This window comes from Tachyglossus aculeatus, chromosome 19, assembly GCF_015852505.1.
Source record: "Tachyglossus aculeatus isolate mTacAcu1 chromosome 19, mTacAcu1.pri, whole genome shotgun sequence".
Classification (NCBI taxonomy): domain Eukaryota; kingdom Metazoa; phylum Chordata; class Mammalia; order Monotremata; family Tachyglossidae; genus Tachyglossus; species Tachyglossus aculeatus.
Window position 1 is genome coordinate 34648259 of NC_052084.1, and position 288358 is coordinate 34936616.

At 40.6% G+C, this 288358-nt stretch overlaps 1 protein-coding gene across 9 annotated transcripts; it reads right to left on the bottom strand.

The window, feature by feature from the left end:
• Positions 1-27871: 27871 nt before the first annotated feature.
• On the bottom strand, positions 27872-212511 carry EPHA7 (EPH receptor A7). Of its 9 annotated transcripts, none has more exons than XM_038760947.1 (17): positions 212117-212511; positions 207927-207991; positions 203263-203932; positions 151596-151751; positions 150177-150512; positions 64868-64992; positions 62162-62330; positions 56834-56942; positions 56266-56321; positions 52277-52390; positions 51003-51188; positions 49924-49985; positions 46598-46807; positions 45713-45862; positions 39738-39931; positions 34288-34443; positions 27872-31388 (listed from the first exon to the last, which is right to left on the bottom strand). In XM_038760947.1, the coding sequence occupies exons 1-17, from the start codon at positions 212322-212324 to the stop codon at positions 31274-31276; spliced, it is 3081 nt and encodes a 1026-aa protein (XP_038616875.1). In that variant the 5' UTR covers positions 212325-212511; the 3' UTR covers positions 27872-31273. The 9 variants fall into 9 exon arrangements, with proteins under 9 accessions (XP_038616875.1, XP_038616874.1, XP_038616873.1 ...); XM_038760946.1 differs by having other exon boundaries at positions 52277-52402; XM_038760945.1 differs by having other exon boundaries at positions 45713-45865; positions 52277-52402.
• Between the last annotated feature and the right edge of the window lie 75847 nt (positions 212512-288358).

Here is a 288358-nt window from a genome sequence, read left to right on the forward strand (position 1 = left end):
AAGTGTCAGCTGTGTGACTTTGGGCAAGTCACTTAACTTCTCTGGGCCTCAGTTCCCTCATCTGTAAAATTGAGATTAAGATGGTGAGCCCCCTGGGGGACAACCTCATCATCTTGTAACCTCCCCAGTGCTTAGATCAGTGCTTTGCACATAATAAGTGCGTAATAAATGCTATTATTATTATTATTATTATTATTATTATGAGTGCAAAATGCTGGCTTAAATAACAAAACCATCAGTTTACTTAAGGTCCCTGTCCCACATGAGATTTATAATCTAAGAGGGAGGGAGAACAGATAGTTCCTCCCCATTTTATGGATGAGGAAACTGAAGCCCAGAAAAGTTATGTGACTAGCCCGAGGTCACACAGCAGGCCAGTGGCAGAGCCGGGATTTGAACTGTTGTTTTTTGTAGCCATTTCCATTCTCTTTCTATTAGGACATCTTCTGCCTACTACGGGTTGCATGCCATTGGTCTTTGTGTTTTGAGAGGTATAAGATCAAATAAAACAATTAAGAAGATTCTCTCCTTGGAGATTTATTTTGTTTTTTACCTACTGTCAAGCATTAGAGTCAGTTAAAATCTTTCTTGAACTTAAAACCAAAGTAAAACAGCATGTTAAGTGCTTTATGATGTTTTTCTTATTGAAGATTTATTTGGTTATATTACATCTGGCTCTTGTGGGCATACAGCTAACAGTCCAACACAGCAGGCCCTATGTGAAGCTGTCTGCATCATTACAGATGCAATGGGTAGGGGGTTTTATTTTATACCTACTTCACAATTTGCTGCAGTGGTGTACGGAGAAAGCAAACAGCCCTATCAAAATGTGGAAAGGCTAAAATTATTAATTGAGGATTTTTTTATTTTGGAAATTAACCTGAAAAAATGAACATTCAAAGTAATGCTGTATTGGTAAAAATGAATTAATTTTTCGATGAATCATCTGCTCATTCATGGAACCCAGAACTCTCTGTGTTGACCTGACAGATCAAGCAGAGCTATTACTTAGAAGGTCTCGCACAACACTGACTATTCAGTTTTTTCTCTCCCTACTAATTGATTGATTACAGTTTTCCTTGTTCTTGAGCAACACAATATTATCTCAGCTCACTGCTCTAGCTCCTATACAAAGGCTGGGTTAGAATCTAATTTGTATGAATTGCTTTTTCTCTTTCTTTTCCTCTTCTCCCCTCCTTCTCATCCCTCCCCTGATTTTTCCAGCTCTCTTTCCTCTCTCCTCTCCCCTCCCTCCACTTCCCTTTCCTTTTTCCTCTCTTCTCCCACTCCTCCCCTCTCATCTCTTCTCTTTCCATCCATTCCCTCCCCTTGCTGCCCCTCTTCCCTCTCCCATCCCTGCTCCCTCCATTCCCTTCTTCTTTTTCCTCCCCTATGCTCCTTTCTCTTTCCTCTCCTCTTTCTTTATTGCCCCTATCTCCTCCCCACTCTCCTCCCCTCTCCTTCTTTCCCCTCCCTTTTCTCTATTCTCCATCCTTATCCCCTCCTGCATAGTCTGGAGGATAGAGCACAGGCCCAGGAGTCAGAAGAACTGGGGTTCTAATCCCGTCTCTGCCGCTTGTCTGCTATGTGACCTTGGACAAGTCACTTTACTTCTCTGTGCTTCAGTTACCTCATCTATAAAATGGGGATTAAGACTGTGAACCCCATGTGGGATAGGGACCATGCCCAACCTGATTTGCTTGTATCCAACCCAGGGCTTACTATAGTGCCTGGCAGATAGTAAGTACTTATCAAATACCATTATTATTATCATTAGTCTACTTTCTCTCCCCATTATCTTTTTTGGCTACTAGGCTCCACCCTTTTCTCTCTCTCGCACGCTCTCTCTCTCTCCCCCTCCTTCTTTGACTTTCCCCCTCTTCCTCCTTTCTACTTCTCTCTTCCCTAACTTTCTTTCCCTGCTCTCACTCCACAATCTCCAGACAAGCCTTAGCTCACTAGACACAAGCCATAGCTGGCTGTGCTTCTGGGACCTCTTACGCCACTTTCTTCATTTTATTAGAAAGTGAGAAAAACTTGCATTTTCTCTGCCTTGCATCAGTCTTTTGTAAACTTAGTCTTCCCCAAGACTATATGAGAGACCTCACACTACTCCTTTCTGATCTTACAGCATGGAACGAAGTGAAGTGATGCAGCATGGCTCAGTGGAAAGAGCACGGGCTTTGGAGTCAGAGGTCAGGGGTTCAAATCCTGCCTCCGCCAGTTGTCAGCTGTGTGACTTTGGGAAAGTCACTTAACTTCTCTGGGCCTCAGTTACCTCATCTGTAAAACGAGGATGAAGACTGTGAGCCCCACCCCTTGGGACAACCTGATCACCTTGTAACCTCCCCAGCGCTTAGAACAGTGCTTTGCACATAGTAAGCACTTAATAAATGTCATTAAAAAAAAGTGGGGCCCTATTAGAAAACCAGGGTATAGAAAGCCCTACTTTTCCCCTAAATGTCTATTTAGAGTTTGTGGGACTTCATTCCCTCTGAATTATATAGGTCAGGGGATATTGGCCATAACCCCTTCTAGACTGTGAGCCCGTTGTTGGGTAGGGCCATCTCTATATGTTCCCAAGCGCTTAGTACAGTGCTCTGCACACAGTAAGCACTCAATAAATATGATTGAATGAATGGATGAATAGATAGAACTCCGTGAGCCAACTATTCAGTTCTGTTGGACTTTCTCAAAATTGGTGTTTTTCCTATTCTTCACAATTTATGAATACATAATTAAAAATAAAGCACACACACCATTATCTCAAGAGTTTCCTGGTCACTGAGACAAAGCCACCTTTACTTTTCTTAATCTGTCTTCAGTCAATTGCTCTAAACTTCCCTCAATCAGTGCCAGATTCTCCTTTCCCCAAACCTTTGAAAGTTGATTTAATTCCTGCAGACTACAAGGACTAGGAATTCAGTAAATTTCTGCTTTTTCTTGCTGGCTAATGCATCATCTCTGAAGAAGTTCGCAAATCTTTCAAAAGTGTTTAATTTTCCTCTGAGGAAGACGTTGGGCCCTAGGAGAATTACACTCAGCATGTGCTCTTTATAGCTGAGTTTATGTCACTGCTTTGCTCACTGATGGATCTAGCTAACATGTAACCTGGAAACCCAGAGAAGCAGCATGGCCTAGTGGAAAAGGTCTCAGTACTGTGAGTCAGGAGACCATTTGCCTGTTTTGTGATCTCGGACAAATCATTTAATTTCTCTGTGCCTCAGTTTCCTCATCTGTGATTGGGAATTCAATACCTCTTCTCCCCACCCCCCCGCTTAGTCTATAAACCCAATGTAGGCCAGGGACTGTGTCTGACCTGATTAACTTGTATCTACCTTAAAGCTTAATACAGTGCCCGTCACATTGCATATCAAAATTAGTATTAGCCTAAATAATGAGAAAGGCTAGCATAATTGGAGAAATAGACAAAAACACGTCAACTGATTATTTTTCAATTTCTTGAACACTTTGGTCAGAATGAAGAGAAAGGCTCTTTCTTGTCTTGCAGTGTTTAAGGATTTTGGTCACTTTATAAGAATTAAAAACTATGCAGCTTCTGAGGCAAACTCTGAGTATTCAGATCACAGTGAGGAGAAACACTTAGAAACTGGAAATATTCATTGGTATTAACTTGATTACAGGATTACTGCTCAGGAACGTCTATGGTGGTGTGTTTGTCAGGTACAATAAGCTCTTTATACTCCTTCAAAAAGGTCTTTATTTCTACCTGGTGTAGGTTTCAACAAAAGTGACTTCATCACTTGCCCTCCCTTTCTGTCACATAAACCTGAAATGTGAACATCCAAACTTCAAGTTATATGAACCTCTTAAGCCCTGAAATGCCATGAAATGTCTCCATTTTAGATCACAATGCATTTCCATCCAGTTTTATGGAGAACTGTTTACAGTCCTTGAACATAATTACCAATAATGGTTCGCAGCGATGTTCTTACTAATTATATTACTCTGTTGGCTACCAAAAAAAATTGAGAGTGTTAAAGGACAGCACAGGTGCTTGTTAGGGGACCAATCAAACAGGCTTAATTATGACCTCCAGATAGAGACAGGCCATTGGATTACCACAGATAAGGCAAAGTCTCAGTTCCCCTCTGATGATAAATCACAGAGAACAGCAGCAAAGACTGAAGCCCATTGCTGATAATCCTTCTGAGGTTTGTGAGGCACTAGGGTTTACTGTTTTGCATCCATTAAGATTACAGTAGAACCCCTAAAATGGCCTCTGCTTATCTCCAGCTTGAGCTAATTTATGCTTTTCAGTTGTCACCTCACAGTGAAGGCCATTATCAGGAATGAGGAGCTTTGGAATCTGATCGTCTGAAGTGCTCAGTCTCCTGAGGTTACGACACAAAAACACGTTTTCTTCGCTGATTTGTTTTTGTTTATTTGGTTCAGCAAATGTGGACGATATGATTACCGCTTTGGACTATTATTTAGCTCCAAAACAAAATAAGCATTTAATTTGTAGAGCTTTCTCTTTTCAGGAGAGTGCTTGGGTAAATTATCCTGATTCAAATGGCCAGATGGTTTCCTATCTGTTCTTCACTGATTAAAGAGATCTGTAAATATTTTTACTCTCACAGAGGACTGGTCTTGCGGAGAGAATGGGTTTAAACCTGATCTTGGTGAGTTGCTCCAAGATGCACTCTTCTTAATTTAGATTCCTAGATGTGGAGTGTTTTTTGTGTTAAACATTTTGCTCTGAAATATGATACCTGCCTTGGAATTTCATTAAAATGAACTTTTTTTATTTTCTGCTGTTGTCCATGTTTTATGAAATCTATCTTTGAGAATTTGATGAGGTTGTTTGCCTAGCAGTTTTAAATGTCTTACTTTTTAGTACTAGACAATATTTCTTGAGAAGTTAGTAACTAACAAACCCCTAAAATTTTCATGGGCCTATTAGCGTAATATAATGACAGGTTGCGCTGCGAGGTAGATAATAGGTAAATGGAATTCCATATGGAATTCTTTACTTTTTTCTCTCCAAGTTCTGTAAGGTTTGACGGTCAGAAAGGATGAGGTCATTTAGCTGACATGATTGATCACCAATTAGTCAAGTCTTCCTATGGCGGCTATTGATGCCAGCTATTGAGATAGCAGTCATTGGAGTGATAAGAAAAGCTGAAAAATTAATTCGACCTTGAGTTTTCATTACACCTAATGTCACCTAATAGAACATCTGATATTTTTAATCCTAGATAAAGGCTTTCTCTCTAAACTGTTGCCATCAGTAGAATGACAGAAAAGAAAAATATCTGACTTTTATAACTCTGCCAAGCTTCCCCCAAGAAACCCTTCAACCCAAAAATCCTTCTGTTGAAACTTCTCATGACCTCCACAGTCTTGCATAGAAAGACAAGGAAGAATCAGTATCTAGATTTTAAAAGTAAAGTGAGACACATGAACAGATTATACTCATACTTGGACATGGTCTTTCTGAAAGGACTTAACGTATGTAGTATTCATTTATGGATTCTAAAAAACTCTCCAGATTTATAAGGTACTCTTCCAAGGCATAAATATGATTAATTACCTTTGTATGTGACCTTGCTAATGGGGGTAGACCATAATAACAATGATAACTGTGTCAATCTGGGTAGGTAAAACAACATTGGTTATGGTGGTAGTAGTGATAGTAGTAATGGTATTTACTTGGGGCCTATTGAATGTGATTTTGACTTTGTAGTCTATTGATGGAGGGCACATTCTTTTATTGAACATCACTATTTTGCTTGTTTCAATTATCTATTTTGGGAGCAGCAGTGCTCATCAGTCTCATTGTCACTGATTTAAAAATGAACTTCTGAAATGGGTAGTTATATCTCTGAGAATATTCTCAAGGTTGCCAAGTCAAGCCCTGCTCACAGTAAATATCTAGGTTGTTCTTCTAATATCACCAAAATGATTTCACCTCACCCTCAACCCCACAGCTCTCATGTACATATCTTTAAATTATGCACTATGCATTATTTATTTATATTAACATCTGTCTCTCCCTCTAAACTGTAAGCTTGTTATGGGTAGGAAACATGTTGGTTAACTCTGTTGTATTGTATGTTCTCAAGTGTTTAGTACAGTGCTCTGCACATAGTAAGCGCTCATTAAATATGATTGATTGATTGATACTCATCTGAATTTGATAATCCAGATTTTGGAATTGGAAGGCATTTGAAGATCAAACTGACTGGTTTTTTTTTTCCAGGAAATGATTCATCATTATTCCTTTGTACAGTGTCTACATGAAGATTACGATATTTATGAAACGCTTACCATGTGCCAAGCACTGTGTTAAGCCATGGGGTAGATATGAGATGATCAGATCAGACATGGTCTGGTACTCCAACCACAATAAACAAAAGAAATTTGATCACTTACAAATTGGTGTGAATAAGAACAGGTCACATTTCTGGAATGAAAGTCAGAAAGACAAGAATGTCAGTTGTTGCCCTTTAGCTGTCATATAACACAATTAGAAGCCTGTATTAGGAGTTCCGAAATCAACAACATATGTGCAATTATACCTTGTGCTACAATGATGCTCTTTTTGAAGACTTCAAACTCACTGCAAGCTTATTCTCCCACATGGTCTTAGTACAGTACTTGGCACACTGCAAGTCCTCAACAAATATGATTGAACTGAAAGAATGGTCTATTAGATGTCATTTCTCCACCCTTGACAGCTTAGGAGTAATAGGGCAGGATCTTCTTTTGCAATTCCAAGACGTAAAGACGTAGCACCTTGACACCTCTGAGTAGAATTCAACCTCCAGAAGGACCCTGATTTTAAGAATCTTGGAACTGAACCAGAATCCTGCTTCTCTTTTTGCTCTTTTTGCATTAGCGAAGGGACATCCAAACAGCAGGGAAGGATGTTTTAAAACCAAGAGCTAGAGAAAAGACCAGTTGGCTTTGGGGAAATGCAGAATTCAGACACAATTACTGATAGAAAAGATTAATTGATTCATATTCTCTTTTTTGGAGGCCGATCAAATCAAGAATAAGATGAATGAGCAACCACATTCAAACTTTATTACCTTTGGATCTCAGGGGGAAAAAACAGAGGACCTGCACCTTTAGAATCAATGTCGAGGTGCAATTCTCTAAGTAATAATAATAATAATGATGGCATTTGTTAAGCGCATACTATGTGCAAAGCACTGTTCTAAGTGCTGTAGTCATCCTTGACTGAGAAGAATCTAAGACTTAGATTCATCTAATAGCGGTGGTCTTACACAATACAGTCAAATTGATTTAAAAAACTCCTAGAACCTGTTTTACTTTATTTACTATTTTCTCATTTGATAGGAGTGTGATAGGATAATCACACTTATTTCTTCTGCTCCAGGGCAGAGTAATTGCAAAGGTTAAAGCAGGTCTCTGGCTCGGATGGGCCTGGGGGGGCGGGGAGGAAGCTGCTGGAGGAGAAATTTTATTCTCTGCATTCAGTTCCTTTTTTTGTCCTTTAAGAATGTGTCATGTTTTGGGGAATTGAGCTTGATTTTCCTTGCTGCAGCATGCGGCCCCATGAAGTGATTGCATAATAATAGTGATGATGGGGTGGTATTTATTTAATGTTTAATATGTGAGGCAAGCACTGTGCCAAGCATAGGAGTAAATACAAGGGAATCAGATCAGATTCAGTGCCTGCTCCTCATGGGACTCATGCACTTAAGAGGAAGGGAGACAACTATTTTACCCCACTTTAAAGATGCAGTAACTCTGTCAAGGAAAGGTTAAATGACTTATCCAAGACCACACAGCAAGTCAGTAGTAGATTTGGAATTAGAACTTGGTCTTTGGGCTCCTGGGTCTAAGCATTATCCATTTTCTTTACCTATAGGCCACATGAAAAGAGCATAGCAGATGAGCCAGGAGCATTCTGTATGAAGTCAGTTCTGCTCTGAGCACCTGAAAATTTCATTCATTCATTCGTATTTATTAGGTGCTTACTATATGCAGAGCACTGTACTAAACACTTGGGAAAGTACAACAGTTGACATTCCCTACCCTCAATGAGTCTAGAAGATGAGCCTTAGTTTCCCCAGCTACAAAGTGGTCAATGGTGGAAAGAGCATGAGCTTTGGAGTTAGAGGTCATGGGTTCAAATCCTGGCTCCACCAATTGTCAGCTGTGTGGTTTTGGGCAAGTCACTTAACTTCTCTGTGCCTCAGTTCCCTCATCTGTAAAATGGAGGTTGACTGGGAGCCCCACATGGGACAACCTGATAACCTTGTATCTACTCCAGCACTTAGAGCAGTGCTTTGCACATAGTAAGCGCTTAACAAATACCATTATTATTATTATTATTATCCATTTAGGTTTGAGGACATGCTGAGGATCAAATCCTTCAAGTAGAAAGTTAGAGTTGTTTTTAATGGTCTTTGTTAAGTGCTTACTATATGTCAAGCACTGTTCTGAGAGCTGGGGTAGATATAAGTTAATCAGGTCAGACACAGTTCTTGTCCCGCTTGGAGTTCACAGCCTAAATAGGAGGGAAAATGGGTACTGAATCCCCATTTGGCAGATGAGGAAACTGAGGCACAGCTAAGTTGTTACTTGCCCAAGGTCTTACAGGGGAGCTGGGATTAGAACTCCCAGGCCCATGCTTTGTCCACTATTCCTCCCTGCCTCCCTCTAGGCAGAGCAAACTTAAACCACAGTCATCACATAACTTCTGAATGAACAGAAACAACAACTTTCCTACAGTAATCAGGAAAAACCTTCCTTCCCTACAGAGAGCTGATCTTGTTCCTCTTTGTTAGTGACCAGCTCTCAATTCCCTTCCTACAAATCATTCCCATATAAGGGAGGGACTAAATATTACCTTCACAACCCAAGAAATTAGTATTATAATATATGTACAGTTTCTTATTTTTGTCCTTTATGTTCAACGCTGATTCTTCAAGAAGTGTGATGCATTCTAAGAAAGTCAACATGGCTGAAAGATGAACATGAAAATGCCCACTTTCTTCCACTTTCTTCCACTGGGGAAGCAGCATGGCTCAGTGGAAAGAGCGTGGGTTTTGGAGTCAGAGGTCACGGGTTCAAATCCCAGCTCCGCCACTTGTCAGCTGTGTGACTTTGGGCAAGTCACTTAACTTCTCTGGGCCTCAGTTCCCTCATCTGTAAAATGGGGATTAAGACTGTGAGCCCCCAGTGGGACAACCTCATCACCTTGTAACCTCCCCAGCACTTAGAACAGTGCTTTGCACATTGTAAGCGCTTAATAAATGCTATTATTATTATTATTCCACCCCATTTCTCTGTGTAGCTTAAAGCTTCACATATATGTGGTTGTTACCAAACATTTGGTATCTTAGAGGAAAGGTGTTCTAATCATTTAAAACAGAAGTTCATTATTAAATTCAGAGGCCTATATTTTGTTTCTGATATCAGGCATAGATTAGTATGCATGGAAATTATGTCTAAACTGAATTTTTGATACGATTTAAAGAATTTCAGCATGATTCAAAAATATATGTAGTTATATACAGCTTGACAATACTTTACATACATTCCTTAGGGAATTCCTGCCCGTTCACTGTTCTTTACTACAGCAGTTAAAATTTCATCAGAGCCATTCTACCTTTTGATTGTGAAAAAATCGTGAGTATTACATTTTGAATGTGTATGACTATTTGTGTAAATGATGGCTCACAGAAAGGTTTAAGCTGTTCTTATTCAACCTAATAATCATTGTGTTTTCCAAAGTTATATCTCGTTCTTGGAATTCACAGATGATCAAGTGTCTGATGGAGCATGAGGCCCACCTTCAGCATGGATTAGAAATCCTGCTTTCACCAGGCACTGGAATTTGGCTTTTCAAAGAACTCTAGCATCAGTTCTGCTGTCTGTGCACTCAATTTTAATGTCAATTGCTAAATGTTTCTTCAGAGTGCTACACACCTGATGGGTTGTGAGTGTGTGTGTGTGTGTTGGTGGAGGCAGTGAGATGCCACTGAATACATGTATCAGCAGGAATACTAACTAGGTACTTAGATTTTTGTTGGAAGAGAGCAAACAATTATTACCTCAGAGATGAGATGGCTGAAACATGTCCACATTCTCAAAATCTAACACCCTCTGGAGATAAACTTCTCTTACTTCCAGGAAAGGAAGCTTTTTCTCTATTCCCCTGCTAAGCATTATTAACTGAAGAGTGAAGCTTTTGCAGTGTGATCAAACAAAGCAGTCTGCTATGCTAAACAGGTGAAACAAAAAACAGACTTTGTTGAATGTGGTTTATCCACATTCCTTGATTTGTATTCCACATTTTGTATATTAGGGGCACTTGTTAAATGCTAAATGATGCAGCTATTTAGCCTATTTAAGTACTGCCTTGGAGTCATATCTTTTTTCTTCTATTATTCGACTGAAAAATACGGCAAAAATTTGTATCGTAGTATTTTGGGCCTGAATAAGCTAGACTGGCTGCCTAAATTGATCAGATTCAATTGGTAATTGCCTAATGTCTGTTTCACTTTGGGGTTTGAAGACTCAGGTCCACATAAGAGTAAAAAACTTTATTGCATTAAGCTATAATAGATGCAATTATAGCTCAAGATTTGAGGTCGAAATTTTCAGATGGTTCAACTTCTATTTTTGTGAGATCCGACCAAAAGACAGGAGCACAAACACTTTCTGAAGGAAAGTGTCAATTATAAAAACTGGTCTTTCAAAGGAGCAAAGGCTACAAAAGCAAGCAAAATCCTGGATGCCACAAACCATTTTATGGAACATCTTGTTCTATTAGGTTAGGATGGACCTGGATGTTTTGCATTTATTTAAATCATTTCCATTGATTCAGAGACTGTGGTTCTACAATCAGTCAGATAGGAGCTATTTTTCCTGGTCTGAAGAAGAAACAAATCTGAGAAAAAAACCAAACACACTCAAAAATAATATCTTAGCTATGATTCATTTCATAGAAATGGTAACTTCTGGTGGCACAATTGTTTCCAATGTGTAAATAAATGCCTGAGTCCTGAAAGCTTTGTCCTTTTGAAGAATTTCAAACCTAATAGGACTGGAGAAGGTACTCTTGTTTTTCCTGACCTTTGTAAATTGATTGCATTGACCATTATCACAAAGCAAGCTACCTCATCATTGGAAACTTACTGGGGTAATGGCTTGGGCTAGTCATAGTAGAAGGTAAGTTCCTCCAAAGCAGGAATGATGTTTACTAACTCTACTGTACCCTCCCAAATGCTTAACACAGTTGCTTGTACACAGTAAGCACTCAAAAAATACCATTTGAGTATTCCATGGTGTATTCCTTTAGCACACACTGAATGTAATCACCATATTAAGTCCTCAAGAGAATACAATTCATTCATTCAATCGTATTTATTGAGCGCTTACTGTGTGCAGAGCACTGTACTAAGTGCTTGGGAAGTACAAGTTGGCAACATATAGAGACGGTCCCTACCCAACAGTGGGTTCACAGTCTAGAAGGGGCAGACAGAGAACAAAACATATTAACAGAATAAAATAAATAGAATATGTACAAGTAAAATAAATAGAGTAATAAATTGGTTCAAACATATATACATATATACAGGTGCTGTGGGGAAGGGAAGGAGGTAAGGCAAGGGGGAGATGGGGGAGAGGAAGGAGGGGGTCAATACATAGACGTGTGTCCTAATAACAAGAAGCCTACACTCTACTGGAAGACAAAAAAAAATTATTACAACTGTGTTGGTCTAGATCTCCTTAGATATTAAGTTTAAAGACAGCTGTTAATACTGGCTCTGTAGACTACTGGTTTGTTCATGACCTTGTTCAGTGAATGATTCAGTGATGAGTGATGACTAAGATCTTTTTTTGACTTGAAGAATCCTCCTCTGGACAGAGTTTTCAATAGGAAGTTCTATTTAGCTGCAATGCCTCTCCAGGCCACCCTGCTTCATTGTGCCTTAATAAAAATTATAACTATGGTATTTGTTGAGTGCTTATCATATGCCAAGCACTGTTCTAAACTCTGGAGTAGTTACAAGGTAATCAGGTTGTCCCACGTGGGACTCACAGTCTTAATCCTTATTATGCAGATGAAGTAACTGAGGCACAGAGAAGTTAAATGGCTTATCTAAGATCACACAGCAGACAAGCCAGGATTAGAACCCACGTCCTTGGACTCCCAAGACCGTGCTCTTTCCACTAAGCCACACTACTTCTCTAGCCTCACAATAAATATCTGTTTGGACCCTCCACCCTTGTCCCATCTCTAAATCCATTCCCAACGATGGACCAGTGTGTCTTCCCTTCTTCCCTTCCTGCTCTCATTATTCCCGAAGGATGCTTTAGCCCACTGGGTCTTGACATCATTGAAATGACTGTCATTGATTGTTGAAATAAATGATTGCCTACAGTTCAAAAGTCACAGAATCCAATCATGCTCACCAAGTCAGGCCAGCTTCCCTCTCTTCAAATGCAGCCCAGGACTTCAGCAGGGTGGAGAGGGAAGGGTGGGGAGAGTTCCAGACTCTTGGCCATTCAAACTTGCTTCTCTCTCCTGCTGGTTTCCACAGCGATAGCACTGATTGCTTCATTGCCAACAACTGCTCAAGGCTCCGGGACTGGAGAAGGTACTCTTAATGACTGCTTCATTGCCAACACCTGCTCAAGGCTCCAGGAGTGTACAAGAAGCTCCATGACCTCAATAAATGGTTTTTATTAAGCACATACTGAATACAAAGCACTCTACTAAGTGCTTGGGAGAGTACAAATGAAATAGGACACAAGGCATTAATAATCTAATGAGGGAGGTAGACAGACATAAACTACGTACTGATATTGAGAGCGGGCAGAGGAACAGAATGTAACAGGCAGTAGGACAAATATGACACGACAAAGCAGCTGAATTTTTTTGAAAAGTCTATAATGATCTCCCGCTAATTTGCATTTAGATCACCTCTCTATCCTGTGGAATCACCAAAGTAGTGCTACCTGGAAAATAACCCAGAGCTTAGAACAGTGCTTTGCACATAGTAAGCTCTTAATAAATGCCATTAAAAAACTGTGGCCTAGTGGTAAAAGCGTGGGCCTGCCTGGGAGTCAGGAGCCCTTTGTCCTAATCCTGCCTGCCCCACTTGATATGTGACCTTGGCCAAGTCATTTAGCCTTTATGTGTTTTCATTTTCTCTTCTGTAAAACTGGAGATTAAAAAAAAGTTCTCACTCCCCCTTAGACTGTGAACCCCATGTGAGGCAGAAACTGTGTCCAATCAGCTTAGTACAGGGTTTGGTATTAAAAGTGCTTAAATGCCAGATTATTATTATTATCATATCATCCTATGTAATCTGAAAAAATTATGGATTTCCTCATTTAACTTCAGAACTGAGTAACACTGGGACAATAATAATAGTTGTGGCATTTAAATAGTCACTATGCGCTACGCACTCTACTAAGCACTATGGTTGATGCAATAGAATTAGATGTTAGTCATTGCCACCTCCCTTATTATAGGATTCAAATTCACAACCTCAGTAATTGCTTTTAAATTCAGTTTCCTTTCACAGTGAGCTCAACATCATCCACTCTCTAGTTTCCAGAGTTGTCAGATGGTGGACTCAAGTCCTCAAGAAGAAATAGGTCATGGGAAAATTGTAAATAAGGGTCTGGATCCTACTCTAAAATACATTCCATTCTCTAATTGTAGTGGCTGGACCAATCCAGCGAATCTGGTATTACCTATACAAAATATGATGACTCTTTAAAGTAAATGAACGATAGTTATTTTAGTGGCACTAATTATATAAAACAGAAGCCAGTGCCCAACTAGATGGCAGCTATGTGGCTGTCTAGAATTGATAGCTTATTCAAATCAGAACTGAACTCACAGTATTATTTCGGTGGATCCACACATGTATCCACACCCACTACAATAGTATTGTCTTAACTATTACCCAATTTCAGACATTTTGTAGATGCTGTTAAAGTGTTTGTGTTGCCAAAAAAAACAGGAACCTAAAAGAACTCCCCAAACCATAAATTTCATTCTACTTTCAGTGACAAACCAGCCATATGAAATCTCTAAAACAATATAGCTCCAGGATGGATGGATTCTAGCCAGGATTTAATAAAAAAAATTATACATATGGTTAGCAACCCCCCAACTCAATTATTTGCAAATTCCTGAGAGAAAAGCAATTCACTCTAGACTCTGAGACGAGCCAATGTAACACTAATACTAAAGAAAAATAAACCAGCTAAGGAATGTCTACCCATACCAACCAATATCTTCCGGATTGAATCCAAGATATTGGGTTGACGTTCTGGCTAGAAGATTAGAAGATTAATCTAATGGTGTGAATCAAAGGGTAGAACCTCATTGAAGAACATAGAATTATTAATAATTTTATTACTGCATGCCTCACATCTCAATTACCAGCCTGGACAAAGAGCAGCAGATGTTTCATTAGAGGTTAAGAAGAGAATATGAGAGATTAAATGCCATCTATGTTGAATTTTAGCAAAAACAGTTCTGGGAGAAATGATCAAATGTCAAGGCAGTTTTCCCATGGGGCTTGAACATGGTTTGATTCCCCACACAGTGATAATTTCCTCCTTACAGATACACTCACACATCCTGAAAGGAAAAAAAAACACCATAATGCAAGGTTGAGCCCATGTATCTGTATTTACATATAACGTGTAAAGATATGGTTATTCTGGATGATTGAGTTTCTGCTTCAGAACTGAGCCAGACACATGCAGAAAGCAGAACTGAGACTTGCTAGAGAAAGCAGGATTGTCAAATATAACAGAAGACTGGGAGTCAGTGGACCAGGGTTCTGATCCCGACTGCCACTTGCCTGCTGTGTGACCTTGGGCAAGTCACTTAACTTTTCTGTCCTTCAGTCAGTTTCCCAATCTGTTAAAAAAAAAAAGATCCTACTCACATGTCTCCTTAGATTGTGACCTTATGTCAGACAAGGACCTGCTTGATCTGTTTATATTGCATCGACCCAGTATCTAGTACTCTGCTTGGCAAATATTAAATGCTTAACAAATCCTGCAATTATTATTGTCTTATTATTGTTATTATTGATGTTTTACCTGCACACTCTATTTGTTGACCCCACAAAAATTTAATTCAGTAAGACGTGAAGGCCTGTAAACTGTCCTTCATACACTGGGATGTTTGGAAAAGTTTGGTAGCAACATGAAGTCTCAGTTATTTCTCTAGCACTCTAATGATAATAGATGTGGGTTTTAAGTGGTTACTATGAACTAAGGGTTGGGGTATATACAAGATGATAAAGTCCAGATACAGTCCCTATGGTACATAGACTGTGTCCTACCTGATTACTTCGTATTTACCCCAGAGCTTAGAATAGTGCTTGGCACAAATTATATGCTTAAAAAATACGATAAGACAAAACCAAGGCCGGGGGAGAAGCCTGTGAGAAACGGAGGAGTGGCCAGAGAGATAAAAGGAGGACAGGAAAGGACACTGTCAGCAAAGCCAAGGTGGGATAATGTTTCTAGGAGAAGGGGGTGGTCCACAATGTTGACAGAGACAATTATATTTGGCAAGAAGGAGATCATTGGTGACCTTTTAAAGGGCAGTTTCTGTGGAGGCAAGGGGCGGAAACCAGGTAAGGTGATAATATTTGTGGTGTATTTTGAAATATTCCATTGACAAATTCCATTTTTGTTATGGACTGACAAAATGCTGTTACAGAAAGGGATGTTCATTCAATAGAATACATTTCTCAAAAGAGAGACTACGTTTTAAGGATGAAATTTAAGAACAGCCTCTCAACAAGGCTCGATTGTGCTCCTGAATGATAACCAAGATTTTTATTCACTGGCCTTCCTATAAGGAGCTCAAAGCCTCTGGATAGCATTACCTCAACCCCTTGCAAATCCCCATGTGATTGGGAAGTGCCAAGATGCAGAGGTTAAGTGAGATTACATTTCTGGTCACATAGAAGTGAAGGGAGAAATAGAAAACATAAAGCAATGCACAATCAGTCTCTGGACTCAGATTTTGAGATCATTCTCACACAATTCCACTCTCCCCTTTGAAGGTAATAATGGCAGTTGAGGCCAGCATTTTGTAAGAGTCCTGGGGCATCTGGTAACTTCAGTTTGCTAAATTCATGCTGGTACATAACCTTGGTCTTCTTTAGGCTCAGTGTCAATTCATCCACTTAGGCTGTGAACCCATTATGGGATAGGGAATGTGTCTGACTTAATTATCTCTTGTCTACCCCAGCACTTATTATCTACCTAAATCATTCTATTCTCCTGTCCAAGACCAACCCACACCTCACTGTAGTGGAGAGATGAAAGAACCAGAAGCAGGGGGTGCCTGCTGGATCTATGCAATCACTGGTGTAGGTTTATGAGCAAAGAAGGAGTGGGAGATTTAACATGCTGGATGCAACCAGAAGAAAGTCTGAAAATAACTGTTTAACAGGGGAAGCAAATATTGCAGAGGCTACTGAGGTGGCTACCTTGGCAATTGCCTTCTGGACTATGGTGCTACAGCATAGGGTTGGCGATCTGCATGGTCACTTTAGCTATAAATGGGTTCTAGGTGTAAAATTCCGACATACACTTTGTAAGATACGGCACCCCTGCTCAGTTACTTGCCTGTTGCTCTTGTACCAGCAAGAACATAATGGACAGGAGCAAGAAAATGGAAATGTGCTGTTCGAACAGCTAGCAGTGCAATCATTTCTTTGCATATGATCTTCATCCCATTGTCATCATCATCATCATCAAGTCTGAAATTGAAAAAAAATAAAATCCAGGTTGTGCATTAGGTAAAATGCCTAATAGAGAGAAGGATGCTTTGATCTTGAAGCATTTATAACAAATCAGAAAATGTGAGAAGAAAGTTGTGGCACTTAATGAATTTATTTCCATTCTCTTTACTTTTTTATGGTATTTGTTCAACAATCATATGCTCCAGGCACTGTACTAAGCACTGGGGTAGATACAAGATTATCACATTGATAATCTTTCATATTTGCCTTTTCTCTTGAATGTTTAATCATTCATTCTGATTATTTGTGATTATTTTTCTGTCGTTCCCCCCGTCCATTAAATTCCAAAGTCCTTGTGGGCAGGAAATGTGTCCCTTCTTTATTTTATTCTTCCCAAGTGCCAGATAGTGTGCACTGCAATAAATGGGAGCCCAATGAATACTAATTCTACCACAACTAGGGAAAGATTCAATTGTGTTGAAGGTAGACAGAACAATATTGCAATGATTATGTATGGCTCTGCTACACCTTGCGTGGTGGGCCTCAGAAATTGTGTAGGACAGGGACTGTGTCTGACCTGATTCTGTTGTATCTGTCCCAGCATTTAGTGCAGTATTTGGCACAAAACAGACACTTAACCAATACCACAATGATCATTCATTGAACCTTCTGTTAAATGTGAATAGGAATAGTTATCCACACGGCAGAATGCAATTCATACCATTTCCATGAAGTTCTTTGAGAATTCCAGTGTTTGGAGAGCTCTGGAGAAGGACAGAGCTTCCTTAATATTTGCCTGAAAGATTTCATTAGTATGAAAATCTCCCTAAGTGGACACAACCAAAAGTGCATTTCCCAAGAAATAAAAATCATGAGTTGTACAGAGTGAAAGAGAGGCTCTCCACACTCACTCGTTCACTGCCACCCTGAAATAAGAATATTTGGAAGATTTCAAATTCTCAGTATTTCACCATTCTGTAGTATGACCCAGAGGGAAAGAAAATGTTCCTTCACAAATCTACAACAAAGCTGAAGAACCTACTAATATATTGAAATTAAAGAAAAACAATTTTATGGCAATAATAAACATAACCATGGTGTTCCAGAGGGTCGGTCTCAACCTCCCATTTCTTGGCTGGGAAGGATTTACATAATTAAGATGAATATCTTTCCTTAGAAGTTTTCCCCCATCTAGATTCCTCTAAATACCTATGAAAAATGGCAAGACTCTGGCGACTGTTTCAGTTTAGTTAGTTTTGTGAAAAATTAGCTTGCAAACAATGGCCATTTATAAAATTTTCTTCACATGGTAAGAAGAATTTTCTGGGCTTCTCTGGCAACAGCCCCTTGACCAACTCAGCACATACTGGTGACTTTTCATGACGTTCCTTCTTCAGTTTAACTGTGTCCTGACTCTTGCTCGCTGAAGATTTTTTCTCCCCTCAAGCATTCCAATTTTAATTGGAATCTCTGCTTAGAATTACGTCCTGTTCTGTGCCACTGTGCATATCCACAGTATAGACTTGGAATACTGCATGCCTAATGGATCTGGAGATGGTACAGAAAAGGGCTACCAATATGATGAAGGGAAAAAAGCTTCTTCATGAAGTCTGATGGAAAAAATTGGTGCTCTTGAGTCTCGAATGATGAATATGAGGGAAGATGCGATTTAAGTTTAAGAAATCTTGTTGGGTAGGACCAGGGCAAGAATGCAATTGATGTTCAGAACATCTCACACCAAAGGACCAAGGGCAATCAACTGACTGTTCCTTCAGGTATTCTGTTGCCTCTGTCAATCAATCAATCAATCATATTTATTGAGAGCTCACTGTGTGCAGAGCACTGTACTAAACGCTTGGGAAGTACAAGTTGGCCACAGAAAACTGGGGTGAATGTTTGATCCATTAATGGCCTTGCTAATATTCTTATTTGGTTGGCATTTAAAGTGCAACAATCCCTACATAAGTACAGAGGATGGAACAACAGCAAAAAATACTGGCATTGGGGTTTTTTTTGGCTGGATATTATTAACAAATTGTGAATAATATCATGGTACTTTCAGAGAGAGTCATAATGCAAAAGACAAAGGGGAAAGAAAGTTATAGGCACCCCTAAGCAACACTAGTTCCTAATTTTATTACTTAAAGGAAAATGGACTCCACCTTATTAGCAAAAAGAATGTCCTAATCGCACGAGCTATTTCTTTATCTTGAGACACGGGTCAGAAAGATCCTCTCTCACCCCACATTTTTTCTCAAGATTAATTTACTTTTTAAAATTACAAAGTCCCTTGGGATTTGACAAATGGTTTTGAATTTGGTGATGGTGTGTCAGAAAGTACTGGTTGTCATGGGGATTTTTGTCAAATTGTTCTTTGAATTTTTCTGAGGAGTTGTAAGCAATTTGCAAATGCTTCTAGATGGTGTCATGAAAATTACCTGAAGTGAAAATTGAAATTAAAGACAATTAAGTTAGAGAATAATAAATTATGTACTTATTTGAGTCCATGTGTGTGTGTTTGTATGTGATTGTTATGAATATGTTATCCATCTTTTAAAATAAAAAGACAAATGGTATCACTCTCTCCCACTATCATAATGGAACTTGTTTTACCCTGGAAAGAAGAATGCAGAGGGCTCCGGATAACAGCTAGGATTAAATTCCAGAAGCCATCAGTGATCAGACCAAAGACTTAAGGGAAAAATGAATGTAGTGAACCTGGGTCTTCACCCTTACCCGAGACCCCCATTTTTTAAGAGGTTCAACAATGCTAGGGTGGTGATAGCATGGGTAGCAGGGTGGCTCAGTGGAAAGAGTATGGGCTTTGGAGTCAGAGGTCATGGGTTCAAATCCCAGCTCCGCCAATTGTCAACTGTGTGACTTTGGGCAAGTCACTTAACTTCTCTGTGCCTCGGTTACCTCATCTGTAAAATGGGGATTAAGACTGTGACCCCCCTGTGGGACAACCTGATCACCTTGTAACCACCCTGGCACTTAGAACAGTGCTTTGCACATAGTAAGCACTTAATAAAGCCTCCTCTCCGATCTCCCATCCTCCTGTCTCTCCCCACTTCAATCCATACTTCACGCCGCTGCCCGGATTGTCTTTGTCCAGAAACGCTCTGGGCATGTTACTCCCCTCCTCAAAAATCTCCAGTGGCTGCCAATCAACCTACACATCAGGCAAAAACTCCTCACCCTCTGCTTCAAGGCTGTCCATCACCTCGCCCCCTCCTACCTCACCTCCCTTCTCTCCTTCTATAGCCCAGCCCGCACCCTCCGCTCCTCTGCCACTAATCTCCTCACCGTGTCTCATTCTTGCCTGTCCCGCTGTCGACCCCCGGCCCACATCATCCCCATGGCCTGGAATGCCCCCAATCCCTCTGCACATCCACCAAGCTAGTTCTCTTCCTCCCTTCAAGGCCCTACTGAGAGCTCACCTGCTCCAGTAGGCCTTCCCAGACTGAGCCCCCTCCTTCCTCTTCCCCTCCTCCCCCTCCCCATCCCCCCTGCCTTACCTCCTTCCCCTCCCCACAGCACCTGTATATATGTATATATGTTTGTACGTATTTATTACTCCATTTATTTATTTATTTTATTTGTACATGTTTGTTCTATTTATTTTATTTTATTAATATGTTTTGTTTTGTTCTCTGTCTCCCCCTTCTAGACTGTGAGCCCATTGTTGGGTAGGGACCGTCTCTATATATTGCCAACTTGTACTTCCCAAGCGCTTAGTTCAGTGCTCAGCACACAGTAAGCGCTCAATAAATACGATTGAATGAATGAATGAATAAATGCCATCATTATTATTATTACGGGTAACTTGAAATGCCAGGTCTGGGGTCAATACGTGACCCTGAAAACCATATTTACTGAAAACTGTGATGGTAGTGACGATCTCGGGGTCTCTTGTGGAGAGCAAAGGGCAAATCTGAGACTTCAGAACCGACAACTTTTTTTAATGGTTTTACTAGGCACCAAGTTCTGTACTAAGCACAGGGGTAGATACAAGATAATCAGCTTGGGCACAGTCCCTATCCCATTTGAAGCTCACTCTCTAATTATAGCACTCATACTCGCTCTCACTCTGACCATGTGGTGTTCTCACTGAGTTATAGATGGCAAAATGTGAGCTGGGGAATGTCTAAGTGAAGCACACTGCACAGTGCCTAGGAAAGTTGTTGATGTGTAAGGGAAATTTATGGCCAAAATGTCAGCTTTATAATGCCAGTACTGGATGCTGTTTGCACCATAACTCAGTAAAGAGTTGTTTTGGAAGCCACTGCAGTCTTTGCCATCCACATTAGCCAACCATTTCTCAGGATTCCTGATGGGCCAAAGCATGTTAAGGAATGCTTCAACCAGAAACAGTCACCATGGCTACTGTACTCTCGCAAGCGCTTAGTTCAGGGCCTTGCACACAGTAAGTGCTCAATAAATACAATTGAATGGATGAATGAATGGCACAGACTCTGTAGGTATTCCCCAATTGTAGAGGCATAAGCTCCTTTTGAGCAAGGTATTGCACAAAGATTAATATATGTAAAAGGGCTCAGTATTTGAGGACGTGGATAGGAATCAATCAAAGGTATTCATTGACCACTTACTAAGTGTACAGCCTAATACTAAGCACTTGGGAGAGTATGTTACAACAGAGGTGGCAGAAATGTTCCCTGCCCACAGAGCTTATGGTCTAGGAACTTCCAGTTTATGGGATAGGAAGAAAATTAATGGCAGTTTCTGTATTGATTAAAGTGTTTGGAAATGGAGGGATAAGTCTAAGGAGGCTTCTGGGAGAAGGTGAATAATTAGTAAATACTTACAGAAGTATAAGGTAATGATTTAGTAGTAGGAGAGGGTGGAAACATTCCAGACAAGGGGAAGGCATGTGTGATGGGCCATTTATGACATATCTCGCAGTATCGCAGTCAAAAAATGCGATCCAATTTTTCCTCTACTGGGGGTGAAATGATAAAGGCTCTTTTGTAGACAGAAAAGGAAATAGCCTTTTAACAGGGAGAAGCTAAACAGCGTTCCATGACTGAGAAGGGGCGAATATTTACATTCAAGTTGTAAATCTCTCAAATTCCCCAGATCCTAACAGAAATATTGACCCAACCGCAATTTGAACTCAGGATGTACTGCTATAATCCTACATCTGACATTTCCAGATGAGCAAACCATCAATAATAACATTACTTCGCACCTTCCACAGCAGGTTAAACCAAACAAGTCCAATTAAAGGTACATGCAAACAAAATGAAAAGTAGAGGAATTAGAAGAAATTATTATGCCCCCCAGCATTCCAGAATATGCAAGCATCTTTCGTTGGAGTACGGGTTAGGGCTGTTAAACTCTAACAGCTTAGCCTCGTGCTAAGGCAAAACCCTCCATAACCTGCGGGCCATAGTCCTGAAGACAGGAGAGCTGAGAAACACCAGGTGGGCTGTAAGAACAGATAAATGGTGTGTAGCTTAGCGAGCGGAGGACATGAGTTAGAGTTTATAGGATTAAGCGACCCTGTAGGTTGTGTGCAGCAAGATCAGGGGAAGCTTTAGAAGTTGAAAGGAAAAACCTTGAACTTGACTGTGCTTGACTGCGAACCAGTGAGGCGAGTAGAACTTCGAGGGGGAACGCAGAAATTCTTTGGATGTGTCACTTCTGGGCTGCGGTTCTACCAAAAGCCCTCGTGAGGTCAAAATGTCCCAGAAGTGTTTGTTTTCATTAAGAAAAATGAAGAAGTGCTAAAAAAAAACCATATCTGATCAACTCGACTGAAGTGGCTGCAACATTCTGAATTTTCCTAAACCCAGGCTGGAGTTTGTCGAGAGAGAGTAAAATGAGTCAGATCGAAAAGGGAATGTTAATACACAACTTGTTCTGGCAGACAAGAAAAAAAGAAAAAATTATGAGAAAAAAATCTACCCGTAAGACCGGGGTGTATAATATAAACTAAAAAGTTATTTGCAGAGGACTGTAGAATGGGATTGTTTAAGACTAGGGTACGACGGGAAATGTTAGTATGAAATTTGCCATTTGGGCAATGTAAGACCTTGATGATCTGTCCACAGAAGGGAATCAAACCTTTGCAAGATGCATTAACAACAAGGAGAGATCAGACCCAGAAATGTCTGCTTCGCGTTGCAAAGAGGGAATGTTAAACTTAAAAGACATGAGGGATTTTTTTTTTTTAATTTTCATTAATGGCATTTGTTAAATACTTACTATGTGCCAAGCACTATAATAAGTGCTGGGGTAGATACAAGCTAATCAGATTGGACAGAGTCCTTGTCCCACAAGGGGCTCAAAGTCTTATTCTTCATTTTACAGATGAGGTAACTGAGACACAGAGAGGTTAAATGGCACGCCTAAGGTCACACAGCAGACAAGTGGTGGAGTTAGGATTAGAACCCAGGTCCTTCCGACTCCCAGGGCTGTGCTCTATCCACTGGGCCACACTGCTTCCCTATAGGTAGAGCCAGGATGACTGGGAAAGATCTATTCTGGGCCAGTCAAGACACAACATTTCGAACAGAAAGTAGAAGAGTACATAACTGTAACCCCCAGGCAAGTCTTCCCCGAGTTGTCAGGCAATTAACTGCTGGGACAGGAAATGATTATCATAGAAAATCCAAGATTGGGGAGTGACCACCTCTGGTCATTTGAGATGCTCAGTCCCTTGTTTTAATAATGATAATAATAATAATAATAATAATAATACTGGTATTCGTTAAGTGCTTACTCCGAGCCAGGCACTGTACTGGGATTGATACAAGCTAATTGGGTTGGACACAGTCCCTGTTCCACAGGGGGCTCACAGTCTTAATCCCCATTTGACAGATGAGGTAACTGAAGCACAGAAAAGGGCAGTGACTTGCCCAGGTTCACACAGAAGACAAGTAGCAGAGCCAGGATTAGAATCCACATCCTTCTTACTGCCAGGCCCATGCTCTATCCACTAGACCATCCTACTTCTCCTCTTTGTACCATGAGAGAAAGCAAGGAGTAGTGGGAAAATAAGGGACTCTTGCCTTCCCTGATCTTGAGTCATCCACAGCAGAGCTGCGGTCTCGGGAAGCATGTGAGTTGGAACATGATGGATCAGGAGTCTTCCTTGGGGGCAGGGGGAAGGGGATACAGAACTGGCCAGGCATGATATGGGATGGGGCAGGGATCAGATCTATGCCTTCTCTCCTCCACCATGTTCCCAATCCCCTTCCACCCTCCCTGCATCTGCCTAGCTCTGGTCCATCCCCTGACTTAATGGTATTTTAACGGAGGTATTTGTTAAGTGCTTACTATGTGCCAGGCATTGTACTATCTTTCTAGACCTCTGGGCCAGAGGCTCCTCACTCCTGCCTTCCTTGATAATGATAGTGGGGAGAGACTGGAAACCAATCCTTGCACCCAAGTGTGGGAAATGGAGGATGGAAGGGACTGCTCAAGCCTGGGGTGTGTCAGGAACAATGGGATGAGGTGGAGGGCAGGTCTGAGAATTGTGGGCTGAAGGAATACGTGAAGACCAGGTGACCTGAGTTGGGTTAATGATGACTCCTGGGGGAATGGTGGCACCCTTAGCTCTTATGTATTTTAGTCCCATCCTGGATACTTGCTTCCCCCGGAACATTCATTTATCCAGATATTTCACCCTGAGGCATTGCTGTTTCCTTGTTCTTCCTCCTGCTCCCCCTGCTTGCAATTAATTTTAACTCTCTTGATATATTTAGGAGATCTGAGTTATGATTCCAGCTCTTCCATCTTGGATGACTCCATTTTTCTGGGCCTCAGTTTCCTTATAAAATGGGACTCTACTATCCTTTTCCCCTAGAACGTGGGCCCCAGATGAGACAAGGAAACTGTAGCTCATCTATTTGACATCATGCCAGCATCTAGATAATCTCTAAATTGGATTTCTGCCATGGCTCTTAAATTGGGGATAATTTTGAGGACTTTAAAACATTTTGACATATCAAATGCTACCTGACTCTCTAGTGACATAATCTAGATAGACACTAAATGCTTATGAGGATTAATTGCACCCAACACATTCTGGGTCTAGAGGCAGAATCGTCTAGTGGGAAAAAATAACGGATCTGAGAATCAGGAGAACCTATCTTAGTTCCAGCTCTGCCCCAGCCTGCTGTATGACCCTGTGATTCAAACCTTTCTGGCCCTCTATTTCCTTACTTCTAAACTGGAGATGAAATATGTGAAAAGCTGCATGGCTTAGTGGAAAGTTCATGGGACGAGGGGTCAGGGGACCTGGGATCTAATCCCAGCTCTGCCACTTATTTGCTGTATGACCTCCAAGTAGTCATTTACCTTACTGGTGCCTCGTTTCCTCATCTGTAAAATGGGGATTAAATACCTGCTTTTCTTTCCCCTTAGACTGACAGCCACGTATGTCATAGTGACTGTGTCCTGAATTAGAATCTTCCCACATATTTTCAAGAGAAGCAGCACATCCTAGTAGCTAGAGCACAGGCCTGTGAGTCAGGAAGACCTGGATTCTAACCCCAGCTTGCCACTAGCCTGCTGTGTGACCTTGGGCAAGTCACTAAGAGTCGCAGTTATCTCATCTGTAAACTGGGGATTAAGACTGTGAGCCCCAGGTGGACTGCGTCCAATACAATTAGCTTATATCCAGCGCTTTGCACATAGTAAGAGCTTAATAAATGCCATCATATATATCTAATAAGCTAAACATAATAAGCTCATAGAGAAGCAGCGTTGCTCAGTGGAAAGAGCCCGGGCTTGGGAGTCAGGGGTCGTGGGTTCTAATCCCAGCTCTGCCACTAGTCAGCTGTGCGACTTTGGGCAAGTCGCTTAACTTCTCTGGGCCTCAGTTCCCTCATCTGTAAAATGGGGATGAAGACTGTGAGCCCCACGTGGGACAACCTTGATTACCTTGTGTCCCCCAGTGCTTAGAACAGTGCTTGGCACATAGTAAGCGCTTAACAAATACCAACATTATTATTATTATCTACCCCAAAGCCTAGAACAGTGCCTAGAAAAATACCATAAAAAAGAGTTCAGGCCTTCCAGAGTGGCAGGGCTCTATTTACATTCAGAGTTAACGTTGCCCTCACTAGCAGCGTGGCTCCATGGAAAGAGCCCGGGCTTTGGAGTCAGCGGTCATGGGTTCAAACCCCGGCTCTTCTAATTGTCAGTTGTGTGACTTTGGGCAAGTCACTTCACTCCTCTGGGCCTCAGTTCCCTCATCTGTAAAATGGGGATTAAGACTGTGAGCCCCCTGTGGGACAACCTGATCACCTTGTCACCTCCTCGGCGCTTAGAACAGTGCTTTGCACATAGTAAGCGCTTAATAAATGCCATTATTATTATTATTATAATTCTAAACCTTAGGATGGTTAACCAAAATAACTAGGCACCATGTTTGCTGCTTCAATATTATTTACTGTTCAAACCATTCTCTGGCACAATTGGCATTAATGAGGCCCAATGAGATTCAAATGAGGTGAAGTCTTATCTTGTTTTCAAAAGTTTTCTAAGAATTGCTCACAACTTTGATATTCATCATAGGGCTTGGTGCTTTGTGAGTTTGTTGTGTTTTGCTATTTCCAGAAACTCCCTCATAACAATCAGCTCATTTTAGCATTTTCCTTTGATATCTCACATCAACTAAAAGATGGGTCTGAACTTTTTATGTTAGTCTTTTCCGATCCCAACCCCATCCTCAGGTCTTTTTTCTTATTCCAATTCCTCTTTTCTGTCTAGCTCAAGGGCTTCCTTCACCCTTCCTGATCTACTCCCCACAAACAACAGCCTCCCTGCCTTCAGTGGCAAGAAATGGAAATTTAAAACGTTTCCGTGTCAAATGTGTTTCTATCTTCTAATAGAACTGCATTCAGCAGAGTTCAGGGGGACAGCAGCTTTCCTCAGCAGGGAGTGTTGTTTGGATTAATAGTAGGTGGGCGGTAGGGATTCTTTGATAAAGATGATCATTCAGACTCGATTAATGAAACAAGAGAAAATAAGACCCGAGCAGGTCCTTCAGCCTCTCGAGGATCTTTCCCAGGAGATGCTGGAAGTCCTTGTTTGAGTCGCCCCCCTCTCCAGAGCCTTGCCAAGAAAATAAGGGGTTAGAACATCCATTAACATCCCCAGGCTAAGAGCACCACGGGACCAGTTACACAATATACTATCGACTTTTTTTATTTGACTATGAAGATTAACTGGAAAGCACTGCTTCCTGTTTCTCACATCCCTTGTTAGTCAAAGCAACTTGTGAAAAGAATTCCGCTGGCAGTCAGTCAGTCACTGGTATTTATTGAGCACCTACTGGGAGCAGAGTACTTAACGTTCATAATTAGCAGCAGGTTGGTGTACTCCTACCGAGGCTCTCGATAATCTTGCTCCCGACTCTCAAGTTGGCACCTAAAACAGCACAGACGAAGCCAAAAATGGTACAGCAGCGGTTTCTGGTGTGCATTCAAAATACTGATGCTCTGTCTGGTTAACCTCTTTCTCCTCAAAGCATCTACTGTGGCCCCTTAAGGAGGGAGGACAGGTATTGAATTCACATTTTGCAGAAGAGAGAACTGAGGCACAGAGAAGTTAAGCAACTTGCCCAAGTTCAAAGAGCAGGCAAGTGGCAGAGCCGCTCTAATCCAGGACCTAGGCACCCAAGCCGTGCTCTTTCCACTAAGACACGCCGCTTTGAGTCATTCCTCAAAGGGAGGTTCAATCCATGGCATTTCTTGAGCGCTTAGTATATTCAGAGCACTGTACTAGGTGCTTGGGAGAGTACAACAGAATTAGCAGAAATGTTCCCTGCCCTTAACGCACTTACAGCCTAAAAGGAGGTATGGTTGGATAGCTAAGGTGTGCATTCTATATCTTGATTGTGGAAGGGAACAAACCTTAATGGGCCCGAGCTTCTTTCTATGTGGCAGCCAAGCAACGTGAGGCGGAGAATCTCGGGACAGTACCTGGCCGATGTAAAACTAGGTTAAGACCCACGAGTAATCGCAGCACAGCATGGTTTTACAAACAGGCACCTCTACCCATCTTGTGGAAGAGAGCCTGGGGTGATGACAACGGACAACAATGACTGGACACAGGGTCTTTCTTGACATTGTCTATTCAACTTGTTTATTATTTTCTTAAGTTGGTAAAAAGAGACTTTATGATCGGTGTTGAAGAAAGAGTTATTTGTGCTTGATACATTAAAGATACTGTCCAAAGCCAGTTTGTACTTGTGAAAGGATGGCCCCTGTAGGATTTCCTAGGCAAAGAGGGACAAGTCCAGCAAATTAAAAGCACATCTCTTCCCCCAAGTCCCCCGTGACTTCTCAACATCTAGAGGAAAATCATACACATAAGTAATTTATTGGTGCATGCATTTCACTTCAGCATACCGTGAGTAGCCTACTTCCTGGCTTACTCATCAGAGAACAGAAGGGCGATAAACCAGCATTATCTAAATCCAAACGAGGTGACTCACACCCAGTTTTCAATTGTCTTAAAACATTGATAGGAAGAGCAATTAAAATATCGACTTAAATAGTTCTAGCTAATGTAGAGTACAAGATGAGTATACAACATGATTCAACTAAGAGTGCTGACAAGCATTAAGCACCAGTTCATGTAAGCAAAGGCTCAGTCCCATTTTCAGAAAAGGTTTAGATCCAGATGGAACGAAACATGTCACTGTGTAGTTCAGTACTGAATGCAAAACACAAGCCAAGTGTGAAGACAGTGTGTTCTAAAAAGGGGGTGTAGAATAAAGCAAGGATGCTGTTTCTCCTGCCGGTTCATTCTTGTGAAATCCTGCTTTTCACTTGAGCTTGAGCTTTCTTCCCTCCCCTGAGTGCTAGTTTCTCAATAAAAGGTTTCAAGGTGCAATTTGTACATTCTTGTCATTACACTATCTCATCTCTTTCGGGAAGAGAGAGAGCATTACAATCAGCAATTACAACGTCGCTTCTTTTCCTCAATCGATACGCAATGCACGTACATGTAAATCCAAAAATCATAGCGATGATCAGGCGAACCAAACCTGCCCACGAGATGGAGGTGGAAGGAAATGCCATGCCTTTTGTGCTGTGTGTCTTCCCCAACCCTTCTCTCCTTTCCCTGTAAAGAGCTGTAGAAATTTTAAGGCAGATGAGGTATATTGCTGAAGGAAAAAAGTTCTGGAAAAAAAAAACTTTAATTCTGCCCTTCTACTCAAGGAAGATTTCTCAACTATAAATCTAGTGCTAGAAAAAAGCAGGAAAGACACCATTTAAATGTACCATATTATGTTTTCTAGTTCTAGAATGGCTTTTTTTGTACATTTAATTTTTAATAGAAAAAATAAGCACCTTAAGCTATGAACAAGAAAATAACCTCATTATTAGTGAGTTGGAAATCCAAACTGAATTAAGAACACTCATTCGGTCTCTTTCACTCACTCTCTCAAAGGCCAACGCTACTGATTAGAATTGTAAAGTGCTGTACTTGGTATAAACACTTGTATACACTGCCGACACTGAAAAATAACCCTCAAGCACATTGTATTATAGTTCCAAAAATATATTTACAGTCTATTACAAAGATTACAAATGGAGTGTCTATGTAATGGTTTTATGCTAATTAAAGGCTTTTTACAGATTTTCTTAAGGGACAAAAGAAAGCATTTTACTGAAATTATACTGATTTTTCTAATCAATCAAATGAAAATAAATAAAACGTCAAATAACACTGTACAGTGATCTAAAGGAAAAAAAAATATGTGGGGGGGCGGGGGGGGAGAAGGGAGGGGAAGTCAATCCATTTGAGTTTTTCTGTAGCCATCTTTGGTCCTAAATGTGGGAAAACACATTATGTAGCACTGAAAATACCTGTTCTTTTGTGATGCTCTGGAAGTAAAATAGAAAAATATAGTGCATATTCAATGTATTCAGAGCTCACTACACAGAAATGTGTGTACAAAACAAGACAGTATAAATAAAATTTACAAATTGTACAAAGGAACATTTACAGTTTTTTGTGGACGCCCACATTGTCAAATAAGACCAATTTATGCCCGACCCCTGGGATCTCTCCCTATTAAAATCAATAAAAACAGCCCAATTCTCTTTGGAAGTAGAACAATTTCCTTCTGGGGGTAGTTCATGATTTTCCTCATTTCTGAAAGCATGACTCATTTTGTATACATTCCTGCAATATCTATAAAGACACACTGAGTTATTGCTTATGGTAGTCTCACAAAAAATATACAAAAAATAAATAAAACGCTAACGCCATGCTGTTCCCCCTTGTCCTTCCCGGGTAGAAGGACTTCTTTCAGCAAATAAATTTCCTCCTCACTCAGCAGTCCCCGAATGATAAACTTCGTCAGTGTTTTGAGACTGCAAAATCTGTTTCAGAGGAAACAAATTAAAAAAAGTGAAAATTGTCGACTGCCCCATACATGAATCTTTAGATTTCTGATAGAAAACTTAAAATCTTGGCCCTCAACATTGGATACCATCATACATAACTGGGTATAAAATACAGACCCACTGTGTCTCTTAAATTTATTATTATTAAACTACTGAAAAATTTTGATGTGCTCAGATTCAACATATGAGGTAACCCTGGATCACGCTTCCTCCTTTGAAGGAAAACCCTCCAGCCAGGTTCTCAAACCTTGTATTTTAGGGTTATGGATCTATAATTTGAGAATTTCATACTCAATTCCATCCACTAAAACGATCCTGCAAATCACTTGTTAAAAGTGCCTCAAACATTTGGGGGATATTTATTGCTTTCTCTTTTACAGATAAGTGGTATCGTATGAACTTTACAAAAACAGTTTTTTTGTGGCTTTTTTTTTTAATACCAGAGCTCTTGGCAACTTGCATTTTCTTGACTCCCTGCCAATTAGCATACCGTAACAAAACAGCACTTAAACAGAACTTAAAATGGCACAGAAAGGATACCGATGTTCTGACAAATACATTTTTCACTCATGCTTTCTCATGATTCTAGGACTTCAGATTCCTTCAAAGGTACCCAGTGCAATAATGTGTCACAGAATTAACACTAAAAAGGTCCAAAGATATAAACAACTCACTAAAAGGAAGTCTTTATGAAGAATAAACACAAATGATTTTAAAAAAAGGTCCAAAATCGCAGACTTAAGGAAAATAGTTTGTTGAATTTAACAATAAGATCATGATTTTATTTGACAAATATATTCTTTCTTAAATTCTCTATGTACATTCTAAAAAGTCCAAAAGGTAAAAAGGAGGTTAGAGAGCTGAAGGTGTGTTTATGCTTTTCAGGTAGTACTTTGTTTAGTGTCACTGCTGTTCTGTTGCCACCACTGGTGGAGTGTATAATTAATTCCCTTTTTTTTTTTTTTGTAAATTCTGGTGGCACTTGGGAGTTCAAGTCTGTAGGTGCTTCTTGTACATTGTTTGTTTACTGCAGGAAGAACCCGGGAAATTAAGCGTCTTCTAGCAGAACTGCATGAAATCCGAAGGTCAGTACTGTTCTCTCAGTTTGTCCTTCCCGTCCCAGGGGAGGGACGTCGATCACACCTGGATCCCAGTGCCGTGTAAATGAAGCATTTGTGCTCTCATGGTTTGAATGCTACTCATGATTTTCTTTTGATGGCCCACCAATGTGATCCCTAAACTCATCACATCTCTGCAAAACAGAAACACATTGCCCATTGTCACTTATCCATCAGTGGGTATTTATTGGGTGCTCAGACTCTGCATGCAGTAAATGGTTAATAATTTCATTAATGAATTATTCTCCATCCCCCCACCTTCCCTCCTTCCCTTCCCCACAGCACCTGTATATATTTTTGTACGTATTTATTACTCTATTTATTTATTTATTTACTTTTCTTGTACTTATCTATTCTATTTATTTTATTTTGTTAATATGTTTTGTTTTGTTCTCCGTCTCCCCCTTCTAGACTGTGAGCCCACTGTTGGGTAGGGACCGTCTCTATATGTTGCCAACTTGTACTTCCCAAGCGCTTAGTACAGTGCTCTGCACACAGTAAGCGCTCAATAAATATGATTGATTGATTGATTAATAAATACAAGTGAATGACTGTAAGCTTTCTGTGAGCAGCGATTATATACCCACCATCCCTGCTGTACTTTCCCAAGTGCTTTGTATGCACTCTGCACACAGTACATGCTCAACAAATACCACTGACTGAGTGCTTACTGTATGCAGAGCACTGTTTTACACCTTGGGAGAGTTCAATTCAATAGAGTTGGATCCCTTTCATTGTGGAGCTTACAATGTAGTTGGGAAGACAGACATTTAAATACAGATAGGGGAAACGGCAAAGTAGAAAGATAATGGGCTGGGGTAAGTATCAAAAGTGCTTAAGAGGTACAGATTCAAGTGCATATGTTGGGTAGGGACTGCCTCTATATGTTGCCAACTTGTACTTCCCAAGCGCTTAGTACAGTGCTCTGCAAACAGTAAGCGCCAATAAATACGATTGATTGATTGATTGATGAGGAAGGGAGGGTGAAAAGGGTCACCTGACACGATGCTCCTTCACCAGCCCTTTTGTGAAATCATCTGCATTTTTCAACGGTCAGTCGGTTTCCCAAAGTTCCTACAACAATTTCATAGGAATGGTTCTCCTTGGGCAGGGATTCCATTACTAGTTCTCTAGTGGGAGGAAAAGGTTTCTCAAATATGTGAGAAGCAGCATGGCTCAGTGAAAAGAGCACAGACTTGGGAGTCAGAGGTCATGGGTTCTAACTCTGACTCTGCCACTTAGCAGCTGTGTGACTTAGGGCAAGTCACTTAACGTCTCTGTGCCTCAGTTACCTCATCCGTAAAATGGGAATTAAGACTGTGAGCCCCATGTGGGACAACCGGATTACCTTGTATTTACGCCAGCGCTTGGAGCAGTGTTTGGCACACAGAGCTTGACAAGTACCATTATTATTAAATATATGGGATGAATTTTAAAATTCACCTATCCTTTGATTTGAACTCATTGATGCACACAGGGGTATGTATGAAATCTATCATTGCTCTCTGATCAAAAGCTTCAGAGGGAACAAGTGACAGGATGTAAGAGAAAACAGTGCCAGGTGTTGCAAAGAAATTAAGCGTGACAAAGTGATGGCTTTTTGGGTGCACAACGTGGCCAAGCCTGTGGGTCCAACACTGGCCTTTTTGGGCACACGTGCACACAAACAGGGGAACTTCACAGTCACAGTCAGTGGTGTTTTCTTCAAATATGACGGACAAGTGTGTGTGTGTGTGTAACAATAATAATAATAATAACAATAATAATATTGGTATTTGTAAAGTGCTTACTATGTGATAAGTGGTGGGGAAGATACAGGGTAATCAGATCAGACACAGTCCCTGTACCACATGGGGCTCACAGCCTTAATCCCCATTTTACAGATGAGGTAACTGGAGCACAGAGAAGTTAAGTGACTTGCCCAAGGCCACACAGCAGGCATGTGGCAGAGCCAGGATTAGAACTCACATCCTCTTGACTTCCAGTCCCGTGTTCTTTCCAGTATGCCAAGCTGCTTCTCTGAGTGTGTATGAATGACATTAGAAACATAGGCTTTTAAGGAGCCTACAGGCTTTAAAACTTGATTTTTTTGAATCCATGTGGATAACTAAATTCAGAATAGATTTTCACAGCACGGACTGTAAAATAAAATTAATTGTGACACAGCCTTAGCGTGAATCCAAGTTCAGTTCTGACGGGGCATAGGTTTGGCTCAGTTTAATGTTTATAGTGGACGGACTAAAGACACTGGACTAGCACATTTTGTTTCCCAAGAAAGGATGCATTTTAAAACATTTCTTGTTTGTACTGTAGTTTAGTTGTGTTAGAGGCCGGCCATTACTATTGTTGTCCAAGAGCAAAACCCGACAAAATATTTAGAAGTACATATGTCTCCCCCTTTTAGACTGTGAGCCCACTCTTGGGTAGGGACTGTCTCTATATGTTGCCAATTTGTACATCCCAAGCGCTTAGTACAGTGCTCTGCACATAGTAAGTGCTCAATAAATACAATTGATGATGATGATGATATAGGACCAAGTATACCATCCACCATGCCCATCCTCACTTACCATCAGCACATTAGGTTTAATTTAGCATCTAGATGGCACATGTCACTGTACAAGCACTCGACCAAAACGGCTGCAAGGCCCACCATGCAGGGGAAAATCGATCGAGACAAACCTAGCTTGGTTAATTCAGAAGCTGCTATAAAGGGGGAACCCCTGGACACTGTGGAAATAGAATGGGATTTCATGCCTAACAGTAGGGGATGATTATCATCATTTTATTGGCCCAGTATCAACTTCTTCAAGAATAGCTGTGCCATCTTACCTGAACGAGAACGCTGGCGGCAAAAAAAGGCTAACCGGGGCGTGGAGGGGGAAGGGGAAGCAATTTTCCTGCCAAGTTCTTGTGTTTCCCTGCTCCTCCTCCAGCGTACACATCTGGTGAAATCATGTAATAGCTAGCTGTACCGCTTTAACACTACCCCAGGATCTCTCAACAGCAGTCAAAGACCCAGTTCTAACTTACTCAATGGTCATCCTGGCCACTGATTCCAGCGAGTTGTAGCCAGCAGCTGTGAAGTTGTCTTTATACCGTTCCATTTTGATGGCTTGTAGCCATTCTCCAACAGAGCAGAAAGTGGTGAAATCAGGAGTGTTTTGATCCAGGAGAGGACTGATTGGTCTAGGCAAAAATCATACAGGTAGATTAGCAATTTTTTTCCTTTCCATATGGAAATAATCATCAAAGGACAGCTTCTCTTTACTGAACATTTGGCACAGCATCAAATATGCGGAAGACTAAATCAATGTAGACAGATAGGAGTTGCTCTTGTCTAGATTCCGACCCTCCCGAAACTCCTTCAGCTCAAAGGGATGAAGGCAGCATAGCTGATTACTCATAACAGGAATCTCTAAATTCATTCTGCGCTTGCAGGTGCACACTCAAAGAGAAACATGCATTATTATGAATGGGCTTTTCAGAATGAGCAAAATTCCAAGACATTCCTCTGAAGAAGATGACGATGAGATACCTACCAATTAATCAATCGGTGGTATTTATTGAGCACTCAGTGTGTGAAGAGTACTGTATGAAGCGCTTGGGAGAATACAATATAATCGAGTTGGAAGACGCAATCTTTGCCCACAAGGAGCTTACAGACTAGAGGGGGAAACAGACAATAAAGTATTGACGGATATGTACATAAACACCCTGGGAGTAGGAAGAAAATCAAAATGTATAAGCAGTACAGATTCAAGTTCACAGTTGACACAGGGAGAGGGCAAATAGGGAAAGTGAAGGCTTAGTTGGGGAATGCCTCTTGGAGGGAATATGATTTTAGAAGGGTTTTGAGAGGGAGGAGTGGTGTGTTGGATATGAATGATGAGGGAGTTTCAGGAAAAGGGATCAGAGGCAAGAAAGGCAAGATTGAGGTAAAGTGAATATGCTGGCTTTAGAGAAGTGCAGTGTGAGAGTTGGGGTGTTATAGGACATCATCTTGGTTAGGAAGAATGAGGAGAGCTGATTGTGGTCAGGGAATGTGTCTATTATAATCTTCCAAGGGCTTTAGTACAGTGCTCTGCACATTCATTTATTCATTCAATCGTATTTAATGAGCACCTACTATGTGCAGAGCACTGTACTAAGCGTTTGGGAAGTACAAGTTTGCAACATATAGAGACGGTCCCTACCCAACAGCGGGCTCACAGTCTAGAAGCACATGATGAGTGCTCAACAAATACGTCTGATTGATCGATTTAAAGGCAATGGTAAGGAACTTCTGTTTAATGTGAAAACGGCTGGGCAATCATTGGGGGTTTCTGAATAGAGGGAAGAGAGGGAAGACACGGACTGGGAGGATTTTTAAGAGAAATGATCCAGGATGAAGTAGGGGCTGGAAAGGAGAGAGGCAGGAGGTCCATGAGGAAGCTGATGCAGTAGTCCCAGTGGGGTATAAGTGCGTGGATCAATGTAGTCACGGTTTGGATGGAGAAGAAGGGAGGATTCTAGAGATGCTGTGCGGATAGAACCAGCTCATACAAGGCAAACTCAACAACTGCAAAAGATCTCTCTTCATCAGGAGGCCTTCCCAGACTGAGCCCCTTCTTTCCTCTCCCCCTCGTCCCCCTCTCCATCCCCCCGTCTTACCTCCTTCCCTTCCCCACAGCACCTGTATATATGTATATATGGTTGTACATATTTATTACTCTATTTATTTATTTATTTATTTATTTATTTTACTTGTACATTTCTATCCTACTTATTTTATTTTGTTGGTATGTTTGGTTCTGTTCTCTGTCTCCCCCTTTTAGACTGTGAGCCCACTGTTGGGTAGGGACTGTCTCTATGTGATGCCAATTTGTACTTCCCAAGCGCTTAGTACAGTGCTCTGCACATAGTAAGCGCTCAATAAATACGACTGATTGATTGATTGATTGATTGATCAGGGAGAAGAAGATGTTTGCAGTCACAGACTTCTGCCATGTAGACTCCATATAGTCTCATTACCCAAAGGGCAATTTTAACAACCAATCTTGTTTACGACTGTGAGACTTGGGTACGATTGTGGTTAGGTAAGAGATCTCACTCAACAAGATCCTGGAACACAGACCATCAGCAGCAGCATCATCCGAGTAATTGCGGGGTAGGAATGTGAAGGGAGTGGATGACGGGAAGCCACCCAAACCAGTGCTCTGTGATAAGCATGAGAAGCAGCGTGGCTCTGTGGAAAAAGCACGGGCTTTGGAGTCAGAGGTCCAAACCCTGGCTCTGCCAATTGTCAGCTGTGTGACTTCGGGCAAGTCACTTCACTTCTCTGGGCCTCAGTAATCTCATCTGTAAAATGGGGATTAAGACTGTGAGCCCCCCGTGGACAACCTGATCACCTTGTAACCCCCCCAGCGCTTAGAACAGTGCTTTGCACATAGTAAGCACTTAATAAATGCCATTATTATTATTATTATAAGCTGAGTAGGATATGTAGAAGCAGAGTAGATGCAAAAAAGTACTTCTACAACAATGAAGCAAGACTGTTCCACCTAAACTGTGGTGGAACAGTGGAAAGTTGAGAGAAGCAGCATGGCCTAGTGGAGGGAGTACGGGCCCCAGAGTCGAAACCTTGGGTTCTAATCCTGCCTCAGTCAACTGCCTGCTGAATGACCCTGAGCAAGTCACTTTGTTGTTCTGTGTCTCTGTTTCGTCACCTGTAAAATTTATGGATAAAGACAACTGTCCTCTCTCTCCCTTATACCATGAGCTTCTTCTGGGACAAAGTCTGTTTTTGTATCGGATCACCTTGAAACTATTCCAGTGCTTAAGACAGTGCTTGGAACATAGTAAGCACTTATCAAGTGCTCTGCACACAGTAAGCGCTCAATTCATTCATTCATTGAGCACTTACTGTGTGCACAGCACTGTCCTAAGCACTTGGGAAGTACAAGTTGGCAACATATAGAGACGGTCCCTAACCAACAATGGGCTCACAGTCACACTCAATAAATACGATTGAATGAATGAACAAACAGCATTATTATTATTAACATAAAGAAGATTCAGAATGCGGTGGGCTTTTTTGTAGCCAAGAAATTGAGACCCAAAGAGGAAGAAACAAAAAACAGCTCTAGGCACCGTGGGTGACAAATTTAACAGTGCAAGGCAGCTGAACCCTTTCACCCTGATGAAAACCTCTCCATCTTTACTGTCGCCTACGGTCCCTAAAAACAGCCACTTTTATAACTGACTCTAAAATCATGAAGGGGGAAGCATACTGCTGTTCATTAGCGACAGCATTCAGAACTGTATTTGTCTTATTTCAATTTTAAGCCCACTGGGCTGAGGGCCAGGGTCTCCCTTCAGTTGGTTATAATGGACCACGTACTGTTTGTACCCAGGAAATATTTGCTCAGTCTCTCCTCCGGAAGGAGGTGGCAGTAAATTTGGCACATCTGTTGGTACGCTAACTTGCTCTGACCTCAAGGGGATCCTTTAGGAAATGAATGCTTCTCTGCACTAATGATACCTTTGTGAGCTGAACAAGTTAATATACCTTCCAACACGCTATCCACAGCTAGGGAGGGGCAGCATGTTCACAGTGGCAGGGCATGGTTGGATACGTTCGCTTGAGCTGAATTTTCCAGGTGTGTGTTGGGGCGGGGGCTGCTGGGTTGTGGGGGGGGAATTCAGGTTCCCCACCAGTCCACTGAGGCTCATGGTGGTTGTTACAGTACTGAGTCTCCGTGCCACCCTGGCAGGAGAGTCCCAGAAATAATTCAGGAGGTTTCAACGTCAGAACCAGCCGTGCAAATGAGTGGATGCTGCCGGGAATGTACAGCAGCCTCTGAACTGCCTGAACAAGAGTGTCCTGAACTGCTTCAGAACAGGGACGACAATCTAATATAACAATAGTTACGTGCTTACTATGGGCCAACCTTTGGACTAAGGATTAGAGTTAATACTAGATCATCGGGTCAGATACAGATCTAGTCCCACTTGGGGCTCTCAGTCTAATGGGGAGGGAGAGAACAAGCCATTTTTACAGAACAGAAAACTGAGACACAGAAGGTAAATGACTTGCCCGAGGTCATACACAGCAGGCGGAGTTGGGATTAGAACTCCCCCTCCCCATCCCCTCCACTTTATCTACTTCGTCATCATCATCATCATCATCATCAATCGTATTTATTGAGCGCTTACTGTGCACAGAGCACTGTACTAAGTGCTTGGGAAGTACAAGTTGGCAACATATAGAGACAGTCCCTACCAAACAGTGGGCTCACAGTCTAAAAGGGGGACTTCCCCTCCCCACAGCACCTGTATATATGTACATATATTTGTATGTATTTATTACTCTATTTATTTATTTTATTTGTACATATTTATTCTATTTATTTTATTTTGTTAATATGTTTTGTTTTGTTCTCTGTCTCCACCTTCTAGACTGTGAGCCCACTGTTGGGTAGGGGCCGTCTCTATATGTTGCCAACTTGTACTTCCCAAGCGCTTAGTACAGTGCTCTGCACACAGTAGGGGCTCAATAAATACGATTGAATGAAATGAATGAATGAACTCAGATCTAGACTCCCAATCATGTACTCTTCCCACTAGCCTGTGCTGCTTCTCTACATTGCTGATGTCACCATTTCCAGAGGGACAATTCTCCCCTCAAACTTCTGGGCACCTGAAACCACAGGGAGAATGTGGATGCATGACTGAACAAGACTCATCTTCCCTCCATACTTGGGGAATGGGCAGAGGCAGGGAGTTGCCAAGTTTCCAATCAGTGATATTTACTGAGCACTTACTATGTGCAGAGCACTGTACTAAGCACTTGGAAGAATATGATGCAACAGAATTAATGGACCCGTTCCCTGCCCATTACAAGTTTAAAGTCTAGAGGATAGTTATGGTATTTGTTAAGCACTTCTACGTGCCAATCATTGTACTAAATTCTGAGGTAGATTAAAATAGTCAGGTTGGGCACAGTTCATGTCCTATACGGGGCTCAGCGTCTAAAAAGGAGGAGTAGGATTTAAACCCTATTTTACAGATGAGGAAACTGAGGCACAGAGAAATGAACTGCCTTGCCCAAGGTCACACAGCAGCCAAGTGGTGGAGCTGGGATTAGAACCGAGGCCCTCTGACTCCTCGGCTTGTGCTCCTTCCCTCCAATGGATTTGCTCTAGGAGAAGGGAAGGAAGTTGACAGGCCCAGAATACAGAACTAAAGCAATGCTTACAAGTTCATAGTAAAGCAACCTCAATCACATAACTCATCCAAGTCGGCGTTTTAACAGAAAATCTACCTTCTGAAGGGAAAAGATGGAGTAAATTATATTATGCATTGTTCCAGTGTGACCAAGCACTTGTATCACAGCATAAGGGGACCAGAAATAAATGAACATTCCCATTTGCCCTCATTTCCTTTACACTATACTGTCACATTTTTGTCCTTGATCGTAGTTTTTGTGCACGTTTTCTTACCGGCTACAGGTTCCCAGGGGTGTTTTCAGGCTATTTGGATTCCGAATCATTTTGTCCAGAATTCCAACTATCTGTTCAAACTTTGGCCTTTCGCCACGATCCTTTTGCCAACAATCCAGCATCAATTGGTGAAGGCCAGCTGGGCAGTCCATGGGTGCTGGCAAACGATAACCTTCTTCGATTGCTTTTATAACCTAAGAATGCAAAGGACATTTGTCAGAGCCGGAATGCACTTTAATATCCAATAAAATTAAATGGCCAACGCCGTATGGGATGCATCCTGAGGAGAATACCGTCTTCTTCTTTCCAAAATATCCACGAACGTTCAACTATATTCCTAGGGTGTGCAGGTCCTGATTATGCTTCCTAGTTAACTCAGCAGCAGGGAACAGCAATTCAACTCATTAAGTGGGCAAGAGATTAAATTATTTTTGAATGCCCTACTAAAAGTTTTCAAAGTTCAGGCTCAAATGGTCCTCAACGGAAGTCTGTTGCCATGTTTGTCAGTAATATTTAACCACCTTTAGGTTACCACTTGAGGATAAAAATCCAAAGGGACAATAATTATGATTATAATAGTATATTATGGAATTTGTTAATCACTATCAGCCAAGCACTGTGAGAAGTGCTAAGATATATACAGTATAATCAGATCAGGGAGCGTTTCTGTCCCATGTGAGGGAAGGGAGAACCAGGTATTTAATCCCTAATCAGTAAGTGGAATTTAATGACCACTTCCTTGTGTAGAGAGCGTGTGAGATTACAACAGAGTTGGCAGACATGGTTCCTGCCCTCAAGGAGTTTGCAACTTAGTAGAGAAGAAACTGAAGCAGGGATAAGTTATTTACCCAACATCACACAGCGGGTAGATGGCAGAGCTGGGATCAGAACCCATATCTTTTGTCAATCAGGCCCATGCTCTTTCAGGATGCTCTGCACACAGTAAGCACTCAATAAATACGATTGAATGATGTGACTTTCTGGGCCTTTGAAAAACTGTTTTTCAGCTGTTGCCCATAATACTTTCTTAAGAGTTTATGAAAGATGCCAGTGATGGCCAAAGCATTTTTTCATGGAACCACCACTAAATAATTGTTTGATCTTTAATATTATGCATTACCATGTAAAGGGGAAGAGCTACTAATTTTACAATCTTCTAATTCTATCATACTCTCTCAGGTGCTTAGAATAATGATTGAGATATTTGTTCAGTGTAAACTATGTGCCAAGCATGGTACTGAATGCTGGTGGAGATAAAATGAAAGTGGGTTGGACACAGTGCCTGTCCCATATGAGGTTCACTGTCTAAGGAGGAGGAATAACAGGTATTTAATCCCTGTTTTACAGATGAGAAAACTGAGACCCGGAGATGTTAAGTGACTTAACCAAGTATATGCATATGGTAGGTGTTCAATAAATGCACCTGTTTGAACAATTGACTAGTGAGCAATAAGTAGGACAAGAAAATGATATGGGATGGCAGGGGAACACTGGTTTGTAAGCGAGACTCCTAACTTGTTGAATTCTTCAGTCTTGGTCATCTGATGTACATGAAAAATGAGTGTGTGTTCTTTTTAACCTTACCAGAAATTGTTACAAACCTAGAGGGAATAATCAGAAAAAACCATCAACAAAACAACGTAGACATATGAGGTGAAAACCAGTAAAACCATGTATTCTATTGTTCACGGGGTTTCAGATAGACTGATACAGAAATAGTATTAAGGTATGCTTTGGAAGGAAGTCTCTCTTGAAGAACTGCTTCTGAATCTTTAGGAAGACACAGGTAGGAAGATATTCTAGAAATAAATCCAATATGGGGAAAAAGTGGTAGGTCTGCTACTTGAGCAATCCTAAAATTTTCACCCCCTCCACAGAAATCTGCCAGGTAAGTTCTGATGATCAAAAGCAGGAGATTTCAAATCTGAGAAGTATACAAATGAACTAAAAAAGTAGAAATGCATGCATATTTTCTTCAGTAGTTTTTCTCAAAAGAAAAAAGGGAGTGGAAAAGCTTAGTGCGAGGGCTATTATACTTTCTGTAAAAAAAATCTAAGTCTCCAGGTTGATTTCAATTTGAGTAGCTCTGGGAGATGTAAAACAGCATTTATAAAGGTAAAACAAACACCTAATAAAAACAACTCTTTTATTTGGAGGGGATGGTTGGCAGGGAATCGTTAAGCCTTAAAGAAGTAGGGTAGGGCTGCCTAAATGGTGAAATAAAAATAACTACCCTGAGACACATTCAGAGAGGAAAACCGGCAACACTGGGGCTTAGTTCTCTCCAGACCATATGTGATCACTGCCCGATACTGAAATGGATCTTAGTAAAGCTGTCTGGAAGAGTAGGTTTGACATATCTCCTCGAGAGCCCAACTTAGAACCAAGTAGAAACTAGACACTGAGTTTCAGTGGAATGCTCAATTGTTTTTGACCAAAAACAAAGGAAGCATTTACCTTTAACACAGAACAAGCTAGCAATGGGCCAACCTTGCACACTGATTCAGGGAGGCACTCAAACAACTGCGACATAGTTCAAGTTCCTTGGAACTGGCCCGACCCCTGAGATGTCATAAATAATCAGGCCTACGTCTGCACTGTCCACGGGACAGAGTTGTTATCAAAGACAGTCTTGGTTTCACCCATTTTTCCTGAACTGCTTGGCAACTGCACAATTCTCCACTTTGCTTCAGTTGTCTATCCTTGGCCTTTGAGTATTAAAGTAAGTGAGCAAAGGAATTAGAAAACCATTAATGGGTAGCTTGATAGCTGGCTCTGTTCTCTGGAGAGTTCCCAAGGGAAGAGGATGAGACTACGGCAATGACATTATCTTTAAAAAAAAACACCGAAGAGGAGAAACTCTGAAGGAATCTGGGACAGAGGAAGGAAAACTGAATTCTAATCTCAGTTCTGTCACTGACCTACTGTCTGAGACCTTGGGAAAGTCACTTAACCTCTCTAGCCTCCGTTTTCTCATCAGTAAAATAGGAGATTGTTAATCAGTGGTATCTATTGAGCGCTTACTGTATGTAGAGCACTGCGCTATGCGCTTGGGAGAGTACAATACCACAGAGGAAGAGCTTAATCTAGAGAAGGTCCTTGATCAGACTGAATCTGATCTAATGTTCTTGTATCTATTCTAGTGCTTAGTCCAGTGTGTAGCTGCATGATAAGCATTTATGACATACTGTTTATAAGAATGTCAAAGGAACTTTCTATATTAATAAAAGCCGTATCTCAAGAGAGGCCTTCATTCTGTTACGGCACACACTGCTGGGAGAAAATGCCAACTTTCAAAATTAATTAAAATTTACTTCGATGTTTAAGTGTAAGATCCCAACTTTCAAATTAGAGATAAATGTCTAGCAAGCTAAAAATGGAAACAGAGTTGTGAACTAGCTCGTAGGCTGAAAATAGTATTTAGTCAAGAAGTGGCTATTTTTTTAAATGCAAAGAAAGATTACCGATGGGCTGCTGAACAATTCCATGATCGAACCCTTATTTTACATTAACTTAGAATGGCCCAGTGGAAAGAGAATGAGACTTAGAATCAGAAGACTCAGGTTCTAATTCTAGCTCTGCCACTGGCCTCCTGTGTGACCTTGGGTAACTCTCTCAACTGTTCTGGATCTCAGTTTCCACAACAAAATGGGGCTCAGATACCTCATCTCCCTTAGATTGCGAAATCTGGGTCTATCCTGCATGTAATACAGTGCTTTGAATATAGTACGTAATTAACAAATGCCATAATTATCAGAAGAACTGTCTACTGTCATGAAAGTTGCACCTATGTAGTTTTTCTCTGTTCAAAGGTATTTACTCATTTCAGTAGAGAAATGTCACAGTGGGTCAAATTGATGTTGCAAATTCATGGCACCTCTTTTCCTTCCTCCCGGCCACACCCTAATATGGTAAATTCGGACAAAACTAAAGGTCCATGACAAGAAGCTTAAGTGATACTATCTGTGGCATCTTTATACCGTGACTTATGGTTTCCTTCCCTTAATCAATTTTCAACTGGTTGTAGTCAATCCAGCGAGAAAGGGAATAAGTACGATTTCTCAGCAGAAGGATGCTTTAATTTTTTCAGCAAATATACTGCAATTTTCTACCAGATCCACAGATTAAGCATTTTGTCAGAATTCTTCATTATCAACAGAAAGGCAGATCAGTTGTTTTCTGTAATTATACGCAGGATGTTCAAACACCTTTAAAAGGAGCAGAATATAGATCTTCACAATTTAAAGCTTTTCATTATTTCCATTTTAAAGGTAAGTAAACTTGGCTTTTAGTCCTTTTATACCCTGTCAGACTCCTCAGGTTTGAATTTAGTGCAGAAGGAACGTGTCAAAAGAAATGAAAGTCTACTGAGTGTCTAGGGAATGTAAATATCTCTCTTCTTCGGCCTCTAAGGATTGTTTGCCCACATTTTGACAGTCCATGAAATCTCTGACACCAAGACCTGTCAAACAGGACAACTCTTCTAAACTGATTCACCACTGAAACTTCTATTTTTTTAAACATCATTCAATCCAAAAACACCAAAATAAACTGGCCTGATGGAAATTTAACTTTTCTCAGCCTGGGCTTTTTCTGTTTTATCTCATCAGGAAAACACTTGTCCGTATAATTTCTCACTGATGACAGTGCAAAGTATCAGATCAAAATAATAACAATATCAGCCTAGATTCCTTACAGTTATTTTAAATCCACCCGAATTTCTACTTTAGTTTCAATTCCTAGCACAGAGCAAAGGCATCTTTTCTCATTAATTAGAATTATTTAATACAGTTGTGAGAGTAGGACAGCCTCTTTTGGGGGGACATTCTACCTATTCTGTCCAGTACTAGGTAAAAATAAGCAAAACCTTGAAAAGAGATGCAGACATTGGGATGTTATACTCTTCCAAGTGCTCAGTACAGTGCTCTGCACATAGTAAGTGCTCAATAAATACCATTGATTGGTTGACGAAAGGGAAGGAGGGAATTGGGAGAGTGAGAGTGTGGAGATTTCTAGCCTGGGAGATTTCTAGCCGTACTCGAAGTGGAGTACGGATTAGAATGAGCCAATCCTGCTCTGTGAATTTGCTGCTCCTGATGACCATATAACACTGCAACCACTTGAGACCAGGCAATCCTGGGACTTCATAAAAAATATTATGGTCAGAGTTCAAATTTCATTTGGAATGAACTACAGGAAAATGGTTCACTACGCAACAGAATTCATGAAACTCTCAATCTGTTTCAGTCCAACATTCGGTGCTAAAACAAATATCTGTGATGGTGATAAATAAAACTCTAGGGTTCCCAAATTAAAAAATATCCATACACAAAATGAACAGTGTTCAAAAAAATGAAAGACTTCCATTTTAAATGTTCGACAGACGGATCACAAGGCTTATCAAATTCTCTAATGTAACTTTGTCAAGGTAGTTGTGACTTGGGAAATACTGGAATCCAATAACAGCCCTGTTTCAACAAAGTGTCAGAAACAGAAAAGGGATGGGCGCGTGGAGTCTGGGATGTCTATAATGGGATAAGTAGCTCACGAGCCTTGGGATACCTTTATTTCTCACTCTCCCTGCACAGGAGATTGAGTCCAATGTACTTCCCGGCAACTGCGGTCCTTCAGGTCTTGTTTCCAAACACACCAAATTAAAGTTACTAGGCTTCAGTTCCTGCAAGACTACCAACCAGATACTGGTACTTTCTAAGTACGCACAAAGTGCACAACAATGTACTAGCTCTACTTGGGAGCAAGAAGCCAATCTCAAACACTGTCTAAAGTCTTACTCAGAATAGCCTCTTTTTGTGGACTTCTATAAGTCAAGAAAAATAATTCACCATTCAATCATACATCTTAAATGAATTTACCCAGGCATTTCTGTCTAACCATGCAAAGTAGAAAAGAATATGTGCATTTCATCTGTGGACAGAAAGATCCCTCTATCATCTCAATGTTTTCACTTAACCTACATCTTGATTTGACATATCCCAATAAGGTCGTTCTCCGTATGACATCACTTCCCACATAACTATTCCGTAACTCCACACATCGCTAGCTGATGTAAATTTCCGATACTGGATGGCTTCGGGTGCTGTCCACCGGACTGGAATTTTTCCACCCTGCTTAAAAAGAAAATCAATTTTTTCATCAAGTAAACACTGAAACAATGCACTACACAAGCAACGTGTACACCCTTCCTCTAAAATAGCTAGTTAAAACCAAGTGCCTTTATTTAAAACCTATTCCGAATTGGACTTCTATTATTTTTGAAAATCCCAGTAACTGGTAAAAGAAAAAACAAGTGCAATTTTCAACTTTTTGTTTGCCTTAAAAGTGAGAGATTTTCTGAGAAGTTAAAACTAGAAAGACGAGAGAGCTGTATTTCTGTGTGGGTGTGCAAATGGGAGTTTCTGGGTAAGATTAATACGCTTTTCTTCCTGCTTTTTATCCTGTTTCTGCAGGCAGCAAGTTTCTATGAAAGAAGGGTAAATAAGTAGTCAGTTCTATCTCATAACACATGTTGTCAGTACACGTCTCGGACATTACATTGTTGGGGAATTAGGGAACAAATTACCACAACATTAATCTGTCCTAATGGACATGATTTCAGAAGAAACAATTATACACAGTCAATTGTGAGTACCATAATACAAGCCTCCCTTAACCTGTGGTTTTCCAAAAATGTAACCCCCACATTATTGGGGAACTGACTGTATTAAAATTCATTACATTGATTTATCTCTCTCGTTGCTCACTGTCCATGGTAGAGTCTTAGGCCCTTGGCCTAATAGAAAAAAAAACAAAAACAAACGTTCAGTAATAGAAAGGAAACTCATCATATAACTGTTTCTTACGGTCGTTGTATAGACAGCTTCTGGGTCATCTTCAATCACTCTGGACAGGCCAAAATCGGACACTTTGCAAACAAGGTTGCTGTTGACCAGGATATTACGAGCTGCTAGATCCCTGTGAACGTAGCCCATATCGGCCAAATATCTCATTCCAGCGGCGATTCCTCTCAGCATGCCCACGAGCTGAATGACGGTAAATTGTCCGTCGTGTTTCTGCAAGGACCACAAGATTGAGGATTCATGAATACATTTCTCTACCTTCAATTTATTAATTTATTTTAGTAGCTATCACTCCCGCACCAATTTGCCAGCTCCCTGAGAGCAGGGATCGTGGCTAGACCCCAACTTCTGCCCAACAAAATCCAAGTGAAAGGTAAAGGAAGAGAGCACTGGCATTTCAGGCAGTCAACTCAACAGATGAATTAAAATCTGCTGAGACTGTGAGCCCATTGTTGGGTAGGGACCATCTGTATATGTTGCCAACTTGTAGTTCCCATGCGCTTAGTACAGTGCTCTGCACATGGTAAGCGCTCAATAAATACGATTGAATGAATGAATGAACATAAACCTCTCTCATCCTGGCACCCTGCTAGAGGTAAGCTTGTGTGTGTGGGGCCTTAACTCTCATCTGCCAAGCAATGTGGTTTGGTGGACAAACCAAGGTCCTCGGAGTTAGAAGGACCTGGGTTCTAATCCTGGCCCCCTGCCTCATTTCTGCTGTATGAACCTGGCTAAGTCACTTACCTTCTCTGTGCCTCAGTTAGCTCATCTGTAAATTGGGGATTAAGACTGTGAGTCCCATGTGGGACAAGGACTGTGTTCAACCTGATCAATTTGTATCTACCTTGGAGCTTAGAACAGTGCTTGGCACATAGTAAGAGCGTAACAACTTCTCTTAAGTATTATTATTACTCACTCTACTGTACAATTCCAAGTGCCTGGTACAGTGCTCTGCTCACAGCAGGTGTGTAACACATACTATTAACTGTGAGGGAAGTATTAAACACAGGGAATTTCTGTATATACGTGGAAACTCTATTCTCAGTGGAGATCTGGTATTACACACTTTTGAAGAGCCAGAGGGAATTTTAATCCCCTAGATTGTAAACTCGCTGAGGGCAGGGATTTTGTCTACCAACTCCTTTGTATTGTACTCTTCCAAGTGCTTAGGACAGTGCTCTGCACACATTAAGCACTCAATTAATACCACTGATAGACTAGTGAACATGTAGTCTGCTTTCCAAATGCTTCTTCTCTAAGACAAAGCCCAGGTATACTGGCATTGCTAGGGTTAGGCACAGAAGCAAGCATTCAAAAATATATTTGGCTATGTTGTGGTTTTATTCTTGATAACATATCTGAAGGCAAGGTAACCTTTGTGCAAACATGAAATATGTGTTACATTTCATTAAGACCAAGGTTTCCAAACCAAAAGGTGAGGGAATTAATAGCTCTCAACAGCCAGATGCCATCATCCTCTTATGAGAAACTCTATTTGTTACAAACGAACCGCTGAAGGCCTATCACTCTGCTTGAGCTATTCCAGTCTTGGTGCCTGATGCCCCCCATGGTGATTTTTTAACCTATGTGGCTCAGAGGTTGCCCTCTCCCTCAAAGTGGCAGAGCAGACATTTAGAAAAGAGCTTCCAGTCCTGAATCCCTAGATGCTGAGGCTGAAAAATAACAAGGAGAAAGGCAGGTTTGGCTGATGCTATTCATTCTGAGGCAATCTCCCCTGCATTACTATTTGCTTAATATTCTTGTTAGCTGGTCTGATCGGGGATAAAGGCTTTAGAGTAGGGTTTCTCTCCTAGGTTCAAATCTATGAAGTGAGGCTTTTGAATCCCCCTACCACCTAGGTTTAAACATTCCAATGCTATATGTGATCATGGACTATAAAATCAGCTGTCTGCTGATTTGTCATCTTTAATGCTATCCAAGGATGTTTTTGCCATACGGTACCACTCTGTATGGCATTTACTCAGGGGGACAAAAAGTGTATGTTAAGAATTTACAATTCATTGTTCATACTAAACACTTCATTCACTATTTTGAAAAATCTCAGAACCCATTATTCACTAAGTGCAAAGCACTGTGCTAAATTCAGAAATCATTCTATATTCCTGACTTTACTCCCTAAATAAGAATATCATGAAAGATGCTGCCGAGCAATAGCAGCTTATGATACGTTTGTTGGTCAACATTATTGCTTTTCCATCACTGTCAGAAGTCCAATGACTTCATTTAGAGAGTCCTTTACAATGACTTCCACCATGCTGAAAACATAAAACGCTAGTCTGAAGCAGATGTTCATAATATAGAGCTTCAGCTACTTCTTGTCTTTAACTTAGATCGGGGGCAATAATCAAAACCACTATTACTTCTCCACATCGTAACACTTAAAATGCTTCAAAATTGCTCCTCCTCCAAAACAATATCTCCCGTTTTAATCTGATGGCACTGAACGATTTGTTGATCTGTCAGTGTTTCCGATGTTCCCGTTTTCCACTGTGACATTACTTTATTCATTCATTCATTCAATCGTATTTATTGAGTGCTTATTGAGCACTGTACTACGCGCTTGGGAAGTACAATTTGGCAACATATAGTGACAGTCCCTACCCAACAATGGGCTCACAGTCTAAAAGGGGGAGACAGGCAGCAAAACAGAATAAGTAGACTGGTGTACTGAGAAGCGGTGTGACCTAGTGAATAAACATGGGCTAGGGAGTAAGAGGAGCTGGACAAGCAGCATGGTGTAGTTGATACACCATAAGCCTATGAGTCAGAAGATCATGGGCTTAAATCCCGGCTCCACTGCTTGTTGGCTGTGTGACACCGGGCATATCACTTCACTGCCTCAGTTACCTCATCTGTAAAATGGGGATTGAGACTGGGAGACCCACGTGGGTCAGAGACTGTGTCCAGCCAGATTTGCTTCTATCTACCCCAGAGCTCAGTCCAGGGCCTGGCACACAGAAAGTGCTTAACAGATAGCACAATTATTACTATTATTATCATTACTAGTTCCGGCTTTGTCACTGACCGTGACCATGGGGAGGTCACTTCACTTCTGTCTTTCAGTTCCTCATAGCAAAATGTGGATTCAATATCTGTTCTCCCTCCTACTTAGACTCTGAGCCCCATGTGGGACCTGATTACCTTATATCTACCTCAGTACTCAGTAAAGTGCTTACCACATAGTAAGTGCATGACAAATACCACAATTACTATTATTGTTATTATTATTATCATCATTATTATTATTATGTCAAACCGGTAGCAGGCCATAGCAACTTGGAGAGTTGAGAAGTCTTCCCGGTACTCACTCGAAGAAATGCATCTAGGGCTCCATTTTCCATGTATTCTATTACGATCATGACTGGCTTCCCTGAACAAAAACCAAAAAATTGTTTGAGAAACCATAGCTTATGCAAACAGAGCCTTTTTCGGATGAAATACATATTGCATCTTTGAAGGGCTGAATGGCTGAGATTATGAGTGGTTCTAATGCCTCCAGCACTGTTACTGAGCTCTAATAAGTCTTTAAATGTCTGTGCAGAGCGCAGTCATGATTCACAAAATTAAACCGTACAAATCAAAATGTCAGTGTGTTCTCCTGACTCCTGCTGTGCGAACAGGACTCTGACAAAGTGACACTGGATAATATGAAAAGATATAAAGAAATCTTATCTTTCTGTGTAGACTTTGTAGCTAAATGAGAGTTTTTTAAAAAATGCATAGATCAAATGTCTTCATCTCAATCAGGCATGTCTCTTAATTTTTTCCCCTCACACTGTTGCCTAAATGAGGTACTATTTTAGTTAGTTACACATCAGGAGATTATCAGCTTAAGAAAGAATAAACCTATGCATCAGTGAGCTGACTTATTGAGTATGAATAGAGTGCAGACAGTTTACAATATCTCGATCACATCTCTCTCACTTTTGACCCCTTCCATGTTCATGCTCTGCCTCCAGCCTGGAATTCCTTTGCACTTCATAACCGAAACATCACCACTATCCCCATCTTCAAAACCATACAAAAATCACCTCTCTCTTAGGAAGCCTTTCTTGGCTAATTTTTCCTCTTTTTACCCTCTTTTACCTCGCTTCTGTATCAGTTACGCACTTACATCCTCACCCTCTAAGAACCCCCACTTTCATCCTCATAGCACTCATGTACTTACACTCTGTTGCTTCCTCCTACCTGTGCTTTATTTAAATGCCTTTCTCATCTATTTGATCACAAGTTCCTGGAGAGCAGGGATCATGTCAACCTATTTTAGCCTTGTTTTCTCCAAGCGCTCAGTACAGTGTTCTGCACACCACAAGCACTCAAAGCAACACTGATTCATTGATTTCTACCATGAAGTTCAAAAGCCACACAACAGTTCTAAAGGCCTCACCCCTGGTAACAACTCCTTCTAAGTGAACAACATTTGGGTGGTCAAACTGTCCCATGATGCTTGCTTCACATAGGAAGTCCCGCCTTTGTTTTTCTGTGTAGCCAACTTTCAGCGTTTTTATGGCTACTGCCACGTCTCTCTTGCCCGGGAGTTTCAGACGACCACTGCAAACTTCTCCAAATTCTCCTGGATAAAAGAGGCAGGCAGGTATATTTTCATTGGCATGAATTCCGCGTACTGTTCAGTGTTTCAAAGAAAATTTGGTACAGTGACCTATTTTATATGAAAAGGCACATTTTACTTAAAATAAGCTGTTTCTACTCAACAGTTCGGTAAAACTGAGAGGTTATACTGAAAACTTCATTCCAGCTGCCTGATCAACTGTTATATATAGATAAATATATGTAAAACTATATATATATACATATGATTAAAACAGTTCAGACACAATGAGGTTGTTTGTGAAATGAAAGATATGGATTACAGATAAAACCATTAGACAAAGAACACTTTAGTCACAGAGTCCACACAATTAACTATTTAATTACCTTCATGACACTCTCATCTCAAACACTGGATAAAGAAAACCTTTTTATCCTGAATCCAGTTATCCTATCCTTGTGGACTTAAAGTTGGCTGCATAACTTGTAATGTGTTTTCAACACATAATCACATATTCTCCATTACCACTGTTTTCTCTACACTACAATCTTTGTTTTTTTCCAGTTACAAAGCCGGCTTGTTGGTCATATGAACAGGTGTGCCAGATTTCTTGATTCTCATAGCATCTAATTCTTCTTGAAATTTAGTCACTTGAGAGAAGAAGAAAAAAAGCATTTCTGGCAAATTAAAGTATTGGCTCTCTTGCCACAAAAATCTGTGTGGCTTGAGCTTGAAGAATCTGACACTTCCCATGAATGCAAAGATGTGGAACAAAATTTCAAACGTGAACACTGCAAAGCATGAAAAGGAAAAGTGTATTCTACATGACTACCATCCAGTTGTTTTAAGTAAAATGATATGAACATATTGCCTCTATTTTCTTGGTGAAACAGTGAGTCCTGAGCTTTCTCAACCAACAGGTGTAAAAGAAAAATGAAAAATTAAAAATAAAAAAGGATTTCATAGGAAAGTGCAGCTTCATTGCATCTATCAGCTCCGGTAAATGCAAAAGTTCTAGGCTGGAGATATAATTATTCGCCTGTCATTATGATGTATGACTTTCGATCTTGGCTAAATGGAACAGCTGAAGAAAGAAGCCACAGCAGCCTTACCTGCGCCAATCACACGCTCAATTTTAATACAAGAGGCGTCTAGCTCCTTGGCGAATTGATGGACAGCTCTATTTGGGTCCTCATAGGTTTCAGGGTCAATGTAGGTTTTGGTGCCTGGAAATTTAACTGTAATGATGTAAGAAAGCATGACTGTGATGAAGCAAAGCACTTATTGTGCAGTCAGCCCAGGAATTTCATTATGCAGAGTGCTCCTTGGAACTTTGACCTGGATCCCACATCACCAGACACGAAGCAGTTTTACAAGACCGGAGCACGGAGTGTACGCCCGTTTCTAGTGGCACGATTTGGCCCCCATTCAGAGCCTATTCTGGGATATTTCCTTTCTGGATCAAAAACACGGACATCGACCATACCGGTTACCAGATTAGGTGATTGGTTGGGTCTCCTGGCTCTGAGCAGGCCCTGAGGAGCGTTTTGGGTCTTTTAGTTATCCTTCTGGTTTGTTTGAAAGAAGACCTGTATAGACGTTCACCCGACAATTAACTCAGCGGCACTGAGTGTTGGTTGAGGAGCAAAGAGGGCCATCCCAAAGATTCGGCTTAGGCCTCATCTTGCGGGCCCCCTCAGGCTATATAGCACAGATCGAAGTGGTAGAATGGGCAAGAATCTGGAGTATTTGGACTCAAGCCTGGGCCATGAGGGAGAAAGTCCGGGAAAGAACTCTGGAATGCAAGTCTGGGAACTTTATAGCCACAGATGCGACACTTTTGAAGGAATATGAGGATATGGACTATGGTCCCCTACTCGCCAACCCACAAACCCAAAGGACTTTAGGAACTAAAAAGAATTAAAATGGCACCCAGGAACATCTAGGTAATAAGTGTGCCCCATTAAACCCAACACAGTGCCAATCATGCATCTCAAAAATAACCCATCCACTTAACGACAGAGATATGAAATAACAGTGTTGTTCTGGCCAGCTAATAAAATGTATACATTGGACCCCGGCTTAAACAAAATCTCTATCATTTAACAAAGTTGTCAAACAGTCTTTTATTGAAATTTTCAAATGTCTCAAGTAAGAATTACACACTGTTATAATTATTACACCCAGGGAGCAACAGTTGTATTTATGTTTCTAAAGCAGATAACCATAGAGTTTTTTTCAAGAAGGTAAACATTAAGAATCAACAGAAATGAAGCAGAAAAAGTACAAGGGAAAGTGTGAAAGAGCCCCACCCAAAACCTAGGATTTTCCTTGTATATTTAGTTTATCCAAATTTGATTAGTGTATTTAAAAACGGCTGTCCTACTGCAGCTTATAGAACGGAGAGATGCTCATTTGTCACTAAACCTGAACAAAAAAACAAGAAGCAAAGAGAGGGAGGGAGGAAGGAAAGGGGGGGGGGGTGAGAGGGAGGAGAAGAAAGAAAGAAAGGAAAGAGAGAGAGAAGTAGAGAGAGAGAGAGAGACAGAGATAAAAGAGAGAGAGGAAGAGGGAGAGAAAGAGGAAAAAAAGAGAGGGAAGAAAACAATAGGTTAACCTCCTATATTGTTTTTTCAGGCAGGCAGATGGAGAATGAGCCATTCTCTCGTGGTTGTGATAAGGGGTCTGGATCGGAGGTAGCCATGTATACTTCAAATGGGTCTCATGATTCTTTATTCAAGCTGTCATGAAACATTTTGACAGACCAAAAGCTATTTTGGCGTACCAACGTGAAACAGGGGCTGGCTGGGATTCAAAGGCATCATGATAGAAATTGGGTAGGAGGAAACAAAATGTAAATTGATCTGCTTCACTAAACTCCTCCGTAGCATTTTTTTTTTTTTTACCCTCTAAACACAGCATTTGGGGCCACGGTGACCTGAGAGAATTTGGGATAAAGATGGGACATTCTATGAAATACCAGGTTCTAAAAGTTAGTGAAAATGGGAGCTTTTCAAGTTTCTGGGAGAATTCGTTCGTGTGTCTTAGCACCGAGGAAAAATGGCCTGGATTCTTCAGGAATAGAGGGATACCGGATTGTCACCACAGTGTTATAGTTCACCCCACTCTGAATATGTTTAACAAATCATATTAAAGGTCAAACTTTTCTATCAAAAAGATCTCAGAGCACATCCTGACTAAAAGCTCAATTTACCATACTCCATGACAGTATCAGTAATATAGTTTAGGTTAAACTGCTTTTATGACTTTTTTTCTGATTTTAGATTATGAGTACCTGGATTTTTTTTTACAACACGTTATAAACAGTTACGTTATCTATTTCCGAACTCTTTGGCCAGTAAGTACCAGTAATTTCTTTTAAAAAACAATTTGCAGTTCCCAAGAAAGCTAAATTCTGAAAAAAACCTCTGATGTTTTGGCTTGAATACGAAGATTAAAGCACATTCATTCTGCCTACCTGGGTCCCGCTGCAAACATCTTTCAAATCATTATGGAACTTAGAGAGAGGTCTTTGGCTACTGAATTCTCTGGTTTGTTTTCTGTGCCTCTTTGTATGAGTTACATAGTGACCCGGGGTAAAAGATTCATAGCTACTCTTTGTAAGGGTATTTACAAACCAAAAAGTAGGAGAGGAGAGGAACATTTCTGGGAGATTTACCTATCTGCAGTAGCGTCAGAATAGATGTAGTGAGTGAAACCTGATAGTGACTGGATAACAGAATGAACTGCTGTTGTTGCTGCTATGAAAGTGACAAAAGAGGAATGGATACTAGCCTTCTGTCAGAAAATGGTATGTCAAAACTGAAATGGATGGCACAATAGCTTGCAGGCCTATATTATGCCTGTATAAATTGATATTAATGGATAGTCTTCCTAATTTATAACTTCATTTGCCCAGGATTCCCATGTTTCTGATAAAGTCTTCTACCATCTACCTAGCAACATGAGTGGCAGATATGGCCTGAGACCTAAATGGAATGGACACAAGCCTCCTACAGGCCCTAAAAGTGCTTCTTTACAGCACACAGAGGAAGCTAACAATAGGAGGGTGTGCCAGATTTGGAGAGAGTTGATGTGTTTCCATGCCCCCCTCCGTTTTGAAGGGATGAAAGGTTAGGTAGGTATATGATACGGCAGGTTATCACACATCCTGGAACTCTCCCACCGGAAGAATTTACCCACTTTGCCTAACAGTAGGTGCTTTAAATGCAAGTTCTTAAAATTGGTTGTATTCCACATAGTATATAAACTACTTTGGGAGGCATCAGGAGACATGGATTCCAGGCCTGTTTTGCCAACTGCCTTCAGTGGAACCTTGGACAAGTGACTTAACTGCTCTGGGCCTCAATTTCCTCATCTGTCAAATGGAGATTAAATACCTGTTCTCCCTCCTTTTAAAACTGTGAGCCTTGTGCGAGGCTTTGTCCAATCTATTCTGTCAGTACTTGACATAATAGTAAGCACTTAATAAATACATTATAGTCATTATTTAAAGACCACATATGTATAAGTAAAAGAACAAAAATGGAGGATAGGTCTCAACTTGGAAGTTCCTTAGTGGCAGGGATTGGGTGCACCTTTCTGTTGCACTCTCCCGAGTGCTTATTATAGTGTGCAGCCCACAGTAGGCACTCAATAAATCCTATTGTCCGACAACTACTTTGGCGATGTAGCATTCCTAGCAAGTAGCTTGCCTGATGTAGTGGCTGGGCTACTGGTCTGTTTAACCTTCAAATGTAGCAGCCCCCAAGGGAACCTTCTGGAGTATATGGCTGATTATTTAGCAAGCAGGCAAGGAAAATGATATGCAAAACCTGAAATTTGCATCCTACATGTGTATAGACCATCTCTGATATGAAAAAAATGGTATATTTAGTATTTAGGTTTCAAATATGGAAGATTCTTTTTCCATTTCCAACTCTAGCATCCACTCAAGTGGTGTTCAAGTTTCTCATTTTCAGCGTTTTTTCTAAAATGACTTTAAGTGGCTTTAGAAACACAGTTTTGTGACTATCCCCTCCTCCTCAAACCCTTATAATAACTGGTTTACGATATCTAGGGAAAGAAGCTAAACACTTACAATGAAAGTAAAGTTCTTCGTCTCCTTCTTGGTCTGCTTTGCTATAGCCACAATGCCTGCAAGAGAGAAAGTCGTAATCCAAGTTACTGTTTAACATTCTATATTTGAATTTCCAGTAGCAAAAGTCTTATCTATGCAACAGCTGGTTCCTTAGAGCTTTGAATAGAATACAGAACATTTCCAGCCAGCAATCTTTATCTTATCTAATAATGGGGAATAAGAATCCCGGAGAATAAACCGAAAACATATTTCTCTCTCAAATCTCTCTGTGATGACCTGAAAAGAAGGAAATAATCAGGCAGCTTTGAATGGTTTCTTTCATAACATACCCACCAAACAACTCCTGCCATCTACCACTTGTAAAGCAGGAAAAAAAAACAACCAATCTCCGGTATCTCAGAAACATACACTAGTTTATCATCCTGTATTGCATAATCCAGCTAGGCATATCAAGACTGGAAAGTTTTGATTTTCATGTAACAGTTGGGTTTGTTTTTTCTTACTACTGTTTGAACAGTGATGGGTTCCTAATATATGAGCAGAACATGTGCGCAATTGTGTACTGTACCTTCTGCCAATGATGAAGCCAAAAACCATGAAGACCAGTATGATTGTTCCGGCCACAGCAACCACAGCTATGATAATGACAGGGTTCTGTTCACTGGAGACTGCAGTGGCTGCAGACAGAGAAGACCCACAGAATAACTCAGCAAGCGATGAAGGGACTAGAAAGGTTAAATCAACTCTAAAGGAGAACAAGGTGATAATCTGTTTACTTCCTCAATTGGGAACTTCTTACATGTATTTACTCTGGAATAAGGCTAGTCTAAAGAAAAGCACCTTTTATTCATTGTTGAGAAAGGTTCGTTTCTGATAACACAACCACATTAGATAGAGTAAGAGGTGGACTGGTGAACTCAGTTTCTGGATACTTAGTTAAGTGTAATCTATGGAGAAACGGAACTCTAACTCTATGTCATTGTGTGACCTGGGCCAAAATAGTACTCCCACTTCTTTAGCACTACCTCACAGGGACAGTTTGAAGACAAATCTAACAATGCTTTTCCCAATCATAGTTAACACTTTATTTTCATTTGGTCAGTTCCACTGACAATCTGGTTAGGAAAGAAACCAGCCACATTTCTTAAGCCAAGATGTCTTTAAAATTCCGAGAGCTGTCATTGCACAGATTAGCTATGTCTGAAACCACCAGCCTTCTGGGCCCGGAGGGGTAATTGAAGCAGCAGGTAAAGTGGAAACTACTTTGTACTGTGTGTAGAGGCAAGGGACAAAATCCCTAGAGAAAGCAGCATATTACACACACATCCACCCAAGCTTTGCCAAGGGAGCAACTAAAAACCCTCCCTTCCTGTCCATTGTCTACTGTCAGTCGTTCTTGGTTTGGGAATACACTCTGGAACTGATGAAAGAGCGAGAATAACTCCAGTTTCTGAGCCGAAGGTGTTACTCACTATTCTTGCTTAGCACCTGCTGTTTCAGTCCCTGGAGAACACCTAAATGATGGCCCTTGTTTATGTGATCTAAGCAGAAACAACCAATCAGAGAGTGCTTCCAGGGGTATTTTCCACCTCTCTGCATATACTATGGGTGGCGAGAGAGTGGGGAGGTTGTGTGGATGGAAAGATTTATGCACATGCGGGTTGGAGCTATTTTTCCACACATCGCGTGGCTTCCCGAGGGTCTAATTCACAGCTCAACTTGGGCTCCCAAATCCCATTAGCCTCAGAAACAGTCTCTAGTGAGACTCTGACCTGAGGTAAATGGTAAACTGGAATTTACATCTCTTTGAGCTTTCCTGTGTATCTATAATGGGACTGACGTGCTTGGAAAACCTTCCCTTGCGTTTCTAATTTTTTGAATGGAACAAGCATGTACTTGCTCCCTCTTAGGCTGGGAGCTTCTTGTGAGCACAGACTGGGTCAATCTGATCATAAGATTTATACCTGTGCCAATGACAGAGCCTGGCACGTAGGAAGCACTTAAAATATTATTATTGTGATTAATAATAATTATTGTGAAGATAATAATAATAAAATCTTCCCTTATATGCAGCCTCTATAGAAAAATCATAGTCATAAATTTGTGTTTTCTTGAATTTGAGGAAGTTTGTGGTTTAAGGGATCCCGAATCATGTATAAACATATTAACCACTGTAATGAAATACCATATACTTATAAAATAGCTTTCCTTTCAAAGCACTTCAACAATGTTTCCTCATTTATTCTGAGACCTGGAGTTAAGTATTGCCACTTGAGGCATCTCTCATCTTTGTCCAGACTAGAAGATCAGAAATAGACACCTAAATGCCAAATTTGTTTTCTGGATAGAAGAGCCAAAAGATGTTTAATGCCTTTTACACAAAAAAGGCAGCTTTTAGAGCATGGTTCTGTCTCTGGGCTGGGTCAGAGGTCACATGACCGACAAGCTAGGACAAACTCCCTGCAAAAACCATGATTTCCATCAGAGTTCTCCTAGTCAATGCTCACAGACCTGAGACCTGCTTAGTTGGTGAAACCTTAATGCACTGCGGGTATGTAAAATAGAAAGCAAATTCCTGCTCTAGGGCGTTCGGTTCAATCCGGAGATAATCATACAGCCAAGCATTAGAAGTGTGCTTTTGTTTCCTCTCTACCCAGCAAAATTCTCATTTACTGGCACTCCTTGTAATGGCCAGGTTTCAACCAACATTCAAAACACCACAATCTTATATGGTATAATTTCAAAATTGAGGCTGTGTTTTAATGGTTTTGGTGGAAAGACCATTGGATTAACTAGTTGGCAGACGTAGGGTCTAATCCCAGTTCCGTTACTGGTCTGCGTAGTGATCTATGGCAAGTCACTTAACCTCTCTGGGTCTCAGTTTCCTCATCTTTGAAAAGGGGATAAAATATCTGATTTCTCTACCTTTTACACTGAGAGCCTCATATGAGGCAGGTACAGAGTCTGACCTGACTATCTTGTATTTACCTTAGTGCTTAGCAAAGTGCTTGACACATTGTTATTACCAGTAGTATTATTACATTTGTAAAGTGCTTACTGTGGGTCAAGAACTCTTCTACACAATGGGGTAGAAACAAGTTAGTTAGATCAGACACAGTCCCTGTCCTACGCTGGGCTCACAGTCTAAGTAGGAGGGAGAACAGGAATGGCTGAACTCCATTTTAAAGGTGGGGAAACTGAGGCAAAGGGAAGTGAAGTGACTTGCCCACTTCCCACGGCAGGTAACTGGCAGAGCTGAGATTTGACCCGGGTCCTCTCACTCCGAGGCCTAACCACTCGGCCATGCAGCTCCTCATTCACCGAGCAATCATTATTAACTGTTCACACCTCAATCAATGTTTTAATAAGATTCAAATTAACTCCCTGTGGAAAAACAAAAGAGGTGAGAATGGGATCTGTTGGTGGGGCTGCAGTGTTTTAAGATGCTGCTGTGGCATTAAATTAGACAAACAGGGGGTCCCCTTCAGGTGCTTTGACGGAAAGATGACTTGACTAAACAACAAAAGTTAGGGGTGGGGGCATATGCCTTTCAATTTACTCTACCCTCTTAAAGACTACCATCCTAACATCAGATCCTGGGCTGCTTATCGGCATATACTCTACTGAACTGATTTCCCCCCTCCTTTGGTCGGAAATGGAAACGGAATAAAACAATCATATAAAATTCAGATTAGCGGGGAGGTCTTGCCTCATTCATCTAAACAGAGAAAGGTTAGGGATGATTACCCATTGCAGATTGTACTTTGGGCAGGCTGGATTAGCTCTTTGGGGATCATACAATCATATTGTTTGTATTTCTAATAGACTAAAATATGAATCTCAGTTCGTCTCCTGCCTAATGAAATAAAGCTAAGAAGACCATTGCTGATTGGTCATCCTGAACAAAGAATGCTGTAGACAAAATGAATAGAAGCATTTGGTCAGCGGTTTAAGAGTGGAGACGTTAATGACACACACTTCTGCCTGAGCAAAAGGTAGGAGAAAATAACTGAACCAAAAAATAAAAGTCTGCACTACAGACCAGGTTGATTTTTAAATGTAGAAAATCACTGGATTTTCCCCAGAGATCAGAGTTCTTGCTATTTCAGAAAATTTCAAGAATTGTGAGACTACCGTTGTATCTATTCTGAGATATGGAATTTGAAATCAGATCCAAGATAATAAAAATGTGATGTTGGCGCTCTTGTAAGCTGACATATTTAGCATGAGATAAAAAAAAAAAAGCAAGTGATCCCCAAAGATTCAAGTACATCTTTAATCTGCAGCAAAATAGTGCTCTCTGCATAAGGGAAATTAATGTGATGAGATGTTCTACTGCCCAAGTGGAGTTTAAAATATTTAGAAGAACTGCAATGTTGTGCTCTGTTATTCAGGACTGCGTTCTCACCTCTGTGAGTTACAAAACACTTACAAAGTCATTTTTCAACTGGAGCTGACACCTGTATTTTAGCTATAGAGACCAGACTACAGTTCAAATTAGAAATAATTTGTGTGATCAAATACAAAAATTAAAAGACACACAAAAATCAACAGCTCTCTGAACACACTCATTCTGGGGAAAATAATTTGGAGCTAAGTGAATATGTGACCTAGAAGAGGCTAAAATAATTACTAAAACTAGTTCAATGACCACAATATAGCTATCTTATCCAAAGATGTTATTTTATTTTATGAAATTACCCTCTTAAGAGTTTCACAGAGGGATCGAGATTATAAAACTGAATAGAAAATGGAATGGTGATTTATTGATATTTTTAAAGAACCTAGTAACCCAACAATTATAAAGCCACCAGGTCACGCCACTGGAAGACACAGAGCAAAAGAAATGTGTACTGAAAAAATGAGAGAGACAAAATAAAAAGAGTGGGGCAGAAAGGAGGCACAGAGATAGCCACAGAGAGACACTGTGACTGTCTTAACTAAAAAATTATCTGAATAATTTAGACACATTTTTTACACCTCAATGGAAATGTCCTGTTGTTTGAGCACAATCTGATATACCCCAAAAAGTTGTTCGTAGAAACTCTTTTTATAAATGAGACTTCTAAAAATTTAAATGACATGTCCCCAGGAAGTTGATACGTGTTTGTAGGAGCTTGACCTGCATGTACTTATGAAGTTTACATAAGCTGGGTAGATAAATTCATAAAATCTTTAGTCCTCTACAACATTTGGAAACCTCGAGGATTCTCCTCATCACATACATGCACATACAAATGATCATCTACCCAGTCTCATGAACCTCAGAGTTCAGCCATGAACAAAGGGGAAGATTGGCTTATTAAACCTGCCATGTCCTGATTTCTTTCATATGCTTTTGGGCCATAGGTTAATCTGTGAAAGATGCATATTATGACTTGTAAATTTGAAGTTCTTATATAGTGCTGTAAGCCCATCAGAGGAAAGGTGCTTTATGGATTCTGCATACACGATAATATATTCATTGGAAAATTCCACTAAAAAAATTAATCAATTATTCTGTTCACTTGATTTCCTTTTGATACTCATAGATAATCTTGAGGCTAGATAATCCTTTTACTTCCTGGATAAGGCAAATTTGGAGATCAGTTTGACTATCTGTACTTCAACTTACTTTCAATTTACTCCACAACTTTCTAGTACTTCCCCATAAGACCGCTTGATAAAGTTAAAATAACTTCCCTTCCACCAAAACTATTATCATAGATGCATAAAATACCAAGAGGCACAGCCTTTTCAATTCTTCTGATACCTGTACAGAGCAGAGATACTAAAATATCTGTAAATACTAGTTGATCCAGATCCTCACCTCACATAATTCTTTGGAAATCATACCACAGAGTTACAGAGGGTGAGAATCCGAACCATAGGTGGTAATTACCTTCAAACATTTTACCTGTAGCTTCCTCTAGTGTAGCAACATCTAGTCTGGGACTGTAATTTCCATAACCGGCAGCAGTGAAAGCCCGGATCTGGAACACATACACCGTTCCTGGTTTCAGATTATTAATGGAGACGGAAGTGGATTTGGTTTTAACTGTTGAGTAGGTCCGTTCCCTTTGATCCTAGAAACAATATTTACAGGGCAGATTTCATTATTGTGGCAACTGAACAATTTGTCAGCAATTGCAGCCATTTATTTCAATTTTCCATGCTGCTCTCATAAAGACTCCATGGGACCCTGTGGAGCATTATATTGAGGTGTTCTTAAGATGATATAAAATGTAAATGGGAAGCACATGCCTTTGGTCATAAAATTACAAAGAGTAAATGACTGCCTTTACAACAATTACGAGGCCATCTCTTTGATGATTTTTTTTCCTCCGGGTTGGATAAAGGAGCGATTTAGCCATAAATAGACTCACATTTTCTATTAGCTAAACAGTGAGAAGTAACTCAAATCCTCCTCATTGTTTGCTCTGTGGCATAGTTCTTAGAGGATATGTTTATTGCTTTAAAATAGCAGCATAAAAAGTTATTCACTGATTAGAAAGTGGGTAGCTTTCTGTTTTAAACCTTATTTACTTTTTTGTCAATCAATTTTTAAACCCAATTTTCATGGATGAGTTGGATAAGGCTCTGAAAATATCTTATCTTGAAAAACGGGAAATGAGTTTTAGCAACTCTTAAAAAGTACAGTTTGAAGCGTAAAACAGATTATAATTACATTCAGAGAGCTCTAGTCCTGCTTCATTTACAGAGAGGAAATACTACAAAAGAGCCTTCAGGCTGAAGTAGAAAATGGCTTATGTAGAGTAAGGTTTATTTTTAACTCTGTGATAATTCTCCCGTGGCTTGGCCACTCCACTTTGAGGGGATGTGTCAACAATTGTGTAAATATTTCTCCTATCTTCACTGGCAGGAAAGAACAAAGAAAGGGTGCTGCCAGATGGGTCTATGTAACAAATACACTTGCGGCTACCTGTGAAACCAAAAGAGCATATTCAGAGACCCAGATGTGTTGGCCTGGAGTCCAAGTGTATGACATCTGTGGTACCTGATGACAGAACTGGATGGCACACTAATTACTTTTTGCAAACTGCAATTGATTTTTGTCCTTTAAGAAATATGAAATGTGCATAAAATCCACCTTGATTTGTACTATTTCAGATCAGAGATCCTGCTTCATTGCGAAACATAATATGATGAATATAATTTCTAGAGCTGGTTCTAAAATACCCTTCACCGATCAAATTCACTCAGTCGTATTTATTCAGCGCTTACTGTGTGCAGAGCACTGGACTAAGTGCTTGGGAAGCACAAATCAGCAACATATAGAGACGGTCCCTACCCAACAACGGGCTCACAGTCTAGAAGGGGGGAATGTAACTGTAATATATAATATATGTATAAATTGTAATGAATAATGAATAATAGCATCTTTCATATAATTGATCTGAAAGGGGCAGGGGAAGAGACGGAGGCAATCTTCAAAATGTAGCCCAGTGGAAACAACACAGGTCTGGGAATGAGGAGACCTGAATTCTGGTCTTAGATTTCCTGGTGGCCTGCCAGGAGACCTTGAGCATCTCTTTATGCTTTAATTTCCTCATCTGTAAAATGGGAATCATGCTACTGTTTAAATTTTGAATATAAAATCAAGTGACTGACTTGTGAGTGCTTTTGGAAAATAAAAATACAGAAATTCAAATTTTTGACTCTTGACAAAGGATGAAAAAGTGCCATGAAAATATGTCAAACCAGTTAAACTACAGGACTCAATCCAGAATGAAAACCCACCACATATTTCTAAAATAGCATTGAAAAGAAAATTAACAATTTATCTCTAAAATGATGAAGTTATAATTTACAATTTCATATGATCCTTAAATTTAGTAAATCACGTACTTAAAAACCCAACAGTTAATTCTGTTATCAAGAGGATTCATGTGCCTACATAACTTCTATTCATCTTTTCCTATAAATCTATCTGTAGGCAATAAATGAATGAATGTATTCAGTTTATATATGTTTGAGCGCGTGTGCGCACACACACACACACACACACACACACAGAGCAATTTCTCATTTCTCACTACAGGTCAGCTATGAATGTCTTCTAGCAATCCTAAACACCATTTTTATGGGCAGAAGAATAAAGCTAATGTATCTAAAAGAAGTTACATTTTCCAGTATAGCACCTTCACAAATACAAGAAATAGTTTAGGATCGTTCACTAAATGAGCAAGTTCCTTTATTTTCTATTAGCTCAGTAAAATGGCCTGAGTCCAACAGCTAAGAACCATATTAGTAAATAAAATATAAGTCATTTTTAAAAAAGATAAACAGTGTGATGGGCTTTTTGCCTTTTTGCTATGAAATCCTCCTTGCATTTTGGGATCTCATTCTTAACAAAACATACTAGCTAGGCATGCTGTAAGGTCCGTTATTTTCATTTGGACAAGGTACAAATGGAACAAGCTGATGAAATTATTATAAGTGAAACAAAGTACCCACGTGATGGCTATTAAAAGTGGGTAGAATTAATGCTGCATTTGGAAGAGGGTCCAAAGACATGATCTGGAAACATGGCTCTCTTCGGCAAGTATGATCTGCTACACAAGGTGCCCAGAAGAAGAATTCCATCACTGTTTTCACTTACTTTCTCATAGTACTTGATTTCGTATTCCGTGATGACTCCATTGGGATGCTCTGGTTCCTGCCAGGAAAGCTCGACGCTCCTTTGCAGTACTCTTTCCTTCATGACGCCGCTAACTTGTGAAGGAGCTGTTTGGACAAGATGTGTCAATAAACAATAAGGAAATTCACTGGATGCCTCCAATCAAATGTCACAACTGATCAGTCCCTTGCCGTGCCAATTTCATTAACGTAAAAGAAAGCACCTTTTCATAGCTCACAATTCAGGGGCTGATGAATATTCAAACAGGACCTTATTACTGCTCATAAACCATAATAGAAATTTAAATTAAAGTGCAAACAGCAGAAGATAGCATTGTTCAAGTTAGTGAAAAACTGGAAGTCATGGGGTTCAGAATGACAATTAAGCAAATGCACGCTAATTAAGGCCAGAAAATATGCTTTCAGATGAATCTCCAATGATAAATTAAAAGTCCAAATATTTATTGCACATGCTGCCGCAATAAACTAAAAGAAAAAAATCCAAAATAAGGCTATTCGGCAGACATCTTCTTTTGAGCTTTAGCACCAAGAATGATCAATCATTTATTTATATTTCATTTGTGGTGCTATCTGGAAAATCACAAAGAACTCCAATTATTTTTATTGTGAGCCACTGTGTCATTCTGGAATGCAACCCATGTCACAGTTCCTTTTTTTTTTTTTCCCCCTCCCAGAGGCTTCTCAGAACTGACAGTCTTCAACCTGTGTTATCCCAGCCTCAAGCTTTGCCACATCTTATCCAAAGGGACAGTCTTTCTCCCTGGCACTTTCTTTAGATAACTGAATGCTTAGTGTATTTTCATTCTAATTAGTGACATATACTCCTTTTCATAGCCAGGACTCTGGAATGTTGCAAACCAATTTGCTCTATCTAATTTGCCCTGCGGTGATTAACTAGTTGTCTTCCCTGTCTAAATGAGTAACTTCTAGCTGAATTTCAGTGGGGTCATTATGTCTCTTGTATTATACTCTTATCTCATGCTGTAAAATATTTTACGCTAATTTAATTCTCAGATGTCATATAGTATTAATGTTCTTTCTGATGGAGAAACAAATCTACAGAGGCGAGCCCAGCAGAGAGACCTCATGTTATCATTTGTGCTTATATCATGGTTCTCCCATTTCTTGGTTATTTGTCTAATTCTAAACTAGGGAAGCCTGATATGTCACTTCCTGGTAATCCAAAACTGCCTGGGTGGCATCAGATATAAACCACAAAGGACTCTTGTTCTCCCCTATCCTGAAGAGAAATCAATCAATAGTATTTACTGAGCACTCATTACGTACAGAACACTGCACTAACCACTTCCACTTGGGAGAGTATGTTGGAGTTGGTACACACAAGTAGGTTGATGTGAGCTACTGTTTAGCATTGGAACGAAGTCCGAGTACTTCTATGGGTTCTATGCTAATATACATTGCTCAATAAATATTTTCCCAAGTACTAGTTACTGCTTTGTACGTATTATTACTGTACAAAACCTTCTCCCTTAATGCATGGTTTCAGTATGCGACTTTGATAGAACACTAATGACGAACTGCAGAATGCACACACTTGTAGTAGTAATGCTAATTATGGTATTTATTAAACTCTCTAATGTACCGAGCACTGTGAAAAGTGATGGAGTAGTCACAGTACAATCAGATCACAAACAGCTCCTGACCCAATCTCGGGAGGAGGATGTCATCCTCGACTTTGCTCTCTCGTTCACCCCTCACATCCAATCCGTCACCAAAACCTGCCGGTCTCACCTCCGCAACATCGCCAAGATCCGCCCTTTCCTCTCCATCCAAACTGCTACCCTGCTGGTTCAATTTCTCATCCTATCCCGACTGGATTACTGCATCAGCCTCCTCTCTGATCTCCCATCCTCCTGTCTCTCCCCACTTCAATCTATACTTCACGCTGCTGCCCGGATCATCTTTGTGCAGAAACGCTCTGGGCATGTTACTTCCCTCCTCAAAAATCTCCAGTGGCTACCAATCAACCTATGCATCAGGCAAAAACTCCTCAATCTCGGCTTCAAGGCTCTCCATCACCTCGTCCCCTCCTACCTCACCTCCCTTATTTCCTTCTACAGCCCAGCCCGCACCCTCCGCTCCTCTGCCGCTAACCTCCTCACTGTGCCTCGTTCTCGCCTGTCCCCCCGTCGACCCCCGGCAATGTGAACTCACATCTCCTCCAAGAGGCCTTCCCTGATTCATTTCCGATCTCCCCCAACTTCCACGTCAGCACTCTCACCCCATCAAAGAACTCAAATACTTACTACAGTGCTCTGCATAATCAAAGAAATATAAGTACCATAAACTGACTGATGATGCACAAAAAATAATGGGCCTGATAGTTGGGACACCTGGGTGATAATCTCAACTCCTCCGCTTATCTGCTGTGTGAAAAGGGAAGTTACTTCACTTTTCTGTGCCTCAGTTTGGTCATTACTATATCGTAAATTCTTGAGGGCAGGAATCCTGTTTGGTAATTCTATTGCAATCTCCTAAAAGCTTTAATTTCGGTGCTTGCACACAGTTAGCACTCAAAAAATACCACTGAATAATTTACTGATAAATACATATTTCTTATCAAGAAAACAGAAGTACCTTGCAAGTAAAAGTGAGAAACTTAGAGGTAAAGATATGAAAGCACCATTTTTTTCAAAATCAATACTGAAGATATCAGAAAACACAAGGGCATCTTTCACTAGAGAAGAGACGGCAATGGTTAATCTAAGGAAAGTAAGCACAATTACTGCAGCAAGCCCATCATGTCTATAGAGACTTGTTTGACTATCTCCGAACAAAATACTGAAAGGCAGGGGCTCAAAGTGAAAGGAAATTCATAATCAAATGAAAATTCTCTTTGCCTAGAGAATATTCTTGTATTGTACTGTTTTCACGGCTCTAAATTTAACTAGCTGGAATGATTTTCAAAGAACCACACTATTCAGACTTTGAAATGAAAGACCTGTCTCTGAATGGGAAATCTGAATTCCATCATAAAGAAGGAACACAGCATCCTTTGCTTAGCTTTTTCACATTCTGTACTGTACGCTTAGCATATATTAAAGGCGCTGATTCCATCAAATGTATTTCAGTCATGAATGATTGGGGGTGTTCATATCTAGAGGTACGGATGGTGAGGCTTCAAAAGCGGTCCCTATTTTCTTGTCCCGCTGTCCAATGATCACCTTATAATTTCAGAAGAGATGATGCCTTCCTCCCCAATAAAGCAAAAGGAAAATCCACTCCTCTCCCTTCCTGCTGGAACCAGGTGCCTATCACTCTTTCCAATGGAACAATGCTGCAGGGGAGACAGTAATAGCTCCAGCCATTTGCAATGTCCCTTCTGAGACCAGTGTCTTGATGATGCATATATGAAGTGTAATAAACAGAGTGTGTTTCTGGCAAAATTCCCGGTTACATGAATCCACCGCTCCTTTGCCTTCAAAATGGGGCCCAAAAGAGCTACACATTGGAGTTTTCGGAGTGGAGCATGCACACTCTGAGCAGACTTTAACTGCTAGGTTATGAGGTCTTTGAATGCTGGGATCATTAGAGAAGGAGGGTGGCATGGTGGAGAAGGCACAGGTCTGAAACTCAGGAGACCTGGGTTCTAATCCTGGCTTTACCATGTTCCTACTGTGTGACGTTAAGTCATTAACTGAGTCTCAGTTTCCTCATCTGTAAAATGGGAATTAAATATCTGTTCTCCTTCCCCCATTTACTGCGAACCCAACATGCGACAGGGACTGAATTCCACCTGCATGTTCAGCCTCTACCCTGGGGCTTAGTACAGTGAGTGCAGTGAGCACTTCAAGAATACCACAATTATTATTATCATCATGCATCCTAATTCTGTTGGACTCTCCCAAGTGCTTGGTACAATGGTCTGCTCCCAGATGGTGCTCAAAAATACTACTGATTGATTAATCCCCAAAACAAGGTAGCTAGAAACAAGCATGGAACTGAGTGTCGAGAGACCTGGATTGTAATTCCGGCTCTGCCACTGCCCATTGTGTTCCTCTGGTAAAGTTGCTCCTCTAGACTTTAAATTCCTTGTGGAGAGGGAACGTGCTTACCACCTCTATTGTACTGTACTCTTCCAAGTGCTTGGTATAGTGCTCTGCCCACAGTAAATGCTCAATAAATAACATTGACTACTCTATGCCTCATTTCTTTATTGATAAAATACTTGATTTTTCCTGTTTAGACTGTAAACCCTGAGTGGGACAAATTCAGATTCTTGTATCTAATCCAGAGCTACTAATGCTTAATGAATACTATTACAAGTATTATTATCTACTCCACAGAGGAAGCCTGGGAGTAATATTCTTCCACTATATAAGTCGACAAGAAACTATTCCTTGGGGATTGATTGAGGAAAAAGAAGTTTCAGAACAAGCAAATGATGTGATTAGTTACTGATACAATTACAGAAGAGTTCCATTATCTAGAAGCACGGAAGCAAGCCACTTGAAGACCTGAAACAATGCGCAGTGGGATATTTTTCAAGGGCCCAGATGCATTATGAAAATATGATTTGGGTTCCTCAAGGAGCAACTGCAGCAAATAAAAAAAGCAGTGGAGAAAGAACCGTGCTCCAGAGACAGAAGCAAATTCTACTACTGACATCTGATTAACAATGATGTGAATACAGTCAACCCAGTTTTAATTTAGACTGACACAACTTTGGGTTGTCTTAAGGATCTTTTTCAGGAACATCAATACATGCCATAGACTCTAACAGAATAAGCACTTAACAAATAACACAATTATTAATTATTATTATTATTGTAAACTAGGATGTGACATGTCAAACAAAAAATCAGTTCAATGGATTTAAACTGTCACTTAGCAACATGTTGGTGTGTTTTGATACACACACATTGTTTCAATAGAGAGTCAATGTAAAAGAAGAACCTTAATAACCTACTTACTTTGGGAAATTTTGAATTGGGCCCTACATTTTGAAGAGACTTACACAAAGAATATGTATTGAGAAGTAGCACAGCCTAGTGGATAGATCTGGGGCCTGAGAGTCAGAAGGACCTGGGTTCTAATTCTGACTCTGCCATTTGTCTGCTGTGTGACCTTGGACAAGTCATTTAACTTCTCTGTGTCTCAGTTACTGAGGCTGTAAAATGGGAATTAAGACTGAGAGCCCCATGTAGGGCAGAGACTGTGTCCAACGTAATTAGCTTCCATCTGACCCAACACTTGGTAAAATGCCTGGCACGTTGTAAGCACATAACAAATATGATAAAAACCAACACAAAAATAAAATAATAAGCCATATTCAATTGGGTAACTAATAGGAAGTTTAGAACATGTGCCTGGGCTGCTTAAAGGGTCATCTAATTCATCATTTGAATCAATAATTTAGACTTTGAATAGCGTACGTTTGCATTCAGGCTACTTTGCTCTAAATTGTGCTTTCCAGGCCAAGACGCCGAAACAGTCACTATGACAACTTAAAGCCATTCTTCCTGCTGAAACCTTTTAGAACATCTCTATCACTTTAAACTGTCTGTAGGCCTAGTAATATGAATACATTACAAGCCAGGGGGTAGAAGCAATCAAGATGTCCAATTCAGACACCAGATATTTTAGGGATGTTCTCAGGAGAGCACATCCTTTGCTACCTAGGGTAAGGCAAAACCCCACTGGTATTTCTCCCCTTAATTCAGGGGAATTAAAGAAAAGAAAGAGAAGAGAATATTCATCAGAAGAAGAATCTAGATTGGACAAAAACTGGAGGATTAGTTATATCGTGAAGAACAGAATTTGATTTAGATGTATGAGAAGATCATCATCATCATCATCAATCATATTTATTGAGCGCTTACTATGTGCAGAGCACTGTACTAAGCGCTTGGGAAGTACAAATTGGCAACATATATCAACATTCTAGCGGCAGCTCTGTCATTTTCCTGCCATGTGACCTCGAGCAAGTCGCTTAGCCTCTTTTGGCCTCAATTTCCTCTTCTGTAAAATGGGGACAAGATGCCTGTTCCCCCTCCCTCTTTGATTGTTAGCCTCCACTATGTGTAATAAGGATTATGCCTGATCTATCTAGAATCTACCCCAAAACTTAATTTTACGATCGGCAAATAGTAAGCACTAAATGAAGAACACAATTATTATTACCACTAGGTCACAAGAGAAAAGGAGGAGGAGGAGGAAGAAGAGAAAGAACAGAAATAGAGGGCAGAGGGGAAGAAAGAAAAAGGTGGAAGGGGGAGGATGGGTGAAGGAAGAAAATGAAGACGAGGAGAATAAGGATGCATACGCTTAAGAGGAGAAGTAAGAGGAAGAACTAAAGAAGGAAAGAGGCTCCAGAACTCGAAAGCAACTCAGGAATCCCTGTGTTTTCTCCAAAAATCAGAGATTTGGCTTCAACCCATCAGGCCCTGGGGTTACATGCTGCAGTCTCCAGCTTCAGGGTCCTGGCCCACAGCCCAGTCTGCTCCTAGGCAGCAATCCTGTTCTACACCTCAAGCATGAGAAGGTAAGGCATACAAAATACCCCAGCTGGTGAAGCCCAGTTTCTTCTGTGAGATGACGCCCGCAATCATAATACAGCTGATCACTTTGGAGCATTTGCAGGCTTTTAAAAATTAATTCCATATGAAACAGAAGTGTTTGATACCCACTCAACAGCAGTATAAAATCTAGGGTGGCAATTCATCCAATTTTATACAGGGCAGTCTGACTTACAGCTGGCCTGTCCATGTCTGGTATGAATATGCCACCACATATTTTACGTCTGGTATTTTTACTGCTGCCCTTGTCTATGGAGAACTAGGAAGAGAATGCAATGTCTAATAATAATAATAATTATTTGGTACTGGCCATGGTGAAAGGGAAGGGGAGTCAGGGGTTCCCCTAGAAAAATGTCCTAGGTTTTGGGATTTACACTTTGTACATATCTATAAATGGTATATTTTTATATTTATGTCTGTCTCCTCCTCTAGACTGTAAGCTCATTTTGAGCTGGGCCATTTCTACCAACTCCATTGTTTTGTACTCTCCCAAGCTCTTAATACAGAGCTCCGCACACGGTAAATGCCCAATAAATACCATTCAGGATTATCTGATCTGATTGTATTGTAGGTCTGTAATTTATTTATTTCTATTAATGTCTGTGTCTGCCTCTAGACCTTAGTAAGCTTGTTGTGGCCAGGGAATGTGCCTGTTTTTTGTTATATTATACTCACCCAAGAGTTTAGCACAGTGTCTACCAATAGTAAGCGCCCACTAAATAGGACTGAATGAATGAATACCTCTAGCACTGAGCACAGTGCTTGTCACATAGCATGCACTTAAAAATGCCATTAGTTTTTTAATTACTATTGTATGACAGGATGGGCACTGAAAAGCATTAGAAAATACTAGCTGCCCCTTTTACCACTCCAGAAACAACTTAAGTAACACGTACAGGGAAGCAGTATGGCTTAGTGGAAAGAGAATGGGCTCAGGAGTCAGAGGTCATGAGTTCTAATCCTGACTCCGCCGCTTGTCAACTGTGAGACTTTGGGCAAACACTTAACTTCTCAGTGCCTCAGTTACTTCATCTGGAAAATGGGGATTAAGGCTGTGAGCCCCACCTAGGACAACTTGATAACTTTATAACCCCAGTGCTTAAAACAGTGCTTGACACATGGTAAGCGCTTATCAAATACCCTCATTATAAATAAGTAACCTAAGGCACACATTAAACAACCTAAGTAGCCTAGGTAATATCTTCCTCAAATATGGAGGGCAACTATATAAGTAAAGTAGTCCTGTTGTTTCCACACTGGTCAGTAACCGCTGGTAATAATAATAATAATAATAATAATAATAATGGTATTTATTAAGCACTTACTATGTGCAAAGCACTGTTCTAAGCACTGGGGAGGTTACAAAGTGATCAGGTTGTCCCGGGGGGGCTCACGGTCTTAATCCCCATTTTACAAATGAGGTGACTGAGGCCCAGAGAAGTGAAGTGACTTGCCCAAAGTCACACAGCTGACAATTGGCAGAGCCGGGATTTGAACCCATCACCTCTGATTTCAAAGCCCGTGCTCTTTCCACTGAGCCACGCTGCTTCTCTAGTTTTCCCTAGTGCCATCAGTGGCCACCCTAGTCACATAATAATCATAAAAATAGTAGTGGCATTTGTTAAATGCTTACATGTGCCAAGAACTATGCTAGTGCTGGGGGTAGATATCATACAATTTGCTTGGATCAGATCATCATCAACTGTATTTACTGAGCTATTACTGTGTGCAGAGCACTGTACTAAGCACTTGGGAGAGTACAGTACAATACAGTTGGTAGAAATGTTCCCTGCCCAAAATGAGTTTACAGTTTGGGGGGTGGGGGGAGATAGTCATAAAGAGAAAAAAATACATACAATTTACAGATATTCATTCTATCATTCAGTCAATTGTATTTATTGTGTGCTTACTGTGTGCAGAGTACTGTACTAAGCACTTGGAAAGTACAAATGTACAGATGCAGTCTCTGTCCCACAAGTGGGACACATTCTAAGGGGGAGGAAGAGAAGATGAGGAAACTGAGGTACCGAGAAGTGAAGTGATATACCGAAAGTCACCCCACAGGCCAGTGACACAGCTGAGATTAGAACCCAGACCTCCTGATTCCCAGGCATGTGCTCTTTCCACTATGCCATGCTGCACCTGGAGGGGTTCTGCCAGGGGATGATCCATTCATTCAATTGTATTTATTAAGCTCTTACTGTGTGCAGAGCACTGTACTAAGCACTTGAGAAAGTACAATACAGCAATCCCCGCCCAAAATGAGCACTGCCCATATCTATACCTACTCTCCTACAGCCTCAGTTACTGAATCTGCCCATGAGTTGAAGGATAACAATAATAATAATAATGATGGTATTTGTTAAGCGCTTACTATGTGCAGAGCGCTGTTCTAAGCGCTGGGGAGGTTACAAGGTGATCAGGTTGTCCCACGGAGGGCTCATAGTTTTAATCCCCATTTTCCAGATGCGGTAACTGAGGCACAGAGAAGTGAAGTGACTTGCCCAAAGTTGACGGAGCCAGGATTTGAACCCATGACCTCTGACTCCAAAGCCTGTGCTCTTTCCACTGAGCCATGCGGCTTCTCCAGGATAGAGAAGCAGCGTTGCCTAGTGGATAGAGCATGGGCCTTGGGGTCCCAGCTCCATCACTCGCCTGCAAGGTGACCTTGGGTAAGCAGTCACTTCACTTCTCTGTGCCTCATTTACCTCATCTGAAAATGGGGATTAAGACTGGGAGCCCCAAGTAGGGCAGAGACTGTGTCCAACCTGATCAGCTTGTGCCTAGTGCCCAGTGCCTAGTATAGTGTCTGGCACCTTGTGAGCTCTTAACAAATGCCACTCAAAAAAAAAAAAAAAGGAAGAGGAGAGGAAATTTTCGTCAAGAGCAGGATTCAGGTTAGCAGCACAAGTCAGACCCTCAGAGAATAGCATCGGAATTGGAAACGGATGAATAAATTGGGGAGCTGGACAGAAATAACTTCATTCCCATAGCCCACGTGCAGAGTGCTTAAATTTGGAAGGAAAATGCAAACCACAAAAATCCAACCTGGGAAATGATTGCTTAGTCTCACAGCGGAAAAAGAGCTGGGGAAAACAGTGACGGAAAGTTGACTATCAACTGGATAGTTAACAGTGGTTTCTCCTAAAGTTAATAAGGGATGTATTCGAAGAGTCTAACATACACAGAGTGCACAGTAACCTTCTTTTACTGACCATTAATCATGTCCTTACCAGAATGCTGTACTGTTTGGGAAGCCAAGTCTTAAGACATATGTAGTGAAATCCAAGAGGGCCAGGGAAGGAAAACAATGAAAATGATTATGGGCTTGAAAATTGAATTTTTAATGAACAGGTAAGTGATTCTGGATCATTAGGCTACAGAAGAGGATGTTGCCCAGCTGTTCATCATCTCCACCGAGGATACAGAAGCTTATAACTTGGGGTATTATATGCAAGTCTATTGTACGTAAAGAAGCAGCGTACCCTTGTGGAAAGAGCATGGGATTGGGAGTCAGAGGACCTGGGTTCCAATCCTGGCTTCACCACGTATTTGCTGTGTGACTCTGGGCAACAGACTTCACTTCTCTGTGCTTCATTTCCCTCATCTGTAAATCCTACTACCTCCTACTTAGACTGTGATCCTCATGTGGGGCAGAGACTGTTTCAAACCTGATTAACTTGTACCTAGCCCAGCACTTGGGGCAATGCTTGGCACATAATAAGGGCTTAGCTAGTAATATTACTATCATTATTAATATTATTATTTGAAACCTAAAGAATGACCATTTGTTATAGGGATAAATTATTCATTCATTCATTCAACTGTATTTACTGAGCACTTACTGTGTGCAAAGTACCGTACAAAGTGCTTGGGAGAGTACAACAATAAATAGATGTTACAGTATACTGTATGTAGTAAGTGCTCAATAAATATCACTGATTGAAGGGGAGGTGAATGGATGGGATTCTTTTTGCCTTGCAAAGTTTAAGGTTAGTAGAGTCTCAAAAAAAGTCTGGGATGTTTGTTTTGAGGAGGGGGATAATAATGATAACACTAATTGTATGTGCTAAGCACTTATTTCATCAAGCACTGTACTAGGCGATGGGGTAGATACATTGAAAATAAATGAGAACTAGTCCATTTCCACGAGGCAAAAAAAAAACAGTTCAAGTGGGAGGGAAAACAGGTAACTGAATACTGATTACACAGATGAAAACTCTGAGGCATAGGGAAGTTTTAGGTGACTTGCCCAAGGTCACAAAGCAAGCCAGTGGCAGAACTGTATTAGAACCCAGATCTCCTTTCTCCCAGGCCTGTGTTCTTTCCATTAGACTACGTTTAACACCAAAATAATAGACTTTGTTGGGTTTTTTGTGCACTTTAGCTTTTTTTAGTACAGTGCTTTCCTTACAGTTGGAGCTCAAATACCATTTCTAATCCTTATTCTAGGAAATGTGAAATCACATCTGCTTCAGGAGGTCTTCCCTGATTAATTTCTGATCTCCTCCACTGCCACATCAGCACTTTCACTCCACCATAAGTTTCTAAACCTCCTGTAGCACTTATGAACCTATCATATATATATATACACAGCAGATTTTACTTCCTATCTAATTTTCTTTAGTGTCTGCCTCCTCCTCTTGACTGTCAGGTCCTCGAGGGCAGGGATCATGTCTCCCAATTCTACCGTATTTTCCCAGATGCTTAGTCCAGGTGCCCAATAAACTCTATTGGTTGGACTGATTAAGAGGCAGGACCCCCTTCCATATTCTATGCAGCTTTTTTTTTTTTTCCTGCTTTAATACTTTACTTCAAGGAGCTGTATTTCTGTTTAGCATCTGCCTCATTCTGCACTTCCAGGATCACTGAATAGTATCTTAGTTTGGCTCTTTAAAATTTGTGATTATCACATCTCCCAGTTTCTTTGGAGAATATATACAACTTGCAACAGCAACTAGCTGTAGCTCACCCCTAACACCTCTGCAGAAATTCCCATTCTGACATTCTCAGAGTTAGACTGAAACCAACTCCTCCCCTCCCCTCCAATCCTCTCCCCCTGACACACAAACACACACATGTGCTACAAACACAAACTCATACTTAGTAGTCCCAGCTCCGCCTGTTATGTGACCTTGGGCAAATAACAATTTCTCTGTGCCCTAAATTCCTCTCCTGTAAAATACATATTAAAGCTTTGCTTTCTCTCCCACTGCTGGGAGAGAGACATGTCTGATCTTATTATCCTGTATATATCCCAGTGTTTAGCAGAATGCTGGACATATAATAAGCACTTAAAAATAACATCAGCATCCTCATCATCCCATGAAGCCAGTTTTATCGAGTCGCCCTACCCAGTGAGATAGACTGCTAATCGGAATTTCCATCTGTATCACCTAAGAAGAGCACTTATCCAGGCCTGAGTTTTGAATCTATATCTACAGACTACCTAAAATAGCCTATTGGTCAACTACCATTCGATTTCTGGTTTTCCTTTACCGCTTCCAAAACTGTGTCAGTGTGGAAGCACCTTATTTGACAACTAATAGTGGCCAGACACAACGACCACCTACCTGCTCTCTACTCTCAGAGTTTAATACTCTCAACTGGTCTTCTTTTACCACCTACGGGACAAAGGTCGCCATGGGTTTGCACTCATTCATTTCCACATTATTCTGGGTTCAGTCATAACTGTTTCATTCTCTTCCTACCCCAGGTTAGCAGACCTCTAATGCTGACACAATTCCACCATAAACAATTTTAAGAGCAACACAAGCCTATTAATCACTATGGAAATATATCTCTGTATACACGGTTCAGATCATTAGATATTCAGCAGCTTTTATTGAGACTGTAAGCTCATTGTGGATACCAACTCTGCTGTGTTGTCAGTGCTCTGCACACAGTTAAGTGCTCCATACTATCACTGATGGTGATGAGTGCTTATCGTATGCATGGCGCTGAACTAAGTCGTTGAAAGAATACAATTATATTCATGGAATTAATGACAGTATAATTTGAAGAGCCAATCCCTGTCTTCAAGGAGTCTTTTAGAATACATAGCTGTGAACTGAATTAGGATTTGTCCCTGGCACTGGGAAGGCACTTCAGAATTGTTCTTTATTTCCCTAAAGCTATTTCCTTCATCCTTTCCTTTTGATGTAGGTGGAAATAGTGGCTTCAAATGGAATCAGTCCACCACTGTATGGCTCCCATCAGACTCACAGGATCACCTGCTAAAGGACTGAAATATTTTGTCCATTTTCCTCTTTCTCATACCTCTTAACCACACTATCAGTGAAGCATTCTTTTTGAGACCGAACTGAACCAACATAACCACCAGACTATAGTACTATATCTTGTCCAAGATGTTTTCTCATCAGTTCCATTTTTATTTTCAGTACAGCCACTATTCCACACAACTGGTTCAATTCTGAAACCATGGATATATCTTTTTCCCTTGTGTTCGATGTGGGCCTGACTTTAGAATGTGTGCCTGTTTTGTTTCAAGATGACAAACAAGGTGAGTCTCACTATTCGCGGATTTCAAGCACGATGGGCTCAGTGACAGACCACATCTATTACATTACTACTCCATCCTGTGAACAATCAGAAATGTCAACGGACTGGTTAATCCATTTACAATACTCTATAGGTGCGGTGGAGACACTCTGTTTCCATCCTTATTTGTTGAGAGTTTTCCAATGTCCTAAAGCAGAAACTTGATACAACATGCCCTAAAAGCTAAGAATGTGCAGCTTTAATAAAGGTCCAATTAGTCCCCTAGAGTGGCTAATGCTCAAGTAGAACTTCTGATTCTCTAATTACACTTTTTGTGGTATTTGTTAAGCGCTTCTATGTGCCGAACACTGTACTGACCACTGGGGTAAATACAAGATTAACAGGTTGGACACAGTCCCTGCTCCCTTTGAGGCTCACAGTCTAAGGGAGAGGGCAAACAGGTATGAAACCCCCATTTTACAAATGAAGAAACTGAAGTATAGTGAAGGTAAGTGACTTGCCTAAGGTCACATAGCAGGCAAGTGGCAGAGCCAGGATTAGAACCAAGTTCTTCTGATTCCCAGGGCCAGGCTCTTTCCACTAGGCTACAGTTTTTTTTTCAATCGTATTTACTGAGCGCTTACTGTGTGCAGAGCACTGTACTAAGTGCTTGGGAAGAACAAGTTGGCAACATATAGAGACGGTCCCTACCCAACAGCGGGCTCACAGTCTAGAAGTTTTCCCATCATGATTTCATTTTCTTCTGGACAGGAGGAATTCCAGAACCAGATAAATACATGAACAAATAGAAAAGAAAGAATACCCAAGACATGATATAAAGTTTTATGCTGCAAGCTTATTTAAAAAAAAATCCCCACTAAAGCAACTTCAAAGCCAAAAATTAACATGTGTTTGTGTCTGGCCTATTTTATTATTCCACTGCTTACTCCTTGTTCTCACTCTCCCTCCTGCCTGAACTCCCTCCATATCGAACAGACCACCAACCTCCTCTATCATCAAAGCCCTATTAAAAGCATATCTGTTCCAGGAAGTCCACCCTGTCTAATCTCCCATCTTCCCACCCAATACTTCCTCCTATATGCATTTAGGTTTGGACCATCTAGGCACTTTGATACTCACTTCCCTACCCCCACAGCACCTTTGTACATATCCTTATAGTCTGCTGCTTTCCCTACCTGTAATTTATTTTAATGTCTTTCTCTTCCATTAGCCTGTAAACTCCTCAAAAGCAGGATTATTCATCTACTACCTCTATGGTACTCTCCCAAGCTTTTAGTACAGTGCTCCGCACTCAAATACCACTGGGTATTATAGTGTTTGGCACTTACTAAGTGCTTAACAAATACTGCCATTATTATTACTATGATTATTATTATTTAATAATAATAATAATAACGACAGCATTTATTAAGCGCTATGTGCCAAGCACTGTTCTAAGCGCTGGGGAGGTTACAAGGTGATCAGGGTGTCCCATGGGGGGCTCACAGTCTTAATCCCCATTTTACAGATGAGGGAACTGAGGCCCAGAGAAGTTAAGTGACTTACTCAAAGTCACACAGCTGACAATTGGCAGAGCTGGGATTTGAACCCATGACCTCTGACTGCAAAGCCCGGGCTCTTTCCACTGAGCCACACTGCTTCTATTTTTAACACGGCCGTCAAAGGTCCTATGGAATTCACAATTGGTGGTATGGGTCCATATTTAGCCAGCCCTCCAATTCCTATTCATTCATTCAATCGTATTTATTGAGCGTTTACTGTGTGCAGAGCACTGTACTAGGCGCTTGGGAAGTACAAATCGGCAACCTATAGAGACGGTCCCTACCCAACAACGGGTTCATAGGAATGGTTCAGAAAAGGTGCTCTATTCTATTTTCATGGGCACAGGGTACAAGAGATTTTCAATGTGAGCATCACAGCTCTGAATACATTCTCTCTGCCATTAGTTTCACTGCCGAAATGAAGGACAACCCTAGAAATGAACAGTTCTTTTGCAAATAATTACTTCACCTATTCATCTGCTAAACCTTCTTCCTGAAAATCACTTCAGAATACCATGAAAGCAAACCAAAAGCTTCCATAAATATAATTCATTAAAATCGACGTGTTTTCAGCTCCTCTCTAAGAGGTAACAGCAGTTACTCATTCCATCCCAATTTTTTATTGGCTTTTACATCAAAAGTTCTCTTGCTACAGACCAGAGTTGTTGATTAATTTATACATGAAGAATGAACTGTTTTTATCCGAAGTGCTACATTCCTTACCTTAATTTCATACATTTTCCTCCAGTCAAATGAAACAATCTATCGGTCAGGCATATGTCAGGACAGTGGTCCACCAGCCCAGCTTTTTCTCCCCAAATGGCTATTATCAGGGGCCTGGAAGAAGGTCTTCATGATCAACTGCTTTTCCCCTACTCCCTCTTCCTTCTGCATCACCCGTGGACTTAGATCTGTACCCTTCTAGCATTTGATATTCATCCCACTCTCAGCCCCACAGCACATACATACATACCCATCATATATTTAATAGTAACAATGATAATTATGGTATTTGTTTAGCTCTTACTATGTGCCATGCACTGATTTAAGCGCCCGGGTGGATACAAGCAAATAGGGCTGGACACAGTCTCTGTGCCACTTGGGGCTCACAGTTTCAATCCCCATTTTACAAATGAGATAACTGAGGCCCAGAGAAGTGGAGTGACTTGCCCAAGGTCGCACAGTAGGATTAGAACCCATGACCTTCTCACTCCCAGGCCTTTGCTCTACCCACTATGCGATGCTATTTATTTATATTAATGTCTGTTTTCCCCTCTAGACTGTAAGCCCCTGGCAGGCAGGAAGCTGGTCTACCAACTCTGCTGTATTAAGCTTTCCTAAGCACTCAGTACAGTGCTGTGCAACACAGTAATAAATACCACTGATTGACTGAATGATTGATCACAGGTTGGGGCATCCACCCACAAAGAAACAGATGGACCTGCTCAAACCTATCCCATAACCCGACCTACAAACCTATTGTCTGTGAATCTATCCAGGAATAAATTTATAGGCCATCTCACACAATAATATTTATGTCTAAAATTCATTTTACCTTTTGGCCAAAAACAGCTTTCTCAATGCACTCCCTGGTAGATTTTTGGCCCATTCCACCAAAGGTGAGTGACAGAAATACATTTTTGTGGGATGACACAGACTTTCACTGCAAGCACTTCACATTTGTACAATATGCTGCAAGAAAACGATTGGATCCAGTCCTGCTAAAAAAAACACAAAAGGAATCCAGAATTCTTGCTAGGGGTCAGATCGATAACCCTTCCGTCTCTGCTCTAGCAGCAGTAGTGAAAGTTTTTCCGTGCCCTGTGTCAAATCCTCATTACCCTATCGCAGAGGGACTCCCTTGCTTCTGCAGGCGCTCTTTTTCACGGTTCATTTCTGTTGCAAAATCCTGACAACAATCCTCAATTATTGAAAACTTTCCTTTGGGCTCAAGGCAATCAGATTCCAGCAGCTTCTGGTTAATGATTCAGTTAGGTGGACAAAACAAGAAGTGTCTCTCCTGCCCTGGCCGCTCATATAGAACCTGTATATCTACCCACACAGCAATTACTTAGTCGTATGTCAGATATATTTGTTTCCTGAGATCGGAAGCATTGAGTAGATTATGAGGCTCTTTCATTACATTTCAAACAATATCACCTCACTGAAAGCCAAAGAGAGGTTATTCAATTGGTTTAGTTTCCTAGCATCTTAAGATGACTGATGTGGCAAGAAATACAATAAGTGATTTATTAAGAGCGACACCAACCTCAGAGTTAGTACTGACCCATTCCTCCATCCCAGTGTGCAAGAAAATGTGGTAGCGATAGAACCATCCTCTAAATAAGACTTAAAATCTAGGTCCTGGCAGGCTTTGTTTAACAGGCTCAGCACATCGTTTCTTATGCCCTGGAATTAAACAGGTCTGAATGCCTAATTTTATTCTGCCTCTTGAAAATCCCCCATTGTAGTTTGGTTCTTTGCTGCTTTAAGTATCCTTGGTGTACAATGAAACCAGATGTCCCCAAATGGAAACGACGGTCACCAAGCTTGGGGTTGGTCTCTCCACCGGTAGAGCCTTCATCCAGGATGGCAAGAGGGGATGACAACGGAATCAGGATGATGGCATTTATTAAGCATTTATTACGGTCCAAGTCATAGGGCACAGGGTTGGTTCAGGAGTATTCGAACGTACAAAGTTCCTAACCCACACGGGGATCACAGCCTGAGGGAGGGAGAACTAGCATTTAAATCCTATTTTACAGGTGAGGATACTGAGGCACAGAGAAGTTAAGTATCTTGCTTGAGGCCATGCAGCAGCCAGAACTAGAACCCAGACCTCTTGACTCAGAATCCTGGGCTCTTTCAAGTAGATCATCCTGTCCACTCTAATAAACAACACGGAGGAGAAGAAGTGTGTCTACCAACTCTATTATATTATACTCTTCCAAATGTTTGGTACAATCCGCACATAGTAATTAAGCAATAAATACTGCGACTGATGGTAGCCTCCTCTCTTCAGGGGTGTCAACTATCCCACTTTCTCTCTCTCTGTGCCCTACCCTATCCTGCCATAAGTGACCAGGATTCTGATTACCTTCCTGGTGTGTTCTCTTAAAAACCTGGCACATTTCTATGGTAGACAATGCAAATTCATGGTGGAGCTCATCTCTCTGTTTAAATTTCTAAGATTAGAAAATAGCTGACATTAAAGTGTCCTATAAAAAGCTGTGATATTAATATTAGTATTCACTGAAAACTGAGATAAAAGAATTCAACAGATGCCTGACAACTCTTTAAACACAGGTGAAGAGGCTGCTATTTCACAAACATCTTACTTTTCAACAGACTCAGACATCAGGTGGACATAACCAATAGGATACATAGATTGATCCTCAGTCAGTCTTTTAAATAAGACACCAATTTTCCAGGCCGCAAAAGCCTACATCTTCCACTCCTCAACCACACCCTGGAATTGATCAAAGAATACAGCGCTTGGTTACCACGCTGACATCAGCACCGGATGGTGCCAAGCAAGGTTAAAATTCTGTCCACTTAATTGAGTATGTTAATTGGCATAACGCAGCAGATGGGCATCCATACATGTGAGACAAATTTCCAGAGTCTGATCCTTGATGCTATTACCAACTACAACCAAGGAACAATGACGAAATAAACTAGCTCAAAGAGAAAACTGATTTAAGACATGGGGAAGGCAGAGGAGGGAACACTCAAACTGATTATACTTTTTAAAACTTTAGCAATATTCATTAATCTTAATCTGTTATCCCAAGTGACATTTCTATTTCAAATGCCTAAAAGATGCAATTCCTTTGTACTACATGTGAATATTTCTTTATAAGCCACTAGTGCTTTTATAGCAAACTTATGATGAAGCAACTTTAGCATCAAAATGATACTTTAATTTGGGCCCAGCGAGATTCACTGAATATTCAGACATCTGTTAAGGTGCAGAAACATACTGTCTTATTGAATTACACATTTCTTACTTAATCCATACTACGGATTTAATTTGGAACACTTAACTTGGTAAAAAAAAAAGTCTTCTGAAATATATCAGAGCAGCTATATTTTATGCGAAAAAGGACAACAAAAAACCCTCAATATATAAAAGACGCATTAGCTGAAATGTTCATTATGGATAGCCATTCCAGATCACTGTTACACAATATTTTTTTCTTTTAAAGACACTGAGAGAGCTTTCTGTGGAATCTAATTTTCTGGATATATTATGTTGTAAAGAAATATGACTTTAGCTCACTTCAACAACTAAGTTAAAACATTGGCTCTGTGTGTTTTCTTTGAAATGTATCTATCATCTACCTGAAGAATCCTTTAATCTAGAGTACTATTCTCTCCCATTTGTTTTCAATTTATGAATCTTACCTGCACATGCTCTCTTTGAAAAGACAGTTGTCTCCGGGTTAGCTATTTAACGATGTGAATTTTTAAACTTCCATCTATGCTTTTCTCTGTCTCCCTAAATCACGAGTCCTACGTGGGAAAGGGACTGTGTCTCAACTGTTTATCTTGTACTCACAGCACTAACCACACTACATGGCTCAGAGTATGCATTTAATAAGTACGCTAACTTATTAATTATCTGTTAATGCCAACTGCAAACCTAAATAATCACAGTTCAGTACCTACAAAAGCGACAGCTAAGCTACATATGGCTGCTAAACTAGATACTTTCAATAGGACCCAGATTTCCAGAACACTGATTTCTCTGCTGCTCAATTGTGGCCCCATGAGAAAGAAACCCAGGTCAAAAACAGCACTTGAAATATGCCTTCAGTATCCAGAGTTCTGGATCAATGACACAGAAATGTCCTACTGTCTTTTCACACTCCGGCATACACAAACAGGCTTCCTCCACTTCTCCAAATCACTTACTTTACACTCAGAAACTTCCTACAGAGAAACCACTTTAACTTCCTCAGACACCTTTCCACTTTCCGGTTCATAAATATAACACGGTATATTTGTAAGCATCTGTAAACTGCAGGTCGACAGACAAACTGTCACGTCAAACCATTTGGGGATTTCAGGGGTAGCGAGTGAAATGAAGTGCTCTCAAATAAAATTCCACTGCAGCGCTCTCACACACACCCTTCTGCTACTGATTTTGTGGCTGACAGCTCTCTCAGTACCTGAAGCTCTATGGGGATAGAAGGTAACTGTGGAAATCTGAATGGACTGTTTGTAAATCAAATTTAGGAATCCAGAAAACAACAAAACATCTATAAACTGCCAAAGTTAAGCCAGAATATTTTGCCCTTCATAATTACTTGAATGTTTAATATATAAACAATCCCACTGCTTGCAAATTAAATGATATTAATTCATGACAAAATTAAGGCAGAATATCAGAACTGAATCAAGGAGAATTATTTGTCTAAAACATTTCAGTTTGTCAAAAATTTCAGTCCCATTAGTGCTTGTGTTCAGTTTAGTTTGTCCTGGCTTTTATGCAATATGCAATCTGAATATTTTAGGAATGACTAAATAATAATATCAAAATTGTTCTAAAAATATATTTAAATTTCCTATCCTTTCGGTCTTCCAGCATAGGATTCGGCTACAACAGCTAGTCTGGGAAATTAACTAGGGACAATAGAACACAAAAGAGAAAGTACTCAGCAGAAAGAAGAATAAAGCTTTTTAGCAAAATCATATTTGAAGTCTTTCTGTCATTTTTTAAGGGTCATAGTTGATTCCCAGAGCCATCTCTACTAATTCCCCAGTTTCTTTTCTTTGACATTCAGAGCAAAAATAGTGTCATCTGGGTGTCCTTTTTTTTTTAACTGAAACTGTCAACAGGGGTCTTGGACATCTTTGATCTGATGCTGAGTTGTGTAACAAGTGACAATATCAACTCTCAGGGCAGATACGATGTATGTTTTGTGAATGAGTTTTGACATTGAAGCACAAACTTGATCCTTACAAATGCTTCACAACCACAGCTTTGCCTGACTAATAGCAGGGAAACCTTTTGTTTCTGGATGCCATTCGTTAGGGTTTTTTTAAAATAGTATATATGAATTAATTCCTTTTTGTTCTATCATCACGACAGAGGGAGCTCTCTGTTGTGCTTTTTTAATTGAAAATCCTCCACCCCCTACTTACTTCAGCAGAGGTCTACAGATACCACCCTTAAGAACTAAATTTCCAATGGCTGTAGGACATGCGTTTTTCTTGGGGGGGGTGGGGGGGAAGAGGGCTACTTATTTACTTTCTGTTTTCTTTCACCATTCATCTCCAGTGACAAGTGTCAATTATGGACAGAAGATTTATGGAATGGGAAAGCGAACGCACAATTTACAAATCATTTCCTGTGGAAGCGGACAGGTGTAATGGCAGAGACTGCTTGCTGTAATTGAATTTCTTGCTGCTATATCCTCAGTCACGAGAAGATGTCAACTTCAAGGATCTTAGTTGTGGCAAAAAAACAATCTTAATTCAGCGCTGATTTTGACTGTCGATGACAATATCATCCCACTTTAGCTTGTCTATAAACGAGGACAATATTTGCTGCGGTGAAACGTGGTGCCAAATGAATAAAACCGTAACTGAACTGGAGGCTGGTGGACTGCTCCACTAAGCTTTCCAAAGAATTCTTGAATTAATTTTAGCATTATCACAAAACATTGTTACCTAAAGAATGGCTAGCAAGAACCTGGAACGAATGCCTCTCTAAAGACATACTGAATCACACGTACAAGTACCCCAGAAACTTTTCAACCAAATACAATAATCGAAATAGGGTAACTAATGTTATAAGGGGGAAAAAAAGCCTGAAGAATCTAATAGCGTGTAAAATAGTTTTGCTCTGTTAGCACTTGCTATGCAGTTACCGTTTTGATCTGATGTTTCTGAATTTACTTCGCATGGATTGCTTGGCTGACAGAATGTACCAATATGACTACCCCATGTACCTTCTATTTAAACCCCATATGGTTCTTCAGTAATTGAACGTATCATTAAAATAAAATGTGACTCATAAAACACACTGTATGAACATAAAAATATTCCAGATTTCTTGCAAAAAGATGTACAAAATTATAGAAGAAATACCTCTAAGAATTAAACAAGAAAAATGGCTAAAAAAATTAATCTGTGTGCATTTATAGAGTGTCATCTCCACTTGTAAGTTTTACTGAAAGGATAAAAAATTGAAGTACTTAGTTCTCTGATGACATATTTGTGGCAAGGTTTGATATGGAAAAAGAATTAAACTACAGACCTACGTTATGCTAAGTGAATTAAATAAACTTAATTTTGTGTTAAGATTAGACATTTTCAGGAGAATTCTAAATTGACTAGATTCCTCTGATTTTGGGAACGTTAATAGTCTTAAATCCTGTGTTAAGTGCTGAGGTTTTTTTTAATATTTGTTGAGCACTTACTGTATTAAGTGCTGGCGCATATATACGCTATGTCCCAAAGGGGGCTCACAGTCTTAATCCCCGTTTTAGAGATGAGGAAACCGAGGCACAAAAGTGTTAAGTGATTTGCCTAAGGTCACACAGCAGAAAAGGTGGTGGAGCTGGAATTAGAACCCAGGTCCTTCAGAATACCAGTCCCCAGCTCTAGCCCCTGGGCCATGCTGCTTCTCAATAAAAATAACTACAAGCTAATCCTATCAGATCCAGTCCCTACCTTCCACACCACAGCTCACAGTCTAAGGAAGGAGAAAAGGTATTTTAACCCCATTTAAGAGATGAGAAAACTGAGGCAGAGGACCCTTAAATGACTTGCCCAAGGTCACACAGTGGATAAGTGATGGAACTAGTACCAGAACCCAGGACTCTGGCCTCCCAGTTGCATGCTCATTCCACTAAGCCATGCTTAGATTACTTATTTCACCAATACTACTATTTTGTACTTGTACATAACCTATAATCAATTGCTTCTCTTCCATCTAATTGATTTGTAGGCTAGTTCCCTGGCTTCACTGTAAGCTCCTTGAAAGTAGGGATTGTGTCTACTTTATAATACACTGCTCAGTGCTTGGTAGAGTGGGCACAGAATAATCATTAATTGAATACTATCTGAGTGATTGATCATTTTGTTTTGGGATGCAGTTTCAGAATACAACTTGGATGGAATTGTCCCACTCAATCATGCACTTGTGCACATATCTATAAATTGCACATTATAAATCATTCGTTTATATTAATGTTGTCTCCCCCTCTAGACTGCAAACTCACTGTGGCCAGGGAATGTACCTACCAACTCTGCAGGATTGTCCTCTCCTAAGTGCTTAGTACAGTGCTTTGTACACTTAATATATAACATAGATGATGAAAAAATAAAAAAGGGACAGCAATCAGGAAACAAAAAACTTAACTAAGTGATCTAGTGTACCAGAAAATTATCAAATTGTTGCACATCTTTTTGGCTTACATTTACTGTTATGGTGTCACAGACAGCAACAGATGTGAGGGCAACGTATCAGTGACCTAAGCTATCTGCTCAAAGGTTAATTCATTTTTTAAGTACTCCCAATTAAGGCAGCAGTGATATACATTAAGAAACTGTCCATTGTGCAAATTATAAATCCATTTGTTTGCTGGTTACTTCCAGGAGAGAGGCAGGAATGAAGCCGTGACAGATTGTAGCTTCCTATTTTGAATGCATGATATGTGAAGCGTCTTGGTGACATTAAAATAATGTAAATATTGAAACCAATCATAATAAACCTAGTTGTGCCATTAATCTAGCTCGTCACTTCATTTTTACAGCCATACAAGGAATGCTGCTGGAGGAACCTGTGTCGCATACTTGCAAGTGTGGGTTTTTTATTTTTTTTTTTTTTTGTTCGGTAACCTTCGAGAATACTGGGAATTCTCTTGCCTTGTCTAATGCAGGAGACTTCAAGGACAATGTGTCTAGGTGGTCTAAATTTAATTCTGTGCCCAATTAAGTATACATTAAAAAGCTATCCTAAGTGTACATCAGAAATCTGCTTTATCTCATTTAAACAACTCAAATCCCATATCTACTGAATTGGGAAGTTTAAATCTTGGGAATCTATTTTGCTCTGCAAATGTTCTGAAACTGACGAATAGAAATACTTTAAATGAAGCAGCACATGACCTTATTTCATTTTTTCCCACAGTACAAACTAACTGGCCTTTCATGACAATGAGCAAAATAGCATGTAATCTCCTTCGGAATGACAAATTTGAATTTTGAAGAAGCGTTTAAAATAGAAATCCTCTTCTCACAGCGGCACATGGTAATATGCATCTCATCAAAAACATAAAACTAATCAGCGGGGAGAATGCTTCAACTATTTCAGCATCTTATTCAGGCCATCATTCTACGGTACTAATTGTTATTTTTTTTTTTCACTTTGTCCCACTAAAACATTTTACCTTTCACTCCACAATTAATCATGGCAAAAGGATTGTGAGGAAGGGTGGCCTAATGGATCAATGAACTGGGAATCAGTAGACCTCAGTGGCAGTCTCAGCCCTACACCGGGGTTTTGTGTGACCTTGGCCAAGTAATTTAACCTTTCCAGGCCTCTTTATTCATCTGCATAATGGGGGTAAGATATACCCGCTTTCTCTAGCACCTACATTATGAGGCGGGGACTGTGTCTGATCTGATGATCTTACATACCCATCCCAGCACATAATAAGCACATACTAAATGCCATTTTTACTAAAATGTAAATTGAGCTCTTGGAAATATTTATAATGACTTCTTGGATCACCTTGCACGACAAAAAGATGATTCCCTTTACATATTTTAAGTATGTCAGTGTATACTTTTTGTGTGCATATGGACATACGCATTGGGTGTATTAAAAGTCTGTTCTCCTAACATTCCTTATTTTACTGGTTTTTAAATATCCTTTAATTGGCAACTGAAGAACTGGTAACTAACAAGGTGGTGGTTGTTTTGCCGGGAAATTTATGATATATAAGATGTAAAATATATATGTTGCAAGTACTGTAAAGGCAGACAGTGTGGACCTACATTACAATTGTCCCAGGTCTCCTATAATTTAAGGGTCACATTCTTCCAAAATCTCACGTTAAGAAAAAAAACTGTAGTGCTCACCAGTTCCGGTGTCATCATCCATCCATCCAAAGGAAGTCCCTACTGCTTCACCTATTTGCAATTTATTTTAAGCTCTCTCTCTACCACTAGACGGGATGTTATGTGAAAGCAAGGATCAGGCCTAATAACTTTATTGTACTCTTTCAAGTGCTTAGTACAGTGCTCTGCAACCCAGTAAGCACTCAGTATATCCCACTGACTGATTTGAGAACGTGGCACACTAAGCCAAACCTGCTCTCATTGTCAGAATATTCCCTAATTCCTTAGTCAGGCAGTCAATCATATTTATTGAGTGCTTTATTGTGTGCAAACCACTGTACTACATACAAGCTTGGGAGAGTACGATATAACTACCCACTGTTGGGTAGGGACCGTCTCTATATGTTGCCAACTTGTACTTCCCAAGCGCTTAGTACAGTGCTCTGCACACAGTAAACATTCAATAAATACGACTGAATGAACGAATGAATGAATAACTATAAACATACACATTCCCTGCCCACCTTAGTTGCCATATAGCCAAAACACATATAGAAAAATACTCAGGATGTTTTAGAGATTTATAATTGCAGTCAGCCCTACTGTAATACATACTGAAAATAGGCATTATGGTAGGACTGACTGCAATTATAAATCTCTAAAACATCCTGCATATGTTTAATCCCATGTTGCAATCAATATTAAAATGGTGCATCCAATTTATTAGTTTGCTCACATTTCTTTTGGTGTCTATAATTTACTGAAGAGGCATCGGTCTTTTAGTAATACAACTGAATTCAAGATATTCTTTTGAAATGACCTACCGTTTAGATTTCCTCATGAAAGTTTCTAAGTAGCTAGTTTTTAAACATTGAAAGTTTTCAGTGCTGAGGAAACATCTTGCTTTCTCCAACTCTTACAAAATTCACAACGTTCAAAAACTCAAAGAGGCTACTATACCCACTCCAACAAACTCCTAGACTGTGAGCCCCATGTGGGACAGAAACTGTGCCTGATCTGATTATCCCTTATCTACCATAGAGCCTGACACAGAGTAAGCGCTTAAATATCACAATAATAAGAATAAAGTAGGTCAACTCCACAGCAGCCTCAGTCATTTCTATCTAGAGGGGATACTTTAAGTTACTTATTGTGTGTGGGCCTGTTATAAAACATCTTATTTGCTCTGAAAGCTCATCAAGGATCCCGGAGGATGTCTCACAAGAAACTCGGCTTAATTTGGTTGCCCTAATAACATTTTTTTTTCTTCCTTTCCACTGCTCGGCTTCGCAGCAGCCAATTCCAGGCTTCTATCCAGAGATGGCTGCAAATTCAGGAATACCGCTCGGAGCCAGAAAAGTGCTCTGGGCAGGGAAAGGCGCGGCACAAATTCAAGTGGCTGTTATTAAAAATAAAAGCTTTCCCTGTAAACAGTCTTGTCAGCAGCAGAACTTAGTGGTCCACAACACAGCTCTTTACTCTGAACGGGAACTGAGGAAGAGGGGATAGTCTGTCCTGTGCCTGCGGCACATAAAGAGGCAGAGACTGCAGCTAATTGCTTTTTAATGGTCTCTGGTATCCACAGTTTGGCAGGTGGCTCCATGAATATGTGAGGGTCTGCTTAATGAGCGAGAGACAGATTCTTTTCACGATAACCCGTCCCGGTTATCAAAGGCCTCAATTCTTCCCTTCGTGTCGAGGAGATCACTGGGATGGTTCCTTCTGGGAAAGGGGGTGGGGGGCGGGTTATGTGTGAAAGAAGCTCTCCTTAACCACAAGGCCTGTTCTAACGGTTATCAGTACCGAGAGCACTTAATAAGTGCCTGTGTGCAGAGAACTATATAAGACCCGAAGGCTACGCAGCACTAGATTACTGGCTTTCTACAAAACTTGCTTCAGGAAACGTTCCTTGGTCAGTTCCTTTCACAGCAACCGAGAAGCAGCGTGGCCTAGTGGATAAAGCCACAGCCTCGGAGTCAGAAGGGCCTGGGTTCTAATCTTGGCTCTGCCAGTGATCTGCTGTGTGGCCCTGGGCAGGACTATGTACTTCTCTGTGCCTCAGTTCACCTGTCTGCCCTCCTGTTCACACTGTGAGCCCCAAGGGGACAGGGACTGAGTCCAACCCGATTATCTTAGATCTACCCCAGCATTTAGAACAGTGCCTGGCACATAGTAAGTGTTTAGCAAGTTCCACAATTATTTAATCAATTGGATTTATTGAGCAGTTTAGTACAGAGCTCTGCGCACAGTAAGCACTCAATCCATGCAACTGATTGCGAGATCAGCACCTCAGCCTTCTTACTTATCAATAAATGGTACTTACTGAGCACCTACTGTGTGCTTTTGAATGCAGTACACACATCATTTAATATTAATTGGTGTTGGCCTATATGTGCATTTATGCCTAATATTTATAAATACCAGTCATCTTTTAACCACTAGAAGTCATCACTTTAAGCTATGGTTTCTCCAGTGGAATATACACTCCTTTAAAGGAGGGATTTCATACTTCTGCCTTCCCACAAGAGACTAGTTCGGCAATCTGCTCGAGTAACGTTTCTGGGGGTAATAATGCTACAGTACTTTATGAAGGGTGGGCTTTTTTACAGTAATTCGTAGTATTTCTGGGGACTCTTGCAGGAGGAAGCAACTGGATTAGCCCTTGTCTATAGAGACACTTCACCCCTACAGTTATATGACCCGGGATCTGTTTGAATGTCACCGTAAAGCTTCTAAAATTAAACTTCATCTTTGGAAACTTGGAGCTTTGCATGTCTCCCTTCAATCAACTGCTTTTACTGAATGCTTATTGTGTTAGAGCACTGTACTACATATTTGGGAGAGTACAATATAGTGGAGTTATATTGTAACTGTGCCTCGTTCTCACCTGTCCCGCCGTCGACCCCGGGCCTATGTCTCCCCCTGGCCTGGAATGCCCTCCCTCCACACATCCGCCAAGATAGCTCTCTTCCTCCCTTCAAAGCCCTACTGAGAGCTCACCTCCTCCAGGAGGCCCTCCCAGACTGAGCCCCCTCCTTCCTCTCCCCCCATCCCCCCCGCTCTACCTCCTTCCCCTCCCCACAGCACCTATATATATGTTTGTACAGATTTTTTACTCTATTTTACTAGTACATAGCTACTATTCTATTTATTTTATTTTGTTAATATGCTTTGTTTTGTTGTCTGTCTCCCCCTTCTAGACTGTGAGCCCGATGTTGGGTAGGGACCGTCTCTATCTGTTGCCAACTTGTACTTCCCAAGCACTTACTACAGTGCTCTGCACACAGTAAGTGCTCAATAAATACGATTGAATGAATGAGTGGAGTTGGTAGAAACATTCCCTGCCCACCGTGAGCTTACAGTCTAGAGGGGTAACAGACACTAACAAAAAATAAGTAGGAGAAGCAGCGAGGCTCAACAGAAAGAGCCCGGGCTTGGGAGTCAAAGGTCATGGGTTCAAATCCCGGCTCTGCCAATTGTCAGCTGTGTGACTGTGGGCAAGTCACTTAATTTCTCTGTGCCTCAGTTCCCTCATCTGTAAAATGGGGATTAAGACTGTGAGCCCCCTATGGGACAACCTGATCACCTTGTAACCTCCCCTGTGCTTAGAACAGTGCTGTGCACATAGTAAGCGCTTAATAAATGCCATTATTATTATTATTATAAGTAAATTAAGGATATGTACATAAGTGCTGTGGGGATGAGGGCGGTGTGAATAAATGGTACTTTCATTTTTCGTATTAAGTGTAATTCAGGTATTAACTGGTTGCCAAATGTGACACAGGCAAACCATGGAAAGATTAGAGTTAAAGAAGTAGCATGGCCTAGTGGATACAGTAGAGGTCTGAAAGTCAAGAGCCCGCCACTTAACTGCTGTATGACCTCTGGCAAGTCACCTCACTTCTTCCTGCCTAAGTTTTCTCATAAGTAAAATGGGAATTCAATAGCTTTTCTCACTCCTACTTTGACTATGAGCCCCATTTGGGACAAGGACAGTATCTGACCTGATTAGCAACCATTCTAAGTGCTTAGCACATAGCAGTCCCTTACTGAATCCTACAATTATTATTATTCATGTTAACCTGGCTTGTAGATGTCAGATAGGGCTCTTGTCACTGCTGGGGTCACGTCTCCCTGCTGTTGTTAAAATCAGAAGCCTTAAGAAGTCTTCTAGACTGTGAGCCCACTGTTGGGTAGGGACTGTCTCTATATGTTGCCAACTTGTACTTTCCAAGCACTTAGTACAGTGCTCTGCACACAGTAAGCGCTCAATAAATACGATTGATTGATTGATTGATTAAGAGGCCTTCATGGGACTCTGAGAAGGTATGGCAGAGAGATGGTAGGCTCAGCAACAGACCCCAGTTTTACAACAGAGTTGCCAACCTTGCCATTCACAGGATCTACAATAGTAACCCCCCAAAACAGTGAGGTTTATCAGCCTACTGTTATGAGCCCTTGATAACTGAAAGGAGCATCAGCTGACCCACCTCGGTAATCACTGATACCATCATCAACAATGGTATTTATTGAGCGCTTACTGTGTGCAGAGTGCTGTACTAGGCGCTTGGGAGAGTACCATACGAGAGAGTTGGTAGACATATTCTCTGCCCACAACGATCTTAAGAGTCCAGAGGGACACACTCCATCACCTGAGAAGCAGTATCAGTGGCGGACAAGACTAGGGAGTGACGCATCCTGGGGTCTAACCCTGGCTCCATCACTTGCCTGGACCAATCACTTAACCACTCGTTCTCCAGGTTCCCTATCTGTAAACCTGGGGCAACAAACATAGTCTAGGGGAAAGAACTTAGAATAGGAAAATGAAAAACCTACACTTGGATTTGTGTCCTTTAGGCATTTGGTATTTCCCCCACCCTCAGCCCCATAATGCTTATATACTAGTCTATACATTATTTCTTTATATCAATACCTCTCTCCCCCTCTAGACCGTGAGCTCATTGTGGGCAGGGAACGTATCTAACAACTCTGTTGTATTGTAGTTTCCCAAGTACTTACTACTGTGCTCTACACACAGTAATGCCACTGAATTGAGACTTGGAGATTCCAATTCTGGCTCCACCAATTGCCTGCTGTGTGACTTTGAGCAAGTTACTTAATTTTTTTGTGTCTCAGTTTCTTTAGCTGTACAACCGGGGAATAAAATTCTTGCTTTCTCTCCCTCAGACTGAAAGAGACTCATGGGAGAGAGAGGCTGTGTCTGTGTCTACCTGAGTACTTGACATTAGTAAGCATTTAACAAGTACTATTATTAACATTATTATTACTACTACTATCATCATCACCTTAACCTTTCTGGTAAGAGTCCCACCATTTGAACACCAGGTCTCTAATTTAGAAATCCTCTTTTATTTAGTGTTTTAGAGACACGCCTATGGGCACAGTGTAAAGTGCTTTCACTGGAATTTCAATTGCACGTACTGGCTAAAGGAGAGTATGTGATCAATTATTAATAGTGTATTATTTTTATTACTGTGTCCATGGAGTTCAGAGGATATAGTGATTGTATGCATTTTATGAACTGAAAACTAGACACTTGTATTTTAGGAGGTCATCCTGCTCCCTTAACACTTTCTACTTCAGAATTACATGTTTTAGGAAAAGACTTCTTGTCCTATTCCAGGAGACAGCTATAAAGGAATGCAAGCAGTATGTTTTACCACTACAGTGAATCTATATTTTCATCTTACAGGGTTTATCCAATGGATTTCTCCAAATGATTTGTGTCTAGCAAATGCAATCATATCAATAAGATCTATACAATAGCATTTTTTAAAAACTTGGTTACACAGTAAAAATGTCTTTTGAAGAATTAGATGAATTTGCTCATGGATTAGTAAACTATCCCTTCAGGCATCAGTGACATTAGGTAGTTTGTAATGTTTCACTCGAAGCAGATCACACTAATTCTACTGGCATAAACCTCAAATGTTTAACATACATTCTTTTTATCATCTACATAAAAGAACATAACATATTTCACTTTTTGCTCCAAAACCCTGTCTCTCTTAATAGATGTTTTCATCTTAAGGCTTTTATGTATTGTCCAAGTCCCAATCTGTAAATATCTGTAAATCAATTTACTTTTTTTGAATAGGTAGCTATAAATCTCAGAGAAAAGAATGTTGCCGAGTGCTACTCAGGAAAAAAAATAAATCCAGTCAGTTCTCCCACAGTGCATATTGTTTCACTATGTGTTTTGGACAGAATGCTATTGTAACTACAGAATATTATTCCAACAACATTCACAGACTTGGAGAGAACTAGTTGCTGTGTTCAAAGAAACAGTTGTGATAATTCACATGGAGTAGTTAGAACACGATGTCTCTAACAAACTGGGTCTATTTCGTCTGATTATTTTGTATCTATCCCAGTGATTAGCACACTCATTAGCAGAACAAATAATTTTTACTTAGTCCTTTGTGTACAGGGCACTGTATTAAGCACTAAGAAAGAGCACTCAAATGGGAATTAAAAGAAGCAATGTGGCCTAATGAATAGAGCTTGAGACTGGAAGTCAGAAGGACCTGAGTTCTAATCCCAACTCCACTGTGGTGCCTTGGGCAAGTCACTTAACTTCTCTGTGCCTCAATTACCTCATCTGTAAAATGAGGATTAAGACTGTGAGCGCCATGTGGGACATTTGTGTCCAGCCTGATTAGCCTGTATCTGTCTAAGCGCTTAGTACAGTGCCTGGCAAATAGTAAACGCTTAACAAATACCATAAGAAAAAAAATAATAAAACAGCTCCACGGCACCTAGAGGACTCACAATATCACACAGTTTGATGTGAGTGATGTCCAAAAAGTCACAAAATGTGTGCTTCCTGGGACTGTTCTGATAACTAAGGTGCCAAAATGAGTTGGGGAAAATAGCTGAATTATTTGGATAACTTGCTACTATAGACCTAGCATATCAGTGATTTATCCAAGACCAAACAATGAGTTGGTGGCAAAATTAGTATTGAAATGGATAACCCTCAATCTTTCACTGGGCTCACCAAGCTATAGTCCCTCTGGCTCTTAGAGATTAAGCTGTCTAGAGTCTCAAAGGAGTTGTAAGTGTATTGGAGAACTTGAGTTCAGCTCAAATAAGAACTGATGCTGAACCTTTGAAGTGTGAAACAGAACAACAAAAGGCTGTTCCTTTTGTTCCTGGAAATGGCCGAAAGAATCACACTGTCCATCTTTCCCTCTATTTTCTTCTCCTTGTCAGAGAGAATCTGCGGAAACCTATCTCCTGTTAAATGGTATTCACTGACTACATCTCTCACATGCTACAGGAGCTGAGCTGTTTGCAGAAGGACGGGAGGGTCTGGGGCATATATTTTCATTCAGAACACTGTCATCCGGGCAGGGAGAGTGAAACGCTGAGCTTTAAATCCCATGACCTTGTATCCCCTCAAGAGATACCGGTGGATGAAGAGAGGGGAGATTCTGAAGAAAGCCAGAAAAATAACAATTGCTCTCTTGATTAAGCCGGTTACTCAAGGCAACTATAAGTTTCTGACCTCCACTTTTCCCAATTCCTCCACTGACTCTAGAATTTAAAGGAGCTTCCTAATCCTGTTTGGCTCTGGGTGGGGCTCAGGTGGTCCAGGTACATTCATTCTTTCATTCAGTCGTATTTATTGGGCGCTTACTGTGTGCAGAACACTGTACTAAGCGCTTGGGAAGTACAAGTTGGCAACATACAGAGACGGTCCTACCCACAGAGGCTGAGCATGGTCCCATTAGACTGTAATCTCCTCCACTAGACTGTAAACTCCCGGACAGTAGGGCTTGTGTCCTCCAACTCTACTGTACTGTACTCTCCCAAGCCGTGGTAAAGTGCCCTGCACACAGTAAGTACTCAATAAATCCCACTGCCTAGTCTTTACTGGTATAACTGACCTCAGCTGATGACTGCGCTGGGATCACTTTGGCCATAAATAGGTTTTGCATATAAAATTCATTGATTAATTTTTCTCTCTGTTTTCCCCTGCCTTCCTATTCACTCATTGCACCCACTGCCCTAGCAGAAACCCAACTGGCAGTTGTGACAGTTGTGATGCATAAGTCCATAGCACTGGAATCAATGCCTTCAATTAGGATCTCATTACTGAAGTTTTCAGGACTGGACTGAAGCTCACTCTCTATTTCCTCTCCAAAGTCACTCCTTCCCCTTCCTTTCCTTAGCCCTTAGGGGAGAATACAACTGCCATTAAAATGCTACCATAGGTAATGGTTTACTGTATATAGGAGTCCACATGCCAGGCTAAATAAGCATTGATAGTTACAAAAGTACAGAGCCTCTCCCATCTTTCATCAGATGCAACATATGATGATCTTGATCTGGTAGCACATAAAATGGTACCAGTTTCTGTAATTGCTATTAAATAGTCCACTTCCAAACAAACTGTTGGCATAACATAGACTTAAGGCTGTCTTCTCACACAAAATATTCAAACAACCCTGAATCACCCCAAATGGCCAAAGATGTTTTAATCTGAAAATGTCAGGGTGAACTATTGCAACAATGGAAGCCAAAGCAGGTTTTTAGGTGAAAATTACTCTTACTCAAATTATTTTGATAAGCAGCATGTTCTAGTGGATAAAGGATAGGCCTGGGAGACAGAGTACCTAGGCTCTAATCCCAGCCCTGCCACTTGCCTGCTGTGTGAACTTGGGCAAGTCACTTAACTTCTCTGTGCCTCAATTTCCACCATTGCAAAATGGGAATTCAATACCTGTTCTCCCTCCTATTTAAACGCTGAACGCCATGTGGGACTGTAACAGGCCTGATTAACTTATACCCACACCAGTACTTAGAACAGCATTTGATACATAGTAGGCACTTAAATGCTCCTGCCACCCCCCACAAAAAAGGAAAAAAGGGTATCTGAGAAGGGTTTAATACCAAAATAGTCTGTGATTTCTAGGTCCAGAACTAGACTGAATTTGATCAGTTCCAAATAACTCCCTGTCAGAAATAAAATGGAGATCATCAAACAACACCTTATACACCTAAAAGGCAATCGCTTGGCACTCTCCAATAATTCAAAATTGCTTTGATTACTTGTTTGCTGTTGCCATTTCTGATTTATGCTCTCCATGACCAAGTAACTTAAAAGGTAACAGTCTTGCACCAATATCCTGATGATAGCAGGGTCAGACCAGGCTAACCTGTATTTAAAGTTAATTCTTTAAATGAAATCATGGCACCATTAGTCCAACAAGAATCTTTTGTTTCCATTTTGTGTCGATCAAAATGAAAGGGTTTATCATAATTACTTAAGACAAGGGTTTAAATAACCTCCCGTGGTTTCCAAAGTTTTACTTGTGTTGGTTTTTATCATGGCAAATCATCCTGGTTTAATATAAGCAGTTGGCATCGACGGTAACTAAATTGCACTAAACAACACTAATGAAACAAAACCCTAGATTGTTTTTTTTCTAGCTAGTATAAAGATTGATTTTTCAATTTGAAGGGTTAAATGAAAAGATAGGCATTGGACCTGTGGCAAAATTAAGAGAAAGCAAAATGATAAGAACTAAGATAATTCTCATTATTCACTGAATTATTCTGTTCCTAACAGTTAGTGGAGAAAATAATTGCATAAGAATCCCGGGTTTTTGCTAGGGTAAGACTGATACTTCAATATTCACATTTTCTATAAAACTTTATATGAAACAGGACATTTACAATGTTCCTTTTTTGTTTTCTACTAAACTATGTTCTAAAGAAAACAAATCCTATGTATAGTGTAATATCCACATAATAAAATAGAATAATACTGTAAAAAAATGACACAATACTGTAAAATACAAAATTCCCAAACAAAGTTTATTTTGTACTTCCCTCAGGCTGATTACCACAAATTAAATTCATGGTACTCAGACCAAGCAGTTATAAGATGCGGAAGATATTAGGGATGTAGATCTCTTAAAAAAAACAAAAAAAGTATCTATGGAATATGTTAATATTATGAGATTACCATTCCTGAAGTTTTTTTACTGTTATGACTATCTGGTATCTCTCTCATTTGCACTTTGTGGGGATAGGGAAGATGACCCCCTCAAAAAAAAATCTAGGGAGAATTGTACTCATTGTGCTTATCTGCAAATACTGATCATGTCAGACCACTCTTGCCAAGGTCTTAAATTTCAGTATTTCTCTGTAATGAATATGTATTGCTACATTTTTTCAGGCGATCTCGAGACATAAGAATAAAGAAATACAGTAGCTAGAAGCCTTCCGACTGCATTTGTTGATGGAGGAAATTTTTCAAAAATAACCCACCAGAGAAATTTGATGGGGCGCAAATAAACAAAGTATTCTTTATCTCATGAAACACTGTGTGTTTTGAAGCCTTTGAAGCTTAATCACTACTGAGTGATGTGCTACATGATAACTCAAAGCTGTCTCAGCATCTCACCAAACACAGGCTTTATTGCTCCTGAAAAGTACAACCTATTTCTCAGTGGCTCCCCGCGTTTAGGTCATCAAGTCCCTTCATCACCTGCTCCGTTGTGTGCAAGTGGTTTCAATAAGCTCATGGAAAGATTGTCTCTTATTAGCAGAGTGCTTGAGCAAGAAAAATGTGACTTGCACCCCCACGGCCTAATGACATCCAAACAAATTCATCTTTAAAAGCAGAAAAGAGTTCTGACGCTCATAGCGAGAGTTCTGAAGCTCATATAGCGACAGCAAAGTCAGACTATGGATTAATTGACTTCAATGTGCAGTGAACTCAGAGTATGATCTGTTCTGGGGTATAAAAGAAATCAGTTAGCAAGTTCTTTTTGAAATCCCTTGTCATTCTTTAACAGGATGAATGGTTGGCGAGATCTTCCTTCCTGAGTTGAAGGTTAGTTTTAATAGCAAAATGATTTTGGGGAAAATAATAATCAAACCCCAAAACTTTAATTTTGAAACAAATGAAAGGACTGCCTGTTATTAAAAGAAAAGTTATGCAGGCATTGCCTCCAAGCTATTTTTTTTAAAACGGTGTCACAAATTTTGAGAGTTGAATTTAATAGAGTGCTTAAGGCATAGCGCATACTGAAACTGAAACTCAATGAGGCATGAAAATCAGTGCAAAAAGCTGCTAGAAAGATTCCCGACTCCAACCAAGGTTTTACCATTTTTCTATCTCTGTTTTTAATCACACAATTTTGATAAACTATAATATTAAAAAATTCCTGCCGTATTTTATCAGACTCAAAATGATCAGAAAGTCATTATTAAATTATTAGATATTAATTAGAGAAAAATGTCAAAAATTATGGTTCTACCCAATTGACATAAATTCTAACTGTAGAAGTTCTGAAGAATTTGAAGGCCACCTAAATTTTCAAAGTTTCAAGTTTTTGTCATGAGTTTGTCATAGAGATTGAAAACAGTCTGAAGTAAAAACAAGAAATTTCCCTTTTTAGATTTATAAGATGATTAAATGAGAAACCAATTTGTATAGCTCTAAAATATAAGCTGCAAATAATCAATTAGCAGTAGCAAAATATGTTCAGAGATATTATGATACAAAATGATTTGCATTAGCATTTAAAATATCTAAAAACCTTAGGTAATGTGTAAAATGTCTTGAGAGAAAAACATTTTAACTGCAGAAACTACACACTGAATTTCGAATCGAGACCAAAAATCATTTTTGGAATATCAATTTCATTTCCTCAGAACATTCATTTTGATTTTTGTCAAAGAGAATGTGTGTAATATGAGGGCTTTTATTGTTTTTTTTTTTAATTAATTTTTTAAATTATTTTAAGCTCCTTGAACATTTTATTTTTGGCATTCAATCCTCTGATACGTGCATTACCATATCTGACCTCCAGCTCAAATGTCCAGGAAATATTTAGAAACGGTGAAAATAGCATCCAGAAAAAAGTCTGGTTCTCTAGAGCCTGATATTTTTAAATTAAGCACTGTAGTTAGTTTACCTCTTTCAACCTAATAAATCAGAGTGCTAAAATGGTTCAGAAAACACCCACTGATTTAGAACATTAGAAAACCTCAGACAAATTTTGGTTTCAGCCTAAAGTGCAGTATTAGGATTATTAACAGCTTTTAAAGGAGGTAAAAATGTATGGTTTTTCACAGAACTGCCATAATGCAATCAAGGGAAGAAGAAAATAAAATACGATCATCAGCCTGGGAGTTAGTAGACCTAGGTTCTAACCTGGGCTCCGCCAGTTGCCTGTTTGTGTGACCTTGGGAAACTAACAACTTCTCGGAGCCTCAGTTTTTCTCATCTGAAAGATGGGTATTCAGTACCTGTTCTCCTCCTACTTAAGACTAGCATGTGGTAGTAGTGTTTACCAAATAGTAAATGCTTAACAAATACCATAATTATCATTTTCACTTGACAAAACTATTACGAAGGAAGTATGGTTTGCTGACATGTAAGAAACCTTTGTTCATTCTTCATGTATTCTAGAGCAGTAGCACAGAATTACTGTTAATTCAGAAGTTTGAATCCATAATCAAACACTATGCCAGACCACACACACACACACACACACACACACACACACATCAAAGAACAATAAGGAATCTTAACTCAAAAAAAATATTTGAAAAGTGAACTAGTATATGCCTCTCCCTCAGGAAGGACTTGAACAGGGGAGAGGACAAACGGTGTTACCCCTCTATGGGTAACCGGAAGACTGATCATATAAATACAATAATAACAGTTAACACTTCTATTGCCACAATGAGGTTCTTGAAAAATGTGGGAAGCATTTTCATCCCCTTCATACCACTCTGGGATTTCTGTCAAAAACAATCAATGGTATCCACCAAGGAAAGAAGCAGTATTGCTTAGTGGAATCAGAAAGACCTGGGTTCTAATCCCAGCTCCACCACATCTGCTGTGCGAGCTTGGGCAAATCACTTTACTTCTCATCTGTAAAATTCATTCATTCATTCAATCGTATTTATTGAGCACTTACTGTGTGCAGAGCACTGTACTAAGCGCTTGGGAAGTACAAGTTGGCAACATATAGAGCCGGTCCCTACCCAACAGCAGGCTCACAGTCTAGAAAAATGGGGATTAAGACTGTGAGGTCCATTTGGGAACTGGACTGTGACCAACTTGATTAGCTTATATCTACCCCAGCACTTCATACAGTGCCTGGCACATAATAAATACTTAACAAATACCTCAAGGAGGTATTTATTGAGCACTTTCTGTGTGCAGAGCACTGTACTAATAACAGTTTTATTGGATAAGCATTTACTATGTGCCGAGCACTGAACTAAGCCCTCAGGTAAACTCAATGCAATCTGATCAGACATAGCCACTGGGGTTTACAGTCTAAGAATGAGGGAGAACAGGTATTTAATCCCCAGTTTTAGATGAGAAAACTGAGACTATCTAGACTAAATTCACGGTGGTCAGGGAACATGACTGTTGTACTATACTCTCCCAATAGCTTAGTACAGTGCTCTGCACCCAGTAAGCACTCAATAAACACCATTGATAGTGATGACGATGACGATAATGATCATGAAATCACTTGCCTAAGATCACCTAGCAGGCAGTTGATGAATCTGGGGTTAAAACTCAAACTTCTGACTATCTCTCCTGAGCTTTTTCCAGTAGGCCTTACTGTTTCTCACTACAATAGAGCTGAGACATAATAATAATGAAGGCATTTGTTAAGCACTTACCATGTAACACACACTGTTCTAAGCACTGGGGTGGATACGGGCAAACAGATTTGGACACGTTCCTGTCCCACATGGGGCTCACTGTCTCAATCCCCATTTTACAGCTGAGGGAAATAAGGGCCAGAGAAGTGAATTAACTTGCCCAATGTCACACAGCAGAGAAGTGGCAGAGCCGGGATTAAATGCCATGGCCTTCTGACTCCCAGCCCCAGGCTCTATCCACTATGCCCTGACCTAAAGGAACTCACAATTTATCTTGGTGGGGAAAATGCCGACATTTGGATTCAGAGGGCAATCCAAGGGTTACAGTCTGCACACCCACAAAAGAACCAACAGAATTCAAGTGGGGCCAAGGTACCAGACTTAGAAGCTGGAGATGGCTACCAATCAAGCAGCTTCCCAATCAATCAGGAGGCATGCAGTAAAACCCAATCACCCGGCCTCACCATCATATCTGCATGGGATCAAAACAATGGATACACTCTGATTTTGGAATGCTGCCATATTTTTTGGAGGGCTTCTAGATTCTTTTTTTTTTTTTCCTGGAAACTGGTTTTGCCAGGAAACCCAGGGATCATATTGAACTCTGATGCCTTTGTTTCAGTGATGTTTGCCAATGACCTCTTTCCTATTATCTACCTCTGTCTTTAGTGTGGATTCCCTGACAATAAATAACCAATTAAAGTTAGGGTCAAGGTTAAGGTTCCAGACCTGATCATGCAACTATTCTGCATCGATTAAACAATCATACCGCTATTATTAAAAAAATTAGGATAGTGCACCTGATCAATTTGTCATCAACTAAGGCTTCCCAGTTTGCATTCTGACAGTAAGAATGTCTCTACCAGCTTGGGCTGTAAAATATTTTCTACCACAGTCTCAAATACCTTACCCTAGCCAACTCTTCGAATTGATTTTTTTTCAAGACTTAAACCTTCTGAAATACTGATTTCTCCTCCATGTTGAGAAAGGAGACAAACCTGGTTATTTATACAGGATTGAGAACAGGATTGTGTGACGGGAGGGAAAACTGCACCACAGAAAAGAATCTGAACTGTGTTATTACGACAACCCTTCTGGTAAAGATGTCAGGCAGTTTTCAAAATGTTCATTTCTGGTGAGGTGAGACAGAGTTGAATTCTAACCCGCATCTCAAGCTTGCCCTTTGGATTATTATCTTAGGCGTTACTAAAGAGTTTTCAGCTTTCCTCAAGAGAGATTGAATATTTCCATTCATCTTCGAGCCCGGCTAATAAAAGAACTGTCCAGATACGTTCCGTTGATAAAATTAGACCTAGTACAGAGGCTGGATATTAATATCTTTGTAACACTGTGCATTACCCCAATGAAACAAAATTAGAGAAACAGTTTAGGAATCTAGTTGATCCACAAAGGCAAGATGCAGTTATCTGAGGGGGATTCATCATTTTTCCAGATTTTCAAAATCTCTTCTTAATCTTCAAAACTGTACCTTAACTCTTTTGAAACCAGTGTCACCGTGAAGCCCTATCTGCTTATGCACATAAACAATCATCAGCAGTACTTATTGCCTGTCCTCCAAGAGCTTACAATCTTCAGGCCTTACTTTGAGGACAGAAAGAGCTAATATTAACTTAAATGAACCACTTCTCCCCCCAACCCCTCTCCCCTCAAAAAAAAAACCAAAAACAAAACCAAAAACCAAAGTCGGTGAGACTTCAAGAGGAAGGCTAATTGTAGATTGCTTTTATTTTTATGTAAAAGCTTGGTTCAGCAAAACATTGTCTGAGTAAAGGCAGGGTTGAAAGTCTGAACATTGCTGACTGGTAAAACAGGAAGTGGCAAGAAATGCAGTGAAGTTATAATCATTCAAAACTACCCGAACAACTACGTTACTTTACACTGCCTGATGTGACTGAATTTGCTGGTGAGCTCTGTTTTACCTTCCAGATACCTCTCAACATACCTAAATAAAAACAATAAAAATGGAAGTAGGCTGAGTCTTCTACTAACACCACTACTAATAATAATGTCATTTTAAGCACTTACTACTAAACACCGGTAAATATAACAGGATGAGATTATACATGGTCCCTGTCCTAAACAGGGGAAGAGAGACTAGCCAATGAATTCCCATTTTACAGTTGAAGAAACTAAAGCCCAGAGTAGTTAAATGGTAACCCAGCAGGAAAGTGGCATGGCTGGGATTAGAACCCAGGTTTCCTCACTCAATCCTGTGCTCGTTCTACTAGGCCTTCTGTTTCGCTACATTTATTTCCCTGGACTCTACTGATGGGAAATCCAAGAGCCTACAAATTAAAGAGAGTCCCCGATCACTCACTGATTAGGAATCCATATGATAATCATATGACGTTGTTCGTTCAAGCAATTGATGGCACTTACTGAACGTGTACAGTGTATAGAACACAATATTATGTGTTTGGGAGCACACGCCAGAAGCAAAAAGACAAGATTCCTTTTTTATGGCACTGTACCGAGCGCTGAGCTAAAACATAAAACAAGCAAATCGCACTGGACACAGTTCACGTCTCATGTGGGGTTAGCAGTCTTAATTCCCATTTTACAGATGTGGTTAATGAGGCACATGAAGTGAAGTGACTTGCCCAAACGCACACAACAGACAAATGGCAGAGCCAGGATTAGAATTTATGATCTAATCTTCCTCCACCTACTCCTTCCTAGAACTGTTTTTTCCCTTCATTCCCATATTTAAACTAGGATAATTTATCAGCCTTTTGTATTTGTCACGTGTCTCATTTTTAAAAGGGATCAAATCGTAGTTTAGATAAATGGTGAAGGATTATTCATACTGACTGAAGTCTTTATGTCAGAGGATTTCTTTTCAAAATTTTGAATGTCATAAGACATTTGAGCCACATTAACTTTTAGCTGCTAAAATTCCAATCGTAACTAATGGCTTTAATGAATACTTCGTGGATGCCTCACTAACAACAGCTCAGTAGTGCTTTGTGAAAAACAATCAAGGCTGACAAGTACAATTAACAAGCCACCTGTCTGCTGTGTGACCTTGGACGAGTCACTTAACTTCTCTGTGCCTGTTATCTTCCATGCAAAATGGGGATTAAGATGATAACCTCTATATAAGGGAGGAACTGTCTGCAATCTGATTATTTCATATCTACTCCACCGCTTAGTACAGTGCCTGGAAAATAGTAAGTGCTTAAATTCCATTAAAAAGTTATTACACCAGTCAAAATTGGGAAATGATAATAATCGTAATTTTGGTACTTGTTAAGCACTTACTATGTGCAAAGCACTGTTCTAAGCGCTGGGGAGGATACAAAGTGATCAGGTTGTCCCATGTGGGGCTCACAATCTTAATCCCCATTTTACAGATGAGGTAACTGAGGCACAGAGAAGTTAAGTGACTTGCCCAAAGTCACACAGCAGACAAGTGGCGGAGCTGGGATTTGAACCCATGACCTCTGACTCCCAAGCCCATGCTCTTTCCACTGAGCCATGCTGCTTCTCTTGATTGACTGACTGAAATCAATCAATCAATGGTTTCTGAGTGTAGAGAAGCAGCATGGTCTAGTGGAAAGACTACAGTTCTAGGAGTCAGAGGACTTAGGTTCTAACTCCGGTTCTGCCATTTGTCTGCTGTGTGACCTTGGGAAAGTCACTTACCTTCTCCGTGCCTCAGTTCCCTCTTCTGCAAAATGGAGATTCAAGACCTGTTCTCCCTCCTTCTTATGACTGTGGGCCCTATGTGGGACCTGATCATCTTGTACTAACCCAGCACTCAGAAGAGTGCTTGGCACATAGTATGTACTGACCAAATACCACAACTATCATTATTACCTCAACTATCCTACATTATGACTGTAGGCAGGATACTGAACTAAAAGCTTGAAAAAGTACAATATTGAAACATTCCCTGCCCTCAGGGAGTTTACACTCTAGAGGAGGACACAAGCATTAACATTAATAACATATGTACATAAGTGCTGTGGAGAAGAGTGTGGGGTAAATATCAAGTGCTTATAGGATACAACTCCAAGTGCATAAGTAATGCAGAAGGAGAGGGAGGAGGAAAAAAGAGGGCTTAAGGGGAAAGTGCTTCTTATGGTGAAGATGATGATGAAGGTATTTGTTAAGCTCTATGTGCCAAGCACTGTTCTAAGCGCTGGGGGTGGATACAAGGTAATCAGGTTGACCCACGTGGGACTCACAGTCTTAATCCCCATTTTACAGATGCCCTTATCTGCCCTAGCATGGGAGGTAGATACAAAATAGTCAGGTTGTACACAGTCTCTGTCCCATAGGGGACTCACAGTCTTAATTCCCATTTTACGGGAGGTAACTGAGGAACAGAGATGTTAAGTGACTTGCCCACAAAAGACCACACAGCACGCAAAATGGCGGAAACAGAATTAGAACCCACACCCTCTGACTCCTGTGCACAAGAATAACCATACGAAGGAAACGCTTCCTCTGCTTACTTTACTCATTTATCCCAAGCCTGTAACCAAAGATACACACTTTCACTTCTCTAATATTCAAATGCTACCACAATGCTATATCTGAACCTAACCCGCAGTTCGTATGCCAAAGTCTATTTTTAATATATGCCACGAGCTACTATTGAAATGGCATTTGAAAGTGAAAAGTGTAGCCTGTGAGAAGAAAACAGATAATCCTTCACGCCTGCTTTATTTTTACTCACCAGTGCTTTAGTAAATGTCAACTCCCAATATTAAAGAGAACCCGCCCAATTTGAATACACTGCCATTTTAAATGAGCGCTGAGCTGGGCATTTTGATCCATAGGTAAAATTACCATATAAAGATCTAGCACAAGCTCTTTAAAATTCCAATGGAGAAATTTGGAAATTTAACATTACAGGGATTGGCAAGGTTTATTGGAGACTACATGCTTGTTTCACTGAAAAGAATCCCTGCATTAGAGCCAGGGCCTTTAATTCTCACCTGCTTATTCTTTCCCAGGGCTTAGTATAGTGTTTTGCACACAATTAGCACTTAATCAATACTATTGGCTGTAATAAAAACTTTGACACATCCCAGCCCCACAGCACTTATGTGCATACCCTTATACTCAACTACTGTTTGTAATTTATTTCAATGCCTACCTCATTACATATAGACTGTAAACTCCTTGTGGGCAGTGACTATGCCTACAAACTCTATTGCTTTGTACTTTCTCAAGCACATAGTACAGTGCCTCGCACACAATAAGTGCTCAATAAAGTTCACTGACTGAATGATTACTACTACGACTACTGCTACCATGCTATTCCAAGCACTTTTCCTATCCCGCCTTGACGACTACATCTGCCTCCTCGCTGACCTTCCGGCTTCCTGTCTCTCCCCACTCCAATCCATAATTCACTCCACTGCATGGATTATTTACCAACAAAAACATTCAGTCCATGTCTCTCCACTCCTCAAGAACCTCCAATGGCTGCCCATCTACCTCCAGATCAAACAGAAAATCCTTACCATTGACTTTAAAGCACTCAATCAGCTTGCCCTAACCTACCTCACTTTACTAATCTCCTATTACAATCCGGCTTGCTCATTCTGCTCTTGTAGCATCAGTTTACTCACTGTAGCCTAATCTCTTCTACCTCGCCGCCAATCCTTTTCCCACATCCTCATTTTAGCCTGGAATCCCACCTTCTCCACCTTCAAAGCATTAATAAGGTCACATCTTCTACAAGAGGCCTTCCCCGATTAAGTTCACTCTCGCTTCTTCACTGTCTAAACCACTTTGATCTGTGATCTTTGTATATTTGATGGTCGCCCTGCACCCAACCCCACAGCACTTGTGAACACATCTTTAAATTATATATTATAAATCAATGACATTCACACTCATGTCTGTCTGCCCCTCTAACCTATAAGCTTGTTACAGGCAGGGAATGTATCTGGTAATTCTGTACTGTACTCTCCCAAGCACTTAGTACAGTGCTCTGCACATAGTAAGTACTCAAAAAATACCATTGATTGACTGATACTAGTACTATTACTACTAAATATATTGTAGTGCGACTTCCTTCCAGTGCTTCCACTGGAGGTGGGAGGAAGTATAATATCCCTTTTTTGCTGGAAAACCTTATGAATATATACATATCTATATATGTGTATAAATGCATATATGCACACACACACACATATATAAAAAAGTCTGGAGCTTTTGCAACTAAATCTAAATCAAGTAAAGAGGCATTCCTTTTATTTTTTAATTTGCTTCTTTTCCTAAGTATGATTTTGATAGAATTTCCATGTACAATTAAAACTGAGGATGAAAATGGATCTACTTTATATAAAGGGACTATCACATTTATTTATAATGTGAAACTGCATATGCATTAGCAGGAGAATATAATTTGAGAAAATTATATTTAAAGCTTGCACAGTCTCACTAGTGTTTAATGCTTCGGAGACAATTCAGCCCAACACAATTAGTGAAGGCCTGAAACGGCGCTAAAAATCCAAAAGCAAGATACGTACCCGTACCGATGCAGAAGCTTTCAGAAACAATTCTGATTTCTATTAGCAGATAATCTCTTACTTAAAGGGTCCTGTGTTTCTGGGGATAATTAGGATATAGCTCTAGTCCAGGACACTTCTACTGTTACCTACAGGGCTTACAGAGCTGACCCTGGACCCTCCCGCAATATTCTCACCAGGAAAACGCCAGATCTCTTCAGCAGGAGGGATCATGGCAGGATTCTAGCCCAGGACCTCGTCCTTGATACACAGCAGGAATGGCATTTACTGATTGCTTACTGTGTGTACAACCCTGTATTAAGTGCTTGGGGAGAGTACAATACAACGGAGTGGGGTAGACACAATACTTACCACAAGGAGTTTAGAGATAAGGGAGGAGACAGGCTTTAAAATCAATTGCAGATGGATATGTACATAAGTGCTGTGTTACCGGGGTGAAAATCAAAGTGTTTAATGGATACAGACCGAGATGCATAAGAGATGCAGAAGGAAGGGTAAATAGGGGAAGTGAAAGCTTACTCAAGGAAGACTTCTTGGAAGAGGTGGTTTTAGTACGGCTTTATAAATGGGGAGAGTGGTGGTCTGTGGGATATCAAGGGGGATGGAGTACCAGAAGGAAGGGACAAAATAAGCAAGAGGTTGAAGAGAAAGACGAGAACGAGATGCAGTGAATAGGTCAATCAATCAATCAATCGTATTTATTGAGCGCTTACTATGTGCAGAGCACTGTACTAAGCGCTTGGGAAGTACAAATTGGCAACACATAGAGACAGTCCCTACCCAACAGTGGGCTCACAGTCTAAAAGGGAATAGGGTCAGCTTTAGAGGAGTTAAGTGTAGGCTGGGATGTAGTAGAAGATCAGTGAGATAAAGTAGAATTGAGTGCTTCATAACCAATGATAAAAATCTGGGGATTTTTCTGCCATCTGAACCTACTGTGGTCTGTTGGAAAGAGTCCAATACTTGGAGCCTGGAGACCTATATTCTAGACCTAGCTCCACAACTTCTCTGCTGTGTGATCTCAGCCATGTCACATAACTTCTGTGGACCTCTGTTTCCTCATATGTAAAATGGGGACTAGATATCTGTTCTTCCTATTCCTTAGACTGAAAGTCCCACGTGGGTCAGGGATACAGATTATCTTGTATCTACCACATTAGTATAGTGTTTGGCACATAATAAGTGAGTGGTGAACAAATAACAGAATTATTATTATTATTAGGCAGTTTTTAAGGAGAGAAAGTTCAGGCAGACCCTTCCTGATACAGAATCCTCAAGTCCACAGCCAAACTCACAAGTAAACAGGAACCAGATTCTTGTTGCAGTTCATAGAGGGCCTGTAAATTCTGGTTAACTGGGAAATTCAAATTCAACTACTCGACACTTTCCCCCAGTCCCATTTGGACACCCAAGGGAAACCAGGAAAAATGTGAATTATGAAAGGTTGTTCATTTTCAAAATGCTGGTGGCTCTGGGTTTATCAAACCCAGAGGCAGATAACCATTCCGTTCCTGAAGAGTGACACCCCTGTTCCATGAAGCTGGATTACAGAGGATCCAATGTGCATGAAAAAGTTCTGAAATAAATTTATAAAACAGATTTTTGTTGAGGACTTTTTTCAACCCTTTCCTCCACCCTCGCCCTTTAGTTCAAGCATGAATCCCTACTTAAAGTCTACAGGAGGAGCCTGAATGAGCTACAGGGATCACTACAATACAGAACACAACTGGTATGAACAGCACAAGGCTCACTTAATTTTTGCAGCTGTGCACTATTTATTAATTAGGACCTGCGTCTCAGAGCATGCCCAGGATCATGGAAGTTCCCAGCCTGCTGTGACGAGGAAATCACGAGGATAACAGTTTGATTATTTTATTTAAATGTTCCTGAATTTTATTTTTAAATTTGAAGACACCATCTGGATCAGAGATAATCTTACAAGGTTAGAAAAGAATCAGGAAAAAGAAAAAGAAGGAACTCTACCCTAACTGATCAAACACAGTATCATCTTGGCTTTCACACAAAGCTGCTCTTTAGCATCTTTTGGTTTAATATCATTTTTGGATGTAGCTAAATGCCAGATACCCTGACAAACATACATTTGGCCAGCTGGATCTCCATCTGCTCAACCAAACATTTTCACACCAAATCCGAATCAAAAGCAATGTTTTCAGAGAACATTTTCAACAACTGAAATATTAAAATCTTAACTCCAGGTGGCCTTCCTCTGATGGTTCTAATCAGGAACACGAACCTTTCTCAAGTAATTCCGATGGTCTGCTCAACCCAAACCAAAAAGAGGGGAAGGGTAGCTAGGTGCCACGGTGAGCTCCTAAGCCTCTGAAGTCAAAAAGGGTTTGCAGAGGCTTGTGACACCTGCGCCTTTATATTCTTCAAAAAGAAAGTTTAGGGTTGTGTAACCACAAAGCAGTTATAATTATATTTCCTTTCTCCATACTGAGGTCCTGGATTGTGAACTCCTTGAGAATGGGGAATGTGTCACCTTCTAGTGAAGCTATTCAACAGCAACTGGTGGAATCTATACACAGGATGGTAGGAAGAGTTCATGTAACTATCAATCAATAGCACTTATTGAGCACTTGCTGTGTGAAGAGCACTGTACAATATAGAACCCTACCAAGTGCTTGATAGAGTTAAATGGCACAATCTCTTCCCTCAAAGAACTACAACGCTTTGGTGTTTCCCTTCCCTCTGAAGACAGAGGTTCCATCCTCTCCTTGGGAGCTCATTTCAGTAAATCAATAGCATTTACTGAGTGCTTACTGTATGCAGAACACTGTACTATGTGCTTGGAAGAGTACAATACAATAGAGTAGGTAGACATGATCCCTGCCAGCATGGAGCTACCTCAAATTAATGACCTATCCAAATCACTGCTGCTTTAATTTGCATTTATATCCTTTTGTTTTTCTTCAGTAGCAAAGAGAATATCTGAGCAGTAACCTTCCCACAGAAAATCATCACTGGGACCTAGAGGAGACAGCACGGGCTTGGGAGTCAGAAGGACCTGGGTTTGAATTCTGACTCTGCCACTTTGCTGTGTGACCTCGAGGAAGTCACTTGACTTCTCTGTGCATCAGTTTCCTCAACTGTAAAATGTGAATACCTGTTCCCCCTCTTACTCTGTACGGGACATGGACTGTATCTGGCCTAATTAACTTGTACCGTCCCCAGCACTTAGAACAGTGTTTGACACATAGTAAGTGCTTAACACATACCATGTGTTACGGACAAACATAACAGAACGACTTTAGGACCGAAAATGGGACATCCTGAAGAGGGTGTGTCCATGTAGTCACCAGGGGTCGGAAACAACTCGACGACGTTTGAATAAGAAGAGGCGCTTAAATACCATTAAAAAAAATATTTCCATTCTTAGGGTTAGTCTTCCTATTCTTTTCTCCAGGTTAAACAATACCAATTCTTCTTTCCTTTACTCCTAGAATCTATTCTCATTGCCCAGAATTACCGTGGTCATTTTTGGCTTGACACTCTCCAGTTACTGCTATTCTCTCTGAAGTGCAAGGACTAAAATCGAATGCAAAATTGAACAAGGGTAGAGTGCACAATACAGCAGAAAATCACATCTCACTCTTGAAAGCCACACTCCTGTCAATCTACCCTTGTGTCCGTATGACTTTTTAAATAACAGTAGCAATAATATTTATTGAGAGCCATATACTATACTAAGCGCATGAAAAGAATAACACAAAGAAGTCACACAAGGAGCAGCAGTGTGACCTAGTGGACACAGCGAGGGTCTGAGAGTTAGAAGAACCTGGGTTCTAATCCCGGCTCCACCACTTGTCTGCTGTGTGATCCTGGGCAGGTCACTTCACTTCTCTGTGTCTCAGTTACCTCATCTGTAAAATGCGGATTAAGACTGTGAGCCCCATGTGGGACATAGACGGTGACCAACCTGATTAGCTTGTATTCTCCCCCACCCCCTTGCAGCACTTAGTACAGTGCCTAGCACATATTAAGCGCTTAACAAATACCATATAAAAGGAGCCTAAGGACAGGCAATATGTCTGTTATACTGTTATATTGTAGTCTCAAAGTGCTTAATAAAGTGCTCTGCACACAGTAAGTGCTCAATAAATAATAAGAAAAATAACTGCGGTATTTGTTAAATGCTTACTATGTTCCAGACACTGTACTAAGCATTGGGGTAGAGGGTGATTGGGTTGGACACAGTCCTTGTCCCATATCTTGCTCATAGTCTTAAGTCTCATTTTACAGATGAGGTAACAGGCACAGAGAAGTGAAACGACTAGCCTGTGCTTTACTTACTAGGCCACGCTGCTTAAAGGGGCTTACTAAATTCTACAATACTACCCTACTGATTTACATTTGGCATCTGGGTAAGTGTGACTCTCAATCTTATCCTCCTGAATTTATATTTCAGTGGTATTTACTCAACACTTACTGGATGCATAACACTGTACTAAGCACTTGGGAGAGTATGACAAAGTTGCTAGACACTTTCCTATTTATCAAATCTTTCCCCATCCTCAACTTGTGCAGTGTATTTTCCATTCCCAAGTGTCCTATCTTGCATTTGTCCTTACTGAGCTCCACCCTGTTACTGTAGTTCAGATTTTCCAATCCAAATTCCACTCCTAGCTTCAAAGTGTTAGCAAACACACCCAATTTAGAACTGCTTGCAAACATGAAGAGATTTCACTCCATTTCTCAATTCACAGTCAATTCACCCATTTGTGGGGGTTGTGGTCCCAAAAAACTTTGCATTTTGAAAAAATTCACGTTAGAGTGCTCGTACTTGGACACCTCGTGTATGTGGAAACCCATTTCGACTGACACCTCATCTATTGGCTCCAACTTGTGGATCGGGCCAGTTCATGGCAGATGTATGTTGTGGGAAGAAAACTCCCTAATTCCTCAACAGTGTTCTATCCAAGCTGCATCACGAAAACTCCCGCTACTGCAAATCAGGAGGTATGGATTACATGTGAGAGTAAAGACATATCTAGCAGCTCTTCATAACTGAAGAGGACACTATTATGGTGAGGTCCTATCCATCTGCAGCTGACAGGACCAATAATAAATCAGAACACCACATTGTTAATAGATAATGTCAAATTCTTCCCGTGCTATCAATATACCTATTAAGGCAAACAAAATAAAATTAAATTCTTGTTCAAAAGTGAATGATATCCTGATGTCAACCAGAAGTCAGAAGTCTTTTAGTTGACGGCTGTAAGCAGCTGTGCAATGCACTGAATTGGAACATTTTCTTAAACAACCGTTCTGTCTTCTTTCATCATAAAACATCTCTCAGGTGAAATCGACTTCACCTCTGCCCTTCCTAAAAATGACAGTATTTCCCTTTGTCAAACAAAAATATCTGCTGCAATAAGCAGTGTGACAACATTTAAAACAGTGACAGACAAACCAGTGATGAATAAGTGATTTCAATTTAGGGATCTCAAGCTCCATCATGTTGGAATTCCTAAATCAATCAATGGTATTTATTCAGCGCTTATACTATGTGTACAGCACTGTACTAAGTGCTTGGGAGAGTACAATACAGCAAAATTAGCAGACACATACCCTGCCAATAACAACATTCTTGCTAGGAATAAAGCCACTCTTTTCCCTGAAGTTTGTTTTTTTAGGGGGGAGGGGGGCGGGCAGGGAGGGTGTTAGGAAATCCAAGGAATTCCAAAATGGCACACAAAATTAATAGTTTTTCTGAACACTGAAAACAGGTGGAGTTGAATTTGTTTTAGATTTGAAGTGATGGCCCACCTCCCTCATTCTCAAATTTACTCAAAACCATTTTACTCAAGCAGAATGTGTTCAGTTCAATGGATGGAAAGATGAAACAAGACTTTGAAGCAGTGTGTTAGCCAATGAAGGGAAATGGCTTAATATCAAGTGACCCTCGGGGCAAACAGGGAACCCATAGTTATGTTAGAATTTCATCGTTATTTCATTTTTGTGTCATGGAGTCTCCTTTAGATGGCAGGTTGACGGGCTATTTCTAAAAAGATTACTTTATCTATTACCCAGGATATAATTCTGATTCTTGTTTCTCCTACATACTAGGAAATAGGAGGAAGATTTTCAGGAAGCAGCTGGAAAACAGAGCTTAGACCTGAGACTTTAGAACGTGAGCCCCAAGTATGAGAGGGACTGTGATTATCTTGTAGCTAACCCGAGTGCTTGGTACAGTGCTTGGCAACGGTAAGCACTTAGCAAATACCACAATTGTTATTACCACCCAGCCATCATATGCCCCACATCAACTTCCTTGTCTGTCAGATATCTGCTGAGCAAGAGAGAGAAAGAATGTGCTGGCTGCCCCTCAGAGGTGGAGTCTCAGTAAAGATCCTTTCAAAATAATTTGTGAGAAGGAAGGAGCACAGGCCTGGGGAGTCAAGAGACCTGGGTTCTAATCCCGACTGCTACATGTCTGCTGTGTGACCCTGGGCAAGTCACAACTTCTCTGCATTTCAGTTTCCTCACCTGTAAAATAAGGATTTACCTGTTCTCTCTTTCCCCTGGACCCCACATGGGACAGGACAGTTTAATCTGATTATCCTGTATCTACCTCAATTTTTAGTACAGTGCTTGGCACAAAGTAAGGGCTTAGCAAATACCATAATCGTTATTCATGTCCTGACAGAGTGCCTGCAGCTAAGGTTAAAAATCCACCTCAAGAAAATAATTTAGACATCCCCTGATGGAAGTATCCAATTACGATGAGAGATGTACCTCAGTTCTGAGGCCGAAGCCTTTGTGGTCTCTGGTCCAAAGGGAGATGCCATTAGAAAATGAGGATGGGGTCTCCGGTCAGAACAAAGGAGGAGACTCGGTTCTAAGATGTCAGAATCAACACCCTTCAGAGAGCAACTGATTCTTAGAAGTAGGGACTTGTTCAGCCCCATTCCCCTTCTCCCTTATTCCCACTGGGATACTGAATGCAATGAGCGAGGAAGCCAGGACCCCGCATTTGGAAAATCGGATGTATGGTCTTCGCCCACCTCAGCTAGCTAAAGGCAGAACTATTCAATCAATGGTATTCACTCATTTGATATCAATCAATGGTATTCATTCACTCAACCGTATTTATTGAGCGCTTATTGTGTGGAGAGCACTGCGCTAAGTGCTTGGGAGAGTATTTATTGAATACTTACTGTGTGCAGAGCACTGTACTAGTACTGGGAAAGTACAACACTACAGAGTTGGTAAACATGACCCCTGCCCACAAGGAGCTTACAGAACTGGAATCTCAGAGCTGGACTTTTTCCACTGAACCAAGAGCTGGCCATTCATTATTATGCCATACAGAAGAGCAATCATTAAAGTCATATATGATAGAATAAAGATAATTAGAACTCAATCACATTTCTTCTAAGGATATTAAAGTCATAAAAGCAGGCATCGCCAGTGAAATGGGAGGAAAGTCTCAATGCATACATGGCTAAATAAGTGTAGAGAGTGTTAAAAGATCAAGTTCTCGAATACAAACTGATCAAAGCTAAACAAAATCACCAAGTGGCCACTTCTCACCTTTCATGAATCATACCAGGCTGTACTAAAGATTATATTTATCAAAGGCAAGAAATAAGAGAAAAATTTTTGAAAAACCATGTTAACCTACAGATATCTGAGATGTCAAATCTCTTTATATGGGTCAGAGGTCAGTGTGATTTCATGACCCTCTCAGTGCCATCCTGCAGGGAGTGAGTGCAGTTTAGCAACCCCCTCCACCCCCATTCCCTGCCTCTAAACCTCCTGCAGTGGAAAAGGGAGGAAAAAAATGTGTATACATCAACACATTCTCTGCGATGAACCTGTAATAGATTCTAGATAAAGGGTAGGAAAGGGATATTTAATGATGGAATGTTGTATTTATCAATGAATCATACTTACTGAGTGCTTACTGTGTGCTGAACATTGTACTAAGCACTTGGGAAAATACAATATAACAGAGTGGATAGGCACTTTCCCTACCCACAACGAGCTTACTGTCTAGAGGTGGAGACAGAAATTAATATAAATTACAGATACGTACATATGTGCAATTGCCCCTCTTTCTTGCACAGTGTTTGCAATCCAAAACAGGAGAGGTCAAAGAAGAATAAAGTTTATCAATAAGGGGAGCAAGAGAAAAAAGAAGTCCCTTACCAGACACAAATTTCTACCTGCACATTCTCACCCTTTTCTTCTTCCAACTTCAATGAGCACCATTATCACTGTTTATCAAAACTATCCTTTATTTCTTCCTCAACAATTGGGGGGGCGGGAGGGATGGTGCTGCAACTTTCTGGAGGCAATTATGGATAATGAAGATATAAATTCAAAACTCAAACTGAAGCACTTCCATATTTACTACCTGTGGAAGTAATATAGGTCCTTGAATGGTAATAATTGTAGCATTTGGTGAAAAATAAATTTACTGCTTACAAGTCCTTGCTTTGGTTCAGAATTTATGCCAGAATCAATAAAAAACAATAATTCTACAAACATACAAGCTGTATTCATCTTGACATCACAACCTGTCATTACTGTTTACACATAACTTTCAATATGCTTTTGATTTCCATTCATAAGCACATGCATCTCATAATACACCCTTTCACATGCAGTTTTGATAAACCTAACACAATACGTCAATCACATTATTCTATGTTTATCCTTTTAATAATGCCAGTTCCTTCAACTGTGTGTGTCTAACTTTGCTGCTGCTCAAAAATGCACTGCATTATTAAGGAAAATTATTCTGTATTTGATTTGTCAAATTAGTTTACAGCATGCAAATCTAAAAGGAGAGGTGCAAACTCCTCCATTAGAGTGTAGCTTCCTTGTGGGCAGGGAAGCAGTTAGCTATGGTATTTAATAAGTCTTACGATGCACAAAGTACTATACTAAATACACTGGGGTAGAGTCATACATAACAGATTGGGCACAATCCCTGTCCTACTTGGTGCTCACAATCTTTCTGCTTATGGACCAGAAAAAAATAAGTAAAACAAAAGCAGCAAAGCTTTCTTGCCAGTTTCATGCTGTGGCATCGTTTTATTTCAATCTTAGAGAATCTACAACTATTCAGTCAAAAACTAAGTACAGAATTCCCAATTCCCAGAAGCATCCTGGTCTAGTGGAAAGAGCAAAGGTTTAGGAGTCAGACGGCCTGGGTTCTAATCCCGGCTCTGCAACTTGTCTTCCAAGTACCCTTGGGTAAATCACTTCACTTCCTAGTACTTCAGTTACCTCATCTGTAAAATGGGAATTAAGACTGTGAGCCCCAGGGGGGGACAGGGATGTGTCCAAATGTACTATCTTGCATCTTTCTACCCCAGCACTTAGTATAGTGCCTGGCACATAGTAAGTGCTTAACACACAAAAAAGCATACATACAGAAAATACAGGCTATTTGGGATTAGTAGTATGATTGTCTTCAAAACTAATGGACAGATCATTTAAAACTTCAATCCTTCTCTCTGTACATGAGACCAGCCTACAACTGAGTGTAAACTCCACGTGGGCAGGGATCTTTTCTTGTGCTTCTTTTGCCAATCCTAAGCTCTCTGTAGGCATCAGCCTCAGTTTGAACTACACCCCATTTAACAGGCAAAGTCACTGAAGAGGACCCGATAAAAGTGGGAGGCATACCTCGGCACCTCATTCATTCAATCGTATTTATTGAGCGCTTACTGTGTGCAAAGTACTGCTCTAAGCCCTTGGGAGAGTACAATATAACATTAGACACATTCCCTGCACAAAAGGAGCTCATTGTCTATGGAGTTTAAACTATTCTGTTGCCAGAAAAGGGTTCCTCACCCCCCAAATACCACCCCAACCCTCCTCTTTGCCCTCTGGAGGAGCAGGGACAGTGGGTTGTGTGGGAGGCTCATGGAGACAGCCCCTCCAAGGAGGAGGGGCTCGCAGGAGGTGGTGGGTTGAGGCTCGAAGAAAAATTACCCTGATCCCTATTGCAACCTGCGTCAGATAATAACTGTGGTATTTTTTAAAATGCTTACTATGTGCCAGGCACTGTACTAAGCACTGGAATGGGCATAAGCAAATCAGATTGGACACAGGCCATCCCACGTAGGGCTTACATTCTCAATCCCTACTTTACAGATGAGGTAACTGAGGCCCAAAGAAGTGAAGTGACTGGCCCAAGGTCACAGAGCAAACTAGTGGAGGAGCCAGGATTAGAATCCATGATCTTCTGATTTCAAGGCCCGTGCCCCCAGGCCAACTGGTAGAAGAAGTTCCAAACAAATGAGATCCTGCCTGTAGGAAGCAGAAGGAATGGTTCATTAGGAAGTCGTAAATCAACCCTTCCACTGGGTGGGGGTTGATTATAAGGGGTGCACAGGCATGCCCATAATCCAACCCAATCACGTACCCATAATCACAGACCCATACACAACTCACGGAACTCAGCAGGTATTCAAAATATATCATATTTTACCTCTACTATTATGATGTGTGAGCAAGAGCCATTTTCAATCACATTTAACCCCTAAGACAGCATTAAAGTCTACGACTTTACCAAAGTTTTGAATCATTTCTTTGCACAACAAAAAACAAACAGATGTTCTGGGGTCTGAAGACACTTTTAAATAGGGATGGTTCAATACACAATCTGTTCCCAAAGATGAGCTACATCTATAAGCTGAGTAGTAACTGATGCAAGAGATTTGTCTGAATATGCCTCGTTTTCCCAATTTCCTACAATTAAACTGAAACTTTTATCCAGAGTAATGCACTGTCTAAAATGATTTGGAGATTTCATAATTGCAAAGGCAATGGCTAGCCGGCTCTGGCTAGTAATACCATCTGGCAAAGGGTTAAACAATTAAATTGTACATCAGGGCATTTTAAACTTGAAACAGTGCCTGTTTTGATTTGGAAAAGCAATCTAAATTTGTATAAAACACTGTAATTATATCTCTCCTTATTCTGACCTGCATTTCCAGGTCTTGCAATTTACAATACCCAATTATAAGTGATCAGACACCAATCTGAACAAAGGATCTTGATAACAGAGTTAAAAGCAAGAAACCAATTAGACACATTTGGTGTGACTTACTAAGAAAGATACACCATAATGGCAGGCCTTTCATTATAAATGGGAATCACCCTATCTAAGCTACAAATTTCAAGGTTAAAGAGTAGTACAAATTTGCTTAGCTCCCTAACGATCAAGGCAAGATTTGCATATTTTCACCTTCATATATAACACAGCTAAGATTTGAAGTAGATTGTTCTTCACTGGCTCATGGCTCAAATTTAGTTGCCGAGAGTCTATAGTTACAAAGTACGTATTTTTTCAGAGCGAGTAGCCACATTAAGTTGGTTGGCAACAAACTACCATACAATAATCATCACAATAATAATAACTGTAGTATTTGTTAGGCACTTATTAAGTGCCACGCACTGTACGAGGCACCGGGGTAGTTACAAGATAACCAGGGCAGAATGCAGTCCCTGCCCACATGAAGCTCACAGTCTAAGGAATAGGGAGACTCAGGTATTACTTTCCCACTTTACATTTGAGAAAACTGAGGCGCAGAGAAGTTAAATGAGTTGCCCAAAGTCACAAAGCATCCAAAGAAAAAGGTGGAATTAAAACCCAGGTTCTCTGCATCCCAGGCCCATGTTCTTTCCATTACACTACAATTCTTCTTGGCAGTATTAATGGGCAACAACCAGAGGCAAAGGAATAGTTCTCTCGATATCTCTTTCCAAAACTAATTTTTGGCCCTGAGTTCGTGGAGTTATTCAAAACTACTGCACTTACCAGGCTATAAAAAACTCCTTCCCCCTGTTTTTAGTATTAAGACAAAATATGACTATTCATCTAATTTAAGGCATAATAGTCTACACATGTGATATATTAGCTGGCTCTGAGACTCTAACATAAACCTCTGTGTTCTTACCACAACTGGGGTATGGATGGTATTTAAATGCTTAACAATTTCATCGGTATTTATATCGTAAATCCGATGGATTTGTCAAAATTTGGGTATCATTAGGGACATTAGGTATTACTTGGAAAAAAAAAGCAGGGAATGAATATGGGAGAAACACCTGTGCTCTCAGAGGCAGACCACCAGGAAAGGAACTAAACAGTCGGGGGAGGAAAAGGAAGCTAAGGCAAGAATGAGCAATCAGAAAGAGCTACTATGTCCAGAAAGTGATTGGTAATAGTAATAATTAGAATAACAGTAACTGTGGGATTGTGGTACCTTTGAAACACTTACTTTGTGCCAAGCACTGAACTAAGTCCTGGGATAGATAATAATTGTATACAAGTGCTTACAACGTGTCCAGTGCTGTACTAAGCACTGGGGTGATACAAGAACAGTTCCTGTTCCAAATGGGGCCCACAGTCTAGATGCAATGAAATCAGATCAGACACAGTCCTTGTCCAATATAATAATAATAATAGTAATAATTACGGTATTTGTTAAGTGCTTACTATGTGCAAAATACTGTTCAAAGTGCTGCTGGGGATCCCACAAGGTGATCAGGTTGTGCCACATGGGGCTCACAGTCTTAATCCCCATTTTACAGATGGGGTAACTGAGGCACAGAGAAGTTAAGTGACTTGCCCAAAGTCACAAAGCTGACAAGTGGCGGAGCTGGAATTAGAACCCACGACCCCTGACTCCCAAGCCCGGGCTCTTTCCACTGAGCCACTCTGCTTCTCTATATGAGACTCACAGTGCCAGAGAGAGGGAGAATGCGTATTTAATCCCCATTTTACAGATGAGAGAATGGAGGCCCAAAAAACTCAAGTGATTTGCCCAAGGTTGCACAGCAAGCAAGTGGAAGAGCCGGAATTAGAACCCAGATCTGATCACACACTTAACCGATTAGGAAAAAAATGGATTCATTCTGCAGAACAAATGCAGACCATACAAACTAATGGAAATCAAAATGAAGAACAACATTAGACATCATTCAGCACATTCCTTCTCAATCAATCAGTGGTATTCATTGAACACTTACTGTGTGCAGAGCCTTGTTCTAAACTCTGGGGAGAGTACAACAATCTCTCAATTAATTTTAGGAGATGGGTGGGGTTAGAAATCATTTCACGATGAGTTGGCTGGTGTACACACTGAATTTTTCACATCACTGAATGTGATGTTATGTATATAGCTATTCCCATGAGTACATCAATAATAATAATAATAATAATGGGTTTTGTTAAGCACTTACTATGTGCAAAGCACTGTTCTGAGTGCTGGGGAGGGGATACAAAGTGATCAGGTTGTCACGCGTGGGGCTCACCGCCTTAATCCCCATTTTACAGATGAGGTAACTGAGGCACAGAGAAAAGTGACTTGCCCAAAGTCATACAGCTGACAAGTGGCAGAGCCAGGATTAGAACCCATGACCTCTGATTCCCAAGCCCGCACTCTTTCCACTGAGCCAACGCTGCTTATGCAAACGTGATAAATATGCATAAAATGAACAGATATATACCTATACTAATAATTATGGTACTTGTTAAGCACTTACTATGTGCCAGGCACTGTTCTAAGCACTGGAGTAAATACAAGCAAATCGGGATGGGCACAGTCCCTGTCCCACATGGAGACAACATGTAAAATAGTTCCACTTTACAGATGAGGTAACAGAAGCCCAGAGAAGTGAAGTGACTTTTCCAAGGTCACAGAGCAGAAATGTGGCAGAACTGGTATTAGAACCCAGGTCCTTCTGACTGCCAAGACTGAGCTCCATCCACTAGGTGAATGTGTCCTATTAATATTGAAACACACCAAACGTTATATAGAGAGACGTATTTCCTAGACCTACCTTGTACCTTGTATTGTACTGTCTCACATACTTAGAACAACGTTCTGCACATGGTAACTGCTCAATAAATAGCACCGATTGATTGATTTCATCTCTGTGCTGCAACTAAGGTCAGGGCCATGTCACCCGCTATGCTCAGAAGGGAATAATATGGTTAAAACAAGGAAAACACAAAGCCTTCCATCAAGGATTTGCACTTTACGCTTGCGTCAGTTGTTACACAGTGCTGATACACTGCCTCGAGCTTTCTCAAACAGATGTGGAGCGTCTGAAACAGAGGTGGCCAGTTAGTTGCCAACAGTTGGAAATCGCGGGTACCCTTTAACAGCCTGTCACTCCTTTAAGGACATCAGATATGAAGCAGACTCTACTTCCCCCGTCCCCTACTTCAAACAGGACTGCCTCGAGCTTTCTCAAACAGATGTGGAGCGTCTGAAACAGAGGTGGCCAGTTAGTTGCCAAAAGTTGGAAATCGTGGGTACCCCTTAACAGCCTGTCACTCCTTTAAGGACATCAGATATGAAACAGACTCTACTTCCCCCTGTCCCCTACTTCAAACAGGAATCACCAAACGGGCAGAGGACTGAATCTGCCCATCAACCAGAACAGTTTCCCATGTACCACGATGGCTTATGCTGTGAAGCTGAGTGGTGTTTAGGGGAATTGAGAATCTGATACCTGGGTTCCTGGAATTTCTGTTCGGAAAACACCACACAAAAGATGGAAAAACAAAGATGCTTAAGGCAGCTAAGCCACCCCTTTTGTTTACATCTGAAGGAAAGAAAAAAGTGAAGTTGTGAGAGTACTTTAACATGACTGATGGAGTCGTCTTAGTGGGTTGGGATGCAGCCATATTCTCCACATTAAGAGGGTCCTCTCACAAAGCACCTTAAGAAAATCAGGATTGTTTTTTATGTTAACTTTTAAAAGCTACAATTCAAAGGCCCAATTTTCTCCCATGGGAGACTGACCAAGAACACTACAGAAAGATCCCCCGGGATAAGATGCCAAATGAATGTCAAAGATGATTAGTGATCAAAAGCAAAGTTTTTGTGACCGCACACCGTTTCTGAAAGGTCACAATATTAAGATCCTTTAGTGAGTGTATTTACAAACCTATTAAAAAAGGGTGTAACAAAGAACCCGCTTTTTTTCTTCTTTCCTTTAGATCCCGGGTTCGAAATGGGGTCTGCTTTCGTGTTGGTGTTTCTGCCTTAGGAGAGTAAACGTTACAAATACAAAATCAAATTATATTGCAAAGGCACACAGGGAGATAAAACATTTTTCGTCAAGACAATTTTCCCTCAGGATATGAGGGAAACTCAAGTGAACTTTCAAAAGAACCCAGGATCAGCAGATATTACAATGCCCTACTTTATATAAAGAAAAAAAATCCCAAACTTATTCAGTGACCTACTGACTTATCCCAACAGCTACCTAGTGGCGTGGAAAACTGGATTTTACTTGGATCCATCCCTTTTCGCAATATCCGTGATTCAAGATCATAATCTTGAACAGAAAACACAAGGGTGACAAGAGGCAAAATATACTGGCTGACAACCTGTCTAATGAGACAACCGGTGACTAAACACTGACAAGCTCAAAACAATTCCAAAACATGAAAAGATGAAACTTCAAATTAAAAGTGCACTAATGGATAGACATATCAACAAAATCCTTGAATGAGCAGGGAACACTGTCTCAAATGGATGGAGAGGATTATGTCGGTGTCAGAATCCTCTATTCAGAAGCAAGGTAAGCCACCCTTCAAACTAGCCTTCCATATCTAAGTGAAAATGGTCAATGATCAAAGCAACATTATCTAGAGGACACTATATTTGGTGGGACAGAGGTCAATTGTTCTCAAGCTGTGAGCACTGTTGGGGGGGACAAACTTACAGTCGTCTAGACTGTAAGTTTATTGTGGGAAGGAGATGTGTCTGCCTAACATTATATTGTACTCTATGCTCTGCACATCGTTAAGTACTCAATAAATTTGACTGACTGTTTTGGGTTCAATCTGATTATCTCATACCTTCCCTAGTACTTACCAGAGTGTTTGGCACTCAGTAAGTGTTTCATAATGCCAAAGAAGCCATGTGGGCATTAGGTAAATAGAGTTTATGCCTTCTTCCAAAATCTAGATTGGGGTAAAACAGAGTATACTAGTAATTGTGGCATTCGTTAAGTGCTTACTGTGCTAAGTGCTGGGATAAATACAAGATAATTGGAACAGACTCAGGTCCTATCCCACATGTGACTCACAGTCCAACTGGAGGGAGAGCAAGTATTGAACCCCAATTTATAGATGAGGAAATGGAAGCCCAGATAACTGAAGACACTTGCCCAAGGTCAGACCGCAGACAAGTGGCAGGGCTAGGACTAGAATCCAGATCCTCTAACTCCCAGGACTATGATCCTTTCACTAGGCCATGCTGTTTCTAAAATTATTTCAAGTATTCTCAGGGGTGATAGTGAAATGGCTTTGCCATACTTGTCTCAACTCCATTTTGGGAGGTTTGATTTATTCAGTGTCTAGCAATCCAGCAACTTGGAATCTCCCACTGAGGACAGTGGAAGAGCGTCTCAATTCTGAGACTTCAGAACTGTGACTGCATTAAGGAACCAAACTTGTCGCTGTAGTTTGCACAGGACAATTCATAGCTTCTCCCTGCCACTTATTTCCCCCCTGGGGCACAAAATGCAATGAGCAAGTAGGAGGTCAGGGATGCAGATAACCGCAAAGTACATGCAAAGATATTTTAAAGGTGTGGTCCACTTAGGGCCAAAGTGACTGCAGCATAGTGCCAAGATTGTGCCGTATCAGAAGCTCCTGCCTTGCAGCAGTTTTCTTTGCCCATGTTGGCCAGATAGTTTTCAGATTTCCTGCTGAGCTTGAACCACGTAAGGGTCTCTTCAGTCAGAAATCTTCAAAAACAGATGGCATAATACCAGCAGGTATTCATTCCCATGCTTGCAGAGCCAAGACTAAAACCCAGGTCTCTTGATTCCTACAGTCAGGCTCTCTTCACTGGACCAACAGCAGGGTTGAGCCAGTAGTTTAATTTCTGTTGACCGACAAGGGTTAAAGCTTAAGAATCTGCTGTTCATTGTGAATGTTCTGCTAAAATAATTGTGGCATATGTTAAGTGCTTACTATGTGTCAGGCACTGAATTAAGCACTGGAGTTGAAACAAGCAAATCGGGCTGGACACAGTCCCTGTCCCATATCGGGCGCACAGTCTTAATCCCCATTTTACAGATGAGGTACCTGAAACTCAGAAAAGTGAAGTGACTTGCCCAAGGTCACACAGCAGACAAGTGGCAGAGCTGGGATTAGAACCCAGGTGCTTCTGACTCCCAGACGTATGCTCTATCCAGTAGGCCACACTGCTATCAGGACTGGACTGACAAAATAATCAAACTCCACATGGGACAGGGACTGTGACCAAACTGATAATGCTGTATCTTCCCTGGTGCTTAGTACACTGCTTGGCAGGTAGTAACCACTTAAAAATACCATTATTATCATTTTTAATGGTATTTGTTAAGTACTAACCAAATGTTACAAACTGTTCTAAGAGCTGGGGTAGATACAAGATAGCTAGGTCAGACAAAGCTAATATTACCTGGTGGAAATAAGGCTAAATTCTAAAATAGAAATTGGATATTCCAGTCTTCATTCTGAAAAAAACAAAAAAACCTTGAAATGCAACACTAGGAGCATAGTTAAGCTATCTGAAACTCAGTTTCCTCATCTGTAAAATGAAGCTAATAACGCTTGTCATCTTCGTACATCACAAAGGTGTTACAGAGGAGAGCTGATAAATATTCAATGACTCATTAAAAACTCAACAAGAAAAAACACTCATTTAGATGCATAGATTCCTCCCAAGGAAAACAAACTTTCTAAGACCTTTAAAACTAGATCAAGGACCATGAATACAAACTCCTTGATGTGGGTTACTACATGCAATAGACAGCAAAGACTTCAGGGTACTTTTGCATTGTACAGACTCTCAGAAAGAGATAGCCAAAAAATTTACACACCTCAACTAGATTTCAAATAATACAACCATTTGTTTCAGCCACATCTCAGATTTCTATGCTAAATTTGAATTTACTTTAAATTCCCAGTCCAGGTAATACTTGTGACTGAGGAAATAGCCCCATTTAAAATTATGAGGACAACCGAGGTATTTGGCCTGTTGTGCCAAACTCTGAGCTAAGTGCGGGGGTAGGAAAACTTCAAACGAATCAGACATAGTCCCAGTCCTACATGGGGCTCAGAGTCTAAAGAAAAGGGAGAGCAGGTATTTTATCCCAATTTACATATGAGGAAATGTAAGTAGTGTGACGTCCTAAATCATGCAGCAGGCAAGTGGTGGAGTCAGAATTAGAACTTGGGTCTCCTAACTTCTGGTCTTACGCCATTTACACTATGCCTCCTTACTTCTCTATTAATTGCATATGTTGAATAATTGGAGGAAAAAAAGAGAAAAAACATGTACTGCACAAAAATATTAAAAAGCAACAAGCAGATTTTATGGATAACATCTATGTGGAAAATTAAAATGTGTTGAAATATTTGCTATTAGATATGTATATATTCATACATATGCATATACATATGTACTTGAAATCCTAAATTCAATATAACAATCCTCAATGATTATCATCCAAACTAAAACTAATATACTGGATTTTTTCCATTTTTCAATTTTTCACAGTTACAAACCTTTTCTCAGATAGTTTCAAAACTCTAGCTAAGATCATGGAATACTTTTTAGCCAAAACCAAACACTAATGGAAATCCAACAGGATTTTTTTTACCAGGATATAGACTGCTTCCATCATTGAAATGATTATGAAAAAAAAAGAAACCACATGCTTCTCATTAGGTTTGTTGCATCAGTTTACATCCTTTCATTCATTCAATCGTATTTATTGAGTGCTTACTGTGTGCAGAGCACTGTACTAAGCACTTGGGAAGTACAACTCATTGTCATTCATATTCTTCACTTTCACCATTTCCATCCACTTTCTAAAATCATTTGCCACCATATACCTCCACTGCCTCTTGAGGATGAAAAGTACGGAATTAAAAGCCCAATTCTTTTGCACATGTGAAATGAGTTGGAGAGCCTCAGCTCAGATCCCAGTAGAAAGGTGTCCAAAAGTAAAAAGCAAACAAGTTAAAACAAAAAGCAAATTCTAACTCCATCCTTTGTAGGCTGAGAATGAAAACTGAAACAACCTCTGTTGTTGTATGTTGTATGCTATTTCTTAACTGAGGTATGTAAGTAGGGGAAAAAATATGAATCAGATCCCCTTAATGAGAGGTAATCAATCCTAAATAATTTTCAAGCATTGTCTTTTACAACCTTCTAATTCATTTCCATCATAATTCTCACTGCATGGAATAACACACCTGTGAAATGGCTTCTCTATGAATATTATGGCCCTCACCAAAAGGGTTAAAACATTACATTCCCCATATTTATGATTTATAATCTGAAATGGGTAAAGGAATAAAAACATTTATGTTTTATGGTTTGGTTATGGTAAGCTGCACTAGATCATCAAGTCCAATTCTCAACTTCAGAAAGTAGTCAATTAGCTACATATATGCACTCAAGAATGCATCCATACATAATGCTCAGGTTTGCACTGGCTAGTAAACTAACAGAAGAATAAATAATAATAATTGATGCATTTCATCATTTTCACATAATGTTTCTTTACAGAATGGTAACAGCCTCTAAATGTCAATCACCTGGGAAAGACCTGGCTGCAGTAATTATCGCAGTGCAACTACAGAAGTCAGATAAAAGTCTTCCAGGACAAATGCTATGGGATTTAAAATGCTGGATTTGTTTTGGGGCCCAGCTGGTAGCATAGACCCAATACCCACCAGTTCAAACACACATAATTCAGGAGGCCTGCCTACCGGCAATAAAGGCAGAAATTGGATACTTGGTGAGATTAATTACCTAGATAGGGCATGATAATGCAAGTCAAATGGGAATGTAATTAAAGTGCACCTTCCATGAAAATTATTCATTGCTGATGGATCAAGTGACAGATAAATCAAAAGGCATTTTTTTTTTTAATAAAAGCTACAGGTTAACTTGAGGCAGACTCCCCTCTTTAGAGACCACAGGAACGGCGGCCCTCGAATTCGGGTCTACCGTCTTGTGCTCTTCATCATACTTAAATATAAGACAAAAGGATAGATTGCAATGTAGCCTCTGAGAAAAGAGCCAGTAGAAGAGCTCTTTGGGAGGTGGCAGCAAACAAAAGGTCCCTTAGTATGGAACCAATTGGCTGGCAGCTTTCAGATTAGTATATCATTCTACTTTTATGCCATAACAGGGACTGCCACCATAAAAGGCGGCAAGTGATGAATTAATAAATCGACTAGTCCCCAGTGTGCAATTCTCGCAGATGAAAGACATGCTGCGGTAATCAAACAGGGTTATAAATTAGGTAAATCGAATGGTACAAGAAGTATCTCCAGTAATTATTATTAAATAAATCTTTCTGGATTTGTGATTACTCTCACTACATTTATTTAGAGTCAAGAAAAAAAATACACAATAAAAGTAAAAGGGAGAGCTTCTTATCATAATAGTAAGGTAATTTGGGGAACCCAGAGGGATATTAATCCTAATCACTGATGCATACTTCTGCTCATTACATTTATTGTACACCTGTCAGCAGACAAAAGTACATGATACATTTTAGGTTTGATGTCTGATTAAGCGCTAATTATTGTAACATAGCCACAGAGTTAAAAGCAGTTGCCTGCTTTTACAAATGAACCCACCTCCTTCTCAACACAGTATATGCCTCTCCTCCTAATCAATTTCCTTGACAATACCAATACTTCTGCAGAATAACAGAACTCTGTCTCTCAGGGGCTTAACATATGCAACTTGCAAAGAACAGTTTAAGAGAACACAAATGCCTCTTTACGACAGATGCTGTAGAAATGGCTTTGGTTTTTTTTGGTGGGGGTTGTCTTCGGTATGGAAAATTTTAAAGCAATAATTTCAAACCTGTTTAACCACTAAAATCCCAGAAAAAAAGCAGGTGGCTATAAGAAAAAAAAAATCAAGCTTCTAATATTTTTTCTTCTGGCGCAAAGCACTGGTGTGAATTAAGATGGCTGTTACCACACTATAGAATAACAGTGCAAGTTAAGCCACATCTAATTGAATCCACAGCAAAACCACCCTCCTGACTGGAAAAAAAAAAAGATGCCAAGGATTAAAAAGTGTGTAATTTCTTACTCTGTAAAAAACATTTTTGTAGGAGGCCACTATGAACTGAACTTTGTCTTTTCATTTATTCTAAAAGTCTGCTCAAATTTCCATCGAATGGTAATAGAATGATTTTGGAAAGAGGAAAACCAACTCTATAGCTTTCTTTACATCAGGTGCAAAGCCGTTATAAGTAAGAAAGCAATAAAGCAAACACCCAGAATGTAATCTTTCCTGGGTGTTAAATTTGTTCTTTGGAGCTTAGAAACCAATTTTTTTGTGGTGTAATAAGTCAATGTACAAAAACACATCTGTCAGGGGATTACCCATGTGTAGTTCTACTTTCCTAAAGGTTACTGATTAAATTCAAAAACACAGGCATTGTAAACACCTGACACAGTTTAACAAGAGACATTACTTTTTACTGTTCCTTGCCAGTTCCAGCTGGTAACTTAATCCCAGGCAAACTACAAAGCAAAACGATTTTGATTTGTCAGATTACCCTGAGCTTGTCCAGAAAACGGTCCGAAATTTAGTTCCTAGGACACTATAATTAAGATTCATTCATCCATTTCATCCCTGGCTCTAAGAAAATAATGAAACATCAAAGAAGCAAGACAGCAGCTTAAAGCGGGTGAGTTAGTATCTTTTCAAATGCAACACCTGTATTTAATGTGGTTTTAGCTCTTTCTGGAACAGATGCTCAAAAACCCAAACATGGACTCTATTTATTTCTAGAGTTTAAAATGACACTGCGTTTTCTAAACATACTGAAAATTTCCAAAGTTTGGTAAACAATGATATGAAACAAAGAAAAATGGGGTTGTTTTATAGTCATCAGAAACTGGTTTTCAAAGTTTTTTGGTGGAAAAAAATACTGCTTCCCTAGTTCAAGAACACAATCCAGCACTTACTATGCACTAAACACCAGGGTAGACACAAGATAATCAGATCAGAGACGGTGTAGGTGTCATATAGCACTCACAGTATAAGAGGGAGGGACGGAGAGCTGTTTCCCTCTGCAAAAAATGATGTGCTGGTTAATAAACGGACCAAGATTACATTAGAGTCTATGCAGATACAGTACAAGATTTTCATTTTTGCACTGTTAGACTCCTGCTATCTTTACAGGCAAAACATCAGGGATGAAGCAATTTTCAAAGAACTTCCAGATACCTGCAGAAAGAGAAGTTTTGGGGGACCAATGCAGACATAACCTAGAACTAGTGTGGCCAGTCTTCTGGTTTTATACTGGATGAACCGATTATCAGCCAACCTTTACCCTGGCTGGCACAGCTGCAGCACCAGACACCTTTAAGTCTGCTATTTTTTTTTTCTAGGATGACGTCTCTCTCCACGCAGCTCCACCTACCAAGTCCCATGGCCTGGATGCAGCATTCATATTAACAGAGAAGTAGGTCAAGGATGCAAGCTTTGATGCAAGTGGCGAAATGCTCTAGATTCTGCAGATTTCCAAAATAGACCCCAATGATGTCTTCGCATTACACTGTATAACCAGAGTAAAGCATGCGATGTAATGGGAATCTGTTCCTTCCAGATTTTCATGAGCACTGTCAGTGACCCCCGTAGTTCAGTTCTCTAAGTGCATAATATAGTGCTCTGCACACATTAAATGCTCAATAATATAGTGCTCTGCACACAATAAATGCTCAATAAATACCCGATTAATTCAGTGGCAGATCCCCACGGTGTTTTACTACACAGGCCATCTCAACTTTATGCTGCTCCACGCAAAATTCTCAAAACAATTTTAAAATAACTTTGAAAAAAAAGTGAGCTAGGAGTTGTATTAAAATGAAATGTGCTTTCTTAAGTGGCAAAACTCATGAATATACTTCTACACTGTTGCATTTTTGCCTGTTGTACTCTCCCAACCACAAGTAGAGTGCTTTGCACTCAGCAGGAGCTCAGTAAATATCATTAGATAGTCCTAAGCATATGTGGAATGCCACTAGATTGTAACCTTCTTGAGGACAAGGATTATGTCTAACAACTCTGTTGTATTGTACTCCCCTAAGTGCTTAGTTCAGTGCTCTGCACACAATCAGCACTCAAATACCACTGATTTACCGATTGATGTGGTGGTGCTTTTTAATCCAACAGTATCCTTTATTTGGTAGTGTCATTTACACTTTGCTTGCCTTTTTTTTAAACCAATCCCAAAGATTTTTCCTTCAGGATGACAGACTAAACTTTGCCTACCAAAACATTACTGCCAAAATGTAGGTATACAAAACATTGTAGTTGTCCATCTTCACACTTGTAAGCTGTAGCAGTAAGAGGCTTCAGTAGTCATGTATTTCAGGTTGAGCTGAAGATCTAATTCACTCTGGTCCACATTAAACACCCCTGGAGCTTTAACAACGTGCACTCAAGAAGTTAGATTTCTGCTACTTATGCTGCCGCATCTACAGAACATGAATAAGAGTTCTGTTGTCAGTGTCACTCCCTGACCTAACCCAAACACTACTAGAGAAGCAGCATGGCTCAGTGGAAACAGCATGGGCTTTGGGGTCAGAGGTCATGGGTTCAAATCCTGCTCTGCCAATTGTCAGCTGTGTGACTTTGGGCAAGTCACTTAACTTCTCTGTGCCTCAATTCCCTCATCTGTAAAATGGGGATTAAGACTGTGAGTCCCCTGTGGGACAACCTGATCACCTTGTAACCTCCCCAGTGCTTAGAAGAGTGCTTTGCACATAGTAAGCACTTAATAAATGCCATCATTATTATTATTATTATTCCAGATTTTGAGCTCTCTCAAAAAAAGCAGTCAGAAGAAGCAACTTCATGTGAAATGGCAACTTCATGTGAAGCAACTTCAGGCAGACTCTAGATGATTGAGTACACAAGTGCACCTTGGTCTAACAGCCTAACCAGAATTGTTCAGTTTTTTGAGAGAAAATGGAGGAAACTTACCTGCAATATTAATTTGAACATATGAAGAGAGCAACCAAAGTCTCAAATGAGAACTTCTTACATTGAACTGAACGCAGCATCCAGTCCCTTAAAGATCATTTTCTGTTATCGTTTTCTCTCAGACTACTATGACTGACTCAGGACAGAATGAACAAGGGTCTTAGTCTTCATTTGAGAAATATGCATAATGTTTATAAAGCTTGAACAGAATAGTATTTCTTTAAATTTAAGACCATGTCATGCTCAATGAATTCCTTTTTATTCCTAGTAATTTAAGGGGCAAACCCATAAGACATTCAATCAGTGATATTTATTGAGCACTTAGTGAAGAGCACTGTATGGTGGGAGAGTACAATTATACTGTTAGCCTAATATGGGAGGGGGAATGGGTACGAGTCAATTATCCCAGTGCTTAGTACAGTGTTTGATAAAAGAAATTTAAATTCCACATTATTATTACAATAGACATGTCTTATTCTCCTTTAAGGAGTGGGCAGGGAGCAATTCTTGTGCTCCTATTATACTTTCCCAAACATTTAGTTCAGTGCATTTTTACACTCATTACAACTATGATTAATGAGACTAAGCAAGGCCTTTTTAAGGGGTCACTCCTAATTCATAAAATTGCTAAAAAATATAGTACCAAAGAGTGAAGATGAGGATACTAGAGAATTGTGTTGTGATGAAAAAACACTGGTTTTCTCAAGTGTATTCCTATAACTCACAAAACAGTAAGCGGAGACTAGGGAGCCACCAGCGGTAAAAGAGCTCACTGGAATCTAAGGAGTCAGCCAGGGTCTCCAGACACTCATCTTTATTAGTCTTTTTTAGTGGTAAAACACATTGACAATTTTCTCAGAGAAAGACCTATCCATGTGTGTTTACAGTTTTTCAATTCTAGTAATCCTCTGTAATGCTGACAAATGTATTCTTGATATTGTTCGTTATTTGCACATCGGGATTTCAGAATACTGTTGTTTCGATGGAACTTCAACAGATGCACTGCAATCTCTCCTCCACCTACCTCTGTGCTGTTTCTAATATTTAACTTCTGTGGCTTTTCATTAAGGTTTTCTGTGGATCGAGCTTTGATATCCCAGTGCTGTTTTTAAAGGTGCTGTATGTCAGCATACTACACTGCAAATAGAAGTCGGCAAAAACACACACACAAACACACATACTTCAAAAACCACCTCACTGGTGAGTTTACTAACTCCCCCCAATTGCTGTCACTCTTCAGTTTCGATAACACGCCCTATATAACCCCGAAAACAAAATTCCTTAATGTTCCAAAAACAATTTTCCATTCTTTTCTTTCTTTTCTAACTACTCATGCTTGAATGCTCTTTGGCATTTGTAAATTTGTGTCACTTTGTTTTAAAAATACATCAGGCATGAAATCGGTGTCAGAGCCCGTTTCTGTGAAGAACTAATGTTCTCCTTAGCATTTCCATTCGTCCTATTAATAACGATGCATATACTTCAGGGAGAATTTTAATTTGGAATTCCATTTTCTCTTTTTAATATTTAGGCGAGAATAAAAAAATTTCCTAAAACCAAGAGAAATAAAAAAAACAAATTCGATTTAGGGTTGTAAAACAGGATGCGGAGAGAAAGGCATCAAACTAAAACACACAAGTCATCTTGTCCCATGTTCAGACCTGCCTCATTTTGTTCTGTGTTCTGCCATATTTGCCAGGAGGGAGAGTTGTGAGGTGATGCTTTTTGAAAGTTGTCCACCTTTCATGTGGAAATTCAGATTCTAATTTAGCAATTAAAAGCTCTGGGTGTTTGCCCTGGTTTCTCTATCCAGAAATCAGGAATGTAGAAGCTGGTCTTTCTTATCCTGACCGCATCTTGGGTGAAACATCCTAATTTTGAGTTTCATCTAAAAAGGATACAACTGGAACACATGCACAACAGTGTGTACAAACACACAAACCAAATACACCCGCACCCCCAATGGCCCTTTTGGTACATTTATCTCTTCTGAGGTGCCAGCATTTTTTCTATGTTTAACAAGGAAAAGTAGAGGGTGAATTTCCCTTGTAGAGACTAGAAAAACCAGAGGGGTGAGAAAAACAGGGAAACAAAGTTGAATAGCCAAGCTGCCTGTAGTGAGTACTCAAAACCTTCCACCTCCTAGGACAAGTATCTCTTCTGAATATTGGTTTTCAGAAGCCAACAGCGGCTCCAAATTCACACTCAGAAAGCAATGCAAATATGAGAGTTGTCAGAACAGGACACCTGTTCAAGATTCCATCCAGTTTCCTTAAAAGGATGCAATCCTTACTAAACAAATAGCACCTGGGGAGACTGGAAGAGAAGAAATTATAGCTGAAGTCCCACTCAAAATGCTGGGTAAGGATACTGAAATTAGGCACAGACTGACATAATTTAACGGCCAGAAAGAGGGACAGTAAGCACAAATTTGACTCACAGAGAATCTCATTGTGCAACCATGTGAGAAATTTAGGAGATCAAGACTTCATTTCGGGCCTATGTTTGAAAAAAAATCACGACAACGATCAGGCCATTAGTAATGGCATAAGTCCACATGCACTTCACAGAGGAATGTTTTTTCATTCACCAAAATGGAGCACATCCTCCATAGACGGGTACCAAGTTCCTTAATACCTCACTTTTTACCAAACTGGAGTAGACATTCCCACGTTCATGATGCACCACCTGGAAATGAAATTTGGATGCAATCCTTTGGAACCTGACACTTTATACCATTTTAGGGGTCTCTCCTCTTGTTAAACAGCTTTCATTTGGGGACCTCCTTTTATCTTAGCAAATTAGCTCCACTCCTACCCAATCGATTAACTGTATTTACTGAGCGCTTACTGTGTGCAGAGCACACATGGAAGAGAACAATATAACTGAGTTGGTAGTCACATTCCTGATCCACAAGGAGCTTACAGTCTAGCGCCGGGAGACCGATGTCAATATAAATACATTAATGGATATGTACTTGAGTGCTGTGGGGCTGAGGGTGGGGTGGAAAATCCAGAAACTAGAATGAAGAGGAGGTGAGAAAGTAAAATGAGTAAAAGGATCACTTGCCTTTTCATCTACTCAACACTGCCCTATTCCTCCCTCATAGACTCCTGGTGGGACTACTGTATCTCCTCACTGGCCTTCTTGCCACTGCTTCTCCTCTTCTCTCTCACACCCTGCTGCTTAGATCAGCTTGCTCCCCCCAAGTGCTTAGTAAAAAATAATAATAATTATGATATTTGTTAAGTTCATTCATTCATTCTATCGTATTTATTGAGCGCTTACTGTGTGCAGGGCACTGTACTAAGCACTTGGGAAGTACAAGCTGGCAACGTATAGATACGGTCCTTACCCAACAATGGGCTCAGAGTCTAGAAGGGGGAGACAGACATCCAAACAAAACATGTGGACAGGTGTCATGTCATCAGAATAAATAGAAGTAAAGCTAGATGCACATCATTAACAAAATAAATAGAATAGTAAGTGCTTACTATGTGCCGAACACTGTTCTAAAGTAAATAAATGCCACTTACTGATTGACTGATCTTGCAGAAATGACACTCTTAACATTATTTAATAATGGTATTTGTTAAGTGTATGCCAGGCACTGTACTAAGAACTTATCCCTCCCTTCCACAAAGGTCTCCGATGGTTATCTATTCCTCTGCCCATTTAGGAGTTGGATCCAAGGCTGTCTACTGCTGTTTCCTTCATACCTTTCTACTCTTTTCCTGCTTCACTTCATCTCTCACTAACCTTCACTAACCGCCCAGCTATTTCTAGCTCTCATGTCTCCAGTCACTGATCCACACAGCTCATGCATTTTCCCTGCATAGAAGTTCCTTCTCTCTCTTATCTGCCACACCTCAAGGCCTTTGTTAATACTTACTTCCCCCAAGATATACTTCCCAACTTTCCCCACCTCCTCTGTTGTTGAGCGCTTACAGAGTACCGTACTAAGCGCTTGGGAGAGTACAACAGAGTTAGTAGACATGTTTCTTGCCCACTCTGCTGAGTGCCCATCAACCACTCTCAGCACTAATGTGTATGTCAGTTTATGTGTTTCATTGATTTAATCACCTTTTGTTGGATTTTCCGGCAATCAGCTGTAGAAATTTTCATATCCATTGTATGTATCCTATCTCTCCAAAATCTATTGTCTTTCCCATTAGATTTTAAATTCCTTGAGGTCAGAGGGTGTTTCCTCTCCTTTTATTGTATTCCCCAAAAGCAGGTAGTACAGTTCTCCCGCACACAGTCCGTGTTCTAAAAATACTGATGATGATGATGACTGGCAAGTCAGAAGTTAAAGGGAAAATGAGAAAATATTGGGAAAGATCCAGACAAAGCATAAGGAGTCAAAGAATGCACAGCACCAATTTACTATCTTTCACTCTTTAGAGGGGTGAGTGGAGCAAGAAAGAGAAAAATGCTCTGTACCATGTGACTTATTAGGTCACATGTCCACACATTAAAAAATGATCTCACTCATATGGGAAGATTCAATGGCTCTGCAATTGTTATCTGTATTGCCAAATGTCAAGCCATAAACTAAATCCTGGGCAATGTGAACTAGCAATTCTTGTGTTGCATCACCTCTGTCAACTTATCTATTGATTAATATTTTCAGAAACACATACAGCTGCCCTTCAGGTTTCAAATAGTATCCTGAAGGGTTCCAAGATGATACTCTGATTTTTATCTACCTGTGCAACTACGGATGAATAGTCTGCAAATTCTGCTGCTTAGGCAGCATAACGTCCCACAACATAAGGAGAGACAAGGAAGTAAATAACCAAATCAAGAAAGCTAGACAGTCCTTTGGAAGACTATCAATCAAACAATAGTATTTATTATGAATTTGCTCTAGACATACCACCATATTAGTCACTTGGAAGAGTACAATACAGAAAAAGTATAGTTCAACATGGCAACAAGATTCAGACCAAATTGAAGGAACAAGGAAGGACAGTCATGCCCAATATTCTTTATGGATTTACGATGTCCAAACTTCCACATGCTTCTCAGATGTGATTTTTAGAACAGCACCAGACATGCCACCCATGTGCAATACTTAATACCAAGGGGTAAAAGAGGATCATCACGAGATCCTAGAACGCAATCCGACCTCAGGCACTGAAGCAAAGCTAGTAAGATCTCACCATCACTGGATGGACCACGAGAGGAATGGATGACAGCAAGATACCCAAACTGTTGCTCTATGAAGGGCTGAAACGGGGTAACTATAAATGGAACTATTTTAGGATTGCTCCATTGTGTCTTTAAACAAAACCTCCTAAATGTACCACATAAATTTGTGTGAAACCTAGGGAAAGGTTATTCAGTTTTATAATGTGACATGTGAATAAGCTACTTAGTAGTTAGCTTACCTATTCACGGGGTTTGCCATGGTTTAATTAGGCTTGGGATCACCCGTAAAGTTACATAATGCTTAGCACAGACACTCAGTTCTAGGTCTTTCTATATTCTGCAGCTAATGACCAAATATTGTTGAAAATTTGGACACTAATTGTCCGATGTCAACACGCTATGCTTAATTAAGTACCGCTCATTTGAAGCTCCGCTAATTGTTTTTCACAGGTCTCCTTCTTCTGTCCTTGCCGCACGCAAGTAACTACAGGTTGGTATGTACATCTCTGTCACGTACTTTGTCACTGAACATACATCATCCTTTCTGCTTCATCCCCGATTAATTTTGCTGGCTTGCAGCAATTATCTCTCCCTTTGTGACTGACCTCTTAGCAAATGGAGTGCAGGGTAGTGGGATCATTCCCCCCCATCCCATTTTTTTTAACTACTTAATTTATCCTTCTCTGTCCACAGGAGTGTTCTTCAGGCCTAAACATATGTAATAATTTGATATAGAAGCACAGAAGCAACCACCTCTTCGCTGAAACAATTGACAAAATGGAAAAAGCAAGATCTTGATAGTATCTTCTCATGCACCCTCTAACTTGGATCAGTTGATTAAGACTGCTAATGATCCCTTTGAATCGATGACTTCTGGCTTGGAGCTATAATTTACTGCATTGGCGGATTAGTACAGATGGTTCCTGTAGATGTTGAGGTATCCCTCTTGCAGACTGCTTGTCTGCATCACATTTGGATCAATTCATCACAAATGAAGCAAGGAACAAAATAATCAGCCTCTACTATCTTAACATGCTGGAGTTGAAGACGGAGTAATACTATTTGAGTTGTCAGCTTTGAGGCTGCATGGTGGTTCACTGCCCATAACCTCCACTTCTATCCTGTAAACAAAAAAATCTAGTTCCATGTTGTAACTTTCAGAAGGAGAGATATTTATAGCACAGTACGATCACATAAATAGCAGTGGTTTGGGATAACTCAGAAATATAACGCTTCAAATGCTACTGCCACACTGTGAATAGAGCTTAAGTACTGTTTTTCCCCTCACTCAAAATAAGTAATGATAATAAGTGATGATAATAAGTGATGATGATGATGATGATGATGATAATGATAATAATAATAATGGTATTTATTAAGCACTATGTGCCAAGCATTCTACTAAATGCTGGGATACACACAAGATCATCAGATTGGACACAATTCCTGTACCATACAGGGCTCAAAATCTAAGTAGGAGAGAGTAGGACGTAATTGCCATTTTACAGATTAGTAAACTGAGGCACAGAGAAGTGACTTTCCTAAGGTCATACAGCAGACGAGTGAAGCAGGGTGGCCTAGTGGAAAGTGTACAGGCCTGGCAGTCAGAGGATCTGGTTTCTAATTCTGCCTATAGCACTTGTCTACCGTGTGAACTTGGGGAAGTCACTTAAATTCTCTGTGACTCAGTTATCTCATCTGCAAAATGGGGATTAAACCCTATTCCATCCTACCTGGACTGTGAGCTCCATGCCGGACAGGGACCGTGGTTAAGATGATTATTTTCTATCTATCCCAGCGCTTAGAACAGTGCCTGACACATAGTAAGTGCTTAACAAGTATCCTTTAAAAAAAAAAAAAACAGCAGTGGAGCCGGGATTAGAACCCAGGTACTCTAAAAGTTTCCCTGGATGGTTCAAGCATGGCCAAGAGGCAAGAGTGTGGGCCTGAGAGTAAGGAGACCTGCTCTTCCCCTCTGTGACCTTGAGCTAGTCACTTAACCTCTCTGGGCCTCAATTTCCTTATCTGACAAAACAGGAGTAAGACCCCTGCTCATTTAACCCCTTCGACTGTGAATCCCACCCGGGACCGGGACTCTCTCACATTTGGGTATCATCTACCTTTGTTCTGGCACTTAGTCTAGTGTTTTGATACAAAAACAATTAACAAATCCCATAATTATTAATGAATAAGTGTGAGAGTGATAATGGTACAATTTTCAGGTACAAGGAAGGACATTTCCTCTCACAGAACTCAAGCAAAAATCTCGACTTTTAATTAAAAGTTTTGACTGAATCAGAGTTAGAGAGTTTTGGGAAACTGCCCTCGGGGGCCAGATCTTCTTTATAGAGAGCATTCTTTGTCCAAAATCTAAACCATATTCCAGTGCAAGTCTGCTGAAATTCAATGAGAGGAAGGTGATTTTAATGAGAGTTGAACAGAGGCTTCATAGACAGCAGAGTGATGACTTGTAAACTAAAAGCAGTTTTCCATTAGTGCTCTCTGGCAAAATGGATTTCTGTCTCTAGAACTGGGGACGATCAAACCTATTACGGAATATTGGCTTTATTAGGCAATCATATTTTTAATTTCTCAGAGAAAGCAAATTAGTATTTCTAATGTCTCTTTTAAGAGATTCTTAATTTTCAACAATTATGGACCCATTCCTCGGCTCAGAGATGCAGTCAGAGGTAGGTTTACAAATACTGGAACTCAGAAGAGAATGAAACGTACCCACTAGCTTATCTACCAAGAGTTAGGCAGTTTTAAGAACATCAAGAACATGACAATTCAAATCGGACCTATACCTACAAAGGGACGGTTTCTGGTTTATTACATTTCTATCTACCCCAGAGCTTAGCCCAGGGCTTGGCAGTCACTCAGTCCTATTTATTGAGTGCTTATTGTGTGCAAAACACATGTAGTAAGTGCTTTATAGACCCCCAACCTACCAACACTGTAGTACTGTATTTTCCCAAGCACTTAGTACAGTGCTCTGCATAAAATGAAAGCCAATGATCAGTTGATAAAAGCCATTGATTGATTTAGAGCTACAATAACAATAATGATGATAATGATAGCATTTTAAACACTTACTATGTGTCAAACCCTGTTCTAAGCACTGGGGTAAATACAAGTAAATCAGATTGGACACAGTCCCTATCCCACATGGGGCTCACAGTCTAAGGAGGAGGGAGAACAGGTATTTAATCCCAATTTTTCAATCAATCATACTGAGCACTTACTGTGTGCAGGACACTGTACTAAGTGCTGGAAACCGAGGCACAGAGAAGTTAAGTGACCTGCCCAAGTTCACACAGCAAGCAATATGCAGAGCTGGGAATACAACCCAGGTCCTCTGACCCCTAGACCTGCCCTTTCCACTATGCTAAACTGCTTCTCAAATGCCTATATACTGACTGCCTACAGTCAGTGCCACTCCAGAGATATCAACTCCAGAGGAGATACCGTGGAATTCATTACCAGGACAGGTCTCCAGATATCCGGCCCAGCCAATATTTTCTCCCCTATAGCTTTCTCAACTGGATTCCAAGCCTCCTGCATCACAGCTCCACAAATACTAAGAGTTTTAGAGCAAAACAGGAAAAAAAATCATGTCTTTCTGACCTGATTGCACTTTAAACCAGTTAGCATTTTCCAAGCCTCCTCCAACTTCCCCTCAATGTCCCACCTCCTTTCCTACCCCTTCACCCGAAACAAGAAGTCATCATCTACGTCTTCCTTTAATATTTCCATTACCTGGGAGCTGATATTTTTTTTTAAATCACTTGAAAGACAGAAAAATCTAACCAAAAATCATTAGGATAAATTAAATTAGTTTGAAATTGAATGGCTATATTTGTCTACTGTTGGGAGTATTTGATTGATCAAAATAATAGAATTTCAAAATGTAGATCTATGTTTTCATGTTCATGATACCATTTTATTTACTTGAAATATGCATGATATTATTTAAATGCCCAGGGAAAGGTGGTTCAATAGGTAAACACTCTCTTTCCAGTTGAAATCTGGATTATAAACTGACTTCTTCCCTATTATAACTAGCAATCTCCGATAGAAAACCAGAAATTCAGGGCTACAAATGCACATGGAAGCAAAGTCTAAGCTGAGGGGACTTTTATAAAACACTTCTTTGCACTACGCCAGCACTTAAGTCTGTACTAATAGCCCTTCCGTTTCACATGATGTACATTAACTAATAAATTTCTTCTTATTCATACCCATTCTGGACCCAAGTAAAAATAATTAGAGATCCTGGGAGCCAAAGTCTTGAATATTCACAGTAACTGCATACTGGAGACCTTAATGAAACACTTGATGAAAAGTAGCTGTTGAATAATCCTAGCAGTAGTTGGTTTTCTAAATTAAAAACAAACAACAACAACAAAAAATCCCACTGAGTCACCTTATAAAGTAGTGCCTCAAAAAGGGCACTTTAAAAAAACATGTATGCATAAAAGTTACACAAATTAGTTGTCTTTTCCTCAGTATTTTAGAAAGAAACAATTGATTTTGCTTTAAAAAGTCCATAATGGCAAGCACCTCAATACTAATTGCAGTATCTGTTAAACACTTACTCTTATGACAAGTTTCTTCTACAAAATATACTTTGGGACAAAACTTCAAGGCTCATGAATTAGAATGATCATCTGTTTAACACAGTAATAATAAATCTTCTCTGGAATGAAAATGACTCTTTGCTAATTTGAATGCTTATGGCAAACTGCATTTTAAGTAAAGCAGACACTATAAATATGTAGAGATGTTCTTTTGAGGAAACGTTAAATTGTATTTATTTCATCCATTTTCAAAAGGAAAAGGTTCTACTGGTATTTTCTAATTGCTTGGTCTATAGGCAAGAATTTTGTTACGGAAGCTATTCATCTTTAAAACATAATATAAATATTAAATGTTTGCAATTTATATTGTGCCAAAAAAATTTTGGAAGACTTAAGTATTGATAAAAATGTTATTTAAATGTATCTGACCTGATTATCTTTTATCCATTCCAGTGCTCAGAACAGCATTCGACACAGAGTTAAGCACTTGGTAAATACCACAATTATTTTCTAAACTAACTTTCAAAATTATATATGTTTATTCATATTATCATTACTATATGTATAATAATAATAATAATGACATTTATTAAGCACTTACTATGTGAAAAGCACTGTTCTAAACGCTGGGGAGGTTATAAGGTGATCAGGTTTTCCCACGGGGGGCTCAAAGTCTTAATCCCCGTTTTACAGCTGAGGTAACTGAGGCCCAGAGAAGTTAAGTGACTTGCCCAAAGTCACACAGCTGACAAATGGCAGAGCAGGGATTTGAACCCATGACCTCTGACTCCAAAGCCCGGGGTCTTTTCACTGAGCCACGCTGCTTCTCTATGCCACTTGTGTCAGATCTGGCACACATGGCTGGCTATTCTGTTTGATGTTTCATTTGGACGTTTTATGTTTGTAATTCTGTTCAGTGCTGTGAGAAAGAAATACCTAAATATTGCAGGAGGGGGGTGGTGGTGTTGAGAAGAGAGATGGCAAGAGGAGCAGAGGGAGAGAGAAGGATGGAAGAAGAGATAGAGAGGATTGTTTGCTCCTATACAAGAGTAAGCTAATGGCACTGAATCACTGTTCGCATGTGCTGGTGTGGTTGCATTACGCTAACATTGTAGCAGAAACCACCTATTTAAAAATTAAAACAAATGATATGCTCCGAAAGGCATGCCCTGTGGTACGGAGTGGTTAAGCTCTTACAAGACTTGTTCCTTCACACGTTCCTGATTTATAAAATGGTGAAATGTTACGAGCCAGTCCTGTATATTGACAGTAACTCAAACACGAAACCCTAATGAAACACTTGACGTAACTGTACTTTGAGCCATTTAATACGAACTACAGTAAGGTTGATTAAATTGCATAGAGGCTACCCAAAAGCAGATTTTTACAACTTAACACCAATACTACAAACTTCTCTCAGGGTATGTGAGAGTTGTTTCTTCTTTTGCCCTGAAACATTTAGAATATTCAAATGTTCCTTGATGAAATCACAATCCAATCAGCTTCCCAATTCCCAATTCCAAATATAAATAGACGTGTTTTCTTTCCTGGATACGTCAGACATAAAATATGATCCTAAAACACATGTAAGTAATATAAAAATTATACAAGGTCATTTAAGATCAATTTGTATTTTCAGTAAAGGAGAAATTATTTGATTGCTTTAAATGTTTAACTGTTTCTGGGGAAAATAGAGGCACTTGCTAATTCATTGGAAGAAAAAAAATGGATATAGTTCAGTCATTTTATTTTTGTAATTCATTCTTATAGAATAGAAAATGCAGCTTCTTTATGACTCATGAACTTGTTTCCGGTTCTGGGTCCTTTTTAAAACATTTATTTTTACTTTTTTGTAAAGGTACGTCATGTGCCTAGAGGTTGTAATTCGTTGTGAACATTTTATAAATCTAACAAATCAAAGTAAAGGAAATGCTGAAGCAAATGCAAATTTTGGCAGGGAAATCAGATCTGGGCATTGGGAAACACCTGGGACATTAGTCAAATTAATATATGCAGCAGCCATTTTGAAACTTTCCCTTAGAAAGGCAATAAAATGGTAGTCTCCACTACAAGGGCTGCATTCACCTGTCCTCTGGAGATTGCAGTCACTTCTTACTAATGTCCTTAGGGAGTAATACATCATGAGAAAGTCCTTATGCATTTTGTGTTTACAAAATAAATGTTTATTTATTACAAGGTCACTGGGAGTAAATGAAAACAGACATTTTCATTCAATCCAATTCACAACCTATATATTCCCAGGAAGGAATTTTCACATTCGTTTTCCACAGGAGATGAGCTCAAATTACTTTCATCCTTCATATTTTGGGTGACTTTTGGAGGTGATTTTTAGGAGAGTCTTTAATGGCTCAGGGCAGATATGAATAGGAAGTTATCTGTTTTCCCCTTACTGCCAAACCATTAGTTCTCTGATGGTACCTCAGATTTAGAAGTTTCTTGCCAGAATAATGTATGGGGATAATTAAGAACCGTCATTTTTTTATAGACTTCACAGACAGACTCTTTTTAAAAGAGTGCAGCCTTTAATAATGAGATTTAACTATTTCCATGTCAAGAAAGAAACGTCAACTTCTTTTGGTGAGATGAAACCTCATGTTCACTCTCAAATTGCTCACGCTTCACTGTGAAGATCAAGAAAAATGGCCGTGCAAGTATTATTTTGTAGGAAGAGAAGGGCAGATCATGGGTTCATGTGTTTTCTTGTCTAAGGGAAGGCATGATTTATATGACTCATATTCTGCATGAAGGTAAAACCCAAACAAGCATGTTGTGTTTGTTTCCTGCTTCCTAAGAACATTTCTGATGACAGGTCATCTAGGCCAGAATTGAGGACTGAGTGTGGGTTTTTGGGGACTGTGTTAATATCTAACATCCCAAAGCATCCGTAACATACGGAAGAGACAGAATGAGGGAGGGAGAGACAGAGTTGTCCTACATCGAAAGACACTATTGTCAGTGACACTATATCCCTTCCCCCTCATAGGAAATGCAAACCAAAATATACAGGATAAACTATTTAGAGGACTCTCCTACATCTCAAACCAATGCAACCATCCTTTTATTTCTGAATTAATAATCATTTATTAGCAACTTTTACCACACTATTCCTTGCAAAGGCAAACGTTCTCCTCACCCATTGTGCCTTGCTTCAGAGTGCAGAGATGCTGGAACAAAATAAGAGTGCACAGGGGCCATAATTTTCACTTGTTGAGACAGCATTACAGGGAGGGGTTAAATCCCTTCACAGATTAGCAGAGAGGAAGGCCCACGAGTCCTTAAGCTATCATTTGTCATTGATGTATTTCATTCAAAAAAGCAAAGAGTCTCAACTAGTGTGATCACGATGCCAAATCACTTTTAAGAAGTTGTTTTAATCTACATAAACAGTGCAAAATGTATAATTAATAGTAACTTTTTATCTTAATTGCATCAGGTATGTGAAAGGGATGGTTTTTCTATGTTTCTTCTGGGGGAATTCACTTGCTCAGACACAACCCTAAGCCCCACGCTATGAGATAATCATTATATTAACCACAACTATTTTTTTTCTTTAGCACAAGATTAAACATGGTACACACCCACAAGAATTCCAAGTGCTTTGTTCCCATGCCTCTCTGGAACCTCACTTATCAACCTACATCAGTTTTAACATACATTCTGGTTTTATTTCAACATCCCAGTCCCCATTTTCAGCTCTATTTGAGTGCTTTTAAGATTCCACCTTCTTGAGTGCAGGAAGGAAAAAATGGAGGGGCTTAATGAAATGAAACCATTCAGGAAATTCTCAATTATGTTTTTCTCACCTTAGCAGTTGAATGTTTTCAATTACAAGGTGGTTGATTGTTATTAGGCGTATTAATGTATCTTATACAATTGACTATTATTTTACCAATTATAGTATTTAGATTAATTTTACCACAGAATATAATTAATAGGAAGTACTTATATACCCCACTTTTATATAATTCTTACTGAAAACAGGGGTATTTATTAAGCACTTCCTATGTGCCAAGTACTAGACTAGATTAAATGAAATCAGATCAGACTTAGTCCCTGAACCACTTGGGGTCACAGTCTAAAGGAGAGAGAGAGCATGTTATAAATCCCAATTTTACAGATGAGGAAACAGACACTGAGAATTTAAGTAACTTGCCCAAGATCAAACAGCAAGAAAGAGGCAGAACCAGGAGAACCCAAGTCTCCTAGTGCTAGGGTCTTTCCATTATGTTATACTGCTCTCATTGCTATCTGCAATGATCTATGCCACAAAATAAATGATTTTTTTTTACACAAACTGTAGAACATTAGAAAAACAACCAATCGGGTGGGCAGGAATCCTTCCTTTATCAGCACTAAGAAGAAAAGAAAGGCAGCCCAAGTAGAAACAAAGGAGAAATAGACATACATATCCAATTCCCCACTTTTCTTTTGTTTCTGCCTCCCTTTTCCTGTTCAAATAAGACACCTAAAATATTAGTTTGAAGAAGTCTTTTGAAAGAAGTCAAATTTTCTCACAACAGTAAAAATATTGCCTATCTGAACGCAAAAATGCCGACTGAGAGAGATCTCTCCTTTCTATCAATCCATTTCTTCATAAAATGGTAAAAAAAAAAGTCAATATAGAACTAGTTTCTCCAGAGTTTAAAGAAGTTAGTACTGCAGAGAAGTAACAGATTACAATACTGAAACAATGGAGACCTTTTTGCCCCTGAGACAGAAGACTGCTTGGCCCAGGACTATGTCCAGAAACGGGATGAGTTGTCGGAAAATATCAAGTTGAAGTTGGAATTCCCAAACAGTTGATGCATGGATCATTTGTATAACTTTATGCTCAGGAACAAGTTAGATATTCAAATTCCACATTTAAGGAAAAACACAGAGCAGTCTCAGATCTTCTGTTGTTGCTCATACAAATGTGTTAAACACCCTTAAGAAGCTACTGTTCTTCCTAATCAATGCAGTTGCCCCTGAAGGATATTCAAGGGGCTGGAGAATTAAAAATGACTCACCTCACTTAAATAAAAGGAAACCCCCTACCCATTACTTACATAAAAGTACCTGCGCAAATCCTCAAACACTGCTCCCAAACAATCCTCTCCCTCCCCAGTCAGATACCCTGAACCTTGTATTTCTGACAAATGCTGGGCATGAGAGAATGGATCTCTTCTCTGAAAAAAAACAAAAACACCGTTGTGCCTGCTAGTGTAATAAAGAAATGAGAAATCTGAGCTAAAGCAGCCCATGGATATTAAATTAACGGCATGAATTATGTTGACAAGGTCTATAAAAAGACTTAACACCTGCCCTTAAAATGTACAGTGAGAGAAATGTTCGACAGAAAAAGTTGTATAATGTGTGGCAGTGCATTTTCTTTAATTCAACTATGCAATGGCTACCACCATCTCATTATGCTTTCTTCTACCACAGAAAAATGCTGGCATCCTCGGAAATGCATCACTGTATTACTAAGCAACCCCTCTATATTTATCCCTCTGTACCTGAAGTACATTCAGCGGCCTACAGTAGTGATCTGCACCCTAACTAAAATGCAAGAACGATGGTGGTTCCCCAACGATTTGTGATAAATGCAACTGAAAAAAATAATTTCCCTGTCTTCACAAAATCAAAAACCTGTAAGTTGTGCATTTAATAAAGTAGGGGGACAATCCTGGGAAAAGGGCAGAGTGATAGAAGTGCCACATATCCTATGACTTCTCACGTGGATTGTGGTTTTGGCAACCTCAAAAGCATTTCAAGCAACCATGCAGGGGATTCACAAACAACTTACACTCCGTCTAATTTAATGAGTTGGGCAACTGGGTTTCATACTAGCATGGGTAAATTTGGAAATCTAGTCATTTAGCTGTAAACAAAGTCTGATGGTATTTCAAAGTTCATTACAGAACTAAAACATCAAAATTCCATCTAAGGAACCCTGAGCTCATCTATATTGAGCCTCCCCAGCTAAACGCCATCTTCATGCCAAGGATTTCCACAGTGAATCAACACCCACCCCTGCCATCCTCTTCCCTGAAAGTCATTTTTACTGCAAAGGGTTTTACTCACTAGGCTGTTTCCATGAGTTTTAGTTTTGTATTTTTCCCCTCCTATCATTCCCATCCAATATCAAGCTAATTATGACCTCAATGTAACATGCAAATAACTGGGACTTCTGCGACCCTGTGGATTTACGACAGGACTCTGCAAAACTCTTAAGCCACCCAAATTTAATGGTGAACTTGTGAAATGGCCAGATATGTGGACTAGGCCCATATAATCGTAATAAAGCATCGGGTTATGATGTCAATTAAATGGCGATGGGAGAGCCAACAATCAGATAGGCTAGATAGCTCCCGAATGGTTTTGCTCATGGAGAGCAGCACTTGCAAGGAAACCTAGAGTTGGCCCCCAAAACTTCATTTAATCACGTCACACCTCGTTCCCCATCACCCTAACTAAACCTGCTAAGAAGCAGTAAAACCAACTCCGGAGATGTATATTTCCTCCCTTTCTGCCCGTGTCTGAGTAATCAGGAGTGCGAACTCCACACGCATGACTGATAGCCATACTATGTTTCCTCCATGTCTTTATCACTAATGGAGCCGGGCGCAACACCTACCTGCTTGGCCAGTGGTGATACTGACGGCGGCAAAAAGTCTCTGGGAACGGCTCAGGTCGGAGACCCCATTCACAGCCTCAACTTCAAATGTGTAATTGGCGTGGGCTAGCAGGTCCGTGACCGTGACAAAGTTATCTGCTAATCCACTTTGCTGGGGCAAGTAGCCAACATTACTTCCGCAAGGAACGCACTCGCCCTGCTCCCAACTGCATCGCTTACACAGCACTCGGTAGGTAACGTCATTCCGTCCTCCGTTATCTGCCGGAGGGTTCCACTCCAAGCTCACGGTCGTCTGGTTGATATTGAAAATGAGATTCTGTGGTGCAGATGGTGGTCCTGGGTAAGAAGATAAAGATAAAAAAAAATCTGCTGTGTGATCTTGAGCAAGTCACTTAAATTTTCTGAGCCTGTTACCTCACCTGTAAAATGGAGATAAAGAGTGCGAGCTTCACGTGGGACAGTGTCTGTATCCAACCTGATTAACTTGTAGCTATCCCAGCACTTAAAACAGTGCTTGGCACAGAGTACGTGCTTAGCAAGAACCATAATCATTAAAATAATAATAATAATAAAATGCATGAAATCAATATGGGGCGATGGACTACTGGCTCAATTACGAAGGCACAAACATGCTGAAACGCTGCACTTCACATAAACATTTCATTACATTGACTACAAAAGCTCTGTAAAGACTTACTTGAATTGACTTGGCATTCAGTTTCATTTGTTTTCCATTCAACATTTAAAGCCCAAAACAGAATAACAACTGTCTTTATATTTGCTGCCACTGACTTAAGCTATTTTTCTTTTATGTGATTAAAAAAGAAGATAGGCTAACGTTCTTCAAAAGCCAAGTCTTGTAGTTATTTTAAAATATTTCCCCCTTTTAGTCACATAGCAAAGAATGCACTGAGTCACTCTTTGCGGGCACTGCTATGATTTGGAGGAGTATCTAGGATCATCCTTGGATTTTGGACTCTTGAAAATTCATTAATTGAAGCACCAATCTCTGTAGGTTATTCTATTAGGAGATGGAAATTAATCCAGAACCCATTACTTTTCAAATCCATCCTGGATGCAGTTCATTTTAGTTTATTCCTTTTAGAAATGGGTCCCACAAGGTAGATAGGAAAATGTAAAAACCACGGGAAGACCACACACAGATTCTTCTAGCTGTAACTCATTATATATTATCCAACAGTAGGGCTTTGCCAAGGATAGGTCATGAAAATATAAAGATGGCATTTAATATGATTCATGATTTATGTTATACTTTCTTTTTGAGGTCAAATTTCTTGTTAATATAAAACTATTTCCAATGTAACCAGGGACAGGAATAACTATTTTACACAGCATACTTCAAATGCGATCGGTTACTTAAAGGGGCCATCCTTGAGGCTCCACTGACAATTGACTCACTTGTGCAAGCGACATACGAAGGATCAGCGAGAGCTCGGTAGTAGCCATCCTCACAATCACATCGGGAAGATCCTTCTTTGTCTGAAAAACTGTGGCTTGGACACCGTGAGCACTGCAGGTCTTGGGAAGAAGATTTATAGAATCCACGTCCACAGGCTAAGGAAGAAAAACATGAAAATTTGAGCACAAGCAAATGTACAATTCCCTCTTCCCTCTGCAATGGTCATATATGACTGACATGCACAGGCATAGTGCTTGAACATGTAGTAATCCATGAGATGGGGTGCCAACAGCCTAATTTCCAATTCTTTGGTATTTGTTAAATGCTTACTATGTGCCAGGCACTGTATTGAGCACTGGGTAGATACAAGTTAATTAGGTTGGACACAGTCCGTGTCTCAAAGCATTAATCCCCATTTTACAGATGAGGTAACTGAGGCACAGAGAAGTTAAGTGACTTGTCCAAAGCCCTAGAACAGACATGAGGCAGAGCTGGGATTGGAATCCGGGTCCTACTGGCTCTATCCACTATGTCCCACTGCTTTTCATGGCGTTAACTAAAGTGCGGACAAACTGCACAAACAGCATCAAGAAATAACAACTTGTGATGCCCAAACTTCACACACTAGAAAATTGACCTAGGACAATTTAGGTACATGATACTAGGGTAGAAAAATGAAACTCTTAAGTTGCCATCACAATGAGTACAAGTTCTGTGTTTATTACGGACAATGTGTTTTGGAGTTATTCTCAATCAGGTTTTACACATTAGAAACACTTTTTTTTCTTTTGGATATTACTTTAACTCATAAAATTAAGATCTTAATGGACTTGTTATGCTTGATTTGCATATAAGAACATTCAACATTTTTAACGTGGGAATAGCAACAATATGTGCTAGAACTACTTTGGATTCATTTCATTATCTATTAATGATTATTTCAACAACTTCAAGTGATTAAATGTTCCATTTTCCATTAGTTACCTTTATGGTTACCAAATCTGACGGAATCTTTTGAATAGGGAATGACTGTAACGCTTGAAACAAAGGGAATCCTACGTTCATAAACAGAGTGTGACCTTACTTCACCTTTGGAGAAGGAATTTAAGGGGGAACACATTCTTACCCAGCAACTACTGCCAACCAAAAGCACACAAGAGAACAGAACTCCTCTGAAAGCCTCTAATGAAATTTCAACTCACTGAATTGCTCTAGCTCATTTTATTTGCTATTCATCAGGCACCCTGCAAAGGCTAATTTCAAGTCTTAAAACTGCCACCTATTTTTCTGTAGACCTTCAGTGGATCTCAAACCTAATAATGATAAATCAAACCACATTACAAAGCAGCAACTATTTAACATCGCTTCAAAAAGTAGAAATTTGGTCCAAATGAATATGGAGAGCAGTTTTTCTGAATCTGATTTCCTCCAAGTTATGCAAAGATGTTACTGAATTCTCAAATAGTCATCTCCTGAGAACAGCAAACACAACGTCTGATTCAGGTTGCCTGTTTTTCCAGTAGAGGCTGTGTATTCCTCTGTGTTGGATACATTGTCCAATAACCTTGAGAAAGGCATAACCTTTGGAAAGTACTGTTATTATTTGGCACTCAAAATTAAACTTACTGTCTTTTTGAGTCACTACCCCACAACACAACTGCTTCCCATGCGCTCCAAGAAAGACCACCTATCAGTGGGTGCTCATTTTTTGTGTCTAAAAAGAGCCTGTGACAGGGACAAATGATACAGCTATCAGTTGCTGAGCCTTTATCTGTTTGCTTAATTTGATACACCAGTGCCAGTCAAAAACCAATCTGCTGACTACACAACAGTTCCTCATCTTGGTTTGCTAGACCGGTTCCTACAATGGTGAGGAAAACATCCCTCAAATCCACCCTTCCATCATATGCATTTCTGGAGAACAAAGAAGAGCAGAAACACCTACTGTAAATCTAGTCAGTCTTCCTTAGCCAGAATACAAAGTTAAAGTACAGAGATGAAGAACGTTATTTTTTCATTCCCCAAGTAGTAAAACAAACATAAGACCCCTTTAAATTACCTTCTAAGGCTTCACCTAGACTTTTTTCTGGGTGGCCAGTTGCTACTTAAAATTGGAAGTGTGCATTTCTGAATACACTTCAAAGGAATAACTGCCCATTCTAGCCTGTTGGAGTGAAAATCCTTACAGCTGGTGCAGTCTATAAGCTGAAGGTTCAAACACCCCTATCAACGTCCTCTTTCGTTCTCATGAGGGGGCCTATGTGTGTCATTTAATAACCTCTCTTTCCACGTGGGCACCTCATAAACAGTACAACTATATAGGACATAGCTTGGTGGCAAAGAAAATGGCTAATGATTTCAAAAGAGCAACAAAGAGACTCAGATTGCTATCACTTCCCCAGGTCAAAAGAGATGGCTGGGAATTGTAGGGGTTACCAGAGAGAGCATGATGTGAAACACATCGTTACCTCATGGGCTAGGAATTGGATATTGTGTGCTTATTTTTTCAACAGCCAGGCAGCCTTAATTTTCCAAGCATATTTCTTCTCAAGAATTCATAATAGCACCTGGTAGTTTTCTCTCCTTATTCATTACTCAAGGATTTCTAGCCCCATTTAACAAATGGGAGAATAACTGCAAAGACGGAGAGAAGTTCAGAACAGTTGCTCCATCTTTAATAATATTTATTGTGCTCCTAGCAGGGGTGGAGCATTGTTCTAGGAGCTTGGGAGAAAATACACTCTTCATGTATGTATACACACATTAGCCATATATATGCAGCCCTCCTAGATGTTGCATGCTCTCTTTCTCTTTCTTAATCTCTCTCTATATATTTATACACACATACACGTATATGCACTATCTTCTGATATAGAATAGTACTCCACTCCTGTACACTCACTCTCTTGGAACTCATCCATTCACATGATTCTATGCAGATAACTCCCAAATCTACTTTTCCAGACCCAACCTCACACCTAATTGACAACTTTGCATTTCCTCTTTCCTCCAGGCCATCTCCACTTGGATATTCTGCCAACACTTCAACTACAACTCTTCTAAAACTGACCTGAACCCATTCCTCCTCCCACCTTTCACATATCTGTTAATAACACTACCATCCTCCCTGTCCTAGAAACCTGAAACCCTGTCACTATCCTCAAATCCTCATCTCTCTTAGTGGTGGGATCCTCTTGAAGCTTCTCCACTAAGATCAATCAATCAATCAATCAATCAATCAATCAATCGTATTTATTGAGCGCTTACTATGTGCAGAGCACTGTACTAAGCGCTTGGGAAGTACAAATTGGCATCACATAGAGACAGTCCCTACCCAACAGTGGGCTCACAGTCTAAAAGGGGGAGACAGAGAACAGAACCAAACATACCAACAAAATAAAATAAGTAGGATAGAAATGTACAAGTAAAATAAATAAATAAATAAATAAATAGAGTAATAAATATGTACAACCATATATACATATATACAGGTGCTGTGGGGAAGGGAAGGAGGTAAGACGGGGGGATGGAGAGGGGGACGAGGGGGAGAGGAAGGAAGGGGCTCGGTCTGGGAAGGCCTCCTGGAGGAGGTGCGCTCTCAGCAGGGCCTTGAAGGGAGGAAGAGAGCTAGCTTGGCGGATGGGCAGAGGGAGGGCATTCCAGGCCCGGGGGATGACGTGGGCCGGGGGTCGATGGCGGGACAGGCGAGAGCGAGGTACGGTGAGGAGATTAGTGGTGGAGGAGCGGAGGGTGCGGGCTGGGCAGTAGAAGGAGAGAAGGGAGGTGAGGTAGGAGGGGGCGAGGTGATGGACAGCCTTGAAGCCCAGGGTGAGGAGTTTCTGCCTGATGCGCAGATTGATCGGTAGCCATTGGAGGTTTTTGAGGAGGGGAGTAATATGTCCAGAGCGTTTCTGGACAAAGATAATCCGGGCAGCAGCATGAAGTATGGATTGAAGTGGAGAGAGACATGAGGATGGGAGATCAGAGAGAAGGCTAGTGCAGTAGTCCAGACGGGATAGGATGAGAGCTTGAATTAGCAGGGTAGCGGTTTGGATGGAGAGGAAAGGGCGGATCTTGGCAATGTTGCGGAGCTGAGACCGGCAGGTTTTGGTGACGGCTTGGATGTGAGGGGTGAATGAGAGAGCGGAGTCGAGGACGACACCAAGGTTGCGGGCTTGTGAGACGGGAAGGATGGTAGTGCCGTCAACAGAGATGGGAAAGTCAGGGAGAGGACAGGGTTTGGGAGGGAAGACAAGGAGCTCAGTCTTTGACATGTTGAGCTTTAGGTGGCGGGCGGACATCCAGATGGAGATGTCCTGAAGGCAGGAGGAGATGCGAGCCTGGAGGGAGGGGTACAGAGCAGGGGCAGAGATGTAGATCTGGGTGTCATCAGCGTAGAGATGATAGTTGAAGCCGTGGGAGTGAATGAGGTCACCAAGAGAGTGAGTGTATATTGAGAACAGAAGGGGACCAAGCACTGAACCTTGGGGAACCCCCACCGTAAGAGGATGGGAGGGGGAGGAGGAGCCTGCAAAAGAGACTGAGAAAGAACGACCGGAGAGATAAGAGGAGAACCAGGAGAGGACGGAGTCTGTGAAGCCAAGGTCAGATAACGTGTGGAGGAGAAGGGGGTGGTCCACAGTGTCAAAGGCAGCTGAGAGGTCGAGGAGGATTAGGACAGAGTAGGAGCCGTTGGATTTGGCAAGCAGGAGGTCATTGGTGACCTTTGAGAGCGCAGTTTCCGTGGAATGAAGGGGACGGAAGCCAGACTGGAGGGGGTCGAGGAGAGAGTTGTTGTTGAGGAATTCTAGGCAGCGCGTGTAGACAACTCGTTCAAGGAGTTTGGAAAGGAATGGTAGGAGGGATATGGGACGATAACTAGAAGGTGAGGTGGGGTCAAGAGAGGGTTTTTTTAGGATGGGAGAGACATGGGCATGTTTGAAGGCAGAGGGGAAGGAACCAGTGGAGAGTGAGCGGTTGAAGATGGAAGTTAAGGAGGGGAGAAGGGATGGAGCAAGAGATTTCATAAGATGAGAGGGAATGGGGTCAGAAGCACAGGTGGCCGGAGTAGCACTTGAGAGGAGGGAGGAGAGTTCCTCTGAGGATACCGCTGGGAAGGATGGGAGAGTAGCAGAGAGTGTTGAGAGCCGGGGGGTTGGAGAAAGGGGGGAAGAGACTTTGGGGAGGTCGGACCTGATGGATTTAATTTTGTTAATGAAGTATGAGGCCAGATCGTTGGGGGTGAGGGAAGGAGGAGGGGGAGGAACCGGGGGCCTGAGAAGGGAGTTGAATGTACGGAAGAGCTGGCGGGGGTGATGGGCATGGGTGTCAATAAGGGAGGAGAAATAGTTTTGTCTGGCAGAAGAGAGGGCTGAGTTAAGGCAGGAAAGGATAAACTTGAAGTGAACGAGGTTGGCATGGTGTTTAGACTTTCGCCAGCAGCGTTCGGCAGCTCGAGCATAAGAGCGAAGGAGGCGGACAGTGGCAGTGATCCAGGGCTGTGGGTTAGTGGTGCGAGAGCGGCGAAGGGAAAGGGGAGCGAGCGAGTCTAGCTGAGTAGAAAGGGTAGAGTTGAGAGCAGTAATCTGATCATCAAGACTGGGTAGAGAGGAGAGGGCGGCGAGGTGGGGTGTGAGGCGCTCCGAAAGATGGGTGGGGTCCAGAGAGCGGAGATCTCTGTGAGGGAGTAATACGGATTTACGGGGGAAAGGTGTGTGAGTGAGGAGGCAGGTGAGAAGATTATGATCAGAGAGAGGGATCACAGAGTTGGTGAGGGTGGACACAGTGCAGCGGTAGGAGATGATGAGGTCGAGGGTATGACCAAGTTGGTGAATATCAGAATCCTACTGCTATCTCTCTGAATGATCCACAGCTATTCTACACTGGACGACAAAGTCTAAGACGGCTATAAGGATATAGTTGAATGCCCCAGATAACCAAAGAATATAAGACTGGAGAGAAATTATAACAATAATGGTGACATCTGTTTAGCCCATGTGATATGCCAAGCACTGCACCAAATGTTGAGGTGGATATAAAATAATAATAATAATAATAATGGTATTTGTTAAGCACTTACTATGCGCCAAGCACTGTTCTAAGCACTGAATCAGGTTTGAAGTATTCCTGGTCCCTCACTGGACTGACAGTCTAAGGGTGGTGGTATGTGGCGGTGGTGGTGTGTGTGCGTGTGTGTGTGTTGGGGTGGGGAGGAGGGCACAGTAACTGAATTTCCATTTTACAGACAAGGAAACTGAGGCACACAGAAGTTAAGTGACATGCCAAGGTCACACAGCTGGAAAGTAGTGGAGCTGAGATTAGAACCAAGGTTCTCTGATTCCGATTCCCACGCTCTTTCCACTAGTCCACGCTGCTGAGGGGCAAGAAAAAAAGAACTGGAATCTTTTTCACCTGGTAGTTGTCAAAACTAGGAGTGAAGATGTAAGTTCTTTGTTTTTTGTTTTTTTTTTTTAATTGGTATTTGTTAAGAGCTTACTATGTGCCAGGCACTGAATTGAGAACTGCGGTAGGTAGATACAAGCTAATCAGGTTGGACACAGTTCATGTCTCACTTGACGCTCACAGTACCAATCCCTACTTTGCAGATTAGGTTACAGAAGCACAGAGAAGTGAAGTGACTTGCCTAAGGTTACACAGAAGACAACTGGCAGAATCGGGATTGGATCCTGGGTCCTTCAAACTCCCAGGCCCAAGCTCTATCCACTAGGCTATGCTGAGTCTCGCTGCTCTTACTCAGACTTGTAAAAGGCAATGGCCTCCTTAATTTATTTTTCTTTCTGAACTGAGAGAATCACCTAGCTTAATACCTTGCTTATTTCCAAGGAGTACAGATGGAAATCTTTAAGGACAAGTGATCCTCGGACAACCAACTATTTCTTGTCTACATGCATTAAATGTGCTGGTCACCTAGTGTGAAAATCAAACATTAATATAGTTGAATTACCTTTCACTCTCATTCTCTCTTTACTGACTAGAGTATAGTCTTTTAATGACTATGATATGTGCTTTTGTGGGAAAAGTTCAGGTTGCAATGAGAAACATATTATTTTAATTTCCTGGCAGTTGAATGTCTCAGTTTTTACTGATCTTTAAATTAATAGTGCAATAATATAGTATTGTGCAGGCTTCTTAAAAATATATTAATCATTTTGGAAAGGTTTTTATTTGTAAAACACCTTGCCTACTACTTAGAATGTACTTGGGTATTAACAATATGGAAACCTGGGTTTAATTTCTTCTCAGAGTTTCCTAATTCCTGGGGCCTTTATGAATAAAACAACATAAAATCATTAGCCTACAGTCAGGAGCAATAATCTTGTCAGATTTCATAACCTAAGAGAGCTTAGACATGGTCAGCCCTTAAATGGGGAAAACTTAAGCAAAGAGGAATCTGTGCAACACGTGGGCTTTCTATTCACCACCCTATGGCTATTTTGGCTAACTGCCTATCTTCATTTCTTCAGTGCCATTTCCATTTTGTCTTCTACTTTCTCCTTTACCTTTCGTACTTCATCTCTAAAGTACTTTCATGAAATAGGAAGAGCAATTGCTCCTATGAAGCCATATCGATTCAAATTATATTCAGATTGCATTCCGGGGTTTAGGCACTGCAGACTGGGAAAATCGTAGTCAACTTCCTGAAAAGTATGCATCTATACCCATTTGAATTTTTCGTTACAGTTTGTCACCCTAAAGATAGTCAGCAATGATGTCATTTATTTTTCCCGCTCAAACAGTACATCCTCAGGCAGAATTGTTGGTACAGGAGAACTAGCTAGTTATAACCTAAGAGAAGCTAGTTTTTTTTCCCTTTGCTGAGATTTATTTCAGTTTCCTTTTCATTTAGATGGGTTTTTTGTGCACTAATTTTTTTGAAAAGGTATTTTATAACTTGGCTTTTATTCAAACTTCAAAATTCAACGTCTGATAGTAAAAACATCAGGGAATGGGAATCTAAAGAATAAATGATTTTAGGGAATACTAATTCATCAATATACACAGCATATATCTTGTTATGATTAGAGATGTATTACTGCTACCTATCATCATTTTAGGATCTGCCGAAAAAGGAATTTAATGAAATATGCCAACTTCACGGATAGAAGCGTATTCTCCTTTAGCTAAAAGAACAATAAGTGGATCCCAGTCATTCATTCATTCAATCATATTTACTGAGCGCTTACTTGAGCACTGCTTGAGTGCAGTGTGGCTCAGTGGAAAGAACCCAGACTTGGAAGTCAGAGTTCATGGATTCTCATCCTGGCTCCACCACTTACTTATCAGCTGTGTGACTTTGGGCAAGTCACTTAACTTCTCTGTGCCTCAGTTACCTCATCTGTAAAATGGGCATTAAGACTTTGAGCCCTACGTGGGACAACCTTATTATCTTGCATCTTCCCCAGAACTTAGAACAGTGCTTGGCACATAGTAAGCGCTTAATACCATTATTTTAGAGACGCAGCGTGGCTCAGTGGAAAGAGCAAGGGCTTTGGAGTCAGAGGTCATGGGTTCAAATCCCGGCTCTGCCAATTGTCAGTTATGTGACTTTGGACAAGTCACTTAACTTCTCTGTGCTTCAGTTACCTCATCTGTAAAATGGAGATTAAGACTGTGAGCCCCCTGTGGAACAACCTGATCACCTTGTAACCTCCCCAGTGCTTCGAACAGTGCTTTGCACATAGTAAGTGCTTAATAAATGTCATTATTATTATTATTATTATTACTGTATGCAGAGCACTGTACTAAGCATTTGGAAAGTACAATTCAATACAATACAGTCACCAAGAAGAGTAACCATAAGGAAACTTACTTAAGACCATTTCTCTAAAATACTATATGCCGCCTAATGATCTGTTAGGTTTCTTCTGGTTCCCGAATTTTTGTGTATAGCTACACTCCATGAATACTACTTACCACAAGATAGTTTTATTTTTGTTCCTTTGCTGTAAGAATTTTACATACAATAGCTGGGTTTTTTTTCTGTTTTATTCTCCTCTGAGCCTTTGGACAACTAGACAGAGCTGCTTTAACTCTGATTCCATTTCCAGGCCTGTGATTTTCAGCACAATCCCGCCCGACTCTCTCCACAGAAACAGTGTGCGTCTCAAATATGAGACTTTGCAGATGTTTCCTGGCTGAACTCCTGCAGCTGCAAAGAGTTTATTAATTACAAAGTATAAATGGATTGTTCTGTAATTGAAACTCTCTGGCCTTTAATACATTTTAAAATTTACATACATGCAGAGTCAGGGATTCTGATGCCTGCTCTTATATTATTTATTGCAGATGGATGTTTTACCTAATGTAGAGAAAGCCAGTCTGTCTCCTAAGGAGCTTTCAAATGTTTGTGTCATATTATTGTCTCTGATTCTATAATGCGGGACAGAAAGCATGGCTTGCAGAAAGAGTGCTTGCTGCCACTGCTCTTGCTGCTGACCTCATCTAGGATGGACGGACCCAGAATCTTTCTTTTAATCCTACTGACAGTGCCTCAGTGGGAGTAATTACAACAGTCAGCCTCAAATCCAGGCCTCCTGTCACTGATACATTATGATTTTTTACATTGAAAATGAGCAGCAGGGAGAGAGGATGAAAACAACCTGGCGTAATGATTATATTAAGATTTGTGAGCCACCTCTCTATTAACCTGATACACGTTTGTGTCAGTTTAGTAAAGGAGTCCTGTGAAATGGAGAGTTTGTGATCACAGGTGCTGAATATTACTCAGAGAAAAAATGTAAAAACATAAGAAAAGCTCTTTCACACCACACACACACACCATACACACACACACACCCCTTCCCCCCTACCCCCCACCTCTCTTCTATTTTCTTTGAATAAAAATACCTAGGTTTTACTCTTTCCAAGTACAAACAAAGCCAGCTGACTTCCAAGCCAGGGACTAGTGTAACACTTCAGGAATAAATAAGACCTATAAACTTCAAGGAAATAAAAGCAACATATCCCATAACGGTTTCAAAATGTAAGATCTGACTTCTGAAATAAAGGCCCTCCGGACAGCTAAGGTAAAGTTCCTGATCTGTTATCCTGAGCACCCTCTGCTCAAATAAACCACAGGCATTTACTCACTGGGGTGAAAGGAAACAGAGTAAATTATTGTTAAAGGCTGATATGCCATCTGCTCCATTTTCTATGACTTCTTATATGTTTAGTCCTGGAGACATTGTGCTAAAATACATCACTAAAATATCACCGCCTGCCATCTTTATAAAATAGACTTTCTATTTTATAAAGATGGCAGGCGGTGATATTTTATTACTGCCTAACTACCCCCCGGTGATCAATGCCTTTGCAGTAAAACATGTTTATTTCTACTCGCAAATGTTTTCAGAACTAAAATAGGGTCTGAAGATACTTTGCATGTTTCAATTACAGAATTATGTTTTACGGTAGATCCAGAGTAAACATAAGTCTTTTAATGGTGTCTAAGCAATAGTGTGAATGACATATCTAAATAGGGCTGTCCATGCTGCATTCCACCATTGACAATGTTTGCTGTTGGCTGTCAAGAATCTTGCAGATTTATTCCTCACCTCCAGAGCTCATTGTATCACTGTTGTACAAAGCTTCCCTAAAGACTTTCCAGTGTTCCTTGCAGCATCATTCATGCAGATAAGAGTCCCAAATTGGGGCGAGATTCAAGCAACACTGACTGATTTAAACCTTTTAATGAATTGCAAAGCAGTTTCTTTTTCGGGTTGAAATGTTATGGCCAAAGTTCAAGCAATACTCTCCGTAGGAAAAAGCACTATTTGAGGTTTGGCATTCCTAGATACAGAAATGATTTAACAGTTGTAGAACAATGGACCCAAAAGTCCCTTAATTTGAGAGGAAAAAAAAGTTGGCTTTTTTCCTTGATTTTGCTACAGTATTACTGAACTTTAATAACCAGATTCCACAGAGGCCAAAGCATTAGGGAACAAGGTGGGTTCAATAAAAAAGGTTCTTAAATGGCAATTAAAGGGATGCAGGTCTCAAACCCCACTGAGAACAAAGTAAAAGGCTACAAGAGGAGGGAATTTACTGGTGGGTTCATGTTGCTCTCTCAGATTTACCCTTGAATTTCCAGAGGATCATCTGGGGATTGACACATTCAAATTAAGGTTTCACCATTCGATCTTCCTATGCTAAACAGTGCTCCGTGTCATAAAAACATGTACCAAAGGGTTAGGCATTTGAAACTCCCACCCCAAACTACTCCCCAGATCCGGAACACAGTAAATCCTCAACTACCAAAAAAAAAAACCCATGCATTTTAAAATGATGCCAGTATCATCACTCTTACAGCCACACAATCACTCTTTAAAACTGATTTTCTTTTAAAGGTATAATTGTGTTTGCTTAACTTTACATGATTATTGGAAGCCAGAAGACCTGCAATTAAACCTACAAAATTTTCTTTTTAATCTAAGGACACCCACGAGAAATTTGAACACATATTTTTTTACTCATCACTTTCTGAGAACAGGAAAGTGAGTACACCCACTCATAAATGTCTCACACTTTAAATCTATTTTAGTAACAAGTCCAACGAGATATAAAAAGACATGGACAGACACGTCCCCATCGCCGATAATAACTTTGAATAATTATACCAGTTTCAGATGATTTTGTATATGTGGGGGGCATTACAAATCAAAAGGAAACCTCTACTGCTTGCCAATCCAACCCATTCAATCCCCAGAAGAGGATATTTTTCCATCATTTAGTTCTAAACATAACCAGGCTTTTGGTAAACCCACTAGATTCTGCCTTGAAATGAACCCAGCTTTTCATTGATAGGCAACACTCTTTGGTGTCGTTAAAGTTAATGGCCATATGTGAGCATTGGAACCCAAATATAGATTGAAAACGAATCGTGATGTTTCTATCAGTAGCAGAAGGGGCTCAGTGTGGCCTAGCAGAGAGAATGCAGAATGGGAAGGCAGAGGAATAAGGTTCTAATTCTGACTCTGCCTGTGTGACCTTAGGCAAGTCACAACTTCTCTGGGTCTAATTTTCTCATCTATAAAATAAGGATTCAATACCTGTTCTCTTTCCTATTTAGGCTGTGAGACACATGTGGGACTAGGACTGTGCCCAATGTGATCATCTTATACCTAAAACGGAATCTGGCACAATGCTTGCCAGCATGGTCTGGTGGAAAGAGCGTGAGTCTGGGACTCGGAGGACATGGATTCTAACTCCAGCTCTGCCACATGTCTGCTGTGTGACCTTGGTCAAATCACTTCACTTCTCTATGCCTCATCTGTAAAACGGGGATTAAGACTGTGAGCCCCATGTGGGACAGGGACTGTATCCAACCTTGTATCTACCCCAGAACTTAAAACAGTACTTGGCATATAACAAGAGCTTAACAGATACCGTAATTATTATTACATAGTACTCACATAAAAAATACCAAAAATTCAACAGGCCTTTTTAGCAACGCCCAGATTCCTACTGCCCCAGTTCACTTCTTCCCTGCCAGCATTAGTCAGCAGGACAGTGGGTTGGGAAAATGCCAGCAAATTAACACTGATAACACTTCTAAGGAAGATTTTCTCCCTGGCAGACTGTATGCTGGGGGCTGCTGTCAAGGTAACTCCCTGGTGTACCCTGTGTGGCTATTTATATAGGCCGACAGCTGATCTCCTGGAGAGCTGGATTGGAATGGCTCACTGAGTGACTAAACCCCACGAAGGCTGTGAAATCTACCAGCCGCTTAGAAAAGCACGGCATAGTGGATAGAATATGGGCATGGGAGCCAGAATGTCTTCGAGAGGCTCTGCCACTTGTCTGCTCTGTGACCTTGGACAAGTCCCTCCACTTCTCTGTACCTCAGTTACTTCATCTGAAAAATGGAGATTAAGATTTTGAGCCCCATGTGGGACATGGATTGTGTCCAGCCTGATTTGCTTGTATCCACCCCAGCACTTAGTACAGTGCCTGGCACATAGTAACTGCTTAACAAATACCATTAAAAAAAAAACAAACAGAAGGGAGGGGGGAAATGAGGGCTTAGTCAGGGAAGGCCTCTTGAAGGGGATGCAATTTTAATAAGATTTTGAAAGTGGAGAGAGTGGTGTCTAAATCATCTAAATTTGGAATTATTCAATAGAACATATGGAAATGGAATGAGTGAAGAGAACTAAGCTTCTGCAGATACAGTGTTAGGAGGGACAGATAATGGTCTGTGGTTAGGGAAAGGGGACAAAGGAGGAAGGTGGGGGAGAAGGGGCATTTATTCATTCAATCTTATTTACTGAATGCTTACTGTTTGCAGAGCACTGTACTAAGCGTTTGGAAAGTACAATTCGGCAACAAATAGGGACAATCCCTACCCAACAACGGGCTCACAGTCTAGAAGGGGGTAAACTGACAACAAAGCAAACAGACAGGCATCAATAACATCAATATAAATAAATAGAATTATAGATATATACACATCATTAATAAAATAAATAGAATACTAAATGTGTACACATACACACAAGTGCTGCAGGGTGGGGAGGGGAATAGAGCAGAGGGAGGGAGTCGGGGTGATGGATGGGTAGGAGGAGAAGAAAAAAGGGGGGCTCAGTCTGGGAAGGCCTCCTGGAGGAGGTGTGCTTTCAGTAGGGATTTGAAGGGGGGAAGTATGCTAGTTTGGCAGAGACCAGGACAGATAATGAAAGATATAGAGGAACAGAGAGAAAGGCAGAAATGGATAAAATACAAGCCAAGACACCCAGAGAAATGAACAAGAGAAAGAGATAAGAAGTCATGGAGAAACAGAAAGAAAGACAGCAGGCCCGGACGTACACAAAGAAGAGAACTCTAAAGGCAAAGACACAGAGAGACAATGTCATCGAGAAGACCCAGAAGAGGAACAGTCTCTCACAGTCCTTTCCTTCCTATCCAATCTCCCTCGATCGAAACCTTGATGTTCCTACACTCTCTGAGTCAGGAAAGCAGCAGAACCACTTGCCCCACCTCTGCGGAGCACAGTCCAGCCCCTTGCTAGAGAGTGCTGCAGGCACTGCTCCCGCTCCTTTCTCAGATTTCCAATAAAAATCATCAGCATGCCCGGAATCTCGGAGAGCAGAAACAGCAGCAGCAAGGGCCCCGACTTTGGTGGTGGTAGGCAAGAGCCAACAATGCTGCTGCCAGCTGTCCCTGCAGCCACCAGAACGACCATCACAGTTGTTATAGACTCAAAGAAACCTGATAGTCTGCTAATGAACCAAAGATTTTGTTTTAAAAACAATCACCCCTAAAGCCCTGATAAACCCGCTAAGCTGGTCACATTTTTCTTTCATTTCAAAAGTCTTAAAGGTGACCAGTGGTGGGGACTTCCTCCCATAAGCATCTCCTTAGTGCCCAGGGCATCCAAACCATAACTGCTTCTCCTCACTTGATTTAGCCTCCTGGAAAATGGTGGTAATTTACACCAAAGGCAGACAAGGGTCAGAGATCCATAGCCAGTTAATAGCCTTAACTCCTTTGAATATTTCAGGAACTGAATCATTTTTTTTTACCTCTGTGGTATGTTTCCTGAAGAGCACAGGGTAGGATGAGAGATAATTATGCTAGGTTTGTCTGTCCAAGCAGCTTGCATATATTATTATCCATCCCACTAAATTGTAAGCTCCTTGAGTACAGGGATCATATCTACTTATTCTCCTGAACTCTCTCAAGAATATAGCATATTGCTGTGCCCATAGTAAGCCCTCAATAAATATCCCTGATTGAAAAAGGGAGCAAATTTTTCACTCCAACACAAATCCTTGGAGGAACAACAGTAAAACAAATCCTCATCAATTTAATCAATGGAATTTACCGGGTGCCTGCCATGGGTACAGCACCGGATTAGACACTTGGGAGATTAAAACAGAATAAAGTAGACAAGATTATGAAAAGTAAAAACTTTTTTGGGGCACAAAAATAACTACACAAGATATCCATAGAGGGTTAGATGAAATCATCAGCCATTTGTTCACTGCACATTCTGATCTGGCCCCAACCACACTTCAGAGCCAACTAAAAAAGGAAAACAGACACCCTGAAAAATCATCCCTATGAAATAGAATGTAACAACCACTTCTAATGGTGTTTTTTCAGCTGGAAGGGACATGTTAGTAGTAATAGTATTTATTAAGGGCTTACTGTATGCAACACACTTTACTGAGCGCTGGGACAAAATACGCAGGCGGAAATTAAACACGGTCCCTGTCCCTTGTGGGGTTCACAATCATAATGTTAACAAGCACTCTACTCACCTGAAGTTTCCAAACCTTCTTCGTGCAATCTGAAGGAGGGTAAAGAGGAAAATGTGATCCCTTAAAGTGACAACAATCCAGTATTTATTGAGCTCTTAGTCCATACAGAAAACGGACTAAGTGCATGGGAGGGTACAAAGCAATAGAGTTGAGAGCCATGTTCTCTGCCCACAAGGAGCTGAAAGGGGAACAGACAGGAAAACAAGGAGATCACAAAGGATCAAACTAAGCTGAAGAATGTAAAAGGGTGGAAGTCATCAGAGGGGTAACTGCTCTTTGAGGGCAGGGATTGGGTCTCCTATGTCCTTAACCTAGTTCTCTTTGGCCAGTAAGAACTCAAATGCAATTGATTTGCAGTTCATCTAGAAGCAAAACACAAACAATAAACCCTACCACCAACAAAAAACCAGTATCTACAGAAGGTAGCTACAGAGGACTTCACCAATTAATTTCCCCAATATCCTCAAAGGGAATAGTCACCCAAGAGTCGTGTAGTGTTAGGTTCAGATGCAGAGAAGAGCCGTGTAAAATGGCTTATTTTCCTCTGTCTTTTTTTCACGTTGTTACTTTGTTGTTCGAAAGCCCAGGAGGATAGAAACTTTCTGCTGGCACTTCAATAGCTGAAGTTGGAACAAGCTTCTCTAGCGCGATCAATAGAGACCAATTATCTGCTTTTCTTCCCACCAGACTGATACCACTACCCCCTTGCAAATAGGAAAGAGTATGGACACAGCTACATCTGCGTGAAGGCTTTCTACCAAACTTCAAAGGAGGGATTTAAAAATAATTCTATTCGATCCATAAAGAGATGCCTATAAATGGGTTGCTGTTACTGTAAAGGTGTCTTTCTTCCCTAATAGCAGTGACAAAATGGTAATTTAAGTATTAACCAGCTGGCAAAGACAGCCCCACATCCCAAGGGTTGAATCACTGGCTTAACTTGGCTGATATTCACATTACTGTAGGGAAAAAACCCACCTGAAAAGAGTGGGTTTGACCCTTGGGTGGATCTACTCTGAAAGAATCTGAATAATAATGATAGAATTTGTTAAGCGCTTATTCATTCATTCATTCATTCATTCATTCAATCGTGTTTACTGAGCACTTACTGTGTGCAGAGCACTGTGCTAAGCGTTTAGGAAGTACAAATCGGTAACATATAGAGACGGTCCCTACCCAACAATGGACTCACAGTCTAGAAGGGGGACACAGACAACAAAACAAAACAAGTAGACCATCAGAATAAACAGAATTATAGCTATACACAAATCATTAATAAAATAAGTAGAGAAATATGTACAAATAAAATACACAGAGTGCTGTGGGGAGGGGAAGGGGGTAGGACGGGGGGCGATTCACTCATTCAATCGTATTTATTAAGCGCTGTGTGCAGAGCACTCTACTAAGTGCTTGGGAAGTACAAGTCAGCAACATATAGAGACGGTCCCTACCCAACAATGAGCTCACGGTTTAGAAATGGGGAGGGAGGAGGAGGAGGAGGAGAGCTTACTTTGTGCCAGGCACTGTGCTAAGCAGTAGTGTGAATACAAGCAAATCAAGGTGGACACAGTCCCTATCTCATGTGGGGCTCATAGTCTCAGTCCAGATGAGGTAACTGAGGCACAGAGAAGTGAAGTAACTTGCCCATGGTCACAGAGCAAACAAGTGGCAGAGCCGGGATTTGAACCCATGACCTTCTGGCTCCCAGGGGATGCTCCATCCACTTCGCCATGCTGCTTCTCAAGAGCTATTTGTTATAAAATGGTCCAAGAAAGATGCTCTTTATTGAGCTGAGATGGAAAGTCAAAGAGCAGTCAAGTCCAAGGTGGTATCACTCCTTGACGCTGTAACTGGTGAGTCTTCTTGGAAGAGGATGCAATACAGAGGTGGGAGAGGCACAATCAATTAATCAATTTTATTTATTGAGTACTTACAGTGTGCAAAGCACCATACTAAATGCTTGGGAGAGTACAATATAATGGAGTTGGTAGATAAGTTCCCTATCCACAAGGAGCTTACATCATAAATGACTGGAAAGGAAATTTGAAAATGCTACTCCTTTCCTCTAGAAAACCTTCTAGCTAATACTAACCTGGAAGGAGCAATTATTCCGGATTAAAGGCTAAAGGGCAATGAGGTCTTCATCTTTGGCTTCTAGAAGCAGGAGGAAAACTCAGATGTGTCAATGACTTGCATATGGAATTGGTTGGATGGTAAGTATCAAATGCTAAAAATGCAAACAGGATGGTTTCTTCTAGGTAGTTGCTTGGAATTATCAAGGAAAGATGCTTTTTAAATAAACATGGTCTAATGAAAAGAGTTCAGGACTGATTTCTGTTCTTTACTCAGCTACTTTCCGACTGTAACCTTGGACAAATCACTTAACTTCTCTGTGCGTCAGTTTCCTCATCTGTAAAAAGAGGATCAAATACCCTTTCTCCCTCCCAATTACACTGTGAGCCCCCAAAAGGTGCGGGACTGTATTTAGTCTGACTGTACCTACCCCACTGCTTAGCACATGGTAAACTGAGCACTTAAGTACCACAATTTCTACAATAATAATAATAGTTATTGTAGCATTATAAGATTAAGTTATTGCACCAATCTCTGCAGGTTTGCAATAATCTCATCTTTGTAAACTTGCAGAAATATCTATCTTTACAATACAAAATTGTACTTTACAACAGAGAAAAGTTTATTTCTGCCTGCTCCCTATCCCTCAATAAAATTCTGTTGATTAAATAAAAACCTAATTTTATATCAACAAGTTTCTTTAGTAAACATTTAGAAAGATGATCCTCCTGTTCTCCTTGAACCTCAGGGTGTGGTTTTCAAGAACCACTTCATAAATCTTAAAGAGAAACTATTCCTTTTGCTTGGGAACAATTCATGAATTAAATTTTGGAAATGCTTTTAAAAATTCATAAAATAACCTACCCCCTTTTTTGATCATATAAAACCCTGGAACAAAAATTAAAGAAACAAAATGAATTAAATGGAATCAAATTTCATTTTGAAGGTGACAGAAAATGATCCCATGGCAGAAATAAACTTGAGAAAATAACAATTTTGCAAAGACAAATGATCGCCCAACCCCAAAATGTGTTCTTTAGTAATAAGAACTAAGTAATAAGTAATAGTCAATAAGTCAGCACAGTGAAAAGTGAAAATAAAACCGATTGGAAAAATATGTTTCTGGCAAGCTAATTTTAGGAAAGTTTTTATAAAAGTCAAGAAACATAAAGAGAGAAGCCACATCACTCTGGGTCAGGTCAATACACTCTTCTGATTGGAACAGGGTGTTTGGAAAAAAATCTGATGTGTGAGAATGGAATTTGGAAGCTTATTCATCTCATAGCCGCAGTTTAGAGTGGTAAACAGTCAGAAAACTGCAAAATGAAAAAGTCTACATTAAGAAAGATGGCACGCTGATAGTGTATCAAGTCCACCTATCTGATCCTGAGGATTTGGAAATGTCAGTTTACACTAACCAGGAGACAGACAATGGGCAGGCAAATAGAGAGTTCAAAGATAGCACACAACTAAAATGATAAAGAGAGTGTATAGAGGAAAAACAGATGACAGATTGTGGAGACAGCACAATCACAGATGGATACCAGGTGGGATGGGTCAAATACAATTTTTTTTAATGGTTTATTTTCCTACTTAATAGCACCCTGTTGTGCCAATGTTCAACAAAAGACTGACAGGAAAATTTCACTGTAAATGTGTCTGAACACACAAAATATCTTTTGAGTCAAATGCCGCACTGCCACTTGTAATTAAGGGATAATCATACACTGTGGACAACTATGCGAAGCAATAAACATCTTTTGTGGGTGAACGAATACCAGTGGAAATTGGAGGAACTTGATATCTGCAAATGTCTCTTACTCTGTTTATATTCCAGTATTATGAACATCACTCCTGTTAACTGAGAAGGCAAAGAAAGATTCTATGAGCACCTAACAATAAGAGAAGCAAAACATTGTTCTTACATTGCAAATGTGACCATACTAGGTTACTTTCTCCTCAGCTCCACTATTTTGTGGTATAAATTATGGGACTGAAAAGTGAATATCTACTCAAGCCTTGAATATAATGGAGTGGTATGTCTAGACACTGTGTCAATAAAGACCTTGGTGTCTCGATTTTCTCAGACAGAACTCATTCTCTGGTCATATAAATGCCTGGTATAGAGTTCTTCACAGTATTTTCCAGGATTGTAATGTGGATAAATACATGATAAACAGAATTAAATATCCTGATTCAGGATTTTCTTGTCTTCTTTATAGCACTGCTCAACAAATTCTACATGTAAATCATACAGTGGAATGACAGGTGGCAGCCTGATTTTTAACTTCTAAATAATACTGAATAACCTACATTAATTGGCATTCCACGTCAAGTGAAAATGTGACAGCTATAGACAAGTATACATATTTAGTTGCCCAGATCTGAAATTTAGAAATTCCCAATGTTCAGTGCACTAAAGCTTGCGTTTTATCTTCAAAAAAGGCTATACTGCAATGGAAAGTGTGCTAAGAACACTGATATTATACCAGCCTTCTGCTGAAATCACAACGTACATTTTGGACAGATATTTCAGGAATAAAACTAGAATAAACCTAGCTACGCTGACTGTCAAATTAATAATAGTAACGATGGTATTTGTTAAGCAGTCATTATATGCCAAGCATGGCACTAAAGGCTGGTATAGATACAAAATTATCAGGTCAGATGAAGTCTCTGTCCCACAAAGGGCTCACAGTCTGAGGGGGGGAAGGAGAAGAGGTACTTAATCCACTTTTTATAGATGAGGAAACTGAGGTACAAAAAAGTTAACGTGACCTGCACAAGATCACACGGCATGCACATGGCAGAGCAAGAATTAGAACCCAGGACTTCGATTCCCTGACCCGTGCATTTTCCACTAGGTCTCCCTGTAACTCTCTTAGACAGCAAAGGAGAGAATGCAGTCTTTAAAATTCTATTTCCTACCTAAAACCTGAAATAAACTATTTTGCAATTCATTCTTTAAAATATTCTTTTTTAAAACGTAACCACTGGGAATTAATCAACTAAAAATTTTGAACCTATCCCACTCACTGCTGGTTGTCAGGGAAAAGAGGTAGAAATTAGAGGGATGAAATGGATTGGCAACACTCAGAGAATATACAGATGTACAAGGTAAACTATCTCAGATTTATCCTTAATAGCCATCTTGAAGACTTCGGCCAAATGGAAAACAGCTTGCAACGTAAGTATAAAAGTAATGCCCACTTAGTCCTTTGGAAACCTGCACACTGAATTTTAAGAAAAATTTCAAAAATGTGCTGGGCTTTGCCTGGAAATTAACTTCAGTTTAATAATCACGGTATTTACACAGATTTAGACAGAAGATCATCAGATCAGACACAGTCTCTGACTCACCCTGTGCTCAAAATCTAAGAGGGAGGGACAGCAGGGAGAGAAGCGTCCCTATAATGTCTCAAAACCATCAGGTATGACTTGCGTGCTGAACAAATCCAGATCGTATAGAGCTGGACTCTAATATCAGTACTTCCAAATGGACCTCATAAGACAATGCATCTAACTACTGAAGATATTTGAGAAAAAAAACATCGGACACCAAGTCTAGGTATAAAAAAACAAAAACAAAAAGACAACAGCGGTCACAACTCCATGACTGCACGTCAATGTCAAGGCTGTTTGTACCCATTAGGGAACAAATTAAAAAGGTTCACTTTAGGCATTGTCCCAGTGTTTTGGAGAATAAATCGCCTTGCAGACAATGGGTCTGAATGAGGAGTCTTCTGTCTATGTCTTGGCAGCATTACATTGCTTCAAATGGTTGAAGCACTAATTCAACTCGCTAATGGTAGTTAAATGAACTTCTAGCATCCGATTATAATGCATTGCTATTAAAGTCTTGACAATCAGAAAACATACTTATCTAGAGGAAATAAAAAATGGACACGTAATTCTAAAGACATAGATCAATAAGCAAATGAAATCTACATTCTGTTTGGGGAAGCGGCCACTGAAGGGCAAAATGTTCTTGTCACAGATTGATCTGGCACCCACTGGATGCGAAGTCCTGTACTAAGCACCTGGGAAGTACAGAACAGGTTCTCTGCCCCTGAAGGGGCATACACACAAAGAAGGGTGGAGCAGACATAAAACTATTTATAAATAGAGCAGATTGAGAGGTTAAGAGCCTTGTTCCATGTCCCACAGTACCTCAGATGCAGAGCTGGTAAAAGGACTTGGATCTCTGGAGTCTCCTGACTCCCAGATCTGAAAATAATGCATTCTAGGAGGGAAGGTAAGTACGTCTCAGCTAATAGGATGCTTTTCCTGAAGTCAAGGTGCCTTGAAAGAAGCAACTCATTTTGTTGGTCGCTGTTTGTTTTATTTTTCTTTATGGTATTTGCTAAGCACTTACTTTGTCACAGGCAATATACCAAGTTATGAAGTAGATACAAGATAATCAGATTGGACATAGTTCATGTCCCAAATGGGACTCACAGTCTTAACTCCCATTTTACAGATGAGGCAACTGAGGCACAGAGAAGTGAAGCAAATTGCCCAAGATCACACAGCAAACAAGTGGTGGAGCCAGTTTTCGACCGATGTCCTCTTGACAGAAGTTTTTTTCACCTCTGAAGGAAGATGAACAAAAGGAGCTGTGGAACTTCTGAGAATAACCTTCTAAACTTGAATTAACCTCTTTGGGATTCAAACTTTATTTAAGAGTAAGTTCTGACTGTCGGGATTAAATTGATAATCATTTGATCACAATGAAGTTACTATTAAGTCATATCATGTATCTCATCTCCGAAACCTTCCTCTGCAAGATCCAGGTCTGTGGTTTAGGTAGCTACAGGCTCTTCACCCTGACAGTCCCTCTAATAATAATTATGGTACTTATTAACCATTCACTGAGCACCAAGCACTGTAATAAGCACTGAGGTAGATACAACACAATCAACAGAGTCCTTGGCTCACAGTCTAAATAGGAGGGAGAAACACGGATTGAATTCTATTTTAAGGAATAAAGAAACTGAGGCACAGAGAAGCTAAATTACTTGCCCAGGGTCACACCACAGGCAAATAACAGAGCCAGGATTAGAACCCTGGTCCTCCGACTCCCAGACCCGTATATAATCCACTAGGCCACTGTGCTTCTCATGCTTCACCCTGGGCACACACCCCATATTTCTTGAAACCATATTTTCAGTCACCTTACCTGACACACCTACCACTTTGGGAGGCGGGGCTTATAGACCAGTTTTCCTTTCCATAATGGCAATGGTGCAGTGAGCTAGCCATCCCTTGTTATATCTCTCAGTGCTGCAAAGAAGTGACTTTTCTTTACTAACCCAATGGAAATCTTTCTGGAGCATGTTTTCACATTGGCACTGCAAAGCAAAATATTTGCAAGAACTTCAGAGTATACACTGCCTTCTATTCAGGCAGAGAGGCTTTTTCTTGTTTTCCCAAGGCACTCTGACACTTTTGCAAACAATGTTAACCAGTGCCAGGGTACTAGAAACTTCAGTTGAAGCTCCCTGCCAAACCTTCAGCCGATGAATCCCTTCACTATATTCACAAACTCATGAAAATTAATTACCTGCTCTTAAAATCCTTCGTTTGCTGGATACCCATCGAGCTTTTCCTCTGATTAGTTTCCCAGACAACTACAGCATATATGTTTGTAATGTTGCGTACGCATCTAGCACTAGATATTGTTCAGAGATCTTTTAAGCTGGAAACAAAGTCTGGTCCCATGTAACTTGCAAGCTAATGGCATGACAGAAAACAATGCAGGGTAGACCAACCACAACATGCATGACAGGAGGAATTTATGGTGAAGGAAAGAAAAACGTCTTGAAAATACCACAGTGTTTCATCCATACAAAGGAAAATGAACCAACTATTTGCCAGTGTCATACGTCAGCAAATCCTAAGGTTCTTAGTAGCAATGGAGACAGCCCTACCTGATCCAACACTGCTCTGAGCTCGCTTCATTTCCCATCTGAGAAGGTTTGAGAGATGTTTCACAAGACATCTAAAGATGACTGAAAGTCCCTATTCTTTTTCTCAGCAACCCACTTTCTCCTCACCAGCCTTCTTCTATTGTTTCATCTCCCTGGAATTCTGTGCTTCAGAGTTTCAGAACTGACCCACTGGGAACTAGGGAGAAAATCAAGTTGAACAGAAGGATGAATCTGAGAACGAAAGGCAAAAGGGAAGCGAGAGAAAAGACTGGGCTTTCTTGAACAGAAACTGACAAAGATTCTCTAGAAAAGAATCTGTATCCCACATATAAATTCCTTCTCCCTACTATGGCAGTAAGCCAGTCCTTCACGGAGAAAATGTATCCTTGCTGTAAGTGGAGGGTAGCGAAACAGCAGGGTCTACTGCAAACAGCAATGGCCTGGAGAGACAGAGGACCTGGGTTCAAATGCTTTGTGATCTTGGGCAATTCACTTAAACTCTCTGTGCCTTGGTTTCCATAACTGCAAAATGGGGATCCAGTATTAGTTCCCCCTCCCAGACACGGACTGTGTCCAACCTGATTACCTGGTACCTAACCCAGCTCCTTAGCACAGTGCTCGGTATATAGTAAGGACTTAACAAATACCACAATTATTATTATGTGTGCAGGACCAATGATGAATCTCCTTGTCCACATTTTAAAAGAACCTAGAACTACCATGAAGGAAGGAGAGTGGTTCTACTTAAGGACTGAGAATCAGGTGCTTCTTCCTTCCCCAATGGACTCACTGCTTCTCAATTTCAGAACTACTGATGGATAATCATCGGGGCAGTTCTTAGTTTACTACCCTCCTGGGTAAAACTAGGATTTTGTGTACTGTGTCACAGGCCCTTCATCTTGGATGTAGTCATATAAAACCTGCCCACAGGAGCCCAGCTGTGAATAAAAATAATGATCATGATCATAATGATAACTTCCATATTTAAGTGCTTACTATGTGTCAAGCTCTGTGTTGAGTGCTGATTCATAATAGCACAGCCTCTGTTTCACATGGGGCTCATCATTTAAGGGGGATGGACAACAGGTGTTTATTCTCAATTTTACAGATGAGGAAACTGAGGTAAAAAGAAGTGAAGTGATTTGCCCAAGGTAATACAGCAGGTAACAGATGGGGCCAGAATTAGAATACAAGGTCTTGACTCCCAGTTCTACGCTCTATTCACCAGCCTGCAATGTGGCTAATCTGATCCAGCACGGAAGACGGACATAAAGTAATTTACATATAAAATGAAGTAATTGTAAAAGAGTTGAGGACATTAAGCAATATGTACCAAAGTGCAACAAAATTCCAAACTGGTGGATACCTTGAAAAAAAGCAGTTTCTGGAATGAGAGATGGGAAAAATCAAGTGAAAATAAAAGATATAGTTTATATTATTAATCGTATTTATTGAGCACTTACTGTGTGCAAAGCACTGTACTAGGCACTTGGGATAGTACAATTTAACTATATATATGTGTATATAATAATAATAATAATGATGATGGCATTTATTAATCACTTACTATGTGCCAAGCACTGTTTAAGTACTGGGGAGGTGACACGGTAATCAGGTTGTCCCACGTGGGGCTCACAGTCTTAATCCCCATTTTACAGATGAGGTAACTGAGGCCAAGAGAAGTGAAGTGATTTGCCCGAAGTAACACAGCTGACAAGTGGCAGAGCTGAGATTTGAACCTATAACCTCTGATTCCAAAGCCTGTGCTCTTTCAACTGAGCCAATATATATATTTATATTGTGTATCTATATACACATACACTTATATAGTTATATTGTACTCTCCCAAGTACAGGTGTACATATAACTATATAAGTGTGTGTATATATATATATATATATATATATATATATATGTCCCTCAAACCAGACTAAGACAACAGTTCAGGATACCCTTGCATTCCTATTTGCACTCTGAAGCTGAGAAACAGGACATGTTAATAAGGTTGCCTAAAAAGGCAAGGATGATAAAGAATTGAAACGGAGATGGAATAAAGAAAATAGCAGCATAAAAGCTTCCCTACTGGCCAACTGCATTCTCACTGGGATTGCATTTCTTGAATATTCTCCTCCAAGAAGAGGAGAATATCAGTTTTTACACTTTCACCAGGGAAAGCGATAGACTGAAATCAGAGCTGCTAAAACCAGGCAGGTGTTGTGAAATTGAAGGAAATGCAGAAAGAAATTAAAGGGGGAGGATAGGGGAGAAGGATAAAATTCTCTTTGTCCTTACAAAATCAGTGCATTAATCCAAAGAAGGTAACAGGCAGAACCTTACCATAGATTAAAAGGAATCTGAAGACAAATGTTTCATTCAGGAGTCTTCTCTTTATACCAGCTAAGTTCCTACTCAGTAAAGAAAAGCCTTGTCTTTTATTAAGGTCCCTGGAAGGCTTCTATTACTCTATAAAACACTCTTTTTTCTCTATTCATGAAGGTATTGGCAAGTGCTTGTATTTATCATTCCTACTTACAAAATTCAACCTGGATGGTGGTCCATAATTTTTCACTGAAGCTACATTAAAAGTACTGAGGAATTCGAATGCCTCTGTTCAATTTTCATTTAGTTCCATTGTCTATTAACTGCTGCTTGAAGACGCACAGAAAATGTCTCAGACCAACCACTTCAGAAACAACTCAGCCCATGTGTCATGGATTTTCTGAACATTTTTCTGTTTTAGAATCCCACGGTACATTGACATAAAAGCATGATGTTTTACTACTTAGGAGTTCATGGATTCCTGCACTCTCTCTATACACTAGTGGAATCTTCACGACGTGAGAGTGAATGGTTTGGGGCTAAATTACAACACAACCAACATGTAAGAACGTCTGGGCTAAATAAAGGAGGAAGGAAAGCTGAACAATGCCAAAAATAGCATCTTCAAATTCGTTTCTAAATCCCTTGGAATCAGAAACAGGAAGAGGGGAAAAAAAAATTGTACATCAGGCAAAAAGGATCATTTACGACCTCCAGTTTTGCTGGGCCATTTGAAAGGGGTTTTTTTCAGAAAATTCATTTGGAAAGAGGAACAAAACAGAGGTAAAGTCAGAGAACATTGGGTCCTTTAAACAGAAAGGGCAAAACAGAAACAGCATTGGCTAGTGGATATAGCACGGGCCTGATACTCTGGAATACCTGGGTTCAATTTCCGGCTCTGCCGAGTATCTGCTGTGTGACCTTGGGCAAGTTGGCTAACTTCTCTGTGCCTCAGTTGCCTCATATGTAAAATGTGGATTAAGACTGTAAGCCCCTTGTGAGACATGGACTATGTCCAACCTGATTAGCTTGTATCTACCCCAGGGCTTAGTATAGTGCCTGGCACATAATAAGTGCTCAATAAATGCCAATAAAAAATGTTAAGAATTTGAAAATGGGTAAATGGTAGACAAATTTTCCAGGCTCTTCCCACACTACCAACACCACCACTACAGTTGCCAATAAACCAGCCATTCATATCACCCAAACTATCAATGGTAATTACTGGGCATCTATTATATATAGAGCACTGTACTAAGTGCTTGGGAGAGTACAACCCATGTAGGAGACATGATCTCTGCCCAATCAGTTATTGTTCCTGTAACAAGTCAAGACTGTTTGGGGGTGTGCAAGCTTGTGCATGCATTGCATGCATGGGTGTGGTGTTGGATACAGTGAGGGCTTCCACACAAGACCTACCATAACAATACACCCACTGTGTTATAAAAACTGGGTGCACATTTGGATGGCGGCCAATATATCCACCCTTTGGGATTAAAATGATGCTACTGCAATGAGATTGTACACTCATGTACAAAAAGAGTGCTTAAAATGACTGTGGGATGTATAGTCGAAGGTATACTGGAAGGACCACAAAAATATGCAGATGTAACATTTCAGACACACCCAACACACAAAGAACCAACAATACTTTTTTATGGTCGAGAGAGAGAAAGTGTGTATTCCTACGCATTACTCTAAAACATTAGCTTATTCAAAGACGACACATGTAACGTAAAAAGTAATGAGTCAAAGATGCCAAACTTGAAAGAATCAAGTATTTGAACCCCTTTCTGTAAATAACAGTGTATCACCGCAAAACTGTTTATTACTTAGACTATGAGCTCTGTGAGGGACGGGACTGCATCTGAATTGATTAAGCTGTATCTACCCCAGTGCTTAAAAGCAGTGCTTGATAAACAGTAAGAGCTTAGTATAATAATAATGATAATAATATGCTGACCAACAATGCATTTGACTGCAAATGTAAAGTGGTGCACCATTAATAGCTACAGCTCCAAGTGTGACTAACACATAAGGATGAGATGAAAATATATCCAAGTGTTAAATTTTAAATTTACATGACATCTAAGCTGGAAGGAAGGAACTACGGAAACTAAAGGATCCATTTGATTTTTAACACCAATAAAAATGAACCCTCCTATTAATAAAGGAAAATATTTGTTCCCCAAAAGTTCTGTTTTTAAACTGCCATTTAATTCCCATTTTACAGTTGAGAAAACTGAAGCACAGAGAAGTTAAGTGACTTACCCAATGTCACACTGCAAGTAATCAATGGATCCCGGATCAGAACCCACGTCCTCTGATTCCCACACTGGGAGAAACACTGCATTTTACCATTACTCAGTGGCGAGAAAGCCCGTCTCTGAACAAGAAAAGCAGTACAACAAAGAGAAATGTTTGGTGCTGATGTTGAGATTACTGCAGAAAATCTACAGTGAGATGGTCTTCGTGCTCTCCTCCAAAGCTCTTCTACCCATAATAATAATAATAATGGCATTTGTTAAGCGCTTACTATGTGAGAAGCACTGTTCTGAGCACTGGGATAATAATGGCATTTATTAAGCGCTTACTATGTGCAAAGCACTGTTCTAAGCACTGGGGAGGTTACAAGGTGATGAGGTTGACCCACGGGGGGCTCACAGTCTTAGTCCCCATTTTACAGATGAGGTAACTGAGGCCCAGAGAAGTTAAGTGACTTGCCCAAAGTCACACAGCTGACAATCGGCGGAACCGGGATTTGAACCCATGACCTCTGACTCCAAAGCCCGTGCTCTTTCCACTGAGCCACGCTGCTTCTCATGAGTCAGGTGGGCCGGCTTCCTTTAGCAAAAGTCACCCCAACACTCTGGTCTCTGATTAGATGCAACCCACAAAGGCTTGGAGACACAAAATAAACCAGAATGCCAAATTACTCTATGGTACAAACTAACATTTTCATTAGCCTGTACACTCCTCTTGGGCAGGGACAAGTCTTTTCCATCAGAAGGTACTGGCAAGTGCCTAAATGTACCATTCCTACTTACAAAATTCAAGATGGCAAGTGGTCCAAAATTTTTCACTGAACCTACAATGAAAGTACTAATTAATCTGAATGCCCCAATTCAGAGCCTACTACAGTGCTCTGTGGCCACTCAATAAATATCGTTGTTGATGGTGATGATGATGGTGATGACAACTATGACTTTCAATAAAAACAGGAAGGTTACAGGCAATGAGAACCAGTGTTGCTTAATTGGTAGACCATGGGCCTGAAAGTCATAAGGATCTGGGTTCTAATTCCGGCTCCGCCACTTGTTTTTTTAATGGTACTTGCTAAGCAAGTTCAAATCTTCAAATAAAGATGCTGAAGATTACACAAATTAATCAAGTTGGACACAGTCCATGTTCCACAATGGACTCATAGTTTTAATCCCCATTTTACAGTTGAGGTGAATGAGGCCCAGAGAAGTTAAGTGACTTGTCCAAGCAGACAAGTGGGGAAGCAGTGTGGCTTAATCGAAAGAGCATGGGCCTGGGAATCAGAGGACCTGGGTTCTGATCCAGGATCCATCAACTGCTTGCAGTGTGACCTTGGGTAAGTCACTTAACTTCTCTATGCTTCAGTTTCCTCAACTGTAAAATGGGAATTAAATACCAGCTCTCTCTCCTACTTAGACTGTGAGCCTGTGTGGGACAGGGACTGTCTCTGACCTAATTAACTTGTAAGTACCTCAATGCTTAGAACAGTGTTTGATACATAGTAAACACTTAACAAATAACATTTTTTAAAGAAGTGATTAGATAAGAATCCAGGATTAGAATCCAGGTCCTTCTGAATCCCAGGGCTTAGATTACTCAGACAGTGGCAATGCTGGACCTACAACTCCCAATCCCAGGACCTATTATGCCCCACTGCCACCATCCGCTTTCCACTACACAGTTATTGGGGAAACGGTGGTCCATGGCTTCCAATACCCTTAGCCAATCACCCTAGGTTCTATCTTGGGTCTAGGATTGTTACCACCTTGGGGTTTGCCTCATCACAAAAAGGATTACAACTCACTTCTGATAGAACAAATGGTTCCCCACATCATTTAGACAGAACACAATAATGATAATAATAATAATGATAATAATAATAATAATAATAATAATGGCATTTGTTAAGCGCTTACTATGTGTGAAGCACTGTTCTAAGCGCTGGGGGGGATACAAGGTGATCAGGTTGTCCCATGTGGGGCTCACAGTCTTAATCCCCATTTTACAGATGAGATAACTGAGGCTCAGAGAAGTTAAGTGACTTGCCCAAGGTCACACAGCAGACACGTGGCAGAGCCAGGATTAGAACCCATGACCTCTGACTCCCAAACCCGTGCTCTTTCCACTGAGCCATGCTGCTTCTCTGCAGCAACTGCAAATTAGGAAACATTCTTGAAGCAATTCACATCTCATTATGCTACAACACTTGCAGCGACAAACATAACGTGCATACTATTCCTTGACATGAGCTCCTCAAGGACAGGGCTCATGTCTTCTTACTCTCTCCCAAGTGTTCAGTATAGCGCTCTATGCAGACTAAGTGCTTAATAGGTACTACTCATTTACTGATTGGGTTCCAGGAGAATTGGGGGCCTTACACTAGGAAAATCTCCAAAACCCAGGCCGAACTGTTGAGCTGTTGCAAGGCTAGCCAGGAAAGCACCACCTTCTGAAGACTGAAAGTGTGCCTTAGAACAAACGAAGCAGACATAAATTTCCAATCACGGCCAGTCACTGCCTGTCACTACCTGCTTCAATAGTATTATTGCTTCTTTGTGATTATTTGCTTTGCATCTTTAGAACTCCTTTCCCCCAAGAACTCCGGATGCTTTGAAAAGTATCTAACAGACGCAGGATCCCACGATCCCCCTGTGTGGGATTAAGATGCCTGTACCACCTCTGCATCTTCCTTTTATTATGGAGGAAGATTAATGAGTTTGCATTTGAGATAGGAATACCCGAATCCATGCTGGTAGAGGAACACAAAGTGATCATGTAATGAAAAGATCAAGACTGGACAGAAACATAATGGAGCAGGATAATAAATACTTTAGAATGACTCCATTACCAGGGTGGGAGAGGAGAAGTCACCAGTTGGCTTAGCTCATCTGAGCTGGGGGTCTGATGGACTCTGAGGCTTGCTCAGAAGGTGAATGCAGCATTTTCTTCACTTTACATTGGGATTGCACTCAGCAACAAGCTAATTAGGGTAAAACCAACCCAGTTTTATGCTGAAAGAGGGAATCCCTTTAGACTGAATCAATGTCTCTGAATTGTGGTCCGACTAATCACGTACGTGTACCCGCACATAACCAGTCTCCTTTGCTCTATTTTGCTAGGCTGCTATGAGATGCAGGAGACGGCATGGCATGGTGGAAGGACCACGAAACTGGCAGTTGTGAGAGCTGGGTTTTGGTTCCGTCTCTGCGACTCACCTGCTGTGTGACCTTTGGAAAGGCACTTAACCTCTCTGTTCATCAGTCTCCTCATCTGCCAAACGGGGACAAAATAACTGATCTCGCCACTTCTCAGACTGTAAACTCTGCGAGGGCAGGGATCATGTCTACTTATTCTATTGTACTGTCCCAAGCCCACAGTACAGAGCTCTGCACACATTAAGTGGTCAATAAATGCCACCAATTGATTAGACTGTGAGCTCTGTGTTGGGCAGGGGCAGTGTCCGATCCAATTAACAAGGAAAAATCTCCTTAAGAGATTTTTAGAGAAGCAGCGTGGCTCAGTGGAGAAGAGCACGGGCTTTGGAGTCAGAGGTCATGGGTTCAAACTCCAGCTCCGCCAATTGTCAGCTGTGTGACTTTGGGCAAGTCACAACTTCTCTGGGCCTCAGTTCCCCCATCTGTAAAATGGGGATTGAGACTGTGAGCCCCACATGGGACAACCTGATCACCTTGTAACCTCCCCAGCGCTTAGAACAGTGCTTTGCACATAGTAAGCGCTTAATAAATGCCATCATTATTATTATTATTATTATTAAGAGATTACACTTCCCAAGTGGCACCTCCTGCAGTTCTTGCCCACCCAACAATGTTGATTTACCAGGTAATAGGCTAGCAGTTATGCCCCAAATGAGGATGGAAAACGCTATGCCTCCAAAATAAAATCGAGTGCTAAAAGAAGACCGAGACTAGCCCAGCAGGCTCATCACAGGCATCCCATGAAAGGCTGCCTTCTGTTGGAAAACAAAGTCTCCTAAAGCCCAGATTAGTTGTCTTAAGCTTCCCCGAGCTGCAACTGAATGCATCCATGCTCTGTTGAGTCGCTGAAGCCTAGGTCTTGTCTCCTCAAATCCCCTGAGCCACGGCCCAAACCGAGGCTCTCAGCCTTTGCCATGCGAGGAGAATTTTTGATATGTTATCAAGCACAAGTCCGAAATATGGCAAAAGAAAAACAAAAATCACTTGCGGCAAGGATTGATTGAGAGTTTAAATGACTCTGGGGAAAGGCATCAGGGCTAAAGAAAGACAGTTGAGATGCTCAAGAGGCAGAAGTTCCTCTACGAAAAACGAATGAAAAGACTGGCATTCACTAGTTGGGAAAGACTAAGATTAAGTAGGGGAATCTTATTCAAAATCAGTATTCGGATCCCTTGTTGTAGACTTCACTATGGCTGAACCTTCTACACTTCTGGGTTCTTGAAATTTCACCTAGTAATAAGAATAATTTGCTAAGTGCTTACTATATGCTTTGGACTGTACTAAGCCCTGGGGAAGATACAAGATAATCAGGTCAGAGTCCTTGCCGCCGGAACTCAGAACAGTGCACAACATCCAGGGGTGCTCAATAAATGCTATTACCACTGCTATTAATGCTGATTCTAGCCACTCTCCGGACTCAGTAGCCTAGAAGGAGTTTTTTGGACCTAAAATAGCAGAGATTCTGAGATAGGATAACGTACGGATATGAAGAGGTAGCAATCGTTAACGTCATTTTAAAACAATTTGGAATGAAAAGATTATAGCTGTTGAAGGTGGGGGGATGTCGAAATCCCATTTAACAGATTTATTTGTCTTGGATATATTTCCTTGCAATGCTTCCTCTTTCCAATCAAGAAGAACTTTAGGAATCAGGATGTATAAAGGATGAGGAACCCACACGCCAGCACATGAAACACTCAAGACTGAAATTCAATATCAAGATTCATAAGAAGAAAAAAGCTGTCCGAATGTTCAGAAATGTGAGCAGGGAACCCATTTCCAGCTGATCTTTTTTTTTTTTCCATTTTTAAATTGGGAAAATGGCAGTTTTTGCCTAGAAGTAATATCAGAGTAATCAAAAGCATTAAAAATCACATTTGTGTGGTATAAGCAGAGGACTGTAAGCTGCCTCAAGACATATAAACTCACACAATCTCACACAGCCCACATCTTGTTACTGCCAGCATCACTAGATGAATGGGCTCACGATTAACTACGCATAGCATTTTCAATGACTCTTAGTATGCATGCTGTAGGAACATACGGGACAGAATAGTTTGTAAATGCCTTGCCAACCAATGAATTGTATTTATTAAACTACTACCATACTCAAAGAGCTTATAGTCCAGTGGTAGTGAGAGACTTGAACTACAGACTGGGGAAACAGTAAAGAATACAACATTTTGTGGGTAGGGCATTTATTTATATCTTTCCTCAGGCATTTGTGTACGAATAATAAACTGCACAGTCAATTTATTCTGATCACACCATTTGTGCACTCTTTTATGTACGTCTCCCGGGACAGTATGGAAGATCCTCAAGGGCAGGGAATGTTTTTTCTGTTTCTGTTGTACTTTCCCAAGGGCTTGGTAGAGGCACCCAATGTGTCATTAATAAATACCATTTCTTTTCACTACAATTACCAAACCTGTTAAGAGTTCTGCTCCTGTTTCAACCCATCTTTTGTTCTGATAACATATGTAATCTACTTTTATTGGCAACTCACCACAAAAAAGAACCATCTTCCCGTTCAATTTATTTTGGGGGCTGAGCATTCATTTCAATTATTATTTTGAAACACAAAGCTAGTGGCTACACTTTGTAAATTTAACCAATGATGGATTTCCTATACAATGCTCGGCTCAGATGCAGAGTGAAGTTTATATGTTGATTCTCCATAGAAAGCTCTTACGGTTCTCTCTTCTTCTCACCAGTGATTTAACTGTCAAGGAAAAGCAGAGCTAGTGCAATAAAGAATAACTGCAGATCAACAAAGGCCAGTTTCTAGAGAAGACTCATGTGGAGAAGGTGAAAATTACCCACAGAATCCCTAGAGGCAAAGAGGGAGGATTGTCCTTCATATTGGATAAATGAGGGAAATTAGGAACGAGCCAACTCACAAATTTTAGGTTGCTCTTGGGTTGGTTTCTTCAGTGGCAACAGCTGAACGGTGACTACTTGAAACTAGCTGTGGCCACTGACGATCTTATTTCAGCCTTCAGACAGCAACAAAGAAAAGGCAGCAACCTTCTTGGACACCCACAGCACACAGCCAGGGATGTTACTATTGGCCTAGTGAATCGTCCCCTGACATTTAGTACAAAAGAATCTCTTTTCTGCTTTGTTTTATTCTTCCAGGGAAAACAAACAAAAAGGTACGTTAAACCAAACATTTTCATTTACATTATTTTTGGATCACTTGATTTTCCTTCCTGAGAGAAAACTAACATCCTGAAATCTTTAATCTAGAAAAGTACTCAAATGTACTTCTGGAAGACAAAGATGGGCTAGCCCTCTGATGACTGGATTCACAATTGTTTAAGAACAAAAGCCTTTGAGTTAGACAATAATATTAAATATAAATGTCACACTGCAATTTCCCATTTCCCTTAAAGACAATCAAAACCACAAAACGTTGGCTTAGAATGTAAAGTTGTGCCCTTACACTTTGCTACTTACAAAAAAAATACAGTTTCCTTTTAAAAAGAGGTTTTGTAAAAAATAGTCTAAGTTCTAGGATCAGACTTTTTTTAGATAATACATTCAACTGTTAGAATGTCCTTGTTCCACTGGACTACCTGTAAATGTGTCTACTGTCTTGTACTAGCCCATCCACTTAGTACAGTGCTCTGCATACACTAAGCATCAGGACATACCACTGATTGATAAGTGGCAATACAATGTAGATACAAACACCTGATTTAACTTGGATATATTGAATTAGTCTGCCCTTTCATTTGGACCTTTATCCACAAAGGTACTAACCTTCATACACAAAGAATCTTGAAAATTGAATCCATTAGACTATCGGAACCATTTTATAGCACAATGTCTCACCCTTGCTTTATTTAAAAACTGACAGAAGGAAACTGCATTCACACACACTGGCAGTTACTTGATTCCTATTTCTGCAAGTCCATCAAATTAAATTACTATACATGAGAAGCATTGTATTAGTGTCTGGGAGAGTACAACACAGTAGATAAGACATGATACATACCCTCCAGAAGCTTACAATCTAATGGGGGGGGGTGGGGGTGGGGGGGTCAGACAGTAAAATAAAGACAGGAGAAGCAGAAAAACTGACCAGCAGTGGAATCACGGGAATGAATTAAATGTTCAACTGAATACAAAAACAAAAGTTCTGAAGAGGGTGAAAAATGAGTAACTCCAGCAGTTGTGCTCATCCAAGCGTTTAGTACAGTGCTCTCCAAGCACTCAAAAAATACAACAGATTTTTGGCTGCACAACTGAATTTTTTCAATTCACTATTCCTAGCCCAGTTAGTATAGAAACTTAATGCAGACAAAAGGGAGAAAGGAAAGAGGGATAAAAGGAAGAAGGGGGAGTGAGGATGAATTATACGGCGAAAAGGAGAGACTGAGGGAAGTGAGGATAGAGAGAATATGTTCTTGCTTGCTGCTTGAATACACTTATGAACCACACTGGCTTTCCACCCTGGACATGTTTTTTATATATAATGGCATTTATTAAGCACTTACTACGTGCAAAGCATTGTTTAAGAGTTAAATTCCTTTCTCTACCAGTTATTGGCTATCTAAGATCCCACCTCCATGATTCTAGGACAGGGGTTCACAACTATAAATGCCAGTTTCCAGATGCGTATAATATTTGTGTGTGTATGTGTGTGTGTGTGTGTGTGTGTGTATAATAAACACAAACCAACATGCACAATCCCTTCTGATTAGCTTCAGGAACATGGCCAAAAGTCTGTGTATGTGATCTGATCTGATTTTACTTACCCTCAAGTTAAGAACTTCAGAAAACAGTATCTAGCTGATCAGATGCTGCCTTAGTGAATCTGCTCTTACAGAAAACATGTTCACTCCTTTAATAAATACAAATAAACAAGCCTAATGAGTTGAACCAAAAAATCAATACGTAGCTTCCAAAAATGTTACAATTGTTTATTTTCAGGTCATGTATGTTGGATGTCAATTAGCCATAGATTGGTTCTGGCAATTCTCACATGATTCACAACACGACAGAAAATCACCTCTGAGCAAATGCTAGAAACTGCCATTCTTGTTTCTTTACTCCTTTTGTCCAGAAGTGGTTCTGGTTTAGGTCTCACTTAAACGTTTATTTGCTTCAGAAGCATGATAAGAGTAGAGGGGCAACTATTTACTATGTTAAGCATTTATTAACTTTGTAGTAGGAGAGTTTCTGGTGTCTTGAGAAAAGAGCTACTAATTCATGATGTTAGTAGATACATCTAGACAAATTAAATTTAAAATACTCAACAGGATGCATTGTAGAAAAAAATCTAATATTTGAATGGAAAAATCATTCTGGAAAGGTACTTTTAACATTAGCAGAGTCTGATGCTTACAATTCTTAAAATAAAATTTCCAGTAAGTTGAATCAATGGAAGTTCATGGGCAAGGTCTAATAAATGAAGTTTTAAAGATAGACAGATTGTAAAGAAGGGGAGATCTTAGCAGGTCCTTTAGAAAATGCTTAAAGTCTACCTGAATCACAATTATAATCAATAGGTTATGAACCCAAATGAGATATTTTATTTCACTTTCAAAACTACTCTCCCTATTCATTTATCAGCAAAGAACAGAATTTCTTTTTAGTGTCAGCTTGAATGCTAAGTGGGGACTTATTTACTTAAGTAGCCAAACTCTTTATAAATCATGCAATGTGATTTGGTTACGCTCTCAGGGTAGAAGGTAATGACATGCAAATGAAAAATAAAATTAAGTTGATTAAGGTCAAAATGGCAAATCTGTGGTTATTATGGGAATCGGGAGAAAACAAATACTTGATCCCAAACATTTGCATCTCCGCCTAATTTTGCACAACAGCGGGGGAAAAAAAAATCCAAAAATAAAGCAACACACAAATCACCTGCCAACGTTCGCTTTTTGAAGTGTCAGATAACATTATTTTCCGAACGACATCGAAGGCCTTCATTGGTTATGCATGAGGTCAGTGAATATTAACTTCATTTACACTTGGTTGAGAATTGGCTGGTGTCAACAATAGATGCTTTGCTCCTCTGCTGAGAGGGGTTAGAAAGTGACAGAAAGCTGCCACTGGGGAAGATGGATGGTCCCATTCCCTGACCCCTCTCCTCCACAGTGTCATGGCTTGGACTCCTTTCTTTCTCCACAACAATAGGCTTCCCAGTGGCCTTCAGCTTTATTGGTGCTAACAGGTCCAGACATTTTCATCGATTGGATTCTCTGCCTCTTAAACAGAAGAGCTTGCCCTTTTGGGCTAGCAAAACCTTGGCTCAGATTTTTTTTTTTTTTGTAATTGCTTTGCCGTTGTCTGTCGGAAAGGATGCAGTTGGACAGGCAAACATCATGTCACTGCAGAAAATGTTTTCACTATTTATCTCATTTTCCCAATGGCATTTTAAGGAAAGTGATACATCGTTTGCTTGCAGAAGTGAACCCTGGAGTAGTTCACAGAGTGCTGTAAAACGGAGAAGCGCTACATGCCATATCTGCCATATGTTGCCAATTTGTACTTCCCAAGCGCTTAGTACAGTGCTCTGCACACAGTAAGCCGATTGACTCTGCTAATAATCAGAACTTTGTAATAAAATAACGATTGTTTTAAACTGGACCCACTATTCAGGGGTTGCATAAATTAACTGCAATGTTCGGCTATTCCACAGATACCTCAAAACAGACGTAAAAAGGCACAATGAATATACTTAGTCATGTATTGGCTGGGCTTTAATCTGTTTGCCTAGCAAGTTACGAGAGGTTATTTAAATTTGGAAAACACATTAAACTGGAGGAAAAAGACTTCCAGACCTATTTATTTCAAGGTAAATATATGCATTTTATTCTAATTAGAGAGCCTACATTGTTTTAGGAAGGGGATGAGAAGAGTGAGAAAGAGAACCATTTGATCCTAATTCACTAATTTGACTTGGGCAAAATCCCCAAGGAGTAGGAAAGTAGTAAAGATGTTAAAATATTTTCAAATGTATTTATTTACATAAAATGCAACCCTTCCTGCTTAAATGAAACAAACACTGGCATCTAAATATTCATTATTGACAAAGTATGTTGCAATTTAAAAGGAATAATGTTTATTCCAATCTGTGTTTTAACTCATGTGAATAATAAATATTCTACAAGAAAAGGCTACTCTCTTTTCCCCTTCATTTGATTCTCTGCAACAGAGAAAATAAAATTTCCCCTCACTTCCAACCTTAATCACTTTAAGACTAATAACAGGTAACAAAGATAAGAATAAAATTTTTTACCTTTATCTCTAAATTACTGTTCAAGTACAAGCTGCTATTTACTTCCTGCGGTAAATTTCTCATTAGGTCACAAACTCCTTGGGGGAATAACCATGTCTAGTTACTCTACTGTATTCCCCAAATGCTAAACACACTGTTCAGCACACAGTAGGAACTTAATAAATACTACTGATCGATGTGAATTAGTTTTGGAAATGCCAACTGAAAAGTTTCATTTTGTTCACAAGACAAAGATACAGGTCATAACTGATCATTAATGTTTCATATATTTAAATCAATCGATAATACTTATTAAGCACTTACTCTAGCAGAGTCAGGGAAAATAAAATAGAGTTAGTATACATAATCCCTGCCCTCAAGGATTTTAAAATCTACCAATCTAAAATCTACAATGACAATTACCTTTATGTATACATCTGAACGGCACATTAAAAAGCTCTATCAAAACACAAAGATCATCAGGGTGAATGATTAATCAGGCACTCAACAACTTGCAAAGGAAACCTTAATACCCATCATCCATATCATGCTAGACACTTCTCTTAATTGACTACAACAGTGTTCCAAAACTAAGATTTACCTCATCCATCAAATGACTATCAGGTACTCTGGGATGTTGCGGAAATAAAGGAAAATGCTGGTGTAGGCCTTTTTTTTTTTTTAAACTCTAAAGCCACTCTTAAATGACCTATGCAGTCTGCTTGGCATAGTCTCAGAATATGTCCATCAATCAATGTCATGAATCTACGAAGCTCCATTTTGACTGGCAACTGACAGTCAGCTATATATTGAATACATATATGTGAATATGTGATTAAGGTATTTAGTATATACCTTCCTCTAAAATAGAGATTTTGGAATGTGGATTAATATAGGGAGATTAATTTATCTCAGAATGAGGACAGGGGAAAAGTAAACAATTACAGACATGTTTCATATTCACAGGGCACCATGGAGGAAACCAATGCTTTCTTTCCCAACAAGCCGAGCTTGACGCAGCTTGAGTCATATAAACGAGTTGAAATTGCAGGATCCTGAACCACTGCAATCTTTCCAACCCTTTATAAGCACTATTTTTGCCTGTACCTAGTACAGAAATATCCTATACACAAAAGGTGGCAAGAATGTGCATTAGTAACCTCTCTTCCTCTGTGATATATTTTTTAAAATTGCACCAGTATTTTAATAGTGTTGGTATTTATTAAGCACTTACCCTGTGCTAAGTGTTGGAGCAATACAAAATGAATTGATTGGGCAAAGTCCCTATCTCACACAAGGCATACAGTCTAAAACATAAGGATAGAGTTTTTAATCCCCATTTAATATGAGGAAACTGAGGCACAGAGAATAAAGTGACTTGACTAAGGTCACACAGCAGAAGAGATGCAAAAGAAGGGGCTAACACCTGGTTCTCCTCTGACTTTCAGTCCTGTGCTCCTTTTCTTGGACTTCACGGAGCTCTCCTATCACGTGAACATCACTATGTTAGGTGCTTGGACAACATAGCAAAATAACAAGGGATCGCTGCCCGGGAGGAGCTTGTGATTGGCGAAGACAACAGACAGAATCTTACAAATACATTCATTTGCCTCACCAAATAGTTGGACCAACCACAGTTTTGAGTAACCATGTTTAGCTGGTAACCACTATGGTTCCATGATACACAGTTTTGTGTAACCAATTTTTGGGGTGGTTCCATGCTAGCCAACCACCCAACATTTCAAGCTAACATTTTCCCACCATACTCAAGCACAGCCATCTTACTGTGCTTCATGCTAAGACTGTGAGCCCACTGTTGGGTAGGGACCGCCTCTATATGTTGCCAACTTGTACTTCCCAAGCGCTTAGTACAGTGCTCTGCACACAGTAAGCGCTCAATAAATACTACTGAATGAATGAATGAACCAGTAGAAGTGTTACATATTGTTTTCCTCACAAGGCTCACTGGTTTCCTGATCTTGCTGCTCTTAATTATGGCCTCTCAATGAAAATTAACAGGCAATTAGTGAAGAGACAAGAAGAATTGATTGTTCTGGAAAATCAGAAAGTGGGAAGGATATGGTCTTCATAAAGAGGTACCTTGATGTGGAGAACAGTGGGGAAACCTTTTGGTAAAGCAATGCTATCTGGGGTGACTGAACTCAATATGTCCAAGGCTGAATCTTCCCTCCCTAACCCTGCCCTCTCCCTGACTTTCCCATCACTGTTGATGGCAATACCATCCTTCCCGTCTCACAAGCCTGCAACCTTGGTGTCATCCTCGACTCCGCCCTCTCGATCACCCCTCACATCCAATCCATCACCAAAACCTGCCGGTTTCACCTCCGCAACATCGTCAAGATCCGCCCTTTCCTCTCCATCCAAACCGCTACCCTGCTGGTTCAATCTCTCATCCTATCCCGACTGGATTACTGCATCAGCCTCCTCTCTGATCTCCCATCCTCCTGTCTCTCCCCATTTCAATCTATAATTAATGCTGCTGCCCGGATCATCTTTGAAGATGCTGAGAAGCAGCGTGGCTCAGTGGAAAAGAATCCGGGCTTTGAAGCCAGTGGTCATGGGTTCAAATCCCAGCTCTGCCAACTGTCAGCTGTGTGACTTTGGGCAAGTCACTTAACTTCTCTGTGCCTCAGTTACCTCATCTGTAAAATGGGGATTCACTGTGAGCCCCCCATGGGACAACCTGATCACCTTGTATCCCCCCCAGCGCTTAGAACAGTGCTTTGCACACAGAAAGCGCTTAATAAATGCCATTATTATTATTATTATTATCTTTGTACAGAAACGATCTAGGCATGTTACTCCCCTCCTCAAAAATCTCCAGTGGCTACCAATAAACCTACGAATCAGGCAAAAACTCCTCACTCTCGGCTTCAAGGCTCTCCGTCACCTCTCCCCCTCCTACCTCACCTCCCTTCTTTCCTTCTACAGCCCAGCCCGCACCCTCCGCTCCTCTGCCACTAACCTCCTCACCGTGACTCGTTCTCGCCTGTCCCGCCGTTGACCCCCGGCCCACATCCTCCCCCTGGCCTGGAATGCCCTCCCTCCGCACATCTGCCAAGCTAGCTCTCTTCCTCCCTTCAAAGCCCTACGGAGAGCTCACCTCCTCCAGGAGGCCTTCCCAGACTGAGCCCCCTCCTTCCTCTCCCCTCATCCCCTCCGCCCTACCTCCTTCCCCTCCCCACAGCACCTGTATATGTTTGTACAGATTTATTACTCTACTTTACTTGTACATATTTAGTATTCTATTTATTTTATTTTGTTAATATATCTTGTTTGGTTGTCTGTCTCCCCCTTCTAGACTGTGAGCCCGCTGTTGGGTAGGGGACCGTCCCTATATGTTGCCAACTTGTACTTCCCAAGTGCTTAGTACAGTGCTCTGCACACAGTAAGCGCTCAATAAATACGATTGAATTAATCAATGAATAAAGCCAAAAACTCTCTAACCCCATATGATTAATGGTAATTATAGTAATTATGATATTTAGTAAGTGTCGACCATGGGCCAAGTGCTGGGTTAGATAAAGGATAATCAGAAGAGACACAGTCCCTGCCCCATGACAAGGCTCACAACCGACGGGGTAGGGAGAAAGTTTTTCATTTCCATCTTACAAATGAGGAAACTGAGGCTCAGAGAGGTTAAGTGACTTGCTCACGGTAACGAACAAAGTCAGTAGCAGTACTAGAATTAGAAACATGTATAAAGGTAATACATAACAAACAGATACTGACATGTATAGAATATGGAAAACAAATATATTGTTTTCCTTTGTATTCAAAGTACCAAAAGTGAAATTCACCCATAATTTGGGGGGGGGGGGGGGGAGCTTAATAAGCCCAAAGTGAATTTATTAAGCATTTATTAAGCCCAAAGTGAATGGATACGTGACATTCCACTTTGGATTCTTGAGTTTACTGCTACATGGATTCAAACACTGGAGTACCTGTGATGAGCGGTAACTGTTTAGGATATATATATATATATATATATATATATATATATATATATATATATATGTATTTATATATATATATATAAATAAAATATATACCTTTCTGCGGAGTTGATTTTATATTTAATATTCATAACAGTTATTGAATAGGAGTTTGCAAATGAAGCAGCATACTCTAGGGGCTTACAATCCAAATAAGCTTTTTATGCTTAATAGTTTAGATGTCAGACAATAGATAACAAAAGTTGTTTTTTAAGTGATCCTTCACCTTTGAAAAAAGACCTAATTTGAAAGGGGTTCAGAAAAACGAGTATAAATGATGCGAAATGTGCTTGACGGCTACAATAATCTCTACCACGCGTTTTTTTCCACAGTGCCTTTTGGATGAAGCACAATGGAAGAATTTGGGACCACAGGTCTGTGAGGATATTTTTTCCACAGTGCCTTTTGGATGAAGCACAATGGAAGAATTTGGGACCACAGGTCTGTGAGGATAGAATTTGATCAAGCATCGGTACGAACGGCTGTGCATGTGTGAACGGCATCAAACCTGGCGTTCATTTCTGCAGCATTAGTTTTCTGTAACAAAGCCCCTCACTGTAAGTGAGCTGGTGGTATTTTTAAAAGAATGTGACTCCGAATTGGTGGAAAGACCCTGTCCTTATGAAGGGCAAGATGAAATTAGGAAGTGTGACTGTCGGGGATGGAGTCCGAGGTCCAAGCCCCGGGAGCGGAGAAACAGAGAGAAAGGGATAGAAAAAGAAAGAGCAGCAGAAAGGGACGCTAGTAGGGGGTGGGGGAGGGATAGTGATACAGGGAGACAACCAAAACCTTGGTCTCAGGCGGTATACACACAGGCACTGTCCCCACACCGCCAACCATGCTAAACCACACACATAAAAAAACATACACATACACAGTAGAGGAAACAGGCACTGGATGGACTGTCCCAGATGAACAAGTCTCACACATATATACACACACACACACCCATGTACTCTGTGCAGAGCAGAGTCCACCAGAAAGAGTAGCAAAAGCACGCTGGTATACAAGTGCCCACAATCTCACCGTTATCCCAGAGATCCAGCTCGGTGGGCAGTCTGAATAAACAAGGAAGCAACAGCAGGAGAGAAGCAGCATAGCCTAGTGGAAAGAGCATGGGATCAGGAGTCTGATGACCTGGGCTCTAATCCCAGCTTTGTCAAATGCCTCCTCTGTGACTTTGGGCAAGTCACTTAACTTTTCTGTGCCTCAGTTTTCCTGTTCTCCCTCCTTCTTAGACTGAGTCCCGTACAGGACTGGGATTGTTTCCAATAACTTGTACCTACCCTAGTGCAGCAGTGTTTGACACAGTGTTTAACAAATACCAGTTAAAAAAAAAAGAGAGAGAGAGAGCCATGAAGCCAGCAGGCTTACTTTAAGAGAAGCAGCGTGGTTTAGTGGATAGAGCACGGGCCTGGGAGTTAAAGGTCATGGATTCGAATCCTAGCTCTGCCACGTCTGCTGTGTGACCTTGGGATGATCACTTAACTTCTCAGTTACTTCATCTATAAAAAATGGGTATTACTGTGTGGGCCCCAAGTGGGACAGAGACTGTGTCCAACCTGATTAACTTCTCTCTACTCCAGTGCTTAGAACAGTGCTTGGCACATAGTAAGTGCTTAACAAGTACCACAATTATTATTATCATTATAAATCTACCATGTTCTCCAGCTGCAGTAACTCTGGCCCCTAATCTTGGCACTTTCTGTCCTCAGGTCCTCTTCATGCTGATACCAGTGTCCCTACCATTACCATGGCCCAAAGTGAACTTCTGTCTTTTCTTCAGGGCCAGTGATGGGACGAGGGCACGGGGAGGGGCAGCTCCTGAGGATGGTACCTCTGATCACATTAAGAACAGATGATGTGGCTCAGGAAGAAGAGTACTAATTCACCAAGGAAAGGAAAGTAGCTCAAATGAGGCTATTAAAAATGATGGTCTTGATATGATAAAGTCTTTGATTTTTTTTTAACTTCCTGATACACAACTGTTGGGCCTCAGAAATGGCTGGTTAAAACCATCAAAAGACATAAATCTGTGGGTCCGGCAGGTCAGCTCTCCAGCAAGCTGGTGCTTTCGGTATCCCCACTTTCTTTAAGATGAACTGACCCAGAACTGACACAAGGGTCGAAGGTATCTTCATAGTGCCCAATTAGATCACCAACGTCACTGCCCTCCAGTGAACGGGAAAAAGTAGGCCACTTATCAGATCATCTCAGGGGATTTTTCAACATGCCTTGAAAACCAATTTCATTAATTTGAAAGACCCACTTCTTTTACTCTACAGGCTGTTGAAGACTTTCAAAGTCCAGCTATAATTTACAGTCTTAATGGTTTCAATGCAATGGTCTGAGGCTAAGACAGCTGTAGATATAGGGACTAAGCAAGGTGTTAATTGGGTGACAGATGCACTAAAATAGAAATCACAGTGTGTGTCCTTTCAGGACGAGTTTCTTTTCCAACTCATTGAAGGCAAGACATAACATAATAATCATCAACATTAAATAATTAAAATTAACATGGAGGGGGAAGGGAGAAAGGAGCCTCGGCAAAAAATGGCGGCTACGGGAAACATTCACACACACAAATAAACCCTCTCAAAACATCTTGGTTAAAGATTTTCCCTGTGTCACCCAAAACTACAGAAAGCTGGTACGAACCAACAGACCTGAAATGAATTTTCCTCCCTCGTCAGTGGCCTTTCCCAAATGATCCTTCATGAAGATATTAAGTGAATTTTTTGAACTCAGAACTCCCCTAAAAAACCACAGTCCAAAACATCACGATTTATTCATCCACCTACCTACATTAATTTAGTTCTGTTCTAACACGTGATTTCATTACACAATTTGGAAACAGCAAAATCGAAGAATTAGGGAATGTTCTTTCCACAACACGAGACTGTTCTGATAGAACACGCTCCACAAGTTTGCTCTAGTAGATTCCACGTTATAACAGCACTCAAGATGCAAGCACTCAAGAGGCTTCCCAGCCTCTGCCTCAGCCTCCCTTCGCTGATGAGTCCCATAAAGGACTTCATGTATTTTCTGTTTCTTTACGGTATTTAATCAAGTAAATGGCAAAACTCTAACGCATTATACTATTGTTGGATGTAGTATTGATAGATACATTAATATCAAAAATACCCATCACGGGGATAACTATGCCGCCTGCCCATTAATTCTCATTGAATTAATGGCTCCTGTAAACACAATTTTCCCAAAACACACAGTTCTTCAGAATACAACTCTCGTATAACACAATTTCATAGATATTTTCATACTAAATGTTTTTCTATATCAGTCAAAGATCTATATGGAATGAAGAAGAGATCAGGATGGCCAGGAAGCCAGAATTCCAGGCACAGATTAATCCAAGGCCAAGAGAAAGCTCCAATTCAGGTGACTAAAATTTACTCTGCAATATTCACTTCTTTAAAAATGAGTCAGTTTCAGGCACCTCAAGTCACAACCATTAGCTGTTGGAGAAAATATCAAAATGATGGCAGGCATTTCTCCGCAGAGATCAGATTTGGGGATTTAAAGGCTGTATGTTTAAATCACTCTATGCCTTTATTCCAGGATTCATTTTTTAAAATCAAATTTCTCCTATGGGGATTCTTGAAATGTGTTAGAATAAAACCGGTGAATATATTTGAAACTTAATAATTCGAAAGTTTCTCCTTTATCAATGTCATAGAAAGGATGGGTGTTAGAAGAGGGATCTTTTGTAACCTTTCATACTACTGAAACTCCAGTCATTACCACTTGAGCCCAAGGTCTGATGGAACAGCTAATTGCCGTGACAACTTTAAAAATATTCACCAATCTGAGATAGCTGTTTTCAGAGTTAACAGGGAGCAGCATGCAAAAATGAAACCGCCCACTTGCTTTCTAAGTCCTGATGAATGACGATCACAGCATATTTTAGAAAACTTTTGAAGTAGCCAAGACTAGATTTTTCCAGGAGGCTGACATAGATCTAAACTTTCAGCCACTCAACTCGCTCCCTCTTCGTTTTACTTTGTTCTTAGACCTGTTTTGAGTTGGCATAAACTGACTGCAAATTCCTTGAGGCCAGAGTTCATTGTTGACTAACTCAACTGTACTCTCAAGGAGTTAGTGCAGTGTTCTACACACCGCGGGCCCTCAGTAAATACTACTGATTAATTTGATTTTGCAAAAGAAAAACAAAATGGTTTATAAAATCGCTAAAATCCAGAATGGCTTGCTACTAAAATGGATTTCAAGGTAAACCAAGGGGTACAATTTTATTTCTGACATTCCTAAAATACATTCAGAGATCACTGAGTGACCTCTGAAAAAATTATTCAGATAATCTGAAGAAATTTAAACAACTTAAACAATTCATAGGTATAACCTAGCCCACTTTATTTTATTAAAATGCAAAATAAGGGACCATTTTGACATTTTTGCTGTTCTTAAATCCTTCTTTTTTTGCTATGGCGGGGCGGGGAATTTGGAGAAGCTAAAGGATTTTTGGCAAATGTCAATTTGTGTCTGTAAGGCTATTAAAGTGAAACGGCCCTTGCTCATGCCTTGCCCTCTGCCTAGAAAGTCTTCCCCCTTAGAACAGTGCTTTGCACATATTAAGTGCTTAATAAATGCTATCATTATTATTATGTCCAACAGACCATCTACTCTTCCTATCTTAAAAGCCCTACTGAAACCACATCTCCCCCAAGAAGCCTTCTCAGACTACCTCTCATTTCCCCACCCTATTCTTCCCCCCTTCTTTGTCATTGATACACTTACGTCCATATCCCCTAAGCACTTTGATACTAACCCCACCTGCCAAAGCACTTTATATATATATATATATATCCTTTTACTCTGTTGTTTCCCCTGCCTGTAATTTGTTTTATTGTTGTCTCCCCAACTAGTCTGTAAGATTCTTGCTGGAAGGGATGGTATGACCAAATCTACTGCACTCGCCCTAGCACCTAATACAGTGCTCTGCACACAGTAAGCACACAGTAAATACCACTGATTGTCTTACACTGTGGCGGGGCTTATTCCCTAATTCCCTATCAGCATTCTAGCCAAAAGTGAAAACATATTATGACAGAATTGGCTGCAAGAACATTAATACCTATACATATGTAATCTATATCCTTCAGGGTTCGAAGATGACACTACCAGCGCGGAGATTTTTATCCTTGTGTGTGTTGATCTATGTATCAAAGGTATTTGCAGGTGTCATAAGTTATTGAAATGTGGAATTGTATTATAGAAGAAAGAAACCTTAACATATTTACATGTGGTTCTCACTAGAGAAAGATCTAAGCTATGTCAAAAGATATTAGAGTAAAATATGTTTCTGAGGATATGCCAAAAAAAAGTACTAAATACCTCATTGCCTCAGCTTACAAAAGAATGAAATTCTGTGGGAAACCTTCCAAATTGTAGGCTTGTAACAAATTTACTTAGTTGTCACTAAAGCAGGCCAGAGTGAACGGCAGGCAAACTATTAATTTTGGATGTTTCTAATTTACTCCATTCAGTGCCCAGGTAGCAAACTAAATGAAATCCCTCATTATTTTTCTCTTATCCAGTACAAATATTCATTTCCCTAGGAGGATGGGTAAGAGGTCATTTACTAAACTTCACCAATGTAATATTGTAGATTATTTTGGAGAATAACCCTTCAGGGCTTCAACCAGCTCTGGTAAAATCAAAAAATTTGACATCCGGGGGAAGTGAGATGCATAAAGAATGTTAAAGGAGGACACTGAAGGCTTTGGTGCAAAAACCTCCTCAACAACTATGCTCCTTACCATCAAAAAGGTTGATGGTAAAAGAGAGCCACCTACATTAGTGCCCATGCCTGGATAGGGGCCTTTCTTTATCAGCTTTCAAAACACAATTGTGTATCAATACACTAGCTTTAATATCCCTGACTGCAGAGTTCATTGTGTGTACTGAATCCCCAGCTGCAGAGAATCCTAACAAGATTTTGGAATGCCGCATAATCAAGATGGGAGACTGCAGCGACAACTTGGACTTTAAGCTAAAAAAACCACTTCATTAGGCTAAGGTGCAATCTCCCCATATTCCCCTGCTCTTCTCACAAAGACCCTCAATTTCCTCAATACTGGAGTTGTTTTCATACTCCTAACAGAGTCACTGAAAAACAGGAGAAATACTATAAACGAGGATCTGGACTGCTTTTAGAGTGAAGCATTCTCTTAGCAATTGCTAAGGCCTGATGGATATTTGCAAATAAGCACGATGGTTCCTCAGTACTCGTGACCATTTAATTCCTTTACCAATTTTTGCCTGGGTTCCAAATTAAGATTGCTATTTAATAAACAGGTTATTTGATTTACAACTATTTACACTATTTTTTTTAGTTCATTCCTTAAATCTTTTTGACAATATTATTTAAGGTCTCTGATTTATTAATACCTAATTGGTTTATTCCAGAACAGAATTAGGTTTGCTGTCAAATGAAGTCAGGAAACATGCCTTTTTTTTCCACAAAGTTCCTTAGTGCATTTTGATGTGACAGAGTTGTTTTAATTCTCTAATGGAGTTGAAAAACTCAGAAATGAAATGATGAAATGCGGGCAGTTTTTACATTTTCACATTTGATGAGATTACACCTCTCAGTTGGAGGAAACATTCCCATCTTTTTACCACAATGCCGAAGGGTTATTTTGGAACGTTCAGTAGGGCCCAAACTCACCTTCACCTCTCTTTCACAAAAAATTTTTAACAGAAATTCCACAGAACCCAATCTGTGGAAATTTCTCTAAGACCACTGAAAGCTGCAGTCTCTTATGGTTACATAACCTGTAAGTATCCACCCACCTTAAAGCTAGTTTATCATACTTACTTTTCATCAGTAAGATGAATGCTGATTTGCTTCCTATACAGCATTTTCAGTTTTTGATGTGTTTCCTCAGGGGAAGGGGATGTGTTCTGTTTTCATTTTTTTACGGGAAAGATTTTGATTCTGCTTTCCCCACTAGACTGTAAAATCCTTGAGATTAGAGATCACGTCTTCTCTTTTTTTAACTCTCCCAAACACTTAAGTACTGTGGTCTGAAAACAGTAGGTGCTCAATAAATTCTCCTGACTGCTTGCCCTTGAGATCAGAGATCACATCTTCTACTTGAACTCACCCAAGTAGGGGCTTAATACTATTGATTAGTTGATTGCATTCCCAGAAGGAAATAGTTTCTGCACATAGCCTAGTATAATCACTAATCCTTTCTGAATTTCTTCTTACACACACACAAAAAATGTTTAAATACCTGCAGGAAAACGCTTCCAACCCAGGGGACTTTGCAGTTTGGAAACAGTCACCCGGTTAGAGGTAAAATTAGACAAGGAGTGAAAACCTTGAAACTAGCCATGGAGTATGGAGAAAATGGTTGGTACTTATTGGGCCTTAATGCTACCCTTAAATAACATATTATATTCAAAGTGAAAGTTTAAAAATCAAAGTTTGGCTCACTAATCAGTAGCATTTATTGGGCTGCTACCTACTGAGTGCTTGGGAGAGTTCAACGGAAAAAAATGTGTTACTGCCCTCAAAAAGGGTCTGTAGTTTCAGAGTTCTGCTTGAGTTCGACCCTAATTCTATAGATGGGTGGAGGGCTCTGGGGTGTAGGTCCTAAACAACTCCTCCAAAGGCACCGTTATGCTACAAGCAATGCCCTTTATACTTGTGGTATTTTCCAAAAATTATGATGGTTCCAGTGGAAAATGGGCAAGGTCTGTGATAAGGAGCGGGCGATCCTTGTGGGAACTTTCTGAGGTGATGATTTGACGTATGTTCAGTTACACAGTAAATGAAGAGCTGGTGAAGAAGGGCCAGGTGGTGTGACGGGAGAAACTCAAAAAGACAATTATATTTGTTTGGCAATATTTGTGCCTGCTGTATGCAGAGCACGGAACTAAATGCTTAGGACAATATAATGGAACTGAAACAGTCCCTACCCACCATGAACGTCTCAGTTCCATTTCCAATACTGTTCCTATGCTAGAAGTTAGCTTGAGAGAATGAGACTGTACATGCCCGGTAATAATAATATTTAGTATTTGTTAAGCATTTACTATGTGTCAAACACCGTTCCAAGCCCTGGGGTGGATACAATCAGGTCAGACACAATTCCGGTCCCTAATTCACCTAAGAGGAGGAAGGTGTCTCTTTTACTTGGATACAGTTGGAGTCCCATCAACCAGCCCTGAGGAGACAGAAGCTAGCCACCAAGATGTAGGGTGTCGCCCCAATAAATCAGACCCCACCCCACCAGTTTCCTTGACACTCAAGGAGACAATGCAGAGAGGAAGAGGAGGAAGAAGAACATGCTGAGGTGGGGAGAGAGAAAAACACAGAAAAATAAGTCCCTTTTACCCTTTTAGCATGGGCGATGAGGGCAGTGTGAGCAAGGAAATATGCTGTCCACATACCGTGACTCGTGATTTCAATGAACCTTTGTAGATCACTTAATCATCCTTTCCATGGCACTCAACAGATCCTTATAGACCATCTGCCACCACTCAAAAAAAACCTCTCCATTTTAAGATTCTGGTGAAAACAACATTATGTGAATGCCTCACTGAAGAAAAGATGCCCTGATGCAAGTAAACAAAAAGCTTCTATCTCACATCAGTGGCAATAAATACGAATACAAAACTGTATAGCTTGATTTTCCAGCCTATACATTGAAACAGTATGGAAAAGGTACACCACCTATTTCTCTTCCACTTATCTCTACGGGGGCTCTCCTCCCACAATTTTGTTTTCATCCCACACCGTCTGCGATTGAAATATAACCTGTACCAAAGGGGAAATGTATTATTGCAAAAAGTCGGAAGTGAAGTTCAGCTTCAGGCATGAGCTGAAGGACTGTGACTCTTTCATTACAGCTTCAGAGGTTAAGAACCCAATACATCGACACGAAATGCCAGGTATCTATCGCCAGTCAACAGTGCAAATCATCTTGTTCATAGCACATATGGGAAATTCTTTAAAAAAAGCCTGAAGAAACTGTGTCCACTCTGCTTCCACATAATACACGTTGACCCTGACAATCTTGTTAGAACTCTCCAAGTACAATGAGTGGTGGTTGAATTCCATGTCCAACATCAAACAAGTTCAAAGAGGCCATTAAAAATGGGTCAAAACAGTCAACAATGTCAGCGGTCCGTCCTTATGGGATGAGATTCACCTAGGGAAAAAATCTACGGTTAAGCAGTCCTAGGTTTGAAGCATACCGCTACCATTCACGTCACCCTTGATTGGGTGGGAAAGCTTTTAAAAAAATTGCAAGACAAGAGGGGGGCAAAAAAGTGGATATTACTCACGTTCACAAGTGTCTCCTTTCTGCTGGTAGCCAGCTTTGCAGATACACTTTCCAATAGGGACCAGCCATTCTCCTTCAGCGCTGCAGTGCATCCGAGGAGAATTCTCGGCCTCCTCTTCCGCACTGTGAACACAGGTCCCGCGCACCTCAACTAGGGAGGAAAATTCTGAGCCGGTCACTGTATCTGGAAAGATAGCTAAGTTCTCAATAATGGACCAGCACTTCTTGTAGTACACTTTGACTGACACGAGAGCAATACAGGCCCCTACATCCTGAAAGGCAAGGTAGAAGCCCTTTTTGGACAAAGGTCCGATCTCTCTCACCTCAGTGTTAAGTTTCATCTTTCTCTCACCAAGGTCACCCTGTGTAAAGCTTTCATCAGCAGCGATAGTGTCTATTTTTACATACAGGTTTTCTCTTATATTCCTGCCAGTGTCGTAGTCTGTTTCATAATAATACAAATTAAAGGTTTCTTTACATGTGCCCAGGACTCCAGGAAGACTGTTACAATCCCTCAGGGTGAATTTCAGTTCTACAAAAATCCTTTGTGCATTGCCTTTTGCAATCCAGCTAGTCCGAAGCCAGTTGTTTTGATTAGGTTCCATAACCTGGCATACCTGGTATGTCCGTATAGGGGTGTAGTTTTCATCCAGTCCACTAATTTCTTCCCACTACAAAAATGACCAGAAACAATCAATCAATCAATAATATTTATTCAGCACCTTCTCTGTGAAGAACTCTGAACGAAGCGCATGGGACGGGGGAGCAAAAATATGACATATGCTCCACCAAAGGAGCTTAGTGTTAAACAGTCAACTAATCAATACTATTTATTGAGCACCTACCATGTGCAGAGCACCACACTAAGAGCTTGGACGAGTACAGTAGAAACGACCACCGCTGTCAAGGAAAGTACAATCTAGCAGGTACTAAAATAAATTTACATTTCTAGGTGTCAAAGGATTTTCCCGTCTTCACTTTCTCCAGTACACAACCTTTATATGTGTGTGCATGTGCGCACGTGAACACGCATGCAAACACACACACACACACACACACACACACACTTGTGCTTCCAACTGCACACAATGTGAGGACAGAGCTTTCTTTCTAGCGTTTGCCGCTGCCCATTTCCTGTATGTGTTTTGGCAAGTCTGATTATCTTTATCCACATTACTTCTTTGAGATAAGAATAAATGATAAAAAAAGATCTCTTACTGACTCACTCATGGAGTCTTTAATAAATACTTCCTGATGATGATCAATAGTGTGGTATGAGCCCTCCCTTGTTAAGATTCTGTCACAAGCAAATGAAAGAGAAACAATTTCTCTGGAGTTCAAAGGCATTCAGTATATTTAGAAAATTTAGCAAGTAATAAGAAACAGGTCCTTCCTATAGAGAATTTATAGATCACACCATTTTACAGTACTATTAATTCACAATTTGGCAAACCCTAAATAGCTTAAATTAAGTTTTCTTTAGTTTCGAATATTCCATGATTCATCTTTCGTAAATAATTTGTCTCTACAGATAACCCAATGTGTTTCCAATTCAAAACATTGCTTCGGCTACCCAAAAAGCACTGAGGTGGAAAAAAAAAGCTTGGGAGTAAAAATGATCCTTTTTAAATGCATTAGACTTTAAAATACTGTATATGTGAAGGTAATTTATACCTGCTGTTTCATGGGAGAAATTACAAGTTCAAGAGAATTAGCCACAGTTTAGAAGATTTAATCATTTACGAGGGATACTTAACCAAAGAGATAGGCATCTACTAATGTTCTTTACCCTACTACTGAGTCAGGAAACACAAACACAGGGAGACAAGGCTTCTGAGACCTTTAGTCCAGTAGCAGATAATGTATCATGAGCCTGTGTGACAGCAACTGAGTGGTCCACTGTTGTGTCCTACCAAGAAAGGATGTGGCTGAATGGAGACTTCCAAGTCACTGCCGCAAAACACACTATTTATTATTTCATAAATATTGAAATTCATCAGGTTGAAAACACAGGGGTCTTTTCAAGCACATGGAATTATGTGAACTATGCAATTGGAACATATGTATATATATGTGAATATATACATATATATACACACACACAAGTACAATCCTTCTAGAGCACCCAGCAGGGCAAACTGATTCCACATTGTAGCTCAAGTCCCCTTGAAAGGAACTACATCTGTTATATTTTTATTAGACCCAATTATGTTCGAAGTGAGACAACTTTATGTTCAGTTTTCAGTCGGTGGCCCTCAACACAGAGTAATCTTTCATTTAGTTATCAGTAAATATATTTGTCTAATCGATTTAAGATTAGCTAACTACCATGTGCTGTTAAGTCACAACAAACTCCCGGAAGGTGACGGATTGAAACCCAAGGATTTAGTGGACAATGAAAAAGGGCAAGGTGGACATGGACGGTGTGAACGTTAATCGAATCAATCAATGCTATTTACTGAGCGCTTACTGTGTGTGCACAGAACTGCACTTAGTACTTGGGAGAGTATAACATACCTTTGTCTTGGAACAAAATTCCCTCAAGGTGAAGGGAGCCTGAGCTGATGAATACTGCAAAAGGCCTTTCAGGTCTTAGATCCTCCCTCCTTCTCTCTCACTTCATTTGGAGTGACAACATTTTTTGATTGGGTGACTTGCCAATTTTACAATCGATGCTACTGCTAATTTTTCTCAGAGAGACACATGGATTCCATTCAGCCACCCACATTTCTTTCAAACTAAATCAGAGGTCACAGAAATAAAGTGGCATACTCTCTCTTCAGAATGTACTTCACAAAGCAGTTGCACTTGTGACACTCTCAGGCTCCCAGGAAGTGCAGTTCCTTTTTATGATAAGTACTGAGTTCAGGTATACCCATTCCACTGAGGAAAATGGTCAGAAAATGAATTGGTAAGAATTTTCCTCTTACTAATTGGGTATTTGGCCTCTATTTCAATGTGATTCCAATTTATTTCCACCACCCGATTCAGCACTTCACCTGGGCAAAATATACTGAATGCCCGTTCGATGCAAGGGCTTGCTAAAAATATATGGGATTATAGCCTGACTCTTCAGGTACCTGAGACCGGTGCAATATCCGAGATGACGCCTGATTTTAATTTGTCATTTTGGCACAAAGCGCTGATATACCACAACCACAAGTTTCGTTCCATTCAGATATAACATGCAGCGACAACACCCTTTTTATCTATTTGCTTTAATTGCTGGATAATGGAAAATGGGTTGCAGCTGTTACTGGAAAGAAAGGTTGCTCCATTTTTAATCCTAAGTGATTTCCCAAAACGTGTGCTGCTTTCCTTCTCGGGAATAGCTTGAAAGTTTTTAGTCTCTCAGTCAAGACTGTATCCCTTTAACAAGTTGCCTATTCATAATGCATAGAATTGTACTTTTCTTTCTACTTTGAATCCAGGTTCAAATGTTCTGCCATTTGTTCCAAAGGTAATTCTGGACCATGGTGCTTTCTTCTAACTAATTCCTCAAACACATCTGTTTTTTAATAGTGCAAATGCAAAATGGCCATGTAAACTTCATATTTGAAGCAGGAGATGTTATTATAAATATTCTGAAGCCCTGACATGGATTTCAAGTTTGAGTTCGTATTGATTTTATGAAGCCGATTTTAAACTAAAAGACCCTTTCAGACTTTCATTCTTCTCTTTTGCAGGATTTGTTACACTTTTTTTTTATATCCTCCCTTGTACTTCACGCTCCTCTGGCTCCAGATTTCTCACTGCGCTGAAGATTAACTTAGAAACAATGGGGCATATTCTCCTCTCCTGGAACTCTCTTCCTCAAAGGATGAAGTATGTGCCCTCTCCCACAATTAAAGTAAGAGCCCAAGACATGGCAATTTAGCAAACTTTAAATAGGGAGAAACCTTTCTGGTTATGTAAAACAAAACAGGTTTAGCATTTCTGGAGTGATGCATTTGTTTTCTGGTATGTTTTCAAAGACTACCTTGATTGGATGCATTCACTGTGGAGGGTACTTACTACAGTGTATAAATGTTTATGCCAAGGAATAAAAGTAAGCAAATCACTTGTGATTAAAACTGCCAAAAAGTACATGATACGAATTTGGAAAATTCCATGTAAGGTGGAAGAGTAAAACAACCCAAACTTCCCGGCACAATCGGATTCCCCTCGGGTATTTTTATGGGGAGTTTTTGAGTGACACTGGCAATCTTTCTAAGAAGGAGAAAGGCGATCGCCTACTGTTTAAAAGAAAGGCACCAAGCTTACCTGGTGATTAGACTTTCAGAAGACTAAGGCAAGGAAGAGATTTAAGTGAGTTTGGGAAGGGAGTGTTCCCTGTAATTAGCTGGCAATTGTAGACTACCTGAGGTGCGCTGCTTCTTACAACAGAAAACTAGAGCTCTTGGTTGTGAGTTTTCTTTCTCTCACCCCCTTTTTGCCTCTCCAACTCTCTAGCCCCCTTCACCCTTCTCTCGAATAATTCCACCCTCCCAAACAGTGATTCCACTTCTGTAGGGTTCAACACCTCCCATCAAGCACATGGAGAACTTCCCCAGGTGAGGGGACACATTATTCTTTACTTTACCAAAGTTTTTTTTTTTTTGTTTGTAGGTGGTGTTTTTTTTTGTTGGGTTTTTTTTTGTGGGGGGGGTAAGGCAGAGTACTTACCCCATTGGAAGGAGAAGAAATCCATTCCAATTCTGTCTGTTGTGATTTCGAGTCCAGCAGTATTACTGAAAAAGAAAACAATACCCCTGAATGTTACAATGGAAGTTTCAAAACCAAGATTACTGAAAAGATATTTCACTTTGATATAAAACAAACAAGGATATTTCAGTGACTGTTTACAACCTAAAAGTAAATAACTAAAATTGATCACTGCTTACATAATGTAAGCATAATAAACACACATCTAGGCACTCTAGCTAATTTTTGTTTTCTAAAAAGTAGCCTTCACCTTTAAGAGAAATATTTACAACTTAGTGCTTTTCTGGGTGGAGGACATTACGATGTTTAGAATCTTCACACTAAAACAAATATTCGAATAACACAAACATTCAGGAATGTGTCAACATTTGGGCAAATGACTTCCACTGGTCCACTCTACATTCCTAATATTTATATTCAACAAAAATGAATAAGAAAACAAAAAGCATTGTTATACCAAACACAGAGGCCTCAGTACTTTGTGAAATGTGATTATGTACCTAGAAACACTCACACTATTTCAGGTGGGCTTTACCAAATCAGAATTCAATGAAACAACTGTTAATCATTTCATGCAGACTTCTCTGAAAGGAAATTAAGCACACCACTAAATTACAACTAGAAAGATATAATTTTCCAGAGACTCTATCTGAGGAGGATAATAGATGCTGTTTTTGAATTGTTGAATGCAGCTCTGTTATGAAAATATTTACTGGACATTAAAGTTAGGCACCATTAACAAAACGGGATTACTTCCAAATAGCCAAACAACACTCTGATATGCGTGCAAAAGAAGACATTAGCAAATCATACAGGTCATACTATTTTCCTAAATGAATTCAATTTGACATTTTAGAAAGATGTTGCCCGTTTACTATACTCAAAGAAGCGTACCTTAATTTTTAATATTAAACTACTACAGTGGTTATGCTTTTAAAACATTTCTAACAAGATAAGAAATGTCATGAATAGTAAATATCAAATTTAATATTAAAGATCTCAGTGGCTCCATATCATTACTGGTTTCAAGATTAAATTATTCACTTACAAATAATAATTAAAAAACTGATTACAAAGAGTCTACAACTTTTTCACAATAGTTAACTACTTTACCCAAACAGCAATCACCCAAATATCTGTTGACTACCCCTTTCACGTGAATGTGATTTCATTCTACACAAAACTGTTTGATTTGATGCTTCGCACAAAGAAATAAAACGGAGTGTTTCAGAATTAGGTGACACCGGGGATACTGGTGGACACATTTCAGAAAGGTGCCCGAGACAAAGGACGAAATTGATGATTTAGCCCTTCCATGCAAAGCACACGGGCACACTTTCCTGGTCCCAAAGATTCTGTCTCTGGCAATAATTCATCTACATCTCCCAAGCAAGCACCTTGAACGTTATATAACTATTTGTGGCTTAAGGAACAGTTATAGATGATAAATAAAAATCACTGAGATGTGTATCATCATCATCAATCGTATTTATTGAGCGCTATGTGCAGAGCACTGTACTAAGCGCTTGGGAAGTACAAATTGGCAACATATAGAGACAGTCCCTACCCAACAGTGGGCTCACAGTTTAAAAGGGGGAGACAGAGAACAAAACCAAACATACTAACAAAATAAAATAAATGTGTATATATTATTTAGCTAAAGTTATAATGCAATGACCAAGTTTTATGGAAATTCTAGCATTTAGGGTGACCTCCTCTTTTCCCAAAATAGGGCATACGGCCCTACTGCGGTGATCAAAATCAGGATCCAGATCTCTCGTTTTTGAGGGAAACAGATCTTTTCTGGGGGGAGCCACAGGGGAAGAGAAGGGGGGAATGGGAGGAACAATTAGGCTCCAATTTGGGGTCCAAATTGAGCAGGGACTAAACGTTCTGCACCGTTTCGTTGGAAGAGTTTGTATGCGGGACTGGCCTTTTTCATTAACCCTAGGGTTTTACGTCCCCGCTGTTGGACCACCGGCCGAAGTCACGATAAGCAGATTAAAGGAATGAAGTTGGAGGAGGAAGATTAATTAAAAAAAAGACATTTAATGGAGGGGCAAAGAAAGGAGAGGGATGATGGGGAGGGTTTGTGGCCTGGGTAACAGGCCGGTCCCGGGGAGGTCGAGGCCGGTACCCAGCGGAACCCCGAGGCGGGGGCGCCCCCTGGGGGGCGAGGCGCGTCCTGCGCCCTAAGCCCGGGCCCGGGAGCAAGCCTTGCAATAGGTGGGGAGGGGGCTGCAAAGCTGGGAAAGGGGCTGCAAAGCTGGGAAAGGGGCTGCAAAGCTGGGAAAGGGGCTGCAAAAGCCTGGGAGATCGGGAGCAGCCTTTTGGAAAAGTGTCTCCCTCCCACTGGAGCCTACAAAGCCAACCACCAGCCTCCATTTGCTCCCCTCTCTCCATCCTTGGATGGGGAGGGTCCTCTAGGGGAGGCGACCCCCTCCCTATTTTCCCTGGGGGAGCAGCCCCCTCGGGAACGGTGGGGGGGATTAATGGGAATTTCTTCCGACCGACCGCGCATCATCCCCAACTTTCTGACTGTCTCCTGCCCTTGGGGAGGGGGTGCTTTTTAAAGCCTCCGCCTTACTTCTAAATCAGGCCTTAAAGAGAGAAAGGGGGGGGGGGGGATCCGGATGGGGTGGGGGGATTCAGCAGCCATCCAGATCGTTATAATAATGATGAGTGCAAAGCACTGCTCTAAGCACTGGATCCCAAGGGCTTCCCAAGCGCTTAGTACAGTGCTCTGCACACAGTAAGCGCCCTATAAGTACGATTGAATGAATGAATAAGGAAACTCTGTCCCCCTAGGGATGCATTTATTCCCGGAGGAAGAAGGGTCGTCGGAGCTCCAGGTGCGGATGGGGGTCCCTAATTAATAATAATGATGATGATGCATTTGTTAAGCAATTACTATGTGCAAAGCACTGTTCTAAGCGCTGGATTTGCAATAGGGGAGGGGGAGTGGAGCAGCCCCCCAAGCCCTCCCACCCTCGGTAGGGTCGGCTCAGAAATATCAGCAAATTTCCCCTCCCGCAAACATTTCCCTTCTTTCCCGCATCCCGACTGCCGCACGCTGCGATGCTCCGCTTTTCCCATCCTTTCCCGGAAAAATAGATGCAAAAAGCAACTTTGCAAACGCCGCCCAAGGTGCGCAAGAGCTTGCGAGGGAAGGATTGAAATGGGCCGGAGGGTTTGCGTGGGGGGGATGCAATTTTATTTTTTTGGCTTTTTTTTAAGCTCAGACTACATGCAAAGAAAGGTATTTTGCCTCCTGTCAATGGTTCAAAGGGGGGGGGGAGAAGGGATAAAAAAAAAAAACCCATGCAACACGCCCGCAGGGACGGATCGGATCCCCTCGAGTGGGAAAAACTGCAGCTATTTGGGGACCCGGTGGCTCCCACCCTCCAAAGGAGGGGGGCGAGGACGGGTTCGGGGAGATCATCATCATCATCATCAATCGTATTTATTGAGCGCTTACTATGTGCAGAGCACTGTACTAAGCGCTTGGGAAGTCCAAATTGGCAACATCTAGAGACAGTCCCTACCCAACAGTGGGCTCACAGTCTAAAAGGGGGAGACAGAGGACAAAACCAAACGTACTGACAAAATAAAATAGAATAGATATGTACAAATAAAATAGAGTAATAATAAATAGAACAGATATGTACAGATAAAATAAATAGAGTAATAAATATGTACAAACATATATACAGGTGCTGTGGGGAGATACTGATATTAACTGCAAATTCGCGTTTCCTCTCTTGCAAGGTGGGGGGGTTCAGGCTGGTCCTTCCCCCCCCCCCAAATCCACCCATTTGGGGGGTTTCTGCCGGCCTCGTGCACCTGGTGCAGGACGCTGTGCATGCACCAGCGCGGATGCACATGAGGACATGCATGCCCGCTTGCACACACACACACGCGCGTGCATGCAAGCTCAGACATGCAAGGACACCCCGAGGCGTGCATGCACACGCACAGGCGTGCATGCACGCACACGCATGTAGCATGCACACGCATGTAGCATGCCCATGCACGCCTGTAGCATGCAGACCTCCCCATCCTCGGCCCCGGACGGGTTGCACGCAGCCCCCCCTCCGCCCCCTAAATAAGTGGCAACAAAGTTGGGCTCCGTCCCCCCCTGCCCCCCTTACCTTCTCTCGCAGGCTGGGCCTCCCCCGGGCGCGCCAGCCGGAGCAGCCAGAGGTAGCAGGCGATAATCCAGGAGGGGCGGCCGGGTGGGACCACCATGGTGCAAAAACGCCTTTTCTCCCCCCCCCAAAAAAGGACCGGGTGGTCGGCGGGGAGTGCGCTCTCAGGATCTCTCCAGCTGGGAAGTAGCTCTCCTCTTGCCTTTTGCATGCATTCCCTCCCCCCGTCCCCCTCCCCCTTTCGCAGTCTCCGGCCGCTCTCCTGCAGCTCCGGGGGTCCGGGGGGGGGGGGTGGGAGCTGGTGTTTGGTGCTTTATTTCGGTCTGATTTTTTGCTTTTTTGGCTCCCTCTGCCTTATCTTTTCCCCCTCGCACCGTCTCGGCCGCCAGCGAGCCCCCGACTGCAGCCCGGCCGCCCGCTCCACACTCCAATAATATCAATGGGTTTGCAGGGGGGGGGGGCCTCGTTCCCCGGGAGCCGCCTGTCCGTCAAGGGGAGTGACAGGCGGCCGGACCAATCAGCGGGGCCGGAGGGCGCGGACAAGCCCAGTGGGCGTGGCCTTCTCGAAGGCGCGGACCAATAGGAGCGGAGCAGGGGGCGGGTGACTGTTGCACGGCTCCCCGAGCTGCTTGCTTCCCCACAGCACCTGTATATATGTATGAACATATTTATTCATCATCATCAATTGTACTAATTGAGCGCTTACTAGGTGCAGAGCACTGTATCTACATGTATGTACATATTCATCATCATCAATCGTACTTATTGAGCGCTTACTAGGTGCAGAGCACTGTGCTAAGCGCTTGGGAAGTACCAATTGGCAACATATAGAGACAGTCCCTACCCAACAGTGGGCACCTGTATATATGTATGTACATATTTATTCATCATCATCAATCGTACTTATTGAGCGCTTACTAGGTGCAGAGCACTGGACTAAGCGCTTGGGAAGTCCAAATTGGCAACATATAGAGACAGTCCCTACCCAACAGTGGGCACCTGTATATATGTATGCACATATTTATTCATCATCATCAATTGTACTAATTGAGCGCTTACTAGGTGCAGAGCACTGTATGTACATATTTATTCATCATCATCAATCGTACTTATTGAGCGCTTACTAGGTGCAGAGCACTGTGCTAAGCGCTTGGGAAGTCCAAATTGGCAACATATAGAGACAGTCCCTACCCAACAGTGGGCACCTGTATATATGTATGTACATATTTATTCATCATCATCAATTGTACTAATTGAGCGCTTACTAGGTGCAGAGCACTGTATGTACATGTATGTACATATTTATTCATCATCATCAATCGTACTTATTGAGCGCTTACTACGTGCAGAGCACTGGACTAAGCGCTTGGGAAGTACAGATTGGCAACATATAGAGACAGTCCCTACCCAACAGTGGGCACCTGTATATATGTATGCACATATTTATTCATCATCATCAATTGTACTAATTGAGCGCTTACTAGGTGCAGAGCACTGTATCTACATGTATGTACATATTCATCATCATCAATCGTACTTATTGAGCGCTTACTAGGTGCAGAGCACTGTGCTAAGCGCTTGGGAAGTACCAATTGGCAACATATAGAGACAGTCCCTACCCAACAGTGGGCACCTGTATATATGTATGTACATATTTATTCATCATCATCAATTGTACTAATTGAGCGCTTACTAGGTGCAGAGCACTGAATGTACATGTATGTACATATTTATTCATCATCATCAATCGTACTTATTGAGCGCTTACTAGGTGCAGAGCACTGGACTAAGCGCTTGGGAAGTACAGATTGGCAACATATAGAGACAGTCCCTACCCAACAGTGGGCACCTATATATATGTATGTACCTATTTATTCATCATCACCAATCGTATTTATTGAGCACTTACTAGGTGCAGAGCACTGTACTAAGCGCTTGGGAAGTACAAATTGGCAACATATAGAGACAGTCCCTACCCAACAGTGGGCACCTGTATATATGTATGTACCTATTTATTCATCATCACCAATCGTATTTATTGAGCACTTACTAGGTGCAGAGCACTGTACTAAGCGCTTGGGAAGTCCAAATTGGCAACATATAGAGACAGTCCCTACCCAACAGTGGGCTCACAGTCTATTACTCCATTTATTTTATTTGCACATATCCTATTTATTTTATTTTCTTAATATGTTTGGTTTTGGCCTCTGTCTCCCCCTTCTAGAGTGAGCCCACTGTTGGGTAGGGACTGTCTCTATATGTTGCCAACTTGGACTTCCCTAGCGCTTAGTACAGTGCTCTGCACACTGTAAGCGCTCAATAAATACGATTGATTGATTGTGGGGTAGGGACCGTCTCTATATGTTGCCAACTTGGACTTCCCAAGCGCTTAGTACAGTGTTCTGCACACTGTAAGCGCTCAATACATACGATTGATTGATTGCAAGCATGGGAGGGGGCCCAGGCGACCCCAGCTCCCTTTCTTTCTTCTTTTCAATCAATCAATCAATCAACCGTATTTATTGAGCGCTTACTGTGTGCAGAGCACTGTACTAAGCGCTTGGGAAGTACAAGTTGGCAACATATAGAGACAGTCCCTACCCAACAGTGGGCTCTCTAGGAGACGGTGGAAGAGTGCTTTTATTTTTTTTGCACTCGAAAACAGCAGGACGTTCGCCCCCCCTTTCCCCCCCTCTGCTTCTAGCCGGTAGGGACTGTATATCAATCAATCAATCAATCGTATTTATTGAGCGCTTACTGAGTGCAGGGCACTGTACTAAGCGCTTGGGAAGTCCAAGTTGGCAACATACAGAGACGGGTCCCTACCCAACAGTGGGGTCACAGTCTGGAAGGGGGAGACGGAGAACAAAACCAAACGTATTAACAAAATAAAATAAATAGAATAGATATGTACAAGTAAGATGAATAAATAGAGTAATAAATATGTACAAACATATATACAGGTGCTGTGGGGAAGTGAAGGAGGTAAGGCGGGGGGGATGGAGAGGGGGAGAGGTGTTGCCTTATTGTACTTTCCAAGCGCTTAGTCCAGTACACAGCAATAATAATGATGGTATTTGTTAAGCGCTTACTATGTGCAAAGCACTGTTCTAAACGCTGGGGGAGGATACACGGTGATCAGGTTAATAATAATGGCATTTATTCCTTCCTTTCCCCCTCGTCCCCCTCTCCATCCCCCCCATCTTACCTCCTTCCCTTCCCCACAGCACCTGTATATATGTATATATGTTTGTACATATTTAGTACTCTATTTTACTTGTACATATCTATCCTATTTATTTTATTTTGTTAGTATGTTTGGTTTTGTTCTCTGTCACCCTCTTTTAGACTGTGAGCCCACTGTTGGGTAGGGACTGTCTCTAGATGTTGCCAATTTGTACTTCCCAAGCGCTTAGTACAGTGCTCTGCACCTAGTAAGCGCTCAATAAATACGATTGATGATGATGATGATGATGCAAAGCACTGTTCTAAGCGCTGGGGAGGATGCAGGGTGATCAGCTTGTCCCACGTGGGGCTCACAGTCTTCACCCCCATTTTCCAGATGAGGGAACTGAGGCACAGAGAAGTGACTTGCCCACAGTCATCCAGCTGACAAGTGGCGGAGCCGGGGTTTCATTCATTCATTCATTCAGGCGTATTTATTGAGCGCTTACTGTGTGCAGGGCACTGTACTAAGCGCTTGGGAAGCGCTTGGCAACATCTAGAGACGGCCCCTACCCAACAGTGGGCTCACAGTCTAGAAGGGGGAGACAGAGAAAAAAAACAAAACGCTCGGGGGGTGGGATTTGAACCCACGACCTCTGACTCCAAAGCCCGGGCTCTTTCCACTGAGCCACGCTCTAATGTAACACACTAAGGTCTCAATCAATGATTATTATTATTATGCGCTTGCTAATGTGCCAAGCACCGGCTGGAATACGATTGAATAAATGAATAAACCCGCCCGGGTGGCTCCCTTAGAAATAAAAGGGATTTTAGGACAATTGGCTCCAAAAGGGACCTTTTGGGAATCTCTTTTTGGGGCCCGTGGGAGCCACCGAAACCCCGGGAGGAGTTGGCAACTAATTCTGGGAGACGATTCCGGGAAAAGGGGGGAGCGGCCGGAGAGGAGGGAATTTTCTTTTTTAAGGTGTTTTCCACCACTACCATTATTCTGCAGGGTGAAAAGTCACACATTTGAACCTCAGACTCAAGGAGAAGACCCCAGACTCTTTTCCGACTGTTCCGCTTCATGTTTTCCCCCCTCTCCACCTGCCTGTTTCTTTATCTTTTGTTCCAAGATCCAACTATCCTTTTCCACCAAGTGCACAAAAAAGTTTCTCATCTTCCCTCAGTCTGTACGCACCTACACACTAAACACACACAGACACACATACTTTAAAGGAGGTGGGGCCGTTCAAAAATTGGATTTAAAAAAAAATCCCAGTTTTGACCCTGAATCTCACAGTCCCCCAACATTTTCGAAGAGACTCGTCGGGGTCTACAGAAATGTGGTTGCTATTAGGCAGCTTTCTATCTACCGTAATTCGAAACTATGGGTAATCCAATAACAATGAGTAAAAGAAAAAAAATCCTTAATTGCCAAATCATTAATTTCAGAGTTCACCCACAGAGCCTCGAATAGTTTTTCTTCCTTTCCTTCCCAAGAGAGGTTCCGTGGCTAGCATAGTCTGTCTTGTAGCATTTTCCTTTATCCCCCCATCATAAATTGTCTTGACTAGTGTCACAAACCAAAAAGGAGGGCTATCGGATCTAAAATCCCTACTCTCTTCCTTCTCCCATATTGCAAATTTCAAAAAAGTTGGGCGATACTGATACTTAGGACAATGAGAATAGAAGGACTGCTCTTTTCGGAAATGTCAGCCCCCTGTGAACAACCGCCAGTTGTGTTGTTTATGTATTTCCCACCCGTTACATGAGTTTGCAGCTGGAGACAATAGGAAAAGACCTGTCCTTTGCCTTTCTCTTCTTCCCAAACCTTCAATGCTTGCTGTGGAATTTTAATATTTTCCCCTACACAATGAAACGTTCCTCGCCGTTCTGCCAATTAAGAATGTTTTCAGAAATTATATGAAAAACATCTTGAGTGCTCTTTTAAAGCATAAAAAGGGAAATGTAAACAGCATAATGGATTGTCTAGCAGAGAAATGAAGAGAAAAATGTAGCCAATGCTCTCAAGGTTTTGCCATGGTGAAAGAAAAATTTGAAACAATCCTTACTTAAGCAGATATCTTAAGAATGAAAACTGTGGGCTAAAAACCAACATTAAAAACCAGAGAGCTCTGTGAATATCCAGGATCAGAATTACAAAAATCAGATGTATTCACCAAAGTCTGATACATGGAATGCATCTCAGGACTTTCTGCATTCCCTAACGTCTCATCCCAACTTCTGAGATGACACTAAGGTAAGCTTTCTAATTTAACAAATTCAACAAATTCCTTTCATCTACCGAATAATAATACTCCGTGGTGCCAATACAAATACACTACAATATGAGAAACCCATGAAAGTAACGTCTTTGATTCTTTGCCAGGCAGGGATGCCATATGTAGCTTTGCTGACTCTGACCACTTCTTTCTGTCAAACACTACCCCAGGCGTGTTGAAATTTTAAAGGGAAAAGTGAACTCACCTTAAACGTATGCATTCAGAAGTTGGCATTTTTTTCCCCTGTATCTTTTCACAAATCATTCTGATTCTCTCTTAGCAACAGAGTATTGTGCTTTATATAACTGCAGTAACAAGCAATAGTATAGAAACATCCCAAACACTGCGTCTCCTCTAAACCTCAAATGCTACCCAGAGAAGTGGGGGCATTTATGTAAAGGAAATTTTTCACTATCAAGCACATGGTAAAAGAATGTAAGAAAACAGGAATCTAATACAGGCTGCGAATGACCCTGACTACATCATCTAAATTTGTTTGCGGAATAATTTATTAAAAGCAAAAAAAAAATTAGGGAAGGTTAAGGTAAGGTCACAAATGCCATTCAAATCATTTATTTAGGAGGACAACATTTTTACAGGAGCCTTACTAAAAAAAATCAAAACAAAACAGAACAAAAAAAAAAACCCCAAATAACTGTTTTAAATATCTGTCATTTTACACTGTGATTTCCCTCTGTTGTTGAAATGTTATTAAACTAGATGTGAAGACTTGATTAAGATGATAAAGTTGGTTTTAGACAAAAGAGTTATTGTTTTCTGATGTGCCTCCTTTTTAAAACTAGCTTTTACATTTTTATTTTCTTGAGGAACCTTCTTTGCAATGCCAAATCAGCACCCACTGGGACTAAACCCAAAGCCTGCTCCAGTTTTTAGAGACCTACTGTATCCTACAGATGTTAGGGTGGAATAATTACATTCCATTACAATGAAAAAATTGTGAAATATAATTTTAAAAAAAATCCTTCATCTCCCCACTCTCCCTTTCCTTTTTACCCCTTTCTGTGATCCTATCAATGTAAGGAATGATGAAGATATACATGGCTATTTTTTTCATCCAGAGTACACCTTGATATCGTCCTCTTCCCTGTCTGTATGTGACATTTACAGATACCATATACCATGATTTTCTGAAGTAAGACACAGGCTTATCAAGCTTCGCCCTGATGGGTGGTTACTATTTAATTGTGGTAAATAAGCATAGATTAGAAGAAAGGAAATATTACTTTGAGTGAAACTGAAATGTCCAAGGGGGCTGGGGTCTGTCGTTATACGCTCACACACACACACACACACACACAAAAAAAAAAAATATCCTGGAGAGGTGAGAGGGGATTATGGCAAAAGAAAATCCAACTGGAATCTCCAATTCACTACCAATCCTACACTATCAAATTAAATGGTTAACAACAGCAACAATGAAATCGAAGACTGTTTCTGAACCTACTACTTTTGTACTTACTGTCTAAATGCATTCACAGCTGGTAAATGTGAAAACACGTAGAAAAGGGGTAATTTAAACTGAATTAGAAAAGGTACCGTGCACAAGAAACTGATTATAAACAGGAGAGACACATTACATCTCAGTTAATAGGGATTACAGAAAATCAAGTTCACCAGTGGTGATTTTAGTCAAAATGTAAACAATCTTTCTTCAGCACAGGAAAATAATTTCCATACTTACGTGAACATGATTTACATGCCATGTATAGAATGTTTATTTCTAATCTAACATAAAATGTCCTTCATCTAAGCATGTTCATGAACAGAGTAACGTTGTGTCACTTCTCTTTTCCAAATCCATTTTGCACAGACGGAATACAAATTATATCCCGGGACTAGGAATTATCTCTTATTTAAGGCTTTGGTTGTTTCCGCAGATTTTTTATCAGTTCAAAAAAAATGGTGTCAATAAATAAATTATAAATATTATGGTTTCAAGTTCAAATTGGCTCATTCACCCAGGCTTTTAGGATATAACTTTCTTCATAGACGACCAATTGAACATTTCTAAAATGCCCCGCTATGAAACCACATGATAACTCTGTAATGTTTGAGGGTGTTATGTCAATTAGCTATTTTCCAACAGCGCAATCCATTATGACCTAATTAAAGGGTCATCAAACATAGCGGGGGGAAAGGAGACAAGAAAACCTGCAGAAGCTCAGAAAATGCATGCTATCTTCTTGGAAGAAAAAATTGAACGTTGCCACGGGAGTTCCGCACTCGTCTGACCTATGTCTCCTGTTTTAGCAGTACGCCGGAGCCGACGGGAGCAAGTTGCATGTTACATAAATTACTGACATTTGCTTCCACCTTTTTTTTTTTGCCTAGCCGTTTTTATCGTCTTTCGTTCTGTTTTGTGAAAGGGTCTGGGAGTAAGTGGATGGAGGGTTCCAGTGCAATTTCTGGTTCTAATGCAACCCAGACCATGTTTTCCGCGGTCCAACTGAAGGACACACAAACCCTCAAGTTTGAGGTTAATGTCCCTAAACCTGGAATCTGCCCCCAATTCCTAGTGGATTTTACTGATGATGCTGGGACTTTGTGCAGATTGCGTCTTTACTTGTCTTTTCCCTCCCCTCGTTCAGACAAGATCTTAAATAGTTTTGCAGAACCTGCGAGTGAGACCATAGCTTATGTTCTACCCTCCAGCCCTGTCAGATTGAACTGAGAGGGAGAAATTGTGTATGTTTGTGTGTTGCGTGTTTGTATATGGGAGTGGGGAGGCGTCATTAGAATGGCCTAAAGCTAATCACAGTTCTCATTCATTCAATCATATATGTTGAGCGCTTACTGTGTGCAGAGCACTGTACTATAATTAATACTGAATGAAATCCAACAGCAGTGTAGAGACCCTGTGCAACGGGCTTAGTGATGAGGAGGATGATGGAGGAGTGTCCCATCAAACACAAGAACAGGCCAGTAAGCTGTAGGCTAGACTGGAGAAATAGAGCACATACAAAAATATAAGGTGTGATCAATCTCCCTAATATTAATAGGAAAGACAAGTCGATATAAATTGATGAAAAAAGAATAGTTGAAAGAATAGGAACACAGATATGTTTGATTGTACAGTCAGTTATTTATTCTTGTTACTCCAGTTGTAAATGCTTTTATGTCTGTTTTCTTCACAAGATGGGAATGTGTCATCTCTCTGTGATGTACTTTCCTAAGGATTAGTACAATGCATGGCACCCACTGCACTACTAAACAAGTGGATGAACCCAAACTAAGAAGTGGATAAGCAGGACTGCCTTCTGAAAGAAGCCATTAAGTATGCATTTTTAAGAGGGAAGGGATTCTGTTTGACAAAGCTGAGTGGGTTGGGAAATCAGGTTTACTGGGCAGCTTTTCCTTTTACTTAAGAAGGTGGAGTCACCCCAGACATCTCATGGAAGGAATCTCAAATCCCGTTGCTTTACAGCCTTTCTTGGAAGCCCATTGGTCAAGGTAGAGTTAAACTACAAGATATACCAGAGTGGGTCCATGAGAAATACAAAAAAAGTCTCCCATAACGTATTGAATTGTAGCCTGTCATATTTTTGAATTCAAACAATCTGAAAAGCAGTGTCTTCCCTCTTCCGTCTCCCTTCAGTCAGACCCGCTATAGCCTGTCATTATATCCAAACAGTTTACTAATGACAAGACGTTCTATTTTAATGAGTCATGATAACGATATTTTTGAAATCTTTACGGTGAGCCGGGGCACCACGCTAAATACAGGATAATCAGATCAGACACAATCCCTGCCCGACAATCTAAGAGAAAGGGAGAGCTGTTGTCTTATTTCCATTTCACAGCTGAGAAAAACTGAGGCCTGAAAGTATGCTCCTTCGAGGTCACAAAGAAGGCCGGTGTCAAAGCTGGGATTCGAGTCTAAATTTCCTGTCTTCCAGTCCTGTTGCTCCTTTTCATTAGTTCACGCGACCTCCCTTCCAGTTCTGCTGTCACGTTCTAGTTAAAATGTTTAGAGAAAGCGCCGGTTCCTGCAGAACTGACTGCATCAGAAGTGTCACTTTTGCAAAACCACTAGGAGTAGTCCTTCCTAAAAGAGGTTGCCTGGCTGGGCTTTAGAACCAAAGAAAAATTCCTTCCACCAAATTTCCAGCCCCTGTCAGCCCTCCTGTTCAATTTCTCCTGTGTCTCCCCCAGAAATAAAACTATTCAATATTTCAATATTCCAAGCACATTTCAGAGATCACACTCATCGCCACCTTCTGGCCACCTGAAGAAATAACACCAGATAGATGTGCTATTTGCAGCCTAAAATGTTTTTGGCATCGATGCTTGCTCATCCAGGAAATGATTGTGTGTTTCTCGTTTTTTTTGTTTGTTTTTTACTTAAGCTGAATCTCCAGTAAATGCTTCAGAGCTACATTTGTTCTCCTGTGGTCTTGATTCCAAACTCTCGTAGCCGGAAACATTATCCTGACATCCAGAGTGTAAGCTCATTTGAGGCCCAGAATGCATCTACCCATTCTGTTGTACTGTACTCTCACAAGTGCCTACTTCAATGCTCTGCAAACAGAAAGTGCTCAATAAATACCATGGATGATGATGATTGGATGGAGAGCCCAATGTAGGTGCAGAATTGACTGTTGCTGTCCTCGTTTGAAAGTATCCTGGAGATCAGATCCAGGATTTAGTGCCATAAATTCTTTTGGCCATCACTGGCAGGTGATTGATATGCATGATGGCCTGTGGTTGTATGTTTTGTGGCCTCCAGATGATCTAGAAAATAGCAACCCAAATATTTAGGTAGAGGAAGCCCTCTTGGCACATCTTTTCTGCTTCCAGCCTCATTTCTTCTCTCTCTCGCCATATTCATTCATTCATTCATTTATTCAGTCGTATTTATTGAGCACTTACTGTGTGCAGAGCACTGTACTAAGCGCTTGGGAAGTACAAGTTGGCAACATATAGAGACGGTCTCTAACCCAACAGTGGGCTCACAGTCTAGAAGGGGGAGACAGAGAACAAAACAAAACATATTAACAGAATAAAATAAATAGAATAAATATGTACAAGTAAAATAAATAGAATAATAAATACGTACAAACATATATACATATATACAGGTGCTGTCTGGAAGGGAAGGAGGTAAGGCGGGAGGATGGAGGGGGAGGAGGGGGTTCAGTCTGGGGCCATATGATGTGCCTTCTCTCTAAGACTTCTCAACGTAAGCCATCGGGGGGCCAACTGGGAGAGGGCAATTAAACCTATTTCCCTCTACCTAACTAAAAATCTGAATAACACACTCACTTCTGTGTGAAATGCTTGTATCAGTGCTTATAAAGAAATACTTTGGCTTACAAAGTCCAGGGATGCACGAATAGGTAAAGAAATAGAAAACTGAATCCCACTAGATTGTAAACTCCTTAAAGGCAGGAATCGTCTCTACCAACGATTGTATTGTATTGTTCTCTCCCCAGCACTTAGTACAGTGCTCTGTACATAGAAAGTGCTCAATAAATACCTTTGATTCATAAACTGGAGACAGGCAGCATGTCCTTTGGAAGTTTGACAGAGCATGGGGATCAAACCTCATAACAAACTGAGGTCTTCATCGATTAAATCTTTTCCCCTGTTCCTTCTGTATCCTGCATCAATTACGCACCTGGATCTTTAACCTTGGGCATTTGATAGTCGTTCCACAGCACTCATATGCACATCTACAAATGATATATTGTACATTATGTGTTTATATTAATGTATGTCTCCTCCTCTAGAATGAAAACTTGTTGTGGGCTCATTGTTCTGTACTCTCCCAAGTGTTTAGTTTCATGCTCTGCACACAGTAAAGATGCAATAAATACTACTGATGATGATTCATGATAAGGCTTTGAGTTGTGGATTAACCACAATGTCAGTACTGTCAATAATATCTGTTGAGCACCTATTGAGTTCAGAGCACCTTGCAAGGATAGAATAGAAGTAAAAGGCATTACTTCCACCCTTACAGAGTTTACAATCTAAACTCTCAGGGTGTTCACAATCCATCGGATGAGCCAGACACAAACTTATTACAGAAGGAAAAGGAAATGGAGAGGTGGATAGGTGAATCAATCGATTGCATTTATTGAGCCCTTACTGTGTGGCGAGTACTGTACTAAGTGCTTGGGAGAGTATAAAATATGTGTTTAAATAATTGAGTATGTAAATCAATATATACCAAGGTACTAGAGATAGTGCATTAGATTTGAGATGACCAGTGGAGAAGAAAACAACCAGAGAATGTCTCCTGGCGGAGGTGAGATTTCAGGAAGGCTTTGCAAATCCTTGGCAAAGGGTTCACTGACTTCAATTATACTTAGAAGAAACCTCAGGATTTGACTTTCTGTATTTTGGAATATATCCACTGGCCAAATTGAATTTTCATCTACTGGTTTCTCAGAGTGGATCTGTAGTATAATATAGGGCCACCTAAATTTCGTGTGATCCATCCTTCCGCCTTTCAAAATGTCCACCCTAAAATCTCTCTAGAGATACCTAGAGGTACCTGTCTGCTGTCATCTTAAAAAAAAAAAAACCCTTCAGCAAAGATCGACAGACACATTAGGTATTTCTTTCTATCAGGCAGCTCTCCTTTGTAAACACAAACACCAGTTCCGTCTCTGTTCTCTGCTTCTGTTTCTTGTGGGATGGAAGCTCTCTAGCCACCTCAGTCCAATAAACCCTAGATAGCCGTTAAGACTCTTGTACTCAAGGCAGAAAATCAACATTTTTTTTTTCCACTGGTCTACTTCCAAGCCCTTTAATTGAATCATCTTGGTGCTTCTCCTGGGAAATGGTACTTCCTTTTCCACAACTCTCATATTCAAGAATCATATTGAACATAATCACCTAGTAAGAGTCTGCCCAGTATTGTTTAGAATTAAAGGATTATCTCACTTTTAAGCATTCCAGTTTTATTCGATAAACCTACAGAAAAAAACGCATCACAATACTGATTCTGACTGAATACATCTATTTTTTATTTCTCTTCCTTTGGGAAGAGAATGGAGTAGAAAGATTTTGATTGAACTTTACTTCAGTGGTACTAGATAAAAGTTCACATCTAAACGCTGAATGACAGGAGGGTTCATAAGGAGGCTAGAATAACAAATTTTTCTTTAATAAGATTTTTTAAAGTTGGTGTAACTTATACTCCTGCTGAGCATAAACACACATGATCACCCCACTTCAGTTTCAGAGTCTGACTCCCTTGCAGCCGTCTGCTCATAAAGTTGCTGTATTTAGGTGATACTTTCAAACCAATTCTCATGCAGCTTTTTTTTTCTTTTTAAATTACTTTGGAAAGAAAGGAGGTTCCTTGTGGGGTTTTGGGTACTTTTCAATAGAAAGGATTTAATTAGCTGGTTCCCATCAGTTACAACACGTACAGTGTTAGGTAAAATTGATGTATAGCAATAAGAGTTGGATCAATGAGAACTTTCATAAACGATAGACACAGAGCTTCAGATGGACTGCTTAATGCGACTTGGAAAGGCGTATCCCAACCCATAATTAGACATGAAGAGAAATAAATGAAGGAAAACCGAATGATTAAATGCTTTCATCTGGAAATTTTGCTTTCAAATATTCAAAAACTCTACAAATTCTCCTTCTTCATCAAACGCTTTGTTTATTCCTAATAAATTAATGTGCTGATGGAAAGAATTCATTACCCTTTCTACACACTTCACTAGGTTCAGGTCATTTATTAATCTGTATTATCTGGTGAGACTAAAACAGCTGTAATTACATTGTTAAACACTGATTAATAAGCAGTTCTCATCACTAATAAAAGAAACATGCAAAATGCATATTCTTTCAAATATTTAGTTTAAAGTTTTACACTTCTCTTGGGAATAGGGAATTTTGGAATGTCATTAATATTCACTTTGAGCAAGATTTGATTTACTTTTCCAGCTGCCACTATTCACACCTATGAAAACTGATTACCAAGAAAATACTATTACCCTAAATGCATTCATCCTGGTCACAGCGTTTTATTGATTCGCAAAAGAGTACACTTAGGAGTACAAACTGCATTTTGCTCTAATATTGCTAAAAGGCAAATCCAATAAATGCCTCTGTCTCTTCTTTATTTTGATTACATGACAGACTATATTCATTTTGAGTTTCAAAATTCGGGTATTTTTTTTCTGATTAGGCAGTACGTTAGCAACCGGAAGCATGCTAAATACTCTGTAGTAAATGCTTTGTATGTTTTTCAGACAGTCCGTTTGATTGATGTGGCATTAGCAAATTATTATATATATCTGAAACGTTGATTAGCAGTTTGGGTAAACAACCAGAAACCTGACACTTGAGCAATATATGCATTTTGCATTCCAACAGTGTCAGATTAAACAAAGCTGAATGGTTAGTGGTGGAAACGGGGTTTAACGTCTCCTATAGGTTATGTCTCCTGAGGAAGCTTACTGCGCAGCACTTAGTATAATGCTTTGCACATAGCAAGCATTCAATAAATACCACCAATTAATTGACAAATCCCTAGGTCTCCCACCTTGTATTTTCCACATTGGCCCTTTCACAACCCCAAGAACTAAGACACCACAGACCCTTTAGCACTTATGTTTATATCTTATTCATTCTATTACTCCCCAATTCTGCAATGTATTTTAAAGTCTGTCTTCACTGCTAGACCATGAGCTCCTTGAGGCCAGGATCATTTCTTCTAACTCTTTTGTATGCTCTCTCAAGTGCTTAGAACAATGCTTTGTTCAATAAGTGTTGATAATCTTAAGGATGCTACTGATAATAATGGCTTCTTAGGAATCCTGCTGCTCTCTAAACTCCTCATGAGGGCAGCTGGTCCACCCCACAACCCTCATGTTGAACTCAGACACAAAAACAGGCCTCCAGAATCCATAAGCAATCATTATACGACGTTTGTTGTAAAAGATACAACACCACAATTGCAAACTCTGTTCTTTTCCCCCTGACAGAGTTTCAAATGGAGTCTGAAAGAAGTTTCTTTTTCCTCTGGAAAGTAAAAAGTGTCCGTTGTTTTTCATGACAGTGGAGGAGGATTTGATCTGCTTTGGGTTTCAACCCTCACAGGTTTTTTTCGAGTCACAAACGCTTCAGAATTATTAAATTAGTTTGAAGGAAAGGAATGATATAATCTTCAGGAGAAACAATGCATATGGTTAACACATTACACTTAATGTCATGCAAACCTCAAGTGAATCAATCCAGACAATTCATTGGAAGGATCTTTAAATGTTTATGCGAGTTAAAAATGTTATTAGTCAATTTTCAGTTGGTAACCATTAAAAAAAATAATTTCAAAAGCATTCCTCCGTGTTTCAAGTGAATATCCTATCTTTGATATGAATCAATAATAGTTTTACTATTTTCTAAAGGATAATAGGTGAAGAATTTAAAAGAAAAAATGAGAGAATATTAATTCAACACCTTAAATTCTTACTCTTCCATTTATTTCACCATTAAAAAGAGAAATCACTCCAAAACAGTCAAGGATTCTGCACCTCTCCCATTCTTGTCACAGACATTTTTCCATCTGACATTTTAAATTAAAAAAAAAAGCGAAAGGCTGAATAATCTTAACTTTTGCATCTTCATTGTTACAGCAGATACAAAACTTATCTGCAGTTTGAATAAAAAGAGTAAAAGTAGAATTTTTAGGATTCAAAAAATGAAATCGCTATGTGAAATTTTAAACCTGCAAGACCCTCACTGAATTGAAGCTGAAATCTCAGTAATGTAGTAATCAGCAAGCTGGGATATATTCAGAATCCACCTTTTTTTTTTTTAAACTGGTAAGATTTCCATTCCTAACTCTGATTATTCGCATTTTAGCTGAAATTAAAGAGGTAGAAAAAAGTCAAGCAGGTACCAAAGTCTTAGAATGATTGCAGTTTTAGTTGCAAAACAATGGTGTTTTGGTTTTTCTTCTGAAATGCTGTTTGAGTTTTCTTCCTAAGTCTTATACCTGATATAACTATGGTCAAGTACACTTTAAAACAGATCAACCTAGCTCTGGTTAGATACTTAGGAAGATGTATACAAATTTGTGCCATTATTTTTAGATTTTTAGAATGATAAAAATCATGGCATCAGGTTTGTAACAATCAATCAACAGTATTTATTGAGCACTTACTATGTATGGAGCACTGTAAGTGTGGTATTTGTTAGGTGCTCATTATGTGCCAAGCATTGTTCTAAGCGCTATGGTAGGTACAAGGTAATAAGATTTTTTATGGTATTTGTTAAGCAATTACTATGTGCCAAGCACTGTAATAATAATAATAATTGTGGTATTTGTTAAGTGCTTACTTATGTGCCAGTCACTGTACTAAGCACTGGAGTAGGTGCATGACAATTGGGAAGGACACAGTCCCTGTCCCACATGGGGCTCACAGCCTTAATCCTCATTTTACAAATGAGGGAACTGAGGCACGGAAAAGTGAAGTGACTTGCCCAAGTTCACGTCACACAGCAGACAAGTCGGGGAGCTGCTTAGGAGAGTATACTAAAACATAGTAGACACCTTTCCCTGCCCACAACAAGACTAACGGGAATTGTTGGAAGAACGCGGAGTTTAGATGTGTGATTTAGAAGAATGTGTCATTATTTCCTGTCTATTGAGTCACCTATGAATTTGAGGCTTCACCTCTCAACACCTTTCATTGTCGCACCATTTATGTACAAATCCTTATTCTCCGTTGCATTGACTATGTATAATTTATTGTAGTGTCTGTCTCCCCCACTAGATTGTAAGCTCCTTGAGAGCAGCTGTCATGTCTCCTTACTCTAATGTATTCTCCCAAGTGCTTACTTCAGTGCTTTGCACGGAATAAGCACTCAATAAATACCACTGAGTGACTAATAGCCTACTGTATTTGTCTTTAAAACTAGAGTTTTGTTCATGAAAGAAAGGTTTCCCTTGCTTTTTGTTAGATCTTGAGATCCAACTGAATTTGAACGAAACCTCCGTCTCATTTTCAAACAGGCTTTGCCTCAGCCGAACCTGTGAACTGGAGTCCACACAGCAGAGGAAGCTAGTGTTTGTTGAATTGTTCTCCAACATACCAAAAAAAAACCTCCACACACCCCCAAAAAAAACCCCTCCAAGAGTTTTCCTTTTTTGTCCTCAGATAAAATGATGTCATCCACGTCTGCTAAGTTGGTGGGTGAGAGCGATATAATGTTTGCTTTAAAATGAGTAAGCACTTCTTAAAGACCTGGGCTTTTGAACAGCGTCTCGCATGGGATGAAATTATGAGACTGAAGAGACTTATCTCACATGTAACATTTACTGTAATATGTTAATGGCCTGTGAAATGAGTTCCATACTAAAGCACCCACGTTAGTGGCTGCAAACTTGAATTTGTTAAACATTCAATACTTTCAGAGAAGAGATTTAAAAAGAAGGGTTCACAGTTGCAATATTCAGAAATAAAACCGCCACAACTTTTGATTAAGGGGGTAGGCTCTTTTTGCCACATGTAATGAAAACACTATCCGGCAAAATGTTCAGCGATAAGAACAGCTATCAAAGTCCTCTGGGGGTAGGAAGACATTCAACATCATTGGAAATGTCCAAAGCCCAATAAAAGTAGGAACTATTTAGTGGGAGACAAAAACAAAGGCACTTATCAAGCACAATAGCTCAGTGGTTTTATGGCCTGAAGAATTTTCAGAAGGCTGCAGACAATGTTCTCATTGAGACTTATCCTTCTTCTCAAGCATCCCCTACACACACACACACACACACACACACACACACACACACACACACACACACACACACACACACAAATTGTAGTTGAGAGCAGTTACCTGGAAAGCCTAGAGGGAATTTGAGTAAATTCATGACTTAATACTGTCCCAGTCCCAGACTGAGCCAACTCCTTCCTCTCCCCCTCCACCCTCCTCCACCTCCCCGCCTTACCTCCTTCCCCTCCCCACAGCACCAGTATATTTGTATATATGTTTGTACATATTTATTATTCTATTTATTTATTCATTTTATTTACACGCATTTATTCTATTTATTTTATTTTGTTAATATGTTTTGTTCTTTGTCTCCCCCGTCTAGACTGTGAGCCCACTGTTGGGTAGGGACCGTCTCTATATGTTGCCAACTTGTACTTCCCAAGTGCTTAGTACAGTACTCTGCACACAGTAAGCGCTCAATAAATACGATTAAATGAATGACTTTCCTATGGAAGTTTCATATGTTTATATGTTTGCTCTCTGCTCCAGACTCTGTAGAGTTATTTTTGGCCTCTGCGAAAGCACCTGAGGGATGGAGTGTGTATGTGTGTGTGTGTTTGTGTGCATTGCTATGTGCTGGGATTTTGGAAAAAAACAACTCTATTCGACAGACCAATTGAATGTGCTATAATTTAAAAAGGGGAGACTCTTTTCAAGAAGAGGATTATGGAGCTTCAAAAATAAAAACAAGGCCAGGAGTTGCAAACAGTAAACACCCAGCACAATTAGGAGTAATCTTTGGGTGGATGTGATGAGGTGGGACTCTCACACTGGATTTTTTAGTCCCACAGGGACCAGCTCAGTGGTGTCAATTTGAATATAACCATTAACTCCATACCAAAGCTTTACAGCTACTCATCAAGGCCTCCTGTCACACAGTTCTTACAAACTTCACCCCGAGGGAAACTCAGGCCTGACACTATGCCCGCACAGAGGGAAGATAAGTGACTTGATCAAGGTCTCACAGCAGGTAAGTGGCAGAGCCAGATTAGAACCCAGTCTCCTGACTCCCAGCTCTGTGCTATTATGGGGAGAAGATGGGGGCCAAGAAATGAATATAAGGAGGGGGAAGCACAAGAAGTGTTCTTGAGCAATATGGCCTGTTCCTATTTTCCCAGCCTTCAGAATAGCAACTCCTAACTTCATTCATACACACTACCATGAGCCCCAGAGAGAACATTACTGCCAGTGTAAGTTTTTAGATTTGCTTATGACTTTGGTGGCCAAATATGAAGATGGGTACTAATAATCCCAATTATCCAGGGTAAACTAATCCAGAGTTTAATTATGAATGTCAGGGCGGTGTTTCTTTATGTCCTCCAACAGTGTTCTCTAGGTTATAATAGTAGTATTTATTAAGTGCTTAGTGGGTGCAGAGAACTGCTCTAAGCACTGGAAAACACTGAGATGGGAATTAGATACAGGTTCTGGTCCTCAGGGAGTTTACAGTCTAAATCTCTAGTGTCTCAGAGCTAGTCTAGCTGTTCAATCAATCAATAGTATTAACTGAGCACTTACTCTATGCCAAGCACTCTACTAAGAACTTGGGAGAGTACAGTAGAGTTAGTTGGTTCAGTGGATAAAGCATTCATTATTTTAGTGATCAGGACACCTAAGCACTGTGGCTTAGTGGTAGAGCACAGTCCTGGGAGTCAGAAGGGCCCGGGTTCTAATTCTGGCTTCACCTCATGTCTTCTGCATGACCTTCGGCAAGTCATTTAACTTCTCTGTGCCTCAGTTACCTCAGTTGTAAAATGGGGGTAATAGTGTGAGCTTCATGTGGGACAGGAACTGTATCCAACCTGATTAAGTTGTATTTACCCTAATGTTTGGAACAATGCTTGGCACGTAGTAAGTGCTTAACAAGCACCATTTTTATTATTATTATTATTCTGGTTTCACAAATGGCTGGATAACATGGGTGAAATCCACATGTTCAATCATTCATTCATTCAGTCATATTTATTGTGCCCTTACTGTGTGCAGAGCACTATACTAAGTGCTTGGCAGAGTACACTGTAAAAATAAACAGACACTTTCACTGCCCACAACAAGCTTATATCTTGTGGTGCCCTCTGTCTCCCCTACTCACTCACTGAACTCTGTACCCCAGTAGGAACACTACCGGCAAGATAAGAAAATGCGCTGAGCCAGTCACTAGCACTATAATCAATTCCTCTGCCCATTTCCTTTGTCCTAAGCATTAAAGCTCAACTCCCATTTCTGACAGAAGACTCCATCATTGTCTTCAAGGGATCCCTGGGTGACCAAATGTTAGAATGGGAAACAGCTCAGGGAAGACAGAAAATGTGAAGACTAGACTGCAGTTAAGGGTAAGTGATGTTTACACTTGTGCCTCATTTGGAAAGATTTCCCTTGGTGTCCCCCAGTGCTTGGTTTACTTGCTGAAAGCAGTGAGAGAAAGCAGGAAGGATGAGAAGGGAATAATAACCACAGAGAAGAATCAGCTTCCTACCTTCCCATACCTTTGGAATGTGTTCCCTGCTCCTTCCAGAGAGATGAATAATCAAGTGCACATCAAAACTGGGAAGGAATCCCTACTCTCCATCTGGTCATGATTCTTGTGAGCGGAAGACCCCCACGTGTTCTGAAACCTCGGTGTAAGAAAATGTTAAACCAACATTAAGAATCTGAGCTCAGACCACAAGAAGTCAAAGAGTTGAGAGGAAATAAAGCCTTTGCCAGACCTTTTTTAAATATATTTGTTAAGTGCTATGTGCCAGGCACTGTACTAAGCACTGGGGTAGACACAAGATGATCAGTTGGACACAGCCCCTGTCCCACATAGGCTCACAGAACAGGGGTATCAGGATCCTTCAAGGTCCCTTCTTGATATCTATGGATCTCCTAACATCCCTATCTTTGCCTCCGCATCCCTCACTTTCCTCCAAGTGACCACATCCCTCTTCCATGGAGATATGGATATTTTCGGTCTGCACATCTTTGAATAATAATTTGTCAGTGGTATTTATTGCGTGCTTAACATGTGCGCTTGGGAGAGAACAGTACAATAGTGTTGGGTAGGTATGTTCCCTGCCACAATCAGCTTTCAGTCTATAAATGTGGTATTTGTTAAATTCTTAATATGTGCCAGGCACTGAGGTAGATACAAGATAATCAGATTATACACAGTACCGGTCCTATATGGGGCTCACACCTACGAGGGGGGGAGAACAAATATTTTATCCCCATTTTTCAGATAATGAAGGCCCAGAGAAGTTAGTGATTTGCCCAGGATACCCAGCAGGCAGGTGGGGGAGCTAGGATTAGAACCCAGGTCTTCTGGCATTCAGTTCCATGCTCTTTCCAGTACAATTCTTCGTACAATTCTTCTGGCAATGATTTCCATATGATTATCATCTTCCGGATGAAGATTTTTTTCTGTTTACTTTGAACCTACCACCTTAAGCTTGAATATGGTCCTTGTAGTTGGTGAACAAAAATTTCCTGCAAAAATTTCATAGTTTTTTTGCAAACTTCAATCATGCCTCAATCTTTGTTTCTCCAAATGGAAAAATCCCAGCCTTTTCAGCCTATTCTAAGCCCGAGAATCATCACTGCTGTCTGTCAGGGTTAATCCTGAACTGGTGCTGTGGTTATGTGAGGAAATAAATATATGTACATAAATCTTAGAAACACAGCACAGAGCTGTGTCAGCTCAGTTCTGATGGCTTAGTTTGGAGCTCAGCAGTGACACTGGTTAGGAATTTTGATTCTGCCTTTACTTATCTAATTACTTTTATCCCATGGTAGTTAAAGTCTTGATACCTGCATCTGATGAAGATTAGTTATTTATATACATCCATCTTCTATCTAATTATTTCCCTTCATGTTTTCCTTCATCTTCAGTGATGTGAAGTCCTACTTTGCCTATCAGAGAATAATTTCAATGTTTCCCAGGACTCGGGATCTAGCAGAAAGGCTTAGCAGTGAATTGTCAAAGGAATCCAGTAGAGACTTTCATATGTGAATGGAGAATTTCAGGGTGGATTTGTCGTGTGTCTGTACGCGTATCAAATCCCATCGGGGATCAGGGTGGTGGCCGTTGACATCTTGCCTGCTGATAGGCTGGAATGATGACAATACAATATAGGTGCAGCGAGGATTAATAAAAGAAGCATGGGGCTGATGTGTCTATTTATCATTCCATTGTACTCCCCCAAGCATTTAGTACAGTGCTCCGCACACAGTAAATGCTCAATAAATAAGAGTGAATGAATGAATGAATGAATGAGAGTCAGAAGCTTGGGTTCTCACTGCCCTGCTGGGTTACCCAGAATGTGTCTATGATATTGTTCTATCATCCTCTCCCAAGGGCTTAGCACAGTGCTCTCCACACAGTAGGTGTTCAGTAAATACAACTGACTGAATGACTCATTGGTAAATTGGAGCAAGTAATAATAATAATAATAATGATGATGGTATTTGTTAAGCGCTTACTATGTGCAAAGCACTGTTCCAAGCATTGGGGGGGATACAAGGTGATCAGGTTGTCCCACGTGGGGCTCACAGTCTTAATCTCCATTTTACAGATGAGGTAACAGGCACAGAGAATAATAATAATAATGATGATGGCATTTGTTAAGCACATACTATGTGCAAAGCACTATTCTAGGCACTGGGGAGGATACAAGGTGATCAGGTTGTCCCACAAAGGGCTCACAGTCAATCTCCATTTTACAGATGAGGTAACTGAGGCACAGAGAAGTTAAGTGGCTTGCCCAAGGTCACATAGCTGACAAGTGGCAGAGCCGGGATTTGAACCCATGACCTCTGACTCCCAAACCCGTGCTCTTTCCACTGAGCCACGCTGCTTCACGTACCTACTCTCCCTGCTTAGCCTGGGAAGCCTCATGTGGGCTAGGGACTGTGTTGCACTTTTATTATCCTGTGTCTAACCCTGTGTTCAGCACTTGATGAATCACGTCATTATGATTATTAGTAAACCCAGGAGAAGACATCTGCTAGACACCCTCCTGGGAAAGGATAGATGGCTGTTGTGTCCCTTTCATACAAACACCCTAAGAATTTACCTACCACCCTTCAGCCTAAGTTGTTTTAGGGTTAAGCCCCAAGGCAATATTCCTGTCATGGGATAGATGAGGGGATGAAGGGGAAGGGGGCAGAGAAGAGCAGCTTGACTGAGAACCTAACAGTACGGGCAGGAGATCATCATCATCAATCGTATTTATTGAGCGCTTACTATGTGCAGAGCACTGTACTAAGCGCTTGGGAAGTACAAATTGGCAACATATAGAGACAGTCCCTACCCAACAGTGGGCTCACAGTCTAAAAGGGGGAGAATCAAGCCTGCAGGAGAATGGGTTGAGGAATGGGGCTTAGAGTGGTGAACTGTGCAATCGGGCAGTTTACCTGGAAGCTACCAGTCTCCTTAAACTCTCTTTTTATCTCTTCCTCTCTGTTTCTCAATTTCTTTTTCCCTTTCTTTCCTCATTTTTCCTGTATTTCTCTCCCTGTCTCTCTTTATCCCTTTGTCTCAGCCTCTCTAGTACTCTCCATCTCTTTCTCTCTTCCTCCATTTCTCTTTCTGTCGATTTCTTCCTCTTTCCCTCTCTTCCCTTTATTTCATCTTTCTCTATCTCTCCCTTTAATTGTCCCCAAATTTTCTGTAGTAAGCACCACTGTGGGCAAACTTTAACCACGGATGTATGCAGAGGTTGAAGGTGCCGTCATCCCATGCAGCTACAAAGATGTGCTTTCTCCTATGCTGATGTGCTTGCGGTTTGCAGTTCGTTCCAGTTTCACTTCTAAAACTCCCTCATTGTGGGGACATTTTGATTGCTATTATCTTCCCTTCGTTTTTACGGGTAAAATGTGCACAAATCCCAAGTAGCCAGCTGCACGGTGCCTGCATCTATATCTTGGATGGTGTTGTTTAGTGTTTACGATGTGTCGAGCACTGTACAAAACACTGGGGTAGATACAATTCACTCAGATCAGAGACAGTCTTTGTCCCACTTGGAGCTCACAGTCTAAGCAGGAGGGAGAACAGGTATTTGGTCCCCATTCTACAGATGAGTTGCAGAAGCAGCAAGGCCTATTGGAGAAAGCATGGGCCTGGGCGTCCAAAAGACATGGGTTCTAATTCTGGCCCTGCCAATTGCTTGCTGAGTGACTTTGGGCAAGTCACACCTTCTCTGTGCCTCAGTTACCTTATCTAAATGGGGATTTAGACTGTGGGTCCCATGTGGAACAACCTGATTACCATGTATCTACCCCAGCGCTTGGAACAGTGCTTGGCACACAGTAACTGCTTAACAAATGCTATTATTATTATTATTATTATTATTATTATTATTATTATTATTATTATTAATAATAATAATAATAAAGCTCGCCCTGAAATCATCATCACGGTATCCCAGTCACTGCAGGACTTAACTTACAGAGTTGGCCTGACAGTGTCTTCAGCTGGCCCTGCTCATTCTGTCTGTTTATCCACTCAATCAATCAATCAATCATATTTATTGAGTGCTTACTGTGTGCAGAGCACTGTACTAAGCGCTTGGGAAGTACAAGTTGGCAACATATAGAGACAGTCCCTACCCAACAGTGGGCTCACAGTCTAGAATGGGGAGACAGAGAACAAAACCAAACATATTAACAAAATAAAATAAATAGAATAGATATGTACAAGTAAAATAAATAAATAAATAGAGTAATAAATATGTACAAACATATATACATATATACAGGTGCTGTGGGGAAGGGAAGGAGGTAAGAGGGGGGGATGGAGAGGAGGGTGAGGGGGAGAGGAAGTGGAGACACAGAGCTGAGCTTCCGACATCCATCGGGTAGTGGTGTGGCCTAGTGGAAAGAGCCCTGGCCTGGGAATCAGAGGACCTGGGTTCTAATCATGTCCCTTCTCCGGGCCTTAGCTTCCTCAACTGTAAAATGGGGATTCAATACCTGTTCTCCCTCCTATTTAGACAGTGAGCCCTATGTGAGGCCGAGACTGTGTGCAACCTTGATTAACTGATACCTACCCCAGTGCTTATTAGAGTACCTGGTACACAGTACGCCCTTAACAAATACCACAAAAGAAATGAAATAAAAGCTAGAAAGGTATATGTCCCTCCTTTGTCTCTTTATATGAAGCAAACTTAAATAGGCAGCTTGAGAAGCAGCATGGCACAATGGAAAGAGCCTGGGCCTGAAAGTCAAAGGACCTGAGTTCTAATTCTGGCTCTGTGTGACTCTTGGGCAAGTCACTTTCCTTCTCTAGGCCTCAGCTTCCTCAATTGTAAAATAGGGATTCAATACCTGTTCTCCCTTCTACTTACACGGCAAGTCCCGTGTGGGACAGGGACTGTGTCCAACCTGATTAATTGGTATCTACCCCAGTGCTTAGAACAGTGCCCAACACATAGTAAGGGCATAAAAAATACCACAATAATAGTAATGATAATCCATCCTCTTGGCTTATAGGCACATGAATCACTGCTAGTCGTTATTTTAAAGTACCAGGGTAGTGGGGGGATTTAGGGTCCCCCCAACATAAACATGCCCAACAAAACCAAAAATGGGCTCTGGACCAGCCCTCAAGTTTCTAGACTATAAACTCGTTGAAGGCAGGGAATGTGTCGGTTATATTGTTATATTGTACTCTCCCAACCGCTTAGTACAGTGCTCTGCAAATACTAAGCACTCAATAAATATGATTGACCAAATGGATGGACTGTCCTTCTGAAATTGAGTTGTGTCAACCTTCCACCATTGGTCCACCTAAATCAGCATTCTGTCCCCAGCCTAGCAGCCAGTACCTGGAGTTACTATATGATGAAAGTCACTTTCCTTAACTCTCAATAAATGGTACTTGAGCGTTTGCTCCATGCAGAATCCTATACGAAGAACTTGGGAGAGTAGAATAGAGTTGGTAGACATGATCCCTGCCCTCAAGGAGCTTACAGTGTAGTAGAAGATTTTACAGTATAGTAGAGGAACTCACCATCTTAATTGTCCATATATTTTCCTTCCTGTGCCTATGTTTTTCTCCTGTAAACTCCCCCATTTCAGGAGGTTAAAGAAAGATTATGATAAATTTACAAAGGAGAGGTTTGTACCTCACCCATAAATTTATCCAAATCCTCCTTTAACCTATTGCTATTTCCGCCCTGCACAACTTCCTGTGGTAATGAATACCATAAGTTTGGAGAGTCATCCTTAAGGAGTAATTATCAATGGCTCAAGGTCAACTGGTTGGGGAAATATTGGCTGAGTCAGCACAGGTCAAAATTAATGTCAGTTGGAAAAAAAAAAACCCACAAAATCATAGGTTTCTTCGTGGCCTAACAAGGCCTGCTTCATTAGCCAGCTAATGACGGAGGGATTTGCTAGATCCATGTTTTGTTGCAATTCAGCATGAGAGGGTTGAAACGCATTAGGCTGAGGTCATTCAGATGTTCAGATGGGGTTTTTTCGTCCCCCATGATGACACCCAGGTATGAGAGGATGATGAGCTGTCAGTGGGAATCCACCCCCGATTCTCCATTTCCTTTCTGTTGCTTCCCACCCGCCCTTATATCTGAGGGGGCCCCAGGGGTGTGTTCAGGTTTCTTACCTAAACAAGATCCCAAATGAGAACACATTGGGATTTTCCCACTTCCCAAAGTTCCTGAGACACCCAAGGACTTTGAGATTCTGCCACAGTTTTGAATCCATGCCGAATAAAATGGAAATTAGTCTCCCCCTAACCAAATGGGCCACGGTTTCATCCATTCTGGGTAAACACATTAGAACTAACCCCTGGAATGACTAGGTCATGATTAGGAAGGAACCACCTACGACTTGCTGATCGCACACACCCAATCTGGTGCTAATCAGGAGGCGATGGATACGATCTCTTAATAAGAAAAATAACTGGTATTTGTTAAGCACTTCCTATGAACCAGGCACTGAATGAAAGCGCTGGAGTATATACAATACAGTCAGACACAGTTCCTGCCCCACTTGGGGTTCACAATCTAGAGGGGAGGGAGAACAGTATTGAATCCCCATTTTACAGATGAGGAAACTGAGGTGAGGAGGAGTTAAATGACTTGTCAAAGGTACAGCAGGCATGTGGCAGAAGCAGGATTAGAACTCAGGGCTTCCAGCACCCAGTCTTGTGCTCTTTCCACTCAGTCACACTGCTTCTCATGCTCATTGTATCTCTAGGCTCTCTGTGAGTGGAGAAGAGAAAGGCAAACAGTGGGGTGTATTGACCTAGAATTCTGAAAAAGGAGAACTTCCGAAGGGCAGCTACAGCCCGAATCATGAAGTTCACCTGTGTGCTGGACAAAGTCTTTCACTGCTGTAATGTGTTCAGTTTGCGTTCCTCCATTTTGACAGTGAGGTAGGGAAAGAAGAAAGGGCCCAGGGAAAAACAGTCAAAACCATGAAAAGATTAGAAAGCAGAACCTGTGAGCAATGGTGAGAAGATTTGGGCTTGTTCATTCTGGAGAAGATAAGGCAGAGAAGAGTGATTTAATTACTGCTTTCCAATCCGTGTATGGTTATTTTTAGGATAATGCTCACCAGCTGTTCTCCAGAAGGACTGAAATGGACTTAAGCTGAGAAAAAATAATTAAAAGTTAGATACACAGTAGAACTTCAAACCCTGCGTTGTTAAATTTTGGCTGAGTACCAAGGAGTTGATACTGCAGTATTAAAACTCTCATCTCCTCCATGAGGCCTTCCCAGATTAAGCCCTCTTTTCCCCTACTCCTTCTACCTCCTGGATCCCTATGCACTTGGATCTGTACCTTTAAAGTACTTGATATTCCCTTCACTCTCAACCCCATAATATATACATATATATATATATATTCATTCAATCACATTTTTTGAGCATCTAATATGATGATGATAGTATTTGTTAAGTGCTTACTCTGTGCCAAGCACTGTTCTAAGCGCTGGGGTAGATACAAGGTAATCAGGTTGTCCCACGTGGGGCTCACAGTCTTCATCCCCATTTTACAGATGAGGTAACTGAGGCACAGAGAAGTTAAATGACTTGCCCAAAATCACACAGCTGACAAGTGCTGGAGTTGGAATTAGAACCCACAACCTGTGACTCCCAAGCCGGTGCTCTTTCCACTAAGGCACGCTGTGTCTCACATTTACTATGTGCAGAACACTGTACTAGGTGTTCGGCACAGTTCAATATAACAATAAACAGACACATTCCTTGCCCACAATGTGCTTAGAGTCTAGAGGGGGAATATATATCCATAATTGATTCATTTATATTAATGTCAGTACCCCCTTCTAGACTGTAAGCTTCCTCTGGACAGGGAAACTGTCTACCAACTCTGCTGTATTGTACTCTCCCAGGTGCTCAGTACAGTGCTCTACATACAGTAATTGCTCAATAAATCCACTGATTGGCTCTCTCACTGGTCCCCTGCCTTTCCATCCCCTGGTTTTCTGCCCTCGTTTCCACCTTAGCTCCCCTAACTCACTCAATCAATACCTATTTACCACTGGAGAGAGAAAAACAGAGTTAGTAGACATGATTCCACTCATCTGGTGTGTCCCTTCCACTTCCCTATTCATTCATTCATTCAATCGTATTTATTGAGTGCTTACTGTGTGCACAGCACTGTACTAAGCGCTTGGGAAGTCAAGTTGGCAACATATAGAGACGATCCCTACTCAACAGCGGGCTCACAGTCTTTCCCTGACCACCATCTTCTATCTAGTCCCAGGATCTGGTACAACCTCTAGGATCAGTGCTCGGAACCTTTCAGAATAAGACAGGGTGGCAGAAGTGGGTCTGGATTTTTTATTATTATTAGTAGTAGTAGTGTTATATTATTATGGCTTTTGCTAAGCACTTATTAAGTGCCAAGCACCGTTCTAAGATCTGGGATAGATACAAGTTAATCAGGTTGGACACAGTCCTTGTCTCACATGGGCCTCAGTCTGAGTAGGAGGGAGGAGAGGGTCAGACATGTCCCTTTTGATTATATGGGAAAGAGATCAATCAATCAATCCATCGTATTTACTGAACACTTACTCTGTGTAGAGCATTGTACTATCAAACAAAATTTGGTTCTGGTCTTCCATAAATATACTCAGTCCTAGCCCAGACTACTTTTCCAGAAGTTGTGAGAAATTGTGTGTGTGTGTATGTGTTTTGGGCAGGTGGGGGGGTTGGGGTGGGAAGATAAGGAAAAAGAGTCCAGTGAAAAGTTGCTGTTGCATCCACCCAACCATTTACTCCTTTATCCGTGCTCAAAATTAATCTTCAAGCCTAAACTAACCACATTAAATCAGAGGCACTCCACATTATGGTAACACCATGTCCTTTATAGGCTGCAGGGGTTTGGGTATTGCAGCATATATTTTACATAGGTAATCCTGTTTTGGGACCACTTCAATAACAACTCGCAATATGGTGAATTAATAATGCCTAAAAGTGCAATGTATATAGGGGGAGCTTGTAAAACACTTGATGAAAGGTGATATATATTTATGAGGTGTCATGTGTTTGCATTTTAAAGAAAATATTATTAACTCATACTATTGTGAGTGGTATTGAAGTGGTCTCCCTGCAGTAGTGTCTGACATAAAATACATTCTGTGATAGCTGGGTACAATGGGGTACATAAAAGGAAAAGTAACTGACTAAATTTAAAAGTTCTCTTTAAATTAGGCCTTGGGGGTACATTTTTTAACACAGGTGCAGTGGATTAGCTGAGAAACAATAAAAAGAGTTATGCATTTCATATACAATTCCAGGTGTTGAAAATGGACATGTTATTGACCCTTAAATAGTTTCTGGTCTTTAAAAAAAAAAAAACTGTGCAATGGTTCTAAAGCATGCTCCTTCTGGTGGACCCCAGAATAGTTTCCAGGCATTCGTTTCTTAATCTTTGTCACCTCCCTGTTAGGGAGATCAGGAATGGGGTCATGGATCATCTTCATTTTTGAGATGAGGAAGATGGTTCTTGATGGGGACTTTGAATACAATGCTCTTTTGCGTATTTAATAGGCTCTTTCTCCCAGTCCCTAATTTCTCACCTACCAGTGGCGACCAGCCTGGCCAAATGTTAACACTGGGCTGTTTCCCTCCTACACGCTCCCAGCTCTGCATTCTGCACCATAAGTCTCTAAGGTATCATCGGTAAGGGGAGAGAAAAGAAAACAAAAGGCAAAATTCTGCCACTTTATAAAATGGTGGTATTTCCGGGCCTGGATTACCGAGTGCAGTTCTGGTATCTGTAGGAGGGACCAAAGTGAGAGAGAGGGTGGAAGAGTCTTCAGCCCGGGAAAGACGTGAATAAAGTTAACAAAATCATGAAAGGTGTGGACTGGGTGAATGTGGTAATGGGGAAGCAGCATAGTCTAGTGAATAGACCACAGACCTGAGAGTCAGAAGTCCTGGGTTTTAATCCCGGCTCCCCCATGTCTGCTGTGTGACTCTGGGCAAATCACTGAACTTCTCTCTGCCTCAGTTATCTATAAAATGTGAATTAAGACTGCAAGCCCCATGTGGGACATGGATGGTGTCCAACCTAATTAGCTTATATTTACAACACCAAAAGAAACAAAAAAGGAAAGAGAGAAACTCTGTTCTATTGTACTCTCTCCAGTGTTCTGTATACAGTAAGGGCTAAATAAATACAATTGACTGATTGATGATGGAGTCTTCCCCTCAGTAAGACAGCCCAGCCTTGGTCTTAAGGCTTCAGGACACAAAAGCTGCACTGAGGAATTGATTCTAGTGCTGGAGGCTGGTGTAGAACCACTCACCCATTCTTGTCCCTTCTGAGAAGCAGTGTGGCTCAGTGGAAAGAGCATGGGCTTGGGAGTCGGAGGTCATGGGTTCAAATCCCCGCTCCACCGCCTGTCAGCTGGGTGACTTTGGGCAAGTCACTTAATTTCTCTGTGCCTCAGTTACCTCATCTGTAAAAATGGGGATTAAGATTGTGAGCCCCAAATGGGACAACTTGATCACCTTGTATCCTCCCCAGCACTTAGAACAGTGCTTTACACATAGTAAGTGCTTAACAAATATCAAAATTATTATTATTATTATTGTCATGTTTCCGCTGGAGCACTTGGTGCTATTAGTGAGTACATGGGTAGAAGTGCAGCATATTGTGAAGTGCACACATAGGCTTTTTCTACAACAGACTTGTTTGCTGCCAAAGTGATCCTGGATAGTGTAATAAATGCTCATTAAATACTATTGATTGATTACAGCTCTTAGGTACGTATCCATAACTCATTTTAATGTTTGTCTCCCTCTCTGAACTGTAATCTCCTTTTGGGCAGGGTACATATCTATCAACTCAGTTGTACTGAACTCTCCCAAGTGCTTAGTGTTGTGCTGTGCACACAGTAGGCACTCAATAAATACTATTGATTGGTTGAATGATTATAACTCATTGTGGTCTTTGTCACCCATTTTGGCCAGTTGTTTTTCAGGATTCCTGCTGGGTCTGTCCATCTCATGGAATGACCTGGGTGGTTCTCCAGTCAGAACCCTTCACCTCTGATGGAATGACCCCAGGGAGGCAGAATGGGAATTAGAACCCAGTTTTCCTGATTCCTGGGGCAGAGCTCTTTCTATAGGAGTGAATGGAGGGCTGGGTCTTATGAGCTGTACGGGCAATTGATGTAATTAATCCAGGTGGAGTTGCTGTGGGTTCTATGTAGAAAGGCAGAAATCAATCACTAGGATGCTGATATGAATTAACACATCTCTTAAGCTCCTTGTCTTCAGCCTCCACCTTTACCCCTCTTATCCCCCCAGGAAATCGAAGAAGAGCTCCAATGGAAAAGGGATCCAGAACCAAGATAACAATAAAGGTTGAGGTATTTGTTAAGTGCTTACTATGTGCCAAGCACTGGGAAAGATACAGATACAGTGTCTGTCCTCCCACTTAGACTGTGAACTCTATGTGGGGCAAGGACTGTGATGATGACGATGGTATTTGTTAATTGCTTATTATTTGCCAAGCACTCTTCTAAGCGCTGGGGTAGTTACAAGGTAATCACATTGTCCCACGTGGGGCTCAAAGTCTTAATCCCCGTTTTACAGATGAGGTAACTGAGGCAGAGAAGTTAAGTGACTTGTCCAAGGGTGGGGATAGTGGTCTTAATAATAATGATAATAACCGGTATTTGTTAAACGCTTATTTTGTGCCAGACACTGTATTAAGAGCTGGGGTGGACACAGTCCCTGGCCCACGTGGGGCTCAGTCTCAATCCTCATTATCCAGTTGAGGCAAGTGAGGCAGAGAAATGACTTGTCCAAGGTCACACTGCAAACAAGTGCGGAATTAGAATTAGAACCCATGAACTTCTGACTCCCATACCCAAGCTCTAGCCCTTTGCCAAGTCTGCAACCCAACCCGCTCTGGGCATATTCGAGGGCCTAAAAAGGGGTTGCCCACTCTGGGCCTGACTGAGTCTCGCATCATTCAATTGTATTTATTGAGCACTTACTGTGTGCAGAGCACTGTACTAAGCGTTTGCCCAACCTGAGTCTATCCCAGTGATTAGTACAATGCTTGGCACATAGTAAGCCCTTAAGAAATACCTCAGTTATCAATCGTAATCAGATTGGCCATAGTCCCTGTCCCACATGGTAGTCACAGTTTAAGTAAGGGGAGGGAAAACAGATATTTAACCCCCATTTTATAGATGAGGTAAATGAGGCACAGAGAAATTAAGTGACTTGTCCAAGGTCCCACAACAGGAGCCAGGATTAGAAACCGAGTCTTCTGACTACAAGTCCTGCTTTCTTTCAACTAGGCCAAATTACCTCAGGTTGGTCCAAGTCATTGCTGGTCACCCCGGACCCACAGATGTGAGGAGAGGGCATTGACCAGGAAAAAGTTCTATGACAGGTAGGTGTTGGTCTAATGCAATCAATCAATCAATCAATCGTATTTATTGAGCGCTTACTATGTGCAGAGCACTGTACTAAGCGCTTGGGAAGTACAAATTGGCATCACATAGAGACAGTCCCTACCCAACAGTGGGCTCACAGTCTAAAAGGGGGAGACAGAGAACAGAACCAAACATACCAACAAAATAAAATAAGTAGGATAGAAATGTACAGGTAAAATAAATAAATAAATAAATAGAGTAATAAATATGTACAACCATATATACATGTATATAGGTGCTGTGGGGAAGGGAAGGAGGTAAGACGGGGGGATGGAGAGGGGGATGAGGGGGAGAGGAAAGAAGGGGCTCAGTCTGGGAAGGCCTCCTGGAGGAGGTGAGCTCTCAGCAGGGCCTTGAAGGGAGGAAGAGAGCTAGCTTGGCGGATGGGCAGAGGGAGGGCAACCACTGCAGTATAGATCATACATCATCACCTAAGGAATTCAGAAGATGAAACAAAACTAAACGTCATACCATAAAATGTGTCTCTGATTATGGATTCAGACCATCAAATGCATAATGAAAATCTGCCTAAATCCCATTTAGATGGACAATTCATTTCCAAACTGCAATACCTTCCTATCATATAAATACCCAAATCAAACTGTGCTTTTGTTATTTAACAGTGTAAAGTCTAATGGGTCTTTCAAATGGGGGACTCTATGTAATAACATAGTAGTGTGAAATGGCATATTATGGATCAACAATATGTAGGCAGAGGAAAAAAAAATAATGGAAAGCGTTCTTGTATGCACGCAATAGCTGCAATTTAACCTCAATATCTTGTCCATTTTAAATAATCTTCCAAGCTGAATTATTCCACATTGCAGATTAATTCCTTGTAAAATTTCCCTTCATAAAACACATCTCTTTTTTTCCTTCTTTGGCATTTAGAAGAGCAGAAAATGGTTTTGCTTTTGCTTTCTTTTCACTTAAACCTCCAAAGTTGAGTTGTCTAAAATTGGTTAATATCAAATTGTTCGAATTATATAATGGAATGCTAATCAAAGAGAATTATACCAGTAAGAGTCATTCAGAGGATGACTGAAGAGAAGGCAGGAGATTTCAGTTTATCAAAATAAATCCAGAGAAGTGGCTCTAACTATGATTTCTAGGTGATGCGTTCTGCAGTTGGGGGGGGGGGGGTGTGTGGGGTGTGTGTGTGTGTGTGTGTGTGTGTGTGAGAGAGAGAGAGAGAGAGAGAGAGAGAGAGAGACAGAGTGTGTGTGTGTGTGTGTGTGTGTGTGTGTGTGTGTTTGTGTGTTTTTGGGGGGGTGAAGAGGGGTTGTAATAAAAATGCTTTTTTGGAGGAAACCTTCATACTCTTCTTCCAGGCTGGAACTCCCCCCTCCCAAACCCCATATCCACTAGTTCAAAATTCTCCCCATTTTCAAGCCCTCCTAAAATCCCACCTCTTCCAGGAAGCAGATTAACCAAGTAAACAAAAAAGGGGTTTGGAAGTCAGAGGACCTGGGTTCTAATCCTGACTTCCACTTGCCTTCTGTGTGACCTTGAGCAAGTCACTTCACTTCTCTGTGCCTCACTTTCCTCATCTGTTAAATGAGAGTAAAATGCCTCTTTTCCCTCCTTTGTAGATTGTGAGCCCATGTGGGACAGGAACTGTGTCCAACCTGACTTGCACATAGTAAGTGCTTAACAAATATTATTATTATTTTTTTTACAATTTGCCTGATTTATTCAGAATGCTCTATTTGAGTCAACTCAATAGCCCCCTAAGTTCTTATGTATTTTAAACTCATCCACATTCCTTTTGAACATAAGGCATTTATTTGATTAATGATTATGGTATTTGTTAAGCACTTACTATGTGCCAAGCACCATTCTAAGTACTGAGGTAACTGAGGCACAGAGAAGTGAAATGACTTGCCCAAGTTCACACAGCAGAGAAGTGGCAGTGTCAGGATTAGAACCCATGACCTTCTGAGTCTCAAGCCTGTGCTGTATCCGCTACGCCAAGCTGCTTCCTGGGCACTTCAGAGCCTGGGGAAGATAGATCTGTCTCTGCACATAGTTAGTACTCAATAAATACTATTGATGGACTGATTTGTCCAACTCCCAAGTGTTGCTTCATGTCCTTCTCTTGCTTTTCCCTAGTGCTTAGAACAGTGCTCTGCACAAAGTAAATGCTCAATTAATACAATTAGTGGATTAATCAAATCTAGGAGACAAGAACAAGGAGAAAAGCAGTCAGAGAATAGAATCTAGTCCAACATTCCCTGCAACACGATGAGGATGATTATGATGTTGGCATTTGTTAAGCACTTACTATGTGCAGAGCACTGTTCTAAGCGCTGGAGAGGTTACAAGGTGATCAGGTTGTCACACATGGGGCTCACAGTCTTAATCCCCATTTTATAGATGAAGGAATTGAGGCCCAGAGAAGTTAAGTGACTTGCCTAAAGTCACACAGCTGATAATTGGCAGAGCCGGGATTTGAACCCATGACCTCTGACTCCAAAGCCCGGGCTCTTTCCATTGAGCCACGCTGCTTCTCTATACATGATACATGATACAATGTATACTTATACATAATTCAATCATATATTGTCTACAGAGTACAATCAGGCTCAGCATACACCGCGAGAAAAAAACTGATGGGTAAGATACTAACAGAAGATATTCCCAGGATCTGTTAAGGAGCCCTTCCAAAGGTATACAATTTAATGTCATTTTTGCAGATGAAATAATTGTATGTTTGCCTTCTCCATTACAGTATAAACATATTGAGGACAGGGAAGTTGTCCTCTTTATTCTTTATTCTGTACTTCGCAAGCACATGCATGGTACAATCCAATGCACCAAATGGGCACCCAAAAACTGCTAGTTCTCCTTCTCCTTCCTCCACTCTTTCATTTTTCATTTTAATTCACTTATTGGAATTGTTTCCTTAGTTCTTTTTCTAAACTTTGGTAATTGTGAGAACCTAAGACCAAGTGAAGTACGATAACTAGATCAAACCTTTGGTCCAGACAGCCTAGGATTCTGTCTCCCGCATTAGCAACAAGATGCCTGGAGGAACAGTGTGACAGTTGTAATAAAAATAATTGTGGCAATGTTTAAGCACTCACTACGTACCAAGTATTATACTAAGTACTGGAATTGAGACAAGATAATCTGTGTTATTGTTCTGAACTTTCCCAAGCACTTAGTACAGTTACAGTAAGCGCTCAATAAATACAATGGAATGAATGAATGAATCAGGTCAGTCCCTGTCCCATGTGGGGGCTTGCAATGTGAGTAGAAGAGAGAACAATAATTTAATCCCTACTGTATAGATGAGCTAACTGAGGCATAAAGAAGTATTTTTGCCCAAGGTCACACGGCAGGCAAGCGGAAGAGTCATAATTAGAACATGAGTCTCTGGACTTCGAGGCCCAAGGTCTTTCCATTAGGCCACACTGTCACCTGGACACCCATCCTATTGCACTTCCCATTGTTATTTTGTCTTCCTGCCCTTTAACAGCCTACAGATTACTATTCTTACATTTTCATCTTGCACTAATTTACTCAGGGTTTTTAATGGTTTTCCAGAATTTCCTGGGTCTCTCATGGGGTTTTGTGGGGGTGGGAGGGGGGGTTAAGTTATATATCACTTTCTTTCTTTTGCACTTACAACACTTTATTTAGTACTTTTCCTAATCAATTATTGAATTTACCCACTTGGAAAATCACTTGAATTGAAACCCATATTGAAAGCTTTTTTGTGCATAAACTTCAACAATATTTTGGATAATTCATGTTACCGTTGAAGTTAAGTTTTGCATTTGAAACCCAAAATACAAACCAACTTTGGCCAAAATGCACAAGTTAATCTAAATAATAAAAAGTGATTTTTTCCCCCTTTGGATCATAGCAGGGAAAGCAAACTTCACATTGAAAGAATCTCCAGCAATAAGTGTAACAATTATAAATTGCAAAGAAGATTCAGAAGCAGCCATTCCTATATCCCTTCTTTTCAACCCAGAGGAAATTAGAGGGTAGGATGGAATCAGTTTAAACTACTCTTGAAACTAAAACTTCCTTGTCCTTCTCTCAGAATATCCCCTCACCACTTTGCTTTCTTGGCATTTTGCCTCATATCCAGTTTAATTACTCAATACTGTCACCTTTCAAGAAGGTGAAAGACAATGCCTCCCTGTAGATATGTTTATGGCTCTTTCTTCTTACCCCTCCCCCAGCTTAGTCCCTTCTACTTTTCACTGCTGGGTTGGGGTTCTGAGAAATTTGCACTTTTGCATTCATTCATTCATGAATTCATTCATTCATCACCTGTATATATGTATATATGTTTGTGCATATTTATTACTCTATTTATTTCACTTGTACATATTTATTCTATTTAATTTATGTGTTTTGTTTTGTTGTCTGTCTCCCCCTTCTAGACTGTGAGCCCGCTGTTGGGTAGGGACCGTCTGTCTCTATATGTTGCAAACTTGTACTTCCCAAGTGCTTAGTACAGTGCTCTGCACACAGTAAGCGCTCAATAAATACAATTGAATGAATGAATCATAATTATTGAGCACTTACTGAGTGCAGAGCACTGTACTAAGCATTTGGGAGACTACAATTGAACAATAAACAGACACATTCCCTGCCCACAACGAGTTTACGGTCTAGAAGAGTAGACAGACATTAAAATCACCTTGGACAGTGACTTTGCCCAGTGTCTGTCAGGTTGTGTTTCTTTTTTAATTTTTAAAAATTTTTATGGTATTCATTTAGCACTTACTCTGTGCCACGCAGTCTTCTAACTGCTGAGGTAGACACAAAATAATCAGGTTGGGTACAGTCCCTGCTCCATATGGAGCTCTCAATCCTTGGTGAAAAAGGGAAAAGGTAGAATGGACTCAGTCCAGAATAGCTTTGGAAGTGATTGCTCTGAAATCTCCTGCCCCAAGGAGGCTGAGTTCCTGACAAGATCCTTTCAGACAACTCAATAGGGATTATTCTGAGCTGGGAAAATACAATCGCTTGACCAGTAATCCAAATATAAGGACAACAAATGCAAGAGAAACTGGCTTTAATTGGATGCTAGACCTTGTGAGCCATGGCAGGGGTATCAGCTCCTAGCATAGGCTCACACCAAACTGGACCATGGAACAGTTCACCTTAAACGAGAGGCAACCAAGGCTCTTTTGCATTCCTGTCCTTTTATTACCTTGTAGGGAGACAAGAAACTCTTGACTGACAGCTTAAACCTTAAATATATCACAAAGGCAGGCACCAGGCTAGCAACAGGCTGCCAGAGAGATTGAGTGATTGTCAGTGACCGTAATTGTATGTAGTGCTACCGAGGCCTATGTGTATAACACAGAGACTAATGAAATATCCCTTCTCCATGGGTGCCTGAAAATCTGACGCGAGCAGACAGAGCCAAAAAGTGGCTTGAAGAAAAGTGTGTTTCTTTATAATTCCCTATGTCAATCACTCGGTCAGAGACATATTTGCACAGACACCTAAGGGAGGGGCATCCAAATCACTTTGTGACTCAATCATCAACATCATCAATGGTATTTATTGAGCTCTTACTGTGGGCAGAACACTGTACTAAGCATTTGGGAAAGTACAATACAATAGAGTTGGTAGATGTCCTTTCCACAAGGAACTTGCAGGCTAGAGAACATTTGAGATAGGAAGGGGGCTCATCAAGTCACGCTATAAGGAACTGTCCTCCTTCTCCACCTTCTGTCTGTCCTGGGAAACTAGCAGGAGTGAACCTGGGAGAGCAAGCGTCATGGCACAAGCCAACTCCTTGTAGCCTTTATTCACTTTGTATCCTCTGCCCCCTTTATTTGTACCCTTTATTCACCCCATCATCAGCCCCACAGCAGTTACCTATATATCTGTACCCTCTAGGCTGTAAAACTCCTTGTGGGCAGTCTGCCAACTCTGTTATATTGTACTCTCCCAAAGGCTTAGTACAGTGCTCTGTACATAGTAAGCACTCAATAAATGCCATCGATTGACTGATTAATTAATCTTCTCCCACTGATATTGGTTCCTTGGTGGGCAGACTGTGGCAGCGACTTCATGTCTATTTATTCAGCTCTTCCATGCCCTCTTATGACTAGTTAAAACAAAAACCCTGCTGGGCAACCGTTAGTCTTTAACCAGAATTCTTGCAACCTAACTGGAATTTTTGCAATCATCACTCATAGTTAGCCCCAATTTTAGACTAAATGACAACTCCCAACCTGCTCTATGCTGGATAAGGGCCTTTTCCCTGAGGTTCCCCCCAAATTCTATCTCAAGGAAACTGCATTTATTTGAAGCAAAAGTCCCCCTGACTACATAATGTGCTCTAGGACTTTGCTTAGCACTGCTTGTGCTCCCTTTATGCATGTGGTCTAAGATGAGGAAATTCCTTCAACTCTCCTCAGTTTTCTGTTTTTATTATTTATTAGTATGGATCTAGGATTCAATTCTTCAACAAGAAACACCAGTCCTGAGGTCCAATGTGTGAACTAAATACTATGCAGACTTCAAATCTTTTTCTGCCGAATGCTTTTGAAGGAAATAGGAATTGAACCACACCTCTACTTTCTTAACTGTGAACTACTTTGTTGAGTGATGGTGTATCTACCCATAGCAGAGGGACTAATTCTGACACTGCAAATCCGATAAATTGTCAAAGAGAGAATATTGTTCCTGATTCCCCATTTCGGTAAAAAAGATTTAGCTCTACCTGTGCTTCTTGGAAACACTGTCTTACAATGAAAAGGGGTTTCTTAACTTTGTGAGGCATGGCATTAGTAAAGGAGACTTTTCAGCTCAAGAGAAAGTGGGTTTCACACAAAGGTAGTTTGGTTACCAAAGAGTCCAGGACTGTTGTCTTCCATTCTGTTTGGCTGTTATTACTATTATATTTAGTAAGCACTTAATTTATGCCAAGCACTATACTCAGCACTGAGACAAGATAATCAGGTCAGCCTATAATACCTTGGAGAAAGTGGAAGTGAGATTCATTACTATTATTGGAGTTGGGAATCTCTAAATAACTACTACTAAACCAGTAGTAGTAGTGGAAGTAGCAGTAGATGTTTTCATATTAAACACCTATTGTGGGCAAAGCACTGTATTGGGGAAAATAACCTTTGTTTCAGAAGTGGGACACAGAATTTAGAACTCTCATTCAAGGAAAGGGAGAAATCTTTTAGGCCACTCAGCCATGATTAATTAATAAAAGGTATTTAGTGAATGCTTACTGTACTAAGCACTTGGGAGAGAATAATACAACAGAGTTTGTAGACACATTCCCTGCCCATAAAGATCTTACAGTCTAGAAACTATGAATGGTTATTAAAAAAAAAAAAAACCTCTCTCCCTTGTTCTCTTTTCAGCTTAGGTTTGCGCTTGACAGTTCATTCTTCTCCCCACACTGTATTGTTTGGTGATTATTTATTGAGCAACCCCAATTGTTGAACTCCTCCCTCATCTGCAGAGGAGGTAAAGACTCTACTCCTTTGTGTTCCCGCAGAATAATAAAACACAACATGGGTTTTCAATACTCATGCTCAACAAGTTATGGAAGCATTTAACTCTGGAGGAATCACTAGAGCCTGGAAGCAGACTGTTGATTCACCCAATTTGTCCTACTTACAACCCCACCAGCTGTTGTGGGCTTAACTAAGTGTTACCCTGTCCTAGAATGTAGAAGGAACATAGGATGAGAAAGTATGATGATGTGCAACTTTTTTACCCACGGTGTTTGGAAAAGGTTAACAGACTTCCCTCCCCTCTTGGATTTTCAGCTACGTGTGTATTTTCAAGAAATCTTGCCAAGTTCTTTTCTTCCCCATCCTCAGTTTCTGAATTTATTTCTGCTAGGAGGTGAATCTTTTGACATTACAATATACTAATGTGAAGATCATGGATTCAGTACCTTTTCTTGGGCTTAACAGGAAACATATGGAGAGCAGATTATTCTGGTTGTAAAATCACCAAGGCAAATTCTGTTCACACAAGTTGTCATTCTCCTCCCTCACCCATTCATTCATGGTTTTGTACCTACTGCCTATGCTGCCAGTTTCTCCCAGGTCACCTCAGGTTGGCCTCTCAGCAGATGAATAGGAAATTGGTCTTAATTATTTTCTTAAAGATCTTCACTGATGGAAACTGCGCAATGCCATGGGTGGGGTGGGTGGGGTGGGGGGGGTGGGGGGGTGGTAGTATTAGCAATTGTAGTAGAGGAAGTAGAAGTCATAACAGTAGTAGTGATAATAATATTTAATGATCACTCATTGGGTCCACTAAACATTGTGGAAGTGCAAAACAGCGGAGTGATACATTCCTACCCACAAGGATTTTGCACTCTGATGGAGGGAAGCAGACACCAAACTATTTACCAATATAGTACTAAAGTAATTGAATATTCAAAAGTTCTCAGGATGGAAAGAAATTCCTCTCCATGGAAATCAAGCAGAAATTCCTAACCATTAACTTTAAAAGTCCTCAATCACTTCTTCTCCAACATATCAACTCTTCTCCCCAACTACACCCCAGCTCAGACTCCTCATCCTTTTCCCTGTAGGCTGTAAGCTCCTTGTGAGCAAGGATCCCATCTACCAACTCTTCCATATTGTACTTTCCCAAGCATTTAGACTAATTCCAAGCCAACCTACTGAGTCTGCCATGCTCTCATCTCTCCGACCTTCTTGCTTACCCTCCAACTCCTGCCTTTACTTCTACCTGGACCAACTTCCCTCCACATCTGCTTACATATCAGGCTTTACAGATCATCCAATGTTGAAACAAATATGATCATCTCGCCTATTGCAAAATGGACTATCCACTATTCAGAATAGTGAAGAAATTTAAGAATGAGACCACTTTTGGACAGAAACCAAGAGTTTTCATTGTTTGTGTTGTGGATACTAGAGTTGCCTATGGATTTCTTGAGTCCAAAAAGTTGAAAAGGAGTGCTCTAAAAAAAACATGTGTGAGTTGTGGAAAAATGGTGACTTCCACATCATTCGTAGACCATTACAAATTACCATTTCTCTCCAGGTTCGTGTTCCAACAATGTCCATATTCAAAAATTGGATGAGGTTAACCACTATACATACACCGAATTAGCATTGCTTTTATTCAATTCAAAGAGTGTAGCACCAAAGAATTTCCCTCTGCTATTTTGCTATTGAGGTTCAATAAGGACAAAAAAGGACATCCAAAATGGTATCGATTGCTTACTTAGTGTTCCCAAATTTGAAGGAAGACATCTTCTCTTTGAAGCCAAATATTGATTTGCTTTGCATGGAAGCTATCCTGTGAGCACTTAGGAGGCAGAAAATATACATGCCCAGCATTTCACAGTGTGAAACCATGAACACCTAGGGTTTATTTTTATGTACATGATTTCACCAAGATCTAGTTCTTACAATTCCCCCAAACCTATAATTCTCAAATAATTTAATTTAAATTTCTGTCTTTGATGTAATCTGACATCTAAATCTTGTTATATGGCTCTTTTAATGTTATCCAGTGTGTTCTACAGCAATAGATCTTGACCGAGAAATATTTATACTAAATGGCTCTAAGCCAATAATATGCCTTTTGCTTAATAAAAATGCACTGTGAACAGTTTAAAAGGTGTCTGCATTTAATGGCAAATAAAACACTGGCTGTTCCTTTCTGGTGCCAAGTTACTGTCTACTTTGAGGTGCTAAATAACGTAGTGAGTTTCGTGGTCTCAGCTAGTCCTGAAATTAAAGACCCAGGAGAACTTCCACATGGGAAGGGTTTTGGAACAGAACATGACAGATAATTCTGAACAACAGTTGCACCAAGAAAGGCTCAATATCAACTTCAAAGGGTCAAGTTTAGGTCTTTGGAAGGTATGAAGTGAACCAGATAGTTAAGTGATATTTTTCCAGTTTTCCTTTTTTCTCATGCACATTGAAATCAAGTGCATTGTTTTATTTTTAAATATTTCGCCTCTTCTTTACTATGGATGTCTGAGTCCTGTACCCTTGGGGAGAAATCAATTGCACTCTACTAAACTAATTCCATGTAATAACTAGGAATTAACTTAGGAATCCTAAATAGTGGTTTCAGTTCGTATGGGGCACTTTTTTTTAGGGGTGGTTGTGATTATAGGATTTGGATAAAGATTTGGAGAGAATTCCTAAGGATTTATATACATACAAACACTAAGAACCTACCTCCCATTAGGTAGAGTTATGATTTTTTATGTGATTATTAATAAATCCTTTCAGGAAATGAATGGATTATACCCAGTTTAATAAAGATAACAATTCAGCTCACATTTTCTTTCAGCATTTTCCACATTCTTATTTAGAAAACGCAGATTCAACTTCTCTGAAGGCACCACCTTTCCATTACAAGAGGCAGTCTGAACCTTTTTTTAGTTAGGTGCCAAATGTTATATTAATTTATAGAGTGTGGGAAACTGTGTTTTGTTGCACTTGACTAATCATGAACATATTTTACAAAATCAATAAATATTAAACTCAGAAAGTTTACTCCTTGCCCTTTGCATTTAATGACTCTACTGAATTTCTGATCTAAGCCTGTGGCAGATGATGCAAATGTTAGGTATCCAGTTGCTTAATTCATAACAGAGAAGATACACCTTCTATAGTGTTTTCCTCTTGTGCAATTAGATAAGGTAATTAGACTACGATGGGTGTCGTTGCACATTAAAATTTTAAAGTATTTTGCAGGGTGTTTTGGCTCTCTGTAGAATGATATTAAATCACGTTATAACTATGAATTGATAAGCATTTTCTTTAGAATAGGAACTTGTTTTGAACGAACACTTTTATAATAATTCATCACCTCAAAACACACATTCGCCCAACACAGCATCATCTTTTAACCCTTCTATAAGTAAATCAAATTTGGATACCTAAACCATCTGATGTGATGTACTGAGCATCACTGAAAATGATCCAGTATTCTTTTGTTACATATTTTCCATTTGCTCCAGCATAACATAGAACTTTTCACATGCTCTTTGGATTACTGTCTTGATTTCCCTTTTTCCCCAATTTCAGCACAATGGCTTATAAATAAACATGTTCACGGCTCAAGTTGGGAGTGACAGTTCATTCCTGCTATCTTGATGGATTGTACAAGATATCTCCAGTTCTCTTCTTACCTAAACATCCATGGGGAGACTGAAAAATTAATCATAATATGGCAGAGTGCCTAAGAATTTGGAATCACATTCGTTCATTGCATTTCTCTCTGTCAAAGGGAAAATTTTTCTCCCCATGTAATGATAATTTGGAATTTCTCCTTTACAGGGAGTTTGCAAACACTCAATTATAATGGGCAGAGTCTGTACATCACTACCCTCCTCTATGTGCAGGATCACACCTGTTCGGCTTCCTTATTGATTCCCTTTTTCTTTTATGGCATTTGTTAAGTCCTTATCAAGCGCTGCGGTAGATCCAGGATTATCAGATTGGACACTGTCCAATCTATTTTATCCCTATTTACTAATGAGAAAACTGGGGCCCAGAGAGGCTAAGTGACTTGGCCAAGGTCATCCAGCAGGCCAGTGACAGAGCTCAAACTACAACCCAATTTTCCCATCTCCCGGCACCATGTTCTCATCCCTAGGCCTCATCCTGTTGGATGAATGAGTCAGTGGCTTTGGAAGCATTGGACTGAAGTTGTCTTTTAGAGATGTGCTTTGATTCTTTCCACATATTTGCTGATGACCTTGATGTCTGCGTACGTAGGAGCCATGCACCATTGAAGATTGGCACCCAGCTGGTAAAACTGTACTTTCCAAGAGCTTAGTACAGTGCCCTGCAAACAGTAAGCACTCCATAAATACGACTCAATGAATGACTGAATGAAAGATGCCTTCGGTGATCTCCAGCTGCTTCACATCTTGCATATAAGCTTTCCCTTACCTGGGCGGGAAATGGGAGGGACGTTGAAGGTGCTAAGCATATCACTTTCCTGAAATCCAAGGGAATGTCAGACCCGCTCAAGTGTTTATTAATTTTTTCTACCAGCTGAGTCCTTTCATCTCACCAGGAAGAGGCCGCTGTTTATAGATCTGAAGGTCAGGAGTTCTATCCCACATGCTGCATGTATGTGGTTAGCAGATGACTATGGTGCCTGTATTCTTTGTGTATGGGGTCACAGATCATTACCCATTATCCCCATCAACATCTGTTTCTGTCTTTCAACTGCCGCACATGTAAGCCAATCGAATGTCTTAACAGAGGGAGGTAACGCATATGTAACCACCTCCCCCTACCCCCATATGCCCTATGCGCACATACATTATAATGCCAGGCTATGCTGGCAATTAGAGAAAGGGGAAAATCATTAGGAAACTGGTTAATTTTCAATAGTTGCTCTACTGAAAAATTGGTTGGAAGTCTGAAATGGTGGTTCTTGTTCCAACTTGCTTAACCTTTATAACTAATAATTAGTTCATTCCTGCTATCTCTTTCTAGGGTTTAAAGGAGAATTTTTCCCCTTGGAAAGCTAATTCTCTATCATGCCAGTGTGACAGTTTTGGTGGGAGTCCAACTCGGGTCACAAAGTGAGGCTGAGGAGGTGGGAAGTTTTGTGCATTTACTAATAGTAATTGTGGTATTTAATAATAATAATAATAATTATGGCATTTATTAAGTGCTTACTATATGCAAAGCACTGCTCTAAGCACTGGGGAGGTTACAAGGTGATCAGGTTGCCCCACGGGAGGCTCACAGTCTTAATCCCCATTTTACAGATGAGGTAACTGAGGCACAGAGAAGTTAAGTGACTTGCCCAAAGTCACACAGCTGACAATTGGCGGAGCCGGAGTTTGAACCCATGACCTCTGACTCCAAAGCCCGTGCTCTTTCCACTGAGCAATGCTGCTTCCTATGCACATAACGCTTACTATGTGCCAGGCACTGTACTAAGCGCTGGGGGTGGAATATAAGCAAACCGGTGTGGACTCAGTTTCTGTCCCACAAACGGGCTCACAATCTTAATCCCCATTTTATAGATGAGGTATTTTAAAGAAGCAGCGTGGCTCTGTGGAAAGAGCACGGGCTTTGGAGTCAGAGGTCATGGGCTCAAATCCCAGCTCTGCCAATTGTCAGCTGTGTGACTTTGGGCAAGTCACTTAATTTCTCTGGGCCTCAGTTCCCTCATCTGTAAAATGGGGATTAAGACTGTGAGCCCCCCATGGGACAACCTGATCACCTTGTAACCTCCCCAGCGCTTAGAACAGTGCTTTGCACATAGTAAATGCTTAATAAATGCCATCATTATTATGATGTAACCGAGGCACAGAGAAGTTAAGTGACTTCATTCATTCATTCATTCAATCGTATTTATTGAACACTTGCTGTGTACAGAGAACTGTACTAAGAGTTTGGGAAGTACAAGTAGGACTTTCCCAAGGTCACACCAGTGCCAACCTAAGTGACCTGGAAATGGGTTGGGATTTCTAAAGTAAGGGCAACTGGCAGAAAATGATTAACAAACGCAATAGGTCTTCTTGTACATATTTACTATTCTATTTTAGTAATGATGTGCATATAGCTATAATTCTATTTATTCTGACGGTTTTGACACCTGTCTACATGTTTTGTTTTGTCGTCTGTCTCCCCCTACTGTGAGCCCGTTGTTGGGTAGGGACCGTCTCTATATGATGCCGACTTGTACTTCCCAAGCGCTTAGTACAGTGCTCTGCACACAGTAAGTGCTCAATAAATACGATTGAATGAATGAATGAAGTGAGGAGAGCAAAACAAAATGAAAAGTTCTGTCTTGCTGGAATGTGCCCTCCTAGAAATGAATTTTGCTTGAACTGTGTTAACTCCCACAAGGCAGCTCTAAGTCCACATTGATGCCACGTTGAGAACCTGATTATGTATTCACTGATGATAAACACTAATTTTACAAAGGAAGAGGGTAAACTACTTTAGAAAGTCATATCAGCTTGGGAATGGGATGATTAACGAAATGTTAATTGTCAAATGTGGTATGTAATTGAGAATGCGATAATTGTCTTATAATTTCAGACATTAGCACATCGTTCTCCGCTACTAAAATGTGGACATTTATTTGGGGAACTAGGGGCTTGCAGACTAGTCAGGCTGCAGGATGTGCAGGATTCAACAACATCTTTTTCTTTGGCTGTGGGTCCACTCATAGAGCTTGGTCCCACAGCTCATTTCTTTGGATGAATCACATCAAGGTAATTGTTTCATTGACATTCACTGTACATTCAGAGCCTAGACTGTCAGTAATTGTAAAAGGATGAATAGAATATGCTATTATGCCTGAGATATGCTACTACTACTATTACTAAAATAATAACAACTGAGGTATTTGTTAAGTGCTATGCTCCATGCACGGAATCGAACTCTGGGTGAGATACAAGATAATCAGTTTAGACAAAGTCTCTGTCCCACAAGGGGATCACAGTTTACGGGGGAGGGAGAACAGGTATTTAAACCCCATTTTATCTATGAGAAAACTGAAGCAGAGAGAAGCAAGTGACTTAAACAAAGTCACCTAGCAGGCAAGTGGCAGATCCAGGAATAGAAACCCAATCTCCTGACTCCCCATCCTGTGATTTTTCCACGAGGCTAGAATGCTACTCTAAGATATAAGAACATAAAACCCTTAAAATGCCATAGCTGGGAAGACCAGGAGATAAATCAGTCCAGATTCTGTCTCTGACAGAGGCCACACAATACTTCAGATGAAAATATTAGCTTGATATTTGAAGTATCACACGTGGAACATTCCTGTTAACCATACTTCAGTGCGTTTTTCATTTCCATTTGTTCTTAATGCTTAGCGTTCATAGTGACCCAGGACACGGGAGGGTCCCTGGAAAATCACAATTGTGGGGAATGTTTTCCTTAAAAAAAGCTTTATAATAAAAATGCTTGTGTTAGGAATATTTTCCAATATTCTTTAAAAAAACTGTAAAATCATGTTTTATCACATTTTTCTGAGAGGATGCTTTCTATGCTAACAATTAAATTTAGTGTACACGGAAAATTAAGGTCACACGTTTTGCTAAATTAGTTTCTCATTTTATAGTAATGTGTCTTGAAAAAGGACCCCTTTCATAAAGCTGCTTTAATACCCAGAACCTTGGGAAATACTGACTTTCACAGAGTATATTTGTATTTGTTGGAACAAATTCTGCTCCGCTGAAATCTGTCAAAATCTAAAATATCTAACCCCTCTTTAATAATGACTGTGTTTAAAAATGTCCTGCAACTGAAGTAAAATTAATTAGTAAAGTAAAAATAGGAAAAAGGGGGAAACTTTGTTTTAAACTTTTACAATTCATCTTCCTGGGTTTAATAGGAGAGAAAGTAGGCTTATTGGTGAAAGATCTAATGGAAAATTCTCTCTGGGCATTTCTATCAGTGACATTCCATTTCAAACATTTCCTATTTACCTCTTCCAGGCCTCTGCATTTGAGAAGAGGAATTAAAATGGCTAGAATAAAGATCAGAGATTGCAACAACATACTTCAGAGTCCGTTTGTTCTGGCAAAAGTGTAAGCTCCTTGAGGGCAGGAATGTTAGAATAAACAAGCTAAACTAAAAACCAAAGGAGATATAAATCCATATCAGCTTCCCAGCCTGTAAAAGGAAAATGGCCTAGCTTCTTCATAGCAATGTTGAAAGGATGAAAGAGATGAAGTTTGATCAACGATTTTTGCTACTTAGAGATAAATGCAGTTGAGATAAAAGCACGTGTTCATATTCCAATTTCCAACTACAGACTTTGGTGGTTTATACTGGCTCCAGCTTGGGCAAGGTTTTGTTTATATTTCATGAAATTTTGTATAATAAATGTATAGCTTATGTGTAGTACTCTAAAAATAGCCCAGTAGTTCGATAATTGCTAGCCCTGTGGATAGTCTTTGTACATTAAGTAGGAATGTAATAATTTCATAAATCATTCACAGTGGCTGTGGTGATTCAACATAGATGGTTCATAGTATTAAAGCTAATAATAATGTAATATTGGACAGTCTTTGACCAACTTGCAAATGTCAGACCTTGAGCCTGTCCAGTTTAATGTGGGATTAATACCAAGATTCCCTGACTTTTTCTTTTTGTTCAATTCTCCTCTGCACTCCTTCTTCCGATATTCTTCTCCATAAACATTATGTAGATACAACAATCAATCAAAGCACCTACTGAGCTCTTGGGAGAGTACAGTCTAGAGAGCAGATTTGCTTCTTGCCCTCAGGGAGTTTACAATCCTATGGTTTATATTCAATCAATCCCTGACTACTGTATTAGCCAACTCTCCGATCTCCCTGCCTCCTGTCTTTTCCCACTCCAGTCTATACTTCACTCTGCTAGTCAGATCATCATTATAAAAAAAGTTCAGTCCGTGTCGCCTCTCTCCTCAAGAACCCCCAGTGAGCAGCTTGGCTAAGTGGAAAGAGCACGGGCTTAGGAGTCAGAGGTCATGGGTTCAAATCCCAGCTCCGCCAATTGTCAGCTGTGTGACTTTGGGCAAGTCACTTAACTTCTCTGTGCCTCAGTTACCTCATCTGGAAAATGGGGATTAAGACTGTGTGAGCCCCAGTTGGGACAACCTGATTACCTTATATCCTCCCCAGCGCTTAGAACAGTGCTTTCCACATAGTAAGCACTTAACAAATGCCATTATTATTATTATTATTATTCACCTCTCCATCAGACAGGAACTCCTTACCATTGGCTTTAAAGTTCTGAAGCAGTTCATGCCCCCCAACATTAACTCACTGATTTTCTACTACAATCCAGGCTGCATACTTCACTCCTCTAATACCAATTTACCCACTATACCTCGCTTTCGTCTATCACCACCAACTCCTTGCCTACATCCTTGCCCATCTAGAAACTCCCTCCCCCTCCATATATAATAGACCACCACTCTCTCCACTTTCAGAGCCTTATTAAAATCACTTCTCCTCCAAGAGGTCAACTTGGTTAAATCCTCATTTTCCCTATTGCATCACCTCTCCCTTCTGCATCACTTATCCTTTAAAGCACTTGATATTCAACCCACCCTCAGCCCCACAGCATTTATGTACCTATCTGCAATTTATTTATATTAATATCTGTTTCCCTTCAAGATTGTAAGCTTGTGGAGTTCACAATGTGTCTACAAAGTCTCTTGTATTGTACTTTCTTAAGCACATAAACACTGCTCAGCACACAGTAAGTGGTCAATAAAACCATTAACAAATACTGCAATTTGGGCAAGTCACTTAACTTCTCTGTGCCTCAGCTACCTCATCTGTAAAATGGGGATTAAGACTAAGTCCCATGTGGGACAACCTGATTACCCTGTATCTACCCCAGTGCTTAGAACAGTGCTTGGCATATAGTAAGTGCTTAACAAACACCATCATTATTATTATTAGTAGTAGTAGTAATATTCCTAGATCTCTATAGGATCTACTTCTACTTATTTTTCTATTTCTGTTTCTAGACTGTGAGCCCATTGTTGGGTAGGGACTGTATATGTTGCCGACTTGTACTTCCCAAGCGTTTAGTACAATGGTCTACACACAGTAAGCGCTCAATAAATACGATTGAATGAATGAATGAATCTCACAGCTCAATTACATAGAATCCCTATTCACCCTAATCCACTGGGATTGGCTAGGGCCATAGAGTTACCTTTAATCAATCAATGGTATTTATTGAGCACTTACTACTTGGGAGAGTAAAATATAATAAAGTTGGTAAAAACATTCCCTGCCCACAAGAAGTTACAGTTGAGAGGGATCAGTGGTCCTGGTGCCTGTCCTTGACTCAGCCTGTCATAGCTAATAATAATAATAATTATTATTATTATTGTGGTATTTGTTAAGCACTTAACTATGTGCCAGGCACTGTACTAAGCGCTAGGGTGGATTCAAGCAGATTGGGTTGGACACAGTCCCTGTCCCATGTGGCATTTACAGTCTCAATCCCCATTTTACAGATGAGGGAACTGATGCCCAGAGAAGTGAAGTGACTTTCCCAAGATCACACAGGAGACAAGTGGTAGAGTCAGGATTAGAACCCATGACCTTCTGACTCCCAGGCCAGGTGATTCATTCAGTTTGATAAGAAGATGTCTTCTAAGGTCTGTACACCTGGCCCAGCTTTCCAAAAGAGTCAAGGCAGATGACGGGGAAGAGTCACACGACTAAGAGCAGAGGTTTGAAGGCAGGAGTAACATGAAGACCAATCATCATCAATCGTATTTATTGAGCGCTTACTATGTGCAGAGCACTGTACTAAGCGCTTGGGAAGTACACATTGGCAACATATAGAGACAGTCCCTAACCAACAGTGGGCTCACAGTCTAAAATGATGTGTTGAACAAGGATGTGTTGAACAAGGATGTCCTTAGGAAGAGGATACCCCCAATACCACTGAATGAAGAATTATAATTTAGCTCCTGGTTTACAGTTTCTCAATAGTACTTACTGAATGCTTCTTCTGTGCAGAGAGGTGTATTAAGTGCTTGGGACAGTACAGTAAATAGACATGATCCCTGCCCTCAAGGACCTTGCAGCCTAGCATGGAGTTTACTATGAATTTAATAACCCATAGTGAGGTTGGCAAAACAGTGTTTGGCACAATAGAAAAGATAACTACTGCAAAGTAGATCTTGAGAGTTGGTCCATTGTTTTGGTTATTTCTTCCAATTTTCATAAAAGGAGCAATTTTGCTTTATAATTTTTGCTCCTTTGTTGTAGGAGAGGAATTGAAACTCCGAAACAAATACATCTGGGATCATGGACTCGAACTATTATAAAAACTTCACCCACCCACTCATTCTATTTTGCATTTATTTTATCACGACTGCAACAGTGCTTCTTTCTACCCCCAGAAAACAATCTTATCAATGCACAGATTTTGAATTACACCGAATGTGGACTATGGGATTTGCTTGAAACTTAACAGTTAGCGGTGTCTTTCTCTGAAATAATTGCCCGGTTTCAAATTTTCTTATGAGTGGGAAAATCACAAACTCAATGAAGCAGAAATATTTTCTTCATTGAATGCATCCAATAATTAAATATTCAAAGACACCTCAGGTGAAGGAATGCATCACTTAGGAAATAAAATAGTTCTCTAATTAGAGTAACAATGTTAGATGCTTGCATATAGCATTGCTCTCGCCTCTCATTTCCCAATCTCCCTTATGGAGACTGCGCATACAACAATGTGACTTTTCCCAATCGCATGTCCATCAATAAAAAGGAGACAGGCAGACTCACGAATCTTAATTTTCTTTTTATCATTTCATCTTTCCTTATGTATCTGGCCCCTCCCTCCCCCACTTTACTCTTAGGTTGAGACTCCCCTGGGGGCCTAGGGTCAATATCTCTTCCAGGCACTCCTTTTCCCAGTGATTTCCACCCAGGTGGTGCATAATAAATGCTACTGCCTCTACTATTCCCACTTGACAAAGAGATGACCTGGGTGAGAAAGGATAAAATATGATAAGACCAGTTAGCATTTCTTAAGACTCATTAGTAGGACTGAGGTAAACTAAAACTCTCATTTCAGCTGTGTACATTCACCTAGTGCTTAGAACAGTGCTTGGCACATAATAACTGCTTAACAAGTACCATAATTATTATAAATTATTATTATTAATTTAAAACTGTTGGGGTTCCTTTGAGTGAAATATGGTAGTGGAAACTATGGTGATGATCAGAGAAATAATAAGGAGCAGGCTGACTCCTGAGGAGTTTGCAATCAAATAGAGATGAAACAAACCCCATAAAGAAAGTTTCCAGGACACAGAAAGTTGGCTATAGGCCAAAATTAGAAAAGCAGCATGGCCTAGTAGAAAGAGCCCGGGCCTGGGAGTAAGAGGTCATCGGTTCTAATCCCAGCTCCGCCACTTGTCTGCTGTAATACCTTGGGCAAGTCACCCAGCTTCTCTGTGCCTCAGTTATCTCATCTGTAAAATGGGGTTTGAAACCGTGAGGCCCATGTGGGACATAGACTGTGTCCAACCTAATAATTTTGTATTTACCCTAGCACTTGGTACAGTGCCTGGTCCATAGCAACCTCAAAGCCCTACTGAGAGCTCACCTCCTCCAGGAGGCCTTCCCAGACTGAGCCCCCTCCTTCCTCTCCCCCTCCCCATCCCCCCGCCCTACCTCCTTCCCCTCCCCACAGCACCTGTATATATGTTTGTACAGATTTATCACTCTATTTATTTTACTTGTACATAGTTACTATTCTATTTATTTTGTTAATAATGCGCATCTAGCTTTACTTCTATTTATTCTGACTTGACACCTGTCCACACGTTTTGTTTTGTTGTCTGTCTCCCCCTTCTAGACTGTGAGCCCGTTGTTGGGTAGGGACCGTCTCTATATGTTGACATCTTGTACTTCCCAAGTGCTTAGTACAGTGCTCTGCACACAGTAAGCACTCAATAAATACGATTGAATGAGTGAATAGCAAGGATTTAAATACCATTTTTTAAAAATGAGGCCTTGGGCTAATCTTTTAACTTTACTCTTTGCTTCTTCCCCACCGCCCCACCTCTCTTTTCTTTCTCTCGCTCTCTCTTCCACCAGTCATTGAGAGTTGGTGGAATGGTAGTTTTAATGACTGTGCATTCTGAGGTCGAAATGGCGGGGAAGCCGATTAACCTAATTAATATTCATCCACACTTTCCTTGTGTCTAAAATTACTCCCCGGGGTCAACATCAGAGGTGCATCAATTCTTTTAAGCTACTAGGGGACCATTTAATGTACCGTTGTAGTCATTTCTTATGCACAGGCTGTCCTGGTGGTTCGAGAGTTAATTTACAGAGAGCAAGACTTAGTCCTAGGGAGTACTTTTATGCACTAGCAAAACCTGACTCCTTGGTCTAATAAGGCTCTGACTGACAAAGAGCAAGAAAACAAATTACAAAGGTCAGCCTGCCTTCCAGCAGGCTGGAGACCAGAGATGGAGTCAATAAAACATCACACCCCAGCAGGTCTCTGTCACAGTGGTAGTGGGTTTTCCATAGTTGTCATTTCTCTCTTCTTGAACAGTTACATCAGGTCATTATCAAGCCAGAGTAATCCTTAAAATGGGAAGCCCAGGACCTAGAGATGAGTTCTGGAAAGTAGCCAGTCAACCAACGTTGAAGCGATGCTTGTGGTTTAATGCATTTGCTGGACTGAACGTGTTAGGGGAATGGGTTAGAGATCTGGAGAGCAGAGCATATGGTGAATGGGTGGCTGAAATTGGGCAACTGAGAGCAGGGTGGGCAGAGGAAATACTTCAGGGACATATTGAGATATGAGTCTAAATGCACTGAATAATAATGGGCTGCAGGAAAGTGACTGTGTGCCATACAGTTTATCAGGAAAGACAGGGTGGGAGGGCTGTTCTTTTTAAGCAAGGTGGAAGGTGAGTATGAGGCAGGGCTGCTATAGACCTAACAGTTCCAGGCAGTATCCCAGCCTCTAAAATAGGTACAATATTAATTAATACTATCAATCATATTTACTGAGTGCTGAGAATGCAATATAACAGATGGGGTAGACAAGTTCCCTACCCACCCCTCCACTGTTACTGGAGATTCTGTTAAAACACACCATCATCATCATCATCAATCGTATTTATTGAGCGCTTACTGTGTGCAGAGCACTGTACTAAGCGCTTGGGAAGTACAAATTGGCAACATATAGAGACAGTCCCTACCCAACAGTGGGCTCACAGTCTAAAAGGGGGAGACAAAACCAAACATACAAAACAAAATAAAATAGAATAGATATGTACAAGTAAAGAATAGATATGTACAAGTAAACACATAAAAGATTAACTTTCAAAGTGGAAGAAAGATACAGTATACGTGTCTAAGAAACCTATATTGGTTCCATGGCAGTAGTATATCAGTGCTAAATGAGTGTGCTTCCTATCAACAGCAAACCAGTGCTTATGCCATGACACTTGTGCTGGGAGGGACACATATGGAGACTAGATGACAGCAGAACACCCAAATAGATGCCCTGTCATGAGCTTAAGTGGGGAAATTGTTAGTGGGGGTGGGCAGAAAAAGTGTTTTAAAACATAATGGACTGAAATCTCCAATGGTGGCAAATAGCTGTGGGCAGTTGGAAGACAGATTTGCCCAATGTACAGTAATCACAAATGCATTGACCTTCTCCAAAACACAGACCCCAAAAATGCCTTGCCACCATATAGGGATAAATGAAAATGGTTTTGGATGATGTACCCAACACTGCATCAATCAATGTCATATTTATTGAGCACCTACTGTGTGCAGAGCACCTACCTATATGCTGGGGAGAGTATGGTATAACAATACAGCAGAGTTGGTAGACACAGTGCCTGCCCACAGTGATCTTACAATCTAGAGTAAGACAGTCCTCACAAGTCCATAGGGTGGAAGAGATAGTCTGTCATGTAGCTCTCTTCTGTTTTATTCTTCCTTAAGGAGCGCTTACTAAAGGAAGTGCTCAATAATTACCATTGATTTATTATTTTGTAAGCCATTTACACACTTGTAATCAGAATCTCATTATCAGCAGTTCCATCTTTGAAACTATAAGGAACATATACTTATTTTAACTGGATGCAATCAAAAAGGAGAGACTTCGTTGTGTGAGCTCCAGGCAACTGTATGCTCCTTGATGGCAGGGATATCTATGGGAGAAGCAGCATGGCTCAGTGGAAAGAGCACGGGCTCTGGAGTCAGAGGTCAGGGGTTCGAATCCTGGCTCCGCCACGTCTGCTGTGTGACCCTGGGCAAGTCACTTCACTTTTCTGAGCCTCAGTTACCTCATCTGGAAAATGGGGATTAAGGCTGTGAGCCCCACATGGGACAATGTAATCACCTTGTATCCCCCCCAGTGCTTAGAACAGTGCTTTGCACATAGTAAGTGCTTAACAAATGTCATTATTATTATTAATAGATAATAATAATGATAATAGTAATTGTGGTGTTTGTTAAGAGCTTATTATGTGCCCTGCATAGTACTAAGCACTGGGGTGGACACAGGTAAATTGGGTTGGACACAGTCCCTGTCTCGTATTATGAATTAATTATTAATGATGGCATTTATTAAGCACTTACTATGTGCAAAGCACAGTTCTAAGTGCTGTGGAGGTTACAAGGTCATCGGGTTGTCCCACAGGGGGCTCAGTCTCAATCCCCATTTTACAGATGAGGTAACTGAGGCCCAGAGAAGTAAAGTGATTTGCCCAAGGTAACACAGCAGACAAATGGCAGATCTGGGATTGGAACCCATGACCTTCTGATTCCTAGGCCCATGGTCTATCCACTATGCCATGCTGGTCATCTCTAATAATATTAATAATAATAATAATAATAATAAGATGATTAGTACTTGTTAAGCACTTACTTTGTGTCAAGCACTGTTCTAAGTGCTGGGATAGATACAAGTTAAACAGGCTGGCCACAGTCCCTGTCCCACACGGGGCTCACACGATTATCCCTTCTAGACTGTGAGCCCACTGTTGGGTAGGGACCGTCTCTATATGTTGCCAACTTGTACTTCCCAAGTGCTTAGTACAGTGCTCTGCACATAGTAAGCATTCAATAAATATGATTGATTGATTGATTGATCCCCATTTTACAGATGAGGTAAGAGGCCCACTGAAGTGATTTGCCTAAGGTCACATAGCAGACAAGTGGCAGAGCCAGGATACCCTTCCAGGTGTTTAGTACACTGTTCTGCACACAGCAGGCACTCAGTGAGTACTAATGATTAATAAAGCCATTAATCATTAATAGACCATTCTATGAAACATATCTGTAGAATCCTGACAACGGGACACCATGAATAAAGCCAGTGGGAAAAGCCCATGAAAACTTGAATCCCAAGGCTTTGCCTTCCAACAAGAGTTCCAAGAGCTGACTCTCAATCCACTTCTAATTCATTATTATGTAACCTCTCTGGGTTTCAGGTTCCGATCCGTACAATGGAACCCAATTTGTAATCTCATACCTCCCACAGACAGTGCATAGTTAATTAATGCATTCTTTCCAAGGACATTGCAAATTAAAGCATTCTAAGGAGGCTTAGTTCTACTCTTTGGGGCTCCTGAGAGGGAGATTACTTTGTTGCCGAGAGTTTGATTGGAACCGAAAAGTTAAAAAGAGATTAATTTGTGGAGCTTTCTTCAGCTCTGAAAATGTGGAAGTGGTTGTATTCAGTTTCTGATGAAACTCTGAAGAAGGTGGTCAGGACTCCACAGAATTTTAGCAATCTGTATTAGTGGCTGGGGACTGATTCTATTTCCTTTCCAGAATACTAACAAAACAGCCCTAACATGTATAGAACTAGCATCATTCGCTAACTAGTTATCTCTAAGACGTGGCCAAAGGCCTCCATACTAACAGCAAAGGCAGTTGTGGTGTAGTGGAAAGATCGTAGGACTAGTAGTCAGGAGACCTTAGGCAAGTCATTTAAGCCCTCTGGGCTTCAGTTTCTTCATCTGTAAAATGGACATAGCAAAGCCCGCTTTTCTCTACCCAAAATGGTCGTGAGAACAAAAATGTGAAGGCAGTAGGGGAATGATGTGCTATATAAAAATCAAGGAATAGTCTGTAATAACTTGATCTGTTCCGGTTTTCAAATGTTCTTCCCTAAAAAAATAGGGAAATACATTCTCTGTAAAATTGTCTCCATTGTCAAAAACTTTCCTTTTACATAAATACATATGCAAATTTTCCTTTCTTAAAGGAAATGACTCTGATTTCTCGATTCTTTCCTAAGGTGAAATGTAGCAGGATGGTTCAGCCTTCTCTTATGGGTGTCTATACTCTGTATAGTTCATCATTTTAATGTTTCTCTGAAATAGCTGCTCCAACCCATCTAGCAGACTCATACTGCTTTGACAAGACAATATACAGGCAGCCTGAAAAGACACTATAAATTCAACAAAACATTGTCTCGCGGTCATTGGCATTATTAATTCCAAGAATTAACTTTAAATCATATTTTTTGATCTTTCCTAAGTTCCTTTCATATTATTTCTATCTTTCAAGCAATAACAATGATAATGATGTAATTTACCACCTACCATGTGCCAAGCACTAGGGTAAATAAAAGATAATCAGATATCAACTAATCAATCATATTTATTGAGCACTTACACTGTGCAGAGAATTGTACTAAGCACATGGGAGAGAACAGTATAACAATACTACAGACACATTCCTTGTCCACAATGAGCTTCCAGTATAGAGTGGGAAAATTGATGGAATTTATTGAGTCCTTACTGTATGCAGAGTACTGTACTAAGCACTTGGGAGAGTATAATGCAACAGAGTTGGTAGACACATTCTCTGCCCAAAGTGAACTTACAGTCTAGAGAGGAAGACAGACATTAAGATAAATAAATAATTTACAGATATATGCATAAGTGCTGTGGGGCTGAGGGTAGGGATGAATCAGTCGATCATACTTATTGAGCTCTTACTTTGTGCAGAGCACTGTACTAGGCGCTGGAATACTAAATGTCCAAAAGGTCTACATCCTAACAGTGGAGCCAGGACAAGAACTCTGGTCTTCTGACTCCCAATCCTATGTTCTTTCGACTACTAGTCTACATTGACTCCAAATAGCCTAGAAACTATTCCGGTTTTCCAGATGGGCTCACTGCCCCACTGGAGTTGAGCAGATTCCTTTTGCCAAAGGGATACATCTTTCATTTGCTGTATCCTGAATAATGCTACCCACTTTTGTTTATGGCCCTGTCATATGCACCTCTATTCTTGGAAGTTGTCAATTTGCAGGTTTTGTTATTTCAGTTCTGATTCCCAACATAGATTACCACTCATTTCAATCAATCATACTGAGTACTTACTCTGTATAGAGCACCGTACTAATCACTGGGGAGAATACAGCACAACAAAATTGGTAGACAAATCATCTGCCAACAAGGAAGCAGCATGGCCTAGTGAATAAAGCAAGGGTCTGGGAATCAGAGAACCTCAGTTCAAATCCCAACTCCACTATTTGTCTCATGTGTGACCGTGGGCAAGTCACTTAACTTCTCTGTGCCTCAGTTACCCCAACTATAAAATGGAGATTAAGACTGTGAGTGCCATGTGGGACATGGACTATGTCTAATCTGATTATCTTGTATTTAGCACATAGTACAGTTCCTGGCATTTAAGAAAACTCCATTAAAAAAGGACTTTACTGTCTAGTAGGACAGTAGACTGTGAGCCCACTGTTGGGTAGGGACTGTCTCTATATGTTGCCAACTTGTACTTCCCAAGCGCTTAGTACAGTGCTCTGCACACAGTAAGTGCTCAACAAATACGATTGATTGGTAGTGAGACAGACAATAAATTACAGGTAGTGGAAATTGCAGAGTGTGTTAAGTATATGTAAAAATCAGTTTGTAGTATTGACTGAGCACCTGTACAAAGGATCTAGAAGGCTACAATAGAAGAAGGAGACTCATTCCTAACCTTCAAGAAGCTTACACTCTCCAATCCGAAGATTCGTTTTCCTAGAAAGACCCTAATGGTCTTGGTGCCACACACTGAACGTGACAGAAAATTCCCCCTCACTCCATAAATTTATATTTTGCCCAATGATACTCTTGTCCCCTGTGGTCCTTCTGAGAGATTTCTGTGGTATGTGGCCCCCATCGTTTCTGTGATGTATGAACCTACCAGTTTAGCATCATCTGTGAATTACATGAACCAACCCACAATTCCTTTACTGAAGTTATCAAAGGTGTTAAGGAAAATTAACTCTTCCACAAGTCCCTATTTCCAGCATCCCCCTGCCTCCTTCCAAACTCCTACCTATCTCTAGTTCCCTTTATTTGTAGCACTTCACATAGTTTTCATCTGTTTGGGTAATTGTACCAGCTTGGGTTTTTTTTTTTAAGGGCAATTTCATGAAACACTGTATCAGATACTTTCCTAAACCCAATATATTTTATCTCCTGCAAGCCTTTCATCTTCTAATCTTGTCTATACAAAAAAACAGGGCCCCTCCCACCTGGTCGATTCTTCTAGATCCCCCTCATTAGTCAAAAAGAATCCTGCAACTCCCCACAGCTGTGGCATACCCCCCCACCCTTCCAAAATCCCTTTCTCTTCCCCGCCTTCACCCCTGTGATGAGAAGCCTCTAATCTCCCCCTTCTCAGCTGCACAAAACTCTCTGGATCGGCTCCCAGCTAGAAGCCTAATATGCCCCCCTTGGCTTGCACAATTCTCCTAAATCTTCCTGTGCCCAGAGACCTGGGACACGTACTTTTTGCCACTTAAAAATGTGCTTGTTTTCCTGTCAGAAGAAGCCAGTGATTCACACATTCCAGCTGCGGAATTCTGTTCTCTTCCTTCCCAACTATAACACCCATTTGCCTCTAAAACCCTCAGTTTAGCTAAGTGATCCCATATCATAAAACCGATTGATGAGCTACTTATTTGGTGGAGGGGGAAAATGTATCAAATCATAAAGGGGATTGTGTTAAAATGCACATTCTGTCTGGGCTGCTGGTATGATCCAGAATGACAAAGAAATACGCAAGAAGAGCAATCTGGATCTCATATCCTGGATGAAGGGGTTGTATGTTGGTGGGGGAAGGGAAGGATGGAGGGGTGGGAAGGGAGGGAGAAAAGGAAAGAGGATTAGAGGCAAAGTCAGAGGCAGAAATAGAGTGGGGAGATAGGCAGTGAAAGAGAGAGAAACTGATAAAGAAATGGTGACAGAGGGAGGGAAAGGGAGGGACAGTGATGGAAAGAGCAACAGAGGGGAGAGGGAGAGAGAAAGAGAGAGAGAGCGAGAGAGAGAGAGGAGGAGGAAGTAAGGAAAGAAGAATCTGTGAGTTTTGGATGAGGAGGTGGGAAAGAACCTGCACATATGCGTTTATGTTTATCTCCAAGGTTTTTGAAGTATTAACAACAACAAAAAGGCAGGTTAAAAGGGATAGCAGACAGATTCCATCCCCGCCACCATCTGAAAGCAGATTCCTTCTGCCCCCCAGGGAGTCCTGCTGATTCTGACCCTACACAGCAGGAGTGATGTCCTTTCAACTCAGCTGCAGCATGTGTGCTGAATACCAGCCCGAATTGGGGGCCATTTCATAAACATGGCCCAGGTTGGGGGAACTTGGAGAAGAGATTTGTTCGCCACCTCTAAAATACGTAGTGGATTTTCCTATTCTTTTCCCTAACTTTAGAAATTCCAACCACATCTCATTTACTATCAGCTGTCTGAATCTCCCAGATTAGGACAGTGGGAAAATATTTCCATTTAAAATCATCAAGGGGAAATTATGCCCATTCTGTTCATAAAGGATTATTAAGTACATAAAGAAGGGCATACAGAATTTGGAGTTGTATGTTGAAGCATTGCTATCTTTGATGAAATTCAGCAGTTTTAAAATATGCTTTAATTTACAACTATTTGAACCACTTCCATTTTTTTTTTTCAGATATTGAAAATTGGAAACAAGTCAAGCAGTAGCATGTTCCAACATATTGCTCTGTGGAACAGCATTTCAGTTCTCCATGTACTATAAGAGCTAGAAAATGACTACCTAAGTCAAAGTCACTTAGCCAAAAAGAATCTAACTTGCAGAGGGTTTATTAAAAATACCACACAGTAAAATCTATTCCTGTTGACCAGCTCATTCCTGGATGATAAAACCATCTATGTTTAGAAGCTCCCTGATGCTCATTATTTGCACTCCGGATGGGTTTTGTTCCCTTGTTCTGCCATTAAAAACTGTTTCAATCATTCCGCTTGATTTTCCTTGGGGAGCAAATATTCTTATTCAAGTATTTGTAAAATTACTTACAAAACATGGGCACACACACATCCAAAAAAATCATTCTCAAAGTTCAAATGGCTTAGTCTGGAACTGGCTGTGGAAATTAAACAAATTTTCTCCATGAAGGATCTCTCTCTCACCTCTCTTTCCCTTTCACTCCCTTCTCCGACTGTTTTTAAGAGTGGACAAGGGGAACTGGGCTGCAGTCCAAGCGTTGAGTTAGACCTAAAGAAGAATTTCCAGGCTGCAGAAGGGATATGCCAGCCACTGAGCATAAATGGTTGTAGACTCTCTTTCCTTGGAAACTTTCCTAAAAAAGACAGGTATTGTTGAACCTGGATGTTTTAATAATAATTAATATTTTTGCCTCTAGCTAAGTGCTCTGTACCAAGCACTGTACCGAGCATTGGGCTAGATGGAAAATGATCAAGTCAGACACAGTTTCAGCCCATCCTGATTGCTCAGTCTAAAGGAGAGAACATGTATTGATCTTGTTTAGTTCATTTCAATTTTATTCTTGCTTGTTGGCAGGGGGATAGCTCAAATGGCCTCTTGTGGCTGCTTCCAGTATACTTCATCTGTAGTTCCATTTTCAGCTCTGGAATCCCATCTTAAGACCCCATAATTACAGCAATCACAAGAAATCATTCCAGGATTAAGAATCTTGCACAAAGTATGGACCAACTCTACTCTGAAGATACAGATGGATGACCCACCACCCAAGCTATTTTGCTGTCTTAAATCTCCCTTTCTTTGGGAAAGGAATTCAGAGGGAGGAAATCCCAATTCCAGTTTGCTTTTGACCTCTGTAATGGAGCTAAAATGTTCCCAGTTGATTGAGTAAATGACTTTCTCAATATTGGAACACACAAACACCTGTGGTGCACTCTTGATGAGGTCTAATTCACCAGGCCTCTGACCCAACCACTTCACCCTTCTCCCACACTGTCATCCCCAGATACAACACACTCTTCTTCTGCTCATGAATCCAAACTGAGTTTTATCACATTGGATTCCGGTAAGGGGATGTTCAAGGAATTTCCGCCAAGGCTTAGGTTAACTGCTGCCCCTTTGCCATTGCTAAACAAGGATTCACGATTCAATATAAAATCTGCAAAAATATGGGGTTTTGTAGGAGGCGGTGTGGTTTGGAGAAACCCAGCCTGGGAGTAAGTAAAGCTGGGTTCTACTCCCAGCTCTGCCACTTGCCTGCTGTGTGACTTAACTCTCTGGGAATTGCAGCCTAGTGTAATGGATAGAGCACCGGTCTGGGAGTAAGAAGGACAAGGGTTTTAATCCCGGCTCCACTACCTGCCTGCTAGTGACCTTGGGCAAGTCACTTAACTTCTTTGTGCCTGTTACCTCATCTGTAAAATGAAGATTGAGAGAGTGAGCTCCACCTGAGACAGGGACTGTGTCCAAACCGATTTGCTTGTACCCATCTCAGCGCTTAGTACAGTGCCTGGCACATAGTAAGTGCTTAACAAATACCACAATTATTATTATTTTCTGTGACATGGTGAAAGAATACTGTTCTTTCTTTAGCTGTCATTCTCTCATGTATGTCCTATCTAATCACCTTGAATCTACCCTACCTTTTGCATTTTGCAAGCCCTAAATAAATACTATTGTTATTTCTGTGGTCAGTGAACGTGTCTGTTTATTGTTGTATTGTACTCTCCCAAGAGCTTATTACAGTGCTCTGCACAGAGTAAACGCTCAATAAATACAATTGAATGAATTTTTCATTTAGCTCAATCAGTAAATCAAACGTTATTTGAGTGCTCTGGGTGCAGAGCACTGCACTAAACATTTGGGAGAGTATACAACAGTGTTGGTAGGCATGTTTCCTGCCTCAGAGCTTACTGTCTAGAGGGGAACAGACATTAAAATAAATTATGGAAATGTACATAAGTGCTGTGGAGCTGAAGGTGGGATGAATAAAGTGCTTAATGGGTACAGATCCTCTATACTAAGCTTGTTGCAAACAGGGAATGTGGCTTTTCATTACTATTTTGTACTCTCCCAAGCACATAGTACAGTGCTCTGCATACAGTAAGCACTCAATAAATATAAGTGAATGAAGTACATAGATGACACAGAAGGGAAAGGGACTTTGAAAACTTTGATTTATTTGATTTAAATGTGAAAGGAATGCCTTTAAAGAGATTATTTCTCCCTCAGAGATTTCCAAATATCTGTAACAGAATCCCAGCAATTTTCCTACACCCCAAGCTCCTCTCTTCCTTTCTTTGATCTTGATAAATTCTTCAGTAATTCCCACCCTCTTCCCCTGCTCCTTTGTTTTCTTGTTCCCTTGTTCCATGGAAAAACTTCCTACTTGAAGCCCTTTCTCTGTGTCATTCCGCATGACCAAAGAACATTTCCAGCATGAAGACTGGATCATTCTGTGTGCAGTGGGAAGGTTTGGGAGGTTTGCATGGCAGGGTGACAAGGAGGTTCTTATAGTTCAGAAATTACTTGGGAATGAAAAACAAGAAGTTTGAGTATTTCCTCAGCAAATTATTTAACTAGCTCAATAAAAAAATATGGCTGCAATAAAATGAATTTGTGACAAAAATGAAATTAGGAAGTAGCATCATGTAGGTCTGTGACACCACATTCCCAATTTTATCTTTTTCTTGACTTGGCATTATACTCAAGGGTTTTTTTTTTTGTTTCAATAAAGAGATAAGGAAACCATTGACACTGTTTTTCCACTTCTAAAACACTGCCAACCGAAGGGAAATAATGTAGCCAATTGACATTGTATACCACACATTATAAACATTTACAATGAAATGCTGTGTTTCATTCTGGAATTACAATTGAATTATCTGAATGATCACGCTTGCACTATTCCCCAGTGCTTGGTATAGGGCTCTGCATACAGGAGGCACTCAGGAAATACTATTAAATGAAGAATAATTCATCATTTTATACTCTTATTCTTCCTCTGTTGTAGGACTTTTCCCCCTTTTGACAACTGTCTGAGGCACATAGAGGTCCTATAGGATCTATCTTCAGAGTAACTGAAACCACAGAGTCAAAAGCAATGACCTCCAGCTAATACCATTTTAGAGCAGAAAAATCTCAATCTTCTGTAGAATTGTAGGCCAGTCTTTGGAGCAGACATGGTTTTATTATTTCTGAGCACCCACTGAAGCCTGGAGATAGGCCGGCTGATGTTACCCAATCTCACCGGAGTGAGATGGATCATTTTACTGTTTCCACAGCTGCAGGAGTATTAAATGCTGACTGCATCCAGGGCTGTGATCACTGTTCTGTGTCTAACCACACACCCAGTCAAATGTCAGATCTAGTCCTGGCAAAGGATCTCTCTTTCCTCTAGGCCGTCGGTCCCTGAGAAGTGTACATCCCCTCAGCCGGCAATTATCTGCCTGAGGCGAGCGTTCTTTAGTGACCACTCTTCACCTTCACTGGCTTTTCACACACACCCTGGAGTAGCTTCCTGTTTAGGGCCATTTGTCAAAAAGGATTGTTAACCCCGTCATTTTCCAAAGCAAAGGTTTCCTTACCTAAAGAGAGGAGAAACATCTCCCGGGTTGTGAGGGAGAACACCCCCCTCCCTCAAAAAACCCCGCTGCCAGATAGGTATTAGCCAATAATAGCCAAAGGAAATGAAGATAAATGGCTTGCACCTGTTTTGACCACACGCTCTGATCTGGCCTCTTGTTTTAGATATCGGAGGTTTGGAATCTCCAACTAGTTCTCTTTTCTGTCGCAATCTCCGAGCGGCTAAACATTACCAATTAATTTCAGGCGGAAATTCAGACTAGGTAATAACGTATGCTTCCTAATTAATTTATCACTCAAAACATCCCCATTAATCTGGGTGGGGTGGGGAGACAGGGAGCTGGTTATTCACCAGGAAACACGGCCTAAGAATCACGAAACCTGTGGAAAACTCATAATGTAGTTTCACTGGGCAGGACTCACACACCAGGATCCTCAAAAGAGTTGATACCTACCTGAATGGCAGAATTTGGAGGGGTGTGCCACGCGTGGAATTTGGGGGTGCTGTTTTCATAATAATAATAATAATAATAATAATGGCATTTGTTAAGCACTTACTATGTGCAAAGCGGGGGGGATACAAGGTGATCAGGTTGTCCCATGTGGGGCTCACAGTCTTCATCCCCATTTTACAGATGAGGGAACTGAGGCTCAGAGAAGTTAAGTGACTTGCCCAAGGTCACACAGCAGATGTGGCGGAGTGGGATTCGAACCCATGACTTCTGACTCCAAAGCCCATGCTCTTTCCACTGAGCCACGCTACTTCTTTTCATCGTGTCCAACCTAATTACCTTGTATCTACCCCGGCCCTTAGAACCTTGTTTGGCACATAGTAAGCACTTAACAAGTACCTTAATTATAATTATTATTATTATTATCTAAAGCAATTTCCTCCTGGAAGCTCCAGCAGCAGCATTTTCTCTATAACTAAATGTCAGATTTTTATGGGGTGGGCTAAGCAATGTTAGAAAACCAAATACATGGGCTCTGGAAATGGGACTGTTCTGGCTAAACAACAGCCAGCATTACTCGACTGGAAAGAGCATAAGGTTGGGAATCGGGAGTTCTGGGTTCTAATCCCAGCTCTGCCACTGGCCTGCTGTGTGTTCTTGGGAAAGTCACCCAACCTCTCTGGGCCAGAGTTCCCTCATCTGTTAAATGGGGAGAGAAGATCACTCCACTCATTCTATCTCTGAGATTGTGACTCCATGTGGGACAAGGAAATGTATCTGATCTATCTTGTACCTACCCCACCATTTGAAAATACTGATTGCTTAATAAATATTATTGTTGTGATTATTAGTACTATTATGTCAGTTTATCTTGAACAAACTCCCAAACTGTCCTAGAAACTTGAAATGTCTGTACTTCCATTTCTAGGGTTGGTGAAAAGTATTGGCTCAATTTATGATTTGCTTAGGTTAAAGGACATTTTTGCTTAGGTTAAAGGACATTTTGTGATTTTTGTGATTTGTTTGCTTTTTCCATAATAATAATAATAACAATAACAATAACAATAATAATAATAATAGGTATTTGTTTAGCCCTTACCATATGCCAGGCACTATACTAAGTGCTGGGAACACACATGGAGCTCACAGTCTTCATCCCCATTTTACAGATGAGGTAACTGAGGCATAGAGAAGTCAAGTGACTAACCCAAAGTCTCACAGCAGACAAGTCGTGGAGCCAGAATTAGTAACCAGGTCCTTCTGACTCCCAATTCGGTGCTCTAACCATTAGGAATGATAATAATTGTTTTATTTAATAACAATCATAATAATAATAATAATGATGATGGCATTTGTTAAGCACTTACTATGTGCAAAGCACTGTTCTAAGCACTGAGGAGGATGCAAGGTGATCAGATTGTCCCACGTAGGGCTCACAGTCTTCATCTCCATTTTACAGATGAGGTAGCTGAGGCACAGAGAAGTTAAGTGACTTGCCCAAAGTCACACAGCTGACAAGTGGCAAAGCCAGCATTTGAACCCATGACCTCTGACTCCCAAGCCTGGGCTCTTTCCACTGAGCCACGCTGCTTCTTTATTTGATAAAGCGCTTACTATGTGCTAGGCACTGTACTAACCATTGGGAGAAATACAAGGTAATCAGGTTGGACACAGCCTCATCCCTTCATCCTCAACCTCCACCAAGTCTTTTGTCTGCAGTCACTGAGAGACCAGGGGAAGATATGCAAGTTTGGAATGGCTTCCTGATTATCCAACGAAAATAATATAATCAACCTACCTTCTTCCAGATACACAATAAAAAATGCTATTTTAGATATGTGGAGGCAATCTTGATATTACTCCTAAAAGCAGCCTGAGCATACTCTAGAAACAGAATATTGAATCGGATGGACCACTGCTCCAATCAAGTGGTGGTATTTCTTATAGTTATGGTACAGTGGCTAGATCCCAGGCATGGGAGTCAGAAGGTCACGAGTTCTAATCCTGGCTCTGCCACTCATCTCCTGTGTGACCTTGGCAAACCACTTCACTTCTCTGGGCCTCAGTTACCTCATCCGTAAAATGGGGTTTGAGACTGTGAGTCTCACGTGGGACAGGGACTGTGTCCAACCCAATTTGCTTGTATACACCTCAGTGCTTAGTACAGTGCCTGGCAATTAGCAAGGGCTTAACAAATGCCATTATTTTTAGAGAAGCAGCACGGCTTAGTGGAATGCGCCATGGAGTCAGAGGACATGAGTTCTAATCCCAGCTCTGCCAGTTGTACGCTGTGTGACCTTGGGCAAGTCACTTATCTTCTCTGGGCCTCAGTTAACTCATCTGTAAAATGGCGATTAAAAGTGTGAGCCCCACATGGGACAACCTGATTACCCTGTAACTACCCGAGTGCTTAGAACAGTGCTTGGCACATAGTAAGCGCTTAAGAAATAAGCAAATAATAATAATAATTATTATTATTATAGTCTTTATTTTACCCACCTTGATACAATCTGAGAGAAGCAACGTGGCATAGTGGATAGGGTCAGAAGGACCTGGGTGCTAATTCCAAATTCACCACTTCCCTTCTGTGTAACCTTGGACAAATCTCTTAATGTCTCTGGACCTCAGTTATCCCATCTGTAAAACGGGGATAAAGACAGTGAGCCCCATGTAGGACAGGGACTGTATCCAAACTGATTAGCTTTTATCTACCTCAGCACTTAGAAGAGTGCTTAACCCATAGTAAGTGCTTAACAAACAGCAAAAAAAAAAAAATCTGATCCTGATTGACATGACTATGGTTACCTAATGATCAGGAAGTTCGAAAGGGAAAAAGAGGGACAAAATAATAAAAAGAAAAGGATAGTCAGGATACCAACTACATATTCCCATTATATAATGAATAATAGAATAGAATGGGAATTAGGAGATAATAATAATAATGATGGCATTTATTAAGCGCTTACTATGTGCAAAGCACTGTTCTAAATGCTGGGGAAGTTAAAAGGTGATCAGGTTGTCCCACAGGGGGCTCACAGTATTAATCCTCATTTTACAGTTGAGGTAACTGAGGCACAGAGAAGTTAAGTGACTTGCCCAAAGTCACACAGCTGACAATCGGCAGACCTGGGATTTGAACCCATGACCTTTGACTCCAAAGCCCGTGCTCTTTCCACTGAGCCATTAAAGAATAAACCTCAAGCCTGCTTCTCTCTCTAATATGGCCTAGTAGAAATAGCATAGAACTAGAAATCCGGAATACTGGTTCTAATTCCAACTCTGCAGCTTGCCTTATGTGATCTCCAGCAAGTCACAACTTCTTTGGGCCTGTTTCTTCATCTGTAAAATGGAGATTCAGTACCTGAATTCACTATCCCACTTCACTAATGGAACTTAAAGGCCAATTGCTTCAAGTATCAATCACCGCTTCCCCATATAACTGAGAATTCTAAGATCTTACATGAAACAAACTTCTCTTTTTCCTCATCCATGCAGCTGGTGAATTAGCAGAGACTGAAGCTTCAGACCATTTAAGAAAGTAATATCAACGCGTTGGAGCAACAGTGGACTTTTGGGGATTATTTTTTGTTATTTACAGGAATGATGTGGCAACAAATAATAATAATAATGGAGTTTGTTAAGTGCTTAAAGCTTACTGTATATATATATATATATATATGTATATATATATACTGTATATATATATATATATGTATATATATATATAGTGCTTACTATATGCCAAGTACTATACGAAGTGCTGGGGTAGACACAGGTAATCGGGTCCCACATGGGGCTCACGGTATAAGTAGGAAGGAGAACAGGTATTGAATTCCCATTTTGCAAACAAGGCAACTGAGGTAGAGAAGTTATATCAATCAATCAATCAATCGTATTTATTGAGCGCTTACTGTGTGCAGAGCACTGTACTAAGCGCTTGGGAATTACAAGCTGGCAACATATAGACAGTCCCTACCCAACAGTGGGCTCACAGTCTAGAAGGGGGAGACAGAGAACAAAACCAAACATACTAACAAAATAAAATAAATAGAATAGATAGGTACAAGTAAAATAAATATAGTAATAAATATGTACAAACACATATTTGCATATATGCATGTGCTGTGGGGAAGGGAAGGAGGTAAGATGGGGGGGATGGAGAGGGGGACGAGGGGGAGAGACATGCCCAAGGTCATGCAGCAGACATACAGTGGAGCCAGGATTTGAACCTAGGTCCTCTGATTCCCAAGCCCATACTATTTATGCTAGGCCATGTTTCTTCTGCACTATAAGTTTAACTCCAATAACACTGTTTTTTTCTTAGCTGAATACATCGATGGGGGAAGGGGGTCAAAGGGGGAATGTGATTGGGGCTCACACAGTGAAACTCTTGTGGGTTTTGATAACAGCTTGCTTCAACCGCTTTTGTTTCAATTGCCTTTCCCCAAGTCTCCAGCAAGGAAAAGAAAATGAATCTGGCCTTTGCCAGGCTTGCAAAATCATTAGCTGGTTATGAATGGCACACAGAGTGGAGCGGATCAAAATAACCGCACATTTTAGCGCTAATAAGTGTGGGGGAGGACTTGTCGTGTAGGAACATTAAGTACACAGCATCGAACGCTTACGACTTCTAGTCCCAGCTGTTCTGGTGACGGGGAGAAGCGGTAGAAACTCATCAGTGCTGCTGTCCACACCAGGATCGTGGAAACAGCAGGGCTTGCCCAGTGTTCACAAGATGGTTTCAGCGATTACACTGCACTCTCCCTAGAACTTAGTACAGTACTCTGCACACATCATCATCAATCGTATGTATTGAGCGCTTACTATGTGCAGAGCACTGTACTAAGCGCTTGGGAAGTACAAATTAGCAACATATAGAGACAGTCCCTACCCAACAGTGGGCTCACAGTCTAAAAGGGGGAGACAGAGAACAAAACCAAACATACTAACAAAATAAAATAAATAGAATAGATATGCAAGTAAAATAAATAAATAGAGTAATAAATATGTACAAACATATATACATATATACACACAGCAAGCACTCAGTAAATACAATCAATTGACTGATCAAACGGATGTGGGATTCAGGGAATTATCAGTGTACCAAAGGTATTTATTGAATGCCTACTGAGTGCAGAGTGCTTTACTGAGCTCTTAGAGGAGCACACTGGAAGTAAAAGATGTTAAAGAGCTTATAAACAAATGGGGCAGACAGATATAATAATAATAATAATAATAATAATAATGGTATTTGTTAATCTCTTACTATGTGCAAAGCACTGTTCTAAGCACTGGGGAGGTTACAAGGTGACCAGGTTGTCCCACAGGGGGCCCACAGTCATAATCCCCATTTTACAGATGAGGTAACTGAGTCACAGAGAAGTTAAGTGACTTGCCCAAAGTCACACAGCTGACAGTTGGTGGAGTGGGGATTTGAACCCATGACCTCTGACTCCAAAGCCCAGGCTCTTTCCACTGAGCCACGCTGCTTCTCTAATATGAATTATTCACACATAGGGGGAGCAAGGGGAAAATCAAGGGTATAAAAGGTAGAAGACAGAATGAAATGATTTACTAAATAATGATTATCGTGTATCTACACCAGCACTTAAAGTACTTGGCACATAGCAAGTGCTTAATAAATAAATACCACTATTATCATTATCATGCATGCATAAGTTCTGAGGATGTGTAAATACCAAAGTACTTAGGGAAAATGGTTGGGTTGATGAAGCAGCGTGGCTCAGTTGAAAGAGCAGGGGCTTTGGAGTCAGAGGTCATGGGTTCAAATCTCGGCTCCTCCAATTGTCAGCTGTGTGACTTTGGGCAAGTCACTTAACTTCTCTGTGCCTCAGTTCCCTCATCTGTAAAATGGGGATTAAGACTGTGAGCCCTCTGTGGGACAACCTGATCGCCTTGTAACCTCCACAGTGCTTAGAACAGTGCTTTGCACATAGTAAGTGCTTAATAAATGCCATCATTATTATTATTTTTAAGCTAGGGCTTTGGTGGTAAATCAGGGAAGGTTTTCTGGAGGAGATGAGGTTACAGAGGGACACTGAAGATGGGGAGAACTGTGGTCTGGCAGATTTGAAAGAGAGGAATAGTGGCATATGGGATGAAAAGAGCTGATACTGGAGATGGACAAAGCTGGTGGAGACCTTGAAACAACAGAAAGGAGTTTTTCCATGATTTAGGAGGAAAATGATACATTTGGGAATGAAAAAAGACATCTATCATTTCAAAATTAAGCCTAGACATCTTGTAGCTGGAGAGGTAAGGGCAAGACGGCATGGCTTGGTGGAAAGAGTACAAGCTTGGGAGTCAGAGGACGTGGGTTCTAATCCGGCCTTTGCCACTTGTCTGCTGTGTGACCTTGGGCAAGCCACTTAACTTCTCTGTGCCTCAGTTACATCTTCTGTAAAAGGGGGTTGAAGACTGTGAGCCTCACATGGGACAACCTTAATACCTTGCATCTACCCTAGCACTAAGAACAGTGCTTGGCACAAAGTAAGTGCTTAATATATATTATTATTATTATTATGACTAGTGACCAGGAGAAGCCAGGATTACCTTGGTGTTTAAACCCCACTTCTTTATTGGGAACTCAAAGCACATTTCATATTTGGGCTGTTTCTAATCATGAGGAGATTAAAAATAATTAAGTGCTTGGATACATCTCCCTCCCTCCCCCAATAGCACTTATGAACATATCCTTAAACTCTGTTGCTTCCCTCTACTTGTAATTTATTGTCTATCTCCCTCAGTAGATTGTCAGCTCCTTGAGGGCAGGGATCTCTTCTACTAATTCTATTGCATTCTCCCAAACACTTAGGGCACTCTTCCACATTGAGTGCTTGAAAAATACTATTGATTTGCATATGGGAGACAAACATATCCTACCAGTCTGTTAGGATTTCTTGTGTAGTCCGCCACTTTGGACCCAAGAACCGTACTAGAACCATCCCATCCAAAAATTCAGAACTGTTTGCACTCACTCACAGAATCAGCTTTGTACTTCCCAAGCGCTTAGTACAGTACTCTGCACACAGTAAGCACTCAATAAATACGATTGACTGATTGATTGATTAACCTTCCCAACATACGTCTGTATGGTAGAAGATCCTCGAAGTACTCAGTTTTGAAGCTCACACAACCAAGGCATCTAGAGGAAAAGTGGCTTGCTCTAATCAGAAATCTACAGAGTGACTAAGCCTAGCCTATGTGGATCATCCTTATCTTTAAAAAACCAAAAGAAGTTATCTCCCCATTGCCCACCTCCTCTTCCTTCTCTTGAGTTTGCTTTGAGTTGATAATCATTCAGTTTAGATGCAACGCAAACTCATTTCCCCAAGAACATTTTCTTTTCCCTTTGAACATATGTTTTATTTTAAGAGTTCTTTAATAACTCATTAAAATTTAGTTCCCAGCACTGAGTGAAGGAAAGAGAAACCTTCAAATAAGTAACATATTCCTTTTTTTAACATATTACTTTTTCATCAAAAACTCTACAGTGCTCTTCCAAATATATTTGAAATTGGACTGCAAATGGCACTAAGTCAAAGTTCAAAGGATTCAAGAGGAATATTTGGTTTCTGTATTTGAAACATATACCTAAAGGCGTAGGGCTAAATCACATTCATGTATGCTACAGAGAACAGTTCACCATCCCTTTATATCTTCAAATACAAAGGAGAGTTATTACACAAAGAATTCAGATATATATCCAGGCACATATACGTATGGATTTATGTTTATATATGTATATGGATTAGGATGTTTACAATTAGTAGATTAGGAGCTCCTTAGAGCAGGGATTATGGCTGCTTAATTTTATCACACTCTCCCAAATGTTTAGAATAGTGCTCTGCACAAAATACTCAGTTTATCGTTGACAGAAAATATAAAGCCTTCCCTCTCTTAGTGACTATGAAAACTTAGATATTTATGCCACGTGAACCTGCAAACTGGACTGTTGTGACATGCACCATCTCTGAGGACCAGGTATAGATTTTTGTCAGTTTTAACAACAACCCCCAGATAAAACGTCTCCTGTCACCAGTCAATTATCTATTGCCAAGGAGAGGTGACTTATTTGATTGAAAGAGACGAAGTGACCATGTTACAGTGGCAGGCATTGAACTCCATCTCTCCCAATCCTTCTCACTCTAACTCCTCATACATATAGTGGCAGGCTGTGTTTTCATTCCCATCTCTGTCCACTGCTCCTGGAGCCTCTGCAGTAGGTGATAAGGATTTGTACGCTGATGCCCCAGATAACTGATTAGGTTAAGAAAATGAGGGGGCCAATTAATCAATGGTATTTATTGAATGCTTACTGTGGGCACAGCATGGTACTAAGCACGTGGGAAAGCAAAATGCAACAGAGTTGTTAAGACACATTCCCTGCCCAGGAGGAGCTTATAGTCTGGAGGGTCCTCAGAGGATTTAGGTGAATTAATGGCCAAGGGAGGCAAATAATGGTCAATGGTCAACTTCCATTTTCCCATCTAGGAGTCAAAGAGGAGATGTGTCTATGGTAGACCAAAAAAAAAAAAAAGACAGAAAGACATCACTAATTTTAAATTCTCCAGTAGCTTGGATGCTCTGTGAAAGCAGGGAGAAGCGGTGTGGCCTAATGGATAGAGCACAGGCCTGGGAGCCAGAGGAACTCTTCCTCCCTTCAAAGCCCTACTGAGAGCTCACCTCCCCCAAGAAGCCTTCCCAGACTGAGTCCCCTTTTTCCTCTCCTCCTCCCCATCCCCCCCACCCTACCTCCTTCCCCTCCCCACAGCACCTGTATATATGTTTGTACAGATTTATTACTCTATTTATTTTATTTGTATATATTATTCTATTTATTTTGTCAATGATGTGCATTTAGCTTTAATTCTATTTGTTCTGATGACTTGACACCTGTCCACCTTTTGTTTTGTTTTGTTGTCTGTCTCACCCTTCTAGACTGTGAGTCCGTTGTTGTGTAGGGACCGTCTCTATATGTTGCCAACTTGTACTTCCCAAGCGCTTAGTACAGTGCTTTGCACACAGTAAGTGCTCAATAAATACGACAATGAATGAATGAGTGAATTCTGGGTTCTAAGCCCAACTGCCAATTGCTCTCCCAACTGTTCGCTGTGTGACCTTGGGCAAGTCACTTCATTTCTCTGTGCCACAGTTACCTCATCTGTTAAATGGGGATTCAGTACCTTTTCTCCTGAGAATGATTAGATTGTGAGCCTTGTGTGGGACAAGGACTCTGACCTAACTTGCACCTACCCCAGCACTTAGAACAGTGTTTGACACATAGTTAGGGTTTAACAAATATCACTGAAAAAATCTGGTCATACTTCCAGAGCCCAAATTTCTACCCTCAAATTTCAGTGTCTACCCTTCATTTTAAGGTTTCTGAAACATTACTGTTTGTCCACACCAAACCCTTCACAATTTTATAAACTTCAACTGTGTGCCATAAAGTCAAAGAAGAATTTGTCATCAGCCCTCCTCACAAATTATAAGGGGATATATTCCACTGCTGACATCTTCTCTTTCAGTACGCTAACATCTCTTCTATTACTCCATTTTTCTTCTACCATATTTTTTTTTTTTGATACATTTCTATTGGGGAGAATTGTGCATTTAGTTTTTTCACTTCACTTGCTGTTAAATTGGGAGGACTAAGAATACACCACAATTGGAATTAATGCTAAAGAAAAGGGTATAACTGAGGTGTTCATGCTTTTATTACGGTCACATTTCATGCCTTGATGTATCTAAATATACCAGCATGCCACTGTTAAATAGAAATCCATTTAAAAAGAGAACAGTGCATGGTGTTTTTATATTTTTCCCTGTATTGGCTGACATAAAATTAATTCAATATCAGAATGTCTATAAATGCATTTCAGTGAAATGTCTCACTGTCATTTATTCTGCTACTGAAATGTACCTAAAGTACCTGTGGATATTTTTATAATAAAACTTTTTAATCTGTGTTTTTAAATCAATGAGGTTATAAGTTTCCAAACTGACAGAAACATTTCTTTTCAGGACACTGAAGAGTGGCAAAACCCAAAATGTTGATGAGATACCATATGGAAGGAAAACAATATTTCTATCAACAGCTGTTTGGGCTTCTTCTCCCAAAGGCCCAAGTAAGTGACTCACTTGAATTTATCAAGTGTTTACTGGGTGAAGAGCACTGTACTAAACTAAGTTCTTGGGAGAGTAGCAGGGGTGATGATAATAATTGTGGTATTTATTCAGTGCGTACTTTATACACTTAAAACTCTGTATTAAGAAATGGAGTTGAGGGTGGGGATCTAGATGCAAGGTAATTAGATCATATTCAGTCTTTCCCCACATGGGGTTCACAGTCTAAGGGGGAGGGATAACAAATATTGAATCCTCATTGTACAAATGAGGTAGCTGAGGCCCAGAGAAGTTGTGATTTGCCCAAGGTCACACAGCAGCCAAGTGGCAGAGGCAGGATTAGAACCCAGGACCTCGTGATTCCTAAGCATGAGCTCTTTCCACTAGTCCATGCTGCTTCTCTCTGCCCTAAGGGAGCTTCTAAGTGAGTTGGGAAACTGTAATCTGGTGATGGCTTTTCTGTCTTTTTTTTTTTTTTGGTCTACCATAAATACACCTCTTCTTTGAGTCCTAGATGTGAAAACAGAAGTTCCAGGGATGTTTCTGTGGATGTAGAGGAAAAGGTAGAGGATTGGAGTTCAGGAAAATTCCCTGTTGGTCCTCTTCTCCCTCCTCTCTGCTCAATGTTTTTACCAAAGAAGAATTTAATGTTATTGTGCTCGAAAAGAACTCGGCAAGAACATTGACAGGAAGGAGGTAAATTTTTAGCATTTGTGCCTCTTTCCCTCTAGGGTAATTCTCTTTGATTTTGTGTTGGCTGCTTTTCTACATCATCTTCATTATGTAACCCTAGCAATTACTCGGTTTTAGCCACTGTGGACTACTTTGGTCAGTCCTTGTTAATTCTACAATTAAATTGCACTTCATGGACAAAGTGGCATTTCGTCTGATAGTTTTTGTAGATTAGCTGAAGAGACTAGGAAAGAAAGCAACATATGCCTGTTTCATATTCACAGTGTAGTGTGTTCTCACCTTAAAATCTAACCTGCAGAGAATTTGATTCCTGCGGGCTCTGTTTTTTAAAAGAGCACAGGACATTTCCAAGTACACTGTATATAGACCACCATAAGTCTTACAATGGAGTTTTTCCCCTTTGTTTACTCATTTCACCTCAATTAATTGATGATTGAACTCCAACTTTATGCTGAGCAATGTGCTGAGCTCTGCACAATGTACATCA

What these genes read in the sequence shown, in the direction of transcription:
- EPHA7 (XM_038760940.1), bottom strand. Translation starts at nt 212,324, where the DNA reads ATGCAAAAGGCAAGAGGAGAGCTACTTCCCAGCTGGAGAGATCCTGAG. An exon ending in AAATCAAGTACTATGAGAAA is followed by an intron (nt 62,331 to 64,867) that starts GTAAGTGAAAAC and finishes TATTGTTTCTAG; the next exon opens with GATCAAAGGGAACGGACCTA. An exon ending in AGAAGGAGTTGTTACCAGGG is followed by an intron (nt 49,986 to 51,002) that starts GTGAGGCCTTTA and finishes GTTTTTGTTCAG; the next exon opens with GGAAGCCAGTCATGATCGTA.